The sequence below is a fragment of the Serinus canaria genome, chromosome Z (genome assembly GCF_022539315.1).
Source record: "Serinus canaria isolate serCan28SL12 chromosome Z, serCan2020, whole genome shotgun sequence".
In the NCBI taxonomy this organism is placed as follows: Eukaryota; Metazoa; Chordata; class Aves; order Passeriformes; family Fringillidae; genus Serinus; species Serinus canaria.
This window is the reverse complement of record NC_066343.1, coordinates 38489049-38777406: the sequence shown is the minus strand read 5'-3', so window position 1 is coordinate 38777406 and position 288358 is coordinate 38489049. Positions and strand designations below refer to the sequence as shown.

The 288358-nt window shown below is 38.9% G+C and overlaps 5 protein-coding genes and 1 long non-coding RNA gene across 19 annotated transcripts; 2 read left to right on the top strand and 4 right to left on the bottom strand.

Annotated features, from left to right (window-relative positions):
* Nucleotides 1-56537: 56537 nt before the first annotated feature.
* AGTPBP1 (ATP/GTP binding carboxypeptidase 1) lies at nucleotides 56538-120088 on the bottom strand. 10 transcript variants are annotated; one of them, XM_050986697.1, is made up of 28 exons: nucleotides 119680-119845; nucleotides 111047-111177; nucleotides 109934-110004; nucleotides 103353-103470; nucleotides 102605-102735; nucleotides 102014-102081; nucleotides 101528-101591; nucleotides 101025-101169; nucleotides 100615-100748; nucleotides 98701-98794; nucleotides 97033-97070; nucleotides 95270-95478; nucleotides 94688-94865; nucleotides 93139-93236; nucleotides 92029-92145; nucleotides 90731-91443; nucleotides 87546-87629; nucleotides 87204-87290; nucleotides 86969-87117; nucleotides 84019-84106; nucleotides 83153-83297; nucleotides 80302-80455; nucleotides 79348-79528; nucleotides 77862-77991; nucleotides 77371-77502; nucleotides 75543-75719; nucleotides 70142-70302; nucleotides 56538-57252 (listed from the first exon to the last, which is right to left on the bottom strand). In XM_050986697.1, the coding sequence occupies exons 6-28, from the start codon at nucleotides 102062-102064 to the stop codon at nucleotides 57078-57080; spliced, it is 3504 nt and encodes a 1167-aa protein (XP_050842654.1). In that variant the 5' UTR covers nucleotides 102065-102081; nucleotides 102605-102735; nucleotides 103353-103470; nucleotides 109934-110004; nucleotides 111047-111177; nucleotides 119680-119845; the 3' UTR covers nucleotides 56538-57077. The 10 variants fall into 10 exon arrangements, 9 of the variants coding, with proteins under 9 accessions (XP_050842654.1, XP_050842652.1, XP_050842651.1 ...); XM_050986696.1 differs by lacking the exon at nucleotides 103353-103470 and adding an exon at nucleotides 68025-68148 and having other exon boundaries at nucleotides 57089-57252; XM_050986695.1 differs by lacking the exons at nucleotides 103353-103470; nucleotides 119680-119845 and adding an exon at nucleotides 119980-120088.
* An 8593-nt stretch (nucleotides 120089-128681) lies between these two features.
* NAA35 (N-alpha-acetyltransferase 35, NatC auxiliary subunit) lies at nucleotides 128682-154282 on the top strand. Of its 2 annotated transcripts, none has more exons than XM_030236694.2 (23): nucleotides 128682-128849; nucleotides 130105-130248; nucleotides 133018-133051; nucleotides 134465-134579; nucleotides 135682-135756; nucleotides 136894-137061; nucleotides 137917-137983; nucleotides 138685-138728; nucleotides 139299-139349; nucleotides 140064-140147; nucleotides 140947-141061; nucleotides 141550-141728; nucleotides 142803-142862; nucleotides 144061-144167; nucleotides 144394-144460; nucleotides 145702-145800; nucleotides 147050-147228; nucleotides 148893-149029; nucleotides 150023-150090; nucleotides 150329-150469; nucleotides 152052-152174; nucleotides 153285-153365; nucleotides 153859-154282. In XM_030236694.2, the coding sequence occupies exons 2-23, from the start codon at nucleotides 130125-130127 to the stop codon at nucleotides 153916-153918; spliced, it is 2178 nt and encodes a 725-aa protein (XP_030092554.1). In that variant the 5' UTR covers nucleotides 128682-128849; nucleotides 130105-130124; the 3' UTR covers nucleotides 153919-154282. The 2 variants fall into 2 exon arrangements, with proteins under 2 accessions (XP_030092554.1, XP_009096234.1); XM_009097986.4 differs by lacking the exon at nucleotides 128682-128849 and adding an exon at nucleotides 129228-129578.
* A 1325-nt stretch (nucleotides 154283-155607) lies between these two features.
* On the bottom strand, nucleotides 155608-192412 carry GOLM1 (golgi membrane protein 1). 4 transcript variants are annotated; one of them, XM_030236697.2, is made up of 10 exons: nucleotides 192206-192412; nucleotides 185751-185866; nucleotides 183073-183252; nucleotides 174013-174067; nucleotides 172931-173033; nucleotides 166516-166642; nucleotides 162693-162822; nucleotides 160505-160792; nucleotides 158415-158528; nucleotides 155608-158082 (listed from the first exon to the last, which is right to left on the bottom strand). In XM_030236697.2, exons 2-10 carry the CDS (start codon nucleotides 185847-185849, stop codon nucleotides 158018-158020), a joined length of 1161 nt encoding a protein of 386 aa, XP_030092557.1. In that variant the 5' UTR covers nucleotides 185850-185866; nucleotides 192206-192412; the 3' UTR covers nucleotides 155608-158017. The 4 variants fall into 4 exon arrangements, with proteins under 4 accessions (XP_030092557.1, XP_030092556.1, XP_050842607.1 ...); XM_030236696.2 differs by having other exon boundaries at nucleotides 185751-185924; nucleotides 192206-192411; XM_050986650.1 differs by lacking the exon at nucleotides 192206-192412 and adding an exon at nucleotides 191858-192028 and having other exon boundaries at nucleotides 185751-185924.
* A 19407-nt stretch (nucleotides 192413-211819) lies between these two features.
* On the bottom strand, nucleotides 211820-218845 carry ISCA1 (iron-sulfur cluster assembly 1). Its single transcript, XM_050986524.1, has 4 exons — nucleotides 218668-218845; nucleotides 216538-216591; nucleotides 214720-214825; nucleotides 211820-214256 (listed from the first exon to the last, which is right to left on the bottom strand). The coding sequence occupies exons 1-4, from the start codon at nucleotides 218746-218748 to the stop codon at nucleotides 214108-214110; spliced, it is 390 nt and encodes a 129-aa protein (XP_050842481.1). The 5' UTR covers nucleotides 218749-218845; the 3' UTR covers nucleotides 211820-214107.
* A 3493-nt stretch (nucleotides 218846-222338) lies between these two features.
* TUT7 (terminal uridylyl transferase 7) lies at nucleotides 222339-257363 on the bottom strand. The gene is given in 30 exon segments (XM_030236660.2): nucleotides 222339-223380; nucleotides 225045-225108; nucleotides 225278-225354; nucleotides 227122-227441; nucleotides 230166-230281; nucleotides 230755-230846; nucleotides 230964-231011; nucleotides 231545-231722; nucleotides 232930-233007; nucleotides 233116-233229; nucleotides 233319-233408; nucleotides 234491-234594; nucleotides 235305-235362; nucleotides 235879-235979; nucleotides 238347-238433; nucleotides 239130-239280; nucleotides 239406-240547; nucleotides 240897-241077; nucleotides 241820-241951; nucleotides 243847-243966; nucleotides 244690-244816; nucleotides 245660-245729; nucleotides 247438-247489; nucleotides 248391-248479; nucleotides 248967-249144; nucleotides 249979-250095; nucleotides 250629-250699; nucleotides 250702-250803; nucleotides 254838-255364; nucleotides 257248-257363. Coding segments are annotated over 29 exon segments (4623 nt in total). The 5' UTR covers nucleotides 255334-255364; nucleotides 257248-257363; the 3' UTR covers nucleotides 222339-223312.
* A 29092-nt stretch (nucleotides 257364-286455) lies between these two features.
* LOC108963257 (uncharacterized) lies at nucleotides 286456-288086 on the top strand. Its single transcript, XR_001991953.2, has 2 exons — nucleotides 286456-286617; nucleotides 287865-288086. It is a non-coding gene; the product is annotated as an uncharacterized LOC108963257 (long non-coding RNA).
* Nucleotides 288087-288358: the final 272 nt, after the last annotated feature.

The following is a 288358-nucleotide window of genomic DNA, read 5'->3' as shown; positions in this document are numbered from 1 at the left end:
AAAGGGCACTTCTGTACAGCCCTCCTTTACCTACCCAGTGAATCTTAGGCTTGCTAAGGCTTTTCTGCTACCACTCTTGTCATTCAGTACTTGCTGAATGCCATGGATTGGTTTTGTGGGCTGTTTTGGAGAAAGAAATAGGTGAGAATGAGAAATACCTGGCTGGCAGTCCTTGCAAAGGAATGATGAACTCTTCCTTTGTCCTTGCTGAAATGCATATGCAGTTCACACCAGCTAAGGCCTATATAAACCAATTAAATCATGGACACAGACTGACTTCCACCTGCTGAAGATCCCAGCCTGTATTCTGTTGGTACATTTTGGCATGGCCTTAGCCTTACTACTTTTTTTTTTTTTTGAGCAGATGGAGGTACTTCACAGAAAATCCTGAAGGAACAATTGAGAGAGAAAGACTGAGTTACATAAAGGTGTATTCCAATTTGTATTATGCAGTGATCTGACCCAAAGACATTAACAGTAAATTTTTGTGTCATCTATGAGAAGTTCTTGTGGAAAAAGTATTCTGTCATTAGAGTCATTCTGTCATTAGAGTAATTCTGTCATTAGAGTCATGGGCTTTCTTCCTTTTTTTTTTTATTTTCAACAAGCTATCTCAAAAATTCATGTTTTGAGTGGCCAGACTTCTCAGCAGATTCAGATGGGACATGCAGAGGACTTTCAGCTGAAAAAAAATGACACAATAGTTTGTGAATACTTTAGGTTACTTCTATCAGGGAAATAAAAAGGATAGTTGCACTCTCAAATGCATTTTTAGGCACATAAAACATAAAGGAACTGTTCCACTTTCACCTGCCAAGATAAAGTTCCCAGTGAATCTCAGTGAAACCCTTCTCTCACCTGTGCTCTTTTGCTTCCAGCACAGCTCTGCTCACCCTTGACTGATTATTTTCCCTTTGTCAAGGACAAAATCTTTCAACCACAGGGGAAGAAAACATACCAAGGATTTGTACAAAGACCCCTATACATCCTGGAAGCTGGACATTGCACATTACAGTACCCTTCTAACTGAGATGTATTATTAATTCTGATGAGTATTGCTAGAGCAATACCGCAACTTAAATACTTCCAAAAACTCTCAAAAAATAACATCATTTCATTACCTTACTGAACCAGTGAAACTGAAAGAGACAACGTGCAGCTTCCTTATTCATCTTCTGCCCACATGCCTGTTAATGCCATGATTCTGAAGAATTGTCTGTGCCAAACTCATGCTGGACAGAAAATGCACTCTGACATTTTTCTAGCATCTCAGAGATGGATACTCAACAATCAGAACATCTATACCTTTGCTGTCCTAACCCTTAGAAAATTTTGTCTCTGACTTTGTACTTGTTATGAAGTGGGGTTTTTTTCCCTTCCCTGTAAACTTTCATCTTTGTAGAGACTATTATCTTTCACTTTGTATGGGACTAACAATTTTCAGTACAGCCTCTGCAGGATTCATAACTATAGCATGGTAGTAAGTTGACACTGGCCAGATGCCAGACACCCAGCAAAGCCACTCTCTTACTCCCCTGCAGAACTGGAATGGGGATAAATAAAAAAAATAACTAAGGGTTCATGGGTTGAGGTAAGGACTGGGAGAGGTCATGCATCAAATGCCATCGGGGCAAACCAGGCTCAACTTAGAGATACAAAGTGAATTTATTACTGACAAAATCAGAGCAGGACAATGAGAAGTAAAATAAGCTCTTAAAAATACCTTCCTCCTTCCCTGCCCCTGCCTCTTTCCCAGCTGTATATTCTACCCCAGCAGTACAGGGAGACAAGGAATGTGATTTATGGCCCGTTCATCTCCCAAGGCTTCTCCTCCTGCTCCAGGAGGGGAGGTATTTCCCTGGGGTCCCTCCCACAGGAGACAGTTCTCCACGAACTTCTCCAACATGGGTCCACCTCATGAGCAGCAGCTCTCAGTGAACTGCTGCAATGTGAGTCCATCCCACAGAAAATAGTCCTCTCAAAACTGCTGCAGTTTGGGTCACTCTTTTACAGGATGCAGTCCTCCAAAGACAGCCTACTCCAGCATGGAAGGTGAGCCCCTCTCTCCACAGGTCTTTCACAGGCTCACAACCTTCTCTAGGCATCCACCTGCTTCAGCATCCAGGTGGATCCATGGACCTCCATGGGCTGCAGGGTTCAGGGCTGCTTCACCATGGGCTGCACCACAGACTGCAGAGGAACCTCAGCTCTGGCACCTGGCACCCCCTGCCCCTCCTTCTCCACTGACCCTGGTGCTGCAAGGTTGTTTCTCTCACATGTTCTCACCATGCTCTTCTTGGCCACAATTACATCTGGACAATAACTTTATTTTTCTTCTTCTTAAATCTGTTGTCACAGAGGCATTACCACCGTTTCTAATTGGCCTAGCCTTGGCCAGCAGAACATGTCTTTGAAATAACAGGATTGGCTCTGCTCCATTGGACATGGAGGAAGCTTCTAGCAACTTCTCACAGAAGCCCTGTAGACCCTCTGCTACCAAAACCAGGCCATGCATACTCAGTTAAAACATTTTGGTGGAAAAGACACTGTCTTTGGAAATGTGATTTTGATATGTAGGTTACACATGTACAGGAGAGTTCTAGCCACATGGCTTCAGGCAATTGTGTAGAGAAAGTCTTGGTACAATATGCAGAAGTCCTGTTATGAAATATATTATACCATTTCACTTTTGTGGAAGAAATAATTTAGAAAAATCCGAATTTAAAATTCAAGTATATAACACCTGTATCCCATTCCATTCTAAGCACTGCTGAAAGAGCTGGCCAGTTGTTTCCAGAGATGAAAATCATATGTGCTACTTTATGAAACCAGATTCTATGGTCAAGCTCAAACCAAATGTTTTCACTCTTGTTTTAGGACAAAACCAGTATCCTGTAATCTCTCTGATCACTGGAGGTTTGGGACATTATTGTTCAACACCACAATCAAAAAAACATAGGGCCCTTCTCATCATATTCAGACATATAAACATCTCTGAAAACTCTTTATGTTTTAAAAACTCCAGGAAAAAGTAATTTCAATTATGAAAGCTAAAATCCTTTTAGTCCTTATTTACAAATTTCTAAAATGTTCTTCAAAGAAAAAACTTCACTGAACCTGTTTTTCCAGAAGAAGATTCACAATGATGGGTTACATTCTTATTTTTTTTTCTATCATGGCATACTATTCTTAAATTTAGATGAAAACCATTCTGAATTACTCTTGAAAGAGAGATTCATATATTTTAAACAGACTTTCTATACACAAGCAACACTGAAACTATCTTTCCCTCCATAAAGATTTGACTTCATTATACCAAATGCTAAAGACTGTCTCACTAGGCAATCTTACACTTTGAGCTCATTTCCTAAAAAATGTTTTGATTTCTTTGTAGTGTAGCAGGCATCAGAAAAAGATACGCACTGTATCTTTCCTGTGTTTATTATTTTCTCTTCCTACTGGAGCTTTCTTTTTGCCTCATTACATTTTTCCCATTGCAAGTTTTGGTCAGAGTCCAGGAGATTGCGGTCAGGTTCTGCAGGGATTTTTTTCCTGGTTCTTTCTTTCCATGCATATTTTATGTGCCCATTACTTTAGGTGCCATAAACACAAATTAAAACCAGCATCATTTCTGTCAGAAAGGGCCATATTTCTCTACTCATTCATTATTTATATTGGTTCCTTAAGTGGTGTTCTTGCTTGTTTGTCTCTAATAGAGGATACAAATTATTTCACAGCCTTTGTTCATTACCGAGATTGGGCCGATCAGGCGCTCTACTGAACTTTAAAAGCAAAGAGGCTCATCTCTGCTGTTTATAGATAAATCCATGAACAATGTTTGCTGCTGAACAACCTGCCCCAGGCAGCCACAGAAACCACATTAGCCTCACCTTTCACTGTGTGTCATGGTGGAGATGATTCCTGTGCTTTGGGCCCATTTGAGCATCAAGTATTTAACCTCTGCACCTAGAATGGTCTATGAACTTACATGGTGCATAACCAACCTCTGAACTGGAGTAAATACAGAGGTCTGCTGTGTCACTGTGTCTGGTCTGGCGAACTTCACCTACTTCTCAGGGACAAGTTCATTTAAAAATCCATATGATTTTCCTCTCCTGCTGCTTCAATAAGGACGTCTCCAGATTCTCTGCAATTTTTACAAAGCTTCCTATTTCATCCTGCATGGTCATATTTGGCTCACCTTTTTTTGATGCCAACAACATTACTTTCTGATTATGCAGTTCTTTCCACCACAGTGCACTACCAACCAATGAACTTTGAGGGAACAGCTTCAGAGTCTCAGATATTTCATTTTGTTGTGCAAAAATGAGTCTGTAAAGCTGAAGCAGAGACCACTCCACTAATCTTGACTACTGGTCATCTAAGGCTTGCAAAAATCATAGTGCACTTGCATTTTCCTGGGCAAATGGAGGGAGTTTGCTTCCTATAATCAAACCTCTGCTCTTCACATTTTCAATCCGTTCCACACAAAGAGGAAAACCACACATTGCCTTAAAAAGAAGAGAAATTAGCTTCTCTGTATGTTAGGTGAATGAAGACTGAAGCACTGAGAAGAACGTCTAATCCTATGAAATTCATAATAAAATTGTAAAACTTTGACCAAACCACATTAATTCTACTTTGTTTGATCAGAGTGGTGAGTAGGTCTGTGTCATCATGTGCTGCAAGATCTTCAGTGAGCCCACTCTAAAGAGGTTCTATAGGACTCACATTAGTTACGGGCAGAGTCAGTCAGGACACTTCATAAATTCCCATTACACAGGCACAGGGCATTTGAAAGACATTTTATTTCCCCCTTAACACCTGTGGGGCTATGCATACCTTGTTGAAGGAGAGGCAACAGCTCAGGTCTAGTACAATCCTCATGATTTTGTGAATCCCAGAAGAACCAGAGCTTTGTTGGAGAGCAATCTGTGGTTTCTGGTGCTGTCACTGACAGCTAACCTTGCAATTAACCTGACTTTGAGCACCAACTCTGCTGTCCTCTTGGACAGCTGAAGGACAGTGGGTATCAAATGCCTTGGACAGTGGGTGTTTGGTGTAGGCTAGTCTGTTTCCTTACTTTCAACATGTCCCAGCTAGGAGTGGGGAAAGTACAGCATTTCCCTTACAGTCTGTTTGGGAAGGAAGAAGAAGAAAGGAAGGGAAAGAAGGTAAAACAAAGGAGAAAGAAAGGGGAGGAAGAGAGCAAAAAATAGGGCCAGTGTATGAAGGAAAAGTCCAGGAAGGAAAGCTTGTACTTTGCTTCCCCAGGCAAAAATTAAATACCAAGTATGCCCCTAAGACCTACCAACTGTTTTCCTTCTGCCCTATCCTTACTCTTAAGGGACTCTTGATAATAGAGATAACGGTTCCTACAATATTTACAAACATTTTCATACATTTCCAGAAATTTCTTTCCTTCCTTTCTCTTTAGGGAGTCCTTTAGACAGCAACAAAAGCCCTAAAGCAGGAGAGCTCAATCAGAGTAGAAGAATAGTATTTAAAATTAATTAAGAAAACAATATTAGTTAGGTTATGAGTCCCGGGTTGTGGCAAGACATCACTTTCTCTCTGTGTCTTCTGCGGGAAGGAGAACAGCACAGGCAGCAGGGCTGCTGACAGGGCAGGAGAGCACTGCCACCAAGTGCAAACCCAGGTCCTCCGCATCCTTGTGCCAGGAAAATGGTTTTTAAAAGTCCCTGTTCACACCCTCTCTTCAGCCTCTCACCTTAATAAAACTGTCACAAGTCGCACAGCTGGTCATATTGGGATTTTTATTTTGCAGGCTGTAATTAGTCCATCATTTCATCATTTTTACTCTGTGAACTATTATCTCAGCCTGTTCTTTCACACCTTCTTTTTAATCATCAGTTTTTTAAAGTAACTCTGTATAGACAAAAACTGTTAATGCCATTGACCTTTTAAAGAGCTGGTTATATTAACTGTGTGATGGCAGGGCAGGGAGCAATCTGCGAAGTGCAGAAAAAAGAAATCTCCCAGCTGCACTGAGAAGAGATGGTAGAACTTGGCTTCAAGACTTAGAAGACAAGATTAGGTCCTTCCTACAAGAGGAATATGGCTTCAAAATTTAGAAAACAAAATTAGGTCCTGGCTATGTGGGGATGCTGAGGAAAGGTAAGCTGAGCTAATTTAAGCTGTAGATTTAAATTGGATCAGGCAAACCACATTATATTGCAAAGAGAATTAAAAGAAACAGAATTAAAGCCTATTTTATTTTTTTTTTTAAGTCACCTGAGTGAGGTAATGCAATTTTACCAATATATTTAAAATAAAATTTTATTAACTTTCCTGCAAGTCCTGTCCAGGCACAGACTAGCCCCAGATCACAATGCAGGTGTAAACAGAAGTGGCTGGAAAATTGTTATACTGCCTTCTGTCGTGCTCTCTGGCACTGGTTTTCTGAAATAATTTTTGTTCTGCTCCACATTGGTGTCACAGAAAGCAGCCTGGCTCCTGTTCCACTGTCTGAATGCTAGGCAAATATGCAATGACTCTGTCTCTGGTTCAGCCACCTGCTGAATGGGGGGGCTGCTTTTCTTTAGAAAGGGTAAATGATGAAGAAAATGTTTATGAAATACTCATGTCTGTTCGGCACTAAAAAACATAAGAATAAACAGAAAAAAACCCCATGGTCAATTGTCTAAGTAAGGACAGGCAGGCCAGTTCTTTTACTTTCTTTTCCTCATTATACAATTAATAACAATATAAATGTTTATGCTTAACATTTAAATATTTATACTATCAATGAAATTGAGCAAAATTCCCTGTAAATATAAACAATGGAAAATGTGAGCTTAAGAAACTTGTTTTCAAAATCATGCAATATTTAGGAACTTGAGCTTGACTCTGCTCCATCACAGTCTTCAAAACCAGCCTGTGTTTTGTTCTGTCCTCTTGATGCCTGCTCTTGATGAGCAGGCTTGTTCACAATTGCCATGAACAACACACTTAACAAGGCTAATAAGCAGTTCCTTCCTGGCTCAGTTTCATATCACAGTTAAAGGTTAAGGAAATGTCCTGGTTTAGGGCAAATTTGGGAGAAAACCTCCAAAAGGGGGCCCCTCCAGAAAGCAAACCCACGCGGTCCCTCCCCCCAAATGGTTTGGGAAGGATTCCTCAGAGAGAAGTGGAAAGAGCCTGTTTATTTACAGGCAAAGCACTCCCCAGCATGCAAAATGAACAATACCAGATGACAAAACTCATTCGCTGCTCTGAAGAGATGACAAATACAGAAAGTCTCTCTGGTGGGTGGTCACTCTGTTATCAGTCCCTTGGGCACTGGGAAAAGCTGCAGAGTGGGCCTCAGCAGGCTGCAAAGGGCAAGCTCTCCAGGTGTTTCCCTGGGTCCCAGTCCGGAGCAGGTTTGAATGGTTCCAAAGAAGAGGGAAAGAAAAACAGTCCAGGGAAAGCTCAGACTGCTTCAGTTAGCTAAACTAACTAACTAAAAAGCAAAATGAGTGTGCTCTGCCCCATCCATGCCCAGAAAAAACAGTGTGCCAGCAGACTGTGGAGGAGTGAGGCCAGCTCCTGATAACAAACTCTGTTCTTCTTCTTCTCCACGCCTTCACCCTCAGCCAGTCTTGAAGGCACAGAATATAATATCCAGCTTAAACAGAACATGTAACTGGGGATGTAACTTCACCCTAGGACAGGAAATAAAATACAGGGAATGCTAAAGGCTGTCACTAAATATTGCATTTTATTCCCAGCTTCATAACAGTAGAGCGGACTCTACTATTGATGTCCTACCATCTCTTTCTTGATGATTGGCTCTATTAAGTCATACTACTGCTTACTTTTAATAACTAGATTCCCACTAGCATTCTTCATCATTTACTTATCATACATTAATAAATATAAAAGTTCTGAAAAAACTTTCTCTGCTTCTTCCATCTATTTTCCTGCCCACCCTTAGGGAAAATTAAATGTCGACTGGAAAAACCACTGAGAACACCGAGAGCCAGCTGACAAATCCCCTGCGTATTGAGAAGCAAGAGGCCTGGACAAGAAGTAAAACACACCCAAATGGGCAAGGCAGGAAGTTTCTCATAGTCTTGCTCTGACATGGCCACGTGTGACTGCCATGCTTGATCTTTGCTGAGCACCTGTGCCTTACTCAGAGCCTGTAAACCCTGGCACCAGCCTGTTGTGGAGACCCTGCTAGCATAAATCATAACTAAGTTCTGTCTTGTGTGCTTCATGAGAAGAACAAAAGCCAGGCAGGGACAATGCTGCTGGGGCTGAGGAGAAACAGTGGAGAAAGCTGTTTTGGGTCTTTTGATGCCCTTTCCTGGTGAGAGATTGGAAAGCTAAAATAGCCTGCATGTTATTTTCAGAGCAAAATACATGCACCAAGGCACATGCTTTCAGGTCAAGTCATCCAAAGGGCTTTCAAGTCCAGCCAGGATCTTCAAGTTGCAAATAAGATCAGGAAGAAATGGAGAGTGACTAACCTTAAATCACTTTCAGAATAAACCTTGGCTGGATTTTGACACTAAGCCTTTCAGCGCTGTGAAGTGAAGGAGACCAGCCAGGCAGACAAACTGAAGACATGGTATTCTCAAGCAGGTGTCAAAACACAACAATGCAATGGGAAAATGGGGGTAAAGGACCACTCCCAAATGTGAGGTCAAAGGCTGGGCAGACCTTCCAGGACAATACTTCCAGACATCAGTTTTTGGGAAGGAAAATACAGTGAAGAACATTGTGCAGTTGCAGAGAGCACTTGTTTATGTACAAAATTAATGAAGTCAGAGTAAAGATCCTGATTAAATCTATATTTTAACATATTCTGAGGATGAAAAATAATGCAATAGTAAAGCAAAGATAAAGAGAAAGCCAGGTCATACAGGACATTTACATTAGGCGGTATAAGACCTTGCAAATGTGCACTAAGGATTAATTGCACTATGGCAGAGATGGACTAGATGACTTACTGTAACAGTTCTGGAGGTAGCTAACAGCCAGAATAAGTCATCTTGAAAATGCAGGAAGGAAGCTTAGTGTTGCAAAGATTCACAGCAAAAATGGCACAGTTCTTCTGCATGATAATAAGAAAAAGCATATAAAGGGGTGAATTAAGGACAGAGGGTTGGTTTTGCATTTTAATTTCATTATTTTTGTCAGGTTATAATATAACTTAAACATTCCTAAGAGGTACAGCAATTTTGTTGACTGTAAAATTTGTATCTGTTTTATTTTTGCTTTTCCTTTTCTCCCAAGTAGGAGGGGGAAATATCTTATGACAGATTATTAAGTCCTAAGTGGCTGATGCAGCTTGGCAATAAGCCCTTTTATGGGGATGAATGCTGGAAATAAGTCTGTTTAGCGTGTGCACTACATGGTTATATCATAATTTTTTTTCAGGTAATCACCTTCTAAACAATACCTCTGCCTTTATATAAGAATGACTTCTTTACCCTAGAGACTCAAAAAGCTCTCAGAGAAATGTATATTTAGACATTTCCAAAAACTGACTTATTTACCCAGTTCAATACACTAAATCTGGAGATTAGATGATTCACCTGACAGCCATCAGGGCCTCCCCAGGAACTGTTTCGTTCTGATAAGCAAATGTGCATTTCATGCCTGCTTACAAGAGAAAAATAACTGTATTTGCACAATATCTTGTAATGATTCTAAAGAGGTGTTTAAACATCACTAGCATTTTCAAACCCTTACACAAAAAGCAAACAAACACAAAGACAGTTTATACTGTCCCTATACAGTAGGATATTCAGCTATGCTAGGGCTTTGAATCAGGGTTGGTGAGCATTTACATCTCTGAGACATCTGCTGTCTTCAGACAGGCAGTCATTTTGTCTTCAGACTAGAGCAGGCAGTGGAGAGTCTACAAAGAAAATGTGCTTCTTAAAAATGTAATTGAGTCCTCTCTCAGGGTATTCTGACTGAGAGCACACGGCTGCTACTCATGTAAAGGAAAGCAACATTTCTACAAAAAAGAGTTGTTTATATAGGAAGAATGCTATTCCAGACTGTCTTTTCAAGGTGGCTTGAAAAAATAATGTGAAGTGCAATTACTAAAAAGAAGGGGGAAATCAATGTCTTTGTTTAGCATGGGAAGCTAGATCAGTCCTGCAGCAAGAGCTTATATTTTTCCAGATGGTTATGTTTCCCCACAGGCAAACTCAGAATTGATTTTTTTTTCCAGCACTCTAGAATTTAGGGAAAGGGAAAGGGACAGGGACAATATAAGAATTCAGACAAGCCACCTAGATTCTCTTTGTTTCTCTTCATGTGCAAAGGGACAGTATCAAGAACAGTTTCCTACCTGATGACTTCATACCATTTAAATGATGAAGATCTGCTCTAGCCAGCGGCAAAGTGACAGCCAGTGGTTTGGGCATTTCCAGAAGAAAGGTCAGGAGTTCCAGAGAATCTGAATGGATTAATGTAGAGCCTAGTTTCAGAGATATATGAGATACTTTGGTGAGTAGCAACAGGGTGGCAATTTGCATAAGAGACTGACGATAATATTGATACTGTCACTTTCTGGAAATGGCAAACCATTTTTAGAATTCTAAGTGAAAACTATTCAATTTTTATTGAGCACATTATGAGATATTCAGTGTAAAGGCTGGAAACTCTAAAAGTTGCAGGAGAATCAGAGGAGTACAAAGAGACAGGATCAAACCCAAAAAGCTAAGTAAAGACGCAAAGGATTTGTTGCTATCAAATTTTCAACTCAACAAGGCTTCTCCTTTGGGACTGCAGAAGGGAGAATTTCACACATTGGGTAAAGAGAGGCACTGGTATGGGAAAAGCCAGATTTTCAAACTATGTTGAAATACAATTAAAAGGGGATAAAATAAAATGCTATGGTTTCCTTGGCTTTATGACTACAATAGGTGCAAGCTTTTCTCTGCAAGAGGTACTCTGAATTACTCTACTCACACAGGCTTAAATGTCCTTCCGCTCCAGTGTACCTTCTCTCTTTCTTTTCTTTCTCTGCCTCAATCTCAATAAAGACCACCAACTTGTGACAATCTGGATGTCCTCAGACTTCTCAATGCTGAGGGTTCCAGTTTTGCCACAGTAGTTATAAGAGATGTCCTAACACCAAATGTGGAGAACTCCCTACATTGAATTATGTTTTTTAGTCATCGAATCATAGAATTTAGCTCTTATAAAACATAATACTTTTCATTCAAAGACCTCTGAGCTTCTAATTGATTATTTAATTCAGTCACAAAATGTTCCTGTGATCTAGGAAAGTATTGAAATGAGTGAGTAAACTAGTATAGATGAGTAAAGTCATTAATCAAGATGACTAACAGATGAGAAATGTACTAATAAAGAGTAATTGCAGTAAAAGAAAATGAGCTAGAAACAGGTTAGAAGAGTGATTTTTAGAGAATAGTTCTGAACACCTACACACTTTCATATCCAGCAGAAGCTGTGATAGTTCAGAAGTATCTAAAAATCAGACTAGGTCTGATTTACCTAGGTACACTGACATGGACAGAAGAGACACTTTTGAAATAAAAGTGTGTATGTCGCATAGGAACACATTGCTGAACATACCTCTTGAACAACAGGATGATTTGAGTCCTCCCTCAGCTACATGGACAACCACAGAAAATGGGTTTAGCCTAGGAGCCCCTACAGACCATACACTACTCACCACCCATCTCCAATGTCAGTTGTCATTTTAGATGATACTGGCCCAGAAGTCTGTCCTGAGTGGATCTCACTGTTGCTTCCCTCCAATGGTTGATATGTGATCCCCTTCCTGCACAGATATCTTTACCACAACTGCATGACCAAGACAACCAGGGTTCTATTCAGTCATCCCATGTTCAGTTTCCCTGTACTCTATGGCTCACCAGCATCTTCTCCAGAAGTAACAGGAGAGAGGAGCAGAGAGAGACAGTATCATTTATTTCCCTTATTGAGTAGTGAGCCCAGTACCAAAGGGCTGATGGATGTGGAGTAATGCTTAGGTAAGATTGACAACTATTTCCTCCTGCTTCATACACATAACCAGCACCCACCTGTTTTCCTCCCACCCAGAGATATTTTTGAAAGCTTCTTCTAGCAAATTTCTGCACCAAAATTAAACCCATATAGCAGTCAGCCTTATTGCCGTGTTCCCACGTCAGCTGTGTGTCATGACAACAGATGATAGAAATGCTGCTATTCAGGCTTCAGGGTATGTGTTTCTTTTTTTCCCTTTTTCTTTCTCTTATTTTTCTTTTTTGGGTTTTTTTTTTTTTTAATAGCTTTAAAAAGAGCTCTGAACAAAAGTGCTTGCTCCGTGATGCAGCGTTGAGCTAAAGCACACAGGGCAGGTATACCTGCCCACATGCCAACAGGCAAAAATAAGTAGAGTGGGTGAGGTTTCCTGTGGCGCTGTGGGGGCTGAGGGAGAAACACTTTGAGGAGAAAAGAAGATGACAAGATAAGGGAAAATGGAGAGGCAGAAGCAGAAATCTTCCCTCCCATGCACCCCTCCCCTGTGGGCCTTCAGCAGTGGGGCAGATCCGTGCACCACACATGGATGTCTCTGTACTGGCCCACGTCCTAAAACTAGTCAAACCTCTCTGCTTTGGGGTGCTCCTTGCCAGACTCCAGCCTAATCCACCAGAAAGGGCCCTGTTTGTCTCACCCTGGTCTGCAGTGAAGGAAGGGAATTTTGAATTTCCAGGCAGGAAAATCTTGCTCTGCTAACATCATCTGAGTTGTTTCATGGGAGTAAAGGCCTAACAAATAAAAGCTTCCTCACACAAAACATTCCCACAAGACATAATTTCTCCTAGGTCAAACATGCAGATACTCCTTTCTACTCAAGATCTCAAAATTTGCATATATGGCCTTGTTTTTGGTTGTGAGCTTTTTGTTTGGTTTTGGCTTAATTTCAATTCTTTTATATACAGCTAGATCCTGAAGGAAGGAAAAGAAATGAACCTAGTAAAATCATGGTCCCACCTACTTTAGGATCAGGCTATGCAAGGGCAGTCAGAAGCTTGGAGTCAGAGAGGAGGGCTCTCCAGCTGGAGCTGCTGCTGTTCACAGCTCATACTTCAGTAACATTTGTTACATACTTCGTCACATTTGTTTCTGTTTCACAGCATCATAAAAGACAGCAAGCAACTCCTGAGCCAAGCAAGAATTTAAATACGTCTTTGAGGCCTTTCCCATTTAGAAAATCACTTGTGTCTGTGTTTGATACTAAGGGCTGCTCCTGAATATAAATGCTTCCCTGAATCAGGGCTACACAAGTATCAGAAGCTTAGATCAAGGAGCTGATCTGTCCAAATCAGACATTAGAGGCATGATGAAATGCTGCATATCTTCCCTTTAATGAAACTTAGTTTATGAAAACCCTTTAATAAAGCTGCAGTGAGTTTATTTACATTCCCAAAAGAGAAGAGCTCTCTCTCAAAATGAAAAAAATTACCACAATTAATAATATACTGATATTCCTCATAATGCCAGTAGATTGCAAGTTTTTTTGAGCTGTTCATCATTTTGAATTTCCATGCATCTCTTTATTCCACAATCACATCTACACCCTCTGGGGCACTTTAGGGACTAAAATTGATTGCTGCATATTAAAAATAGCAAATGAATCTCATTATTTCTTTTGTACCTCCCCGGTTTATTCAGCATACAAAAGACAAAATCAATAGCATCCTGCCTGAGGAATAGGGTTATTTTTGTATTTTTTTTAATACTGCTGCAGATTTTTAGCTTTACTCTTGAAATTATGATGCGTTGCACGAATATATTTTCACTCTATGAGTTTTCAGATCATCTGCATTTTGCTGTGCTAATCCCGGATGTTTAATATCAAGGAAAATAGTATTTATATCCCATTCATCTCTTTCTCCAGCATCTCCTGTGTATCTGCATGTTTCATTTTCCATTCCAACAGTGTGAATATTCAGAAATACTCAGAAATTTGCTTCTCAGTGGTGCAGATCCAAGTAAGCATTTACACCTAAGCTTATGTATAATTTAAGATAAATTTGGGCTTGAGGAGCTGAGGTGCACCCTTAAGCTGAGAGACATAATAGGATAAAGGGGGGAGGGGGTGTTCCTATGGCCTCTACCTTTTGGGGACAGCTGGGACTTGTAGATCTGGGTAGAATTCTGGGAATTGGTCTGCTTCTTGTTTTAGAAAAAAAATGTGATATTTCCTTTCTGTCCATTTTTCAGCACTTCCACAGTTGCCCACTGTTTTCAAATAGATATAAGTGGAAGAAAATCATTCAGGAAACAATATTTTTAACAGCTAAGAATGTGTGTAATCCAGGTGATCTTTATATGTCTAGATATTTTTTTCCATCCACTTTATATTTTTTTTCAGATGAAAACAAAGGAAGTTCAGTGTTTCAACCATTTTTAATATAATTTCCCTCGTGATTTATTAACAGATGGACTTACTACCAATAGTTGTCTTCCCCCAGCACACTGATAAAACGCTTTTTATTTGTTCTCATGTATCTGAAAAAAGCCAATCCATTTTGTCTTAACTACCCTCTTCACTCTGAAATTATCAGCTGCAGAATTACCCTATACACATGGATTCCTGTACTGCCCCAAACTATTCACTGGTTCAGGGTATTTGATTTTATTTTTCTTGATCCTGAAACACAAGACTCAAGACTTTCCATCTTATGACAAAATTATTTTTAGGATAACTTTTTGGATATGTTTTACTATTCTCTTTAGTTTTAAGGCAGAATGGAAAACACACACAAAAAAAAAAAGCACTTTTTCCTTCTTTCACCGTTTCTTTTGGGACTTTTCCAATAAAGTCAAGCAGATGTTTTGCAGCAGTTTTCACAACTGTAAGCCCCTGGCAAGCTATATATAGTAGATATGACCTGTGCAGCAGCCATAGTATGAGTATCTTTACATATAACGAGTCGTAATAAAATTAATATGAATATGTAGCCCAGTAAAGTAATTTTTACTTAAAATCCTGTTAAGGAAAAAAATAACTTTTTCTTTGTATTTCCATATATATATATTTCTCCCTTCAGTAAACTGATTTCAAGAAAACTATATACATACTTACAGTGATGTGAATTTGTGATAGAATTTGCAAATATTTTAGTTTTATTTCTTTGACTTCTGCCTAATTTATGTCTGACTCAGGTGTGACATGATGTGTCTAAACTCTGAGTAAATGCTTACAAATTTGGGAAAAAATTGAGGATGTCTGATGTGAACTTATATTATATTTATCTTGAGAGTACTTCAGACGCACTAACTGATTGCATCTCAACCAATGTACCCAAAGAGGAGTCATCCTTGAAAGACATCTTGACTTTTTTTTCCTTTAGAAAGTACAATCATTATCAGCTTGCTTCTGTTTCCTTTTTCCTTTCACTGAGGCAATGTTTGTTCTCTACAAAATGGAACCAAACAATGCTATTATGTGAGTCATCAGAAAAGAGCAACAGCAGTCAGCAGTCGTAGATGGTTGTTGATGGTGATCAGTTTGAATTGCTTACTGCCCCCCTGCCAGTCTCTTGGAAACTTTGGCATTTGGAGGATAACTGGGATTTACTTGTTTGGGAAACTTGGTGCCTTGCTGCTCATAAGACCAGAAGCAAAACCAGTTTTATCTGAGAGCTAGGATTGCATTCCCAAAACATTGCAAGTCTAGTGCTGCAGTCTTTCTTTAGCTGACTGCAAAACATCAAACGCTAGCAACGAAAAGTGGAGATGGCTGCCTTTTAAGTAAAATACAGGATACATCCCAAGCTAGTCCAGAATATACCTAATTTTGCTAGATGTCAAGAGATGCCATGCTGGCACATAAAAATGTTTCCTATTGTCCTTAAATTGATCGTTCAATCCACTTGCCATCAAACAGTAAAAGTAGTCTTTCTGCTTTCATCTCACTATGAAAGGGAAAAAAGAACAGATATATGTGGCAGTAATTATTTCATCCCATGGCTTTTTCTTTTTTTTATTAAGAATAGCATACTATCATAGCAGCAGTAGGCAAAGAGAACAAGAAAAGAAAATTCAGTCTCTTTCAGATTTTACTATGCAGAAAATGTCTTCTTGTTTCTCTGCAACACTTTTAATACTGCCATCTGAGTTAGAACCTCACATCCTTGTGCAGTTGGTCATCTGACAATAGTTAGAGAAAAAAGACTTCACACACATCATCAACATGTACATAAAAAAATTACAAAGCCTAAACAATTCCAAACAATGCAAGAAAATTACTGAAATTAGAAAGGATTGAGAAATATGTTCTACTTCTTGAATCAAATGTTAGTGCCAAAGAAATTCAGCAGACCTCTACAGCTTACACTACAGAAAATCGCTCATCCACGGATGTGTTCTGCAGATTCCACTAGTCAGCAATAAAGATTTGTTTGTTCTGTATTAAAACGGAGAGAAGGGGGAATCACAATACTGAAGCACCACTTTCAGGTTCCCAAAACGGAAATTAAACACAGCAGTAGAGACAAATTAACAATATTTAAGGCACCTAACAAGTCGTAACAGCGCTATGGGCTGCGCCTGTTACCCGGCCGGGCGCAGCCGGCCCCGCCGCTGTGGCAGGGCGGGCCGGGAGCGGGAGCGCGGCAGCGAGCGGCGGGAGCCCGGGACGCCGCGCGGCCGCGCCCCGACACAGGCGGCGGCGGAGCGCCCTCTAACGGCCAGCGCCGGCGCGGCGGGGGCTGCGGCACGGGCTGCGGACGCTGCGGGCCCTGCTGCTGAGGGACACTCCCCTGTGCTGAGCGACACTCACTCCCCTGTGCTGAGCGACACTTCCCTGTGCTGAGCGACACACCCCTGTGCTGAGGGATACTCACTCCCCTGTGCTGAGGGACACTCCCCTGTGCTGAGTGACACTCACTCCCCTGTGCTGAGGGACACTCACTCCCCTGTGCTGAGGGACACTTCCCTGTGCTGAGGGACAGTCTCTCCCCTGTGCTGAGGGACACTCCCCTGTGCTGAGGGACACCCCCCTGTGCTGAGGGACACCCCCCCTGTGCTGAGCGACACACCCCTGCTCCTCTCTGCCCCCGCCCCGGCGGCATGAGACGCCTTGAGGCCTGTTCCTGCCCCAGCCTTCTCCAAGCCGTGCTTATTTATCCTCTCATACAGGGAGGGAGGGTGGGAAAGTGCCGCTGAACGGGAAGATTTTGCAGCATGCTGTGGTCTCCCAGGGATTTTTGGCAGGTTCTCATTTCCTCAGGGAGCCAAGAACATTTTGTCTCTGCATCTCTCATACTTCTCTCTTGCCTCCAATGCCGTGCAGTCTCGAGGGGCAGCGCTGCCTGGAGACATCTCAGAGAGGCTGGCAGCTTTTACAGAGCTCAGGTCACAACCCACAGCGAGAGTAAGGACATAAGTCCAGGGCATGAGGGTACAGGCAGCAGGCATGGATAAGGGTGACTCCAGATGTTCAAGACTTTGGCCCAGGTCAGCCTCTAGGCCTTATGAAAGCAACTTAAGAGACGTACTTGGCAATTCCTCCCCAATAAGAGAAAAAGTTTCAGTGCAGAACTATCAAGCATAGGGTAGAGGGCCCAGCCAGTACTTTTAGCAGAAATTTCTAACTCTGGCAGTAAAAACAATACATTCTGGGTCAATAAAGAGAAACTAAGTGACACTCACCCACTGGCACAGGCCAACACCCCTCATCAATGCAGGCACCTACAGAGGCCAGAGGTTGCCTCCATGCCCAGGGCTCAGGAATGCTTCACACTACTTGTCAGCTTCTTTCTGCCATCAGACATGAGCCTCTCATCCATCCTGGTGATGCACTATCATCATTGCTGGAAATACCAAGTGGCACTTCTGCCACAACAAGCTGTATTCTCAGTCCCTAACACACATCTGGAGACACAGCAGGCACCAAAAGCATCCTCAATGGGTTTACCCACACTGAATGGAGAGACCAAGGAGGTGGGGTGTGAGACCAGATCTATATCTCACTGTATGAGCTGGATTCAGTGTTGCTATCTGCAGGGGCCAGCAAGGGGGTAGGGGAAGAGTGGTTGGTGCTATGCACACCCTCCTGTGCTCATCCATATCCCACAGCTCCCACTCTAGGAGTGGTCACACTCCAGTGGCCACCAGCAGTCTAGGAAAAGCAACTTTCACCCCATTTTATCGGTAAAAATGGAAGAGGCTAGAGAACAAAGGCTATTATTAATTCCCATCTGTTGAAAGGAGGCTGCAGCTGTTTTGAGAGGTTTTCCTGCAAGCTATGCAGATCTGCTCAGAATTTTAATGGTTGTTTACCAACCAAAGCATGCCATTGAAAGAGCAAGATGTTTCCAAGTAAACATGGTGTGAACATCATTTCAGCCTAGAAATAAATCTCTTCTTTCTTGCAAATATTTTTCTAGGTGAGAAAAGATGGTTTTGTATTCGATTCTTTCACTTTTCAGCTGTTCTTTTTTTAACTCATCCTTTGCCATCTAAAAAGCATACAGGAGAAGAGATACCTTGAAATATGTTATGCAATTTTACACACACAGAAAACCTAGTTAACCCCAAACATTCAGTGCGGTCACTATAGGTAGCCCCACAAAACACTGGTGGGCAGTTAAAGCAGTATGTGCTAGTAATACTGGTATCTGTCCAAGGAACCTAGCAAGCCCTGAAGAAAAATACTGCATAAAAAATGAAAAAAATGAAAAGGCTTTGTTATATTCTAGTAAGTGAAAAGACAATGTGAGAGACTTTTTACCTTATGTTTTCTGCCATGATCATATTTTCAAGGGGATTGTTATTGCTGAGAAATTAACATGTCTTTAGTCAGGCTCTCTAATGTGTGTTATTTATATCAGAAATTAAATCCCTGTAACCATGCCTGTTTTTTTTATGGCTGTGTATAACTAAAAGACCTGCTTCTATGATATTAATACATGCAGTTTCTCTGTGGCATGTATCTTGTACATAGCAGAAAGAAGCACTACAGAAATGCCTCAGATAGATAAAAAAAAAAAACCAAAGGTTTTTTGCTATAATGCATCAGAAATCCAAGCTTTTTATTTACTCCAGTAGTCTTTGAACTGCCTGACTTGAAGAAGATATTTACAGCTGAAATTACAGTCCCTGAACCCAGCCCAGCATTCCCGATATCACTGCTGTAATTGGGAGGTTGGGAAAGTTCAACTATCTCCCACCGTTTAGCCAAAAAAGTTATGACCACCCTGCGTTTAAAAAAGACCATGCATGAGAAAATGGAAAGACAAGAGAGTTCAGTGACATAGTAAATGGTCACCAGGAAATGACCAGGAAATTAATATGACAAAGAGGCAGTGCTAAGGGGAGAGTTGGACAGCCTGCTGCTATTTCATCAGGTCATGCAACTGGAAATATTAGTGAGAAAATGAAACTATTTATCTTTCTCTAAGACAGAAGTGAAAATCAATCTGGGCAGTCTGACCTTCTAATCTGAGTTAAGTCAACACATAAACAATAAAAATGGACTAATATTTCAAGGAATTTTGTTTTAATGACTGTGGAGGTTCAAGTTACTGTGGGGTGTTTTCCTGTAATATGATAGAATCCCACTAAATGGTCATTATTTTTCTTCTGGTAATGGAGACATGAAAGCTCTCTGTGTGTCCTGTGTTTCTGTTTCAGGGGTCCAAAGGCTACTGAGATGGGTTTCACCCATATTGCTTTGAATTTATTTTCTCTTAATAAATGGTAACCTACAGTTTTGTATAATGGCAGTCCAAAATGGATTTCTGCTTTGTGATAGCTAATTCATGGCAACTAGCTTTTAAGTCAGTATGTGAAAGGGAACAGCTGTGAACTGATAAATATTAGGAATTATTAAATACACTTTTCTACAAATATAGCACTTGCCCATTCCTTACAAATATTTTTTCTGTTTTGAAGTTCAGTTTTCAGCACAGCACAAACAATTACTCCCAATAAGTGTTGTAAAAGAAACACAAACAGATGGGAAAAGGGGGAAGTGATAAACACAATAAAATAAATGGCATGACCTAAATTCACCAGAGATATTGACTGAGTAAGCCAAGGTTAAGAAATTACCTCTCACTGCCCAGTGTGTTTTCTTTATTAAGAGTGTTGATGTTCTCTGAAAGAAAGATGTCATTTAAGGAAAGAAGGAGCCTCCCTTGGAATGGAAAATTTGACACCCTTCCCCCCAAATTATTATAGCTTTGAAATTAAGGGCCTTTCAGGCAAAGATATGGGAAAAGGAATATCAGTTCTTTGCTAGTGTGTGTGTACTAGTGTGTGTACCAGTGTGTGTCTGTGTAAGCAGGCAAGCAAGCAACGCTGCTGCTGGCACACCGAAGGAGAGCAGAAATCCCAGGGAAGGCTCTTCCCGCTCCTTGAGCACTTTGGGTGCAGGTCCTGTGGCAGCTGGCAGGGGGCGCTGCTGGCTCCCGGCGGGCCGGGTGGGTGCGGTGATTCCCCCGCGCCTGCAGGGGGCGCTGTGCGCGGGCCCGCCAAGGCTCCCTCACGCTGTATTGGCGGACGGGCTGGCAAAAAAGGGCCCAGCAGGAACCTCTGAGCAGCGGCTGGAATGCCAGGATGGGCTCACCTGGGGCAGGGAGCAAGAGGCAGCAGAAACTCTGCAGCTGTGGCTGGAACCACGGGTTGTCCTAGCAGGCAGGAGATGTGGAGCTACGGTGTGGAAAAAAAACAGAGCTGTGGCAGAGGAACAGTGGGGTTGGGTACTGGCAGCCTGGCTCCCAAAGACAGCCAGGAGAGGCTTCCTTGGAGGGGGAAGGGGATCAGGATCCCAAGGCTTTCCCTGAGGCACCCAAGCAGGTGATGAAAGCTCTTTTTTTAATGAGGTAGTGTATTATAAGGTCTCAGTGTAATGGCAGGTCCTACGAACAGAGTTCCACTCACGGTAGAAGAAAACAGGAGATTGAACCCTGCAGTGGTGCTGAATTCTCCCCACAGCAAATGCAGCCTGTCTCCCTCCCCTCCAAAACCAACAGGGAAGAGAGCTAGGAGCTGCACCCAACCCCATCCCCCAGCCCAAACCTCCAGGTATCTCTGCTGCTCCAAGAGAAACCCCTCAGATGAGAGAAGTACAGACAGGTGCCCTCCTCCCCCGTGTTGGGCAGCTTTTTTTGTCTCTCCTAAGTACCAATTGTTATGGTTTCTTAGTGACAGATGGGACAAAATTCCATGACAGAAAGAAGCAAAAGGAAAAATCCTGAACTCCAACATCCTCCCATCTTTTAGAAATGTTAAATAGGATTTGGGGATTTAGTCCAGCCACGCCCAGTCTTTTTTAATGCATGCTGGCATCCATGGATATGATCTCAACAAATCTAGGCACTTTGATTTACCATGGCATAATATGAAGAAAGCATATTACCTGAAAATAACCCGATTTAATATGCCCTTGATTTTACCAATGCACTGTTTGCATGTATCTGTAGGTAAACAGATAAATCACAGAATCATATAATTGTTTATGTTGGAATGGACCTCCAGAGGTCACAAGTCCAACACTTCCGGAGTTGGCAGGGGCGTTTTCAACCAGATCAGTTTGGTCAGGGGTCTGACCTGGAATATTGCCAGGCATGGGGTATCTACTAGCTCTCTGGACAACCTGTGCCAGTGTTTTATCATTTTCATTGTAAAAACTTAGTATATCTAATTGCGAGAAATGACTGCTTGCTTTTTAAAATTTTAGAGGTTTATTACACCTTAACAAAAAATACAACAAAAGTACTAAATAAGGAACAATTACTGCACTGGGAGCTACCCCCTGCCCTGTGGCTGTCAGCTACGTGACTCCTCTTCAGGATGCATGTTTCGCCTTTTATATCTCTAGCCTCTCCTGGAGGTTTGTCAGTCCATTCCTTCCTTGCTGTCCAGTGATAGAGGTCACTTTCTTACATTCTGATTGGAGGTCAGGTGTTACCACAGTAACAAGCCAACCATCCCAAATGCCTGGATTACTAAGACCATCCCATATAACAGTACTGGGGGGGAACACATTGCCGTATCATAACCATACATTCATAAAACTTCTCTTAACATTCATGTAATGTTCAGCCCTTAATTGTAAGAGTTAACCATCTAATTACTCATCTATAACATAATGTAAATTGACCCCCTTTCATTTTAAAACTATCACCCCTTGTCCTATCACAACAGAGTCTAACAAAAGTTTAATCCCCATATTACTTGTAGGCCTCTTTCAGTTATTGACAGGCTGCAACGAAGTCTCCCTGGAGTTGTCTCTTCCCTTGGCTGAACAACCCAAGCTCTCTCAGGCTATCTTCACAGGAGAGGTGCTCCAGCCCTCAAACATCTTGGTAGCTCTGCTATGGACCTGTTCCAACTGTTCATCTCTTTCCTGTGCTGAGGACTCCAGAGCTGGAAAAGCACTCAGGATGGGTCTCATCACAGTGGATCAGAGAGGCAGAATAACTCAGTCTGCTGGCCACTCCACTTATGTTGCAGCCCAGGATATAGTTGGATTTCTGGTCTGAAGGTGCACATTATCATATCATGCTCAGCTTTTCACTCACCATCACACCCGTGTCATTTTGTAGAGCTGTTCTCAAAGAGTTCTTCTCCCAGTCTGGATTTATGTCTGGTGTCACCCCAACCCGGGTGCAACAACACCTTACACTTGGCCCTGATAAATCTCAAGAGAATCTTGTGGGCTCACTTCTTGAGGTTGACCAAGTCGATCTGGATAACAACCTGTCCCCAGGAATGTCAACTGTACCACTCTGCTTGATGTCATCTGCAAATTTGCTAAGAGGGTACTTGATCACTTTGTCTGTGTCATTGATGAAGACATTAAACAACACTATTCCCGATACAAACCCCTGAGGGACCTCACTTATCACTGATCTCCATCCATTGAGCCACTGACCTCTAGATGCAACCATCCAACCAATTCTTCATTCACTGAATAGACTACCCATCAAATCCATATCTGCTCAATTGCAGGAGAAGGGTATTATGAAAACTGTGTCAAAGGCCATACAGAAATCCAGATGGATGATATTAATGGCTTTTCCCTTGCCCACTGATGTAGTTACTCCATAATAGGTTTGTTCTCCACAAGGAAGTTTCTCTTTTAGTTGCCCACAGCCAGTGCCCTGCAACCCAGTGCAGAACTGTTAGATTTCTAGTGCTCTGGGAATGGGCAGCCAGCAAGTGAGCCACTTATCCATGTTATCCCACTGCACAAGGTTCTCTCTTTCTTACACAAAAGTTGCCCAGAAAAGGATAGTTTTCTAAAAAGTGTGAATCACAGGAGCAGTAGAATGTGTCCTTATTTCACAGTGTGAGAGCTCATTGTCAGACTCTTGCAATGTCCTGGGAAATACCTTCTCTCACACTGTTTCTGCATTTGCCTTCTCTACCTCAAGAAGCTTAGCACTCAGTGAATTCCTTCATTCTTATCTCAAAACCATGCCATCTAATCTGTGTGTGCCACATAAAACACAGCTTGCATACCTTGTCACTGCTGCCACTTGGATTCAAAACAATGCACAATGTTAGTCACAGCTGGAGGGCTTGGACACACAGCATGGGTCATGACATGGAGAACCAGAGAGTCCCAGCAAGACGTCTGTCAGTTTCACATGGGGAGCAAAAATATGAGCTGAGGTGTAAGAGACTAGCATCCTTTGGGTCTGAAGAGAAATTCTCATGTGAACTGAAAGGATATTGCACTGAAGAAGGATTATTGCTCTTCACCACTACAGCCAACACAAAAAAAAGGAAGAGCCTCTCTACAAAATGAGCTATGCTAAAATGCTGCCAGGGGTTTGCAGCAGGGAATTCAGGGGTGGTTTCCATGAGGAGAGCTCAGGGACTGTACCATGACCAACATGGATTGTCCCAGTCAATGCTAAAATGGCACCCCCACTGGCCAGAGGTGAGCAGTCCATCAGTCAGATAGCAGTGCCTTTGGAAAAATATATGTAAGAAAGGGTACAAAGCATCTCATACTAGTTTTGAGAGAAGAGAGTGAGAAAAATGTGACAGCAACAGCCCTGCAGACACCGAGGTCAGTGCAGAAGGAGAGGGAGGAAGTGGTCCAGATGGTGGAGCAGGGTGAAGACCATGGAGAAGCAGATGTCAACTCATCAGAGCATATATTTACTCCTTGCCTGAACCACCAGAAAAATACTGTTGGTGTTTAGATACAGGGCGAGTAAAACACCTGTTTTCTTTGTTCAGGGAAGTCCTTGGACATCTTCCAACTGTCTTTGAGAAATATCTTGCAAAAGCAGCAGCTCAGAAAGATTCTAACTTGGCTAAACCTAAAGTGTCTTGTATTAGCCTCTAGATTTGGTTTTACAAAGAACCATCTAAAGTAATTTCCTACTTTTTCCTATGTAGAGTAATTTCTCACCTAAATTAATTTTCCTACTTCTTTTGTCACAAGCAGGAATCCAGGACCGTATTACATTGAAAGAGTGTGGATTTTGTGTTATACAGTGATGAATGTCAAATACTTCTGTTTTTCTACTGCTCATCTGAATAACATTTAGATAGACCACTTAAGTGGTCAGCATAAATTTGATTTTAGAGAAAATAGGCCTTTTTTTTTTTTCTGAAAACACTAGAAAGTCTCCTTAGTGATAGCAGTTTATATCCAATTTTTTAAAAGAAAGCTGCACTGAAATTACTGCAGCAGTTGTCTCAGTAAGAGTACAGTACTACCTAAGCAGCATCAGGCAATGTGAGACAATTAGTTCCAACACTAGCCCTCTGTTTCCAGTATGTTACAAGCCCACAGTGTATTCAGTGTACATGTTGCTGTAGAAGTGCAGAGGTCCTGCTAATGCCAAGAATATTTACCTCATCCTGTTTTTATTTGTACACTTACTCACACTCTCAGACACTTGTGCAGATGCTCATGGGGTAGATGTGTTGCATCATTGACCACATGACTTGTGGCTTATTAGATTCTCCCAGAAGTCCTTATGGGCCAGATTGCATTTCCCATGAAGTCTGCAGTCAGACAGAAGTGGGCTGTTAGCTGAGGAAAGGACAACACTGCATCAGGAGAGCTGAACAGAGAAATATTCTCTGGCAGCAGCTTGCCACAGTAGGGAGATTCATCTTAATTTACTTTATAAGACCAGAAATATTTGGGGTTGTTTGAACAAAACAAAATACTTCAAAGCCAATTGGGCTGACTTTACATGAAATATTAACATGTCATATCTGAGGCAAATGGAAAACTTCAGGATGCAGTGTAATTTTTTAGAAACTACACTTCATATTGTAAAACCATTTAAAAATCCTGACTACCTTCATTGGCCGAGAAGAATCTGCCCTTTTCTTCCTCTTGAGTATATTTCAAATGCTATAAACATCAACTTTTACTGGAAAGATAACATCACGTTTAAAATTCTAATTAAAGCAAACAAGAGCTGAGAGTGCTTAGCATAAGCCTTTTTATTCTAGATTGGCCAAGTCATCAATTTAAAACAGGAACAAGCCAAATAAATATGACAAAGTAGAAATGAAAAATTGTCTTTCAGATACACTGTGCCATTTATTCAAAACAGACCAAGCAGAACACCTGGCTCCTTAATATAGAACAGTAGTTGGGACAGCTCCATTAAGGGAAATTGATTTCAGCAGAGATGATCTTGGGACAAAAAGTAATTTCTAAAAGAAAGTCATATGGAATCACTTGTCATTTTCTGCTCTTCCTTTTCAAATCTGCTTCAGGGAAAAAAATTCAGGAGCATTCAAACATAGTTTTAAACATAGCTTCCTTGTGTCTGCTTCCAACAGAATTCTTCATGCTCTACTTCTGATTAAAGGATCTGTTCCCATCTGATTTATACAAGCACCACATTTTATAGTTTCCAGATTCCAGTTCTAATTCCTTCAGCTACTGTTGGTCTGCTGGTTATTCTTCTCCTACTGTAAAAGAAATTATCACTTCACATGAATCACTTATTTAATGTCCAAATTCAGCTAAAAATTGCAGCAGAAGGAATGAAAAATGGAGATCTCAAAGTTGTTTGATTTTAATAATTATTAGTTATTTGGTTTTGGTCATTGAGTCTGATTCTGTGAGACAGTTAAGAGCCTTTCCCCATTCATTAATGTTCACACCACTGCTGAATTCAGTTTCAGTTTCAGTGGCTGGTAAAGAGTTCAGCATCTTGTGAGGTCAAATATTTTCTTGGTCACATAGGCAGAGATGAATTTGGGTAGGAAGCTAAAACTGCAAATTGGATGGTAGAATTTCTGCTTTGACAGAGGACAAAATCTCCAGCTCAGGAAATCAGTATCAGACTGATCTCTGTCATGATATTTCAAGAAATCTAAGTTCAACATCTTAGAATTTCTTGTGTGTTGTGTAGTCACCTTAAATGAATCATTATTCTGTAAACACAAGAGAAATTAAATTGCTTTCTTCATGTTTTTTCTACCTTGCCTTCTTCTCTGTCTTGCTTCTGTGTATCATATGCTTCTTAGGAAGGACAAATCTAATTTCTTTTCTCAAAAAGTTTCAGAGAATCACAAGATGGTTAAGTTGGGAGGAACCACTGGAGGTCCAACATTGATACTCAAACAGGGCTATCTACAGCAGGTTTCCAGATCCATATCCAGAGAACTTCTGAAGATCTCCAAGGATGAAGATTCTACCACCTTTCTGGGAAACCTATTCCAGTGAGAAGTCAGAGTATACCCAAATTTTAGAAATGTTTTTTAAGCTTCTTAAGTAAGCTTATAGAAGATTTATACATTGCCTAGCACAAAGGGCCATCTCCTTGTCTGGTGGACAAGCGATGCCTACCTAAAATAAAGAACAAGAGCACTAGAATTTGCAATGATGGCAGTGTTTGGGATCTAGAAACAAGTAACATCAGTATAAGATTATGCATGTAATTGTGTTGTCACACAGGAAGATTTATCCTGTTTATCTGCTTAACGGTATTTGAACCACTTCAACAGCTGGTCAGCAGTAGGATGGAGGGTTCAGTGCATACCTAATGAAGAAGGACTTGAGAATCGCTATTCTAACACTGTGCAAGGAAACATACATTACTGATGTGAGATGGCGCATACTAAGTTTTATTGCTGTAAAACATGCAGGTTATGTGTTACCTGAGACATATCCATTCTAACTTCAAATTTGACAGAAAATCAAGGTAGTTAAAGCCAGGCAGAAGTCAGCAGAAATATAACTATTTTGTTGGAATTTGGCAGCTAGGGCTTTTCTCCCAGCATCAGTGGAAAAGTCACTTTTTCTTTCTAAGCTTGTTTCCTTCACACAGTTGCCTATTTGGATTGCAGGTAACATGGAGCTAGGTTTATATCACAGTCCAGGTGGTAGCTTTCAGTAATAGTTTTGGATGCAGTCTTTTCTTTCTAATTTAAGTTGGGGTTTTGCATTGAACTATTCACAAAGAGCAAAGCTTTTCTTAAGACTGAGACCTTTGTTTTCGGAGAATTACAGAATGGGTAAGGGAAGGGACCGCAGTGGGTCATCTGGTCCAACCTCCCTACTCAAGCCAGGGTCATATGAGATGTGGCACAAAATTCTTTCCACACAATTCTTGAATTTCTCCCATGAAGGAGACTCCCCAAACTCTCTGGACAATTTATTCCAATGCTCCATCTCTCACATAGTAAAGTTCTTGTATTCAGGTGGAACTTCCTGTGCATCAGTTTCTGCCTATTGCCTCATGTCCTATTGCTCAGCACCACAAAGAAGAGCCTGGTTCCATCCTCTTGACACCCTCCCTTCAGATACTTTCAGATATTGATGAGGTCCTCTCTCAGCCATCTCTGCTCAAGGCTGAAAAGACCCAGCTCTCTCAGCCTTTCCTTACAAGAGAGTTGTTCCAGTCCCTCAAGCATCTTTGTCCACTGGACTCTTTCCAGGAGCTTTGTCTCTCTCTTGTGCTGAGGAGGCCAAAATTGGACACAGCACTCCAAATGTGCCTGGGCTGATTAGAGGGGCAAGATCACCTCCCCCAACCTGCTGGCACTGCTCTTCCCAACGCACCCCAAAACACCATTGGCATTCTTGGTCACCAGGACACACTTCTGGCTCATGGACAGCTTGTTGTCCACTAGGACCCCAAGGTCCTTCTCCACAGAGCTGCTTTCCAGCAGATCCACCCCAGCCTGTGCTGGTGCTGAGGGTTATTCCTCCTCAGTTCAGGACCCTGCATTTGCCTTTACTGAATTTCATAAGGTCTCTCACTGCCTATCTCTCCACCCTGTTTAGGCCCTTCTGAAGGGCTGCACAGCACTCTGGGGTATTAGCCACTGCTCCCAGCTTTGTGTATGAGTGACCTGGTGAGGAAGCATCTGTCTCTTTGTCCAAATCACTGATGAACAAGTTAAACAACATGGAGCCCAGTACTGACCCTTGGGGAAATCACTAGTGACAGGCCTCCAACCAGACTCTGTGTCACTCATTACAACCTTCTGGGATCTGCTGTACAGCCCATTCTCAATCCATCTCTTTGTCCAGCCATTTAACTCACACTTCCTGAAATTGTCTATGAGAATGTTATGTGAGACACCATCTAAAGCACTGCTGAACTCAAGATAAATAGTATCTACTGGTCTCTCTTTAGCTGCACTGGTTTCATTATACAAGACAATCAGGTTGTTCTAGCATATTTTATCTTTAATGAATCCATGCTGGCTACTCCTCATTACCTTCTTGTGATCTTTTTGTGTTCTATGTTTTGCCTTAACAAAAGCAATCAATAGACAAATAAATATCCTTGAATCTCTGTTTTTTGTGTAGTGGGAAGAAAACCTCATATAAATTTAAAGATTGCATTTATTTAGCTAGTGTGTCACTAACTTGCTGTGGACAGCCCCTCTCCAGCTGTCAATAAGATCTAAATATCTGTGTCTATGTCACTGAACAGCTGCAAAGAACACAAGTGTCATGTTAAATGCCAATAATTTAATCAGTTTATATGCCCATGATGCCTAGAAGTAGTATGATTAGAAACATTATTGCAGACAGTGGAAAACTTTTGCTGTGCAGTTGCTTTTTGCCACTAACAAAACTCCAGAAAACTAGTGTTAAAGAACTCCTGTGTGCTGAATTTTTGAGGCCTTGTTTTTTTGGAGATTTTGGGTTGGATTGTTGGGGTTTTTTTGGGGTTGGTTAGTTTTTGTTCTGTTTTTTTCTCTGTATTGTCTTGATCCTAAGCTGCTGAATAGGAAATAAATTCAAGAGATCACATAAAATTATGCCCCTCCCAAATACTTGGGAGGTAAAATATCTACTAAAGAAGCACATTGGCAAAAGTGAAGTTCTCCGTTCCAGATTTTTTCCCATGAATGATGCAATCTGAACCAAAATGTGGCCTTCTGATAGCTTTTACTAAGAAACCCTGTAATTCTGTCCAAATTGTTTCCAAGACAGCCATATTTAGCACACTGTATCAAATAAACATGCCTCAAATATACATTCAATACTTAAGAAACTTCCACCTTTTGTTAAACCAGTATAAATCCACTGAAAAATTCAATCAGTGAAGATACTTACTTACTCATATATCAGATTATCCATATGCTACCCATTGTTAGTATATGTATCCTATGAGTGTTTAACTGTATTGTTACAAAGCTAAAAGACAAATTTTGAAAAATAAACCTTTCTCCTACCACTATGTATTTTATATATTGCCTTTCAACTAAGTTGCCAGTGCACATGTGCAAAAAAAAAAAAAAATAAAAGCAGACTGAATATTTTATATCCTTGGAGCTCTATTTTGCAGTCATAGAAAAGCTGTAGAAGGCAGAAAATGTTTTAAGAAGGAAACAAGACTAGAGTTTACATTTTTATTTCAGAAAAATGTTGGCAACATACTCAGCAGAGTTCTCTGGAAATATTTAACTGTTGCCCAGCATAAGCACCAAAAAAAAAGTACCTTTAATATTTCATTTTGGCTTATTTGTTCTTTATTTGGAAAATGTCCTGGCACAAAATGGATAATCATCAAAGAACTGATGGCAGGTATCAATCCAGAGAGATAGGTTCAAATTAAGGAGGCATAAGTTATGTTAGTTATGTTGACATTTTGCAGGATGAGTGCATAGACAGGGAAAAACGACAAAGACACAGCTTTTAGAGTGTTAGGCAATCCGTTTGAATTAGTATTAATGTGATAACTTTCTCTGTACTTTTCTAACCAGAGAAGCATTTCCTATTAAGTATATTGTAACTAGCACAAGAAATGCCTTCTTTCAAGTTTGATTTACTAAGTCCAAATCTACTGTACTGCTCAGAATACATAGTTTTCCATATAGATTTAGAGTGCAGGGATGAGGGTGATTTCAGCCTTTTAGATCAATGTTGACAAAGAAGATCATCACTGGGTTTAACCTGTGAGAGCACCTTAATATGCAGCATAGCAATGCTGAATTTTAACCCAAACTGGAAGCTATATTCTATTTTAGATACCGACATACTTCTCCATATGACTTCAGAAGTTATGTTTGCATCCAAGGGCGGGTTTTGACCTTTAGACGATTTTTTTGTTTTCATTTTAAGTCCAAATCAGATAAACTGTTTTTCTGTGGTTTGAAGGGAGAGAAAGTATTACATCACCTTTATGCTAAAATGAGACATTTCCTTTGTAAATCATTGGTAGAGAGTGAACTCTCTGTCATTAAGTAATCAGTAATTAGCTAGTAATTGAATAACCAATTAAAGATTCAAGCCTTCCTGTAAACCTACAAACACCTTCTTACCCTTTTTCAGATAATTGTAATATAAGTGACCTCATCCTTATGTTTTGGTAAAGGTCAGAGACAAAGTTAAAATAGCAGCAAGAGGCTTTGTGGAACCATTGGCAGAAATTTTAGCTTTGTGTATTTTTAATAAGGAGACTAATCAGCCATCCAGACAAGACCAAAGAATATAAACTTCTGATGGAAAGTTGGCAGATCACGATTGAAAACATTGCTATGGTCAGAACTACTAAAATGATGGCTTTCAAATGTTCATTTTTGCTAAATCCCAGCAATCTTTCATTGAAACTATCAGTACTGCTTATTTTATTCATTAAGTCCTTTCTTAGAATCAGAAATTCAGCCATTGGCCTCCTGTGGCTTTGGTCCTACCAGATGTTCACATAAAAACCTCAGGACTCATTTGCTCATTTTTGTTTGTTTAGGGCTCTTCCTCCTTCCTCTCATCTCATATTTCAGCACAGGGTGGCTATACTTTTTTCTCCTCAACCTTTCACAAACAATTCAACCTCAGGCAAAACCCATGCACACCGCTTTACTTAAGGCTGGTAGAAGAAGGACAAAGTTAGGAGTGAGTCATGCCAGAAACATTTGGATGACTGGTGGTAGGGCTATGAATAGGGTTATAGATAAAGCTTCCCTAGTGCTTTTCCACTGTAGATCTCACAGAAGTTCACAGATGTTAAAAACAATTATTCATGCTGAAGAACTTGACACACATTAAATGTACATTCAATGTCTTTCCCAAGACCTCATAGTAAGCTTTACAAAGAGTTGAAGTCAGGCCATATGATTTCCAGAGCCAGGCATTTTTCTCCAGTATGTCATAGCCCTTCAAAACACTGTTGGTTATTGTTTTTGAGCAGGATAAATTTTGTGTATCAAGGAGACATCCAAGTTTCCTGAAATCAGGCTCTGAAATCCATGTAATGCTATGCTTAAATAAATAGCAACATTTGTGAATACTCTAGAGCAGGCAAATGGTGCCACGGACATCAGCGGAACAGTCTTCCCATCCTCTCTGCCTGGATCTGTTTTGTTGCCCTTAAGAATTACAGGCAGCCAAGGTCTGTGACAGCACTTGACAAAAAGTGCTCTTTGTGTATAGTAAGAGAGACACAGTGAGGATGAGATAGTACAGAGCCCTTTACAGGTGTTCTTCCAGTTGGCAGCTCCTTCCACACCAGCAGTTTATCCAGGCATAGCATCCTGCAGATTGTCATTTTCATTACCTTGTTACCCTGAAAAAGGAAAAAATATTTTCTTTCTTAGTACTGGGTCCAGGCTCTCCCCTGTATTAAGAAAAGGTTATAATAATAAGGTCTTGCAGGGCAGACATGGAAGATGCAAACACAACATGAGGCAGTTTTGTGTTTATAAAACAGGTTTTCCTGAAGGGCTTGAAAGTCCTTGTTATACACAAAGAAAGAAAATTTATTGGTTAAAACTTCTTAACATAAAAAAGATTCATTTCCTGTACAGCTTTTCACACTTATCTAAAGCAGATATTACTTTCTGTTGCGACATCTTCTGAAATAAAAATGAGAAGAACTCACTCCTTCCTGTTTTCAACAATATTTGTAAAATCTTGGCTGCTCTGTAAGCATCATTTATTCATGTCAGGAAAAGAAAAAGAGGAAAAGACATCTTTTTGTCAGCCACTAAGATATCAATCACTAGGATCTGTCCTCCAAAGTGAGAGCATCACATTTGTGTATATATCATTGATAAAAATCAGACTTATATCTAGCCACATTTTTTTATCTAAAGGTCTGGACACAGAGAGGAGATATGGTTAACACCATTCTACTACGCCAGTAACTTTTACAAGTGAAAAATCTGAAATGCAAAGATACCCATTTCACTGTTCCTTGCAGAGGTCAGAGGAAGTGCCTCAATATGCTAAAGTGTCATGTTTTTCCATCCTCATGAGACTTGACTACAAGCTCTATTTTGCATCTTTCTCAGATGTTTTTATCTACTTTTTTGCATTCCTCTTTGAGGAAAAAAACAAAGAAGGTGATGTAAGTGATAAGGCTTAGATTAGTTAGTTCTCCATGCAAATATATGTCTCAGTAGTATGAGAAACTTCAGACAGAGAAGGAACAGGGGGAAATGGAAGTATTAAGTCAGAAATTAAAGATCTAGTAGATCTTTATCCAATGCAAAAAAACCCACTTAAATACTGTAATATAAGAGTAACTGTTCTGTGCTACACAAGTGTTATTTTAGCTTCAGAAGTGCTGAGCAGAGAGCTCTTGTTCCCCTTGGTCAGCTGAAGACACTCATGTTATTAAGAAAGAGTGTCAGGAAATGGGTAAGTGTTATTGTGAGAGGAAACCTGTTTCAACTCCCATGATTGCAGTTTAGCACAGCTGCACCCCAAGAGAACAATAGCAAGATTTATTTCTTTTATATGTCTCAATTTTACAAAGAATAAAACAGTCCTGTTAAAGAAAGCTGTGAGCACAAGGACTGTCTGGGAGGATGTAAACACTAATGTGAAAGAGGAAGAGAGAGCACCAGAGAGGAGGGATGTGCATGTACTGACAAAAGGGAAAATAAATGTGTTTCTAATATTTAACTGATTTATTTTGAGTACTAAAGAAGAATACTAACGATAAACCCCCCAATATTCTAAGTAAAAAAAAAAAGTTAGTAAGAAGTAAAGCTTGTTTCATAAGCATCACTACCTGCCTGCAAAACACAAAAACTAGGCACCCAGGAAGACAGCCCTCCCATGATTGGGCATCTCACAGTCCATCTGCAAAACCAGGTCCCAGGGGATGATTTTCTGGTCTTCCAATGGCCTGGCTCTTCTGCCTTACATCTTATATGTTTGTTTTGCTCTTCCGTGGTACGAGCAAATCTGGATTTATAAGCAATGCCTATGTTGCACTGGCTGCACGCACATGAGGCAGGTGCATGTGCCTTAACGCCTCGTCTCACCCCAGAAGCACAGACATACTGCTCAGATCTGCAGTCAAGGCTGTGAAATGGGGGATAAAGAATGCTGGGACGTGTTTTGTGTCTTGCCATTCACTACCTGGGAAAGGATCAGTGATTCTCTTTGTCCCTTCTGCCTTTTGTGGAAAACCTTCTGTATAAAGGCTTTCCAAATAGACAGACTTTCTGTCACTGCAGGTGTCTTCCCAAAGTGGGCCCCCTTCCTGTTTGTGACTGCTGGTGCTGTGGGGCTGGTTGTGAAGGCCTGTTGTTCCTCATCTCTGACCCAGCACTCAGACCCCTGCCACTTATCAGCATTCTGTCTTTGCAGCCAGCCCGGAGAGATTCCCATGCCTGGGGAAGAGATCAGCCAACAGGAAATCACATTCAATGCAGTGACCATGATAAGTCTTCAAGAAACGTCCTACCCTCATTTTGCTGTTTTGCAGTTGAGACAAGCAAGTCTGCTTCTCAGCTGAGAAAACAGAACAGCTATTCTTGTGATTATGAAAAAAAAGTTGAGGAAATAGACACAATAAAAGAAAAAGCCCAACCATCAGAAAAAACACCAAGCAGACAGCACATCCTACTAAGAGAGATCATCTCTGCATTTATTTTACTAATAAATAACTAAATCTGATAGATGTATACTTAAATGTGGAATACTGCTCCCATTGGTCTTAGAAGTTATTGTTTGGGTGTGGAGGAGACCATAAGTAGGTTATTTTGTGAGAAATACATAAAAAAACCTGCTCAGGTGCATTCCCAAATACTGCATTAGAAGCCAAAATTCATTCTAGTTACTTTCATTTGGTGAAACTTTTTTTTGAAAGGGCACGGCCTTCACCACTGACCCTGATGTATGTATTGCAGTGTTCTCTGATGGTGATTTTGGCATGTCAGTTCAGAAACATTCAAAAATAGGAGGTTATACATTTTGGTTATAATAGAGTACTTAGTCAGGAAGTATTTTGTTTTCTGATCTGCTGTGGATAGAAATCTCTCTGACAAATCTTTCAGTCCTCCTGTGTTTCTGTTTCCCCGTCTCTGTATACAGAGAATCAGCTATTTTTAAATTGCTGTGAGAAGTAAGGTATACTTTTTTGTGTACAAAGCCAGAAATACTGGTTTTTGAAATGCCATCATCTCTCCCTTTCTGTTGTTAGAGAAGATCTACTGTGATCCGCTGGACATAAATATCTGTATGTTATTGTTTGAATGCAAAGTCAGAAGTATTATAACTCAATGTTATTTTTTCTTGAGGTATCTGAACAGAAATTCATATTTCAGAAGGAAGGTAGAGCATGGGAACATGTGGTAGCCATGCCACACCTCCTAAGACTTCCTCCTATTTCTCCTTCTATTCCTATGTGTATATTGAAAATAGAAGGAAGGAAAAGGAGAAAAAAAAAAAAAAGGAGGCTCACATTAAAAAAATTGGTACACAATGAAAATCAAGAAAGCTTCCCACTGATTTCACCATATTCAGCTTATAGCTTTTTAAGTTTAATCATTTTAAGAGAATTGTTTTGCTCTACAAGCCAAAAGACAAAATCATAGTTAAAAATTTCAGAACCAGTTTTATCTTCTTAAGCAAAGAAGTGAATGATCATGCATTTATTACAAAAGGTAATCTTACTGTTAAAGCAATTTTGAAAAGAGAATAATCTGATTTATTTTTACCTTATTTTCATTGTCAGCTTTTCCTTTTAGATTGGCAGGTTGTATTCCAATTTATGTCATTACTCACAGACATCCAGTAATATGTTGAAGTCCATGTTTCCAAATGTGGAAAAACATATCTCATAATTTAATTTTTTTATCTCTATTTGTCTGTCACTGATTTTCAGACAGTGAAAAGAAGAGATTATCACAGTGTTGGTTTTGGTTCTATTAAACATCTGTTCTCAGATGCTAGGACCTCTGATATTTTAATGTATGCAGTAATAAGGCACTTGTCCCAAGAAGCAGGAAATTGTTAAAAATCTTTGGGAAAATTATATGTCTCTGAACTTGCCACTAATACTATCATAAAATAATACAGAATAAGCTTGTATCTGTCATCATTCAAAGGGATAGCAATTTAAGTTAAATTATGAAGGTAAAGGGGTCTGGCTCCAGAATTTCAACCTTGTCGGTGCTCATGAATCCTGTAGCAAACACAGTATCCAGATTTTCTTGTTTGGAGCAGTTGTTTTCTATTCCTTTGCATATAGGGGCACGAATAAATTTGAAGAAATTTTTTAGACCATCTCTAATAGCAACAATTACATGAGGTAGGTATGCATTACTAACCCTTACTATTAAATGTTCACATCTGTTTTAAGATGTCATTGCGAGGATCACACACTTACCCAGTGAAAGGGGTAGGCTCTGCTATCCCCATAAGAACATGCTTCTCTTTTTCCTGGAACATGACTGTCCCTCAGACTTTAAATGAAAGAGAAGAGGGAGACTTTTCCCCCACTCTAGTTAAGCCACATGCAGCCAAGCAGAATTTCCCTTCCATGTAGCTCTTATGAAGCAGTTATCAAGGGGATGCACTCTCTCTTTCTCCCAAAGAACATGTCAGAGAGGATGTCAGGAAGGATACTTCCAGCTGCTTATCAGTCAGAAAGATGACAGCTCTAGGTGGAAAAATATGGGGTATTTTCTACAAGGGAATGGTCTCTCTCACTACTTCACAGCTACCAGGCATTCATAGCCTTTACTAAGTGAGAAACCTCCCACCACTTATTTTGTAGGATTTGCGAAACGATAATAAAATTCAGACTTTATTTAAAATAGCAAAAATTCAGGGCAGAAAGCCAGAAGTTGATACAGAACTCTCTTACCAGCAGATGTCAGACCTCTGCTATTTCCAGAGCACCCAGAGGAACACCTTTTTTCCCTCATCTCCAGCCTTTCCAATCTAGATGGCTTTGTCTGTGTGTGGCTGCACACACTGCAGCCAGAAACCTACTTTCCCTTTCCAGTAGTTCCCAATTTGCCTCACTCCCCTTTGTTTTTAACTATCACCATAACTTTAAATTTTTTGCTGATTTACAAATTTACAATCTGAAATTGCCCTATTTTCTCCTTCTGTGATTTCTGTTACCATGTCCAAGGGCAGGATTGCTGGTAGTAACAACTGTGACTTCACTGCCAGCAGCCAGCCTTTGGAGTGATCAATAAACATCAGGTAGGAAGGACTACTTCAGTTCTCTGCAGTCAGAGGGAAAAACTGATCTAGTACCATATGAGCCATCATTCTCCTACCTGCTGGAAGAAATAAGCTGAGGGGTTGCCAGCTATAATTTTTTTTTCCAACAGAAATGTTGCCTGATAGTATAATATTTCATGTCCTTTCTATATTAAGCATGAATAATCAGTTGTTTTATTAACTAGTTATTAAAAAGTTCCGTGATAGACATCTCTTACCCACAACACAGAGTAGAAAAGACATTAGGAAAAAGACATTCAGCTTGCCATGGTGCAATCTTCAAAGTGTGGCATGCAGAGGACAGGTATTCTACTTGCAGAGAAAAGCCAAGTACTATACCAGGAGAATCTGTAGTGGGAAAAGAAGAAAGGGACAGATGGATGATTATACAGAGGAAGGAGGGAAGAAGGGAAATCATGATCCTTGCTCGGCAGAAAATCCCACCGGGCCAAACCAATAGAAACTAGTATTTCCTGAGGAATAATGTGATCTGTCTGTTCAGCTGGCTCTATGTGGGAATCAACATGGTATAAAAAACATGTCCCCTAAAATGCAGGTTTTCTGCTGATCCCACACAAGGAATGCTATGGTCAGGCGAAACATATTTGGATTTCATCTAGGGGAAACCTCTTAGGATCTATTTCCAGTCAGCTCAGCTGTGTTGCTCCACACACTGCAAGTGACTCAGAGTCATAATAGCTTGAACAAATAAACAAGTAACAGTTGAGAAGAGAAATCAAAGGCACAAGGCAGTAATGAAAGTCATGTTTCCAATTGCTTTTCATATAAATCATCAGAAGCTAAATCAATCAGTCTGTAACAAAGGGATGAAACTTTGTTCTCTATGTCTTGGATTACCTTTTGTGTGATTTGCTAATTTAGCTTCTTTTGTTTTATTTTGTCCTTTAAGTAGTTTTCTATAAGCAGAAAGCAAAGAAAACATCTTGATTTTGCAAGATATTTTCATTAGAAGGCAAATGAACTGGCACTTTGCAGTAAGTTTTTTAATTATCTTTTCTTTTTAGGACCTTTCTCTTTAACTCAGCCCTGATGTACTGCTTTCTTTCATAAACATTCTATTTCTCTCTGTGGGTGGTTTTGATTTTACAATGGCCTAAGAAACCCTTTCTTCAAGGAATCATTTGACAAGAAACATGAAAGTATGTTTTTTCCATGTACTATTTTCCAGGTCTTTTTGAATTTGAGGTGCAAGTAAACAAAGAAAACATCAATTTCTCCTAAAGCAGATCCTACTTGTTCATGTGGCCTTCTAGAAACATCAAGTCATGGCAAATCAACAGGTTAAAAAGCAAGCATAGCTTCCTCGCATTCCTTCTTCCAACAGGTACACAAGGATTTTTACAGAGATTTTTACTCCAGTATCACTAGTGGGAATACAAAGACCAATCAGTTACTGTCGCCCTGATTTTCTAATATTTTCTAAGCCTTCTGATGTTTACCTCCTTGTGGAGAACTTTCTCACACACTTTCTGTAGATAACACATTGCTTTGCATTCCTTTATGGAGGAGGAGAGACTTGATGGACTGGTAGTTTGTCCAGTAGCATTGGAGAGGTGGCACTGTCAGCCTGCAATCCACTGTCACTTTTGGAAAACTATAAATGTTGGGGTCAGGAAATAAATGCTCTTTTTTTTGCTCTTCACCTTGGAGCAAGGTGTGCGTCTGGTTCTTTCATGTTCGGTAGCGACAAGTTACAGTCATATTTCTCCTAGAAAATAGGAGAAATATTAGCCACACAATTAACATAGAAAATTAAATAGAAAGTTCCTGTGCATAGCACTATAGAAATGTAGCTTGAAGTATTAGTTTGCAAATAACAACTTTTTCAAAAAACCTAAAAAATATGGGTTGCATTAGGGAATTTGGGTCCAATTTCACCCCATTAAACAATACAAACTACAGGATATATGGATAAGGATGTAGGATTCATTTTGATGGACAGTTTTCAGCGAAAAGTGTTTTATTGTCAATATTTCTATTCATGGCTGGAACAACATTTTTGTCAAAAAAAAAAAGAAGAAAAGAGTCAAACATTTGGAAAACTGTGATGCATCTCATCCAAGATGAAAACAAAAGTAATTTTATCTGCATTCTGAGGAAAAGCACCCACAGAACCCACTAAAAGCTTCTCACTCACCTCTAGGTTAATAAAGGGTGGAATAAGCATTGCAGTCATAGTTTCACAAGAGATATGTTACAGTTAAGCAATCCAAGAAGTTTATTGCCTGTTTTCTGAATGTTAGTTCATTGAGTATACTGTTGCAAACCTCATTAAACCTGCAACTTCTGAATCAAATAATTTTGCCTGGTAACAAGATCCTTAAAATGCCTTTTTTCTTGAATGTCTGCTTTAGATTCATATCCCAGGTTTTTCCCTTAAGGTATCTGAAACCAGGCTGCAATTTGTCTTCCATAAACCTAGCCCATAAACAAGAGGGACCATGCACAGGTTTCTGTGGCTGACACAAGGCTCCCATTCTCCTCCTGTCATGTGAAGATAGCACCCACACGGCACTCACAGTGCGGTGGATGATAAACAGGAGGATAAACTAAGTGCTTAAGAACATGCAACTTCCAGCAGAGATGAAGAGGAGAACTAATTACCTTGTTTAATTCCCAGTCATAATCCTAGGGATTCATTCATTTGTGATGAATCACATGTGTTTTATGCGAGATATGCAGACAGCTGTAACATTGTATCTATGATTTCTTCTCCAAGTGGCCCAGGAATCGCATGGAGTACTACATGAGGACTGCATTACCGGGGAACCTCCAAGGACCACAGCATAAAGAATTAAGTTTATTGAACTATTTTTGTAATAAACCTTTTCTTTCAGCTATACAGTGCATTCAACAGTTTTTACCTTTAAGCCAGAAATTTTCCTAGCCTTTTGGATTAGTACTACATACTTAGAAAGTTTGCTGGAAGACATGAATACAGAAAATCAATCTTCCTACATGCTTTAGAACAAAAGGGAAGTAGAAAACTGCATTTTTGTCAATGTTGTGCAATAGTCATAGATTCATTTTGCATTACTTCTGACTGAAAAGATTAAAAAAAAAAAGAAATAAAATCAAAATAGTTTAATTGGGCAAAAGTCAACATTTAGCAGGGAGGAAGTGAAATAAATTGTACCAAGTCTGGGTGAATATTAGTTTAGTTTTTATGGGAAAAACAAACCCTCAAACTTCGCCTGGAGCCCCATATTTCAGGCATGGGATGTTTCTCTGCTTCTGCTATCAATTTTTGTCAGAGCAAGGCAGAGCAGCTCCCAAACCTTTTCAGCTTCCTACACTATCCAAGCTGACCCCGGGGGCACTTCACCTGGCTCTCCCTCAATCTCCTGGGGGTCAGCTGCCGCAGCACCTTCTTGGAAGATGCTTGGACTTTGCTTTCCTTCCCTACAGACAGCCCTGTTATGGCAGTGCTGCTGTGCAGCAAGTGCATCTCCCTACACATCCTCATTAGCAGCAGCTCACCAGGAAATTGGGGCCCCCTCATTCAAGTGGTGGGTCCTCTGGCCTGCTTGCAACTCCTTTAGCTGCAGATGCCAGGGTATTGCTTGTTGTCTGGTGGATTTTGTTACTGCAGCCCTTCAAACTGGCCTTTGACTTGAGACCACCAATTTGCTTCCCAGAAGGGGAGTAAAAACAAGCCAATGTGTCATATCAATTTATCATATATAATTTCTGGAAGGAGCCAGCTGTCCAAACCAATGAACTACATAAAAAGGGGTTTATCCATTAACAAAATCCTTGAACTACCCATTCAGCTTCTTCTGGCATGCCAAAACTTGTGGAAAGGTGACACAGCTCGCACAACAATGTGACATTGTTGATTTGTAATGAAGGATGTTGTAATGCTTCCCTGCACAGCTCGCTTGCATAGGAAAAACTGTAGCTGTTCTATGACATTGGCAAACAAAACTTTCCTTGGCCTAAAAGCTACTCAGTATTACAATAGAGAAGATTGAGTAGAAAATCAACATGAATTAACTAGCAATTAAGTAAAATGATTAGTAAAATAAAAGCTGGACCAAATCTTCTCTTCAAACCACACCTGAATCAAAATTCTTCTTTTAGCTGATATAGATTTACATTGTACCCCACAAGCTCCTACTTCTCATGTGCAGATCCAGCTGTTCAGAGAAGATCAGAAATTTACCGACTGTGTTTCCCCACCCCGAAGTTATCAAACAACAACATTTTACAGAAATATTCAGTTTGGACACCACAGTACTGACACTTCAGTCAGTTCTCATGAAGAAAGGGAAAGAATTTCCATTAACCTGTTGAACAAATCAAGGATGGGGTCATTTAGTTTTAGCTTTACTTTAAAAATTTTTTCCAGATTTTTGGAATCTCATTTTGGTTACCACAAAATTGAGAGTTATTTTCAACATTTACTGTTAAATTTGTAACATTTGTTGCCAATTGGAAAGTCTGGTTCCTGTACACCAAGACCATTTTCTGCTGTTCAAGGTATCTGTCCTGTGAAGGAGTGAATTGCAATTTCACTGGATTTCAATCCATGGGTGGAAACACATAGATAAAGGAACATAAATATCCTACAAACACTGTGTTAATGTGATAATGTAACTACTTTTATGTTAGATGAAAACACCTGTGATTTAATTTTTTTTTTTTTTTGCTTTATTTATAAAATTCTGCAAATATGTTAATTGTGGCTGTATCTCATAGAATCAAATTAGTATGGTAGTCTGGGCCTGTGACCCATCCCAGTGAGTTAAAGGGCTGCTTCTGTGAATATGCTTGAAGAACAGAATAATAGGAACCTGGAGAGAAACTAGATATCGATAAAAATTGTGAGGTCAAAAAGATGCACTGCTTGGCATATCTAAGGTACTCCTCAGCAACACTTTAAAACAGAGTATTTGCACAGAAGGATGGTTTTTGTTCATTGTTTTGGTAAACAGGCAAAACAGTCTCTGAAGAACATGGTGAAGAAAGTCACACAGGTGCAGTTAAAGGGTTGTCAGATTCTCTTTGCAGTTATGACTTAGTTTTCTTTCTGCTTTCTCTTGTATGTACAGTTGTAAGTCTTAAAACTAGATTTATTTGCTTTCCTAAGTAAATATATGCCCCACTACTTGCTTCTATTTATTTAAAATAAGGAGTGATGAATGCATGATATTAACTAAAAAGAGAGAAAAATGGAGGGATGTTTGAGAGAAAAGGTTATATGACAAAAGCTTGTGGTTTTGTGCTGGTGAATGTGTCAGGTAGATTGATAGCCAGCTGCACCTGGGATCTCAAATTTCTGAATTTGTTTTATTGGCCAGATGTTCGTGTTATTGTCTCTCCTCACATCTGTGCATGTCCAAACTCACCTACACAAAAAAAGGGGCTGCAGACATTTTTCAAGTCTTCTTGGTTGACAAGATTGAGAGTCCTCAGGCAGAGCAAGCTTAATACTGGCATTTGAACCCAACAATACTCAACACTCATGATTCTTTGGTTTGGGGAACAGTGTCAGAATCATATCCACCACAAAAGATCAAGGCTCAGACTCTTGACTTACCATTGTGAACATAAGAAGAGAGAAAAAATGCAGTTGGTCTCTGAAGAGATGGTTAATCATCACAAATATGCAAGCATTTGAGAGAATGTTTGGCTTTCATTTGCTGTAAAATCAAATAGTTCAAGGGATAAATTTTGACTCACAGGCTATAGCTGTCATTACACAAATTTTAACTTGCCCCTCAGTCTTGCAGTTTTTTCAGTTGGATTTGCATAGCTAAGAAGAGTGAATCATTAGGTTCAGTTAAAGAGCTGACAGGGAAACATCAAAAAGGGATAGTGATTTGCCTGAATGTCAGATAGTAATCAACACTGTAATTGCAAGGCCAGTTTTAGTCAGAATGGATCCTTTATTGATATGTACTGCACCTATGTACTTATATCCTCTAAGTGGTTGGGTGCAAAAGCCAGTGTCTGCTTCAACTACTTTCTGAGAGTCTCTCCTTCCTGGCATCATATGTAGCTTGTTCTGGAATCCCCTATCCCAAGGCCATATTCAAGTAGTTGCTAAATGAGGGACAGAGCCTTTTCATACACTCACATTACACCACAGACAAGTACAAAGTTGTCTGCAGATTAATAAGATTTTTGTCTTTTTCATAGAAATGCATTACAGCTGCAGTGTCTCAACCTGCATCTCTGACTTTCCTATATTTAGGCACAGCCAGTCAGAAGGAGAAACATTATTAAAGGGACTGCTAAATATATGCTGCCAGAATTAAAAGAAAGCGAAGACAGAGAAGTTAATGAAAAGATACATAACCTCCGTATTTAAATCTATATATACTCCTTATGAACGTTTGTGAAATAGAGGAAACAAGATTCCATAGACCTACAAAAGCCGTGGGAACCTTGATAATCTTTTTCAAACTAAAAATACTTTCAGCAGGTTCAGAGAAAAATATTTTCTTAGTGACTGGAGCAAAATGAAGAAATTCTCTATTTGCAGTAGTACATTGCAAATAACTGATGCTGTTTTCCTTGCTGTATGGAGTTGTTTCATGAATTGTTACTGAGGTAGTACAATGCCTGGTAATTCACATTAAAATAAGTTTGCTTCCATGAGAAAGCCTAATGTAGCACAGTAGGGTTGCAGGATATTGCTTAGGCCCAGGGCATCTTCCTCTATGCAATATAATCATCTTCAAACCCCTAAATTTTCTTCATATGCCCTATTATCAAGTATTTGAAATAGGGCTTATTTCTCAGTTAGTAGACCTGGCAGTTTACTACATTAACCAAAATCTTTCAACAGTGTCCTTTCTGGTCAATTTGAGAAAAACTGAAATTTTTATCATCTGCCTTTGTTACTGGTCATGGTATTGTTCAGGCATTACCCGAGCACAGGTTTCACTGTGCTTTTCTCCCCATTACAGTGCTAAGTCCAGCAGATGCTGAGCACTGTTGTCTTGAATCAAGTACAGAAGGTACCTGTATATTAAAAAAAAAAGAAGTGCTAAAGTAATATTTAACACACAGGTTATTATTAAGTAATATATAACGCACAGTAATATTTAACAAGAGGTTAGCTGTAACATTTCCTTGTATTTCATATGGAGTGTAGTATGACAGAATACTGTCCTGCTTCTCTTCTCCTGCAATTGCAGTAAAATCTGCAGTTAAAAAATTGGAAGAGATTGTATAAACTGAGATTATAAAACTTCAAAACTAAAGACTGCAGCAATGATAAAAATAGAATCAATAATTAATAAAAATTGCTTCCTTATGTGTTTATGCCATAATTCATGGATTTCAAAGAAATAAATGTATCTCATGTCACAGGACAGAATGGATTATACAGCCAACTTTTTAGCAAAGTGTAGGCTGAATTGTTAACTCTCACAACATGCAATCACATTGTGATACTGTTTCTTCGAAAGCTGTTATAATAGGAATAATGTGTAAGAACAGTTCAAAGCAAAGAAAAATATTTTATATATATTTAATCTAATTAGATAAAACTGCTCCAACTCTGTAAAATATATTCTCCCCAACAGATTAAAATTCAGGTCTTATCAAAGAGTTTGAAATTACATCTATTTTCCTGCCAGCTCCTTAGCACCACTGTTGTGTAATCTCTTAGTTCAGCTCATGGTTTTGAACCATAAGTACAAAACTGAAATAGAAGATTGTTCTTTTTTGAGAACAGCAATGTCTGCTAGACTACTACAGAAAAAAAATTTAAAGTTCAGACCTTGCCCCTTTGAGGGGAGGTTTCTTGTGGCAAATCAGAATCATCAGTGGGGTTATGCTCCCAAACCACAGCATCATTCTTGTCTTTTCTCAGATGAAAATTGGTTAATTTGTTTAATGAGAATCCTCCAATCTCAAAGAAATGGAAAAAAAAACCCATAGAGCTAAACATCATGTGAATATTAAATGTTATCCCTCTTCCCCCATGGTAGAAAGCCAAATGAGAACAGAGAAAACAGAGAACAAAGCTTAAAAATAGTTGTTCCAGGCCTAGAATATGCCTCAATCTGCTTCTCTCTTCTCCCCATACTTCTCTACAATAAGGTCTTAAGAGTTCAGTACTTTTGTAACGGTGTGCATGTGTCAGGGAATATTGTCTTCTCATATTACACAAGCATAAAGGAAAGAGAAGACACACCAATCCCCTCAGTCAGGTAATTTTTGTGTCAGAATGCTGAAGCAGATTGCATGAGAGTGAATATGAATTCTTCCTGAGCCTGAGGAGCGTGGTATGAACTTATGAGATCCCCAGAGTGAGGCTGTTCTCATGCATTGTGGGGTCTCCAGAAAGATCCTGTGCCTTGTGAACTCTCCTCCAGTTCCTCTGTGCAGCCCCAGAGTGGTTCTCCCTGGCCTGCCCTTGCAGCTTTCTGCCTGCCCACAGAGACTCATCATATTCTGCTCTCCCATCCATTCCAGCTGCACCCCTGAGGCCATTTGGTATCATCTCTGGCCTTGGCATGGGAATCTTGCCATCTCCAATGTTCCTATACTGTCCCAGCCCCCAGAATATGCTTTCCCAATACTTCTCTCTCTCTCCACACATGCAGTTTTCTGTGCATTGGACCTGTCTGTGGGCAGACAGCATTTGCCTGTTGGGCTGTGCCCCTGCACATCACAGCCCACAGCTGTTGTGTCCGCTCCCAGGAGGGATGGCAGGGTACAGAGTGCATCTTCAGGGTCTGCAGAGGAGAGAAAGGCTGTGAAAACTAGCTCAGTGTGTGACTGCCATCTTTCAACCAAGCCAATCTCCATTCTTTTTTTTTCCTTTTTTCTTTTTCTTTTTTTTTTTTAATAAAAGGAAAAGTTAATGAAATATCTTAAAAGAGGGAACTTGATCAAGTGAACATCTACACTCTGAAACACAGGCTGATATTTCACAAATTCCATTATTTCAATTCTCACCTTGTATATTAGGTTGTGTATATTATCCTTGTATATTATCATTGCATGTTCTGAGTCAGAAAAGGCCTTAAAGAGATGTAGTTCCAAACCCCCTACCATGGGGAGGTTCACCTCCCACTAAACCAGGGTGCTCAAGCCCCATCCAGCCTAGCCTCAAACAATTCAAAGGATGGGGATGCTCTCTGAGCATCTTGTTCCAGTGCCTCACCACCATCACAGTAAAGACTTTCTTCCTATCATCTATTCCAAATCTTCCTCTATCTTAGTTTAATCCCCGTATTAAAATCCATTAGGTCTTGGAAGACAGCATAAGTAAAGCCAGAGAAACTTTTAAAACAGAATTTTTATTGTCTGGCCAGGACCTAAACTTATGGGCAATTGGTTTGTTCTGTTTCCACTCAGAACACAGGTAACAGGATGTTGAACCCCCTGCAAAACTGAGGAACGTTGAAGACAGCAATTACTGTGGCTTTTTCTTATAAAACTACTAATGAAGCCAGTCTTTTTTTTAAGCTTTTTTTCTTTTTGCTGAATCACCAAAATGCTGTGTTTCATATTTGTATATATTCTGTAATTCTCTGGCAATTTTTAGCAATTGCTGCAGGGAAAAACTAAATGGCAGACAGGAATTTTCTTTTGCATGTTTACATTACAAACATCTCAAAATTAATTCTTTCTTTGGTCCATTTCTAGGCTAATGAGTACATGAATGATATATTTTTTTAATCTCTTTGTGACATTAAAGAGAGTTACTTTCATAATTTCGATTATGATCCCAAACATCACAGACTTCAAATTTGCAATCCTCCTTCTGCTTTTTGGAACTTTGTGTCTCCCAAGGTCTATAGAATGGAAGAGCAATTATCCCTTTTTGCCATAATACAAAGAGCGAACAAAAGCATGAATAACAGCCCTTTTAAAAAACTTAAAATAAAAGCAATTTATATTCTGAAGAAGTGGAGGATCTAACAATGGAGATAAGTTTGTTTTTTTCAAGTTACTATTTCTTGTTCTGCTATAAACCTGATATTTTTGCATTCTTTCCTATCAAAATAAGAACAAGATAAAAAAAGAGGTTTGAATTCTTGATGAGGATATCTTACGGAACGTTGAGCTTTCTTATTATGTAAATAAATTAAGAGTATTTTACAGTTACCCTGTCAAAATGTCTGTGTGCTCTACATGTCTTAGTACAGAGATGAAAAAGCCCTTGTCAGATTTTTTCTTCTTTTTTCAACACATATAACTTGATGAAATACTTGGAAGATAGTGAGACTGAAATAGCATTTACTGGTTCCTGGATTGCAGTGAAAGACCTAACTATGTGCTCCATAAAAAATTGCATTAGTGTAAACCTGCATTTAACAACTTGAAATTGCCTGTACAGACTCTCTTCAGGCCTCAAATTCTTATAAAGTATGATGCAATCTTTAGGTATAAGCTTTTTTCCCCTCACATCTGTGCCTTGTTCACTGCATGAAAGAGACTCTGTTCACTCAAAGAGTGTATTTGGTGCGCTGTTTTGTATCTATTGTTCACTGCAGGATCTCCTGCCTTCTTAACTTTACACTGTTCAAATTATTCTGAAACCAAAATCCTCCAGTTCCTTGCAGGACTCTTAGAAACTTTTTTTAAAATACAGTGACTTTCACTACTGTATTTTTATTTAACAAGGTCAAAGTAATGGAGAGCTCCGGTCCTGCCTTTCCTTTGTTTAGATTTCGACCTGTTAATGTTGACCTCACAATAAAAGTGCAACACATCATTAGCACACCGATTAAGTCTTAACAGGCATCGTGAGTTTTCACGGCTTGTGTCTGTAGCCCTTTCCAACTAAAAATACAAGAGGATTGTGGCCACCTATAATCTCAGACACAACAAACAGAGAATATTTAATAGGACAGAAAACTGTAGCACAGGACTTTCCCTGGGATAAAACTTCCACAGCACTTCATTTAACTGAAGATATTAAACAATACTGCAAACAGCAACATCTGCACACACAGAGTAAATATGGTCCATTAATTAAGGGAAATAATACAAGCTTATTTTGCTGCAGGGTTTTAAACAATCTGTTTCTGCTAGAGGAGAGTATGTTGTGGCTAAGTTAAATAGCTCCTCATATCTTTCCTAGATCTGTCGACACTTGCTAAGTGAGGTTACAAACTCTCCCTGGTTCAGTAGCACAAGCCCTAGGCCTTTTCCAGGCTGTGAGAAAAGAAATATATTAACATGGAAATTGTGTCAGTATAAAGCAACACACTGGATACTTTTGCTATCATATAGATACCTCTGGTATCACCTCATTTGTGGGTTAATTGCTGACAACAGAGTAAATTAAACAAAGCAGAGAAAGAAGGTTAAGTATTATTTAATGATTCCGGCTGGCATTTCATGGTCAATACTCATTGAAAGACACCTCCTTGACCACTCCGTTAGGCCAAGGCTTGCCTCATCATCAAAGACACCCTTTCAAAAGGAGAGCCGCCAGGGAAACACAATGTAAATATGACATTTGGTTGCCACTCAGTGCTGCCTGGAAAATGTCCTGTCCACAAAAATGGCTTTCTCCTCCAGCACTTCCACAGCACTGGTGTGCAACCTCCTGCTGTTTATTTTGTTCTAATATATTTACTGGCAGCCAGGCGTTTGGTGAAAATAATGAAATTTCAGACGCATAAAAATACCACACAGATTCTCCTCAGATCAGTCTTGCAGCTTTGAAACATGCTACGCTCCTCAGAATGCCACGTGGGCTGCTTTTTCACAGTTTCATAATTCCTAAGGGGATTATTTTAATAACTGGCATGATGTGGGCATGTGACTATTTTACATATATAATACTATCAGGCAATGCATTCTAAGTGTACTACCAGTCATCATAGCTTTCATTATAGCAATCAATATTTTGTGTCCCATCCCATCTTACAAACCTCAGCCTGGAAAGTGCATTGACCTACATTATGAAAGAAGCTTTCAAGGATATCACTAAAAAGAAGAAGACAGAACAAGCTAGGATTCATGCTGTACATGGCCATAGCCTTGAAGTGCTAAGTGGTCTTTTGCAGGAAACAGCATTGTACTGCTTCTTCTCCCTGCATACCAGGAAAATTCTTTATTCCAATCAAGTCAATACCAAAATTTAATTAGCTCAAAAATTCTCTGAGTAACTGAATTTTAGAAACAGAGTTTTTAGTGATCACAGAAAGTAAACTGTATCTGTTTTACCTGAACTGTGTCATGTCTCCATCTCCCTCTGGTTTTCATGCATTAAAAATAAGCACATATAAGCTTCTGAAATCCCTTTTCCATATCCTTACTTTGCCATATCATAATCTCTTCTCTTCTTCCTTTGGAATATTTTAAATCCTTAGCACTTAGAGACATATCAAACTTTTCAGCTGGGAATGAGAAAATGTCTTTTCAAATTTCCTGAGAGTTAATCAGTCTCCAGCAGACACATTCGGCTTAAATGTCTCTTCCTGCAAACCCCAGAGCTCCATCAACACATAAGGCTTCCCACACATAAAGCTGGGATCTCAGACACATTCTTTCCACTCTCAAATTGGAAAATACTCCTAAAATTTTGTTGTTGTTCTCCAATTATGTTATTTCATTTGTATGAGCACCTACTAAGAGTGAGCATAAATCCTTGGGATGTGAGTCACTAAATTTCGCAAGGATAATGTTGTAGTTATATCCAGGTTTCAAATACTTGAAAGGAGGCTGTAGCCAGGTGGGGGTCAATGTCTTTTTGTAAGTAACAAGTGACAGGACAAGAGGAAATTACCTCAAGTTGCATTGGGGGAGTTTTTAGACAGGATACCAGGAAAGATTTTTTCACTGAGAGGATTATCAAGCATCGGAATGGTCTGTCCAGGAAGGTACTTGAGTCACTATCCTTGGAGCAATTTAAAAAGTGTTCAGATGTGGTGCAGGATGTAGTCTAGTGGTGGACTTGGCATTGTTAGGTTAATGGCTAAAGATCTTAGATATCTTTTACCAGTGAAACAATTCTATGATTTTGTGTTTTTACTCACTGCCTGTCATAAACAAAAGGCAGCTGGGATGTTGTGATCTGCTAATTGAAGTCCAAGTCTGCTGGTCACTCCACGAAGGCTCTGTTGGGCATTGGTCCTACATGCAGGGTGGGCTTCCATGCAATGTTCAGCCCGACAGAGGAACACCTCCCACCCACTGGCACACATTGACTGTGGGAACCCAGCACATCACTCCTGATGTCCAGAGCTACCGAGAGAACCCTTGGGGGGGCTTGGGAGTCTTGGAATGTTGCCAAAAGCACTTGGTGGCTTGATTTTGATCCATCTAGGGATGTGCCACCGATGTATGAGGAAATGGAACCTGTGGGAATCACTTGGTGTGAATGGTGAAGGGAAGACATAATTATAGGGTAAATCACAGATTTTGGGGTTTTGGTACAGGGGGGTTATGGAGACAAGATGGAGGAATCAGGGTGTGTCACAAGACTCTTCTTTCTTCTTCTTGTCATCCATCTTCTGTGGTGGTGTTGGCACTTGTGGATTGGTCTGGGGTGAGGGTGTACTTGGTGACGAGGGTGATAGGTATTGGGGATAAAAAGTAAATATGATACACGTAGTTTTTGTTATAAAAGACGTGACCGCCTTGGGGGTGGTCAGAGTGCCTTTGGCTGACGTGCTGGTCAGATCCAGATCGGGCAGAGAAGGGACTTTGTAGATAAGAAACAATAAACAATTCTGAAGACCGAAAAAACCTAGAGTCCAGACTCATCTTTTGAGGCCCAGCATGCAAGAACCATCCTAAGCATGTGTGGGAGCAGAGACGAACAGCCGAACCCCATAACTGGCACCAGTGGCTCAGCCAATGACTCCTATCCAGCTGCTTCCTGGTCTTCCCTAAGATTTCTGTGCTGCTGTTTTCTTTCTTGAATCCTTGCTTGGTGAATGATCCCATCTTGACAACCCTACTCACACCTCCAGCATTACCTTTCATACCACTTTGGGGATGTTCCCACAGCTGTGCCAACAGCCAGGGCTCAGGTTAGCAAGCAGTATCCCATCAGGGCTTCCCCCTACGGTATGGTGGGAAGCTCATCCAAAGATTGTGGAAAGAGAGTTTCACAGGTTGCCAAGTCATTACTCAGGACCCATATGCCTTTGCTGTTCACATCTACAACCCAAAAGGTACTGTGGCTATCTGATTACATTTTCTTTCATTGACAGGGGGACTTCACCCCATAGCCACCTTGCTCTGATGGACAAGTCATGGAGGAGCATGGATCTTCTTAAGCACTAGTTGATGTGACCCTTAACAATCACTAGTTGTAATTTACCTTTCTGTCCCTCTCACTCTACCATAGAGCACAGCTGAGAGGCAAAAGAAAATGTGTCCACCAATCTCTAGAGTTTGTGAAGCAGACACAGTGAGGTGAACAATGAAGACCTCTTCCTCTGCTGTGACTGGCAGCATTTTCTCCTCAGTACAGGAAGTCGCATGAGAAGGAACACCAAGTGACTTGGCTTCCTGATAGAATTGGCTGACTAGAAGACCCCCTGCATGAGTACATCAGATTTGATCCATCTCCCTATTAGATTTTGGGGTCAGGTGCTTAACATGAAGGCATTTTTAGAGTTAATATGTCTCTGAATTTACTCATAGGCCTGAAAAATTATTCTTCCAAAATACTGTCTACTTATGTTCTAAGGAACATAAGTACCTGACATACTGACAAATAAGCTACTGCACTTAAATAGATGATTTAGGGAGTCTCATTCTGGAACACAATTGGGTGTGCATTTGATAACAGCAGCATTCTCAAGCAATACTGACTGATGGGATTCATAACAGAAAGCTTTTGTCAACAGTGAGATCAGACCCAAAAGAAGAGGACGATGTCACTGGCTCATCACTTCAGCTAAAGGACTGACTTGACTAGACTGGATGCTTCAGAAGAGGAAAGTAACCTAGAGCAGACACGGACAGGTGTAAAAGTATACACAAGCACAATGTACTTTTAAATTGGACTTGTGTCTTTTGTGATAACACAAAAGCCAGAACAGGAGGATGATTGTTGCAGAGAATCTGAAAATTTTGCAACAACCTTCACAGGCAAAAAACCCAAAGCATTTATTAATTTGGAATACTGTCTGACCCATTTGGGAGTATAAAGTAGTAAATTGCATGGGATGATGATCAAGGCCAAGTATTGAGGCAGCCTGTGGGCTGAAGGTTTGAGCAGCACTTCTCAGTTTGTTTTCATAAAATGTACAACTGAAAAATTTAAATCTGAGGGGTCAGCTGGACTATTGTTAAGGTTTTTGTAAATACAGTACCATTAAGCAAATACTATACAAAGATCATTTGTCTTCCTTACTCTGTGCTTCATGTAACGTTTGTACTGAAATATTTTCATGTCTATTTTCTTTTGGGAACAAAACAAGCATGAATGCAATGCTATCAGCTAAGAGCATTTTATGCTATCCCAGTAATTTATTATCTTTATATGTCTGGAGGGACAGTGTAAAGAAAAGTCCAATTTCAGGTCATTTAAAGTGAATATCCTCTATGTTAACAGCAGCATTTCATGTATGGAAGTACTATTGTTAGTACAATTTTGTTAGTCAGATTCTTTTATTTGTTAGCATTCAGCCCAGTGAAAATTGAGAGTCCTTATGCAATAATGAGGTGCTGCTAGTATGTATTCTTCCAATCTACCATGGAAAAAGCTGCATGAGAAATAATCCCATGCCAGAAAGAAGAGCATGCTCTAAGCACCAACATCTTGTGGTAAGAATGTTGCAAGGACAACAAGAGGCAGAATCTGGCTGACATTTCATAACCACATAATCTGGATCAGCAAATCCTAAGTGTGTCGTTTCCTTTGATGATAAACCCATATTTTGTACCAACAACTCTTTCTACAAGAGCTCAAATAAGAGCTGTACTGAGTGTACTAACACTACTGTATTTTGGTGGGGGGGTTTTGTTTCTTTCTTTGGTTTTTGGGGGTATTTTGTTTGTTTGTTTTAAAAAAGGCAAAAAGAAATACAGCACCTAGCTTTTTCTAATAACAAGAAATAAGGGAGTGTCTGTCATAGTTATGAAGTATTGTTTAGGGACTAGATGAGTTCTTTATATGATATTGTTAAAAACAGCCAAGACAATGTATTCTTTACTAGGTGTCACAGTTTTTTGGCATTTTGTATTTAAAGCCCTACTTTAAAAGCAACCTAGAGTTAGTTTACTTAAACAAGATGTGAGCTCACATCTCAAAGGACTTGCATCCTGATGCCCTTAGAAACACTGATAAAAGAAAAATATCCTAAGACTAATTTGACACTGTGACTATTGTAGATCCTTAAAATTATTTAGACAACAGAGTTTGTGAAGCTGTTCAACTTAAAGTAACATGACAGATCTAGTTAAATAAACTGCAAATGTATTTACAAAAGTTACATTGATGACTCCTAGTAATCACTTGCTCTTTCCAGACAGCTGCATGAAACTAATTATCTCATTTTATCTTGAGCTTTCCCTCAAAAAAATAGCTGAAATCTTAAAATTGGTGCTGCAAAAACATATATAGTAAAAATAACTCAACTGTAGTCTGAGTTGAATTGTAAAAGGATGACTTATTGAGGAATAATCTTGTGCCTTTCCTAGATCAGATTAATATCCTATTAACTGTGTGGGAGGGAAAGAGTCTCACCAGAAGGCTCTTCTGTGTGCTCTGCAAAGACCTTCATTGTGATTTATCCAGTCTTCATAAGTTACACAAACATTGCCGAATCTCAAAAATTTTTAGGTAGTTATAATTCAGTCAATTAATATGCAAATACTACTCTAAGCCTGTAGCACGCTGAGTTTAATTTCACAGAAAACAAAATATGTTTTTTAAAATGCAACGCACGCTGCTGTTCTTACAGGTAAGAACATTTGTGCAAATGCTAGGATGAGGAATCCTTAATTATCACTAACCAATAATAGGGAAGCAAAAGGTTGTAAGTAATCCTTTATTACGCATTTTTATTAGTAAGTATTGGTATTTGGGGCATGCACACTAACACTGTAACAATTATATCTATCACAGCATTACAACAGAAATTATCCGAAACCTTGTATTTTTGCATTTTGTGAACAGTGTTTACTGCTTCTGCAGTCTTATTTGAGATTCAAACCAAACTCCCTGGTAGTCAGGCTGATAAAGATATCCACCTCAAAAAATGACCAGCCAAGATTTTGGCACAAATTGCTCTAAGTTATATTACACCAGGGGATGCCACCAGTGAAGACACAGTACCAAAATTTGTGATGGAACTTGAATTATTTCTGAAAAGGGAATAGAGCGATTCATCGTCCAGCAATTACTTAGAAGCAAGACAGTAAATAATCCAGATGTACTTATTTTTTATAGTCTTATTTGTTGTTATTACTGGAGGAAGATCTAGGGATATCTTCTTTGCCTATACAGAACCAGTCATGCTTACAGCAAACACCATCATTTAAAACCAAAGCCACATTGAAATGCCAATGCATAAAGACAGTCAATTGTCTGGGACAGACCATCTCAATTTGCAAGGCTTGTGACAGTCCAAGATGCTGCCATTCTTTGCTATCATTCTGCCCATTTCTTCAGGGCAAATGCCACAGTAACAGAATGGAATGTGTGCTGAGTGTTAGCTTTTACTTTTTCAGCCAAACACCAGACTTCCCACCAAAACACATAAATGGGGGCACCAGCATGTCTGTCAACACCGCTGCAACAATGGCGACGGGTACTGGAGAAGGGATAAACAGTTCTCACTGCAGCAGTTCTGCCCATGAACTGGCATCCCCATGAGCACGAATGGAGACTTCACCTTTCAAAAGCCAAGTACTGGAAAATGTTTGAGGTACCTTTGCATTTTCAACAATGTGTAAGTTAGGGACAAAGTTTCACCTCTTGCATTAGAATTACACTGGCAGAAGTTCACATCAACAGCTGCCAGAGTGACATCTAACACCTAACACATAACTGCAATACAATCTAATGTACAAACATGTTATCCTGAGACATTATATAGCTGATAACTCTTTTTTTGCACAGATTAAAAGTTGTAGGAGTCATGAGAAGAACAAATATAGATACGTGCTCAGGAGAAAAGGACAATTTTGTACTACTAAGCCACAATTCTTTCTAAATGGATGAAGTCTTGCCAGTAGTATAAAAATAGCTTTCCAAGATTAATACAAATTCAAATGAAACCTAAGAAGACATGCACAATGTAGTTAACAAACATGTTGCATCCTGCATTCTCTGAAATTTAAGTGAAATTGTTTATGAATAATTGTATTTATTAATACTACTCCCACTGAAGTAGGAGTTCTTAAGGATGAAAATCTATTTATGCAGATAACTAGTATAAGATGGACAGGGCAATATGAGCATTTTAAACTGCTGTCATTGGACAGAAAAATAATTCAAATTCTGTGGCAAAGTTACTTTTTCCATTTGACAGGTTCCCAAATTCCTCTACTTTCAATGCATAGAACTCTTCTTCAACAGGGTAATAAATAAATGTTCTTATTTACAGTAGGTAGTTCACAGAACAGAAGGAAAGATAACTTTCACTACAGAGAAAAACTTATAAAGGAACAAGACTCTAAATGTTTCCAACTTTTTCATCCCTACCTCTCTCCATATGTTTATTAATATAAATTTAAGTCTTCCAACAAAAATATAGTCGCATATAACAAGGGATCAAAACCCTTCCCCAGTTTCAGAATCAGGATAGTATGGACAGGCATTACCAAACAATGCTGAATTTGAAAGAACAGATCCTGGTGCAAATTCAACTTCTGGCTGAAAAACACTGATACAGTTAATTCTCATAGATTTTATTCTTTTTTAATCCCTCTACTGAAGATGCCCTTCCACTCCAAAATACAGTTTTATTTGGAACAACAGTGAAAATCCTCATCAGTTAAAAACCTGGTATAAGTTAGAAATGCTATTCTTCATGTTCTTAAAGCCCTTGCACACACAGAAGAAAATGAATGCCACAACTGGGTCACATCAAGTAAAAATATAATTTTTGAAAAGTATTTTTCATTGCAAAACCTGTCAATTCTGTAAACCACGGACTACAATTCTCTTAATTTCTCTTTTAGATCTTATTTTAAGCAGAGGCAAAAGGCAATAAGAATTAGAAGACAATAGGAGAAGATGAAGAAGTTTAAATCCCATACCTGCCAGCTTGACTTTAAACATGAAGAATACAGAACCACAGAATAATTATTCAGCCTGGAACAGACCTCAGGAAGTTGCAGTCCAATCTCCTTATCAGAGCAGAGTTAGCACAAGGCTGCAATCAGGCAAAAAGGTTTAAACCGAAATGCACTATCCCCCTTAAAGCAGTTGAATTGAGTATATAGTAAATGTGCCTCCGGTAAAGTGAACAGTTTTTAACTACGTGCATATTCAAGAAGAAAAATGGAGCAGCTGGGTAGTTGAATATACACAGAGTGTACATACCTAACCTCTTCCTGAAGACAAGTACACTTAACAAGAGAACTTCAAATTAAATCATGCCTATCTTAAGGGTGAGTTTTATACAGGAGTCTAGTTCTTCTAAGCACAGGCTGCATTGGTCACTGTGCAAAATTCCTAAACTCTGAACAGACGTTAGTAAGAATTTTCACTTAATACTGTGGCAAAACCACATAACCATAAAAAGCAAGAAACAAGTGCAAAAATTCATACATCATGTTCTCATTTTTAATTTAGTAATTATTGAATTGTTTCAGAGCAGGCACTGCATTGCTTCAAACACAATCAAGTATCATTGAAATAATGTCGAAAAATAACCTCTTCACCTCGGTATACACACGCGCATATACACAAACATACACAAATTAATTTAGAAAATATGTACATATGTGTTTTTCAGGAAGCAACTCAAAGAACTGTACCACAAAAAATTATTTTCTGTACTCTGACACACTAAAAATTATAATCCATTTCTCTGAAGACAGGGTTTAAGGACACAAAATGCCATGCAGCACTATTTAGTAGAAAATAAACTGGTAAATAAATTTATCGATTTACAGCTTAAAGAATACACAGAACTCCTTAAATAAAACAAATGCAAATTTACCAGAAATATTTACTGTCCTTGAGCTATGCAGGCCCCAGTTAATTGTGTTAACTGAAGCTTATCCCCTTTGTAGAAAACAGCAAGGAAGTATATGACTGGAAATTCAGGATACTTTATTTTCTGTTACTGGCAGCAAAGTTGGTTCAAGAAAGGAGTATCCTTGTTGAATCTGGGTCTGAAAGTCCATCATCTTGATTAGTTGTCTCATAATCACCCACATTATCAGCTAATTCAACGTCTTCATCATTACTCTCTGCGCTGTAATCAACTTCTTCAAGGAAGCGAGGCTCATCTTCATCCAAGACATATGTAGTGGGGCTATAACAAACAAGAAGCTCCATGAAGCATGTGAAAAGTATTGTTTGGATTAACACATTCAGACCATGTGCCCTGTCCCTCTCCTGACACACAGTAATCCAAAAATTACCTTAGGAAAGGGGCAGATTACCTGAAAGGGGACTGGCTTTTTAGTTGCTTGTAAAACAACTGAGAGACAAACCCATGCTTGTAATGCCATTCTACTAATTAATTAGTCACATACAACTCATTATCCAAATGTACCATGACAAATCCGCTACACTAATGGCCCGTAAGAACTTAATGCAAATACAGCAGTACCAGAAATTGCTGAAGAACCCAACTACCTAAGGACACAGCCATTGCGGCTGAGTTTTACTGAAACACACACTTTACTGAAAAGCACTGTAACCAATTACTTTACACATATCAGAGATGACAGAACAAGGGATCATGGTTACACCTACAATTAAGTTCCTACACGAATCACTAAACTCCCATCAGATTCTCACACATTTGTATCCTGGCAAAACTTAAAATTTGTCAATCCTTGCAACTCTGAGGCAATGTACTTGGTGAACTGATGCTCTGCCTACAGAATGGTCTATGCCCCTAACTAATAGTGTCAAAGAACAAGAGGATTAACACCTTTAGTGTTAACTGGAAAAAGGTTAAAATACAACTTTCTAATCCTCTCACCTCCCTAGAACAGAGACAGGGATGACGGAGGAGGCAGAAAAGTGTTTTCCAGATCCACTTTTACTTGGGACATAAAAAGTTATCTGCTTATATGCACTAAGTACTCCTAAATATTTCATAAGTATTTTTACATTCATTTTAAGCCCGAAAAAGATTTTGTAATGCATTTTACCTAATAATCAAATCGCACATAACTCATACAAAACAGTGAGAAAGTTTTTATAGAGAAACATCATAAAGAACTTGCAGAAATATTTGCATATTAATTTTGATTAATTTTCTCTGAAGATACACAAAACCTAGCTTGGCTGTGGCTTTATAATTGAAAGGACAAATCAATGCTTCTTTCTAAAGACCTTTTAGGAGCTCAGCTGTACCACTTCAAATCTGAAATGCTATCTCTATTCAAGATAAATTTCACAGTATTCCTCCTCTACCTGTAACCTCAATGACATGTCACACTGTAGCATTTTGTACTGCTGACAGTTAATTCAAATACTAGGAGAAAAACTGTTCCCTAGCTTAGCGGGGAAAAAAAATATTTACATTCAAAACTATCAGTATCATGGTTCACTAAACAAGCCTGCACTCTATTAGCTATAGAAAACAGAAAGCTCCACAAATCAATATACTTTATAAGTTATTTAGGTTGTAATTAGAGCAATAACCTACTGTTGGCTAAAGAACTGGGCATTTGAAACAAAATTGTTTCCATTTAGGAGAGAAAAAGAATGAAGAAAATAACCAGGATCTTTGCTAAGAAGTCTCTTTCATTTCACATATGGGGAACCTGACATACAGCAAGGATACACGTTTTGCATGAAGCACCTGTGGGAAAACCAGCAAAGGAATACAAATTTTTTGTTCTTTCATCCTGTGGTGCTTTCTGCCCTAGGAAGTCACCACCTACCTACCTTTAAGGAAAGAAGAAGCTGGGGAAAGAAAAAAAATTAAATGTTTCATTTATTTTAAGAAACAAATGAAAGGGACTTCACCAGGTGTATCACATTCTGACAAGTCCACAGATTTTTTTCAATTTGTGCTTCTCATCACTTTACACAGGTACCGATCAATTAATTTTTGTACGCAAGGAATCCACATTTCAGTTGAAATCACACAGAACAGAGTGTGTAATTCACAGGAAATGGAGCCATTAAATCTGAATGTTGACCCAATATAATGTCATAATTCTGAACACTGACAGAAAACTACAATGAGCTATGTCAAGGAGAAATATTCAACCAGTAACAATGGGATGTTTAAGGCATTAGAGCAATCACTTATAAAAATTCATCTTAGTGAGGTATATAGAACAGTAAAGCTCTTAAAAATTCTATCTACTTTTTTTAGTTAATGTCATTATTTGAATACTAAACTAAGATAGTTCATCCTGTTAAGAGAAAGCAAGCAACAAAGCCTACCTTATGGAAAAAACCCACAGAACTGGACATACAAGGAAACCACATAGTTCAGCTATTCAAAGTGTCTTGTCATTTCACATAATATGTCCTGTGTTATATCATCTTGAAAAAAAGTATACACAAGTATACTTATTCAATATACTTTTTTTAATAGTTGTATCCATTTATTTTTCCTGCTCATGTATGTGTAAACATGTAGGCAGGCCACTAACTTCTGAACATTCAGGCACTGTGAGCAGTCATAAAAAGCCAATCTGTTTGCACTTACACATTTTAGACATTTGCTCTGGCACATGTACATCTAGAACTGAGGGATACGTTTCACATTTAATACAGCAAAAATCAACATTATCTGTTATTTTCTCTATTCAAGAGAAGTACCATTAGAATAGATCAAAGATTAGAACAGATGTTACTTAAAAAGCTACATAAACCTTTAAAATAAAAACTGTCTCTGAAATCTGCTGCATAACAGTCTTTGATTCCTACCACCATCCAGAGCAACACACCACAACTTCTCAACTGTGTATTACTCAAATAATACTATAATATTTACTAAGGTTATTTTTTCCTCTTTCCTTTCTAAGTTTTCATTCCTCATAAAACTGTATCCAAACTGTGTCACATACTACTTGTATGTTTCCTTTCCCATGAGATGTTGTCTTTTGAGGTAGCAAATGTTAGCCCTGAATATTTAACTTTTCAGTAATCTCTGTTCCAAAGCTTAGCATGAATCTGAGAAGTGTAATTAGTATTCCACTGTTTTACTGAGGTTGGATCACAAGAAATATAGAAATCAAATACCTGAAAAAATGTCTTACTGTTTAATCAAATTCTTTATTTGCCTCCCTGCTGCTCCCCACCCTCAGCGTATCTTGTAGCGATATGTTTTTAGCTGCTGTCATGCTGATTCTATGGGTTTTAATTTCCTAACTTTTCCCTTGGGCTCCTTCTAATTAACTTTGCTCAATAATCCTTCTTCCTCTACTCCTACACCTCCTGCTTTTTCTTTTAAAAGGAAACTATTATTTTGCTCAGGCTAGCAGAGGTTGTTTATCCCACACCTACAACACTGTAATGCAAAGGATACCATGATCTGTGTATTTTCTTTGAAGTCATGGCTGTTGAAAGAGAATACTACATGAAATTCTGAAGTTCTGCATATCTTACCGTAAACAACATTTTATGGGTAAAAAGATGAATTCCTAAATGCCTGATTAATACACCTGATATAATACTATGGTCTTCAAGTTTATTAAGAACTTTAGGAATATCTCTTTCATTTAATAGAATATTTTCTTTATCACCTGCCATTAAATACACTGTATTTAGGAATTAACACAATATTTTTCTAAAATGTATTTTAATTATTAATTAAAGCATACTTTAATAATTAAGGACAGGCAGGCACACAGAGCAGTGATAGCAGCAACAGCAGTGGTAGCCATGGCAAGTTCTGGGGGCTGAACAAGCTGGGCAGGGCCTCCACAGTCAGAGAAACATGAGGAAGAGCTGAGAGACCCACCAGGAACCATCAGCTCTCATGAGTGAGGCTGACATGGCATGAGTGTTGCCAGCAGATTTAAATGGCCCCAGAGAGTGCGAGTTACCAGGGTGTGGTGCCGTGGTCAGGACAGGGCGCAGCAGATCTCCAGGAAGGGCACACAGAAAAGGCCACTTAATTCTGCTTGGGGAAGAAGACAAAGCAGTCTTCTTCACTAACAAAAATGGCATCTACACATCACAGCTGCCAGACTAAAGCCAAGAGAGACCACAGCTACCTTGGGTATATGTCTAGACCCAAACAAACTTGCTGAAGACTAAAAGAAACCACCTGGACCTTCAGCTGCAGGAAACTCCATCATCAAAGTACCCCCAGGCCCTGAAGGCAGGGATAGAGGTCATGGGTGCAAGTGTGCCCAGACAGATAACCAGCCTTTTGTCCAGGTTGCCACGTTGTGTGAGAAGCTCATCATGCAGAATGTGATCTGGGAATCCAAGCAGGAAACTGAGGTATGGGATTATGCACTGACAAGCAGAGAAGCAGCTTCTGCTTTAAGACCTTGGAAACAGAAGGTACATTACCATCCAACCCTGAGATAGGCTTTGTTGATTTGTAAGGCAAGGGAGACTGGACTTTCATCTCTGCTTGGAGCAAAAGAAAAAGTCTCCCCCTTGCTACCAAATTGCCCCCACCTAATAAATATGACAGTATGAGGCCCAGAGGAGAAAACTCCACAATAAGTAGTTGAGAACAAGAAAATGAGAATGATGCAAAACTGGTACAATCAACCATATGAATATATGAGAATGAGCGCCACCAAAAGTGTATGAAGCATGGTAATTACTGGTGAATTCTCAGTGACACACATGGAAGCAGCCATTTACCCTCCAGCCTCTCTAGCAAGATTTGCTGCCTATTAGGGCCACATTCATCATGTCACAAAAAGGTTACTAAAAGCAGTAAAACCAGAGGGTTATCAACCACTCCTACTCTTTCATCTAGGGTTGAATAAGGCTGCAACTATGAGACTGTGAGATATCAAAGGGATTTCATGTCTCTTGGAAAGACGTTGAAGGCATCAGGAACACAGTGCTCTCTCCACACCTGGGGACTAAGAGCAAGTCATGCCTTACCCATCTGATGGCCTTCTAGGATGATGACTACAACAGTCAACATGGGAAGATCAGCATACATCACCAACCTAGACTTCTGTTAAGGTCTTCAATGTCCCACATGACATGCTTCTCTCCAAACAGCAGAGACATGGACTTGATGAATGGACTGTTTGATAGGCAAGGAATTGCCTGGATGGATGCAGCCAGAGAGTTTCGGTCAAAGGCTCCATGTCCACATGGGGGGCTGGTGACAAGTGGGGCTCCTCAGGGCTCTGTCATGGGACCAGTGCCCTTTAAGACCTTCCTCAAGGACACCGGCAGTGAAGTCAAGAGCTCCTACAGCAAGTTTGCAGATGACACAAAGATGAGCAGAGCAGTTGACACAACAGAAGGACAGGATGCCATCCAAATGGGCAAGCTTAAGAAGTGGGTCCAAGAGAACCTCATGAAGTCCAACAAGTTCAAGTGCAAGAGTCTGTAGCTGGATCAGGGCAATCCCAGACATAAGCACAGACTGGGAAAAGAAGTCATTAAGAGCAGCCATGCAAAGCCATGTGGATGAAAAGCTGGACATGAGCCACTAGTGTGAGCCTGCAGCCCAGAAAGCCAACTATGTCCTGAGCTGCATCCAAAGAAGCGTGGTCAGCAAAGTGAGGGAGGGTATTCTGCCCCTCTGCTCTACTCTGGTGAGATCCCAACTGGAGTGCTGCATCTAGCTCTGAGGTCTCTAGCACAAGAACCTGTTGGAGTGAGTTTTGAGGAAGCCACTAAGCTGCTCAGAGGGATGGAGCATCTCTCCTACGATGACAGGCTAAGAGAGCTAGAGTTCTTCAGCCTTAAGAACAGAAGGCTCCAGTGATACCTCCCTGTGGTTTTCCAGTACCTAAAAAGGACTTAGAAGAGAGAGGAAGGATGACTTTTCACACAGTCAGAAAGGGATATGACAAGAAGTTATGTTATTAAACTAAAAGAGAAGATATTTAGATTAGACACTAGGAAGAAATTATTTACTGTGGGGGTGGTGAGGCACTAGAACAGATGACCAAAGAACTTGTGGATGCCTCATCCCTGAAAGTGTTCAAGGCCACATTGGATAGGGCTGCAAGAAACCTAATCCAGCGGGTGTCCATGCCAGGGGGAGTTGAAACTAGATCTTTAATGTCCCTACCCATCCAAGCCATGCTATGACTCTATTATTTTTTAAAATGATAGTACCTTACTCTGTGTTTTTAATTTACATTAATGTTCAAAACATATTAAAATTTAATAAACCTTGCCACAAACATGGTATATTTTTTTCAAAATAATATTTTTATTGTCCCATAAAAGATATACTTGGGATTTTTTATTATCCACAAGACTCAATTACAGAAAAATTAAGCCACAAGGTAGACGTAAGCATTACCAATTTGAACCCCATGGAGATCAGCAGTTTTTTGACACTCCAGGGGATGTGTATACATTTTACAACTTCAGAACAAAAAATTAAGAAACATTCCCTATCAAAGTATGGAGAGTTGCAGCTACCTGGGGAGTAGGAATGAGAGAGAATTCTGAAGTTTTAAAACTGCTTTGTCATGGGAGGAAAAAAAAAAAATCTTAGATGAGAAAGACAGTTACAAAGTATCACAAAGGAATTGCTTCTCCATGCTTCCCCGTCTAATTTCCCTTTAGTGTCTATATTCTCTTCTGGAGATTAGCAACCCTGCTGCAGGAGGCAACATACACATACAACTTCAAGTGCTGTCCAGTTCAGCTGCTCTTAACCTGTGTAGTTTTTGTAAGCGATAAGGAAATTTTCTCAAGGGAATTTCCAAGGCTCAATGGGATGTATCCAACTCTTTTCCAAGCCATAAGAAGCTGAACATCCAAATCCTCTTTAACTATTTTTTTTAGGTATCTTCACATTTAGAATTACAAAATTTTACTCCACAGCTTAATCACAAGTAACATCAACACATTCTATGTGTTCTCACCCTGAAATATGTTTTACAAAATTCAAAATTGAATCAAAACAGCTGGGATTCATCAATCATTTACTGCGGGCCATAGTATTATTTGGATCATACCATCAAGAATAGAAGAAAACTTAAAGAAAGGTATGAAGAACATATAAGCAGTTCATCACACTTGCTGGTTTTTTGTTTGCTCAGGTTTTTTCCCTTGATTACTAGTTTCCTCATTTTGCCCTAGAGAAGACAAACAGTACTCTGAATACTACAGTCTACAGAGAATTAAAAGCAATCACTTTCACTGAGGCCAGAGCCGGGGCCTGGTGCATGGGCACTGCTACCAGGCCCACCAAGTGGAATTCTGAATCTGATTTTTATTAGCTTTTTCTTCCAACATTCAGAATGGGACAGACTGGACAAAAGCTGCAGTATAAGATGCCTTCTTTTCCACAAAAAGGTACTCCTAAGGTACTGGAAGAAGGGCCAAGCAAAGCTTCAATGCTGCAGGAGAGTAAGCACCTTTCATTCCAGGTGAAGACGATTAGGAAAATACAAATGTCTGGGCAAAGAGTTATTAAGGGAAGGGGGGGGGGGGGGAATGAAATTGGGCAAAACCAGCTTCTATCTGACAGCCAAGACAGAAATCCCTTGTAAGACTTTGCACACACTCCCACTGCATATACACCTCACTCCTTGCCTAACTAGTCTGTTTTTTCTCAAGTGTAGGACTAAATGCAGGAAATAGATTTTTCATCAAGTTTTTCCCTTCCCACAGCTCCTTTTGGCTGTCTGCTTTTTCTACCATTTTCTAGACATGCTGGGTCCCAAAGCTCAGTCTGCTTCTCTGCTATAATTAAATCAAATTAACAAACACAACTACACCATGTTCTAGAACACACCAATGAGCCCCAAAAGAATCATTAAAATGAACTAGAATTTCCAAAAAGTGGTCAAGTTTTTGAGCAGTGGATTAGTCTAGTAAATTGTAACAGTTATGAATGCAGTCATATGTTTTTTTTTTCATTGCATATAGACCCTATCAAACCTGTCAGCACAACAACTACAATTCTCAATACAAGACCAGTATTGCATTTAGTCTAATCTTTTCCATTGGGAACTGGGATGAAAACACTGTCAAATGGGTTGGAAATAACTGAAGAAAAACTAAGTGTTTTATTCATCACATAAAAGGTTAAAGTTCACTGCCAGAGGGAAATAAATCTACTTATTGCTTTATTTTTCTTGTTTCAGACATGGCTCAAAATGAACTCATGCAAATTCAGCCTATGTGTAATGAAATACTAGCAATATATTCTAAAATATTAAGATGCGCTTGGTCATTATAATTACAACCTGGAAAATAAAAAAGAATTTGAGAAACCCTCAAAAGCATTTGCAAAACATAAAATCAGTGCTTCTGTGTTTAAACTTGCCTGCTTGGTCTTGAAAGCATTAAAACTGTGCTTTGGTAAAAAGTAATACCAGCAATATACAAAAATAAAGGAAATAACCAAAATCTTAGTAATTGTTCTACTGTAACCCTACAGGAATGCTACAGCTGTGTAAAAATATTCTGCTTTATACTTCCTATTGATGAACTTTTTACCTGCTTTTCCTGCAGGTAGCTTCCCACTTGTCTGTAATAGCAAGTAAAAAGCAGCAAATCATAAAGCAAGTATAAGCAGTTCTTTTGTTGTAATAGAAAAGTGAGAATTGAAGTTTGGGCATATAAAACAAGAAACTGTGTGACTATATTCTGACCCATGACTGTCTCTGAAGAGGAATAGAAAAAAGCTTTACAAACTTTTCTTGACAGAAGTTCTTTGTATATTTCTACCACTCAAGTGAATAATAAATGCACACCTTGGCTGAAAAGATTTTTTAAATATGGTCTAAGGTATACAGCAGAATTCTGCTTCTGAACCTCTGGCAACAAAAGAATGAGACCATCTCCTAACTTCACCTATGCCAGTATTAATCCCTTTGCCAAAGAACAAAAGAAGATAATGTGCACCTTGAAAAATATATGGCACTTTTATTTCTAATATTGGAGGTTCTGTGAGCAAAATTGTAGTTTCTTATTTATCATAGAATCATAGAATGGCTTGAGTTGGAATGGACCTTAACAATCATCTAGTTCCATCCCCCCTGCTGTGGGCAGGGACATCAGATTGCTCAGAAACCCAGGTACAAATACACAACACATTTCAGTCTTAATGCCACATTTTAAAATAAGTAGTTTGACACATTCAGTAGTTTCACACATTCAGTTTTTTCATCACAGATTCTCACATAGTTATACAGTATTGCTAGGTGAACACTGAGAGCAATGTACCTATTTTCTCACTTCATGCTGAGTATTTTTCTGTTTCAGTGTTTTTGTTTTAGTGTTCTTAGATTTACATTTAATGACTTTAAGAAATAAAGTCATCAGGACTTAAAAATTAAACAGATGTTAACTGATTCCTCCAATAAACTTCAACATTTCTTATGTCAGTGTTCCATATAGATTAAAAATATTAACTCTTACATGCACAGAATCTGATTTTTTTCCCCACTCTCCTAATTTCTTTAGTGCAGAAGCACTTGGTTATCACCCTTCACCATCTGTAGCTGTGTAACACCCAAAGGTCATGTTAGGGGAAACCATTTAAAAAAAAAAATTCTAGGTATAAATTCACTTTTAATACACTGAATGAAATAATTTAATAATCTCTCTCCAATTTAAAATTTCATCTTCCAGTAAAATTATTTTTGTGATTTTCATGATCTAGTCTTTTGGATGGAACTGAACCTGCTGGGGTTTTTTTAAGTTCCAGAGTACTGGTTACTTTCTTCACAGATCAGGATTATAAATATTTCTACATAGAGTCTCAGTAATAGTAAGCTTATTATGAGCCTAATGTTACATTTTACCTGTGTTCTTATGAAGCCAACAACATTATGTTTATGTAGACTAAGTCTTTTATCACTGATATCTGAAAATCCAGGCTAGAACAGTCCCTGAGCCACTCATTTCCCAGCAATAAAATGTAAACCAGGTCAGAGGCAGTTTTCCCCTGTCCCCAGCATGGTCGTACTTCACATGCAATAAGTTTTCATGTATAAAAATTTTTTAGAGATAGCTGGATCAATGAGGTATTTTAGCTGGTAAAGTTCAAACTACGTACATCCATTAATATACCAGGACTTGCTGTTTTTCATAACATTAAAACAAGCTATGTGTTTCCATTTGTTCATCTTCTCATCTAGCATTACTGAAGTTTGCTATCAAAGAGAAAGCAAACATGCCATATCACCCTTTTTTATACCATTCTGATACTAAAGTAGTTTTGATGTGTCTTTAGCGTACTAGCAGATACTATGGGGGCTGACTTGGGCATGATATGACTTTCTTCAATTGAATAAATGCTCTCATATGTAATACTAACAAAAAGAATAATAGTGGCCAAAGAATAGCCACTATCTGTGAACTAGGATGCTAACTTAAACACGAGACACAATAGAAAATTGAGATCCCATGCCTGAGGCAGCCAGTAATAAAAAAGTTACATGGGAATCTGGGGCTGTTTTTCAATGTCACTCTCATGGATTAATTGCTCATAACCATATCTTGATTCAAAATGCTGTAAATGAAGTTTAATATTTCAAAGAAACATATTTATGCTGAAGCTCTAGTTACAATAAAATTGACAGTGATATAACAAAAATAACAAAAATATTATAGTCTTATTAACACATAATTGTAGCTGCAAATGAAAAAAAAAGTATAATAAATAGGTGTAACATGTAGGCACAATTTCCAAGTTAAACATGCTGCACATGAGGAACTCAAGAAACACATGTGCTGGCTGAAAGGCAATCATTTAGAGGCCATCCACAATAGCTATCAAGTGAAACTGCTGTTAAGCAGTATTTATGGAAGAACTACTATTTTAAAAATCATTAAAGCATATGTCATGGTCTAAGAACAGTATTCTCCAATTCAGTACTCCCGCAAAACCATGTGCCACTTCCCCTCCCTGCCAGCTGGAAGGATAAAAGGCAGAGATCACAAAAGGTCGAGATCAGAACAATTTACTGGAAGCAGCAATGGCATTACCTCCTGTGAGAGGAACATCGGTCCCTTCAACATCCTAGGAGTCCTCACTGAACTATCTCCAGTAGGTCCATGACACTCATTTACTGAGCAACACAGTTCTCCCGGTGCGCAGGCCTTGCCAGTGCTGAAGAGAGGGGAAGAATCCCATGTTGACTACTTATGAACACCCCCTCTTCAAACAGCCGCAAATACTTTCCAGGATTAGTTGTTTGATCACCTTATCAGGGATCACAGTGAGACTGACCAGCCTGTAATTCCCTTGATCCTCCTCCTTGTTCTTCCCGAAGACAGGCAGGACATCTGATTTCCTTTGAAAGCACCTGTCCCAATCACTATGATCCTTCAAAAATTATTGAGTGGCTTCACAGTGACATCAGTGAGCTCCCTTAGTACTCGTGGGTGCATCTTATCAGAACTTCTGGGCCTAGGTAAGACTAGCTTGCTTAAGTATTCTCTAACCTGTTCCTCTCCCACCACGGGTAGGCCTTCCTTATTCCAATCCTTCCCCAGAGTCTGGGTCCTTAGCACACCAAGAGTTGATCTTTCTAGTAAACACTAAGATGAAGAAGGCAGTCAGTACACCTCAGCTTTTTACATGTCCTGTGACACCAGGGCTCCTGTCCCATTCACCTGTGGGTCCATATTTCCCCTAAAATTTCTTTTACTACTTACACTTAGAGAAGTTCTTTGATTACCCCAAACCCACTTTCTGACACTATCTTTTCCAGGAATCACTAACTTAGCTTTAACCAAGCATGAAACTTGTTCTGGCAGTAAAATTTTAGTCATTATAAACATCTGACATTCAGCTAGTGGGCAAATGATACTGGGAGATCCAACCATCACTGGAGCCAGCATATCACCACTACTATTCACACACTTTTAACCACTTTCCAAAGACATCCTCCTATTGTTATTCCTATTGTTTTTATCACCTTTTAACTTATGCTTTGCTTTTCATTATTATCTGTAAATGGTAAGGATGAACAAGCTCCAGTTTCTCTCAATACTCAACATTCCAAGAACACTGATGGGTCTGAATGGGGAAAATAAACATTATTTCCCTATCACAGGGTGTCATAGATGCCCTACCATAGCTCTGGTAGGTTTCCATGTTCTACAAACAAATTGCTTATTAATCTTACAACCAGTTTAAGTCTTAGTGTCAAATACTTCCTTGTTTCAGCTGTCCAAAAGCAGAAACTAATTTCATTTTTTCCCCAAATTTCTACTCCACTGCCTTAGGTAAACTTGAGCTACAAACAACACTAGCAGAAATATTATACCAGGTAAATCTTACTCCTTTCCAATGTTTGGTTTTTTTTTTTCCCAAGTGTGGAACTCAGCTTTATTAGTCTGTCAACCACATTTTCAGAAAAATATGTTTATACATTCAAAATCATTAATTTGCTGTGCATACTTATTTACCACATACATGTGGATACTTCAGTGATGCATGAATGGAAAAATGCAACATATGCCTACATTTGCAAGCCTATCTGCAGCTTTAAGAACCGGCAACTTAGTAACCTGGCTACTGAGCATACAAATTTCTTTTGTGACCCAAACTATTTCATGTATTTTAAATTCTTCAAGTCTTATTATATATCTCTACCAGAGGAGAAATAAGAAAAAGAAAGTTAGGAAGAAATACTTACAGTTCTTACTGCTTTACCTCACATACTTTAAGTCTGTTTAAATACATTTTTAATACCACAGAAAAAAAACCAAAACAAAACAAAACAAACCAACCAAAAAAAACAACAAAAAATAAAAACACCCAAACCCACTTTGAAAGAGACAATTGAGACCTAAGACCTACTACTGAATTTTATGGCCTGCAATAACTACCAGATGACATTAAAATTGCTAGTGTTTATCCCAGCAGCAAATGTGAAATAGAGTCTAATTCTGTCTGTATTGTTTTCTTTCAGACACTGAAGCAACTGAATTAACCCAATAGGTCTCCAACACATTCAGATTATTGTTACTGTAATGTCACAACACATCAGCATTGTTTTGATAAGTGGAAGAACATTTTTGAAAGAATCTTTACACCACTGGAGAAACAGCAATTTTTTTCCCAAAAAAAAAGAGAATATAATAAAGTGTACTACCTTGTCACTTTACAGCTTGACTCAATCAGTTCATTTTCAATATCCAACAGACTACAAGGCAGACTGTATTCCAAAGGTGAGGACATTCTTTTTAAACGTAGCAAGCCAACACAGAACTTTGCTCCCATCTCCTCCAGTTCTCTTGTACCTATCTGCAAGCCCTAATTTGAAAATAAGATTTAAAAATACAAAATAGGTACAGGCAGATGGATGGACACATACTGCAGAATAGCTCTTTAGGTTAATGTTTTCTTACTTTATTTAATACATTCTCTTGCTTTTAAAGACAGAAGAAATCAGATTCATAGAATAAATTATAGTAGTAATTATAGTATAGTATCAGAGAAGACTCAGGAATACCTACATGATTCCTTCAATGCTGAACAGACACATTCACATTTTTTGGAGCTTCCTAGTCTACACTTCTAGCATCTCAAAATTAACAAATCTATTCCCAGTAATATTGGAAAAGAGACAGAGATAATATCTAGGTTCATATGTATAAATTATTTTAAAATAAGAATTTAAAGAACAAGATTCCTCAATATGAATTTCATCAAACAGAATTTAAAAAGGAGAGAATTAATATCACAGCTGTGATCAAATTCGTTGCTATGTTTTGACACACAGGAAAGACTACCTAAGGCAGCAGTTACTCCATGAGACAGATGTCTCTTCCCCGCCTATAAGTTAGAGGCTACATGTGTTAATTCTGAAAGCATTTATTCACGTGTTTAGTAATTAAAACCAACAAATTCTCAAAAGCTATAGCTCTTTTCTAACTTGAATTACATAGCCAGCCATTTTCCTCAGCAAAGATTATTTAGAAGGTAGAACTTATGTAATGCTCTCCAAGTTTATGTATATAATAAATCCTCCCAACAGATAGTTCTACATTTTTAATTTAGCCAGAAGTGCAGTATATAGGGACAACCTCTGACCTCAACTACTTTATAAAAAGAGTGTAACCTAGACTGAGCCTCAACAGTTATGTAATTGGCTAGTACTACCTGTATATACACTAGCAAATTCAGTGGCACAACTCCACTCAATTTCTTCCTTCCTTTGCAATTTCTGTACCTCTGGAGAATCTAAAAGGACTTAAGCTTGGATATTATCGACCCCTTAACATACAGATTAAAAAGAAGCTTTGACAATACAAATAGGGAAACAGAAGAGCCAGGAATTGGTGGTAAGCTAAGTCATCAAGTATGAAAGAAGCAAAAAAGAATGAAGCAGGAATTCTTTTACCAAAAGCCAGGGAAAAAACACATAAACTTTGTATGTGTTGCCACACTGACACTGCAATTTAAAATGTAAGGTTTAAAAGAAAGTATGTTGCTCCAGAAATGGTACAGCCCATACATTCTCCATGTGCTGTTTTGAACATACTTAATAGAAGAAAAGTTTGATTTTCTTCAGAATTCTTTTTTTGCCTTGGTAGTACTCATAAACAAGGTGCTATTAGTAACAAGAAAGATAAATCTATATCCATTATTCTGAACAGTGCCATCCTCCGGCCAAATGGTACTTAAACCTGTTAGCAGTGAACAAGAGTTGAATAGTTGAGTATTATTCTTAATAATAATACTACTTACCTCTTTTATAATGCTTTTGTGCTGTAGGTTTCAAAGCACTTATTAATAAAGGAAGAATTATCCTCACTTTACTGATGGAGAAATGGAGGCAGAGAGGGTTGAAGCGATTTGCACAGTGTCTCACAGCATGTCACTGACCCCGCTGGGAACAGAAATCAGTTCTCCTCACTCAGTGCAGTACCTTATCCACAGAGACCAATTTTTTGGCTTTGTTTTGTATTTGTTTGCACATCATTAACTTTCGAAGACCCCAGTCATAGCTGGGGCTCCACTACGCTAATCACAGGAAGACACAGTCCCTGCCCCAAAGAGATTAAAATAACATTAAGGTCAAGAGGCAACAAAGTATGTAGAAGAGGAAGAAGAAAGGTAACAGTAATCTCACTGTTACACAGGTTACTAATGTGCACAACTTGATGGTTCAGAAACTTTTCCAGTTATCGTCTGCATTTGTTGCTGAAGAATTTATCGTTAGTTGACAGGTTCCTTATAGACAAGGTATGTCTAACAGAGTGTCTCTAAGTTGAAGAAGGACAAGAGTACAGCATGAAGAAAAGTGCAAAGATAATTGTTATAAAGATAAATAGCGCGTGCATGTTCTGTGGCTGCTATTTTTAGCACAGCAGAAAGAGGATGTATCTAAAAAGAAACCTAAAGGAGCAGATTGGAGGTAGATAACTGGGAAGCACCTGAAGGATAAATTTTGAACTTACTGCACTGAAGGTTCTACACAATTGTAGTAAAAGCTTCATGCCAAACCTTGATTTGCCTCTTTCATTTCTTTTAATCATAAGGGAGAATGTAATATCGCACAAATGCAAAATACCAAATATCTTAATTGATTCTTCCGTCAGCCAAACCGCTTCATTTCCATGAAACAAGATTCAAAGTCTGGTTCAGGAAGTCATCACCACCATCATCAGATGCCCTTACTAAGGGACCTGAGGTCAAGTTCATTTTCACTGAAGCCTTGATTACATTCCTTTTCTTTATCTTCTAATGATCTTCAACTGTTGTTCTAGTACCTTTAACTGAGGCTGTTACTTACGTGCTATAGGCATTGCGTTTTAGTTCAAGCCAACTCGACGTATCTTCTTTTTTTTAAACTAAATTTTATTTCTTTTTTCTCTACATCTTATATAACCATCTTTCTTCTAGACAGTAAAATTTTAGATGGAGGGTTGAAGTCTTCCTTACTAAGCACATCACGAAAGTACCTTCATATCAATAGAGTATCGCAGTGATTAAATTTGTCACTTGAAAGCAAAGATAAAAAACAAAGGTACAGCAGACTACGACCTCAAGCAGAGAAGAATATTCCTATAATACATACTTAATAAAAGGAAAACAGCCATATAAAGATTATAAGTCAATTGGTCAGTAAAATATCATGTAGATCTTCTGATTTCTTATTCAGCAGAGGTTCCAAAGACATAATAATTTCTGAGAAATCGAATTCTAAAGACTGAAAAATCATAGTTACTGAGAAATTTGTTAATCAAATCTTTATTTCCTGAAGTCTTCTCTTTATGTGCATCGAAAGATTGCCAGAAAACAAAATCTTTTCTGCTAACTTAAAAGTTAAGCAATACTTCCAAATGTATTAATCTTCAATCAGCAAAAACACTGATTTCTATTTTGGCATGAATCATTGAAGACATTGTTCTTTTGTCTGGCATCTTAATTATGCTCCACAGTAGATCCTGGAGAATTCTTTCACCTGAAAGTTTGTTTTTCCATATCCTGAATCACAGTTTACTGATCTATATTTGCAGCACTTACTGTCAAAAGACTACAAAGATTCCATATGATCAGCTCAAAAAAATTTGCTTCCAGAGACAACTCTGTCACCAGAGATCCTAAATAGAGGTAAGATTAGCTAACTTCAGCTCAACAGCTTCCTGCTTGGAAATAGTCTAGATTCATCATTGTCCAAATAAAATAAACTAGAATAAAAAGAAAAAGTATGTTCAGCTTGGCAAAGACTCAGTATTTCTTCCACAAAGAACCAAATTGTTAGGTAATCCTCTTACTGCTTTGAACAAAATTCAGCAAGGATGCTAAACCAGAATAAGACTAGCAAAGTGTTTCAGACCTTTATGTGTCCATCCCTCAGATTTGAACTCTCATGTTTTTGGGATGGGAAGTAGGAGGGAAGGGAATTTCTGTAGTTCAACTTCTCTCTGTTTTGAAATAAAATATTATGACATATGTAATCTAATTTATACTGTAAGTTTATTGACAGACTTACTGGCCCTACTCCTTCCACAAAATAAATCTCAAATAAACCAAATAAATCTAAAATAAACGAAACAACACAAAAAAGCCCCCACAAAACCCCTGGGCTCAAGACTCTTCATCTTTTTAATCTTCTCACTGGAGAAATGCAGCTCTTTGATAAGTCCAGTCACCTTGCCTTTTTAGATATATTTTCTTAATAAGTCTGAGCATTATCATAATGAAGAAAAAAATAAGAATCTTCCCATTTATTCAGAGAATGACTAAGAGCTCACAAATTGCTTTACTTCATAAAATGAACAGCAGAACAGTAATTCAGTCTTATCAGTTATTTTTTATGACATAAAAGAATGCTTTTCCCTTGAGTGAATGATTCTTCCACAAAATTCAGCCATATTTTCTTTCCTTACTGAAGAATAGATTTGGAGTTTTAAATATCTTGAAAGTTTGTCCACAAAGCATCTTCAATTCACTTTTCTTAAGTAATTCCTGTAGCAATACTGCTAAAGCCATGCAGGTCCATGTCTAAGAATATTTGCAAAATTTAAAAATAAGCAAGTTGGATGAGTTATTTTTTTTAAAGCTCTATAATGAGATTTATCATCTGAGGAAAACTCTGACAACAGCAGGAATGCATCTGTTGTTAATTGACAAAATGTAGTACTTACAGGCCTATTGAAATGCTCAACAAAGTATCTGTCTTCCTACTCTATAGGGATATAAGCACAGATGTTGGAGCATACATTAATATACTAAATATATCTTGTTCAACTCTTTTTTTTGTTTCTGTCCCACCCAGCCTTCTGATCCTCTTTCCATCAAGCACCTGATTTGAGGCTTGTGATTATTTTCTTGATTAGCATGCCTAAACTCAACTTTCAAGCAGAGGAAATCCACTCCTTCTATGCACACTGTCTAGTAGTGACACACTACCAACAGAGTCACCTTTTGTTTTAGATATGCAGCCCTGTTAACACTTTTCAAGGAGAGGAAATTAAAACAAATTGTAAGTCAAGAAGCTACACAACTATATGAGATCAGAGATGATGTGCAATTTGTAGTGCTGGTAAGCTGGTATGAGAGTGTTTTGATTTGTAAGCCTGCTTCCCCAGCTATATTGGAAAATTCTGTAAGGGACATTGCTAAATATCTGTTGAAGAACCATGATCTGCCATGGTGAAGTCTGAAATTGCCATATGTAAAGGAAATTGTTATTATTATACTATTGGCATATACTACTACACAATCCTAATAATCTGTTGGGCAGAACAGTTCTGGGTTTTTTTAACTGCATGCATACACATGTGTTACAAGCAACGATTAATATTAATATTGTTAAAACAGCCCATAAGCATAACTTGACAGTTATCCATAAGCATAACTACTATGCAACCTACAAAGCTGAAAATTGTATCATTTCATCCTAACGTTAGCCTACACAGACATTAAAAGGTTTCAAAAGCTTAAAGCAAGCAAGAATTGAGCAAGCAGGATTACAGAAGAAGATACCAATGCAAAGGGAAGAAATTAAAAAGGAAGAAATATTCACTGATGTGTCCTCTTACTTTATACTTGCCCTGGTCACATCCACATAACGTGCTTTCCATTGTGTAGCTCCTTTGTACTCCTATCTCCCTCCAGACAACAACTCGTGCTGTAGATTCCTTGGACTTTTCCACTACAAAACTGCAGCTGCCCATGCAGAATGCAGGGGCAGTCTGACTCAGGATCTTGGGGAGTGCCTGCAGGACAGCAATTTGAAAAAAACCAAAAGTGAATCTTTTATTTCCCATATGGATGGAGGTGAAAAGGGACCGTATAATAACAAACCACTACCAGAAAATTTGGTGCAGTTTGCATTAAAAAAATAAGAAAGAAACAATTCTCCATCTTGAGTTTTCAAAACTCAGTGTGTTCAAGTAACAGTGTCTTTGGGCCTTTTCCTAGTTTTTAAAATTCCTTTTTTCAGGTTCAGTCACTGAAATTGTTAGTCATGCAAATAAGGATCAGGATACAGGAGACTTCTTCAGCTGATCACCATCCCTCCTAACTCACCAAGCTAAGTTTGCTCAAATTAAGTGTACCACATACTCCACATAAGTATTTAATTCAACTGCAGACTGTTTCAGAAAACTCATTTACAGACCTAACAAAAGCAGAATTTTATTAACACGTAAAATTCATTTGTATTCAGCAAAGCACTAGGTGCATATTTCACTTCAAGCCTGTGAATCAAAGTTCAGTTCTGTTTACATGACAGTTCAGTGAAAAGTCATGCAAACATACGTATTTGACTACCACTAAATGACTATTCTTTCCAGGCTTTTTTTTGTGTCAGTTAAGACGAAACACATGACTGCTTCAAATTTATTATTTCAGTAGTAATACATAACCCATTAGTGCAAGCTTGCCCAAACATTTCAGTCCACCTTTTTGAAAATGAAAGGCTTTTCCCAACACCCTTTATTGACTATCGTCTTTCGCACAGTAGAGTAGTGCATGCTGAAGTGCCAAAACCCCACATAAATGTGTTAGAGCAGCAGACATGACTGGCATCTGCCTCAACATCCAGGAAATCACACAAGAAAATCAAGAAGCCACAGATTTTTTTTTTTTTTTTTTTTTTTTTTTTTTGTGAGGGAGATTTAAAGAAGGAAAAAAAACCCAGAAAGCACCTGTACTCAAGGATGCATAACAAGTGTTTTAACATGCATTCACATGCTTTGGAAGTTTAATTCTGAATCTTTTCAAAAAACACAGAGCCTGCACACCTATAGATCACACAGGCTTGCAGTTCCCATGAGGCAGCAATGTGAGGGGGACACACAGAAGAAACAGGTAACACTCCTAGAAACACATAATTCTCTAAATTTTTTGCATTTTTGAAAGCTTATACAATGCAGAGGATGTGTTTGTGCAAGTTTATTATATATACCTAATTAGGGGCACATGTCTTAACTACACATCTTTATATAAAGGAATAAATAAAAAGGAATCTCGTATATTTCCACACACAAAAATAAGTATTTCTCAGAACAATTCAGTTTCTTTTTTGCCTTGTTGCTAGAAGACTGCTCACCATGCCTCCATGACTTGCTTTTTTAATCTGGTAATTATAAGCATATTTTCCATCAATTTCCATAAAAGTAACATTAAACAAAAAAAAAGTAAATAGGTGTAAAGAAGCAGAAAAAAATAAAGCACTCTATGTATAATGTTTAAAGCTTCATGAAGTGTACTTTGAAGTACACTCACAAAATAAAAATAGTAGGTGATTTTAAATAAGTCTGCCTCTGCTAAAGAGTCAATATTTGCATAGGATAGGATCAGGATACTATTTGAAAAGGATGTTCCACACCCATGCCAAATAAAATGTACAAATGTCAAACTCACCCTGTAAGCAGGGTCCTCTATCAGGTCGCAAGAGGCAGCACTAAGACTTGTATGCCACATTGTCTCTTTGACGCTGCAGCCATACATAAATACATTCTTTTTGCGAGAATGACCATGATAATCACAGAAGACCTATAACAAATCATTTGGCAAAATAAACTCAAGGCATATGGAATCAAAATTCTAAGAAAGTAATAGACAATTTTTTTTATTTGCACTGTTGAACGTTCCAAAGAATTAGGCAACAATTGTTGCCCTTATATAATTAACTCTCATTAAAACAAGAATCGTGTGATTCATCTAAGGAAGATTTAACCTTCTAGCCTAGCCAATGTAACAGATTTACATCTTCAGGTTTGCAGAAGACCAGTTCTCCAAGTAAAATTTTAGTGTGACATGGTTTACAAGACCATATCAAAATGTTTAATTTATAGACTAGCTACATAGACAAAGTTAAAAAGATTCAGAATTGCTTACACACACATACTTACCAAAGGCAAACGTTTTATAGCAGCCATATATTGCAGTAACCCTTTAGCATGGTAAATAGTGGGATGCAGATCTGGATTTGGATTTTGCCACTGTCTGTTTAAATCTTCTCCACTTAGAGAGCAACGGTGGCTATTGTGGGGGGGTGGAGAAACACATGAGGTAGTCTGTATTATCATACTTTTAAATAAGCCTCCCCCCCACCTCAAGTTTTCCTCATCAACACTGCTTCTTTGGAAGGAGTCTGGCAAGAAAAAAACTTCAATTTTCTTACATGCCAAATAATAGAAATGTTTGGGGTGTTTTAAGCTATATCACAGAAAATAGAAAAATAAAAATAGAAGTAGCCTCTTAGGTGAAGCCAACTGTAATATTACTTATTTGCTGTTGAAACTGAAGACTTACAATTCTATTCAAATTCTAGTTCAAAGTCAGTAATTTCATACATATGGTATTTTTACAATTTTGGTGTCTTCGGTAATTTAGAGACTAATGTCAACTAGAAATCTAATACTTGAAATGATGAATTTGTTAGAAGGCAAGGAGCTGTGAGAAAAACAAGAACAAAAAAAACCTGAAACAACCCAGGAAACAAAAAGATCACCTCAGTATTCAGTCAGCTATCAGCAAGAACTTTAAAACTTGCAGGATTTCATGATCATACAGTCATTTTCACTGCATTTGCCTTTAGACTGTGTCTGCTGGGATAGACTTCTTAGTTGTCCCTGTATTCTTAATTATTTAATTATAGGTATTCTAGTATACGCATTCTTTTACATATATAAAGACAAAGTTCTACTGAAATCTGTAATTAGTTTTATTTTCATTAATTTGTTCACAAAACCTTTTAAAATAGTACCTATAGTAGATGAATAGAAACTGTAGCTTCACCCTAGCAAAATTTCCATTTCATATTAATTCCCTGCAACCAAGTAAATGTAAACTGCTCAATGTTTACTCATAGCAGTTTCAACAAGTTCTGAAATATCCCTTAAATTTATGGAGAAGAATGTTGAAATAATTACAGTTAATAACTTCAATCAAACCAGGATACTCTATTACCCTTTCTTTTGCACACCTATTAACTTCCCAGCTTTTAAAAAAAAATATGTAAAAGGCCTTCTCAAATATAAAGCCCTTTCTTTTTTCATGTAGACCATGAACTTGTTTAGCTTTTTCTAAATGCAGGTGTGGTGTCATATAACCCCCTTGTAAAAATCCGCAAATTAAAATTTCATGTTAAATCACACAGGAATGATTATCATCCATGAACTGGAAATATTTTTGTAAAACTGAAATTTGTGAAGGAATGTAACTGCTTTTTAAGAAGCCAGAAATCCTAGCAATATTGCAAGAGTCAGTTGCTTTTTTATCACATTATGTATTGCATTTGCACCTTTGCAGGAGTAGTTTACATTGTTTATTGTTAAATATTGATGCAAAGAATTAGAGTACAGGTTAAATATTTCTGATTAAATATATGCTTACTTCCCATTGATGACACCATCTGGATTGAGCATGGGAATAATCTTGAAAATATAAGATTCCCGTAAAGACTGTGCATTTGGACTATTGCTCATAAGGTATTCCAGTGTTCCTTTCATAACCCAGCTTGCATTAGTCTCTCCAGGATGCACACGAGCAGACAGGAATATATAAGGACGATTCCCTAAAAGAGATATCCACAGAAATTGCAAAGTATGTTTTAAGCTGAGTAAACAGTTTGTTGATTAGAAAAAGAGCCAATGGCCCACTGTATTTTTAACAATACAAAAACCATTTGTAAGTTGAGTATTACTGAGTATGGGTATTTTTGATAGAGCTTGCCACAACATTTTTGAAAGGACTGCTAATTACAGAACTATCACAATGCAGTTTTAAATTTGATCAGACAATTTGACTGTGACTAATTTGAGCCGGCAGTTATGATTCAACTTTCATTACTTTTTTCCCAATAGCCAAGAAAAATACTGAGGTGGACAAACAAATCAGAAAATGGCAAAAGCTCACTTCAAATCACAGTAGCTAGATGTCAGCTTTATGAAAGATTTTTTTGAAAAGCTAATAACCTCAGCATTTTAAGAAAAAAGCTACTTGTCCAGTATTCTTTTCCAAGAAGTGCTGTCTGCAAAATGTAACATACAAGCCCAGCAGCAAAAATTTAAAAATACAGCAAAAATTTAAAATACCTTAATAGAACTCTTACATATATATATACTATATATACTCTTACGACATAAATACCTTTGTTTCACTACCACAAATAAGTATTATTAAATACAAAACAAATCCTGAATACTGATGCCTCTTGGTTTCACAAAATTCATTAACCTTATTTTACATTGGTATTTTTACACTGCATTGTGGTTAAGACTACATTTTTTCTATAAATACCTAGTTTCACATTATTTTCAGTTGATAAGAAAGAAGAATTATACTTACTGAACTGACAGATATGTTCATAGTAACTGGACTCTGGCATGGCTGTAATAGTGACTAATGGACAGCTGTTGCCTGCCAGGGTCTTACAGAGAATGTCATGCCGAAAATATATCTGTTGAGGGTTGTGCATAGATTCCAGCTTCCTAAGATGCATCTTCATACCAAAAATAATGAAAAAATACTTCAAATTCTTTGCAGTCACATATGACAACGTATTTCAAAAGCGTATTTAACAGATCTTTCTTTTAGATATTCTAAACAATGTTCAAGTTTCCAGGATAATTTTGACTATGAAATACCATTTTCTACATCTCTGACTGATTGAATACTTCTCTTTACAGAATCTGGTTTTCCAACTGCTTTGAGAAAGAGGAAGGAAAAGAGGGTATACACAGATGGTACTATAAGGGTATATTGAAGGTAAGAACCTCTGATTCATTAAGGTAATCTGATCAGGGACCTTTTTGCTGCAAAAAGAGGTAATAAGTAATTGAAGACTGGGAACAGAGAGCTGAGATGTAATGGAAACCATAGCAAAGACCAAAGTCACCAGTCTTTCTTTGAACAGACCACTAAGAACCTACAGACAAAGACCTGGAGAGAGTCACCTGATAAACAAGTAGGAACCTGAGAGTCACCTGATTAACAAGCAAAATGGTATAATTTGGGACATTCAAGAGGGGGGTGTGGTACCATACAAAACTCAAGCACCTGATTCCTACAGTATGCCCTTAGCCGTCTCTGCGCAGCCTTACTCTCTACCCTGTGCATCCAAATGCTGTATGATTTAGTGCAACTAAAAGGACAGGTGTAAGTCAATTTGGGGTCAACAGCTGGAATGCACAAGGGTCTCAGCATCAGTAGCTGGAGAAGCCAAACTTTGGGAGCATCCTTGTGGGTACCACAGGCTAAGTGTCCCAAGTCCCAGCGACTGTTGGAGTCAAAGCAGATTCCAACAGCTGGAGCTGTAAGCACTCTTCACTCAGTGGAGAAGCAGAGAAGCAAGGGGATGTCCCACTGCCAACCTCTGAGGCAAGGACAGTGTGTCCATCAAAACACATCCGGTGGGACCATAAGGGTTGAGTTTCCCAGTGACAACACCTGAAGCAGGAACATGGGTTCCAAGACCATGTGCCTGCTAACAGCTGCTAGGGATTGGGTGGAGGGTAAGCATATACATCTTCCCGATTTAGATTTTCCCTGTAGCCGATGTGTGTGGGGGTACACATGAAACTTGCTAGTAAACTACAAGGTAAACTACCCAGATAGTATGGGCCCCAGGTCAAGCCAGGGGTATCTAGCAGGCAAACAGTCCATGCTGGCATCTAGGCAGAGCCACAAGTGCAGAGTGCCTCTGAGATGAGTGCAAAAGTGCACACATCTGTTTGCTAGTGAGCATCAGGCTGGACTAGACTGCAAACTGGAGGCCTGCACAGCAGTAAGAGAGACCTGGGATTGAGGCAGAGCTGTGGCATGGATGGGCCATGCCAGTGCTTCACCACCTGCTTCTGATTCTACAGAGTAGGCCGGCTTGTACTTTTACTAGTGAACAGCAATCCACATCAATTGCAGAGGAGGATGGGGTGTCTGCACCTGGTATGCAAGTCACAGTAGTGTTACACAGGGTGTGCCTTGTCTGTGCCAGTCTGTGTAGTCAGAACTGCCCAGCAGGAGTGAGCATGCACAATTATGTGCATAAGTCTCTTTGTCTCCCTGGGATACATACTCACACTTGCTAGTGAATATATAAGCAAACAGGAAAGCAGGAGCCATGTCCATCAGCCTGGGACAGAGAACCCCAGGTACCTTGGTTGGCCTGCACCAGGTGGGCAGGAGGAACCTCCAGGACCAGGAGCTGCTGGAAGCAGCAGTTGCTTATAACAGCTCTTAACAGGTACTTCTGCCAAAAGCCGGCATAGTTTAGTGAAAAGCTGCATTTAAAGCTGCTATACAGTGCCCACTGAATCCTCTGCTTTGCTTTTATTGCTGTGACAGAGGCAAACAAGAGACACTCTAGCCAAATGACTATTGCTTAGTCTTAAAAGCCTCAGAAGACTTCTTTAGACAATTCATAAATATAAAAAGATCTCTAATTATCTTAGGTACAGCAGCTTTAGTTATCAAAAAGTATATGTAGAACAGCAGGATACAAGTCATTACACTCAAACACAAACACTCCATCAAATTAGCACAGCTTCCAGTCAATTATTACAGAATCAAAGAATGCACAAGTTTGAAAGGGACGAGAGTGGGTCATCTGGTCCAACTTCCCTGTTTCAAGCAGGGCCATCTTATAGGATATTGGACAGGATTGTGTCCAGACAATGCTTGAACTCCCCAGGGATGGGTATTCCCCAAACTCTCCTTGCAATCTGTTTCCAGGCTTGGTCACTGGCACAGTAATGAAGTTCCTTCTCATGTTCAGGTGGAAATCCCTGTGCATCAGTGTGTGCCAGTTACCTCTGGTCTCAGCTCTTAGCACCACCAAAGAAAGCTTGGCTCCATCCTCTCAACACCCCCTGCTTCAGATACTTCCAGACATTATGAGGCCTCCTCTCAGTCATCTCTGCTCAAGGTCCTTCCTCATAAGAGAGATGCTCCAGTCACATAATCATCTTTGTGATACCCAGGAAATTCATTAAGCCTGTAAGCATCAATTTTCTTTTTCCTGGGACCGTTCATTAGAACAACCTATACATTTTGTCAATCTAAATACTAATATTATGAAAATTCTCCCTTGAAAGGCACATTCTGAACTTCTTAAAAAGAAACAAAATTAATTCAGTCACTAATGCGATATATTATACTAATAATATAAATATTCATTTATGTAACAGATACAGCTTCTCACCTTTAAAGTTGAATATGTATATGGATAATGGTAAGCAAAGTAGCACACATCATCTTTGTGCTGGAAAGTCACTGTGAATGTAATTGTGTAATAGGATTTTCCTTTCTGGCCCCCAGCAGCAATTGAACTTCTTGAAAAATGATTCCTAAATCAAAAAAATGAAGGCAATACACATATTAGAGCAATTTCTTTTCATACTATTGATTATTTCTGAACACTCATTCTAAGAGTCAGAAGGACTTTTAGTGACTGCATTTCTCTTCTGTGTACATACAACTTAAATACAGGTTCCCACCAGCTTTAAAGATACTTTATTATAACAGTGATACACATGTTCATTTACATTGATAAAAGGTGAGCAAACAAAAACAAGTAAAAAAATAATTTAAAAAAAAAACAAAACCAGAAAAAGTAAGCAAAGAGCTACCAACCAAGAAGGATTACATATTGACATGCTGCACCATCCGATCCTGTGTTCTAGAACTCCTCTACAATAATTCCACCACAGATTACAGAAGGCTCCTCACAAGGACCATGAGACCAGTATTACTGGAAGTTACTAATAGGATTTCAAGTAAGCATGCATATATACATTCCCTTAAAAGCTTCCCAGAATCAGTGTCCAATTTCCAAGAAAACTATAAAATATTAACAGCTTAAATATTAGTAGCAGGCTTACAAAATGAGACCCTGTATATTTCTATCACATATATTACTCTCCATAGTGACTCAGAAAAAAACCCTTTTCACAAAAGAATAACACAGAACTATCAAATGCAAATAAAAGAACTTCTGCTCAAAAACTGCACCTCATGTTAATCTTCAGTGTAAGATTTGCTGTATGTTTTGTCTGTGTGTGTACTTACTTGTAGTAACAAATATCTGTCCCAACACGAGTCCAACATGGTCGACAAAGGAGTGCTTCCTGAACAGAATACATGAGGGGCTGCATACCTGAAAAAAGAAATGCATCTCGTTTTAACACTTACCATTAAACAGAAACATATTATCAGTAATGGACCACATCAATACTTACACAAAAGTCTACAAATTATGTCTACTTATTCACTCACTATCAGAGTGCATTTTCATTAATGTCTGGGTAGCGTTCTGTGTGCTTTTTAAACCAGACAACAAAGATTGCTGATGTTCAGAAAATAACAACTAAAGAAAAGAGTAGGATTTGTGAAAGACCAAAATCCAAAATGGAATGTTTAAATGAAAGCTGAGGTTTTGTCATGGTTTGAGGCTGTTGCAATGCCAGTGCCCCCATGAAAATACATTCTCCCTGGTGTCTTCTGCAAAATGCCATCAGAAATAGAGCAAAGCAGGCTCCAGCTTAAGAATAAAAGGGAAAAAAAATTTATTAACCTACAACTATATTTAAAAAAAGAAACACACACAGAACTCAGAATGAAAACCTTCCAAACATTCCTCCTCCTCCTCCCACCAAATTCCCAACACATCACAGTAAGACAAAACCTTGGATTCAAAATTCAGTTACCACCCCTCAGATCACTCAATATCAGTCCATCTCTACCCTTCAGATAATCAATTCTCAGTTCATCAAGACAGGAGTCCTTCTTGCACCACAGACTTCCCCAGGAAACACAGTTGAAACCTCTCATGTTTCTATGTCACACGTGGCACGGCCCAGAGAACATTTGCCATCGTGACATTTTCCTTCCATGTCCAGTGCTCTCACCACTGCACATGGACCAGAGCTGCTTCTAGGGTTTTCCTTTTAAGGGTGCTTTGCCCAATTCCAAAAAGAGCACAGTCTCTCACTTTTGGGACATCTGTCCCACTCAAATTCACCCCCTGGGGCCGAGGGGTCTCAAGAACAGAGATCATCTTCTTCTCCTTCACCGAAGATTGAGGGCACCACCACCCTCCTCACCCATCATCTCTGTTCACACACTCCTTCACATCACATCACTGCACTCTCTTGGCTCCGAGCCATGGCCTCCCCCTAAATGCAGTCTCTGTGTCACAGGAAAAATGGTTCTGTCCATGGCCATACAAGAAAAGTCCAGCCAAAGGCCACTCCTTCATCTCCTCCCACCTAGGATTCTTCTCAGCTTCTCTTGGACATCTTTCACTTGCACAAACTTGCATCACACTTGCCCAGTTCCTGCTATTCCATCTCTATCTCTCTCCTCATTCAGCTCCAGGAGGATCAGCATTTGTAAGGTTTCCATCATCCAAGAAAGGGTTAAAATATCAGGCTCTGCCTGTCCAGAACTCCCAGGCCAGGCCGTGCTATCAAATTTCAAGGTGGCACCAGCACAGGCACAGGCTCCCTCCCACCCTCCCTCTCTCCCTCTCTCCCTCGGGGCTGGGGCGCTGCCCGATGTCTCCCAGTGCTCCTCCAGCCTTCCATCCTGCAGGAGCCTTCACCTCCCTTCTCTGTCCCAGGCCCGGCCTACCTCACCCAGCCCTTGTGGCCTCCCCTCCCCGGCCCAGCCCGCAGCCAGGCAGGGCAGCTCTGTTCTCTTTCACGATGGAACCCAAGAGAGCTTCCCCCTGGGAGTGCTCAGCTTTTAACCCCCCTGTGTCCTCAGTGGCCACACCAGGTGCCAATATTCAAATCTGAGCGCCTATTGGTTTGACCACAGCATCCCAAAAACTCACTTCCTCTCAAACCAGGACAGTTTGCATGAATGGTAGACTACAAGCAGTGTTCAGTTCCACTCCATCCAGCTCCTACTATGAAAAGGTTTCACAGAATACACAAAAAACTGATGCTATCATCTATCCGTGTAAATAACTGAAAAATAAATGAAATTTCAGGACAATTTTTTAACAAGTAACTCTTTAAAGTCTATATTTTGACAGTACACTTACATTGAATACTTAATATGAAGTTAAAGGAGAAAAAAATGCATACGAATTGAGTATAATTATTTGTTAGATTATCAGCCAACCACACTGATTCAATCAGTGTGTTAAAAAAAATCTAAAAATTAGAAAAAAAATAGAAATTATTAAGTATGCACAACATTAAAAAAATCTAAACTGACTGATGAAGATTAGTAAGTAACTTAAAAGCATCTTACTACTGGTCAAACTATCTGGTGTTCTTGGACTTTATCAGTGTGGATGAAAGTGTATGACAAAGGAGAATACAATACTACTCAATAACAAAAGTCTGAAGCTTTTTTGAGGTGGGAGGAAGAATTTCTTCCTACTTAAAGGACAAATTTCATAATATAAATCAGGAAAAAAAAACAGTTTTAAGCTGAATGACATACAGTACACACACAGCCCCAGACAAGAGGAAGAAAGGTATTTTCAGCCATTTCTAAACATTTGAATGAGGCACACACTGCAAACACTACTTACTAGAGACAGCAATCTTCACTTAAGAACACCAGTATTTCAAAGTAGACTTATTTTTCCTTACCATCATTTAGACAAAATTGTTTTGGAAAGTCTTCACTAACATTCACATCTACCCCGATGCAGAAATGAATTAATTCTTGATCTGAGTGAATCAACAGGTTTTGTTGCTGTCCTCCCCTACCCAATGGTCCTAAGACAATTGCAGTTGCACTTACCAGTAGATTTCTTCTGCTTTGGTCTCACTTACAACAAAACTTCATTTAAAAAACTGACAGCCTTTGGTTTAAGTTGCATTTCTTCTTTTTAACCACAGCTATCAAAACATTTTCTAGCAATACTATTAAAATAAAGAATTTCAACTGACAACATGAATACTGATAATCCTGTGGAGGAGGGAAGGAAACAGCTGAGATGACTACCACAGGTATTTTTTTACATATTTCTTCTCAAAGAATGGGAAACTTATCTTACCATAGTTGAACTGACTGTTTGACTTTTCACAGTTGATGATGTTAAACCGGTAAGCAATGCCAGTTTTCATTCCACTGACTTCAAAGTAGAACCACTGATGATAATGATTACTATTTATATCTGAGTTCAGAATTAGATCATACTCATTTCTGAAAATTAACAAAAACAGATCAATGATCGTAAGAAGCAGAAATAAAAGGCCTAACCCACGAAAAGTAGAGTTGAAATATCTTACTTTCTGATCTGAATAACTTTGCGCAGGTTTCCAGATTCAAATTTGGAATTAAACTTCAAAAGATCTGCCTCCTCTGGTATAGCGCAACTGTGAGTGGAAAAAGGGACCAAAATGAATAAAACAAATGTAGCTAAACCAAATAGCTTTATTTTAGTCCTCACTTGTCAATTCAGAAACTATTTTGATCCTTCCTCCAAATACAGCCTAGAGAGCAAAACCACTGTTACGTCAGATCAAACTTTGTATGAAATCTGCTGCAAATATTATGAGTCACATTAGAGAGAAAGTAGAACTGGCTTAGATTATTACTTGAATATTGCTTACAGAAAGGTAAAAACTTACCTCGAATTATCAAGGTCATACACAACTCTATCTATAATGTCATTTTGATAAATCAGCCTTTCAATGTCTTGACAGATTTTTGTCCTAAAAAAGAAAAGCAGAGTTCTTACTTAAATTGTCACTTACTGTTTCCAATCACAAAAGAGGAATTGCCTCATCCAGGAAAACTAATGAAGTTGACATGAATACAGTGGCACCGTTCAGACAGACCTCAGTTTCACCCCCACTTATGTGTACAAAGTCAAGGTTAAGTTTAAACATTTGCATTCAGAGGTGCCTGAATCCAGTATCTGTATGAGGGAACTCACTTTTCATTCACACACCTTACTGGATTTTATCTGAAGGAAAAATCACAGTTTCATACTTTATAAAAGAAGTAGAAATTACTCAAACATTATTCATGTTAATGTTTTAACACTTGATAACATTAGTAATTTAAATGAATCCTACCATAACCAAAATTAAAGAGTTTTAGGGAGTAGCTTGAACAGTGAGTGTGTTTAGAGAAATAGCTTTTCACCCCTGGACATCAGGTTCATTTATAGACTACGTAACAAATAAGAAGGAATTTGGTGATGTCAGCCAAATGTCAGGTGTGTGCCTATCCAGATCATAAAACCATTGCACAATTAGCAGTATCTAGGTCTTGGATTGGAAAAGTAAGAATGTGTTGCAGTTCAAGAATGAAAAATAGTGGCAGAGCTGTGTGGAAAAGCTTGCACAGCACCTGCAATAAGAAGAAAAGGAGGCAGATAACAATGAAGAATACAGAAACAGAATGGTAAAGTACATTCAGGCTGGAAATTCTCAATTTAATTAAAATAAATACTCTTATCAAATGAGAAACAGAAGGTAAGTGCACAACTCTAGCACATTGTATTAAATTGAACTGAAAAAGAAAAGAAGTCACAAGTTCAAGTCCAACTGACAATATTGTGACAAGGCTGACTCACCAGAATCCATCTAAATAGATTCAGCTCAGGACAGAATTACAGATTTTTGACCTTACACTTGATCTTAGAAAACTCATTCGAATTTGGCATGCCTCAGCTCTAAAATGCCATAACACTTCCTAATATCACAGGAGTTTTTCCAAGACAAAATGCATCAATGAAAATCCATTGTAAGTATTTTATAAATGATACCATCATTTAAACACTGTTATCATAACCAGTGTAGATGAAAGCAAAGAAGAAATAGTATTCAAGATGCTCATGAGAAGGAGAAGTAGCAGCAGACATTTTCACATTCCAAACCCCAAAGATAAACTATTTAAAGAAAATTAAAAGGAAAAAGAAATATAGAACCAACACTGTTGATGTGAGCCCTGTGCTAACAGATTACTCCTTTGGATCCTCATGATTAGAAAACACTAAAGTACACAGAAAAAAAACCCAACTAAATTTTTAAGGAATAGAAATACCCAAATTTATAGGTTATTTTAGTATATTGTAAATATAGTAAAATAAAATATATAGTAATATAATAGTAAATATAGTAAAATATAATATATTGTAATTTTCTTCTTCAAAAGATAGAGTAGTATAAAACACTTTTAACTATAATAAATTTCAATTATCCTAACATTAATCCATTGGTGAGATATTTGGTGATAATTACATGCTACTAAATTTAAAAGAGAAAGAAAAAGCACTCCAAAGTACAAATTCAAAAATATTTAATCTCCTGGCACATTGCAAGGCTAAAAAAAAAATTCCAAATCCTACATTGCTCTAAAATAAAAAAATGAGAAGAAAATCCATTAGGTCACACCTTAGACCCCACAAATATTTTCTCAGATTACATGATGGATTAAAACAACTATTTATTTCTAAGTACGACCTACCCAATAAGCAGTAACTAAGCCCTTACAGGACAGACAACATAAATCACACTGTTTGTTTTTCCAGTGCTTTATATCTAACAATGAGAAAAACTGTATCTGACTTCACTCAATTTTTTTTTTATTCAAGGAAATTCAGAATTATTAATTATACAAAAACATACATAAGGGTTTGCAAGATTTGCTTATATGCAGTTCTTAGGTGATTCCTGACTCAAGACCATCTCCCTTCTAAATCAGCTGAATCTAGCTAATAAATAACCTGCTAGGGAAGATTCTCCGCCTTCAAAACTGAATAATATGTTCATTTTGTCATTAGTGTTCCAGTACTTGTCTTTCACTACAAAGATCACTTTTTCATTACTTGTGTGAAACAGCTGAAGGATTTTCATTCAACCAGCTAAAGACACTTAATCTCTTATTCATTTTAATATCTAAATATAAATTCAAAGAAACTCATTAAGTTGGTTATAATTATGAGTATAAAGGTGAAGGCATTCAGTCTCATAATTAGGCAAGTGGCAAGGTCTCATAGCTCTACATGTTCTGCTAGTGTACTCACATGTCTTTACAGTAACTCACTATGTAATATTAGCCAGCTCTTCATACCACTTCTGCAAATTATTCTGAAGAATATCATCACTCTTCATCATCTTCTATTTTATCTCAGTGAAGAAATAAAAGGGTGTGTTGATATGTTTTTGTTGTATGTCATTCTGCAGGACCTAACACAAAGTGTATCTTCTGCATTTGTTAACTCTAAATTCTTTTATACTGTGAACACTAAAGCCAAACACTTTAGTGCATTAATTTCTTAACTTTTTCCACTACATTTCCCTGAAAGACAAATTTTTAGTTCAGCATAGAAAAGAGGTGAAGAATCTTTTAATTACTAACTGTCTTATCTTTGCTAAGACCTGAAAGGAGCATTCTGGTGAGGATTTTAGTTTGGTTTGGTTTCTGGTTTAGTTTGGTTTCTGGTGGGTTTTGTAGGTTGGTTTGTTATTTGGCAAACTACAAGATTTACATGGGAAATGATGGGAAGACAGAAAGGGAAAATATAAACTGAAATTCATATTTAGAAGTTGAATTCCAGAATTAGCAACTACAGAATCAGACTGTGTTCCTCTGTATGGCTCTGCACTGATCAATGCATATTCACCTACCTCCAAACTGCTTTTCACTGGAAACAGTTTTAGATGCCCAAGTACACAGTGTAACATTGATTGTTAATCACAGCCATAGTTAGGGCTGGGAGGGACCTCTGGAGATCATCAGGTTAATCTCATCCTAAACACTGTTTCTCAAAGGAAGCAACAAAAAATGGAGTATGGTAACTCACCTCTGCACTCCATATCGCCTTTCCAGAATAGGTTCCCTAAATGGGGGTGGAATATGGCCAAAATAATCTGGATAGGCCACTTCTGAGTATTCTGGAATAGACTTTGTGTCCTTCACCATTTCAAGATAAAGATCACAGTCGTGAACTGGTGATATATCAGAAACTTGAAGTGTGGCATGTTCTCCTGATGAACTAGATCTGGAATCCTCCTCCTCCTCTGAATCCACTCCAGTGCAGCAGAGTTTTCCCAGCTGGACAGATGATCCTTCAAAGAGACTACCTCCACAGGGTGAAACATGCTCACAGGGTTTACTACAAGCAAGTGTGGTAATGCTAGCTTTGCTTTCCTTCTCTGCTCCACACCCTGTACTGATCATTTGATCATTTTTTGCACTGTTCTGGAGACTGATTCTGTCCAAGCCTTTCACAATTTCTTGGCTTAGACACTGGCATGATGGAAGCATATTTCTTTGATCATTTTGCTGATGTAAACTACTGCCTTTCACATTATCTTTCTTTGGTAGTTCTAGAAACACTGGCCTTCTATTGTATTCCTCTGTCAATAAAAGACTGCACTCCTTTAAAGCAGCTCCTTTGGTTGACGGGTTTGCTTCAGCAGAGTGCTCCTCACTGGCTGTAGGAACAACAATAGGTCCACTCAAATTTGCATCAGGTACAAAAGGCTTTGGTTCCTGGGAAACTAAGTCCCATTCCTTTAAAAACAAGGGTGAAAAAATAATTTTAAAACTTATTAAAATTAAACAGTTCCCAAGTTTCATGTATATTCGAAACATTTGTCTTTCCTTGTTTTAAATGTAATTTAAAAGATGACAGCTGTTATAAGGCATCAGAGCAATGAAGTCTGTCTTTTACAAGAAGGCCTTAAAGCAATAACCAGCAGTTCATGAAAACAAAGAATAAAGTCAATGCAATTGCCCAGATATTTTAACTACCTATTTTACGTAGGGGAACAGCATTTGAGGAAATGCCTAATACGATTAAGCACTCTCAGAAATCTCACATCCTTCTTCATATTTTACTTTCTGCTGTATACAATAATCAGACATCAGAAAACAATTTTCCTTTATACCTACCCACAGTACCCCCTCCTCAGTAAGACTGAAGCAACCATAACACCTAACTAAATAACCTACAATAAACTACTCCCATGTGTAGGCCCTGAACTGCAGACCCATGATTTTTGGCTAGAGGAACTATCCACCCAAAAAAGAACATCAAAGTATATTCCAGAATCAACCTGACATGGCTAGAAATGTCCTGGGAACAATATACTTTACCTGAAAGTTTTCTGAAAGTTCTGGGAAAAAATGCTCATACATTTTCAGATCTTCTATGGATCTTCCCAGCTCCTGCTTAGGTTTCAGTTTATTAATATCAGTCTCAATATCATCATTCTGAAAGATCACGAGAACAAATTAATCTTACATCCAAAATTAATGATGCTCTACAACATCAATCTGAAACATTCACCTTTACTCCTGATACAGCCACGCTTTAAAAGATGAAATACCACTATTTCAAAAGTAGCTGAACTGCAGCCTTCACCATGAAGATTTAGACTACTCAGTGTTATTAGTATGCCTAAGCCTCCATTTCAACAGCAATATTACAAACATCTCAATTTACTTGCTTTCATCCAAACTTATTATACACACATATCAGATTTTACATGAAATCCATGCATATTCCCAGCACAGAACTTGGAATGTGAAGATTTCATCTGATTACAGTGACAAAGCAGTACTTCTTCTATGGAAGATACTCCCTCCATCAGGGCTCATGAGATCCTTGAACATAATATTTTTCCAGTTCATGGACAGACAATTCTATTAACTCCTAAATACACATAACATAAAAATATAAAATAAGGCAGTTCTGACTAAATACTAATCCATGTCCCAGCTGGCAGCTAGAGAACAGGAGAATATCTTCCCTAAGTGGTACAAAAGTTAGAGGTATGATGTCTACCTCTACTGCTGGCTGAACTTCAGCTACCTTGCTGAAACACTGACCTAGTCAACCCCAGTCCAGAGTGCTGGAAGTGGTTTGAGCAGCTCCTACATATGGACCAGCTTATGTGAGAAAAACAGGCTGAGAGAAGTATAAGCTGGGAAGAGAACACTGCTAAAGGAGTCTGTGGTTCTGTTCCACTGCAATCCAGACACATCAAGTGAGAAGCAAACAAATTTTGACAAAAATCCTGAAGCAATCTGAACAAGAATGGTAGATATTTTCAAGCAGCACCCACCTTCTTTAAGTTTCTGAAGGTTTTTAATTTCAGAAAAACTGCTTCTAACACTTAAAATGCAATTATTCATCAGATTCAAGCAACTTAAATAAAAAATTGCTATACCTGACTTTTGCCTAGAAATTGTGTCTCTACCAACCTCAAAATGTTGGTCCTTGTCATCATCAATTTCAGTTTCAATTTCTGATTCTGTTTCAGCATCATCATTATCATCACTTTCATCTACTACATCATCCACTACAACACAAAAAGTTTTTGTAAGGCAGATTATACATTTAATCCAATTATACATGCTCAAAGAAGATTTTTGATGTTCTAGGTTTATTTTCTTTTTCATGTACTCCTTGAAAAAAATGTGAAAACCAACTAGTAAACTAGTGCTGGGGACTAGTTTACTAGTTGGTTTTAAAAACTAGTTAAGTTTTCACATAGTGTTTTCCACACAGAAAATTTGCTGATTGTCCTTAAAAGGCTCATTCAGAGGTTTACAAATTAAGCTGATTTTTTAGTGTACTCAAAATGACTACGTGTACTGCTTTTACAATACTGGCTATATAAAATTATACTTTTAATAAACCCAGACCTCTACCCACCCCACAACATTCCACATGCCTTTTAATATAGAACTTCTTCCTTTTAAAGCATTATGTATGCTATTTCCTTTAGGTTTTTCACTTCTTTTTATAATAGGTAACAAACCTATTAAAAAATCATATCATCACTTTAGTAAGCTAGGACATTTCTAAATAGGTATTATACAGTACCAATTTACTGTATTAAGCAGAGATTCAATTTCTGTGGGTTTTGAAACACACTTCTAAATCTATTTTCTACTTTGAAGACAAAACATAAAGAATCTTTGAACTACTGGAGTCTGACCCACATGAGCCCCAACAGGATAACTTACTTTCAGACTCCGATCACATTTTGTTTCAGGAGATATCATGAATAAAAGATATTAATAAGTTTACTTTGACCCTTCATTTCAGATTAACTTTCTCACAGCAACTTTATTAGTTGCTTACCAAGTCAGATACTACACTGTATTGGAATATGTATTAATTACCTGAAAATAATGAAAGGTGTTCACAATGGGATGAATCTATTTTCTACAAAGAACCATATAAATGCTTTGCAGTACAGTGTTTTCTAAGAGGCTGCAACAGTCCAAGAAAGCAGCTCTACTTTCTCATCATGCAAATGAAGGAATAACCACAATAACCATAATAATATAAAAGCCAGTGCTTCAAATGGCAAACATTAATCTAAAATCATCACATCCTAACTTATCAAAGTGACAAAAAGAAAGGAAGGGATACAAGCTCCTGTAAGACAGGATGTACACTACAACACATTCTACATAGGAGAATGTATACACTGCATGAGTTGAAAGGAGAAACCATTTAAGTTTGAATACAGCCTGTTCTTTGCTCTTCAGAGTTTGGTGAACATCACCTTTCAGTCCTTGTTTATTTATTTCATAACCACATGTGACTGGACAAAATTTCTATCACTTTTAACTTAACATTAGAAACTGGTGCTCCACACCAACAGTCACAGACCCTTTTCTTGTTGGGAAGTGTCTCAGAGTCCTTTTAGCAGAGAACACAAATAAGTGCAATTGATTTCACTTTCCATAAAGCAAAATTAGACACACTCAAAGACAAAGTACTACAAAGTCACCATACCATCAGGAGGCAAATTGTACAGCTGAGCCACAGGACCACTGGCTGGGATAACTGGGAGTTGAAAATGGAAAGCACTTTTAATAGTTGGTAAAGGAAGACGATTTTTGGGAAAACATTTTCTCATTATTAGGCTGGATGTATTGACAAGAGGATCAAGAGTTCTTACTGCAAGGCACTCCTGTTAACAGCAAAATAAAGAAAAGTATTTCTCAAATTGAGAGTCAAACTGCATTTATATACTATTTATAAAAAAAATTGGTTCATGTCTTTTTCACAGAAAAACTTCTACTAACTCAAATTCGCCTTTTTTAAAAATCCAAACTTCACCACAGAAAGGCATTTTCACTCCCGCTTTTTTAAAACTATGTTCAACCACCCCTCCCAGAGATAGCCACAGCAAAATAACAGCAAATACAAATTTTATTCTATACTCTTTCAATGTCCCAGTGGGGTACAGAATATAAACCTTATTCCCATAATCAGGAATGACCATCAATCTCGTAAGAGATATGACAAACTTGAGGTCATAGCCAAAAAGGCAAAAAACAACAACATAAAAAAACCCTATCAGAATAAACTTACCTGTGAAGTGTTGTAAAGAATTTTCATCCCATTGGCATCAATAAATGCTTTTCTTCCCAGTTTGATGTTCGTAACACTTTTAATGCACTGTAACACTCCTTTACGTATCAGCATGTATCTGTGTCGGCTATCGTGACGGTGCCAATCAACATAAATCGTTATAAGCACCTGCACATATCCTCTGTCTACTGCTCTCCTGGCATTAGTTTCTTTGCAAAAAAAAGTTAGGAAAGAAAATTAAAATTGCCCAGTGACTTCAATATTACTTTCAAATTTTACTTTCAATGTTTAAATTATTATTTTTATCCAAGTAACTGAGTTGTTTCAGTTTGAATAGTATTTTAGCCACACTTAGAAGAGTTTTACATCCACCTAAATAGAAATGACTGGAAAACTAAGACCAGTAGCCTAAACATCATTCTTGGAACATTTCACATAATTTTCATAGTTCACTAGAACAGCATGCATTACACTTAAAAGGCAATTGTAAGATGCTGTCACCCAGTAAATTAAAAACTGAACATATTTCTACAAAGCATGTCTATCACTATCTACACACACTGTCCAGATACAAGATTTGAAACAAACTTTTTTTCACTTGCAATCCATATAGTTTCACAACTATCACTCAACTTCCATAAGCTAAAAATACTTCTACCCCAAATACTGGGTAATCAGTATGACAGCTGGAAGAGTATTCCAATATAGAGTAGACTAATGTTGTTATGAAAATATTTAATTATATAAAGTATATGAAGTTACAAGTTAAAACCACTAAGGAGCAGATATCCCTAAATAAATGAACAAGACCTCCTGTTTTAAAAACACACCTTTTGAACACCTCATTTTCCTCCCCAATATTAAAGTTTAACTACCAATTTACAGAATGGAAAACTGACAACAATTTGGAAATATTTCTTTCCCTAAACTTCCCAAGGAGAAATTGCAAGATTCATAAATACACAAACCTGTAAGACCAAGGTCTCACACTGAATAAACACGAATAAACTCAGCACCCTGTGATAGTCGGTACAGAAATTTCTCACCATTTGTGTGAAATGGTTTTCTGCAAATCTCATCACATCTCAATTCTTATTCAACTCCACTAAAACTACTCGGAATGCTGTCACTTCAACACAACTATTTGGAGAGAATGAGTTTTTAATTCCTTGCTAGTTATAATGCTGGTCCGAAATCTGCAAAGATGACATTGTGGGGATCAATTGCTGCTGGCTGAGACAGTCCATGTCTGGAAACACGCCATGGGTTTTGTTACCTTTAATTCCACTTCATGAGCATCACTGACAGATTTGTCATTGGGACCCAAATCCTAATTATTCAGGAAGGTAGTGAAGAATACCTGTATTTTCCCTAGGCATCCAAAGATATTTTCAGATGTATGTGTAAAAAAGAGGCACGGGAGTTAAGCTATAGACATCTATTACTGAATGGCTGAGGTGAGTGAATGTAAAAATATATTTGTCCACCTTGGACCTAGATCAGCTCTGCAGAAGCAGTGCAGCCTTTCTGCTGCAAAACTGACAAAACACTAACCAAGTATTAAACATTCATGTATATACAAAAGCATCATGTATTCATGTATATAAATAAAGCATCAGAAACCACAGATGAAACTTATTAATAGGTTTCCTAGCCTTATTTTTGTTTTGGCTATGAACTTAATGCTTAGTTTTACTGTGTCCATATATACACACACACCCATTATAGCTCAAGGAGACATTTTCTTGTAGTCAAACACTTACTTGATTTTAGCAATGCAGCAAGTGTGTCTAAAGCAACCCTGTCAACATAACAAGAAAAGTCAAAACAGCAACCAACTGGTAAGCTTAATCTACAACACTGTAAAACTATACAAAATATTTACTGCTTACAGACTTATAAAGAGTCTAACTTCAGGTTTTTCTGGTTGCACTGTAACATAGACTTCACTTCTATATTACTACAAGATCATGTATTTGAAGTCTGATGACAAAACTTAAAAATATCAATGTAACAACTATACAAACTTTCAGCTTTTGCAAAAATGCTGTGACAATGTAATGTTTATGACCAACACTCACTGGTTGTGATATTCTGAAATTCATGTCTTTGTTAGCAGCAGAACAAGTAGAACTTCCACAAAGCATTGGACATTATTTTAGAAAACTGAAGGTCAATACCAGCAGTCAGCAAATGAATATACTGAGAAGCAATGCCCATCAATCTGTACTACAACACAAGATGGTCAGCATGAGATTTTTCTTGTATCCCAAAGATCTTCTCTCAATTCAGCTACTGAACTACAAAACATATATACTTATTTTTCACTTCTTTGTGAAGATAGACTTGATGTATCTGATCTTATACCATAAAGAGGGATATCATGATTAGTCACATCAAAAAATTGGAATTAATATTTGGAATTTTAGCTGAGCCTTAAAGGAACAGGACATGTTTTTTGAACCCTACTCCCGTGATCACAAACACCAGATTTTGATCACATAACGCTATTTCTTTTTGTAACAAAGCTAGAATATGCACAATATGAGATTAATACCTTGCTAATCAGATGAAAAATATAGTTTTCCACTAGTACATACTTCAAAAAGGTGAATTATATAAAGAAAGGATTATCTTCAGCTACATCCACCTGGATACTTTTTAACCCTACATTCACCCAAAAAACCCAATCCAAATCAAAAAAACCCAACCAAACAAAAAAAGCCCAAACTCTACAACCACCACCAGAGTGGGAATCTAAAGCCACTGCTTTCAGCGACACAGTGAATTTTAATTTTTTTAACATAATAGCCCACAAGACAGTAATTGCTGGGGCTTCCTATTCTATGTTTTATGTTCTTGCTCCGGATGTCTATTTGCTTTGCAGAAAAATGGAAAAAAATTCTATTATCAAACAAAAGAGATAGTGTCACACTAAAAGCACAAAGCAGATGATTGAATAAGCTGAATTGGAAGAGGCACACAAGGATCATCAAGTCCAACTCCTGGCCCTGCACAGCACCACTCCCAAGCGTCACATCCTGTGCCTGAAAGCATTGTCTAAATGCTCTCGAACTCTGTCAGGCTTGGTGCTGTAGAAACAAACTAAAAGATGATGGGATTGTCTTGATCTATTTGTTATGATTTGAGGTTAACTACTGTACAGTTTCCATGCAGGAATATTAGAGATAAATAATAAGGTGTATTATTTTACCAGTACTGCAACTAGACATTCAAGTATTTTGTGTTACTCTACTGGGAAAAATTTAAATTTATCATATATGTGACACTCCTTCCCATCACCCTTCACTTTTATCTTCAAATATTAATTGCATTTGATTTCTCCAACATTGTTTTTTTCCTTTTACAATTAAGTTTTGTAAAAACATACAGGGTTTTACCACATAGTATATTAAAGAAATCTTACTTACTTCATAAGGCTAGTGTTCCTTTTACTAAAAGGGCCAATAATCTTAAACATCAGTTCTATTACTCCATTCTTTCCCAGCGATACTGCATTTACAGCTGGAAGTTAAAAGCAATCCATTTTTACATAATGTAGTAATAAAGGCAAAAAAAAATTCCATATACTCAAAATTAAAATTCAAACAAGTTAATTTTGAAGTACAAAAAACACTAGACATTTTAATCCTTTAAGACATACAGTGACAAGCAGACACTACTCTACACATAATTAGCATGACGACCCAATCCTAATAAAACTTGGAAAAGAAGAAAACTTAATCATTACTTTACAAATAAAACCACATACTACTTCCAATACAAGCTTCTGCTTTTTTTGTTAGTAAGAAACAACACAAAAACAATTTTCTTTATAGAAATTCACAGTCTACTGAAACAGCAGGTATTCTAAAATTTCAGGTTCTATGACTTGCTGTCATAGAAGATGACTATGACCCTTCAGTTTTTGCACAAACAGGTATATTCACCAGGATTTGAAATCCAAGAGTCTGCTAAAAAATTTTAAAATGCCAATTGGTATAGCTTTCCTGAACTATGTGTTCTGAATACATGTTCTCAGAAAAAGAATAAATATAAGTAATCTATTTGAACGGGAGCAAATGAAAAGAAATTATGCTAAGAACTGTGTTAGAGAAATCTGTGCCTAAAGTATGTTTGAAGTACAACAAGCAACTGAAAATACAAGCTGCTCCATTCCTGACTGAGTTTAACAATATGCTCTCCTAACAAACTAGGAAGAGAGCAGCTAAGAATTTACTTCAGTAAAATAAACACTGTTATTACTGTAGAATTTAGTACATGAACCTAAGTGGCAATTTCATCATCATTAGCAGCAGCAGCAGCATACCAGACCCTAAGTCAAGTTAGGACTTACTCTGATAGTAACTGTACACAAACTTGAAGAACTACTACTCATCACAAAATTACAAACTACTACCTTTTCTTATCATAAAGAGTGAGAAATACAGAAAAACAGAACTGATTCAAGAAGTCAAATTAGAGACTCAGTCCCATTTTCAGGATGAAGCAAGTTTTCAGATAAGCAATGTAAATATCTGTATTAGTCTTTTCATTTCAGGAGTGCTTCACCTCACTGTCTCAGCAGAAAAAAAGCTTCCTTGTCTTGAAAATATTAAGGCTTTACGAACTATTGCTGCTCATGTGAATGACCTGAAAACATAATCTTACAGATTATCAAATCAGTTCTCTGGGTGGGGGGGAGCATGGCCATGTTTTAAATTTCTTGCACATAAATAACAACAATTTCAAGCTCAAATGAAAAAAATTAAGAGCATCTAACTGACAGTAGGGGTACAGAAAGAACCTCACTATTTTCATCAATTTCCTACTGCCTGCCCAAACAACTAGGCTCTTGTGGAAGAATATTAGTCTAATAGTGGAGAGTGGAGCTCTTGAACAAAAAGGAGTAAATTAAGGAAAATGTTAAATTAAGAAATAATTAGGTTAAATTGAAATATTTCTGTGTTAACCAAGTTTTAAATTGGTAATAAAGAAATAAATATAACATCAGAAATAAAAAACATGGGAATGAATAATAAAGAGAGTAATTATTTGTCTCTAAGTGCTTCTGCAAGCAAACTGTTAGCATTTCTGGTTTAGAGCTTTAAACATCAGCATTTATGCAAATTAGATAGCTCAAAATTCCACACACCCAATAGCACTGATCAAAAAAATATTTCTTTCTAGAATTTAAGCATTTTGAGGATATAAGGAGAAAATTCTCAGAAAAAAATACTTTAAATAATACACATTAAACAAGCACTCAGAGTTGATATTTTAACCTTATCTAAATAAAAAGCTTTATTCACATAGGAAAGCAAATAATTTTCTGCAATACTTACAGTTGGTTGAATAAACTCGTAATAGCTGAAGACATGGCAATACTAGCCTGTGGTTCTGCAAATTATGCTTCACTAAATTCAATGATATGTTTAGGACACCATTTATTCTTGCTTTCATGCCAATCTTCTTGTCTGGCATCAAAGAAATACAAGACCAATCACACTGATTTTGAAATTGTTAAAAAAAATCAAAGTTAAATTACTGAAATCTTTCTACCAATGTTTATCTACTCTCTTATCTACTTAACTCTGCTTATCTACTTTCCACCATTCTTTCCTCCCCTTTAATTTACTTCACTTTAATTTTTTTCTTCTCTACCAGTTCTGGGTATGTAGATGTTTACACAATAACAGAAAAAAATTATTTGGTTTCAATTATAAAACTGTAGTTATTAAGCCATAATATCACCTTTGGACCAATTTTTGCAAGAAGAGTATGAAGAAGCACCATTAGTTCTTCATTTGGTGGAGAGTCTTTGCTGGCAGTCAAAAGCAGCTGAAACAAGATCTGTGTTCCTCCTTTGGTGACTAAGACACTTGCTTTTCGACCACCACCTAGAAATTAAAACTGAACTGATACATCTAAAGCCAAAGAACAATTAAATACCCAAGATACAGATAAAATGAGGTTAGTCTTTAGGACATCAGTATTTTCTTTATATATGACTGCACTATGAAACAGCATGCTAGACTTACAGCAACAAACTATTGTGTAGGATTATTAGAAAGGTAATTTCAGTCTTTACATTCTTTTAATTCTGCATATGCTTCAGCAGTCAACAACAAAAACCAAAATAATGACACATTATGAAAAAACCCAACAACAATAAAAAGTAACTAGAGAAAACAAACAAAAGATATCTGAAAAAGCAAGCATAAATATAATCATATATTACTCCTTAATGAAACTTACCCACTGAGACTATCTCAATGAGAATATTCAATATATTTAGAATAGTTTGAGGATCCCTTGTATTCTGCAATAAAAAAAAATCTGTGTTTAACATGCAGTCTAATAATGGTTTGGATACTTAAATATAGGAGGAATTGCCACCACAAAATTAAATAGAACTTTGGATGTACCCAAATAGCAACCATCCCACTATGCAGCCCAAATTTACCACAAAACCAATTAAAACACACTTTGTAGTATGGTACATCAATTAGAACTGATAGGTGACAAGTAATTTCTTAAAATATCTAAATATAAGGGAGAGAAAGTCACAAGTAGGTTACTTAAAGACAGTAGCTATTCATAACACACCCACACAAATTTTGAAGACTGCATAGGATAACAACATATTTCATAATACAAATATAGTAATAAATATATACATTTCATGATGATAAAATGCAAAACTGCTACGAACCCATAACCAAAAAAATGAAAAGATTTTACCTCTAGGGTTGACAGAATAACATCAATTCCAGTGGAGCCCTTAGAAGTCATCTCCTTCCTGGTTTTTTCTGTCAGAGAAAAAGACCAACACTGGCTTGTAGTAAAAAATACAAGTTACCATCTACAAATTGACAAGAAAATTTACAGTGCAATAATAAAACTTATTAAAAATGCATATATGTACATACTAAGAACTAGGTAAAAGACTTAAGAAATTTTAAAACTAATTTTTGTTTTCAATTGTTCAACAATCTTGTGATGGCCTAGAAAAAAAAGTGAAGAAAAATATCAGTAAGAAAGCTGCCTTCCAGATACTTCTACTCTTTACATATATATAACACACAGACGTACACACATATGAAGCAAATTATTACTTAAATTACAGCTAAGTGACAACACGAAATGGACTCAGCACTACCAATACTATACCAGATACATTAAACATGGTCTCAAACAGATGTTTTCAACAATCAGTGACAAAAACAGATGCATAATCAAACTCACTAAATCAAAACTTAATTCCAGCAAGGGAGATACAAGAAGCAAGGGTGAAAAGGGAAACTACTAAAATCACACAGCTTAGATAATTACCTTGACTCTGGACCAGATGAAGGATCTTTGAGGTAACATATCTGGCACTGTCTGATTCTCCTAACGCAGAGCCTGAATTTATCTTCTCCAGCTGTGACAGCAGGGATATAGTCCGAGAACTGGCAGAAACACTAAAAAAAAAGATGTGATTTTTCCACCTACATCAGAGAAGAAAACTCCTAACAACAGAAACTTGATGCTAGAGTAAAGAGTGTGGCTAAGTCACTTCCATATTTTATCTGGATTGGGAAACAATCTTAATTCTCAATTTTGGCAAATTTACAGTTTTTGCAAAGCCTGCATTGTAACAGACTAATTGTATGTAACAGCATCTCCAAGAGCAACTGTGAACAGGGAAATCAGTTGCAGCAAGTTAAATGCAGCTATAGGCACAAATCTTCTTCATCTATGCTATGAAGAGTGACTTATATTTAATAATTTATGTTAAGTGACAGGATACCCTATCAGACCTGCCATTCAAGAAAAACCTGGCTACAAACAGACTGAAACACAGCTTGTCTCACAGGATGGCATTTCAGAAAAGGAAGAAAATAATGTCATTCGTGAAGTGAGCGAACTAGCACACACCAGCTAAAGAAAAATAACACAATTTTGAAGAAAAAAACTTAGGAAGGTTTCTAAAGTTATCATTGACGTTTGGATCCATTTTAACTACAAGGGCATTTTGGCCTGCTGTTGGCCTGGGTTTATGCTGGCCACAGGCCAGGCACCCAGAAAAGACACTCACTCACACACTCCCCTCTGCAGCTGGACAAAGGAGAGAAAATTTAATGAAGGTTCATTGGTTGCGATGAGGGCTGGGAGGGATCACTCACTGAATACCATCGGGGCAAAACAGGCTCAACCTAGAGATATGAAGGGAATTTATTACTGACAAAATCAGAGCAGGACAATGAGAAGTAAAATAACCCCTTAAAAACAGCTTCCTGCCAGCCCTCCTTCCTTCCAGCTCTGCCTCCTACCCCAGCAGTGCAGAGAGACAGGGAATGGGGGTTATGGCCAGTTCATCACCCCAGGCTTCTCCTGCTGCTCCGGGAGGGGAGGTGTTTCCCTGGGGTCCCTCCCATAGGAGACAGTTCTCCATGAACTTCTCCAACATGGGTCCATTTCATGAGCAGCAGCTCTCAGTGAACTGCTGCAATGTGAGTCCATCCCATGGGCAACAGTCCTCCCAAAACTGCTGCAGTGTGGGTCACTCTTTTACAGGATGCAGTCCTCCAAGTACAGGCTGCTCCAGCATGGGGCCTCCCTTGGGTTCACAGACTCCTTTGTGCATCCACCTGCTCTGGTGTGGGTCTCCTCCACCAGCTGCAGGTGCTTCTCTGCGTCCCCATGGACCTCCATGAGCTGCAGGGGCACAGCTGCCTCAGCCATGGTTTGCACCAGGGGCTGCAGCAGAACCTCAGCTCTGGTGCCTGGAGCACCTCCTCCTCTTCCTCCTTCTCCACTGACCTTGGTGTCTGCAGAGTTGTTCCTCTCATGGATTCTCACCCTACTCTTCTCTGGCTGCAACTACATCTGCATAATAACTTTTTTCCCTTCCATCTTAAATCTGCTATCACAGCAGTGTTATCACCATTTCTGACTGGCCCAGCCTTGGCCAGTGGCAAAACTGTATTGCAGCCACCAGGGAATTAGCTCTTCTGGACATGGAGGAAGCTTCCAGCAGCCTTCCACAGAAACCACCCCTGCAGCTTCCCCCCCGCTATCAAAACCAGCAAACCCAATAGTCCTGCCAACAAAAAATTGCCTTAAAAATGTATTGTAGTGTAAGACACCACTTCAGTCCAGGCATTTATATAGATAAACAGAAAGAAAGAATTGCTCTAAGTGTTGATTCTAGGCAGAGTCAGTATAGAAACTGTTTCATTTGTTCTATACTTTTAGATCATAAAAATTATTCAGAATAGTTTTGAGATTCACATTCCTACATGACAGTAATTTTTAAACAGGTGTTTAACATTTTAATTGTAGTCATGCAATTAACTACAGGAATTATGACTTCCATGCATTAACTACCTTGGCTTTTCCTTCACAACATTAGAGTCCTCCAATAATCAACAATAATTCATTTTACACACACGTTCTATCTACAATAAAATTAAAGTCTACGATACTAGCTTCATGAATAGTCAGTCAGTTTTGTATATAACAGTGAGGAATTATTACTCCTTGATTTATATTTTACATCCGCGTAAAGGTTTCACACTTACAGCTAACTCTACTAAAATGTTAAAATTATGGGAAAAAGTTAGTTGAGGGCAAAAGTTACACTGCCATGAAGGCAAACTGATATGAGAGCTGCACAGGAAGCGCTTCCACTACTCTCACTTTTCCACACAGACATCTAAATGACAAGCATAGCCAAAAATCAATTTCAGATTACAGATGATTCTTACAAGGTGGTAAGAACAAGAAATGGTTATATTAATTATAGCTCTTAAATAGGAGTCATTTTATATCGTGAAGTAAGCCTATCACCTTCTCAGGTATTTGACACACTTTGATTTTTTTAAAAAATTTAATTATTAAAAATTTTAATTATTAAAGTGTAATTATTTTTTAATCTAAATTAAATCTGTCTTGGGTGCTGAAACATTAATTTCCTTGTGTAAGTGAAGCATAATCATGCCAATCCTTTCTCATCATCTAACACCATGCTGAATAGTATAAAGCCGTTATTATTTGCATAAGCTTTGTTTTGCTTATCTCTGCTTCTCCGTTTATCCACCAAACATGAAATGCTCCAAAACTGACACAAAATTGTAACGAAATCCACAAGCTCTGTTGATCCAATATACAAACCAACCAAATTATATAGGATGTTATCTCCACCAGCTCCACAAGCAAAAGAAGTAAGAGTCCAGCCAATCCACATGCAAGCCAATCACATGTAAGAGAACTGCCGCTTCAACTTGTGTGTGTGTGCGCATATCACTTCCATTGTGGTACACCATTGGTCCCACAATGAAATTAATGTAGTTTGAAAGACGAAAAAAATCCAAGAAAGCAAAGCTGATCCTCAGGAATAATAATTAATAATAACAACAATAACAACAACAATTTAAAGAAAATTTTTTTGCCAAGATAGAATTCACTTATAGGCATTAAAATGTCAGAGCAAACGAGATTTTTGACTGCTGCAGCCTGGAAAACTCAAGCAACACTGACACATGGAAGCAATTTGCCAGGTACAAGAAGCTTGCACCTAACACAATTCCTCCATAGTTAATAAAGGCTTTAAAAGGTTTAGGTAGGGTAAATAATTCTCAGTACTGGGCAGTATAACAACTTAAGTTCTAAGATTTAGAGTTATAATCTCCTCCTGGGAACAGAGTTTCTACCAACAGCAATAACAGCTTATTACAGCAGAGATATCTTTAAAATGGCTTTAGGCTATTCATCTTGTATAAAGTCTTCCAACATAAATACAGCTATCTGCATTTCATGTCTTCAGCATACACAATAAAGCATCCCTAAAAATTAACACCAGCCAACACTGAATTGCAAATAAAGTCTTGATTTCCTCTTAGTTATGGCTGAGTTTTCTTCTTAAAACAAGAATTATACTCTTATTTACGAATATTCTACACTAATCTACACAGTGTTTATAAAACTATTTGACAATTTTCAAAGCCTGCACAGTACATCAAAAAGACCATAGGACAGGAATTACAGCAGCCAGACAGACATATAGCAGCAGAGTTGGTAATATTGCTGCGACCACCCACTTGACCTCAGAACAAAATGAAAGCACAGGTTGTAATGAGACTCTCTCCTATTTGTAATGTAAACATGTACATGCTGACCAATGAGCCCTTCAGCATCCAAATCTAGAAGACAGCTCTCCAAAATGTTGAGGCACCATGGAATTCTGAATTTTCAATACACAACAAGAAACAGTCAGCATGAACCCTGTCCTGTCCAAGGTATGCTTCCTCTCAAGCTACCAACATTGCAGAGCCTCAAATGAATACCCTGAGGACTGTGGCCAGACTTTTGTGGTGACCAGAGAGAGACACAGCAGAAGCCAAAGACTCAGGGGGAAGAGCTGAGGTTTTCCTGTTCTTAGACTGCGAAGGCATAAAAGCCCAGGGGTTCCTTTGTTGGTGGTTGCTCCTAGGAGGCACCAGTTATCTTACTGCACCATGAGTAAACTGGTTTGTAGAATGAGACATTGGAGACTTTGCTAAGAGAAACCTGGGGTCAAACTGGTACAAATGCAATGCAGACCAGTCTCAAGAATTCTGACTGGAGTATTCAACATGAATTTGAATCATCACCCATCAAACTAGAAGAAGACTAACTATGGCTTCTACTCAGTCAAAAGCCAATGTCAGAAGAATAAGATGACTCGGACTGACCTGACACATCAACATGCAGCTCTCCAGAGCTCAGTACCTGAGCTTGTCACTGTTGCTGGAGGGGCACAGAAACAATATGAGACTGGTTTTCCCACAAGGGGAAGAACCCTTCTTTTTATTAGGAGTAACATTTTTCACCCCATCCATTCTAAAGCCTTCTCATAAGAGCACTCTGTCACTGAGGGTTACACAGAGTCTCTATTATCTTTAATTCCTAAAAAGCATGACTAAAGAGCACCAGAAGAAACTTCATGGCACCATAAAAACTATTCTCTTCAGATCTGCGTAAACACCAGTGCTGCTCTTCATGACACATATATGCCAAACCAATCCCTGATGACCTGCAAAAATTTCAATAACCAAATGCAACCTCTTTCTTTGTATCTCTTCATTTGAAAGGCTTTCTCCCTGAAGTTTAATATTGTCATTTCAGGCACTTCTTACTATAAACGCAACTGTCCTTTATCTGTTCCATTGACATACCTCTCTAAGCACAGTGTCTTGTACATATTTCCATTTCCAAATATTCTTAACCATTTTCTGCACTTTACAAGAGTACTTTGAAATAATTTGGTCCTCCAGTAGTTTTGCAGATCTTTCAAGCTTCAAGTAGTCCATAATTTCAACAATTTCCCTCTCTTACAGATCATTAGTAAAAAACCAGAATATTTGCCACCATTAGCTGTAATCAGAAAGAAAGAGAGAACATGCAGAAGTAAATTGTGCACCATTTCCTTCCGATAGTCATCAACTACCACTGATCTTGTATCCAGTCAGTGCTCTACTCTGTACAAAGACAACCAATAATTATTATTCTCTGACAGATTTACGCTTTCTTTAAGCATCTTGAGGTGAAGTTTACCAAGTTTAGTTGATCTGGTACAGTTCATGTCTCCACAGGCAGAAAACTCCTTCTTCATCCCACATTCAAATTCTACAGTTAAAAATGCTCCTCACACCACCGCTTTGCCTGTACAAAGGAAGCACCCCTGTCCTTACGTCAAATGTTACCAAAACTTAAAACATGACTCTAGCTAACCAGGAAGCTTTGTGGATTTCCTCTTTCACTGGTCAGGAAAGCCACAAGTAGACAATAAGGAAGAAGGCTCAGAAAGTGAAGAACTGAGGTCTTCAGGGCTCCACACTTGAAAGAGAACTACCTCTACAAGGGGTTCACATTTGAAAGAGAACTTCCTCAAGAAGAAAACACCTTCTCAAAGAGAGATTCCTCATTACAGGGACACTTCTTTCACTCCCAGAAGATTTAAGCATTTGAACTCTGATAACAAAAGTGATAGATTCACAATCCTCCATTACTCACTGTATGCCACTTTCACTATGCAAATGCTAAAAAACATCATTGTAGCTTTCTACATGTCTACCCACAATCAGAAAGATAATTCTAAGCCACGGCTGCTCATAAAAATTCAATTATCTTAGAATAGTTTTTAGCTATTGACCTTGCAAGAAGCCTTACAAAATATAATAGTCAAATGAGGGATGTCATAGGTTTCTCAATTATACCCACTTCCCCTGAAACTGCTGTTTGCAGTCAGCCAGCACACAGATGTATAAGGCAGTTCCTTCTTCCCCCACAGTAAACAGATCTGCATCCTGGCACGTTACCATGAGCCTTTTAAACAGGCAGGCTTCTCATGAGTTGTCTAGATTTTATTGCAATGCAAATAATTTCAAACTATGGTTTTGGTTTTTTTCCTCAGCCACTTCCACAGTTGTCAAGTAATGGTTAGAGAGCTGATACTTCTGATCATTCATAGCTATATCTGTACACAGAGTCACCATAACTTATTCACGACTTAGGGAACAACTGTTTAGAATTGCAGGGACGGAAACTTTCATTTTGTCTCTAAGTAAAGAGGAATAAATGGCACTTAAGTAGCAACCCTGCAAACGTCTAATACTCTTTGTGATAGTATATTTTATGCATTATAATTTTCAAGAATACTCATTGCTGACAGAGAGCTTATTTTGCTTATCATAATGCCTAAGGGGCTAGTCTACCGCAAGAACAAAACATAAGAGTTTTTTTACCATTTCTTTTGATCTACCCCTCACAAAACCAGGAAAAACCAGCCTGATATAAACCCTAGCCCTGCTTCATCCAAAGTCAGCAAAAGTAAGGATGATTTTACATACAAGAATTTAAAGTCAAATTTTGAATAGATCCCAACATACAAACATAATTCACAGTAGAGCATGTTCTTCATTAAAATTCACCTCCTCACACAGAAAATAACTAGTACTTCAGAAAACTAAGACTGAAGCCAGAATTCCCAATTTTGCTGACTTTACTTTTTTTTTTAATCTGATTAGATGGTTTGATTTAACAAGGTGGTTTAATCTGTGCTACCTTAAGAAAATAGTAAGATTGAAAGCCTTTAAATAGTTTCCTGATGCTTAACAGCCTTCCAGAGAATCTCACACATTTCTCAAATGCTAGCTAAGAGAAGTTCACATGAAAATAACAAACACAGCTTTTCAACCTGACATCTTCTGCATCCCACTTTGGTTCGTCCTAGCTATGTGTTGAATTGCAAGATTGTTGCATGATGACATACATCTTGTGACAAATTCATGGCTTCTTATACAGTATTATAAACTTCTTTAATTCCTTCAGCAGAAAAAACTTTTTGTTTTACCAATATGTGCATAAAATTATTAAATTAATTACATTTTCAATTAAATTTAGCACATATTATCTATTTGAACATCTAACATTAACTGAAAATTTAGATTTAAAGAGTTATTTATTAAATGTGAAGATATTTTTTGTTAATCAATATTGACTCCCTCAGTGTTTCAGGACACCAACCTGCACATCTTCTTACTAAGAAGATAAAGATATTCTTACCAAGATAGAGATTGTTTTTTCACAAATCTCAAATAGCTTAATGTTAAGAGGTGACCGTAGTTTTAAATTTACCTTTTTTCAGATGATGCTTTTGCTTTGTTCATATCGGCAGTATGATTCTTCAAATCACCATCTCTGACAACCTGTAAGATATTGAAAAACTACATATTATTCGCATCTTTTGCTCTTTAAAGAAGAAATGCTCACACCATACTGAATATCCCTTCACTAGAAATGCTAAATTAATTCACAGTGATTGCGTTTCTCCACACTGTCACAAGCTCTTTTCCCTTCACACTATTTGATCCAGCTTTTAAAATAAACTATTGCTTTTTAAGTAGGGAGTATGATTCTGCATTATAATTCTGGCCTACCAAGGTTCAGAAAGTCTGATTACAATAAAACAGAGACTTTTCAGTATCAGTCATTTACTAGACATTATTTTCCTGCCAATGGCAGAATTTTATCAAGTAAAGTTTTTGCTGAAGCCAGTAAATACATTTCTTAAACTGACTTGACAATATTATGAGATGCCACAACATACTGATTTCTGACTCTGATTTTATGTATCTATAGAATAACTAAGGCTAGAGGCACAGTAAGAAACATGGAGTATTTGGTGTTCTTATTTAAGCAAGACCTCAATACATTCCTTGGACAGAAACCATATCGTGCCAAGGACTCAATTTTCCTATCCATCTAAGGACATAGTGTCCTCAGGGCACACCGCTTCCTCAAATGGTGCCTCCAAGCAATTAAGGTTGCAGCCTACAGGACCATTAACTGAGCACCAGTACTTCCATCTGAGATGTACTATGACAGACAAATACTCCCACTATCAAAAAAGAGCTCCAAGAGCTCAGTGGTTAATTTAAAGGTAGAAGACATAAAAGGGGAAAATGGATGTTCAAAGATATGGGTCGCGTGAATGAGTAAGATAAAGCACTCTTTTTTGGAAAATGCAGGTAAGAAATTCAGACAACTACAGAAAAACAGCTGCCCACCAGCTGTCCTCCTCCCCCTGCCCCCCCATCCCCTTCTCCCCAAAGAAATTTGTAAAACCTCTAAAAAATCCTAGTTACTCAGCACATAAAAATAATCAGGTTTTTATGACAGGTAAATTCCACACCACTGCTAAAAGCCTAAAGCAGATGAAGTATGAAACAGGCTTATTTCCAGACTTACTGAAAGCAGAATCTTTTCCCAGCATCCAGCAGGAAAATGCTTTACTTTTCACAAGAATTCCAGCTTGAGTCGAGTTAACAGGTGTCTTAGCTTTGTCCAAGCAGCCTTCAGGTGTACGCTATCTTGAAATCCTTTAAACAAAATAAGAAGTTACAAGAGAAGAGCTGTGTCCACCCCATTACTGACAATTTCATGAATTACAAGGTCTGGATTATTCCAACCAGGTTGCAGGTCTTACTGCGTGGAAATCAGACCCTTGGAAATCAGAGCTGTGTTGCTTCCAGCAAAAGTAGGACCCGCTGTCGTGCAGATGATGAACAGTCTGCCAGCGCCAATAGTGTCTATATATTATTGTGTACTGAACTGCAGTACAAGTGGAGCCAGCTACTGAGCTGAACCATCTTGAACTGCAAGGTCTTAGTTTGTTTATCTAAATTCACCACAAAGTATGCCAGTAAGCATTAAAGTGCTTACTGGTGCTCCAGGTCAAGGGGAGAAGTCAAGCAAAAAAGAAAGAGCACAAAACCAACCAAACAAACAAAAAAACCAACCAAAAAAAAACCCGCAACAAACCTAACAACAACTGAGAAGAACCAAGGAAAAAATAAGAAAGAAATGCACACAGCAGCAATCCAGAGAGATGTGGTGGGACAACCATGCATACTAAAGAAAAAAAATATTTATCTTTAATATTTGACTAGGTAATGCAAAAAAAACCCCTTCCAAATTAATTTAAAACTTTTAATATTATCCTTATTTTGAATAAACACTTGATAGAAAGCTAAAGGCAGAAGGTGAATGAATTTACACATATCTTAAACAACTTGCCACTTGCATTACAGTGGTAGCAGAGCAGATAAAAAATTAGCATTAGTTCTGCTTGCAAAGGACCAACAGCAACTGAATGAAAGCACTTCAATTTGGAGGGAAGCAGAGGAGAGTAAGAAATGATGACTAAGTAGAACTCCAACCCAATAAATGCTGGATTCTCTGCAATCTCCCTTTGCCTTTCCACCTTGCCTGTGAAATGTTATCTCTTTCACCGTCCTATCTAGACAGGGGAAAAAGGCAGTCTTCACAAGATCAGAAAGTTGCACTGTAATAATTGCTTTAATAATGCTATCAACAGTGCAATAAATTAAATGGCCTGCATGAAGTTACATGTAATTTTCACATTTTCCTTTCTCCTCCAAAAAGCACATATTTGCCTCACTCCTAGATGAATTCTGGATTTTCAATACCCTGAAAATTTGACACTCACTGACAAAGTTCATGCAAAAAGTAAAGAGGATACCCCCTCCAGTATTTACCTTTCATATGAAACGCTGGCATTTGCCAAAATCTAAATTTAAGAATAACATGGAATCCACTGAACTCCTAGCTCCTGGATAAATACTCTAACCACAAAATGACCAAAGGGCAAGGACCATCACAAGGAAATTTTCTTTAGCTCAAAACAATGGCGAAAGAAATGAACTTGCACTGTTTCATTCAGACCTCATGCTCAGTTGTGTCTATTAGGCATTACTGGGAGTGCCTACAGAGGACTTGTACAAACTCCATCCTCCTGAATATATATATATATATATATATATATATATATATATATATAATATATATATATATATATATATATATATATCTATATATATATATATCTATATATATATATATGTATATGTACTAGAAGAACAGTAAGATGCTCAGCCACTCTAAGGCAGCAATAACTGGTCGGATGTCATAACAGGATTCAGAGGAGATTTTACTGACATAAGTCCTGGGGCTACCAATATAGCAAAAGGATATGGACTTGCTGAAGCAAGTCCAGAAGGCAGCAATAAAAATGACTGGAGTGATGGAAAAATTCTCCTATACAAAGTAAGGCTGAAAGGGATGGGACTCTTCACCCTCGAGACAAGAAGGCTCTGGGGAGACCTTAGAGCAGCCTTCCAGAAGCAAGAGAGAGCCTACCAGGAAGCTGGATAGGGACTTTTTTCAAAGGTTTGCAGAGATATGTCAAGAGCAATACAATGGCTTTAAACTGAAAGGAGGAAGGTTTAGGTTAGACACTAGGAAGAAAAAACACATAGTCACTATTACAACAGTTTGGTGCTGAGCATTTCTGCCGTCATTTTAATAACATATTTGAAAGACATTGTCATAAAATAAACACACAATAATATCACATCTGAAGCTCAAAATTTTTATTTTAACCAATAGCACCTCTACTTTCATGATAGGTTCTTCTTTCTCATTGAAACTGGCAGAAATACTACCTCTCAAAACCATGGAGAGTTTTCATGCTATTAAAACTTCTCTTACAGGAAACAAGGATAATCTCTCTGATGCTGAAGCTGAAGGACATTCTCAGTTTACATAAACAGAATTTACATATTCAATTGACCAAAATAATGCAGATCATGCCTGCCCTGGAAAGATAAATGTGATTTTAATAAAATTTAAAGAACCCTTGCATTTTATTTACTTAATAACCTCTCGCCCCTCAAGAAACCAGCAAGACCAAACTATCACACTCAAGAAAACCACTCAAATAATAATTAAAAAAAAAAACCACCACAAAATCCCAACAAAAACAATAAAAACCCCCACAACCAGAAAACAGACTACTTCAAAGAGCCAGAGATGTCTGAAATTTTCCATGGCTAATACTAGGATCTTCCTGCAAAGTGCTTTGTAATTACATTCCAAAAAACAGTTCTCTCCAAGGGAAACCCAAAAAACCAACACCAAGTATGGATATACAAAGTTTATCAATACTACTGAATCTGTTCAACTTGCACTATATTCTATTAAGTTTTTATTTTTCAAAAAATCTGTTCTTTAAAAATATTATATAGAATTGTATATTTTTTGAGTCTGTTAAGCATGTATTAAAACATGGTATCTCATTATTATAAACCCAGGAGTTGCAAAAACCATATATCAAATTATACTTTTCAAGAGAAAAACTAAAATTTAAGTTTTTTATGTCTGTCTACCACAATAGCTCTGCAAAACCTGTAAGACTGTTCATCTATACATATATATATTTCCATGCTTTTCTTTGTATCTAAGGCTTGGTGCAACCCAAAATATTTTCAAAGCCAAAGCTCAGACTTCACTTTTTTAATTATCACGGAGCTATTGATTTGAAAGGGAAAAAAAAGTAACAAGTCTACAGCAACTAAGTCATTACTTTGATGTGTACTTACTCATCAGATACTTCAAGTAAGTAGCTGAACAAAATCTTTGGTAAATGCTACAGTAGGAAAAAAAAAGGCAAACAAGTACACAAAAAAAAAAAAAGGAGTACAAAATCTCAGGTGACACAATAGTGTCAAAATGCAACACATTAAAAATTAAACAGAAGAACTATAAGTATGAACTGAGAAAACACATAATTATTTAAAAAGTCACAAATGCTAGGCAGAAGAGTACCTATATTGAAACCCTGAAGCTGGTTACATTCTGGGCTTCCGAAAGCACTTCTACCTCTCATAGAAGTACATATGAGTTCCTCCAGTTCGGTGCAGATTAAATCACAAGCAAATGCACTTTTCATGTACCCCAAAGTCTCAGAGGCTGTTTATGGGTCAGAATATTCTTTTTCAAAGTACTTATAAGTCTGTTTAAACAGAACCATATAAAATGACTTCTGCATTCTTTGTGCTCTAGGCAATCTTAATTCCAAAACACCACTTGTGGTTTACATTTTTAAACATTGAAGTAAATTGTTTGCAAGAAGAGACTATTTACCTAAGTGAATTCACTTGTAGGAATACATTCTGTTAAAAATTTAGGATAACCAGCAACACATGGCAGCAAGAGTCATGGTCTTTGCAGCAACAGCAACCTACCCAAAAAGCCTGTAGAGAGCAGGTAAACACCATGATAACCAGCATTCTAAATATGGCAAAACTACACAAATAACACACCATACAGAAATGAGCAGTATGTTACCTAGCATTACACAAAATAATTATTCACCAGGACAGCAGAATACTCTTCCTTTGACAGCAGTAAGAAATGGCCACTGCTATTAACACAGTGGTGCTGTCCCCCCCATCTCATCCTTTTGCATCATAAGGAGGACTGTGCATTTGCAAAAGTCCCAGCAATTGTACCTTAAGTAGCTCCTTCCTCTATTTAACCCTTTACTCTTTCATACCTAACATATTGTTTTCAAGTTCAGTGTCTCAAATGACAGCTTACACAACTATCTTTTTGAAAAAAATGGTTAGTTGTGGGTTGTTTTTTGTTTTTTTTTTCCAAGAATGCAGATCTACTTTAATGTCATACAAACCAGCAAAGTTACTGCATGTGAACCATTTCCTCAATAAAAATGTAATACTTAATGTTAGGTAAAAAATCTCACAAGCTCTTTGGAGATGGCAGAGTTATTTGTACAAGCTGTTTTATATTCTAAAAGGTCAATCCACAGAACAACCCATACAAGCTTTGGTTACCTATAAACCTATACTAAAAATCTGGGGAAATTCTTCAAGCTTTACAATTAAGTTTCAATTTGGCAAACACTACATTGTACTCAATCCAATAAAAATAATCATATACATAAAGAATGATAACTAATGTGGTACTGAGACTCTGTTTCCTGAAGTTGACTATTCCTAGCTCAGTTCCTGAACCTTTAGAAGCACTGGAAAACAAAAGCAGAGACTCCCCCTGCATGCTGATTCTTATGCTGTGTTTCATAGGAATTAAAGTCCTAGTCAATGCCCCAGAGAGAGCCAATTATCAGGACCAGCTGTTTTTTTAAATTGAATTATAAAATAGGATGGAATGGCACTGAGTACACACTGAACAGCTATCTCTTCCTAAGCCTTAATATACAGCAGTACAGAAAGCTTTAGTGCCATCAAAGTATTATAATATACCTAAAAGTACCTTAGAAGTGTTTCCTCCATGAGAAAAGGTTTGTTCAAGATAGTAGAAAAACTATTTCTTCCAGATATAATTTTAAGACTTTATGTGGAAATGGCAGAAAATAATGACTACCCAAGTCCTCTAAGCAGGAAGAAAAAAAAAAAAAAGTTTTTGGTGGAAGAGAGCCTAATTTGTAAATCTAAAACAAAATGAAAAGGCTAACAACCTTTACCTGGTTGTTAAGAAAAAATACTTCTGAAAACCAGTTACTGCCTTTCCCTCATGCCGTTTACTATGAATATTTATAGGAGGGAACAAAAAAAGTCAGGTGATTAGCTAACCCATTGCTGCATTATAGCAAAGTGCAGACTTTTTGATGTGACTACATAAACTGCAGCATATAATCAGACATTCAAAATGACATACATAAAACTTCACAGACGACTGAAGCACCGAAGTCCTGTACAGCAAGCTGCCAACTATGTCATGCAGCCATTAGCACCAGTCCACATGACTGCAAAAACAAAGTCTGACAAAAGTAGCCAAAAAAGCTAAGCAAGCAAGCAGGAAAAGCATTTGCTGGGAAAGGAGCAGAATAAAACACCAGTACTTTATTTCTTGCCTGGAAAGAAGCTCCTAGAAAGTTACTAGCATTGCAGGCATAGGGTTACTTCAAGATATGACAAACTTGCTGTCATCAGGGTCACATAGTATCACGTTCAAAGCTTACGTGATTTAAGCTGACAGAAATACTGCAAAAGTCAGCTACTTCTTGCCCAGCCGGCATAACCCTTTTATCAGGTAGAAGGTGAATGGCACAGGGAGGGAGAAGGGAGCAATAAAAATAGCCAGAAGGAAAAGGACAACCACAGCAGAAACTAGGTATTTCCCTACACCAAGAACTGAACATGAACTGGAAACCTAGGAACTTTTGCCATCTCTTGGAAAAGCTTAATACAGTGGTAAATGTCAGAAGTGTTTTCTAGCACCTAACCCAGTGATTGCTCCTTTGGGTCACTGCCTTGATGGTTAAGGTCAGTCTGTAAAAAAATCAACTCAAATATCTAAACTTCCTAGTTCACTGACTTAATAAAGCAAACCCGCAGTCCTGGTTTTAATCCATATTAAAAAAAAAAAAAAAAAAGGAAAGTAAAAAAATCCATGGTTCCATGTTGCAGATTTATCTACTCAAACCCTTTTGATTTATCTACTCAAACCTACCTCAAACCCTTAAAACCTCACTGGTGTCCAGAAACACAATCATAACAATACATAATACTCCCAGCAACTATTATCCCTTTCAAAATCTTGATTTGTACCATTTACATGTGGAACAATTAAAACAGTATTACCTACTTCCAGTATGCAACCCCTGGACACCCTGTTTCTCAGTAATTTTAAGTTTTATAAAGGATGCAGTGGAAGTTTTTATGTGCCTCGTAATATACTAAATGTTTTAGGGTGACATTTTCAGGACTGCTGCCTCTGCAGCTGTTGCAAAAGAAAGGAAGGATGTTTGGGTGATCCCTCCTCTCTGCTACTTCCAGTCTTTCTATGGTTACTGCATTTCCAAATGGAAACCACGCTGAATCATCCATGTATCCAGGACACACACTGGATAGTTCATAATCTTCTTGATGCTTAGCACAGGATACTGGACAGTTAAGCTGTAGATAGTGGCAGGGCCTGAAAACATACCCAGAGATACACTGCTGTTATAAATCTCTCCTAAGCACTCACACAAGCAGCTGCCTTGTTCAGCACTCTCACACTCACTCCAAGAAACCTGACTTCCCCTCTAAGTTCTTTAAGGAGTTTCAACGCTTCAATTATGACAGTCATACTCCAGAGCCAGGGCGACTTGATTAGCACTCAGTGCTTTTGAACATTAGCAATTCATACCATGGGAGCAATCTCCTAAGAGCAAGCAGCTCACAGATACTGGAATTCAAGGAGACGTTTCAAATAACATACTGAGAGCCAAAAAACAGGTGATCCCCAACTGTGTCTCGCAGAGTATCACCATGAATTTTAAAGACTGCAAAGTTTCTAATCATGTGACTCACTGCTGACAAGCTGTTGAGTGAAAAGCTGAATGTCTTTCCTAAAGTAAAACCTAAATGCAACGTGAAATAGCAAACTCCTTTTGTAAGCTAAAAAGGACTTCAGAGACCTCTTCACCTTTTTCTCTTTACATGTAGCTTCCTACATGTAATTCCAGGGAAGTTGCTCCTAGCAGCAGTAAGATAACTAATACAAATCTTCTGCCAAGACAACAGAATACTTAGTATTTTTCAAGCTCAAAACCTTAAATTTGGAAAATAATCCGTGAAGTTCTTCAACATGAAAACTAAAATATGAGCACTGCCACCTCCAACACCTGAACTGAAAGTTAACCCTGAGATCAGGTATTGCTTCACACAAACATATACCAGGTGTCACTTCACACACCACAACTACTCCTCGGTTTCAGATTATTCTTTTTCAAAAAGGGTGGAAATTAAGACAGAATCCTTTTTTTAAATGAAGCTTTTCTTAATATAAAGGTATTTTGCTTAATTTATACTAGCATAAAAAAAATACAGTAGTGAACTGAAACATCAGAAACTACGTGATAAAATGATCTTGACATTAAATAGGAAAGTCTTCAGGAAGGGAGATTATTTTGTCACTCCCCAGCCCAGGACATTAAAAGATATTCCAACACAGACTTGCACTCTCAACACACAGCATGAGGTAAAATTTCCAGAAAAGCTCTTAGGTCATAAGCATAATTTCAATGAAGGATTAACCAAAAGGTGGGGCTGTCCCATCAACAACATCCAGTCACTCAGGGTTGCACAAAATACACACTGAAAGCTACCTGCAAAACAGAGAAGCCTTTTCATGAAATATAACCTCTAAAGGCAATGCAGACATGTATTTCAATAAAGAAACATCATTCATGGGAATACACTAATTGGAGAGCCAATTTCCTAATGCTGGGAAAACTAATACGCAAAAATCAACATTCACACCACACGGCTACAGAAGTTTCACGGTGGTTTTATACCAGACAGGTACAAAGGAATTCACTTTCTGTCTATACATACTATTGAAAGAATATTGCTCTAAGTAACCATAACAGTTCGTCCAGCTGAGGATTTCTAAACATCTCGCACAAAGCTCGGTGCCTGAAAGCAGTTTACACTGAAGAAAAACCACCCCACCCTGATGTGCTACCTATCTCGAACCTCTTCAGAGCATTTGAACCGGTACCTACAAAGAAACACTTGCTGTGCTAGATTTCCACCACTGAAAAAAAAAAAAAAAAAAAAAAAAAAAAAGGAAAAGGAAAAAAAAGAAGACGAAAGAAAAAGAAAAACCAAACCCATGTTAACAAACTCCTACCCACGGATCGTTAAGTCAAACAGACGTTGAGCAGGCCAAGTCGCACGGCACATAGGGCAAATGTTATCCCAACCGCCGTATCTCCCACCCAATGCCCATGCTGCGTTACTCCTCCGGCGGGGCAGCGGTGGCACAGCCGCAGCGTTCGGCGGCCGGCAGGGCCCGGGCTCACCGCAGCCTCGCCGGTGCAGGGCCGCCCGGCAGAGCGGGAGGCGCGCACGGGCCGGCTGTGCACCGCACGGAGCGCGGGGACAAGATCGTCCCGCGCCCGGCGCGGGGCTCCGTGCCACCGGCGGCTCCACCCCGTGCCACGGGCAGACCCGACCGCGGCCAGGCCCGGAAACCAGGACCGCTCCTACCGTAGGGCCTGAGACCATCTCCGCGGGCGAGAGCGCGCAGGGCGCGGCTCCCGCAGAGACCAGCCGTGCCCGAGCGCTCCCACACGCATCCACCGGTGCCCGCAGGGACGCGCCCGGCAGCCCCGGAGTGCCGGTCACAGAGGAGAGGAGCCTCGCCGAGCCTCGCCCCGCCCCTCCCCGCCCCAGTCCCGATCCCGACACCGGTCCCGGCCGCGGCCCTGCCCCCGCTACGGCCCGCTCCGCCCTGCCCAAGGCGATGCCCGCTCGCCGGGCTTCCCCTTCGCGCAGGCGGTCACTCACCCCGCGGCGCTCAGGCGGGGGCGGCGGCTCCGCGCTGCGCCCCCGCCGTGCTCATGCGGCGGCGGCAGGAGCTGCCCGCACCGCAGCGCGTCACCGGCCCCGCCGCGCCCCGTCCGCGCGCAAGCGCCGCCGCCTCCGCGGGGAACGCGGTGCCCGGCCCGTCCGGAGCGAACGGGCGGAGCAGTACCGCAGGAGTGGTGTGACTACCTGGCTGGCCGCCCCCCTCACCCTGGGGGGACCACTCTCGCCGGAACAGTCCGTACTTCTGTGAGATACACAAGTAACTAATGGCAGGTGGGGGTAGCAAGAGCACGAAAGCAGGCTTTTCTCAGTGGCTCGGAGACAGTACGACAAGAGGCAATGGGAACAAATTGATGCACAGGAAGTTCCACCTGAACACGAGGAAGAACAACTTTGCTGTGCGGGTGACCAAGCACTGGCACAGATTGTCCAGAGAGGTTGTGGAGTCTCCCTCACTGGAGGTACTTAAGAACCCTCTGGCCATCATCCTGTAGCGTGCTCTAGGATGACCCTGCTCGGGCAGGGAGGATGGACCAGATTGGTTGGACCACTGTCGTCCCTTCCAACCTGACTGATTCTGCAATACCTTCGTGGGACACTTCCCCCCTTCCCCCCAGCCCAACCTTTATACACAGTTTGTTGTGGCAGGTAAGTACCTGAACCCAAAGAATGTTACTGCCCAGGGCACTGAGGTACCACAGCAGCAAGTAAGAAAATTCATAGTGATTCAATAATCAAAGACTTTGTATGCCTCCTCACATGCCCCCCAGCCCTTTCCCCTGAGAATCTTTGCAAGAGAAAAGTAATACCTCATAGGCTTCACAAAACATTTTATGGCAAATTAACCTCCCTGTGCCTAGCACCTGGTTTTGAACCATGCATTAGTATTGCTGATGACCTCTAGAAGTGGGTAATTTAATCTTCCTGAGACTTGTTAAACTGGAACAACTAGGTATTTCCTTTCTCATTAAGTTCCTCAAATGAAGAAACTACTAAGGATCTGTGGCCAAATCTTTATACTGGGTTTACAAATCTGACATGAGAAAAGCAATGCTTTAATAAAAGGCTGGTAAACTGAAATCAAGTTCAAATCTTACTTACACCTAAAGGCACAATCCTTACTAGAATGATCTAAAGTTAATTTCCCAATAACATTGTGTATCCATGGAGTTACCCATTCTAATTCTTGTTCAGTAAAAAGCAGATTCCGGATCCTTTAAATTTACACTTTTATTCATCTTCCCTTTCAAAGTACAGCTACCTGGCTACATCTTGTCCTACACACAACTCCTGTCTTACACACATCATTCAATTCACTCACAAAGGCAAAAGTAAAGATAGCCATGACTTTTCTGCTGTCTAGGAGGCAGCTGTGCATTTTATGTGACAGTATGCAAGACTTCCATAGGGCTGATTCACCTGAAGGGTGGTTTACAGCTACTGTTTGTTAGTCCTTTAACTTGGATTACAATGTTAGGAAGGTAAATTCTGCTTATCACCCATGGTACACAGATGATCTGCACAGCATGCATACACATCCATACCTTATGACAGAACAAAGCTGCTTCACTGGCAAGTCAGCAGAAACCAACGCAAGTGAGGAGCAGTGAACTAATTTTGTGGAGGTATGACAGATGGGAGATCCTGGTCCTCCTACCTCCTATTTGTGCATAACTGCCTATATACATTTTAAGTCCTCATCCCACCTTATTAACAAAAATGGATATTAAATGTCTGTGGTATTGTCCACAAGGGTCCCAGGATGAGGGAAGAGACGAGAAAGTTGACTCCATGTATCAAAAGGCTTGATTTATTATTTTATGATAGATAATATATTAAAACTATACTAAAAGAATAGAGGAAAGGATTTCATCAGAAGGCTAAGCTAAGAATAGAAAAGTAATGAATAACAAAGGCTTGTCTCTGCCCGAGACCATCTGGACAGGTGATCTGTGATTGGCCCTTAATTGGAAACAACCAGATGAGACCAATCCCAGATTCCCCCTGTTGCATTCCACAGCAGCAGATAAGAATTATTTACAGTTTGTTCCTGAGGCCTCTCAGATTCTCAGGAGGGGAAAAATCCTAAGGAAAGGATTTTTCATAGAACATGTCGGTGACAAATGTCCATTTATTCAGTTATTCACATGTTTTTTCTCCAGAAAATAATTCAACATTAATTATGCTTCCTAGAACTTCTAAACCCATGGGCTATAATCACAAAACATAGGTGTATTGGGAAGGACCTTTCTCCCTCTCTTACAAGTTCTTCAAGGAATCTAGCATGAACGAAAAGAGCATGTTACCAGAACGCAGAACTTTGCCAGTGCATTGGCAACAGGTAGGAACAGTGTCACTTGTTCCCTGATACTGGTCACACTGGGAAGTGGGTAAGAGAATACATAAAGCAGAATTCAGTACAGCTACAAGTTGTCTGTGAATTCTATTAATGGAATAATTTTAAATGCATAGTTCTGTCTAAAGCAAAGCAGAAGACATGGAAGTACTAAAGTATGACTCAGGCAAAGACAAAAATAGTATCAGGCAGGCTCTGGCAAGTAAAGGACAAATAAAGGGGGTGTAGATAAAAATCTCTCAAATGTTTTGAAGTTGAAGTCAGAGTCGGTTTATTTAAGTTAGTTATGAAAATAACGTTTTAAAACAGCTCTGTATGTGTCCTGGCACATGACAAAAATAAATCAATTAAAAAGATGAGAATTTTCTACTGAAAAAAGAGGGCCCAGCAGTAGCTCCATTAATTTAAGGTTGGCAAAAAGTGTGATCTCATTTAAGAAAAAATGAATTATAGTAATGGGCCTAATTAAAATACTCATATCAGTTACTGAAATCTATTAACTTTTTTCACTCAATGTAAACAAAAAATGCAGAACATAATTGAATATAAGTGCTGCATTCATCTTGATTATTTCCCCCAAAAGACTCTTCTATGCAGGACTCCTATTTTTACAAGCTAAACACTCATTTATGGAAGTTATAGGTCACTGATGACTGAACCTAGAATTGTTTTTTTTTGGCAGGTAAACTGGTTCCAAGTTTAGGATTTATTTCTAAGGAGAACAACTTTACCTTTAGAAAAGGCTCTGGTGTACAAATGCAGTAGCAGGCCATTGCTGGTCTTATTTACATAACAATTCTTACCAATTCGGATGCATTTTACTTATATGAGACAGCAGGAATATGCCCTAGCTTTATTTGTTTTCAAACAATACTGTGTGCAAAAGTTAATTGTTTATCCATTGAATTTTTTAAAAAAAGTTAATATAATGATGTGGACGTTGTCTACCTGAACTTCAGTAAAGCCTTTGATACTCTCTCTCCCACAGCTTATTCATGTTGAAATTGGCTGCTCATGACTTAGACAGGTGCAGTTTGCTGGGTTAAAAACTGGATGGACTGCTGGGCTGAGGGTGTTGGTGAATGGAGTTATCTGGCTGACAGTCACCACTGCAGTTTGCTAGGGCTCACTGCTGGGGCTGGCCCTGTTTAATGTCTTTATCAATTATTTGGAGTACCACCTCAATTTGCAGACCACACTAAGTCGGGTGAGAGTGTTAATCTGCTGGAGAGCAGGAAGGCACTGCAGAGGGATCTGGACAGGCTGGATCGATGGGCTGAGGCTGGTGGTTCATTAAGGTCAGGTGCTGGGTCCTGCCCTTGAGTCTCAACAACCCTATTCACTGTTACAGGCTTGGGGCAGAAAGACTGGAAAGCTGCTCAGCTGAAAAAGACCTAGGGGTCAACACCTGGGACATTGAGGAATGTGGAGTATGTCCAGAGAAGGGCAATGGAGCTGATGAAGGGTCTGGAGCACAAGTCTTATGAGGAGCAGCTGAGGGAGCTGGAGGTGTTTAGCCTGGAGAAAAGGATGTTCAGGAGTGACCTTATCCCTCTCTTAAAACTACCTGAGAGTGTAGCAGGCAATTGCCTCTTCTCCTAGGCAATTAGCAACTGGAGAACAACTCATAGCCTCAAGATGGGCTAGGGCAGGTTCAGGCTGGACATGAGAAAAAATTTTGTCACTGAAAGAGTGGTTAAGCATTGAAACAAGCTAAGGTGTGGTGGTGTCACCATCCCCGGAAGTGTTCAATAAACAACTAGACGTGCAATCTGGGGCCATGGTTTAATTGACATGGTGGTGATTACCCAAAGGTCTTTTCCAACTTTATTAACTTTATGATTTGTAGGAAATTCAGTCTTAGGCATATACCTTTTAATAAGGCAATCCAGGGACTTACAGAAGGTAACAAATATACACCAATCTACACACTGTGTGGAAAGGCAAACACATCAGAAGCGTCATAAGCTAAATAAAAAAGTTTATAAGTTTACATAAATCATGTTGTGTTCATTTAGTACTGTTGGCAAGGCAATACAAGCAACAAACTGAGTCACATATTACTGATGTTTATGCAGAGACAAAAGTTTTCAGACAAAGATCAGCTCCTCAGTCCTGCATTTTTACAGGCTACTTAAAAAGTATCTACTACTAAGTACGCTGTACAGCATGACTTCCAGGATCAGATCATACAATTAAAATAATCACAAAAAATTTTAAAATATAACGGTTAGCCCCTCTGGAAGCAGGAAAGGGTTGTAAAGCATTAAAACAGACTGCCCAAGAAAGTGGTGGAGTCACTCCCTCTGGAAGTGTTCAAAAAAGTGTGTGGATATGGCACTTGAGGAGGTGATGTAATGGTGAACATGGTGGTGGTGTTGAGTTGATGGCTGGACTTGAGGTACTTTTCCAACCTTAAAAATTCTCTGATTCTATGATAAGAGCAAGGAGAATAAGAAAAAGCTCTTCAGAATAACGTAGTGGGTAGCAACATATAAGCATCTCTAGATCGTACCCTGTTCCCTGTAATTATCAACTAGATAATCATTGTTTCCTATTAAAATGTAATCTCTACCAGTTAAATCTGCCTTGCTATATGTGTATTACTGAACAGATCCAGTCAGTTCCAGATAATGAAGCTAACAACTCTCCATCACTCTTAAAAGCAATCACTCCTTCATTTGAAAACCAACGCTTGCCTACATGCACGTTGGAGAATTTGTTTTTGACTCTTCATCTCTAATGTATCTTATCCGAATACTTTTTTTGAGATTATCTTTTGTGCTCTGTTATGCATGTATTTCAGAGCATAAAAAAGCATTTTAGTTCAACTTCACATCTGTGCTTCATTCAGCTACTTTAGCCTTTGTAATACTACAAAAAGCAGTAACACATCAATATTCTTCACAGAGAATTCAGAATGTATAGATTTGGTGGATATTTTCATCTAAGTTTCTGGGGACTGGGGGTGGGAAGGAGTAGTAGGAGTTTTCAGGGCATGAAGAGGACAAGTTTCTAAAGTGATGCACTGTTTCACAGGTTCATACCAAGTCAGCCACTTTTTTCCATATGCTTACTGACAATCACATTTAATTTACACATGCAGAATATTAACATAATCCCCCCTCCATGACCCAACCAAGACCAAAAGTGAATCTCATCTGTTTCAGTCTATCAAGAACCTCCATATTCACAGTGTAAAAAAAAAAAAAAAAAAGTGTATAATTTTCAGCCTACCTCAAGGTCATCTTCTTTCTGTTTATGAAGGTATTTGCATACTTTGAGATCTCTCACTTTCCCTTTTCTCCATGCACCAATTACTTCCATTCAGAAGGACATCTAAAGCAATGGTAAGTTCCTGAAAAATCAGCAGTACTTTAGGCAAGGCAAAAGGTAAGAGTAAAGAATAATCTTCAGAAACAAGCATGAGATAAATAAATAAAGAATAATCTTCAGAAACAAGTATGAGATGCCTCCTTCTTGGGGCAAGTCTATGAAGATATCCTGCAGGAGAGGACCATTTCCACAATGGACTAACGACACCTGTTGAGGGAGAGGACGGATCTCTGCTATTCAGAAAATGATAAACAATTGCAATTTTGGACAAACAGGTCAATAAGTAATTCTATACACTTCAAATTCTTTAGTGCAAACAAAACAGACTTATCTCTTAAATCTGATATTCACTTCACACAGTACTTGAAAGACTGGAAATGCCTTTTTGCTTATGCCAGTCAAAATTTCTTTTACAGAATTTTTTTTAAAGCCAAATAGTAGAGGACAAGTTTGCTCACTTCTTCTCTTAAGTATCCCTAAAAAATTCATAATGCTTTACTATGTGTTTCTGCAGTGTAAAAATAGACACCCTGTGTTACAAACTCATAAAAAATACATCAGTACTTTCAAAATTAATGTAACATCATTTCAGAAAGACAAAAATAGCAGTCCGTCAAATGACTGCACCCTAAACTGTCACATGGTTAGCTGAAGTTTTCTTAAACAAAGCAGCCTATTTAAGTCAAGTATATGATGACATGTTCTAACTGTATTACAGGAACAAAGGTACTCCATAATTAATACTGAAGCAAGTTCCTCATAATCCTTGATTTACTCCCACTTCACCAAGACAGAAGCACAAAACACATGTTGGACATAACCAGCAAATAATATACGAAGGTTGCTTTTTTCTTCTGTTTTGCTTAAAGTTGTGGACTACTTTGTGGTGTAGCACAGTAAGGAAGCAAGGGATATTTTGTAATAAACTCCAAGGTATTTTAAATACTAGTAATATTGGTAAACTATCCCCACAAATAATAATTGTGTGTGTAATCTAAAAATAAATAAAACCTGGTTTTATTTCTCTGGATTTTCCCATGTGCGTATTACATCTACCAGAAATTAGATTAGCCCTTCACAGCGTTTTGTCAAGGCACTTCATTGTATCATTTCAGGTGGAAGTGCTTTGATGTTCTCAAAGCAAAGCATAAGTTACTGCAGTGAACATGTATTACCTTTTTTAACTGCTATGGTGATTTCACACACACACATAAGCAACCTGCTGTTCATTTTTGACACTTGTATTTTTGTCAAGGGAAGTGATAATTGCTCACATTCATTTAGAATGAATCCATAGCCATGATTACTTCACAAAAGTCAGCTTATAATTTTAGCCATAAGATCTGCACAGAACCACAAACAGGTATTTGCAAATGGAATACTCTCTGACAAACTTCAAACCTTTTCAGAAAGTATTTTTGTTAAATATTGTGGTTTTATAAAAAGATACTTTCATAATGAAATTATTATTATAGGGACAACAGCCCTTCTGTCCGGAAACTAAAAACAGAATTCCCCTGAAAATCAACTGCAGAAGAGAGTGGTGGTCAAGCTATCACTATCTTGTGTATTAAAGACAGTTAGGTTTCACATACAGATGTTTTAACCAACATCAGGTTGAATAATAACGATCTGTTCTTTCTACCATAACACTGGGATCATTACAAGATGTCTGCTATATTGTTGTATATCACCCCTGGAATTCCATATAAGTACCGTGCAGCTGTGAGCAATCAGACATTTCAACAGCCATTAAATTAAGATAACTTATTCTTTCAGATAAAGTAGGTTGCTGTCATTGGTTTAACAGGAGCTTTCACTGAAATTTCTCTTCTTGCTTCCCACCAGGCACAAATGCTCTGTACTTTGCATGTTGAATAAAAAGGACGATATATAGTTAGTGCTTTTATTTTAATCTCTTTTTTCCCCAAACTTTGGACGTAAAATCTGCTTATTATAGCCTCTACCAGGTCAGCAAAGCACATCAGCCGCTGCCTTTTACGTTGGTGATCTTGGCCTGAAACGGCAAGCATTCAGTCATACTAAAACCGTAACTCCCTAAGACATCATTTCACGTCACATGGCTTCCCTCTCAGCAGAGATAATCAGCACATCTCCGTAGACCCTGTACAGAACACGGAGTTACGTACTCTCGAGCACATGACGTTCATTAAAACGGAGTGCGAAAGGAAGGGGAGAGAACGTCTGACAGGGACAAAAAAAACCTGTTTCGAGTCTGCTTTTAGTTCAGCCGCCGCCCGCTCAGCCCACGGCGCCAGCGCCGCACCTGCACGGAGCCCCGGGCGAGCAGCGGCCGCCCCGGCCTGCGGGCTCGGCTGGGAACACAGGGGCCGCGCTGGGACGCCGCTGGCAGCGACTCAGAGTCACAGAAATGGGTGAGGCTACAAGACACGAGGTCATTTGGTCCAGCCTGTCTGCTCAAGCAGAATCATCCAGGAGGAGGGGGCACAGGCTTGTGTCTATACAGTTCTTGAGTGTCTCCCGTGAGGGAGACTCCACAACCTCTCTGGACAATCTGTTTCAGTGCTCGGTCACCTGCACAGTAAAGTTCTTCCTCTAGGAAGTTCTTCAGGTGGAACTTCCTGTGCATCAGTTTGTGCCCATTGCCTTTCGTCCTAGTGCAGGGCGCCACTGAGAAAAACCTGGCTCTGTCCTGTCGACACACGCCTTTTCGATACTTATACAGCGTTCACAACAGACAAGGAGACAGGCTCTGTTCTTGCTATGCGGCAGCGCCCCGCCACCCGAGGCACCGGCACCGTCCGCCAGGCCCAGCTCAGCGTTAAATCCACGCACACTCGGGAGCCTCATGGCGCCCAAGCCTGCGCCGCCCTGGGCGGAGCCGCCGCAGCTCCGCCCGCCCCGCTCCGCGTTCCTCGCGGGCGCCGCGGGTGCCGAGCGCCGCCGCCCCGGCCGCTCTCGCCCCGCCTCGCCACTCACGGTGAGCGGCGCCCGCGTAGGGGCGGCTGCGGCCGCGTACGGGGTGGGGCGGCGGAGCTTCCTGTGTGCGGCTGCGCCGGGGCGCTTAGGCCGGGGCCGCGGGCTGGTGGCCGCAGCAGCAGTAGCCGTGGGTCTGCGCGTGTGCGGCGGCGGCCCAGCCAGGAGCGGCGGGCGGGCGGCAGCGTGGGACATAGCGGTGAGGCCCGGGGAGGGTGCGGGGCGAGGGGCGCAGGCAGAGCCCGCAGGGTCACCGAGGGAGGGGCGGAGGAAGGGGGAGCCCGCGGCGGTACTGCTGCCCCGCTGCGGGACGGGCGGCGCGCTGGCCCCTCCTCCGCGGCGGGGCGGAGGGGCCGTGCGGGCAGGCCGTGCGGGCAGGCGGCGGTGCCCGGCGTCCCCGGGAGGCTGCGCGAGGCCCTCTGAGTAGCGCCGGAGCCGGGGTGACCTGTGGGAAGAGGAGAGCCCGAAGGGCCTGATTGTCCCGGAATGCAAGGGGAAATTTAATTTATTTCAACTGATTTCCCTCGTACTTCCTCACCACAGCCCACTGAACCTGGCAGTCCCTGCGGTCGCTTGAGGAGTGGTGACAACCTGACGGCCCCCGATGGGAAATGAGCCTGGCTCGGCCGAGGGGACCCCCGGGCTGCTGTTCAAAAGCCTTTTGATCCTCCCCTTTGTTTTTGTTAATTCCCGATGCCTTGGAGGTCTTGTACCCTGGGGCCTTTGTTTGAAGCTTCCGTGGCGGCGGTGGTTAAGGTGCTCAGAGCTTGCCGAGCTCGCAGCTGTGTCTTGCGGGAGCTCCGTCAGCAGAGGGGAGTTCAGCACTGCTCTTACCTCACGGGCAGGCTGACCCTGAAAGCGTGCAAGTCCTCAGGGGTGCCCTCGTGTCGGGAGGTTGCGAAAGAACAGAACCAGTTCGAAGTAGCTGGTCGGTGGAGTTTAAAATTTATAATCCAGTCTGGACTTGCTTAATTTAAGTGCTGCAATCTTGATACTGCTTTCTGCTGAAGAAATCGTAGTAAATAAGTATTTTTTCAGTTTTACAGTACCACCTTTTTAATTCCTCTTGCAGAGCAGTAGGAAGATGTATAGTCTAACAGTATAAAAGAACTTATAGAAAATTGTGATGTCTGCATCTGTTGTTATGCTTCTGATTTTATTTTTAATTTGACAATAGGCACTTTAGTATGGGTCTGTACAGTTGATGTTCTGGTGTCCCTAGTTTTTGAGGTTTCACAGCATACAAGCTACTTGTAAAGAAATGATGCATAAGAAAAGCTTTTTTGTAAAGAGTTTTTATTGATAACGGTATTTCTGTTGGTCTTGTGTAACAGTAGATATGTAAATAAAATGTTAGCTCATTTCCCATTCTCACCTGATTATTGAAAAGAAAAAAAATTATTCCCACAAAGCACCTTCTCTTAATTTGTGCAAATATATGGTGTCTCTGACAGGAATTTAAAGGTGCAGCATCATGGTTATGAAAGCTACACTAGAAGATGATGATTCAGGATGGGAACTCGGTATGCCTGACAAAATGGAAAAGAGTAATACCAGCTGGATAGATATAACCCAGGATTTTGAAGAAGCTTGTAGAGGTGAGTTGTAGTCCTTTCATTCTGAGAAATCTTGGAATCCTTTGGAGGCCTGAGCATAGTTCTTTTGAACTCTTTTGATCTATAGTTTGACTCAGGTTCAGGCTTCAGATGAACGAGCTACATTGATTCTGTGTTAACTCTTGAGGTTGGAATTATCATGAACCACCTCACTTTGTTTCCTCTTCCAGATTACATAAATACATCTTTAATGAAAGTTTTTTCATCTTATGCATTTTCACATTTGCTTTTTTTCTGTTCCAAAGATTTCTTAGTGTCTCTTCTACCTAGTGGAAATGTCATTCCTGCATGCAGAATAAGGACTCTGTTTCTTGCATATTTTTGGATCTCCAGGGTCCAGTAATTTATTTAATTCATCAGTGCATCATTTTTCATCTTTGAAACAAGTCTGAGTTTTTGAAGTGATGCAGTGCATCTCAGTAATGGGAAAGCAGTTGCTTCCATTTAAACAGTACCTTTATTACTGTTGGGTGCTACTGCTAGTTTACAGTTTTTTCAACTGATTTTGTGATGACACTAGGGAAAAATAAGTATAAAACCTGCATCTTGCTACTCAGAATATTACATAATGATAAACACAATTTCTCTGTATTATTTCTCTATATTACTCTAAAGTACTTATAAATAAATATTCCTCTATATTACTTATATCTGTAATAGATTACTTATATCTGCACCCATCAAATATACCTAAAAACTCCTTTAAAAGTTATGAGGGAAAGCAAATCTTTCAGTAGTCTCTCCTGGAAAAGACTTAAGACATGTGAATAAATGAGCAGAGGGGTAGCTGTATTCCAGGCTATTCAGATGCTACTGTTTCACAGAATAATCATCACAGAATGATTTGTACTGAAAGGGAGATTAAAGAGCCTCTCATTCCAACTCCCCATGCCATGGACAGGGACACCTTTCACCAGACTGTGTTGCTCAAAGCCCATCCAGCCTGGCCTTGAACAGTGACAGGGATGGGGGATCCACAGCTTCTCTGGGCAGCCTGTTCCAGTGACTCAGCATCCTCACAGTAAAGAATTTCTCATTTTTCACAGTAAAGAATTTATCTAATCTAAATGTCTCTTTAAGTTTAACAGCATTTCCCCTTGTCCTATCAGTACATGCCCTTGTAAAAGGTCAATCTCCAGCTGTTTTCTAGCCTTCCTTTATGAACTGGAAGGATGCTAGATGGTCTCCATAGACCTTTTTCTTCTCCAGGCTGAAGAGCCCCAACTCTTTCAGCCTGTCTTCACAGGAAAGGTGCTTTAGCCTTCCATTCATTTTTGTTAGACTCTTACAGATCCATGTCCTTCCTGTGCTGGAACGCCAGACCTGGATGCAGTGTTCCAGGTGGGGTCTCATTAGACCAGAGGGGCAGAATCCCCTCCCTTGACCTGCAGCCCAGTATATTGTTTCTTTGTGCTATGAGTGCGCTGTGTGCTTAGTAATTCTAAGACTTCTTTAATTCCTAGAATAACAGAGGGGTGAGGGCACACTATTAACCACTGGGGTTTTCTTAAGTCTTTCAGTCTTGGAAGTGCTTCGTAAGTAAAAACAGTAGTGTCATGGGTTGACCTGGGCCAGATGCCAGGCACACACCAAAGCCACTCACTCCCCTCTGCAGCTGGACAAAGGAGAGAAAATTTAATGAAGGTTCATTGGTTGCGATGAGGGCTGGGAGGGATCACTCACTGAATACCATCGGGGCAAAACAGGCTCAACCTAGAGATATGAAGGGAATTTATTACTGACAAAATCAGAGCAGGACAATGAGAAGTAAAATAACCCCTTAAAAACAGCTTCCTGCCAGCCCTCCTTCCTTCCAGCTCTGCCTCCTACCCCAGCAGTGCAGAGAGACAGGGAATGGGGGTTATGGCCAGTTCATCACCCCAGGCTTCTCCTGCTGCTCCGGGAGGGGAGGTGTTTCCCTGGGGTCCCTCCCACAGGAGACAGTTCTCCATGAACTTCTCCAACATGGGTCCATCTCATGAGCAGCAGCTCTCAGTGAACTGCTGCAATGTGAGTCCATCCTGTGGGCAACAGTCCTCCCAAACCTGCTGCAGTGTGGGTCACTCTTTTACAGGATGCAGTCCTCCAGTACAGGCTGCTCCAACATGTGAGCAGGGCCCCTCTTTCTGCAGGTTTCCCATAGGTTCACAACCCTTCCTCAGGTATCCACCTGCTCCAGTGTGGGTCTCCTCCATGTGCTGCAGGTGGTTCTCTCCATTCCCATGGGTCTCAATGTGCTGCAGGGGCACAGCTGTTTCACCGTGGTCTGTGCCATGGTCTGCAGAGGAATCTCAGGTCTGGCACCTGGAGCACCTCCTCCCCCTCCTTCTTCACTGACCTTGGTGTCTGCAGTGCTCTTCTCCCGTGTTCTCACTCGGCTCTTCTCCATCTGCAGTTGAAACTGTGCGATTTGTTTTTTTTTTTGTTTTTCTTCTTAAATCTGTTACCGCAAGGTATTATTGTTTCTAATTGGCCCAGCGGCACATCCGTCTCTGGAGCCACCAGGGATTGGCTCTTCTGGACATGGAAGAAGCTTCTAGCAGCTTCTCACAAAAGCCATCCCTGTAGTCATGCTCCCACAAGCTACGAAACCCAGACCATGCAAATCCAATGCAAGTAGAAATGCCTGATCTGCTTCCTGCAGCTTATTATGTCTTGGCATAAGGCAGTTTGGTGCATGACAAGACTACCCTGGAAAAGTTGTGCTAATAGGATGATTGTAATTGTTTGTTTTGTCCTGTTCCTTTATAGAACTGAAGTTAGGAGAACTGCTTCATGACAAGCTGTAAGTATGTGTGTGGGATAGTTCTGGCTTTTAGATAAGATTACTGCAAACATGTTGATGTTACCTAATAGCTAAGCTTTTTTAGACTTTTACATTAAATAAAGTATTTGAAGTACGTAGAGTATCATACATTTCTTAGCAGTGTGTATATGCAGCACCTGTGTGAATGCTGAACATATATGATGCTCTAAGTATAACATTACATTTTTCAATGTGATTGAAATTGTATTTCAGAAGTTCATAGCACATCTTATGATCTGTGGTGATTACATTACTGCACTGTCTTATGGGACTTGCTTTTGTGAAAAAAGGCCAGAAAGATTTTAAATTGGTTGCCCCAAACGTCACTATCAAGTATTTGATGACCAATCTGTATGCCTTAATGCAATGTAAATAACATGCTAAAGCAGAAATTGAGAACTCTACATTGAAAGTATATTTCAAAGAAAAGCATGTGGTAAAGACTTGCTGAATTTATTAAAGAATGTTAAATTTAAATAATTTAAGTATTTTAAAGATTAAATTATTCTTCTTAGTGAAGGTGTTTACTTGGGTAAAGAAAAAAGTTGTATTTGAAACTAATAGCTCTGAAAACAGAAACATGCTATTAAATTAAAACCTGCTTAAAAGTATGTGCAATTATGTCACTAGCTAGTTACTAAATGGAATCAAAGCAAATTGTCATGTGTAGCAAATACAGAATTTAAATTCTCAGAATTTAATTGTGCCACATGCAAAAAACTTTTTATAAAGCCTGTCGCAGAAGTTCTGAGAAGTGTTGTGATAAAGTGAAGCACTGTATCTCTTCATATGTTGGCAAGTCTTTTGGTGTGGCTCTTCTGCAAGCTTTTTTTCTTCTGCCCTGACTACAAGTGATATATTGTCACATGCTAAGGGTTTTTTTAAACACCAGTTTTGTTAACATGCTCATTTTAAACAAAGCTGGTATATTCAATACATATTAGTCTATGTTATTTATATTGTCATTAGTGTGTGGGGGACATATCTTACTTGGTTTTATGGGTGTGGTATACTGAGGAACAGCTTGTTCTGTTCATATCAGTTTATGATTTTACATGATGTTTAAGAAGATGCTATGAAGTTTATAGAAATAAGTGTGCAAAGATATAGTAGTAGGATATTTCAATCGGGAGTATTCTTCATCCTTAGAGAAAGGTTAATAATTTTCTTTTACTTTTAGCCATCTCTTTTCCTATGAATTTGTTGAGAGATTCTCAACTTCCTGAAAACCATGACCTCTGAAGATCAATACTAATTCTTACATACCTTATTGAGTGTGGTCAGAATATAGTATACTTGGTTTGTCATCCTATGTTCTTTTTCATTAGTTTGCAAAGACTATTTTATGTAAAATAATTGCATTCAGCACATTTATTTTATTTGTGTTCCTAGTTTTGGTCTTTTTGAAGCCATGTCTGCCATTGAAATGATGGATCCCAAGATGGATGCTGGTATGATTGGAAACCAAGTTAACAGAAAGGTTCTTAACTTTGAGCAAGCTATTAAGGTTTGTGTGAATTTCCTGGATTCGCCTACACTGTCTGTAGAAATACATATTTTTGTCAAATTACACCTAAACACAATACAGCATAAATAATGTTTTCAGTCTTCTGTTGAAATATATGTTTTTCTTTTTCTTTTGGAAAATTAAGTAAAAAGTAGCTTGTAATGTTTACCTTTATTGTTACCTGCATTATCACAATGATGCTAACTCTTCCAGTGAAAAGTAATATGAAATTATTGGTTATTGATACCTCAAGTAAATATATCTCCAGCAGGGTTTTGCAATAACTCTGTGCTTCCCCAAAATGTGTCTTTTATATGAAGATGTACTGGTTAGTTTCTGTTTAACCTGAATGGAAACCAGCTTCTTTAAAAAAGCTGGAAATTAATGCTTTATCATTCTTTGAATTTATCAGCATTGAATGGAAGCCAGATTAATTTACCAGCATTGACAGTAATGATTAACTTTTGATTGAAGGTAAATTGGAGGACTGAGATTGAAAGACTTACTGTTATTTCAGAAAAAGTAATGCACCTCAGAGGGAAAAGTATATTTATGGTGAACATTTGGAATAGAGTCAGAGAACTCCATTAAACGCTAGCTAAGTCATGTAGAATGTATCCAGGATTGCATACATTGGGCAAATTAAATGGTCAAATTTGCAGCCTTTTTGGTGTTGACCTTTAAGGCAGTAAAATACTACAAGTATTTCCAGTTTAAAAAGCAGTCTTCAAAGAGTTGGTCCTGCATATTACTCCTTGTTCAATCTTTATGATGATGATAATACAGTTTTGTGATTTTAGTGTTAGCAGTTAACTGGTTTTAAACTTTTCTAGGCTAGTAATAAATAAGAATTCTTACTTTAGGTCTTCTCTTTGGGTAGTTTTATATTTGGTCATTGTTAACTGGTGGGAATGGAAAGTTTTTAAGAATTTGAGACAAGTTGTAAAGCTGGTTGTTAAAGCCAGTGTTATACAATTACTCTGAAATCTTAAACAAATTTTAATTTCTTTTTTGGCTTTGGTACAAATGAGTTGAATTTTGCCTGTCTGCTTTCATAGTATTTAGCATTTTGGTTGTTTGTTTTTTTTGTTTGTTTTCAAAGGATGGCACCATTAAAATAAAGGATCTCACTTCACCTGAGCTGGTAGGAATAATGGACACATGTTTTTGTTGTTTGGTAAGCATTTTTCTGTTCTTTAGGTTAGATGGTTTTCTTTCAAAATGTAGTCCTTTAATCCATCTTAAAGAAAACGAAAAGAAAAAAACCAGCAGAACTAAAAAAAAAATATTTACCAAGCAGAAATTACATACTTATATTTTAATTTCCTTTTGGTTATTTGCATTATCTATAATGAAAGGCTTACTTTTGATTTTTAATTTTTTCACTATAAGAAATATGGGAGATAGCTGGTAGCACCTTAAAAACTTTAAAAGGTTTTATAGTTTCTGGTTTTATAAATGCATGTTATCTGTAGCCTGCTGTGTATTGATGTTTGACTCTGTTGGAAGCCGAGTGTGCAGTAACTGGTAGCACTCTGTTGCTCCTTTCTGTACAGCCAAAATTGACTGAGGTTACAGAAACATTTTGAACAAAGAAAATAAATCTATTCAGTTAAAATAAGTTGAATATCAGTTACTTATTAATTGCAATTTTTCTGTGTATGTGCTTTAATTTCCTCAGTGAATGGTACTCATTCAGTTATTCTTTCAAATTACATCAAAAATACTGTTTTTTAAAAAAATTCCAATCAGTTTAGTCAGAATGATACGTAAAGATCATAGTATCTGATTCACTGTAACATCATTTGTTTTTCTACTCCCAGTCCCCAAAAGGGGACCATATTAAAAATATGGTTCTACTTAATTATTTGCTATTTCAAATAGAAATTTAAGTTACTGAATCTTTTCCTGTTACTTAAAGAAACATGGAATTGGTAGAGAGGAGGGGATTGTGACAAGAAGTTTTTGTTGTAAAAAAGAGAGAATGTGAAGAACATTAGTGGCTTGTCTCGTAGTCATTTCCATTTTCCATTCACTATTTATGCAGAGAAGGTTTATAAATGTGAAGTTCTCTTAACATAATGCCATGTCTAAATCACAGTCTAAATCTCTTCATAGAAGAGGTTATCCAGTGCCAGAATTCTAGGCTTGAAACACCTTCACTTGCTCTTACTTGGTACTTGGAAGGCAACTTTAATTTTAAGGTTTAGTTTCTTAATGAGTCTTTGAAGCACAGTAAAATGGAGTAAGAATGGATCTATAAAAATGAGGACTTGGCTTTCATGAGTTAAATATTTCATTTCCTTTTCCCTAGATAACATGGTTAGAAGGACATTCCTTGGCACAGACAGTATTCACTTGCCTTTATATTCATAATCCAGACTTTATAGAAGATCCTGCTATGAAGGCTTTTGCTCTTGGAATCCTAAAAATCTGTGATATTGCCAGAGAAAAGGTTAACAAAGCAGCTGTTTTTGAGGAGGTATGTGTTTCCCATCTCCTGTGGGGTAAAATATGCAACATTATACCATAATGCAGGTAAAACAATGTATTAGTGACATTTGTTAGTGTTTATTTCGAGGATACTGTAGGAATAGCAGTTCATCATCTTAGAAGTATTAGACTGGATACCTTTAAAGTGCACTTTTCCCCAATGAAGGTGTTTCATGCTCTCTTCTGTATTTTCCTTGAATACTGGAGCCACATAAATACTTTAATCAAGAAGCAGTGCAAGTCTTGTGGTTAACTATTTGAAATGTGTTTCAGTTGTGAAACTGTTTAATTTTTTAAAATTTTTCTATGTTAGATAGTAATGATTCTGTTTTGTCTAAAATGTACATCTGGCAATGGAATCAGAGTCCTGTTTTCTGTGCTCAGAGCAATCTGTTTCCTCTGAGCTTGGACAAGTCACTCTTGCTGACTATATCTAAACCAGATCAAATACTACTTTGCAGCTATAGTTCTTGTAACATATTGATAGGATGTCAGTTTATGAAAATGGGAAGGGCATGTTGGTATTAAGGATTTATGCAGAAAATAATTACCAGAAGCTAGATTTGGGTGGGAAAGTCATTCAGTGTATTCATTCTGAGTGCATTCAGCTGTGTAGACTAAGTCTGGACTTCTCTACTTGATGGAATTAAACCAAAGCAAACCCCATGCCCACCCCCAATCACTCTTCCAAAAGAGAAAAAAGAGCAAAAAGACCCAAAACCTAATAAGGAAACAACTCCCAGAAAAACCTAAACCAAAAGGAAAACCTCAAACCCCAACCTGAAAATGTAACTACAACTTTTATATTTCACTACATATTGCTTCTTTGATTTTTCTTTTTTAGGAAGATTTTCAGTCAATGACTTACGGATTTAAAATGGCCAACAGTGTAACAGATCTTAGAGTTACAGGTACAGTTTGTACTTTCTTTGTATCTGTCCAGCAGCCTCTTACTCTTTTGAGCATGTGATTGCTTTCAGACTCCAATTGCTTGGAGTCTCAACTGTTAAGTTTTTTATTTGTATTGTGGAAATTGCTGATTTGGTGTAAAAGAGATCACATTATTTTTCCTTGAAAAAATGGTTCAGTTATCTTGTGAAGTCTCTGAGAAATAGAAGTACTTTTAGATGTGCCAGTGAAGTGGCTAGGCATGAGCTCAACGTGGTAAAGATACAGACCAATGGAAAGTGCATTGCTTGAATTCTGCTTTTTTCCTCATAATTTGTTGTCCTTTAAATAGGTTGCTTTAGAAAAAAAAGCAATCTAGTATTTTTACAGCTATATATACTTATGTTATTAAGTACATACGTAAGTATTTACATTAATCTTTTGATGCACTATTTTTTCATGTATATTTGAGCTTTCCATTGATTTATTTTTTAAAAGCTTGTGCACACTTTAGCTTTGCATCAGTTGGTCTATACTCTGATTTTTGATTGTTCCAAAACATCCCCACCATTCCTTACAAGATTATTTTTTGTCTGGTCTTTAGCTAATGGATATGTAAAGCGCTTTTAAGTTTGATCTTCCCTGTAAAACTTCTTTTCCCCTGAGCGGTGTAGTGTGCCTAGAAATGCTTCTCAGCTTTTAATTGTGCTGTGATTTTTTCCAGGTATGCTGAAAGATGTAGAAGATGACATGCAAAGACGAGTGAAGGTATTGTTTTCATGTTTGTCTTGTCAATTATAATTATTTCAGGTGTTCTTAACATAGGTTTGGAGTAGGGAGTTGGATTATGTGGAATGAAGGAGGTTTGTGTCATTGTGGTGGGTTTTTTGAAGGACTGCTATAATGGTTTCTGTAATGTGATTTTAATTTGCCCTCTAGCTAAATCTTCAGACTTTATTTGTAAACTCCTTGGTAGTTGCTTCAGTAGTAGTTGAAGCTGGAATCATGGTGCAGAAGATAACACTGGACTGGGACATAGAAATAGGTATTTAGCTTTCAGGTTTTAGGCAGATATACTATGTAATGTTAAAGAAGTTACTTAATTTTCCTTTACCACAGCTTACAACGTTGCTTATTTGCAGAATTTACTGAGATAGTTCATATTACTGTAGGACAGTCGTTCGTGTTATCTGGATTATATTTTAAGAATTTTTTAATTTGAAAACTGATTTTTTGGGTTATTTAACTGGTGGATGTTTTAGAGAAGGCAAAGGGATTTTATTAGTAGCTTCCCTTTGCAATTTTTAGTAAATTATTTTACACTTCTTTACCTTGCAGAGCACCCGAAGTCGACAAGGAGAAGAGAGAGATCCGGAAGTTGAACTTGAAGTAATGTATTGTTTGCTTTTTTCCTGGATTTCATGGATGTAAATGGGAGATTTAAATATGGCGTAACCACACCCATGCATATAAGAAGCAGGAAGTGTGACCACCCAGGAGCATGGGAAAGAGCTGACAAACAGCTGGCTATGCCACGGCTTTTTGTGTGGCAGTTTGTGCAGGGAAGGCAGGAGTCCTCTGGGGGTTCTGCACACCACAGTACAAGAAAGCCATTAAGGTATTAGAGAGTGTCCAAAGAAGGGCCATGAAGATGATGAATGGCCTTGAGGGGAAGCTGTATGAGGAGCAGGTGAGATCACTTGCTCTGTTCAGCCTGGAGATGAGGAGACTGAGGGGAGACCTTTTGCAGTTAACAGCTTCTTGTGAGGAGAGGAAAAGGGGCAGGCACTGATCTATTCTTTGGTGGTGACCAGTGACAGGACTTGAGAGAAAGGCCTGAAGTTGTGTCAGGTGAGGTTTAGGTTGGGTATTAGAAACAGTTTTCACCCAGGGAGTGGTTGGGCACTGGAGCAGGCTCCCCAGGCAGGTGGTGACAGCACCAAAAGTCTTGAATCCAAGAAAATTTGGACCACATTTAAGTACTCGGGGTGGGCCAGGAGTTGGGCTGGATGATCCTTCTGGGTCCCTTCCAACACAGGATATTCTATGACTCTATAATCTAATATCTACTGCTTAGTAATTAGCAGTATTACTTTATTACAGCATCAACAATGTTTAGCTGTCTTCAGCAGAGTCAAGTTTACCCGTGTCTTACTCACCGTCCTAATAGCTTTTACGAAAAAAGAGGTATGTTCATTTAATGTTTCTGTGTTTGCATTGGGATCCTGTGAAATACTCATTTTTCATTCTTTAAAATCAGGTAATTACTGTGTAGATTCAGGAGATTTGAATTGATGTGGATGGAGGTAAAGCTTTGACTAAAGCCTTGCAGTGGCAAATACTCGGTTGTTGTTCAAAGTCGGAAAGATAGGGAAGGCTGGTAGCTGGCATTATCATGGCCTTGCAGAAAGAGAGAATATTTATTAGAAATCGTTTAAAAATATTTATGGAATTCTAATTACTCTTTTCACAAATAAGCAAAACTTCTTGTTTGGGTTCAGTTCCCTCCTGTGGAGTTACCTGATACTGGGTAGTATTTTGTCCATATCAGCAGAACTCTATGCTTTTCTTTCCGTGTGATATGGAATGTATATCTAGATATCTTTGGTCTGAGAAGAGGAATTTAATAGCATTCCCTAAAATTTCCCTGTTTTTTGAATAAAAGATTTCCTAATTGCTGAGAGGGGAAGGAACTTCATGTTTTAAGGCAAAGGGCTAGAACTACATGCCCCCCCAAGCAGACTCTCATGCATTGTGTACAAGACTTTCAGTTGTAACTATTGTAAAGTCTTACACAGCAAAATATACAGCATTGAATTTATGTACAGATACATAAAATACACTACCACACAAAAATGTTGGGTTGTTTGGGTTTTTTTTCCATAACTGATTATGTAAGAATATCAGAATTTTAATGCCCTTCCTTCTTTTTTATACTAACATTAATTAGATAGAATAATGGTAATAATTGTTTCCTGCCTTTCAGACGAGTGCAGTTGCAGAAGCTCAGAAACTAATGACTCAGGCAGCTGACTTGCTCTCTGCCATACACAATTCACTGCATCATGGTATGCAGGCACAAAATGATACCACTAAAGGAGGTATGTATCAAATTACACCATTTTTTTCCTTTCTAGGATATGATCCCTTCATAAACATAAATACTTTTGTATATTAAAAAAAAAAGTTGAAATCACTATTTATTTTCAACTAAAACACTTGTTATGCAAGTTGTTACAGATTTGCATTGCTTGATATTAATTTTATTTTACCAGGTGGTTGTTCTCCTGAGAGCAACACTGTCATTTCAAAGCCAGAGATAATGTGAACTTTTGATTAGGTGCGTTGCACTTGGAATCAGTGTGTATGCATTTTAAAATAGGGAACAGTACTTCATTGTTTTACATGCAGACTCAGGTTTTTTAAAGAGTAATCATTGTCGTAGTTGGGTTGTTGGAGTCTCAGGAAGTCAACTGTCACTTAAAGAATTCATTTTGGCTAACTGAATAATTTGTATTATTGAAGGGGGTTCTGAAAACACAACTTATATGCAGCTTTTTTCTGTCTCTCTCCCCTCCTCCTTCTTTAGATCATCCTATTATGATGGGGTTTGAGCCACTTGTTAATCAGAGATTGCTGCCACCAACTTTTCCTCGATATGCAAAAATTATCAAAAGGGAAGAAATGGTCAATTATTTTTCCAAACTAATAGACCGAGTAAAAACTGTATGTGAAGTAGTCAACTTAAGTAACTTGCACTGTATACTGGTAAGCATGAGTATTTTTTATTTATTGCCAGAAATAAGATCTGAAAATGTGACTTGCAAAAAAATCATTCCATATATGCATGCTCGTGATCACTGGAGAGAAAACTGAGCACTTTGTATGTATTTGGTGTTTTTAACTGTTAGGCCCAATTTCAAAATTTATTATCCTTCCGGACAGTTACTACTTTTCTCCTTTTGATAAAGATCTTTTCTTTCAAACATCTCACTTTTCCCATAATTCATTAAATACTTGTGTCTTACTGGCCAAGGCCAAGCAAGTTTCTTTGATTGAACAGCTGTTTCTATAGCAACAGAACATAATTCTTTGCTATATGTCTGATTTTTTTTCAAGTTCATTAAGCAGTATTCTGCACATGTGCCTATAACACAAGAGGGCACTAAATAAGTGTTCCCTAAATAGGATAAAGTTGAGCACCTGCTTATATTCTTTCCTGAGTAACTGATGTTACTCTTAGTTACTGCCTACATTTATTAGAAGACACTTAAATGCTTGAAATATTTTTTGGTATCCATGCATTCATTGACTGATAAAAGAGATATAGTTAAAACAAACCTCACATCTTCCTATTTCCCATTTAATTAATGAAAGGAGTGTTTGCATGAAGCACCTGGTACCAGTTAAACCTTGCCTGGGTTTCAATCAGGCAATTCTCAGTTTTGTTCAATACCTAGTATAGTTACATCATGATCTTAACAATCTCACAGTGCTTTTTTTTTTCCTGTACTATCATCTCTCTAGTTGTAGCATTTGAAAATTCGGAAACCTTTTAGGTTAGGTAATGAGTAATTGCAGAAAAACTTCTTCAATTACAAATCTGTTACAAATAATGTATTTTGTTTTGTTCAAGCTATTCATGGTCTGTTCTTAAGTTGTGTAAGCTATGCTGTTTGTGTATATTTTTAAACAAAATACAGGTGTATCTGCACAGCTGTATATGTTTGGTTAGGAAAGGTGCATGTGTGTGTGTAAAAATGATTATGTGTATATTTATATATATAGGAATTGGTATATTAACCTGATTTTTCTTTTTGTCTTTTCCTACATATATGTTAGGACTTTTTCTGTGAGTTTAGTGAGCAGTCACCATGTGTTCTTTCAAGATCCCTGTTACAGGCAAGTACCAATTATGTCTATTAATAAAATACTTCTGTATTCATTATAAATTCCTGTTCTTTAAGTATTTCAATAATTTGTAGGTAAGTTAATAATAGTTAAGTGGTAAATATGTTCTGGTGATATTAAGTATTAAGTATTATGGAAGAAACGCTTTGCTATGAGGATGGTTAAGCATTGGAAGAGGCTGCCCAGGGAAGTTGTGGGTGTTCCACCAAGCATTCAAGGCCAGGAAGGTGTTCCTGCCTATGGCTGGGAGTTTGGAACTAGATGATTTTTAGTGACCATTCCACTACAAACCATTCTGTGATTCTATATATGGAGGCTTATGTTTTGATCTATTTTTTAAAATGATTTTTAAATGCTGTTGCTTTGATCATTTTAGTACATGCTAATTGAAATGGAAGGCGTTTAATTTTTTTTTTCTCCACCATAAAGCTGTGCCTGTACACACATTTTTATGCTGCTCTCCATGTGCTTTGCCATTTTGGGACTGGTATTTGTATTCCTCTCCCTGTTTGGACAGAACTTAATGTACAGACTGCATCTGTTGCTGCAATAGTAAAACTGATGATTGGTGCAGAATAATAGGGTGCCCCTGGATGCCAGAACTTCTTTACATTTGATCTCTGTTAATGTGTAGAGCCAATGGACTATAACTGTAGGCAAGTAAAATGTGTCCCTAGTGTGTGTGTTCTCACCTTCCACTACATGTGTAATCCCTGTCAGTGCCTTACAGCACAGTTTTTTCTTCAGCTGCTGAAGAACCATGTAAGAAAGGGATATAGCAGTCATGGAGGGAAGTTAAATCACTTTCAGACATGACTGATGTACGTAGCATCCAGAGGGATTGAAAAACATCAACAGTAGTCTGGAGATACATCCTTATCTGTGTCCAGAGAAGGCACATATTTTTTGCTAATCTTCAGAAATGTCCGATTTAATATCCAAGAAATTAAACAATTTTGCATGCACTCTATTATGCAAGTAATAGGGCTGTATTTGGTGTCATGGGAATACCAAAGAAGTGTCAGGTCTCAGTATTTCTGAGTCTTTACCTTGTTGAACCATTTTAATTCTTAAAGTAATCTTACAATTTTATTATATCAAAAAGGTACTGCCAGAGCTTTCTATTAGTAATTCTAGAGCATTACTTTTGAGTTAAAACATGTTTCTAAAAACACATATTTACTTTTAGACAACTTTCCTAGTAGATAACAAGAAGGTGTTTGGCACTCATCTCATGCAAGACATGGTAAAAGATGCCTTAAGATCTTTCGTCAGTCCTCCAGTACTTTCTCCAAAGTAAGTGGATCTTGAGTGTACTTGTATGTGTTTACGTCTGATGAAATGATATTTCTGCTTACAAGAGCAGTGACAATTGTACAAAAAACATACATTTTGTACATAGTGTTTACATATGAAGGACTCAGTTGCTGTTGCTGCACTTGTGTTTCTTTTTTGTTTTGTGCTACATAGACTGGTGGCATTTATAAAAAAATCTGTATATAAATGGATATTTCCTTTTTAGGTGTTGTCTTTATAATAACCACCAGGCAAAAGACTATATTGATTCCTTTGTCACACATTGTGTTCGGGTAAGTGTTCTTTCCAATTATAACACTTATGTGTGTGTGAGAACTTGGCAGATTTGTATACATTTGAAAATAAGACAAGTTATTTTATACACCTGACATGAAGGCAAAACTGAAGAAATTGGCCATCTTAAATTGGTAATGCCTTTTAAAAATCTGGTGTAATTATTGCTGGTTTTCTTCTGCTTCCAGATTTTTATTTAGCATTTCATTTTATAAGAAATCTGCACCTATTTAGAGTAGTTTCATGTCACAAATGCTTATCACTAATAAACACAAAATTATTTTAATATTCTGTTCAGTTTCCGTTTAAGATTTTGTTGTGGAATGTGGCATGATGAAAATCTTAAAATCAGAATTATTTAGGTTGGAAAATACCTCCAAGCTCATTGAGTCCAAACCAGCACTGCCAAGTCCATCACTAAACCACACCCCTAAGTGCCACGACTACACATCCTTTAAATACCTCCAGAGATGGTGACTCAACCACTTTCCTGAGAAGCTGGTTCCAGTGCTTGACAAACTTCATTGTGAAGAAATTTTTCTTAATATTCAGTACAAACCTCCCCTGGCACAACTTGAGGCCATTCCCTCTTGCCCTTCACTTGACAGAAGAAATGACCCCACCTGGCTGCACCCTCCTTCCAAGTGATTGTAGAGAGTGATAAGGCCTCCCCTGAGCCTCCTTTTCTGCAGGGTAAAATAAAAACACCCCCTAGCTTCCTCAACCACTCCTCACAGGGGTTGTGACACAGACCCTTCCCCAGCTCCATTGCTCTGGTGTGGACATGCTCTTCAGTGTCTCTTGTTGTGTGGGGCCCAGAAGTAAATGAGGTTTGAGGCAAGGCCTCACCCACCAGTACTGAGTACAGAGGGACAACCACTGCCTTGGTCCTGCTGGACTCCGTGTTTCTGATACAGGCCAGGATACCATTGGCCACCTTAACCACCTGGGCACATGGATTTAGGTATAAGAAATACCTCTTTAGCCCCAGGCATTTTGTTCTGGTGACCTTCCTAATGGATGCTGACTTAATCTCATACCAACTTGTGTGCAGAGAATTTGGCTTTTGCATCACTCCATAGAGTTTGCTTTCTTGCTAACTTGCACTTTGTAGGGAGTAGTAAGGAACCTGCCTCCTAATATAGATATATAAACCAGATTCCTAAATAGTCATCATAGTATTTCTCCTGTAGTTTCAAAGTTGTATTGGTAATTTAAAATTACACTTTGCTTCTTTCAGCCATTCTGTAGTCTGATTCAAATCCATGGACACAACAGAGCTCGTCAGAGAGATAAACTAGGTCACATCCTCGAGGAATTTGCCACACTACAAGATGAGGTAATGTCCTAGGCAGCAGGCCGGCAAAGTTTCTTTCCAGGTATATTTAATGCCAGAGTGAAGCATGGTACTAAATTCTAAATGAATGATGAAAAATCCTTAAAACAAGGACTCCTAAAATTTAGCACTTTAACAAGAAATTGTTAGTATTCATCCAGAAACTTTATGCCAGATGTGTTGAACAAAAACATACTACATTTTTTAAGATGAACTTAGTCCAAAAACTAGACTTCAGAATGACCTGTTGCAATGTAATTTATTGGTAACTGCACAGCTTTTAGGGTCTGTCCTGCTTGTGATTATCAGTCTGCAAGATGCAACCAGGGGGAGATAAACAAGGTGTGCTTACAAGACACCTTTGAAAATTCATCCTTATACCTATGTAAGATGTAAACTGCAAAATTTTATAATTGTTAAAAAGAAAGTAAAAAATGACTCTTAAAAATATGTGCTCTGACTGATTTTGGACATCTCTCAAGGATGGGGAGAGATGAGAAGAAAAAATATATTCTCTTGCTGGAAGTAAGTTTTCTCAGCAGTGAGAGTCATATAATAACAAAATATTTCCCAAGATGTATATGGCAAGGAGAACAATTGAGGAACTTGGAGTTGGAGAGAGATTTTGTGCGCTCCAGCTTTCTTCAAGATGGTTTGAATTTGTTGCAGTATTGTAGCTGAGGTACTGTTTTTTTCCATTTTGTAGCAGGTTATATGGATTGTTTAGGCTTACTCATGATATTTCAACTGTGAGAGACTGTCTTCCATAAAACTTACTACTTAAGACAAAATTTGTCTTGGCAATATTTTAGTTACTCTGGTGGAACATAGTGTGATTCTTGCATATAAAGCTTAAAATTTTTTTTTTTCAATGCAGCTAGATTTTTTTTGAAAAGGAGTAATTATTGCCAATATAGAACAAGTAACACCAGCATGTAATGGGTTCTGAGTTTGTGCTTATGTGACGGCTAGTGATCTATATACAAATATATTTAAAAATTACAAATTTTACCTATCTAATGTTCTTGCTATATTACTGTGTCGAATATTTTTGTTCTGTGCAGCAGAATTTACTTAGGCGAGTATCTTTCCAGTTTTCTGACAGTTCTAGACTTATTTCTGTCTTTTAATCTGGAGCATAAATTTACCAACCCAGTTTGTTAAGATTTTATTTCTGGCTCCGGATGCTGTTTCAGTCAAATATTTTTCCTCCTCTGTCTATTACTTTGAGGTCCTTTGTTTTTTTCAACAGGCAGAGAAAGTAGATGCAGCACTTCATAGCATGTTACTGAAGCAGGAACCACAAAGGCAACATTTGGCTTGCTTGGGCACCTGGGTCCTATATCACAACCTTCGTATTATGATACAGTATCTTCTCAGTGGCTTTGAGTTAGAACTTTACAGTATGCATGAATATTACTACATCTATTGGTAAGAAGATGCTTTATTGACAACTCTTTGAGGAGGGATGCTCCCAGACAGCTATAATTACACATATTTGAAGGAGGGACTTCAAATACGATTTTATGGTCTCAAGCTTATCAACACTGTGTTTGGTTTGCCTATTTATAATACTACAAGTGGAGAAAAAAATCGTTGGTCTCTAGCTTTTTAAACTTACTAAATAGTGTACCTTTTTTTCCTGAAATAGTAATTCTCACTCTGTTTAGCTTTTTGGCAGAGGGTCTTTTATTGACAATGAATGAAATGTGTGGTGATTTTAGAAGACAAGAAGCATGCAGGAGAAAAGCAATTTCCTTTATTCTTTTCTACCTTTGTAGTATCAGGATCACTAGTCTTATTGATCTTTAGTATTCTGGAAATTTCTGCAAAGTTTAAAGTCATAACTGTAATCTGAAAGTTGACTAACTAAAATTAAGTTCTTATCTGGGGTATATTTGAAGAAACATTCTCCACCTTTAGTGAACATGATCACACTATCTGGAAACAGAATACTTTCATTTTTACACTTCCATTCACATTAATTATTTTTCATAGTTAATGGCTTGTGCCAAAAGAGAATTTTATTTTTTTTAACTACCTAGAGACTCTTATGTAAGCTATAAGCCTTCTTACTGAAAGATAAAAACAAATGACACAAACTTCAATGTCAAGTGCAAATGACACAAGTGCACTCAAGTGCAAATGACACAAACTTCAATGTATTGCATTTCTATGTTGTTTCAACAGTGGATTAAGTATTAAGTGAAAAAAGTAATATTTCAGAATTTACCAGAAGATGGCAATCTTTTTCAATTAGTAACTCAATAAGTAGTAGCAACTTCTGTATGAGACAGTATTTTTTCTACCTGCCCATATTTCCCTCTACCAATTTAATAAAACCACTCTTTGTTGGAATTGTCAACTGCTTTCTTACTTGAGGACAAAAAAGAGAAGCAGTTTCTGAGAGGTAATGAGCAAATGAAACTCAAATTTCTCCATAATTTTTCCTCTGATTACAACATTTTTATAACTATTACTACATTTTTATTGTGCTACAAATCTGTAAATTTTTTTTTCTATTCTTTTTCCCCTATTCCTTTTGATTTGAAGTCAAGTAAGATACTTCTTGGAGTTGCTTCCACTTTCTAAAAAATGTTTCTAAAGTCGTCTCTTTAACTCTGAAAGAACTGCATATGGATGTTGTGTGTCTGTGGGCTTGGGCCCTTTATGTAACAATTCACAGCTTTTTAATGCTTGAAAAAGTCAGTAGTTATATTGTTTCTCAGAATAACAAGCCATAACAAAAGCAGAAAAGGTATTAACGTAGTATCTTTAAAAAAAACCCACTTGATTTGGTGGGGAAAGAGTTCTAGAAAAATTTGGCCTTACAGGAGTTTTGAAATAAGAAGCTTAGACTTCACTTAGTAAATGTAAAGAAGCTTGCATACCTTGAGTGAGCTGTTTGTGGTTGAATCTGAACCAGAACACGAATGTAGACAAACATGTTGATTCCAGCCATGCAAAACAAAGAGTTTTCATGGCCCGTAGGAATTGTCCTTTGTTCGGACATGTCCTTTACCTCTTGGAGCAAGTGCCTTGGTACTCGGTGGGACGCATGCAGCCTGTAATAGCTCCGTATGGCTTCTGTGCAGGTACCTCTCCGAGTTCCTGTATGCCTGGCTGATGTCAACACTGAGCCGCGCCGACAGCTCTCAAATGGCAGAGGAGAGGATAATGGAGGAACAACAGAAAGGCCGTAGTAGTAAGAAAACGAAGAAAAAGAAGAAAGGTACCTAGGTGTAGAGTGTTAACATGTCTTTTTTTCCCCTTTCATGCAGCCATGTAGAATTAAAATTCAAAATTTAAACAGCCAAAACTGATATGGGTAGGAAAAATATCCTAATGCTTATGAAAACTGAATGTAAAACTTCTAAGAATTTCCTATTTATTTAGTTAGTTTCTTACTTTCAAATAGATCTTTAAAAAAACCACAAATTCACTTATATTCACCATATATAGTTTCATCTGTTGTGTTCTGTATTGGATCTTCTCAGAGTTTATAATTCCTGCAGAATTATGCTTTTAGTGACTGTAACTAGATTCAAACACTAGACTTTCAGCCTATTTCTGTAATTTCTACTTGGTTTTAGAGGTTCTTAAAGCATGTTTCTTAATTATACAGTGCTGAGTTTCCCTTTCTTTTCCTTGCCACCTTTTCAAGGGGAACAAACAATTGGATATGAACAGCTCAGGATCATATCAAATATATTCCCTTGTCTCTAAAAGTTCAGAAAATTACTAATGTACTTGAGATGCCAAGTGTTGGGCAGTTTGGCACTAATTAAACACTGAAAACTAAAGGGAAACTTACAAGAATGCTGTCAGGATTATTAGGATAAAAAGTGCTTTAACTTCTTAGCCCTAGAAGTCAAAAAGATCCCTGAACTAGGCCTCTTGCATGCAGACTAAGTTTGAGGCTGTTGTTCAGTGTTTTATAATGCCATGGGAATACCACTGACCAGTTTATTCCACTGAGAGTACAATTATGCTCATCTCACTAGTAGGCGTGTCCTGAAGTTTTTTATGTAACCAGGAGTCAGGTGAGCAGAAATACATGTCTAGGCTTTGTATACTTTGTATACTTTGTATACTTTGTTTATTTTAAAATAAAATTAACGCTTATATGACTCTGTGGAAATTTGGAAGATCTCCTCTGATCTGAAATTAGTAAATGTACTTAACACTGAAGTAAGAAAATGTATTTTTTATGTAAAATTCACAGTTCGCCCTCTGAGCAGAGAGATCACTATGAGTCAAGCATACCAAAATATGTGTGCTGGAATGTACAAGGTAACTCATTTGTGTTCTATTTGTTTCAAATTTTTTTGTAATAGGGGTCCTACATCCATTGCATGCCTTCTTTTTTTGTGGTGGTGCTGGAAATTAAGTTCAGATTTATAATTTTCTATGGTAAATTCTCTACAGTTTTTCTATCCTTGTAGTTATACCTACATCATCATTTTGATCTTCCTCAGCAAAATATGACATAAAGCTAATACTTTTCACTATATTTATCCTTTTTTTTTAGACAATGATCGCCTTTGACATGGATGGCAAAGTAAGAAAACCTAAGTTTGAACTGGATAGTGAACAAGTTCGATATGAGCACAGATTTGCTCCATTCAACAGTGTTATAACCCCACCTCCAGTGCACTACCTACAGTTTAAAGTGAGTAATCTTCAAACATGATGCTGCCCATGCTTTTATAGAAGTCATTTACTCACCTGCTTAAATATCACTGTCATGGTAAAAAGAACCTCAAAGTTCACATTGAAGCTGTGTCACAATGGGAAAAACTTCTAGCTTTAGTTTTGTGCAAGATATGTTGCAATGAAGTCTTTATAAACCTAGATCATTAGCAATTGGTCTGATACGGCAATTTAAGATGGTTCTGTTGAGTTGCATGAAAATAACAGACTTCTCTTGGAAGTCTATTAACAGACTTCTTGGCTGTGGTCAATTATAGCAGCATGTTTTTATTAGTGCAGCATGCAAATAGAAAAATAAAAAAGTTAATTTTGAGTAGTATTTAGAAGGGACCAGTGGAGGCTTGTGTAGTCCAGCCTCCTTGAAGTAGCATTATAAATCTCATTACCTGTGTCACTGTCTAGCCAAATCTTAAAAAAGTCAAGGTTGGAGATTTTCCAGCCTATTTGGTTAAACATGATCCAGTTACTTTTTTCTGGTCCTTAAAGTCACAGGATAACTGATTGAGAGCTGCACTATTTTTTTTTTTTTCTTAATGCCCAGTCTGTATATCCAAGCCACAATTATCATGGCCTCTCTTGTTGCATTGTTTGCCATTATAAACAAGGAATCTTTATCTTTTTGTAACTGCCTCTCAAGTAGTTGTAGGCTGCTATTAAAATTACCCATTAGCATCCTTCCTATAAAACTGAAAAAGTCCAGGTCCACTGATCTCTTCTTGTGGCTTATATGCATCTAGGCCCCAACATCTCAACATCTTTATTGAACTGAGTGGATCCAGCCCTGGATGCAGTATTTCAGATAACAGAACACAAATACTGAGTTCAGGATGATAACCTTCCTTGATATGCTGACCATACTCCTGCTTGTATAATCCCATATGAGGCTTGTCTGATTTGTAGTAAGACCACCTTGTTGGCTCATATTGAACTATGTGTTTGCAGTACCCCTGGCTGCTCACCCAGCTGGTTATTAGTCTCACTTGTGGGTTAGTCTGTACTGAAAAAGTGTTATTTTCTATTCCAGTTACTCTCCCCATTTTAATGTTATGAACTGTTGTAGTGGAAATTAAGAAATTATCATGGTATTGTCATTAAAGGTTTTTTTTACATCTGTAATCAAGAACAAAACCAAAATTGAACAATCAAAATTAATCAAAATGAAGTTTTGTACAGTTTCAGCATCTGACATGCTGTAGCTTTGCATAAACAATATACTTTTTTATCTGCTTTTTTCCTGTAATATCATACCCTGTTGTGTGCTACTGTTAAAGCAAATGAACGGCAACTTGTTCAAGAGAGAGGCTGTTTTACATAGATTGTGAGAATTTCATTATGTTTTGTAGCAGTGTAATAGTTGAACACTGTGTTGTTGCTCAGGTTTTGCCATTTTAAGTATTACCAACTTCAGTTTTGATTTTTTAAGTAGTATTTAGTTGACATAACTCTTCTATTGAGTACAGTAATGTGATAGAAACAATCTCCTGGCAATTTTAAATTTTATGTATTTTAACGTGCATTTATGTATTTCTGTAACACACTAGGAAATGTCTGATTTAAATAAGTATAGCCCACCTCCTCAGTCATCAGATCTCTACATGGCAGCTAGCAAGCACTACCAGCAAGCTAAAATGATTCTTGAGAATATTCCGAATCCAGACAATGAGGTAAGACTGAAATACTAGGAAAATGAGTATTTGCTCAAAATAGAGTAAGCAAGTGGGTTTTTTGTCTGGATCTCCTTGAGACCCAAAATGTACTTCATCAAAATGGTGAGAAAATTTGAGTGCTTTGATTAAGGGCTAGACAATGGTCTGTTTCAGTACATCAGCTAGCATAAAGTTGTGCTCACTGTTAAAAAAAACTCTCTCTGCTGAGTACCTGAGATGCTGGATAGCAGCTTATTTCCTTGCATGTTGCCTTCTAGCCCCTTTCTAAAAGCACAGCACTTTTAGCCAGAGAGTGCTAACATGCCTGTCGCGCTTAGTTGGCATCTAGTAATTCAGGTGCTGAGAGGTGGGCAAAATAGGTTTGAATATCATTAGGAGGAAAAGAGTATTGAGTTTGGCACTTGTTGCCTGGAGCAGTTTTCTCAGCACTGAGCTGAGAAAACTGCTCCAGGCAACAAGTGCCAAACTCAACATGGGTAGGCATTTCTCCCTCTTTGTCCATGGCTTAAAACCTTAAATGTCTGTGACTGTATTTTAGAGCAAGGAGGATGCTTTTTCTGTCACATCTAAGTAGATTAAGAATAGTTGCAGGATTAGGTCTTCCTTAGAATTTAGGACTCACTTTCTCCTTTGTGGATCATGGTGGTACTCATACATGAGCTATTTATTTGAGGCCAGGATGGTTAAGAGGTAGTTTTGAGCACAGCCAGAGCATTTCCCTGCAAAAAGCCACCAGTTTCATACATGAGTTCCTCTTACCATTGTGTTGCAATGTTGAAGATTAGATGCCTAGAGTCTATCTATACCTTTATGTGTGAGTGGCACAGACCTTGCTGTAGTTTCCATGTTTTTGTTCTAAAATTGTTAAAGCTGTGGTTTCTGTGGCCTGTTGAATTTTTTAAAAAGTGACTATTAAAATAAATGCACCCTTAATTAAATTTAATTTATTCCGCTATTGTATTTAAAAACAAATCCAAAACACTCTGTTAAACTGATCCTGTAAGAGAAACTCCTGTATTGATAATAGAATATCAACATTACAGTATTATCTTTGAAATAATTGTGAGGTCAAATGCTTTGACTTGAAGACTTCTGTTTAATGTTTAGGTCAATCGAATTCTAAAAGTTGCAAAACCCAATATTGTGGTCATGAAGCTGCTGGCAGGAGGCCACAAGAAAGACTCTAAGGTAAGGAAATGCCAGCTCAATTGAACATAAAATGTAGTAATACATTAAGTTTGGATTCAATGATCTGGGGATTTCCCAACATGAATGGTTCACCTATTTCCATGTAAAACCACCACAGATCTCTTAAGAGCCAAATGAGAACATTCAAGCTGTAGTTCCTCTAAGAACAGGGAAAGTAACTTATTCTTCCCCTGGAAATAAGTTTGTTGTAATTAACTAAATATGGAAAATTCTAACCTATAAATGTTTCCAGAAAAAAAAATGGGAAAAGTATGTTGGACAACATAGACTATAAAGGTATTCTTCAATAGCAGGAACAAGCAAGTTTAACAGCAGCTTGTGTGAACAAAGTAATGAGAATGCTGGCTGCCACAAGGATTGTTTTTTCAATCTGTTGCTGTTTAATTTTTTTTCTGTCTGCAGGTTGTTCTCATAAGTATTAAATGCAGTAGTACTGCTGTCTATTATCTAATCTTAAATCTTTTCTTTATAGGTTCCTCCAGAATTCGACTTCTCTCCTCACAAATACTTCCCAGTTGTGAAGCTTGTTTGAAGTACAAGACATTTTTTTGGAATGCCTGAAGAATATCTGTGTAGCAGATACCAGCTCTAGGAAAGGGAATAACTAGTGCTGCACTCGGACTACGAGGGACGTCCAGGATAAAAATACTGTCACGTGGAATAATCTGTAGTCTGCTGCCTTTATGTGATTTGAATGACAACTGCTGTTTCAAAGTGGTTTGTATAAAGTCTTATTGGATTTTATGCGTGAAGCTGATTTTAATCAACTGTATTATTAAAGAACATTGTATCTTAGTTGATATTATTACAGATTTTGATCATAAATAATTTTTATTACTGCGTTCTGACAAAGTGGTGCATTAGGAACTGAATAAAAATCATGCAGTAGAGCCTCATGCCTGATGTGCACAGCTAAGCTACTGCAATTCTGCATTTGCAAAGTCACTTGGAGAAATTTTGAGTTTCTGTATTTTTGTTTAATTGTATCAGAATTGCTCACTTAGCAAGTAGAGAAATGTTGGGGTTTTTTTTCTCACCACATCCTCCAATGTAAAAAGATCTCTATAGAGATCAAGAGCGGATGAAAATTAGTCATTGAGCAACTGAGTGAGTGATTTCTAGTTGGAATCTGTTCCTTTGTCTTTGTTCTCCAAGTGCTGGAGAATCTGTACAGCAGATACTGCAGTAGTCACTAGCACCAGACACTGAAGACTCTATTTTACTAACTCTGCAAGTTTGTTACAATCCCAGTATTCGCTAGTGAAAACAAGGGATTGCTACATTTGCATGATCTTACTCTCCATTTTTGACTACAATTGCACTGCTGCATCCTATTGTCTTCTGTAGTAATTTTTAGGTAGATTTCCAAAACAGGAGAAGCCCGAAACCTACCCCTGCCTTTCTGGAATAATTATGCCTTTCCGGCTTTCAGATGTGAAGTAATAGAGGTAAGCTGTTGTGTTGTAGTAAAAGACCAACCAAGGAAAAAATGTTTTTCCTTTGCTACAAGCAAGGAAAAAATGTTCAAAAAGCAAGCCTTGCCCTGGCCAAATCATATCTATGCCGTACAAACAAATTCCTTGTTGGACATGACAGTTCTTCATTTTGGTGTACAGTGACTTCCACTGTATGGATGAGCTTGTAACTCCATACTGGCCATATAAGACATTTTTTGGTGTTAATCCTGGATTATCACCTGATTTTACTGTGGATTGATATCACTTCAGTTTCATCCCCTGAGCAGCAGCACTGCCAAGTTAGAGCTTGAAAACAATGAGTAACCTCTGAAGTGGAACACCCACTTGTCTTCCAGCAGCTTCCTGAAATAAGCAGAAGTACTGTCCTGAAGACATGTTTTTTCCAAATTCTCTCCTAAAGAGATGGCATATCATATTACATGTTTGCTTATCATAGTGATTAATATACTTGAATGCTTCCATATAGCTGCCAGAGGAATAAAAAACCTGGATTATGCAGAGGTAAAATGGCACAGAACATTCATCAGGCTTCTTGTAAATAGTCACAAAATCTTTCCTATCTTCAACTACATGACAGTAGCTCAAGGACAGCCTTTGTTATTTCTCTAATACAAGCAGCAAGGAAAAGAGAAAGCAAAATACATGTGATTTGTGGAACCAAGAAAATAGCAATAATAGTATTTCCCCTTTTCATTACAATTAGAACTGGATCAATTGTACAAAATAACATCAGTATAACAGAGAAGTTAACTTTCAAATGCTTACCTAAAATGGATCAAGTTTAGTTGTAAAGAAAACCAAACCAAAGTGCTAATATAACACCAAGAATATTAGAGAAAAGTAGTAAGGCCTCACACAACTAAAAACTTTAGTGGAGACAACACTGTACACCCCAGTTCCAAAATAATCTCTTGATCAACTAAAGGTCTTTTAATTCTACAGGCCTCTTACTGACTAGAAATCTACTACCAGAGTTAGACTGAAGCACTTGAAGTCATTGTGAATAAAACTGTAGTCCTTCAGTTTGAACACTGCTTTTATGCATGTTTTCGGACCCTTTGCCCTCAGAGGTTTACAAGTGTGCTTTGTACAGAGGTGGTCGTATTTATGGAGGACAACATCCAGTTGGTTAGGAGAAGGCCAAAAGTGTACAGAAGCACAGCCAAAACAATTAGTTTTAAAATAATCCTCTGGCAATATACTAATTACCCTTAAGTGTTTGATTCTTTGGAATTTTTAACTTGATATTGGTAAAGCTATTCATTCAACTTGATTATAGTGTTTCACAGTCTATTTTTTACTGTTAGAATATATGCTTTTTAACAATCAATATTAAATTCCTGATTAACTTAAATGTCAGCTGCATAATTGTTTATAGATTAAGTCCTAGGAAAATGCTCAGAAGATGACTAAATATTTTTTATCCAAATTATGGGTAAACACTTCAATGTTCAAACATGTCATTATTTGCAAAAATCCCAGTACCTTGAGTTTCCCAATACTTGTCAGAACAGATGTTCATTCCTCTTCTCTCCTGTTTACAAGCATGTTTTCCCTGCTGTGTTGACTACAGTAGCCCAGACCAGTTAGGTCTTACTTAAATGGTGGAAAACTGTTAGTGAACTGTTTCTGTGTTTAGGCTTAACAGGCATCTTTTGACGTCAACTCTGACCTTCACTTGATGACAACTAATACTCTTTTCATACACAAAAGAACCAGCCTCATTTTAAGGTACAGGAGCTATAAGCTAGTGCACTGAAGAATGACACACCACAAAAGAAGTTACAAAGTGAAGTGCTTTAACGGAAAGCAAAGACAAATTTGTGTTTTCTTAAATGGAATGCTGGTTGGCAACTTAGTCACAGCTGTCTGGCAGCTGTGCTGTCTCACAGAGGCTGGTTCATACTAACAATGCTCCAAACACAGGAGTCAGTCTTGGGAGCAGACACAAATATAAAAATTTCCTCAAACCAGCTATACATGGTGGTTGGACTGCAGTTAAGGGTGTAAAATAGTTTTTAGCTTACATTTTAGTTTACATTTAACAAGTTACAGAGAAGACTGCAGAACATTAACAAGATGATACATTGTGATTAACATACAACTTCAAAACAACTAAGGCTTCACCTGTGGAAGACACTGTCTTGATGGAGGTAACCAGACTATGCATTCAGAAGACATTGTCTTCTGAATGCATAGTCTGGTTACCTCCATTGGAAGTCCAGCAGAGAAGACTAGTCACATTGAACAACTGAGACTGCATTGCACAAGGCAAGCATTTGCACTCCTCTGTTTTTGCAGAAGATCACGGCTGGGTGTAGTAAAGGGCAGTTGTAGTACGCATTTCAGGGGCTTCTGTCATGAAAAGTTTATGAGTTTGAATTTTTACTAAACTTGTGCCCAGTAGTGGTAACCAAACCAAACTGTAGTAATGGCCTTGTGAAATCCAACAAAGCTTTCAAAAAAATCTTCCTGGCTTATCTCTAAGCAATTGTCAAAATCCTTTGAGGGTTTTTTTTTAGTTTTAAAGCTAAGAATGCATCTTGACAGTGTACTCTAAGAATTTAATTCAGAGGCCCAGGTACATATACCATTCTGCATAGTATCTGAGGACTACAGTTGTGCTTTCTTAGTCTGTGTAACAGCAAAAAAGTGCCAGAACAGACACGGGCAGATTGCAGCACGGACTGGTTTTCATCCTTCCTATGTTTTGTTATAGTAACACAGCCCCTTCTTAAATTCTTAAAACTAAGCTGGCGATTTCTCTACTGTGCGTTGCTCAACAGAGAGATCCATCCTTGGCAGGGGACTGCTCATCATCTGCGACCAATCCACACATATGCTTACAGCAGGATGACTATACAAGGTAGCCAACTTCAAAGTTACTAACTTCATTGCTACCTGATTGCAATTTTATAATTTATAGGAAGGAAAAAGTCATTGGCGAGGCCAAACTGCTTTGAAACAAGTGTCCAGAGATTTACCTCTTTTCCTCACTGCAACAGTACTAAAAGTTCACAAGAAAATACTACTTCATTTTGGCCCCTAGTCAAGCCTTAAGAAGATAATCAAAACCTTCTAAGATCACTTTGCTTGGATCATTGCTGCATTTGGAGGAAGAGGTGACTCAGTTGTATCATGAACTTCCTTTGTTCACAACTTCTGTCGTCCTTCACCATTGTCAGGTAAGTGGTTCTTCATATCTTCATGGTTTTGAACTAATGGGAAGGAAAAAAAGAAAAGGTACAGAAATCTCTTAGGAGGCAGAAGTTCTTCCTATAGAAAGTCCTGTCTAGAAAACAAGAAGAAATTTTGTAAGGACTGTTAAATACTATGCAGTACAGTAAAGCTGTAGATACCACACTACCCATTAACATGTGGGTTAAGTGGTGCTAAAGAGAAAATAGGTGACACTGTAAACATGAGAGAGTTCAAAAAACAAACAGAAATTATCTAGGTACAGCTTGCTGCAGGATACCATGCAAAATATGATCTTAACACTTTAAGCATGTGATATTTATGTTGAAACTGGGTTTTTTTTTTTTTTTACCATTTTCAATCCCAGCAAGTGCTGCTTGCTTGTCAGTTTCTGATTCACCTTCATTCACATCTAAATTGTAATCGACATCCTTGTCCTGGTTCACTTCCACATGTTCCTGTTTGTCTGGAAGATTAAAATTAAGTCATTTTATGCTATACCATCTGCACACAAGAAGAGTGACTGTAAACATCTTCCACTCAATTACATGCTGCTGAATCAATGGCTGTTCTGAGTAGGTTTTTATATTATTTTTTCTTTGAGGTGTTAATTTTCAGAGCAACTTCGGCTGTAAATCCGGTCAAAAAAAGTAGATAAAAGACAATCTTTTGGGATTTGGAAAGCATAGCAAAATCAGGTAGCACTCTGATGAACATAAAAATTATTTAATATAATTTTATATAAAGAAAAATTACACAATTTCAGAATACATTAAATGACATCTAAGGAAGGGCAAAATCTGAAGTAATTGCTGAAAACGCCTTCTTGTTTTAGCTTGTCCAGCAAGCGGAATGCTATAACTAGGGCATAAAGTGTTATATGATGTGCCATGCTGTCACAAAAGTACTTTTCTCCCAGAAGATTTTCTTCACTGACTATCAGATTTCTTTAGATAGAGGACTCAGACATAAATGGAAACATTTCTAATTGCCAAACTACTATCCTTATTTTTCAAATAATCAACTAGAAAAAAAGGTAACAGCAGAGAGGTGTAAGCAAACCTCACTTAAGATGGATCACAGCCTGTCTTCTAAATATTCTTAAGACAAACCTTCAAGTTAGTAAGTGGCTAAGAAAGAGGCTTGAAAATTTTAAGCCTTATGTCATTCATGTTCCAACCACCACATCCAAAATCTATCTATAGTTATGGACCTAAAGGTCTAAAAATTTCAGAAGCAGCTCTTCTTGAAAGAGAATGCCCATAGACTACTGAAGAAGTCTTTCTACCTTAAGCCCTTTTGGCTACAAGGAACCTGTGCAGTAAGGTTGAACAATAAAGCCTGAAGAACATCCTCCTAGCCCTTTTTAGGTCACAGAAATGCAGACCTTTGAAACTGAGTTTTCATGGGCTGTGTGGCAGAGATTTTTCCTTGCACTAATTGTTGGATTATTTTTTTTTTTAAATCTAATCTTTTTGCTGTTTACTTCCATGAAAATGAAAACAGTTTAGGTTACTTGGAATTACATGTCTTTGGGGTATAGCTTGCTCTGGCCAGCATTTTTTGGACCAGTTGGAAAAACACTGCTTTAGCAATGCAGATGAGATTATTTATCTCTGCCAAGTTAGCAACAATATTAACCCTGAAACTTAAAATTCTAATGATGTGTTTACTCAAAAAGCATAAACAGCATTTTTTGTGGGCATTAATTCCTGCTCTGACTGCCGTAACACTGCCTTTTGATTACTTTGGGCTACTGAGACCAAATCCCTCAAGACAGTAATGTCTAGACAGCGGCCAGGTTTAGTCACAGCATCAATACTCTGCTGCTTGGTGCTGTTGAGATGTGTAACTCAGGGTCACTTGACAGATGCCAGGAACCAGCACCTTTACAAAATCTGATCCATGTTTTTGAAGACTCAGAATGGTCAACTGCAGATACCTGAAGTCTGAATTACCAGTTTTACTCATGGTAGCTTATTTTGAAATAGGAAGAGCTAGTATTTACACACTGACATTGTAAAAAGACTAACTGCAAAACATTCATGCCTAAGTGCTCTGCTCATGGATGATTCACATTTTATTCTTTTCAGATGCATCATACTCTTTTAAAGCCTCAATACCAAAAGTTTTGGGGTGAATTTCCCTAAATTTTTTTCCCTTTGTAGAGCCATTGTAGAGACAATAGGGCTGTTATGGTGATGCAGAGAACTCAGCCTGGCAGCTTTGTTTTGCACAATCAGAAGCCTCCATCTTTAATTCATGGATTGTAGGTGACTGCTCAGGACTGACACCTTCCACATCACATGGACCTTTGTGAAAACTTGTACTAAGTCTGGCCAGCTTCCACCAGTGTCAAAGAAATCATGCCCTACTCCACACTTTCATTACTTTATTTTTCATTTTGTTACTGTTTTTAACAATACATGACATGCTACAAACCAGCCTTTCCAGGGAGCAAGTCATCCTGCTTATCATCGTAATTTAGGAATTGTTCCCTCTCAACTTCCTCACTGGCAGCCTGCTCTACTGCTGGCTCTGACATATCTTGCCCAGCTACATGGTTCTCATCCTTAGGTGGATTTGGCTCCTTCTCTGACACAGGCAGCATCTCCTTGTGATCTGCAGCAGCCTTGAGTGACTCTTGAGGTTTTTCCAACTGACTGGAATGCTGCTCCTCTTCTGCCTTAGGCTCCTGTTCTCTCATGCCAGTTAGACTGTCTGTTCTTTCTGAAAACAACAAAAATTATTCTGAGTTTAAAAAATAATGCCTTCCAGTGTGGCACAAGTTAAAAACCTTTAATAAAGGATGCTTTATATTTCTCACTGAATTACTGGTTTTCCTCTGAAAGAATATCATCCAATCACACCAGTACCAGAGATAAGAGGAAGACAACTTGTGTTTTTCCTACTGGGAACAGCTAAATAAGGGAATTTTATTTACTGTCAACAGATTCATGCTTCTTTATTCTTAAGATTTTGGTATGTGTGCCTAATAAATTGGGCAAGTGAAACAGAGCAGTTTAAATAGAAATTGTGATGTCCTCTATAAGCATTAGGTTTCTCTGTGTTACATCTTATTATCAACAATAAAACTGATTTGGTGTTCAAAAGTAGCTCAGGACAAAGCATCTCATAGGCAGATTTGCAAGTATCCAAGCCTGTTCTTGTTCAAGTGCAGGAGTGCTATAATTTTTAGTTGACATTAACATATATGTTTTCTCACGTATCTCATTTTTAATTTAAAAACCCCATGAAATTTCTCAATTAAGCTATATGTAGACACTGTCTTCAGCTGCTAGCTCTCTAAAACGAGAGCTGCATGCTCACAAGACTGTAATTTAAGATAGCATGTAAGAGTAATTAAATTTAAGAACTGAATTTCTATCACACACACTACTATGCAAAACAGACACACAAGGATACATCCATTCAAATTAATAGTTTCTGAAGTCTAGTGCCAAAGGGAACCATTAGGCTAACTAACCTAAACCCACGTGTATAATTTCTCTTACTTGCACTTTGCTCAATGACAACACATGGGAAATATGGATGTGTGTTTCTTGTAAGCCTAGCTTTCAGGTATTCCACAGGGAAAAAGGGTACCATGCTGAATACATCTGAATAGGAAACTTACTGTCCTAGGTTGACTATATGATGCTTTTATCCCCAATCGTCTTGTTCCATTTATGCTGAATAGTAAGTTTTGCACCTTTAAGACTTGCTCCAAGGATTGAGGGGGGGAGAGGAGGCGCGCAGTTTGTTCTCAGACACTGAACTCACTCCTACACATTCCTGCTCCTGGACTGTGTTGTCTGCGGATGGACAGACAGCTGGACAGAGCTCTCTTTTTTTTTGCTTTTAGTTAGTTTAGCTAGCTGAGGCAAAGAAGTTCCCTGGACTGTGGTTTTTTCCTTCTTTCCCCTTTCTTTGGACCTGTTCACACCTGCTCTGGACTGAACAACCATAAGAGCACCAGCAGCTCGCATCGGTGGTCACCGGTCCGGGCTTGGGCCACGGCATTTCCAGCGTCGGAGGGACTGATAAGGGACTGAGTGAGCTGAACTGGAATCTGGGGTGGGGACCTTCTGGGTTTGTCGTCTCTTTTGGAGCAGCAAGGGGTTTTATTGTTTAATATTGTTTAGGTTTTCTTGTTTAATAAACAGTTTTTTTCCACTTTTCTCCACGGAGGTATTTTCTCTTGGACTGGTTGGGGGGAGGGGTGGTAGAATCCGATTTCCTAGAGGAGCCCTTTGGGGGTTCTCTCCCAAATTTGCCCTGAACCAGGACACTTACTAAGAAAGCAAAGTTTAAGTATGTTTGAAAAATTATTTATAATTTGAAAATTATTCCTTCCAAAGTTGGGTATTTTCTCCATATTAAATCTGGAAGATGATTCAAGAATTGTAAATATTTCTATTTTCTGTTATGTACAACATACCATACTACAACAAAACTGGACCAACAAATCCGAGCAAGTTTTCCTTCAGCTGGAAACCTGATTGATGTTCAGACTGTTGGTGTCACTTTTTTCATCCTTATCTGGTGTACAAAAACTTTCCTAAACGTTCAGTTGAAAAACAACTGTTCTCAACAACAGTTGTTAGCAAGACAAGGATTTCCATCTCACCTTTAACCTGCATCAGGTCTGTCTTTCTTACTGTAGGTACTGCTTTAGGAACATCTTCATTGGTTTTCTGGTGTTCCAAGTCAGCCTGCTTGAACCCTGCTTGCTTCAAGGCTGGCAGTTGAGTATCAACCTGTAAAGTGAATGCAGCAGATAAGCACTGGTCTATATAACTGCACCTAGATTTGGAAAGGGAAGTAGAATTTTGGTAAGAATTTTGCATGGGAAAAAAAATCCCAACACACATGGAAATATTTGGACTGAAATTTTTATTGGTAATAGATGTGCTGTACAATTCTGAATATGCAGTAGTGTTTCTATGTAACAGCACAGCACATCAGGAAAATTTTAACATACCTTATTTAACTGCAGCTAATGATGAGATTACTGTCCTTGGTTATTCTCAGAGCATTACAGAACAGTAACACCACACATTTAGTCACTGTTGTTCTGCTACTGTGTCAGGGTCAATGAAGCACATAAACAGATGCCATTTACTATTAACAGTCTACAGGGCTAGAAAACTGAATTTGGTCATCATTAGACTTCAGCTGAGTAAGGTTTGTATATAACTGGTCTGAAACTTTATGAAATGCAGGATTAAGAAAAGTGTAAATTAACCAACTAGAAAATAATACCTGTTTAACATGATGGAGCTTGCTTAAGAATGTACTACATTCTGATGCTGGACTGCTCTTAGCGTCTGACTCACTTAGACATCAAGCCTAAGATGTACACTGTCTTGAAGATCTTCCATCTGGGCAATTAAAATTTTATGTATGATTTTTATTTCCATTGGCCTTGGCTCCCTCACATGGCCCTGTACGACAGAGTTGGCATGTTTGCCTACCTGAGGCCCCCTTCCATCCCCTCCCCATCTCTGGATCTAGTGGCTGGCAGTCCTGCACTTGGTGCTGTCCCTGTCATTGAATCCCCTCATCTATAGCATGGGGAACAGGGTGCCATGTCACCACCTCCCCATAAATTACTCCCAGATTACAGGAATAAGGTATTTGGGGTGTAGGTTTATACCATCCCTCTTGAGAGACACAGAACTCAGCTTATGATTCACCATTAATTCCAGGTGAAAATGAAAGATGGTCAGTGAACTGAGGGATGTACCCAGGGGCTTTCACACAGGTGAAATTAAGACACCCATACTCCAGGAGAGGAATCTGGAGCTGCCTGTAGAGAATCGTGATTCTCCAGCTACAGCATGTTTCTGGAGTTGAGTGGAGGTAGAAGAGGTTTGAAAAGATGGGATGGCCATGCTTCCCTTAATGTAGCCCTATGGTTCATATGGTACCCCTTGTAGCACTCAGGTTGTTCTCTTCATGGTCATTGCTCAAGCAGTCAAGACCCTGCTTGCCCTGATATATGGAATTATTCTTTCCCCACTGTCATCTTAGAAACACTAAATAAGGGTGTAAAGCCCATAGGGGAAACAGCAGAGCTGAGCTGTTTGTGGATTAATTTATGAGAACAAGCAAACAGAAAGACTTGAGAGGAAAAAGACAGAAAAAGAAAACAGAAAGATAAGGTCAGACATGGGATTACCTGCCTGGCAGCCCTGCATCAGGGACTTCAATGGGACAAAGAAGCTACAGTTGATGGCTCCATGGTCATTGGAAACCAGAATGCATTCCCAGTCATCATCAACTCACCGCATTACCATCACTGCTCTCCACAACCACCCCAAAGGAGGTAGTTGTATTGAGGTGGGGGTCAGATTCTTCCAGGTAAGAAGAGACAGGACAATGGGAAATGGCCCCAAGTTGCACCAGAAAAGGTTTAGATTGGATATCAGGAAAATTTTCTTCACTAAAAGTATGGTCAGGCATTGGAACAGGTTGTCCAAGCAGAGGAATCACCATTCCTGCAAGTTTTCCAAAGGTGTGCCACAAAAATTTGGCACTTGGAGACACAGCTGTGTGGTGAACACAGCGTTGCTGGGTTAATGGTTGGACTTAGAAGAGGATCTTACAGGTCTGTTCTGACCTTAATGATGTTATGATTCTATAATTGGCAGAGAACTATGTCAATTCAATTCACAAAACCACTGAACATGAAGTACACACGAAGTCCATTCTGCTCTATACCTCATACCAGCTTGGTGGACAGAACCCATTTGTTCCACGGAGGTTTTTTGCTGCATTTTTGTTTTTGTTCCATTAAGAAAAAATTTTAAAAGCCAAAAGCAGAGAAAGAACAAGCATATGCACATTCAGAGATACAAACCTCTTTGTGTCTGGTACCATACAAATGAATGGGCAATCTCATGGTATAGGAAGTCTCACAGTTGACAGAATTGTTTTCTGTTACCAATTGTCATTGGTACTGTCAAGATTGTAGTTTCCCATTTATCTAAGGAGGGCAGTAAAACACTATGTTGTCAAATGTTCATTCAGTCACTTGGAAAAATGCTCTCAGAAAGAAGTAGCTAAGTCACCAAGAAGCCAGAGTTGCAGCATTACTACTTGGCTGTTTTGAAAAGCATTTAATTTCCATCAAAGCCAGGCAGAACAAGATCTTTTTGTGTCAATACCATGAAGCCCAGTATCAGCAACTAATCTAGCATTAACTCCTACCAATGCTTGATAAGCAAATGTTACTGAAGAAGATTGGTTATTGCAGTAAAGAAGAACTCCATCTTCCTTCAATCAGTAAAACAAAAATGCTGTATTTACACATGGTTCTGTTCTATAAATAATTCAGCTCCTTAAGATCACTCTCTATAGCAGAAGCCATCAGAAACTGAACATAAGACCATTTTTCACTTTTTGTTGGGCATGAATTCTTCTGCAAAATACTGAGCCTGGACTTAACAGCAAGTAGTCATCTCAATTACACATACAAAATCCCTTTACTTACAATAAATTTTTAGCTAAGTAATTCTTAATGCCAAATAGATTCAAAAAGTAAATGCTGATTTTGAAAAACTTAAGTAGTTGGATAAAAAGATAGTAATTGAACATGTTGTATTTTCTTCAGCCAAGAAGTATATATCATTCTTCAAATTACAGAGCTCTAAGTAAAGCTGTTTAGTTATTAACCAACCAACACTCAATTTTATTTCTGTTTTAAGATAGACTTTCTATTACATAAGCAAATACATCTTAAAAATAGGAATTACTCCAGCTTAAAACACTGGACAAAAGCATACATAGATTTGTCAGGGTCATCTTGCAGTAACTATAACTAAGTATACTTTTATAAAAGCAAAAGGTTGAAATTCTTGCACAAGCAAACAACTGAGAAAGTTACAGCTTGGCCAAAGAAACACTACCATAGATACTAGGGAACACAAACAGACAGAAATTATTTAGGCAGTAGCTATATTATCTGTTAGCTCATTTGAGACCATCCTAGTAATATAGAAAAAGGATAAGAGATAACCTGCCCTGCCTCACAGATAATCTGCTTTGAGTAAAAATTGCCTCCAACTGTGCACTTTTGTGCAGGAGACAGAAATTGTCCTGCAGAGGGGCTTCAATAAAACTTCTCAAGTTCCTTCTCAGATAAATTATCTTCCAAATTGGAAAGTTGAGTAGTGTAAATATTCCTTAATGGAACACACACCACTTCTGGCACCACCTCTCAAATTCTGCCCATCTCAGAGACACAGTGATATGGAATCTCCTGCAGGACATCTCCTTGTTCTGTCCTTGAAATCATCCCATTTTCCACAGATCAGAAATATTCAACAAATGCTGAAGTGGTGAAAAATTTAATGAGATGGGATAATTGTAATAGGAGATAGCAGAAAAGTGAAGCAACAATTAACAATTACAAAAAAAATATTTTCAAGAAATTATCCAAACCATACCTGACTATCTTCTCTGAAGTCTTTGTTTTCTTTGATTTGTGGTACATCACTACTCTTTTTTCTAAGTTCATCTATCCTTTCTTCACATTGTTCTTTTAATTCTTTCATCTGGTTGATGCACTGTGAGCTGAAAAAAACCACGAACAAGACCATTAAGTCTCATCTAGATTCTTCTATAGTGTAATTTTGTAAAACTATCTAATTTTTTTCTTCATATATCTATTTTTTTCTTTATGTTCTATTATTGCCTTAATTCTACTACCTAGTTTTACATTCAAGAAGTCACTAGGAAAAAATGAAGCATTGCTCTAAGTCCTAAGGACAAATTTATAGTGCAGGCAAGTTCAGTGGAAGAAATTAATTTAAACTACTTTTGTCTGACCAACTCAACAAGATACATGATTTTTCCATTGTGTCTTTGCTAACCAGTCAAGTCCAGGTAAGTTAAAATCAATTTTTGATCCTTGAAGCATTTCTAGTATGATAACAGAAATTTGTATTTTGATTTTAGCCAGAAAGACAAAACAGAAAAGTACCAGTTAAAATAGAAAACAGATGTAATCTACTGTTAGCAAACTGAACACACTTCCTCAATATTTCAGCAAAATGCAGTGCTGCAAGATGTAACAAAACATGTATTATAGAAATGGAGCTTGCTAGTAGCTACTGTACTCCAGAAGGAATATATTCTAAAGACGCAAGCACTGTGTATCTTTTACAAACTTCTAATAGTCACACAGCACCATTAGGATCTCAGCCTTTGTGACAGCAGTGTTCTATCTGCACCCATGCAGCCTACCTTTCCCTCACAGCTCCCTAACTCCTAGGTAAGGTCTGCTGTTTGCAGCAGTGTTTTTCCTAAAGCTGTGTTCTCCCCTTCTGTGCATGTGCTGAGGATTCTGTGCAAAGCCCAGGATTTTGTTAACACGTTTCTCAAGACAAGTGGCTGCAGTTAGGGCAAGATCATCCTTTCTCTCCCACTCTCTTCATTAGCTGTTTTACAGCTTTCAGTTTATATCAGTTTATATCAGAGGAAGAACAAGACCTAGTGAATAACAAACCAAGACAAGCATTACCCCATAACACACACACACACAGAAGTCTTAGAAACTAGTCATCATATCTCCCCAAGTATGAACAGGGACAGCAGTTTGAGTGGATCCCAATAACAAATATCTCGCACTAGGGGAAAATATGGTGAAAAATCACAGTCAGTGTCAGTATCCACTGCCCTGGAGAGCCTGCCCAAGAAGGAGCAGGCTCTTGGCCGGGGACCACATTTTCTTTTCCATGAGGGTCTAGCAACAAAGAAGTGTGATGGGATTTTTAAACTTTTTCTCCTTTCTTTCTCTACTTTGTTTTTCCACTCAAAGGTTACTTCCAGTTTTTACATAGAGAATTAGCTACAGATGTTGCAAATGTCTTTCTACATTCAAAATCTTTTCCAGCAACCTTTGTACAACAGCATGGTCAACATACTGCAAGTTTCTCATCTCCATTGCCAAGACTAAGAAGAGGGGTGAATTTCTCCGTATTCTGGCTCTGACCAGTGGTTATTCTGCAACAGCAGCTGTTTCAGACAGGCATGCTGCAGTTTTTCAAGCTGAAAATAAACTAATATGTAATCCAAAGGAGTTTCCAGGCTACGTGCATTCTACCACAGCAAGTGACTCATTTTTATTGCACTTTCACCTTTCTCCAGCCCTGCCTTTCAAAAGCAAAAAATCCCTTCTGTAGTTCACACCTAGAAAGGAAGAACAATAGCAGACAGATATGCTGACTGACTTATTACCTTTATTGTGTTTTCTTGTAGACCAGACATTTTTCTGAAGTCTGATTTGACAGTGCTAATATATGGAAGAGTCACCAAATAAGTCATGCTTTAAACTGGTGAACATCAAAGACAGTAAAACAACATAGGCTTGAGTTATACTCACATTCACTATTTTCCAAGAAATAAAAGGACATATTAATTGTGTAACCATTTGCAAGTTTGAAAAAGATGCAGTACACCGACAACCTGAAGTCAGAGACAGAGCATTTGAGAAAGCTTGCACTTTGATCCCACAATGCACATGAAAATAAAGTTCATTTAACATCTGTGACAAACCCTCACCATTTTAAGCTTATTATCTGTAACAGAGTTCTCTTTTTTTAAAGGAGATTTGAATACTCTACTCATGAGTAGAGTATTCAAACAACTTCTAGAGTACAGGGACAGCCTCAGTTTCTCCACCTCATCCCATCACTATGCCATTTCAAATGTGCAAAACTAATGTTCTTAAATTGAGTCTCTTTGGCATGATTTCTCCTGCACTACATAGTTAATTCTATGACACAGAGCTCACTTGTGCACTCACAAAGGAGCCCAAATAATACCTTTCCCAGCTCCTCCCAGGCCTATCAAGGGAGCCACCAGCCCATCCAAGGATCATCTCCAAGAGCCTAAAGGAGCACAAAGGCACAAAGGTGGAGAAGAGTCCAAACTACAAATTCATAAGGAGGGACAGCCCATCTAGACCAACCCCACAGCACGTTTTGCACTAGCACTAGCAGACAATCACTCTCAGGAAAGTGTTGTGTGCACTCATGCTTTATGCGTTCTGCATACCTGGCCATCTTCAGATGTGGTTTGCAAGCACAGGAACAGAGGTGTAGCCTCTCCCCTGCGAGGCTGCTGGATTTGCCTAGGCCCAGCATGAGAAACAGAGTATCTTTGCTCTCCAGAGCATCTACCATCTCCTCCTTTCAACCCTACCAAATGAGATTCCTCCTCCACTCACACTCTTGCACTTGTCAGATTTGCAAATATTATACACTAATTATCACACTTTTCACATACAGTGAGATTTCTAAAGATGCAGTTATATAACAAACAAAGCTCTTAGGAACAAAACTGCATTTGAATATTGGAATGTATTCAATAACAACTTCAAAAGATGAGTCTAGAGGCTTCTGTTTCACTCTGGCTGCTGCAGGAGAGAAGGCTTGGTGTGAGCCTTTGCTGAAGAAGCTCTAACCATGACCAGACAGCAGTGGGCCCAGCACGTACACCAAGGGTACATTGTGAAGTTGACTGCTGAGGAAAGCACGCTCCTTTTGCACACAACACCAGTAAGACCAGATAGCTCCTGCTGACTTGCATGGAAAACACTAAGCCTGAAGATAAGCTTCAAGACTCTGGTACAAGAAGAAAAAATAATTTTTTTCTTCTAAGTTCACAGATTTTGTTCCTATGTATTCCATATGCACAACTGCTTTTACCACTGTCTTCTACGGAATAGTAACTGAATGTTTAAAAAGAGTGATTTACAACGTGCCATTTGAAAAAGACATTTGACTTCTGTCATATTTTTATAACATTTTCACTATTTTTATACAAATAATATGGTCTCTCTATTTTTGCACTGGACATAGTGTACTTGATACCTAAGGTGCAAAACCTTCATCCGTGCAAACCCAGGTAAAATGAAGAAGCACATAATCAGGTCTAATGCCACTTCCTGGCAAGGCAGATAACAGAGAGGCAACACAGCAGTTTATTCCTAATTAGGAGGGGAGGAAGGAAGACAGATTAAAAATAACATCTGGAGTCTTTCCAATAACTCTTATTTTTCTAAGCCCACAATTACATTGGGAAAAGGCTGTTTGTAAGCATTTAAAGTGACAGTATTAAGTGAGCACATAGCAAAGAGGAACATAAGTAGCCAAGCACCACCAAATATCCATTTCTGCAATTACCTAAACACAATGTAAAGTTAGTCGTGTAAATTAGTTTAGCAGAGAACTATTAACATTCCAACATCCTCCCTAAAGGTACACAAGCAATGTTTTAAAAATACATGTTCCTCCTAGAACTGTGTGAATACTGCACAGTACTGAAGCTACAAATTATTTTATGAAAATTTGAGTCCAAAGTTTGTTTTCCTCACTGGTACTCTTAAGAAAAAAGTACAGAAATAGAAAATGAACATTTAAGCATTTTGCAGTAAAGCTAGTGAAGACAGCATTGCTCCTTGGCTGAGATAACTGCCTTTACAGACTCCCATGGAGGCTCTGCAGGGAATGGTGCACCTCAAGACCAAGCAGAAGCAGATCAGCTAGCTGAGTCTCTGTTCATCTACCACATGGTTGATTTATCACACCTGTCTCTACACTCAGCCTCATAAAAGCAAACCCATCTTTACCACTGTATCATGCTTGGCTCTCCACCTTGAGCCAACCCACACCTTGGAGCTATGCTGTCTAAACACAACCTTCCTCTGTTAAACAAAGAGGGATTCTTTATGGTACACAACCACAAGCAGGGGTACTCTGTCAGTGATTTCCTCAACACAGCCATGCTTGTAAACATTTCACCAGACATGGGTGATAAACCTCCAAGTTTTCCTAAGCCAGACTAACTACATTTGCCATGTATCACTTCCCTGCACATGTATATCAATCCAGTGCTTAACAGGTGTATCTCTCATGTGAAGCATGATTGTCCAGCAAATTGATATATCTGTGCTATATACAGATCTATTAGTTCCTGCTGATCTCAGAAGAAGACACTGGAAAACAGCTTCAGTGACTGTTCAGTGCAGAACAATCAACAGAGGTCCATGGTCTCAGGCCTGTCATTTAACTAAACAGCCAACACACATTGCTTAACAACCAGGGTACACATCAAACACAGAGGGAGAAGAGGCTCCTTAACACAGTGTCACAGTTTGAGCCTAGTACAATGCCAGTGCCTCCATGAAAATGCCTCCTCTCTGGTGTCTGCTGTGAGACGTGATGAGAAAAAGAGCAAAGCAGGAATATTTATTATTTAGGAATAAAAGGGAAAAAAACCTTTATTAACCTACAACTATAAAAGTAACACACAAAACTCGGGATGAAAACCTTCCAAAAACATTTCTCCTCCCCCCACAAATTTCCAATACATTCACCCCTCAGATCACCAACTCTCATTCCATCACCACCCTTCAGATTATCAATTCTCAGTTCATCAAGGAGAGAGAAGTCCCTCTTGTACCACAGGCTTCCCCAGGAAACACAGTTGAAACCTCTTGTGTTTCCATGTCACACATGGAATGTGGAGAGAACATCTGCCACCCGGAGAACATTTGCCATTGTGACATCTTCCTTTCATGTCCAGTGCTCTCACCACTGCACATGGACCTGAGCTGCTTCTAGGGTTTTCCTTTTAAGGGTGCTTTGCCCAATTCCAAAAAGAGCACAGTCTCTCACTCTTGGGACTGTGTTCTCAGAGGCGTATCCATGTCCTCAGGACCACACCAGGTGCCAATATTCAAATCTGAGCACCTATTAGTTTGAACACAGCATCCCAAAAAATTCACTTCCTCTCAATCCACAACACACACACATAAGCAACACAGCTTATTGAAAGGCAGGTACAAACTAAAGTTTCCAACTTCCTTCTACTTTTTTGTTAGAAGTCTTAAATTCTCCACTAATACAATTCATCTAGGTAATCTTTATTACATGAGTAATAATCCAAAAAAAGGTGACAACCAACTGGTAATCAATAAGTATCACAGAAGCACTAGCATTAATCTTTAATTCTAAGATGGAGGGAAAAATAAAAATAAGAAAATGTTTACTTCAAGTGTAGCCTGCAGAATTCAAGTTCCTTGAGTGTCATGTTCCACTTTCAGTTATAATTCCTACAAAACCTGGCTAAACAATGGCTGCTGCAAAAAACCCTATCACTACAACAATTACATTCTTGATGGAAGATCATTATGAGAACATGCAAACAGCAAATCCCATTTTTTTTTTATCTATGCACTAGGGGAAAGATACTACAGATTGTGAAGGCAGGTAGAAGAAACAAGAATATTACTGAGCAGAAAGAACAGAGGAGAAATTCCTAAAAAATACCAGAAATGTGTGTTTAGTGTAAGGATACTGATAAGTACTTTCGTTCAGTTATTCGAGCTTTAAAAGTCAGTGGGAAATCTCAAGAAAAAGCCATGACTAGGTATGTCATGTAAAGCAGAACACATGAGTCTGATGGTACCAAGAAATTCCTAAGAATACCTCTGTCAGCTCAATAAGATACAGCTTCTCATCAGGTATTCCCCTATCTTAATTCAAACTTCTTCACACTTCTTAACCTCTTCATGTTTCAATTTTCCCACACAATTCTTAAGTGATAATATTGCTACCTTTATCCTCTTGCAATAGAAGGAACATCAAGAAGTGTCTGGACACAGAGATGAAAAACAATGGCAAGTTAATGCTCTTCTCCAAGATCAACTGGAAGCAATTTTAGATGAGTCAGATGTTACCATCTCTTTAAAAACGTGACTTTACTAACAGAGCTATAGCTAACACAAGAGTACTCTGGGTTATAACCAAGTCATCTATAACTTGGGAAGTCATCTTTCCTAAAGAACATACTTACAGGTCATATGAGAACTTCCTCTGAAGGTTAGTCTGGTTCTTCTGAAACCAGTAAATATCCAGCTGTAGCTTTCCATATTCCGTCTGTAATTCTTTCAAGTGTTCTGATCAAAGCAGGATTAAAATACACATTAAAATAGACCTATACATACAGATTCTAAACCAGAAACATCAAGGAATAGCAATGCTAAATTAATTCATCTGTCATGCAAACTGCATTTCATACACAAATGCAGAGATAATTGTTGAATTTATTCAACAAGGGTGCGTGGGATCTGGTAAGAATAATCTTTCAGCATAATATATTGGCAAAAACAATATAATACATATTTTTACCTACTTTTCCTCTTAAGGAATACACAGAACTGATTTGCAAACCCTGCTAAGTTGCAGTCTAGAAAATCTTTACGTCTGTGAAATCATAATCAGAGCACAATATGAAACAGCATTCACATTTATCAGTCATATACAGACAAGCCTGCAATGCTTCCCTGAATAATATGTAATTTATACCCATGTTCCTTAGTAACAGAAGTATCTATGATTTAGAGTTTTCTTCCTGATAGAAACCTCTGTGAAATGGCATCAGAAGACAATACCACGACATACATACTTCTTTATAGGATTCATTCCCACGTACCTCCAGAATACATTGCCAGCAACAATTCTGAAGCACTACCATGAATAGAAATTAATTAGACTGACTTTTTTATTTAATATAGGATTTGTGAATTCCTCTGGTGCTAAAATGCATGACCCCACACCTCAGGGAAGAATGTAAGAATACATTGCCCGGTAAAAAGAAGAAAAAATGTAATAACTTGGTTTTATTCATATTATATCATAAGAGTCAGGAGTACTATATCAAGCACTACATGGACAAATCCCCCTATTACTGAGGAAGATTAGACTGACACTTAACTGGAGCTATGCAGATGAAGTATCTAAGGCATGGCAGCTCTTGTACCACCCCCATGACTTGAAGAAAGGCAGCATTCTCAAAAGACCACAAAAATGCAAGTCTTAAAAACAGGGGGCCTAAAAATCAATACGACAGAGAGCCACAGTGGTACCACAACATACCTCGTAGACTCTGAATCAATCGATCATTTACTGTGATGTTACTCATCAGCACCGCCTGAAAGAAGCAGAAAAAACCCCAGTGTTTTAATTGCAAAGGACCTGTATTACCATTATAGACAACACCTACCAAAGCACTTGTAACAAGATCTACTTTTTGTGTGTCGCAGTTGTGACAGTGTCAGTTGAATAAAAACTTTCAGCTGCTTTAGAGATCTCCTACTGCAAAAACCACTCATTTTGCAGTATAGGGAATTTTCCAGTACAGGGGAGTGGGGGAAGATACCACTACAAAAATCAAAAAGAATTTAAAGGAATTTATAGATACTAAAATCGATTGTCACTTAATTCTAATTTCATCTCATGACTGGAGTTACAGTCAAACTTACTGTATTTATCTCTTGAAGGAAGAATACAACATCACCGCTCACTTTCAATTACCCTCTCACTCAGGAGTCAATACACCTGCATTCAGGCATGCAAAGATGAGCTATGAAAGCAGTAATCATTCAGCATAAAGAAACTCCATGAAAGCAATGTGAAACCCTTGCATCGTATCCCTTTTCTATTTATCTTCTCAATAGCTTTCTTGTTGGAGTGGCCTTCTTCCATTCCTTCACTTTGTTCTCCCTCTCATTCTGAAGAGGTAGTCAACATAGGAACACGTTTCATCTATTCTTTCATCAATCTCCATCTACCACTTCATATACACACATTCCCCAAAACACATGAATCAAGTCATGGTTAAGTGAAATTATTCCTGAGCCAGATGTCAGGATAACTCAGAGTAATGTTCAACATTTAGCAAGCCTGATTTTAGCAGAAGAGTTCTTAAGAACACAAAAAAGAGATCCACTGACTCTTAAGAAACCACCCAGTCCAGTCTTAGGAAAGTATTTCTCAGGCTTCATTTTCAGTTCCCCTATCATACTTGTCCTGGGAAACTTCAGGGTTCTTCAATGGTCCCAGAAAATCAACTCCCCTGTTTCCCAAAGTTTCTGCTCTAGTATTGATGTGTGTGTGTGTATGTCTACACCCGAAAAGAAGTTACAGCATGCACTCTCTGCCCAAGTCACCCTGAAACACTGACAGCATTGTTGGTGCCTTTCTTCCCAAGGCTACAGTAATAAGAGCCAGTTGATTGCATGAGTGCAGCATTCAATAAATCTGAGTGGAATAGCACCCAGCAGAGTAGCAGATTTGTCTTTGAATAATCCTTTAAAGAGTCACACTTCAAAGAGGTGGCCATTCAGCTGTTGCTAAGTATTTCTACACCATTCTACATGTACAGCTGTTTTGTGAACACCACTGTGAAACCTCAAGAAGAAAACATCATGCTCAAGCAAAAAGAAACTCAAAAAACAGTAATGACTTATATGTAGAATCGTTGAATATCTCTCCCTCTCCTTTCTCATAGGATGGGTAAATAAGAAATTCATTTGTTTTCACTGGTTTATTGGGAAAAGGAAATTAATGTTTCACTGGAAATTCCAAGTTTTGCTATTGTATGGACAATGTAGTCAGGCTGTTCCAGGATTACCACTTTCAGGATAATCCAGCATTGGCCATTACCAGAAACTGTCAGTGGAGTAGAAAAATCAGTACGATAGAGCAATTTATAATTTTATGTTCTTACAGTTTTTTGTGGGGTTTTGTTAGTTTTGCTTCTATTTATGGGAGGGAAGAGTGGGAGCAAATGGGGGGTGGGGGTGTCCTTAAAATCAAACTCCTAAATGGCAGGATCACTTATGTGACAGTAAAACATACAAGTGTTACATGTTTTGAACACTAGGACAATAATAACTGTGATTAGCTGATGTAAGAAAAATTACTTTCCACATTAAAAAAAGTCTCTTTGAATCACAACAGGGAAAAAAAATAAGTCTGCCTTGGTCTTTATGGATTGCATATAAAACTTCCTTTTGGCAATGCCACACCTATGTCCTTGAATGCTGGCAACAGTCCAGGCAAAAACCTGTTAAATCCTAGTTAGCTGTTTAACTTGAGCAGGAAATACTGTCTAATAATTTACAGCACAGTTCTGCAACTGACACCTTCCAATCAGACTAAGTCAATAACATCAGGCCTTCCATTCTTCCTCATATCATTCAAGTGTTAACTAATTTTCACCTTGTGGCTGTAAATTAAGCAAACATTACTTACTTTTGGGGTTTTACGCTGATCAAGAATAAAACCTGCTGGGAAGTACTCAGCAGACACATGCCAGTACTCAGTTCTAGAAAGAAACTCACATTTTAAACTTCATTTAGCCCACAAAACAATAGCTATATTCCCCAGGAGCAAAAAAATCCAGCTTTTGGAAAATCCCCCTATCACCATATCACAATCTAATATTCTGTGATACAGTAAATCTGTAATATAGAACCGGCTTGTTCTATTTGTAAACATGTTTGCACAGAAGTCCTTATGACTACCAAAGACGAGAGAAACAAGTCTTTTGATTGGAGACAATGCTGTAGACAGCAGCGCTTCAGACATCAAAACTCAAAAGTCACACTTCCACCAGTAGTGTGGGGAAAAAATTGCTCCAGCTGTACAGCAAATTTTTTAATTATAGCAGCTGAAGACTTGTTTATTATTCACCACAGAACATGTCTGCATAAGTATTATTCCACTTAAGAGACACAAAGCTAAAGTTACTGTTTAAAAATAATAAAGCATAATGCAGAAATATGGATGAGGAAACTTTAAGATAAATTATTTGAAGTATTTGTTTTGAGCACATACTTTGGACTATGTAAATGCATTTGATCTGAATAATGCCAAACAGTATTCTCCATACACACATTCCTTGGAGAAATTACTACAGTAACTCGTCTAGTATTTGCTACTACCAAGAACCAAGCTAACCCAAGTACACTGAACTAACAACTAACCAAGCTAACCCACTGTACACTGACATATTCTAACACTGACATATTCTAACACTGTGATGGATGTAAAAGCATAATGAGCATGTATATAAAAGCATAACTGCAACAGAAAAAAGCAAATAGTTTGATAAGCATAAACACTAAAACTTAAGAAAAAAGGGGCTTTACATACACAAATATAGCACAAAGGAGACAAAGATAAGCCACAAGATCAGTAACTCAACTGGTAAGAACAAAACCAACTGCGAATAAAGCAAGATGGGAAGTTAAGACTTACAAATGCAGAAACAGACATTTATAATTAATCAAGGAAAAGCAGGGCACTTATTCCATGATTAACTCAAACTGATTTAAGTCCTTCCAGCAAAGAGAAAGTGTGGTTCTGTCTTGCATGCTCCCACAACTCCCCACACTACTCTGGGATTAGCATGAGAATAATGCTGGCAACACACTGATGTTTTAGGTACTGCTCAGCAGTGCTTACACTAAGGCAAGGATTTGCCCATTTCCCATGACCTGCCAGCCAGCAGGTGCACAAGAAACCAGGAGGAAGCTTTGTCAGGCATCTCAAACTGGCAAAAGGGGCATTCCTTAACATGGAACATTGGGACATAAAGTGGGGGAGCTGGCCAGGAGGCATCAATAGCTGCTGGGGGACAAGTTATAAGCACCATACAGCAGGCGCTGAGCAACTGGATTGTGTATGTCTTGTTCCTGTTGGGTTTTATTCTCCTCAGCTATCAAACTGTTCTTATCTCAACACAGAGTTTTCTTCAAAAATCCAGAGGGAGATGTGGAGAGTGAGGAAGTGTCTGCATGATATTTAGTTGCCAGCTGGTGTTAAAACATGAGAACTTGCCACAAAAAGGCTTTTTGGTTCCAGGCCAAGAGACTAACAGCTAAACTAAGTATTAGTGTGTGGGGAAAAAGTTCACCAATAAGGTTTTTAAGGAAATATTTCTCTTTAAGGTTGATCATTGTGATGAACATTCATTTATATTTCAGTGGGAGCACATCAATTAAGTAAGCCTTACAACAAATTTTAAGCTCAAAATGGAGGAGATATTGTTCATTGAAACCTATTTCCCAACAAACGGAATTACATTCAGAAATTGCACTTTTCCTCAATAAACTTAAAAAACCCCACCCAATCAACAAAAGAACCCCAAACAAAAACCACACAACCAAACAAATGAACTACCCAAACACCCACAAAACCCAAACCCCAAAAAAACCTCCTCTGTTTCTACAGAGTGGTTCTGCCAAAAATACGAGACTCAATCTTGCATCACAGCCTGTACTAAAAGCAATCTAGGTTCTGTTTTGTCACAGAGTTAACTCCAAATTACACATGCACTAAATTCCTCCTCTCTAGTTCAGCTAGCCTCAGACCACCCTTTTTTTTTTTTTTCTTACCACCATGTGAAGATATATTTTGAACAGAGGTGATCTTCTAGACTTCTGCAGTACCAGTTATGAGGAAGCATACTGTTTTAACTTGATAATGTGGTAATTTTGTGCTACGGCAAATATGGGACATGAGGCAGTGCTTCCCTACCTCAAAGCTTTTCCAAAGCTAGAAGACGCAAACACTGTTTGGGTTGGGGAAAAAAAAAAATCAAAAACTAAAACATAAAGAGCCTTTAGTGAAAAGGAAAAGGTACCTTTCTACTCTCTCCTACAGACCACTAATTCCTTCTGAGTGGAGTCAACTCCCTGCATACCAATAGGTGCTTTGTGTCAGAAGACTGTGCTGGGAATTGAAATTTTCCCAGAGGGAAGGAACCTGAGAGTAGCTGTGGCGAGTGTTAAAAGATACTGAGCAACAGGACAGTGACATGTGTCACATAGAACATACAAATCTTGGCCCTTCTCAGTAAAGCAAGATTTGAATTGGAGAAGATTTATGTAAATCCAAAGAAACCTACCAACTGCAAAATCATACTCATGCATTTCAGAGATATTAAACATATTGTTGTCCTGTTAAGCTCTTCAAAGAGACTTCTGTGGCTCTGTACATCCCAGAAGCTACAAGTCCTGAATAACAACCACATAGAATCTACAGATTAGAAATGGGAATTTTGCACTCCTGAACTGTTGTTATCAAGTGTTCATGTAAGACTTCTTGATCTCCTCATTCTACTTGTGTATGGACTTCCACAAGCCATTTCCTAAATCTACACTAATCCTTAAAAATTCAAGCAGGTTTTTAAAAAATAGACTGGTGACAGTAGTGTTTCATACACTCAGACCTAAGAAAATAATTACAACAGTAATTTTCCAGAACTACACTGCCCCAGTGAATGGTGAGCCCATACAGTATAAACAGGCTCAGAGTACTGACCTTCTATGCCCTCATCCTGCAAGCAGCACAGAGACAGTTCTACTACAAAAGAAGGCAGATTTAACTCAAAGTGATTACTGCACTGCTAGTGACAATGACTTTGACTGGGCAAAACACCTTAGTGGTGTTTTGGCTTGATATGAAAGTAAATCAGTACTGTAATTATTCTGTATTTTATCAGCAGAGGAATAAGACACAGTGATCAGAGATGAACTGCAATTATGATGGGTCTCAAATATTACTTGTGACTTGCTCTTGGTTAGAAGTCCAGATTGTGTAAGTATTCTTCATATGTGAGTTTCTTCTACAGCCAAAAGAACCGTAATTTCTTCCTCAAAAAGTGGGAGGTTTGAGAGGGACCAATCATTACTACAGAACTACTGAAAGCATTTTAATTTTAAGAACAGCAAGAACTAAGCAAAATCTTATTTATGACATGAAGATCTCTAGTTAGTTACAGAGTTTGTAAAATGCTTGTAAAATGGGTTGAGTCTCAGGATTTGGATTTGCATTCATTCTTCCTGAATAAGTAGGCACTAATCCTCACAGAGTAAAAGTTCAGTTCAAGGAGCAAGCTTCCCACAATCCGAAAGGGTGAATTCATTACTTGCCTCCCAGGAATCCCAGATTCTACTGCAATCCATGGAGCCAAAAAACAAGGCTATCTGTTTATATCCTGTATATACACCTTCATGTCTTATATACACAAGATATGAACATATAAAACACATTCATACATGGACAGATACACACAAACAAACAAGCACTCAGAAGCTGTCTTTTCTTATATTCCATATCCCTCTGTAGAATAAGCTCTGATCCTAGGCAACTTCTTCCAATAAAGGTTATTAGTAAGGAGAATTAACCTTTCCCTCTCTTCCCTGCCACTACATCAGAGGCATTCCTGAATTACAGTGGATGAATCCATAACAACTTGGCTGATGTCTTCTTTTGACAAATGCACAGATTTCCAGCAAATCAGCTCTCCCTACTCTTAAACTAGAAGTGGAAAACAAACAGCATCTCTGCAAGATATTTGTGCGCCACAAGAAAAGCAAATTTTGAATTTAATGCAAAAAAGTGCACAGGCGCATACCTGCTCACCCTACCACTTCAGGTTCCTGAGTGAAACACATGCTCTCCTCCAGTCACAGAATGCAGAAGTCAGGAAATTAGTCCAATGCACCACCTTCCTAGGGTATCACTTCCTGGGGTTTCAAAGCAAGCTTTATAGACTATTCCATTAGTGAACAACTGTATTTTAGGGTGATAGAGGGAAAAGCACTTAGGAGGCAGGAATTTCTACTACATTGGCCCCAAAATTCACCTTTCCCAGCATCCCACCTCTAACACTGAAATGCCAAATGAATTCCAAGGCAGCCATAAAGCACAGTATTTTCGAAGTAGCTTCATGTCTGAGGAACACTTGGAGACAGAAAAACATCTTGGAAGAGGGTTAGGTGTTAGTCCAAGGTCACCCAGCTGCTCATTACCTACACAGACCCATTGTGTAGGTAACGGATGCCACATGCTTGCAGCTGGATGGTATTATGGATGCCACACACTTGCAGCTTCACCGCCTATTGCATGAAGAGCACTACCATCTGCTCAGTCTGAAATACAACTTGATTATGGCCTTTGAAGCACATCGGTGAATGCAGAACAACCTTGACTTCCCGCTCCCAGCCACAAACATTTTCTGTACTACTTGGAATCCTGAAGATGACTGTGATGGTTCTCTGCTGACCCTTGTCCAGCCTGTAAATCACTCTCTAGATTACTGTAGAGAAACTACTGCACAGCTTTGGTGACCTTTGCTCTCCTCTCTATGCCTTTCACTGCACTTCAAAACTCCACTGGTGACCCTTCCCCCCGCCCCCCCCCCAGTACAACAATTAACCCAGTGTATTTCTAAGCTACTTTGTAACTTTTGCCTTGTCATTCACCCTTGCAATACCGCTGTCTGACCACACGGCTGCATAATAGCTCTACAAGCCGCTTCAACTCCAGGTGTGAATGTGTTCACTTGTCTCCCTCGCCTATATCACCAACTCTAAGATACTTCAGAAGAAAGACTTTCTGTTCCAGAAGCCACACTGACACTCTTCCCCAGGCACCACATTCCACCCCATGTCCAACAGGAGTTCTAGTTCTGTAAAATACCTATCACTACTTCTTCTGGCATGGATGCCACATTTTATGAACAGTTCCTGTATGTCTGCTGGGCTCAAAAATACCACAAGGAAAGTGGATTGTGTGCTGCCACCTACCACTCTCACCTAATGCCAGAAATCTGAAGCAAAAAGATGGCACATCATGCTTGGCAGAAGCAACATTTCATTCACTTAACTTCCTGGATGAGGTCCTGTCACCATCTCTCAACAACCGCCCCTCTTGCTAGCCTGTGCTGAAAACTCTCTGGCCAGCCCTTTCAGTATCTTTTAGTAGCTCTGGCAATATCTGCTTATGGAAACGAAGCATAATACTCCATTACATTTGTCCTTTTCTTACCTTTGAATTTTATTTTTTCCACTCATGCATGTGTTTTCACGCCCTGTACGACTGAAGCAGAAAGCAAAAAAATACCACAGCATTCAGTAGCAACACCCAATAACAGGAGGCAGAAGTGACAAGCTTTGATTACTCACTTGAATCCTGTTTGAATATTCTGATATATTTTTAAAAAATGCACACATTGAAAAAATAAAGACAAACTATACTTTACCTTTTTTAAAGTATATGCCAAGACTGAACACATAGAGAAGAGAGAAATTATCAAGCATACGTGTTTGTATCAAAAGAGATAAAAAGAATTGGTTTATTATTTTCTTGAAGACTTGGGGTAAAGATTATTTCAAAATAAACTAATGATATATGACATTGATGTGCACATTCTACCTTCCATTTTTAATCAATTTTTGTTCCTCCAAGTTCTTCAACGATTAATCTGGTGATATTTTTCTCAGACAATATATTTTCAGGAGCAAACCATTCCCTTACAGTGAACCTGCTACCTGAAGAGTACCTATTACCATCACAAGATGTGACTGTTCAGCCTGCTGAATGTAATAGTTCTGGAAAGCTGACCTATAAACCTCAGTGAAGAGACTTTATGGGAAAAGCAATTGAATACTAAATCTCAACTAAATACTTCTGCTAATAGGGAGAAAAACGATATTACTGACTAACAACTGCAATCAAAGTGGTATCAGCAACACAAGGGAAATACACAGCAAACCAGTTTGCAAAATACTACACAGCAGGAATCATACACACTGTTATTTAAGTAGCTTTGTTCACATTCTTCACAAAGGAACACCATCCACCCTACTGAAGTTGAACTGTCAGGAGCACTGCTCTGAAAGTCTCACCTTCTCATATCTTCCCAGTACCATTGAGTTTTGGAGGCAGAAAGCCAAGATGCTACAAAATTTAGAATGCATTTAGAAATAAATGTCAACCACTTATTCTTACAATACATTTGGGAATATATTTCTTGGGGCATCTTCCTCTTTTTCTTAATTTTTAAAACACTAGTACACAGGAAAGAAAGTCAAGGGACAATCCAAGTATGGTAACAATTTATAGAGAGGATAAGAGTTTTACTCAGAACTGCTGTTACTTGCAGCTTCTAGTATTTCAAAATTACACAGCAAATGCTAAAATGTCTATTCAAGGTCCATTTTCTCAATATCATACAATATAAAATATTTTGCCACACCAACATCGACTGTAAGCAGCAACACATGAGCACCACTTCCCATTTCAGAGTGTGTCTTGGTAAACCACAGTCTCACAGAAAACTGTGGCTAGGAAAAGCCCTACCTTCTCTTCCTGATGTACTCTGTTGGCATTTTCCATCTGAAAGCTGTGCAAGGACTGAATTTTGTCAATCTGCTGTCGCTGCTTCTCTAGCTCCCCTTGGAATTCATTCTTTTTTTGTTCCACAGCACCCCTCTCCGCTGCGGCCCTGCGGACTTTGCCTTCCAGATCCATGACTCGACCCTGAGGAAGAGCAGATTAGTCAAAGCAAGCAGAAATGCTTCCTCCTTGCCAGAATCTTGTCCAGTATATTCAAGGAATAGCAAATTTTACAGCACTAACAATACAGATATGAAAGTCCTGTGTCAGCCAGGGATACTAGTCATACACACAGACACACACCTCCCTAGTTCCATGTAAATTAACAGGAGTGCATATTTTGTAAAAACTGTAAAGTTTCTGTTAAAAATGAGAAAAATTAAAAGCTCAGTACTTGAGCTTAAAAATACCCCATAAACATAAAAAAGATTAGAGACTACAATCTTTCTGAAGTACAAGGTCAAACAATTTTTTGATTTAGCCCATACAATTCTGACAGCTCTACACGTCTCAGTGTTGACCCCAAACTAACTCAGTGTGAAAACTCAGCTCTCAAACTAATCTGATTTCTTGGAAGAGCTAGAAAAAAAAAAGAGTAGAGGGAGGACAACACTGCCCACCTTTTACATGAACAATTCACATATAGGTATTACACAAAGACATATATGAGAAAAATTCATTCATTCATAAACAGAAAATCAAAAATTCTTCTAGACTGCTCAAAGAATAGCTACAGTCAGAGGAAAATTTAAAACCATCACATCTTGATTGTCGGCACATATGAAGACAGAGACATAAGCTAAGGAATCAAGCCTGATGTTTTCACGTTCTTTCTTCCTCCCCCCCAAACTTCTTTTTTGTAAGTACCAATTTAGTTTTGCAGAACGTTGTTTCTAAACATTTTGGATTAAAACTGCAACTAGGAATACAAAAACATGTAGGGGGCTGGGGATATTAACAAAATGAAAAAAATATCTGATAATTCCAGGTGCACTAAAAATTAGATATAATAAAAACTGTGCATGTTCCAAGACTCCAAGAAAATGTACCAAATCTTCTTACACCAGAGTATGTAGCATGTCATGTCCCACCTACCCTGCTTCTCTGCCACAGAAAGAAAGAAAAGGAAGAAGAGCCAGAACGAAAAAAAAAGGAAAATTACTTGCTGTTTAGCTGGAACAGCAAGGAAAAACACTCCTTCCATTTTAGTCATAACAGCTGCAAAGTCTTGCCAAAAAACAAATGGGTCTACAGAGTGCTTTAGAAGCTTCATCCACGTTCAGCTATGCTCTTATTCCATTCAGAGTGTGTGACCATGCCAAAGTGAAGTAATTTTCAGGCTAACTTTAGGAGAAATGTGTAAAATGGTACGGTACATCAGTAATACCAGAGGACCTTGTGTTCTAGGTTATTGAGACCAAGATAAATCTGGATAATGGCATATTTTTCTCACTATCAGCTGCTTCATGGCTGTGCAGCACCAGTTCAGTAGTACTGACAGTTACTACCCACTAGTAGCCACTGACTGAAGGGAAAGCAAGGGATAACTAGGAAGTCATAAGACACCCTGAACCACATGGCCAGACACAAGTGCCCTGTTTGAAAGGTGCCTGCTCTGAGGTGAAACAGGAGTTAAACTCCTTCAACTCCTTTAGTCCACTCAGTACTAAGATTTGGGTAAGTTACAAAGAGCATGCAAACTCACTGAATAAACTGGGAAGGAGCTCTCATGAGCCATGTTTAATCAACATGTTCTTAGTTTTTAGGTCAGCTTGTTAAAAACAATAACAAAAGAAAAGAAAAAAAAGAAAAAAAGAGGGGGAAAAAAGGGAACTGTTCTGCAGAGAATTGTCACAAATCAGAAACTTGACTCACATATCCTATATCAGAACAAATGGTCCAGAAAGGATTAAAACCTATGTTCAACAGAAACAAAAAATATAGTTTTCATCAGAAAAATATAGTTTTCATCAGACAAGGTAATTACTACAAGTGACTTGTATGTCTTTCTTCAGAAAGATCACTAAGAAACAGAAATACAGATTTTTTTTTCTGAACAACCCAGATTTCCTTGTACAGTATGCATAAAATGTAATAGGTCATGTACAAAGACAAATCTAGAAATATCAGTGTGCTAGTTTCAACTGGGATAGAGTCTAATTTTCTTCACAGTGACTGGTATGGGGCTCTGTTTTGGATTTGTGATGAACACAGGGTTGATAATATAAAGATGTTTTTGCTATTGCTGAGCAGGGCTCGCAAAAGCCAAAGTCTTTTCTGCTTTGCATACTGCCACAATGGCAAGGAAGTTGGGAGTGCTTGGGAGGTTGGGAGGGGACAAAAGAGGATGGCATTTGTCACATCTTTAATGTGAAACAGCACAAGGCAGCTGAATGCTTTGTGAGAGCAGAAGCAATAAGTATCACACATGCAGGTGTGTTCAAGTTTTGGGCTCCACTCGTACAAATAGGCCTTCATCCCATTCCCCCACTACTGATAAGCAGCAACTGTAAATTTTGTGGAAGTTCCTACAACAAGCTGAGGTTCCTGACTTGCCACATGAAGGAGAATCATCCTTCCTGTGAACAATGTTTACTACTTGCAGAAGTACAAAGTGACATGTAGAGCAAAGGGAACATTACCTGTAGATCCATGCTGCGAGAACTTGCAACCCAGTAATTGAAACCCAAAACAATTATGCACGCCATGAGCGCAGCCACGAGGAGTGGTGGAGACTTCATCCCGCGACAGCTGTTTCCTAGTCCAACCATTTCAAGAAAAGAACAAATCTGAAGAATCACAGCAAGTATGGAAACCTACAAATTAGAAAGGGCACATTATACTGCATCCCCAACTACAGCTATTTTATACATATAATAAAACTTTCTTTGAGTAACACAGTAGCTATCAGCTGACAGGCTTACACCCAACAAGGAAGGTAAATGTATTAGTGTTGACCTGTCTGGATATTTCCATCTGAAAGACAAAGAAAGGTCATTACACACTATTAGCTTGTACATAAAGCTTCATACGCTCTTGAGGAGGGCTTCTTGAATACTACTAACAATATAGTGAAAATCTGCAATAAACAGAATCAGCCCTTCTTTTATCATACACCTACCCAAAATCTATGCAGACAACACTAGGCTAGAGAATAGACTGCTTTTTACCTGATTTACACAGAAAATTAATTTAGTCTTGCTATTTGAGGAGTAATTCACACTTTGCTTTCTCAAATTTGACAGTTTCAACTTATTCCATCTGACACTACTATTCTAACTTCTTGTTCCCAAGCTTGTAAATAAATACATAAATAAGACAGAACCAAATTGTTTAAAGGAGAACCTAAAAATAACAATTAATATAAATATGAGCAGACACTCCACTGATTTCAATGCTACATCGCATTAAGTGTTCTCCATTTTGATCCTCAGCTGCTTTCTCTGCTCCCACAGAAAAAAAATAACAAATCAGCAGTACCAGGGATACCAGTGGTTGTTACTGAGATTTGTGTTACTTCTGTGAAACAGACCATCTTAAAAGACAGGCAGAGGCAAAGGGTAGCTGCACTTCTCTTTGAAATAAGCTACATTGATTTTATGCTGTGGTGAAATCCAGTCTTAATAAGCCTAATGGCACCTAGCTTCATGCATCCTCAAACTCCAGGGAATCTTGGCTGCCATTTGTAGAAGATTGCTCCCTTGTAAACTGAGATTAACTTTTTTTCTTTCTGCACTCCTGCAGACTAAAGACAGCAAAAAGAAGCACAGAAGACCAGGCAGACAGCAAATATATATGCTTCTCAAAACACTAGTTAAATCTAAAATGGGTACATTTACTAGTAATACACTGTACATGCTCTCAAGGTACATGTTTTTAAGCAAAGCAACCTCTTCCCTACTGTTGCAATACACAGGTGGCAATGTCTTAAAAATTATAAATGGTAGCAACTCTCAAAGGATTTACTTGTGCATATACACAGTAAACACAGGGGAAGAATGTGATGCCAACACTTCACAGGCACCAGAAATGCAAATTCTACTGTACATCCAGCACTTAAGTCCTTCAACAGCTCACCTATAACTCAGTGTCCACATGCATTCTCTGCAAAATTCCCTCTCTGCAGTCAAGATAGATTATAACTTCTCATTTCTCAGCAGACAGTGCACAATACTGCCAGATGCACAACAGTTTCAAATCCAAGTGTTCATTTGAAAAGTTTCCCAATTTTTATTTGAACATACAGAGGATATAAGAGTAAAATGCAGCTTCCTGAAAATGTTGCCTCTTCATAAACACACACACACACACCAAAAAACAATCCAAAGAAATCTAACACCTGATACTTGAGTTTCTTGCCTAAAGGAAACCTCAGCTAAGGTGCAAAGAGACATATGCAGCACAGCTCCAGCAGACACCCACAGAACCATATACAGATGAAGTAAGGTCAACACTAAGAAGCAAAGGCAAGGAAAGTAACCATGTTGGGTTTTTTTTTTCCTTGTCGTGCAAAAAATTAACACGCAGTAACACACAGAGACGTGCACAAATTTCCAGTAGAAAGCCATGAACTGCAGAAAGACATACATCTTGCACAGACTATTATCCTACTGCGTTGTCCTAAAAGGAGCACCGGAGAAATAGAGCGACCATGTCTTACACATGATCCCTGAAAACCAAGAACCCCTGATCCCAAGAGTAGCCAAAATGAGAGCACAAAGGGCATGATGGAGTTAGCACTGACATCTCAGAAAAGCACAAGAGAATCTATTTACTTTTGCATACCAGAATACAATATTGTATTTCAAACAAGGTCTGCTGGAACGCAGTATGAGGTCATTGTATCTTCTTCTTTGCTGTAATAGTATGTACACTTGACACATGGAAAAACTATGAAGAGCACTGCAAGATGTAGCAATTCATTCTAAGTGTGACTTGAATAAAATAACTGCTATTTTTCTCATAGCTGTCAGAAATAGAGAAAACAGTTCACATTATCAGCAGTAACAGCTTGCACTGTAATTTATCTACTAGATAAATACATGGAACTAGCTGTTTAGCTCAAAAATTTTCAGAGGTAAAGCCACTACATTGTTCAAAGAAAGAATGATTAGTTCACCATGCAGGTTAAAGCACAGGCACAAAACCATGCTAAAAATGTCAATACACCTAGATAGCAGACAAATCTGGCAGCATCAGAAGCTTTTCTGCTGTTTTCACCTGTTAAAAACAAACAGGCAAATAAGTGCTGATTTCACTAAAGCATGTTCAACTTCATTACATTGCTCTTTCTAGAAAAGAGCAGTATTGTTTACCCGTAAATCATTTATATTAATTAGGAATATATTTCTATACTGAACAGAAAGAAAAGCAAAAGGAAGAGGAAAGGTATGAAAGACACAGAAGTCTCTTCTGTTTGACCACTTCAGACCCAAAACTTTACCTCAGCAGCAATATTGATGTTCGCTCTCTTGTTAGCTTAAAAAATAAAAATTTTAGTGTTTTTAACTTTCTTCCATGGATATACATACTCACATATTTTGGAGCAGAGATAAGCAAATCAGCTCAATAAGCACATTTACATGAAAATCTGTTTGCACATGCTGTTTTCCAGGAAACATCTGGTCTGGCATAGTTATTTGAATTGTATTTAAAATAAGTTTCTGATTTTATGAGTAAGAAAGTAATTTTACTGAAGATGAAATTCAGCAATGTCCATGGCAGATTCAAGAATAAGCATATTCATAAAATTCCTGACTTCTGAACAGAAGATTTCATCCTTCTGTTTTTCCAACCTAGTGGTGCTTCATTGAGAAGGAGATGTTTTAGACTGAGATATTCAAGCAAATTAACACACAGCATACTTTTACTTCCCACAGTAAGTAATTCTTTCTTTTTACTGTACTCAGCTGAAGTAGGATATCTGGTATCCAGCAATTTTTCACTACAGATAAGCAACAACGTTGCCAACCAAGCCTCAAGACCAACACACTAGCTGTAAAGACAAAAAAAAATGGTGCATTTCAGACTCCCAGAAGGAAAACTAAGTCTCTCTGCTCATAGGGTTCAGCTCTGTGCACTTCCTTAAGATCTGCTGAGCAGAAAAAAACAGAAAAGGTGAAAAATTCAATAGACACATACCAGACAGTGTAGGAAAAATGTTTCCTTATCCCTCGCCAGCATACCTGCCTACCAACCACCTCCTCCACCACTCAGCCACTGCGTGCTACAAAGCCAGCATAAGCCAGAGCAGCATCTAAAGATAGACTACAGCTGAAGCAGCCACTGAAAATTTAAGGCACAGCTTCTTGGAGGTCTGAGTACTTGCAACTTGAGTAAGGACAAAGCCTTACTAAAACCCCTACAAAAACCAGAGACAAGAGACAAAAAAAAGAAAAATCAAAAAGTCTCAACAAGGACCTAAGGGCTAATACGCAGCACAGAGGTCACATAACCCCATCCCAACCAAACTGGGCCAGAATGGGGAAACCTCCTGCATCAAAGGAGCCCCTCAGACACTGGTGCTTTCCCCACCTATTGCAGATTCTTTTCCAACCTCACAGTCAGCTTCTGGAAGAAATCACTGGGGTTTTTTTCAGATATTATAATGAAATTCCTATGTCTGACTGCTTGAATTAAAGCACAGTATATTAACCAAACAATTTAATCAAAACTTCTTCCATTGACAAGCTAGTTAGGTATACCAAGATACAATTAAATCAGACTAAAATGTACTAGAACTTGAGTTTTATTTTAAAAAATAATTAAATGAAATTCGAAAAAGAAGTAATTCTCAAAATAGCAAATCAGAGAGCAAACATTTGTGTACCTAGTCTTCCAAAAATAAAGGTGACCATTTTTTGTGTGGGCAGAAATGTAGTGCAGAAAAAAATTAGTCAAAACTTTTCAGTTTTCGTTTTATAAATGGTAAATACACAGTAGTGATTATCTTTGAAAGATAAATCCAGTTGGTTCTTACTCACAGCAGGATCTTACTTACAAGTACCACTATTCACAGCCCCATGGTGAGAACCAGCTATAGCCAGCAGCAACCTTTATGCTCTCAAAGTTGCACAGACTGTACAGAGGGCTCAAGGTACAATGTCACAAAACAGAGCATACAGATTTCTTATCATTCTCTGCAGCAACATTGTCTGAGGATGGTTTTCCCTTTCAAATTTACAAGTCAAAAAAGGTCAAACAAACATTTTTCCATTGGAGATTTAAAGTTTGTGCACTGAACTCAAGCCTGCTGACCACAAACTTCCTATATGCCTTTCACAAGGATTTACAAACTGCAGGGATAAAAGAAAAGAAAAAACACTCTGAAACATTCAGCAATAGCCGCTACCCAAACTTTTGTACTTTGGATGAATGTCACAGAGTCACTATTTACCAAAATTATCAAGCTACATTCTGTTCAGGAAGGGAACGGCATTTTCACCACAACACATTCTGCAACTCCATTCTCATCCTGCTCAGGAATAACCATTTATTTGACAGTCAATTCAGGCGTCAGGTCTTCCTTTTCTAACACATTTTAAAATAGAAGTAACAGATCAGAAAACTATGAGAACCCTAAAAATGCACTACATGTTCAAGGACAGGGTGGGTCACTGTTAGCACTTGTTCACTAATTGTATTTGGGTTCAAGAAGTCTCTTGACTTTCAAATGACTACTTTACAACCAAAGAAAGCTAACAACCAAACACCCTCAATGCCCTTTATCTGATTAAGGACAATTCCCAAACAGGTATGTAGCAAAACAGAAGCTAGAGATTTAAAGTAGGTATCTATCCCAACGACAGAAGTCGGTTAACTTAAAATAACTTGATAAAATGTTCTAGAATACCTGGACATGTTGCCCAGGCGTACTTTTAGATTACAGTATTACCAGTGAAAATAATGTGTATGAAAATAAAATTAAACAAGCAAACTTATACACCTGAACTATCTCGAGAGTAAGTCAGACCACTCACTTACTCTTATGCACATATTTTGTGGCTGGTATTTTTCCCATACAACATGAACCAGCCTCTTAAGATCACAATTAATAGGACACCCACTTATCTTAAATTAAGATTATGAAACAGAGTTACAGTAAGTTTAGATATATGATGAAAAACTCAGTAACCTGCTACCATTTCCCCACTACTACAAAACTACACACATAGTTTGACTGCAAAACATGCAGACCCCCCCACTAGGAGTGAAAAAAACTTCAACGATATAAATGGTTCTTTAAAAGCAAAGCTGTTAAGATGTAAGATGAAAGGCCATTCAAAAAAAGTCAATTCAAGAGCAAGATTTTCTAAAAACCTGATCAACTCCTTCTATCTTCATGCTGACGAGGGAATCCAATGAAGTAAAACAAATCAAACTTCCTGCGTGTAGGCGATAAACACAGCTCCCACTGTGTACCAAACACTCGAACCAAAATTTCTGAAGAGGTAGGGGTAACACTTTCCCAAGCAGAGCCGGAAAGTGTTACTCTGGAGTAACGAATTTTGGAAAAGCCATCAGTCCCCGGAGCAGCGGTAAGGCCTCCGCAGCTCAGCCCGCGGGGAAGCAAAGCGGGGATCAGACTGCCGCACGGCTAGCTCGGAAGGAAGAGGATGGTCAACAATCTCAGGTCACCAGCCCTGCTGCAACAAACCAGGGGAGGCCACCTAGTCCGACCCTTCCCGGGAAAGGTAGCCGGGAGGAGGTATCCCACACCTTCATTGATTTCTAACATTATTATTTCTACCTCCGCTGCGAATATTCAAAGATGTTTCCGGCTCAAGACCCTTAAGAGGGAAGGCTGGCTGAAGAAACAAGGAAACGCTATCAGTGTCCGGCAAGCACGCCAGTGAAGCCCTGGCACGCCGGCCCGGTACCTCCGCGAGCACTGCGGACGGCGAGCGGCAAGCGCCCGCGGGACGGAGCCCGCGCGGGGCCGCCCCTCACGCCCTCACGGCCGGCTACCGCCCTCCGCGCACGCCCCGCGCCGGGGCCGCCGCTCGTCCCCCGCCGCTGCTGGCCGAGCCGAGCCCGGAGCAGCACAGGCGACAGAGCCGCGGCCCGGCCACCCTCGCGCCCCGCCCGGCGGCCTCACCTCACCGTGCCGCCGGCTGCGGCCCCGCCGAGAAGAGGACTGGCGAGCCGCCTCTCGTTGCCCCCGTAGCCCGCGGCAAAGCAGAACGGCGGCAGGAGGCGGGGAGGGCGGGGGCGCAGGGAAGATCCCGCCCCGCACCTCCCAGCCCCTCGCCACCCAGCCCCTCGTCGGCCCGCTGGCGCGTCTGGCCGAGAAACGCCCTGGGCTGAGCGAAGCAGTGTGTGCGCCGCCGTGTGCCACCTTGACCCTCCCCCCGAGCCGCGCCGGCAGAGTCATTCCTACACCAGAACTTCTGCTGAGTTGCAGATTTCCTGTCTTGACCACAGGCGCTTCGGTTTCTGGAAAGCGGCAAGTAGGCGAAGCTGAGTGTCCGAAATCAGAGACGGAGCGACAGAAAACTCAGGAAGGCTGTTTCAATACTTGTTTTTGACAGCAAATGGGTGATGCCGGCATTTTCTTCATTTAAAAAAAAAGAAAAGTTATTCAACCTGTTTATTCCATGGTTGTCATTAGCTCAGCTGGAGTTTCCACCATCTAGATGGAATCACAGAATTGTTTAGGAGTCTTAAAGACGATCTAGTTCTAGACCGTGGGCCTAGAACATCTTCCGCTAGGCGAGGTTGCGCAAAGCCATGTTCCAAAGCAGCCTTGAGCAGTGGCAGGGGTGGGGCATCCACAACTTCGTTGGGCAACCTGTTCCAGTGCCTCACCACTCTCCACAGTAAATAATTTATTTCAGAATTTTATGATTTGTAAAGATTTCCTTTCTGATTTTCCCCTCTTTCAGTTTGAAACCATTCCTCTTTGTCACATCAATGCAGTTTCTAATGAGGAGACCCTCTCCAGCTTCCCTGCAGGCCTCCTTCAGATACTGGAAAGCTGCTATAACATCCATCTTTTTTTTTTTTTTTTTGCAGGCTGAACAGCCCCAACTTTTCCAACCCAATCTGTATGTTGTTTCTGCATTTTAGCTTTTGCACGTGGAAATTTAAAAAACAGAATCAAAGCAGTATAGAAAATCTAGCGAAGCAGCAATTGTAGGTGCTAAAAAAAGCAAAATAATTTCTTTACACACACACACACACACACACATAGATATATATATATATTATATATATATATATATATATATATAATATATATATATATGTGAATTTCTACCTGAACAAAGACCACACACTTAACAAAAGCAACCTTCCACATGTGAAAACATAATGCCAAATATGAGGTTTTCCTCCCATTTTTGGAGACTATTTAAAAGTTGATCAGTGTAACACCAACACTTTAACCTTTCCATGGGACAGAAGATATATTTGTTATTATATATTTATTTTTTAAAACAACTCATACAATAGCTTTGTCTAGACCAGAACCGGAAAATTTTCTTTCAAGTACACAATGGATCACATGCCACTAGTTAGGGAATTAATTGATTTCCAAGTGGGATCAGCAATATTAATAAAAAAGGTATCATTATCTTAAAAAATAAATAGCTGTGCATTTTAACAAAGAACTAACAAAAATACAAGGGCACATCTACATATGTTACCCTGCAGAAAAATTGAGGATCTTAGCACGATCTCTTGGAACTGGAACCAGTACTAGAAGCAATGTACTACTGCCTGAAAACTCTAAAACTAAAACAATTTGCAGAAGTCTTATGGAGGTGTATCTCCTGAGTAACTTCTACCTGAAAGAGAAGGGGCAACTCTCAAAAGTTTGTGGAAAAAATAGATTACCTTGAACTATATTTTATTTAATAACATGCTGCCTTTTTTTTTTTTTTTTTTAGTGGTAAGGTAAACAAATTAAATTCTTGTTACTCTTTCACTGAATAGCATATCTAACTAGAAAATCCAGTACTTCTTATTTTCCCTCAAAACTACTGACATCTTTCTGGTAGAATATAATTGTCAGAACAGTTCACAGAACCGTGGAATCATGAGAGCTCTGGATATCATCCAGTTCAACCCAAACTCTGCACAAGACAGGATCATCTAGAGCAGGTTACAAAAGAACTCATTCAAGTGGGTTTTGTGTGTCTCCAGAGAGGGAGAATCCATGAGATCCGTGGCAGCCTGTTCCAATGCTCTGCCACACTCATTGTAAAAGAAGTTTTTCCTCATGTTAAGGTGGAACTTCTTGTGTTTTAGTTTATGGCCATTACTTCTCCTCCTGTCTCTGGGCACCACTGAAAAGAGTCTGGCACTATCCTTTTGGCATCCGCCTTTGAGATATGGTGACTACTCCCAGTGAGCTTACTGTCCTCTACATGCCTGGGCATGACCTTCAGAATGGGCTGTACCGTTCCCTTTTCAGGCATGGAGGTGGGGCTGGCAGGACGCACGTTCCCAGGTTCTCCTTCTTGTCCCTTTTGGAGATGGCAGAGGTGTCCCAAAAGGAGAAGGACTGTGCTCTTTTTTAGAACGGGACAAAGCATCCTTAAAGGGAAAAAACCCTAGAAGCAGCTCTGGTCCATGTGCAGTGGTGAGAGCACTGGACATAGAAGGAAGAGGTCACAATGGCAAAATATTCTCCGAGCGGTGCCACACGTGACACAGAAACACGAGAAGTTTCTACTGTTTCTGGAAAAGTCTGTAGTGCAAGAGGGACTCCTCTCTCCTCAAAGAATTGAGAATTGATTATCTAAAGGGTGGTGATAGACTGAGAGTGATGATTTAAAGGGTGGTAACAGAATTAGGACATTTAGTAGGGGGGGAGGAAGAAGAAATTTGGAAGGTTTTCATCCTGTGTTTGATGTGTTTTTCCTTGTAGTTTTAGGTTAATAAATTTTTTTTTTCTTTCAATCTTAAGTTAGAGCCTGCTTTGCTCTGTCTCTGATCACATCTCACAGTAGATACCAGGGAAGGAGGTATTCTCGTGGACGCACTGGCATTGCGCCAAGCTTAAATGATGACAGTGTACAGGCACGTCAGGGAGGTAATCTAGCACCCAGCTTCCCTAGAAGAGGTGTAACAGGATTCCCCATAACAATGCACATCCTTGATGTGGATAGCCCTGTAATTCTCATTTGAGAGGAGGCCAAGTTAGCACTGGTTGGCATGGCCTGCTCTCCAGGAAGAAGCAAAGGCATAATCATTGCCAATTTGAACCCCACAAGTCATTCAGGGCAAAGCTCACCTCACCCAACTGACCAGTCTGCTGCCAAAGATTTTCTCTCCCTTTTTAGTCAAGTGGATCTCATCTTTCCCTAGCAGGCTACAGTCATTGAAGTTCAATCCATTGCTAAAATAGCCAAAGCCTTCTTGATGGCACCAGCCATGAAGCCAGACATTGATCTGCACTATGCCTCTGCTGCTGCTTTCTTCAGTTGTGAGATTACCCTCTGGACACCCATGTAAAAATTAATTTCAGAAAATAATTTTCAGATACCAGAGGAACAAAAATTCAAATTATTCAGGAAAGACATTCGTCATGGGCTGGTGAGAGTAATGTCAAGTGCTTTACTATACTGTTACTTCTAAAGATCCCAAGAAACAGGAGTCTAACTTCCCACAGTGCAAAATGAAGTTTAATGTTTAACATGTTTGCTTTTTTCTACATACCATTAACTTAAATTGCCATACATCTTTGTCTACTGTTGACCTGCTTTATCCATGCAATGTCATGCATTGTAGAGTTTGAGGATCCTGCCTTTGAATTATCATGAAAGAATGACAGTGGAGATTTTTCAGTGTTTTGGTTTTTTTCAAATTTCACTAAGTCAGAGCTAAATGCCAAAACCAAAGAGGGCCGAGATGCTGAAGACAACAGCTGAAAGATGGATGATGTCTTCTGCCTCATGTCTTCTACTTTCAAAGGTGGAAGTCCATGAAATCCATGTTACATTCTTCAGAGGTACTGAGCATATTACAGGATCTGAAAGATCATGTCTGCAACAACTTCCTCAATAGCAGACAAAAAGTAATATATGGGATTTTTCTTCTTCTGTACAACGTGTGTGCATACCTATTTTTAGTAAGTGTGTGGTGATTTCTGTGCACGTTCAGAGTCTGACCTATCATTTAAAAAAAACACCTTTAAGGCCACCCATCTACTGGATGTCAAATTATGGCCTACATTTTTCAGGATGTGCACCTAAGTGATGTCATTTGGCCTTGAAAATATATATCCAAAAAAATCTTGAAGTAAAATGAGTGCAGGCTGAAACACTGAATAAAAAGCTGTCAAGTGGAATCTTACTCTAGTCGTGCATTACTGAAGCCCAGACAATGGTAAGGGATTTTCTTTTCCTGTCACAGATTCTGTGTGCTTTTTCTGAGCAATTCTCAATGGTGCCCCTGGGCTTAATTTGTGCAAATGGCAACATTTTTCTGGCTTCTTTAGGTCTTCAGGTCTGCCTCAAAGTGTCAGTTCTCTTGCTTAATTGCACTGCCTCATTCAGAGAAAATGCCCAATGTGCTCTGATATGCAAACAAAGAGCTTCATGAAAAATCCAGACCAGCTGTAGGAATTACAGTTAGGCAGGCTGGTCTTTCTAGGACAAAATCAACATCTACTGTAAGAGCAATAAAACACCACCTTAGGAAAGAGCACGTTGACTTGGAGAGCTGGTTCTTTACCAGATCACCTGTCAGCTTTGCTGATTGGCTTCTTTTTCTTCTTTTTCTTCTCTGTATCTTTGGTATTCTTACTTGTCCTATTCTGGGAAATAGGCTTTTCATTCATGAGATGCCTCTAAATGTTGCTTTAGGAGGTTTGTTGATTGATGTTAATCTTCCGTATTGGTTGATGCCATTTTCTTCGTAAAAGTATTACCTGCAGGCAATGGCTTTATTCACTCTTGGTGGTTCACCTTGAATGCCAATGGAGTTAAGTTATCCTTTTCTCTTCAAAAATGATAAATGAAAGAGTAAGACCCTTATCTTCAAGCTCTTTTGGCTTCCATATGTGTAAGCCAGTAAGAGGAATGGAGCACATTATTTTCTCTAGTTGTTATATGGGTGGACAGCCTTCTGTGATATCAGTTGTGTATGCAATGAAGAATGCCAGATTTGCAAGCATTTGCTACAACCTTGTGTATATGTGTACAGTCCTATACACAGGTTACAGGCTAAACCTGTTTTTCCTAGAAGATGGGCTGATATTCGTTTAACTTAGGACTATTTGACTGGAATTCATAAGGTGAAGGATATAGCCTGACCTCTGCTGTGCAATTACAGAGCAAATCAGTCTTCTCTTTTCTTCAGTGAGTCAGAACAATAATGCTGTTTTTACCTAATGAGGGCACTGAGAGGCTTAAATTATTAGGGATGGCACATGGCTAGTCCAATACATAAACTGGGGTTCAAAAGGCTGAAAAAATTCTCTCTGGGTCTTGAATGTCTACCCAGGAAACAGTGGTATTTTCTAGATAAACTGTCAGTGATACAAGACTGTAATTCTGCAGCAAAGGGTAATGTTAACTGACATGGTAACTGAATATAATTTTGCCTAACTCGCCTCACTTAGCTTATAGGAAGTTAAAACATATAAGGATCATTTTTTCACTTCTTAGTGCCAGAGTTCACATTATAATAGAGTATATGGTGATGTAATGATAGATTGTATGTGAAAGCCACAGTATTCTAGCGCCAGTGGTGCACCTTGGTACAGGGCTCTGGTGTTGTTACGAACAAATGTTTGGGATCACTTAAAAAATCATTGGCGAGAGTATCATCAAAAGCCAGATTTAATATTAAGTGACATCATCTTGTTCGTTGGCAAGATTCACTCTACTACTTACAGGACAGTTAAGGCACAGCAAGGAAAAACAAGCAACAACAAAACCATACAAAATCCAAAATCAAAAGAGAAATGAATGGAGAATGTCTAAGGGTGTGTATGTGGGCAGGGGGGGTGGGTGTGTGGGTGTGTGTGGGGGTAGGTGTGTTTAGATCTGTGTGATAAAGGACAGTGAGGGCAAGGATAAAAAGGTACACAGCCAAAAATCTTAACAGCATTCAAACTTAACAGTAATTTAACTTAACTCATACCTTAACTAATATTTAACAAAGGAACAGCACTTCAATTATACCTAACTTAAATAATACCTTAAACTTAATTTATAATGTAACCTAAGAATTTAACAAAGGAATAGATCTTAGCAGCATTTAACATAATTTATAGCTTCAAAGTTATACTTCGCAACTTAGCAAAAAATCAACACTTAGCAGCATTTAAGTAAGGTTAAGTCTTAAGTCACAGGCTTACTTACAGGCCTAACTTACTAGGTACTTAAACATCTATGAAACCAGCATTTCTCTCAGATGTGCTATATGATGCATATATTTGATATATATTATATATATAAAATACATATCATATAGATAATATATATATTATATAGCATATATTATATATATTATATATATTATATATATTATGCATATATGAGATGCTAGATGATGCACATGTATGCAACACAGGCAGAAAGAGTCAGTGCAAGCAAGGTACCTGTGAAAAATTCCCCTTGGAAATCAGTGAAAAACTCACTTGACATGCTTTTGCATTTCCTGACAGGTGAAGGAGCAGGCCTCGAAGAGTGGGGGCATCAGACCCCACTGTTACTGGTCGGCGATCCTCCAAGTATAGCAAACTTGAGATTTGCTGTCTCAGAAAGACGTCTCTCTCAGAGGGAGACTGCTGGTCACAGCCCAGTGACATCCAGGAGAGCTCAAAGGGTTTCATTTTGACTGCTGTTTATAGTCTCAAGACAGTAGGCTTTAGTCATAACGTTTCATCCTGGCCACAGTTTGGATTGGCTCTTTCTTTGAATGTGTGAGAACAGAAATGTTGTGCCATTGAGGCAAGAAAAATACTTTCCAAGGTTATTCATAAGGAAAAAAGGAGCTTCTTAGACACCAGTTCCTGGAGCCGACCATGTTTCTGATAAGCTCAGGAAGAGTTGAGCCCAGGTGCTCTTTCCAAGGCTGAAGCATAACAAACCTTACCTAGACTGCCCCACAGCCTGGAACGGGGAACATATTCTGTTGAATTTACAGAGGCTCAAAGCATAACTTCATACAGTAGTATTTGTTTATGTGAAGGTAATGCTGTGTTTTTTTGGGACTGGTGCCTGAGAGGCACAAGTCTCTGTGTGTGAAACAGATCTGTCACCTTACGGGTCACAACAGGAAGGTAGTACAGAGTGACAGCCTTACCAGTGATTTAGCTCCAAGACAAAGCAAAGTATTTCCACCAGGGCTGCTAGCTTATTGTTCACTCTTGGGCTGAGATTGCTGCCAACTTTAACTCCCTGGTTACCTGTGTCAAATCTCCTTTTGTCAGCAGTTCAAAGATGGTATGTACAGGATGCCACTGCAATTGAACAAATGGTGTTTCTATACTTCCAACAGGAATAAGAAGAAGGAATAAGAATATGTCACCTCTGAAATTCATCACATCAACAGCATTTGCACCTTTTGCTCCCAAAAATATGGGTACCACAGCAAATCCTGAAGTTTCAGATTAGTCACAGCCTCTGTGACAGTCTTTTCCTTCTGCAAACCCACAAGTATTACTGTACAACAGGCACATTAAAAAGAAATTTTGTGCTAATGTTACCTGTAGAGACAGAAACAATTAGCAAATAAAAATACAGTGTGTGGAGATAGCCACAAGATGGTAGCAAACACGTAGTGTAGATGTCTGTCAGATGTTTTTAATTATACTGGATTTCTTGAAAGAGAAAACATGTTTAAACATTTGAGTTCAACAAGCTGATCTATAAAAATACAAATGAAATTTTGAGCAATGATTCAAAATTTTCTACATCAAAACCCAGCATTTAGTTATATTCTTCATGGTTACTTTGCTACTGTTAACAGAACATATCCTTAGTGTCCCTTCTGACAAACCAGTGAGACAAAAGATGATTGCAAAATTCAGCAGAATGATTGACAGTAGTCTTCAGACAACTGGTTGTTGAATTGTCAAATTTTGTCCTCAGTCTAAAGTCAAGAAGACTCCAGTGCTTACTAAACTGCCTAACAGCTTCTGCATAAAGATCATAGAAATGAATAATGTACAGTGAAAAAAAACCTTTTCAGGATCTTCAAACACAACTCTATGCTAATACCATCTGTTCACCAAAGTAGCAGTGAGACCCTAGGCTCTAGACTGTTCTAGAAAAATATAAAAATTTACCCTTTCTCGCAGAAAAATAAACACTGACCTCCTAATCAAAAATGGTAGTTTATTACATTTCTGCTGACCCTGATTCACACAGCTATAGGAACAGCATGATACATCTGTGGTCACAATCTCCCTAGACATAAAGACAACATAACATTTAGGAAACTAGTCTTTCCAAAGCTGAGTGTAGGTATAAAGGAGATTGTATGAGGCGTTTTGGGAGCTTCCTTTGCCTTTTGTTTCTGGGTGAAGTGCCAAAGCTTACATCTGCCGGGGTTATCACCGCCAGATGTGAACAAACAAACACACAAGCAAACCAAAGCAAAAATACCAAACCAAAAAACAAAAGCCAAAACAAACAACAAAACCCCACTCCAGTCTATACCATCACCACCACAAAATTACTACTATTTTGTTTGTAGAACTCTCTGATTCAAGAATTGAGATATTTACAGGAAAGAGGATGATAGCTTTTGGAAAGCTTGCAATATCATTGTCATCTCTGCACAAAGGATGTTAATGCTACTTCTCTTTCCAGCTGTGTCAAGCCTCTAAAAAACTTTGTATCAGGACCATGGGATATGGTTTTGGATCCTTTGCTTTTAAAACATGTGAAAACAACAGTTTGGGGTTATATTTATATATGGATAAATTGTTGCAAAATTACTGTTGCCAAGTTCTTTTTTGGTCCTTATGCTCTTTTGGATGTCTTTTTTGTACCTCCTCCCTTGATGCTCCAGAGGCAGCCAGCAGAGCTGTTGGGCAAGTATGCATCCACCTTAACAAGATATCATCAAAGCTTCTACATTAAATAATGTTCTGTCTGGATTGCTTTGTTGTTTTCTGAGAGCTGGAAAGATGTAACTTCATTATAGATAATCCCTTGCTCCTGCTTCTACAACCTTCCTTGTGATGACAGAAATTAACAGGTATCTCCACCTTCCTCTTCACCGGTGGCTGCCATTTTCCTTGAGAAGAGATACTATTTAGTATTATGTTCCATCATATTTCTAGAAGATTAAATGATTTCAAGTGGACTAATTATACAGACAGTAGAAGTAGTGGAAAGTGTAATGCTGGCAGTGGTAATCCCATGATTGAATTTGTATAGGAAACACACAGCAAAAGACTATTTGGAGCAGCAGTGACATAACTTTATCACCCATGGCACAGTGATGCAATCCTGCTGCTGTATATTGGAAGAGAAATCTGTGCAACTTTTGAAACATAACTATGTGTACATGATCTGTAACCTTTTGCCTGTTTATGGCATGCCAAGGATAATTCCTGAAGTAAATTCACAGTCCTCTGGACAGCCGTGGACTGCCTTAGGTGCAATAAACAAGCACCTTTCATGAGCTAGCTGCTCTGCAGCACAGAAAAGCACAGCTGGCCCAAAATAGACTAGAGCTGCATCAGATCTGCAAGTCACCCACTGTGCTACCCTGAATAGCTCTTTGTGGATACCACTTTTAGAAGTGCAGTCAGACTTGGCTCTGAGACAACATCCATAGGCCTTTATAGACTTGAAGGGTCTAAAAATAATATGTTTGGAATAATATACTTCAACTAAGACTGTGACAACCCGCTGGAGCATAGCTCAGTACAGACCGTTTCTTTTGCTGCCTGAGGAACAGTAAGCAGGAACTAATTGCATTGATTGTTTCTCTTCCCTAATTGTGTGAATTTGATTTTTAAGACCCTGGTATCAGCTGCATGTACAAGCAATTACAGACTTGAGAACCATTTCCCAAGCTGTTGCTGCCAACAGAATTTTGCCTGTTCCAGTATACTCTGGGACAAAGGGAGAGCACAAACAGGTTCTCACTTTTGCCCTATCTCCCCCCACAATGGCTGCTCAGCAGTACTCCAAGCCTTCAGCCTTACTGCTGAGCAGGATCTGTGTGCTATTCATGCTGCTAATATTACACTGCCATCACAGAAAGAAGGATATTTTCACAATCTTCTCTTATAACAAAACCACCTTGTCAGAAAAAAAAAAAAAATTCCCAAACTTTACAGAAAATAGGTATTTCCTAGACAGACTTGTAACATTTTTCTGTGTCTGCTTACTGAGAGATTGCCATTTGACATGGGAAGGAAAATCCTGACTGTCTTGAGGTGTCTTGATTCAAATTTAGTCAGTCCACTCTAGATAAACCTCATGAAGCAATTTGAAGTGCTTGCCTAGCAGTTGTGCTTTGTCACATCTCAGTGTATCTGCTGTAGTTTATGCCACATCTCCAAGTCCTGACTTTTTCTTCATGCTTCTTTAAACAGGCTGCACCCTCAATCTGTCCTCTGCAGTACCTTGGGAAACCACAGTCAAGGTCTGGCACCTGCATTACAACTGTGAATTCTGACAGTCATTTACATATAGTTCTGCTCCTGCTACTTTGGCAATGCACAGGGACTTCAGAATCAAAATACAGGAGAAGGAAAATTTGTGTTTCCTTTGGAACTATGCATGAATTATTTACAAGGCACAAATAAAGAGACTAAAGCTAATAGCTCTTGAATGTTATTTCCAGCTGTGTTACTTCATCTAAAAGACTTCAGGATGGCAGTATCTATATTTGAGCTTCCATGCATGTATTTGTTTCTTACAATGGCTCTGATCCTTTTAAACTGGTAGTTGTCCAGTGTGTCTATGTACACTAAATATATGACACAACAGAAACATCAAGCTACATCCTAGAAGAATCCCTAAATTCACAAGCTTAAAAGAATAAGACAGAAATGTTGAGTTGCACAGTGGGAAAATAAAAACAACAACAACAACAAAAACAATAACAACAACAACAAAGTGATATTACCTTGTAAAAATTTTTGAAACTTTCTCTTACTCTGCCCTTTTCATGATGACAGCTTGAGTCACCAAGTACCTGTTTTCAAGAGCTTGGGGACAGACAGTGAACCACCCACTCAGATTTCTAAATCCATGCATGAATGTATGGGAACACAGTCAGGCACTGCCATAGCCAAGCAACCATACCTTGGAACCAGGCACACAAACTGACAAGAAGTAGAAATTTGTTATGTCTTAGGACAAATTATTGAATACTGTAACTTGATAGACATTTTAGCAAATCTGTACTAGGCAAATAATTATTCCACCACATAAAAATCACAGAATTGCAGAATCTTTTAAGCTGGAAAAGGCCTCTGAGATCATCACAACTAACTTTGGACTGATCAGCACCTTATCAACTATACCACGGCACGAAGTCCAATCATTTCTTGTACATCTCCAGGGATGGTGACTCCACCACCTCCCTCAGCAGCCCATTTCAAAGCTTAACAATCTCATTTATGAAGGAATTCCTCCTAATGTCCAGCCTGAACCTCTCCTGGTGCAGCCTGAAGCTATTTCCTCAAGCCCTGCCACTTGCTGCTTGGAAGAAGAGGTCAATCCCCATTTGGCTACACCCTCCTTACAGATGGTTGTAAAAAGTCATAAAGTCATCCCTGAGCCTTCTTTTTTCCAGGCTAAACAACCACAGTTCCCTCACCTGCTCCTCATCAGACTTGTGCTCCAGACCTTCCATCGGCTCCATTGCTCTGCTCTGTGCAGAGTGAAACTCCAGCTGCATCACACCATTGCTACACCTTTCTCTTAAAACATAATGATAAAGAAAGACATCAGTGAGGATTATAAACTCCTGGTGGGGATGGACCACTTCTTTCTAATGTAAGAAATGCCCTTGGTTCTTTGTGTTTTATAAATAATTCACAAAAGAGCCTGGTCTGTTCACTCCATGGTAATTGCACAGTGAAGCTGCGCTTCAGATGAGAGAAAAAAACAACCCACTGAAACCCAGCCATTTCTAGCAACTCAAGTTGTTACAGTACTGATGACAAAGCAAATAAAACTGGTGTGACTGCATTGTTGGATTAGAGATAGTGGCAGCCATAAAAGGACAGAAACCACCTCCCCCCACACACCCCTTTTTTAACAGATTCTTTGTTTCATGAGACTCACACCCTTGTGAGTCTCTTGAAATTTTAGGAAGCGAAAGAAAACCTGACTGGAGCTAATTGCGGGAGGAGAGGGAACAGAGGGGAGAGGTTTAAGATATCATCTTTAATCATCTTGCTGCATAGCAGAATTCAGACTCACGTTAGACAGAAAGGTTTCTCTGCAGTGAACAGGCAGAGTGCATTCAGCCAGCTCCAGCACCCTGTGTGGTATAAAGCACTTCAGAATTAAACATTGAGCATCACAACCATCACTGAAAGTTGAAGTCTCACGTCTGTTAACAAAGGTAGCTAAGGTGAGGAGTAATAGTTCTTATTGTTCCTCAATAAGTAGTAGATACCGAAAATTTGAAAAAATAGACTTTATTTCTCCTACAAAATTTGAATTCTTCAGTTTCAGCAAAAATGTTATAATAATTTGTTTTAAATTCCTTACTATAAGGACTACTACATGAATGAAAATATTCATACAAAGCACAATTAGAGTGCATTCCTAATTCTCATTTGTTTTCCCTCCAGGAGCTTCTCCAAAGACTCTTATTTTGTTTAGCTTGTCTGTGAAGTTTAAACATAATTAATAAAGACATTTTAAGCTGATCTCCTGAAAGTTACACAATCTCCGTTTTATACTAGGAAATCTTTCCTACAAATTACAGACTGTAATCAAATATGAGAGTGCTACCACTGAAGCACAAGCACTGGTTTTCTTTTGTTTTATAAGTACTTGTCTGAAAGATCTACACAAACTTTGATTTGTGTTACATATTTCAGTCCAGCAGTATGAACCCATCTAAAGAGATGTAAGATTCATGTTTTGAGTGTGGCTTTATGTACAGAAGGAAGCAGAGGTTTTTTGCGTTATGATTCACTAGATTGCTTTACAAGGGAAGTACTCTCCAGTGCTACACCATTATCAGGGAGAGACATGAGTCTGCAGAAGCTAAGGAACAGCCTTTCCTTTGGGCAGCAATAAAACACCTCCCTCTTTAAAATAAGTATTTTGTACAGCAAATGTATATAACTGTCTTGCAGCTAGAACTCTTTTGTACTTTTATTTTTTTGCAGGAAGCTCCTTCTCATCTCTGGGGAGGACACATATCTGGCAAATAAAGCTAAATGTCCTTACAAACTATAATTGTAAAACAACTATTATCAGAAAATAGCCAGAATACTCACTGAATAGTTATCTTTTCTAGGTAAGAAGGAATTCCACACTTCATGGTCATAATCCAAAAGTTCACAGAAGCCTGGGGGCTTTCATTAACTTTTAGGGGTCTGAGATCTGATCATTAAAAAGAAAAAAAACCCTAAACGAAAAATATCAAAAGCAACACTTCACCACCTAGCTGCCAGCCTCTGTGTGGGGGTAGAATTGAAGATGAGCAAAGTAGAACCAGCTGAGGTTTTCACTCTGCTTTGTACCACACCACATGCATCTGAGAAGAATGCTTTACAGCTTTATAGTAATTCTCTGGAGAAGTTCCTTCACAGCTCTCACCAAGTGGGATTTCTGAGACAACAGCTAGTGATGGCAGCTAGGGCAGCTCAGCATTCTTTTCTCAGGTATCTCCATAAACACCAGCAGGACCATGCTTGCTGTAATAACTGCTTTCATCACTGTGCTGAACAGTCTGCTTATATGCCTCCAAGGAAAATTTTGTTCGCATGGTGTAGACAGATAAAGAGCACAGGAAGCTCTTAACCAGGAAGCTCCCAGCAATGGATCAACCTTCTGGTAGCCTGAAGTTGTTTCTAGGAAGAAGAGAGTCTCTGCTGAGGCAACACTACTGGACAAATTAATTAGCTGTGGCAACCAGGAAATCCAAAGGTGTTGCTAAACTTGGAGACATATTGTGGATCAGACAGAGAGACCCCCTTTGTAATTGGGACTGAGAAAATTCTGTCACAAAACAGGAGAATCTGATGAGTTAAAGGAAAATTGAAGAGAAAGGAGGAATACAACTGGAATATGTACTCCTGACAAAAGAAAAGGACTGTTCCCTGGGCATTGAACACAAGGACTTCTTCATGACCAGTAAGAGTAGACTGAGAAGAAGAGTGATCAAAAAAAGACTAAGACATTGTCTGTGAAGAGGGTAGAAGACAATGGATAAATACACAGAGAGAGCTGAATATAAAAATGTAAGAAGAGAGAGAAATGAAAAGATGAGAGAAGAGGAAGGACAGACTTGAGTTCCTTAGTCTGGGCAGGGCACAACCTATTTATTAAAGTGCAATGGTTGCTGTAGAACATGCCTACTCTCAGGACCGCATCTGAGAGAGCAGTGAACTGAGCTAGTCTCTCTAGACTAGGAATTACACTGAACAGAAAAAGACATATGACATTTTATTTATACTATGTTCCAGCAGAGACAAAGAAGTATAAGCATATTGTTTTTCTGAAGGCTTATGTTTCCCTCCAGCTGCTCCACATTGAGGAACACTAAAACACTTGGGAGAGTCATATTATTCTGCTGTGTTTGTATAGTATGAGAAGGTCATGCTTCCCACTCAATTTCCAGCTACTACTACAGTCTGAAGAATAGTTAAAAATAATGGTAACTTTATAAATTGCCTACACCACTTCAGCTTTATTTGATTTCTCTGCTGAACTGCAGTATTTTCCATTTAAATTCATGATGCAGAAAAGGATATGAAGGATAAACAGAAAAATTATTGAATCTCCTGCAATCTCCTCAGACTGTGGAAGGTCACATAGGTATTTCTGACATTGGCAAAAAAAATTATTTTAACACATACATATAGTACATTTTCCCTAGAATAAATAGGAATACATTGTAACAAGGCAGAACACTGACCTCTGTATATTAAAATTTAAACTAGTGCTCAAGACCCAACACTTTCAGTGCGATATCTACGCTTGATAAATGCTTACATTGTTTGTTATTGTTATTTCTTAGAAGGAAAAAAACAAAGAAAAAAACAAAGCAGGAAAAAAGAAAAAGCACTTCTACTTCTGCTCCCATTGGGGTGAATGGAGTGATTTTTACTGATTATAAAGTCATTATGTAAAATAATTAATACATGATCACTGCTTGGCACTCATCTTGCCAGTCTCAGTCACAAAGCCAATGGCTAGATGTCAGGACTTGACAAGTGCATGCTCTTACAAGAGTGTATTGCTGGTCCAAGAAGACAGATTTGAACTGATGCTGCCTATGTTGCATCGGCTATTTGAAGCAAAATCCAGATCTTATTTCAACTTGTTTCAGCCTATCCCTATGTTAAAGCCCTCTTTGTCATCTAGGTCTTGATTTTGCTGCTGTTGGCCTCTAAGGAACATCTAGGCAGAGACAGTGTGAGAACCAACTGAAACCAGCTGCATGAACAGTTGTCAGCTCCTTGGGAGATGTAAGGAAGGGGATGTTATGGCAGTCTTCAGGTGGTGACTCACCTACCCAAATGTATTGCAACAGTGGAAAATATACAGCCTCCACCAAATCATTCCTTGAAGATTTGATGCTGTATCTGAGAAGCCAAGACCTAACACAGTTAGTTTAGTTTTTCCCAAGCTATGCAGGAAAGCCACTCAGGGCCATGGTGTTTTGCTTAGACATGCATGCACAGAGACTTACACACACAGAGAGGGTAATAGATGAAAAATTCATATGCAGCCCTGAAGTACTTTGAAGTAATGAAAGTGGAGAGGAGGGAAAATATATGGAAAGTATTGTTTTGGCTCTGGTTCTCCCTGGTTTTTCAAGTAGAACTTAAGATGCACTGGTATGGTAGCCTCTTTGCACAAAATGGTCACGGTATGTGCAAGCGATTAGATATAGCAGATTCATAAAAAACAGCCTGTTAATACATTTTAGACTAGGTGGACTGTGTCATGATTTTAAGAGGAGAAAATTGTGTAGGTTAGTCCAAATTGCACCAAAAGCCAAGACAGGTTTCCCACTGAATTCAACATCCCACTGAATTCAACTAACAAGCTTGTAACAAGCTTTTTCTGTAGAAATCAACAACATCTATGCACATGGATCTGAAAGTGCTCCCAAATGCCTGTAGGGCTTGTATATGTTTTTAATATTTGTCATGATTTTATGGAAAAGGTCTTGGTTTGTCTAAATAAAAGTGACAGATTGCCTACTTCTGCTTTGACAAATATCTTTGTTCATATCCCAGGTATTCATGCTTCTATTACTTACAAATTGTTTTGGAGACTAATGTCTGAATTCCTATATCCAGTAACTGGCTCTTGGATTTCAGACTTTTCCTTCTTTTAATTTTCATTCTGTGGTTCCTGAATAATTCAATTTGTAGTACTCTGAAACATGCATAAATAATTGTCAGGACAGACTGCTCACCATCAGAATTGTGCAATGTAGATATGGATGAAATCTTGAATGCTGACTGGAGCCTTTTCTCTTTCCTAAAGTGTTTTATTTTGCACAACATTTCTTTCCCTTCTCTTCCCCTGAAATACCTGTCTTGGGTCAAAGAAACTGGCAATAACACATAAGGAAGGATAAGTTTTTGCAATGGCTCACAGACCAACCTCTCTGTGTCCTCCAGCAACAGGTACTTTTCACTTTGATTTAGGGAACTGATTGACGTCTTCAGATATGGAACAGTGTGAGATTCTTATTCCTGCTCTTATTGATCTCATTGATTCAGCATTCTGCTCTTCAGCATCTATGTGTGATCAGTTGGTAATAATAGGCTCATTAGAAAGCAAACTGTATTTTTTACATGCTGTGGCATTCCAATTGTTAGATTATTGCTAACAGCATAGCATAGAAGAGAGATGTGTGCACGCCCCAGAAAACATGGGTACCTTGCTGCTGATTTTTAGTATTTGTGAGGGATGATGACAGTTCTTGAAAAGCTTATTGGAAAATCTTCACATTGGTGGTGCAGGACTGTTAAAATATATTACTTGGATGACTCTGAATTTTTCTATTGCCGCTTAAATTTTTTGAGGACTAAAAGTTTTATAAAAGTTGCAATTCAGTAGCAACTGATCATCATACAACACAAACAAATAATCTTTGGAAAAAACCCCTGTAAAATCTAAACGGAGTATAAAAAATAATCACAGGCTGAGTATGAAAATAAATCACAGAAGAGATATGTTCCCAAACCATTTTTCCAAACAGTGCACAATAATGATGAGTACATTTCCTTTGAACTTACATGTAATATGCATATCTTAAAATATTTGTAATAGACTGCAGATGTCACCTGCTCCATAAAAAAAAAAATAATCTGCATTATGCCTTGGTTAATAAAATTTCCCAAAAGTAGTTTAAAAATGTAATTTGCCTGGAACACTGTGTTACGGTACATGCATAAAACAGATCACTAAGAGGAAGAAAGTGAGCTTTAGGAAACTGTAACAGTGTGTATATCTCTGCTGAGTTTATGTCCAGAACCCAAAGTCGGCCAAATGTCAACCTATCTCTTAGTAGGAAGTTGTGAAAATGAGGACGAATGGTGAAAAAACCCAATGCTCCAAAAGCTAAAGCTAATCAGAAAGCTCCTCTGCTTTTCTTTCCATCTTGGAAATGGTTTGGCAATTTGGATTTCTGTGATCATTTGCCAGGTGTCAGGAACAGATATAAAGGACAGAAAGAAAGACAAACAGCAGAGCTGAGCAAGCTGATGCTTGCCACCTGTATAGGCAGAAGTACACTGGTATTTGGGAAATCAAGTAGGAAACTTGGAACACAGACATAAGGAAAGAGGCGATTTGCCTTTTGAAACGTGTGGCCTGGAAACTTGCTGCCACCCAGTGTCGGTAGGTGTCTGTGGCCATGAACTAGACCTTGGAATTCCACCCTGTCCCTAGACAGACAGGGACTGGGACCCCTGGGGACTCATGTGAGGATCTTGGGGTACACAGCTGCTGACTAAGGCGTGAACGGAAGGAGGCATAGCCCACTGAAAGGGAGCATAAAAGGCGAGATTAAAGACCCTGCTAAAATTGAGTGGTTAACCTTCCCTTGCTATACCTCTCCTTAAGAAAAATGCCAGACATTGCATACAAATTTTGCTATTCAAAAGTTGTTCAAGCCCAAATGCATGTGGAATTGCATTAAGTACATATATTTTCCTCACCATGTTGAAGCAGGATATCTCTTAGGTGTTAAAAGTGGCAGTGACGTGCATAGCAGCCCAAACTGCTCACTCTCTGGCAGATTACTTCACAGACAAAAAACTGTTTGGGTCATGAGAAAAAGTAATTTCAAAGTGTGCTTTTATTTTAAAATTTAAGCACTCTTTTGAGAGCTATTTTGGGTTGAAGATTGAGGTGCACACTCTGACACATCAGACAAGTATGGAATTCTTCCGTAAGAAGAAACTGCAAAATTTTAGCATCATAAAAAATTTGGGTCATGAACAGCCAGGCAGTCAGTGTTAAGCACTATAGTGGTATAGGTGGAGATTTTTTCCACCAGTAAAGGTACTGATTTAAAGAAACAGAGCTAATAATAATTACAATTATTAAAAAAACCCAAAACAACAACAAAAAAATCCCCAATAAAACCAATAGAAGCAACATAGAGCATATAGTAATTCAGTTTAAAAAAAGGAAGAAGTTTCTTTTGCATGAAAAAGTCAGTCCCTGAATCTTTTTTATTTTGTAGCTCCTATTAATTTTGTTCCATCACCTCATGTCCAGTTGACTTGCATATTGAGCTACTCAGTTTTTCCTAAACAAATTCTTCCTGAGCCATCCAAAAAGAGCTATAAAACTTGATTGAACACGGATACCAACCTGGTCGGATAAGCAAATGGTTTTTCACAAGTTCCGTAAGAAGTCCCAACAGAAAGACTTTCCAGGCTCCTGACTGTATGAAGGATTTCCTCTCTCTTTCTGGAATCATGAATATGCAATTGTATCAATGACCTCTCACATTTTTCCAGAATTCATTACTTCACCTTCTATTGTTCAGAATCTTCACGTAACAGCAAAAGGAACCTTTAGATGTGCAAAGACTGTATCTAAGAGAAAACCACAAGCGTGTTGCGGACATAGCACGCTATAGAATGATTGCCATGATACAGCACTGAAGTGGAACAGTGAAGAATACCCTTTGACCCTCATCTTGGAAACGCCTAGCCAGTTTTAAAAACATTTTATGCCAGCAGTTACTTTAATCAAAATCATTATCCTGCATTGAAACATACCATAATGATTTTTGGTATGTGAAAGCCTTCAAGATATATTCATCTTCTCTGCTAGAATTTTTACCCTGAGAATGGTGTGTAATGAATTTTAATAGAAGGCTATGCATTAACAACACACTCTCCCTGATGCATAAATATCTTATGTACATAGTTGAATAATTTTTTTGCCATATGTTTCTATGCTATTTCAAAGCTGTTAATCACTGGAAATGTTTAATATTTTGGGGAAATACTAAGTCGGGTAACAATAGCATTGTTTCTACTTTGTAACCCCAGCACACAAACCTGTTCTATCCTCCAGTGCTTTTTTATTACTTTAAAGAATCATTCAAGATAGGAATATTTCATGGTTAGCAAGAGGTTATATTTATTATAATTGAGGACTCTACATACATTGTTGCACAAAATTATAATGAACCAATCAACAAAACCATATAGTTTGTATGCAACTGTAAATAGCACTTTAGCAGAAGTTTAACACATTGTGCATTAGCTGTCTTAGTAAGGTGACAACTTCAGATGATTACTTCACAGCAGTACAAAAGTGCAAACTTTCATTCAAGATATACACAAACACAAAAAGGATTACTAGACATGCCACAGGTCTAAATAAACCTCAAACCAATGCTCTTCATCCCAAAACAAGTTAAATGAGTAAGTACCAGCACTTTTAGCAATCACCAGTCTTACCACATTCAAAGTCTTATCTCTAGCAAGAAGCAGAGAAATGCAATCTGAAGAAATGCCCTTAGCTTAGAGTTTTAGATGTAATGCAACTATGCCACATGAACTCCATTTTTTGTTTGGCAAGAATGAAAGAGTTACTACAGAAGCACTTCACCAGTGTATTACCACTAATTCCTGAATCACTGTATAAAGTAACTGTGTGCAACAGTTGACTGTTGAAGGAAATAGTGTCTTTACATCAAAAGCCAAAATTCAAGTATTTACTATTAGACTGTAAGTAATTCTGATCTTCTGTTCTGGTGCACTACATAAAGCAGATGAAGTGTAATTTTTTATTTTTTTCATTTTTATTCTTCCCTTTACCCTGGGAAAAGGTGCAGAGGGAAGAACCAAAAATGTAGGTGCAATCCTACATCTACAGCAGTTGGTGACAGGTATGTGGGATCCAACTGTCCACATCAAGATAACCTCTGGATTTTCAACATGTAGCCTTCATGCTCTCAGATCATTCCCATCTCAACCTACAAGACTCCTGCTGTCCCCCTACTTTTTATTTGAACTATTTCCACCAACTGTTCAAATCTGTTGCTCAAGCAGACATGTTACATTCTATTCTGCACAAGTGAGCACCTGAGCTGCACCGTCATCTCTGGACAATGAGGAGATAAAAGGGTGGAACAGTTCCTCTCTCATACCAGGTTTTGGGAAGGTCTGGAGAGACATTTACACTTCTGTAACAGCACCAGTGAAGGACGGCTACTGACTGTATAAGCTTGAAAGACACTTGTTTACAAAACCAAAATTCTGATTAAGTAAATTTCAAAGAAAAAATGGCCTCTTACAGTATTTTAATTATGGCCTAGATTAATTTAAAAGTAATATGAAATACTAAGGGTTTTTTCTAATTAAAAATTATATTTCTCCTGTTATCAAGTTAAATCCAAGACAGGAGTTAAACACAGGGGACCACAAACTTTGATGAAAAAATTCTACTAGTTAAGAGTTATGAAAAACAGTTTGAACTCTAACAAAATTAGTAGCATACATGATTACAGAAAAAACCCAGTAACGAGAAATCTGAGATTTGTCTCTCAATAAGTTTTCATAAATTTTGGTGCAAACACAGCACATTCTGTGAACATGGGGAATAAGAATGTGGAAGCAGTTTTACCATCTTTGCAAATTAACTGAGGCAAGATAAAAAACTGAAATGTGAAAAACAAGGCCTGTGTATCACTTTTTAGCCCTCCAGTACCCAGATACTTCATGCTTTGAAAATGACCAAGTACAGCAGGGACTATGCCTTCAACAGAAAAAGGAAAATAATTAAAATTAGGCTAGCCCTCTTCCAAGCATTTCTACAACAGGCGCTACAACAGCCTATCACTATACTAATACATGAACATTTTTATTTCCCTGAATTTAAGGGAAAACAAACCACCAGAAAATGCACTTGTAAAAAGATGAAAGCATTGGAAAGTACAAAGTAAGCAAGGACTGTGTGCTTGTGTTTATAAATCTTTATACTTACACAGAAATGGTTATGATTTTTTGTTAATTTTTTTTTTCCCCAAATCAAAGTAGAACACAATGTATTCTTTCAAATGAGTTTTGAATGGGGAAGTATGAGTAGGATTGACAAAGAAAATGACAGAGGAAAAGAACAGTGAAATTTTATTTCGTTGGCAAGTGGAAGTACAGAGATGTTACTGCAGCACTTACTGTTCTTACCTGTTAGATCCCAATTAATCAAAAATTACAGTGTAACTACATCAGGGTGGAATTTAACACACAGCTTATATTTTCAAATATGTAACTTTATTTTTCTTAATAGTATCCCCACTTTACGCAGCCTACAAACCTGAAGAAAATGCATTTGCTTCTGAAAGTCGTAATAGTAAGTGTTTTAGGCTGCTCAAAGTCAAAGAAGCAATCCTGAGATTTCAGATGTTAAAGCTTTCTCCACAGCCACATGTTCCTTTGATGTTTGGATTATTGAAGACAAATTCACTGGACAGTTTGTCTTCTACATAGTCCATTTCAGTTCCTAGAAGTGTCAGCTGCGCCTTCTTTTCAATAAACACTCTAACCCCTTGAAAAGAACAGAAACCCAGAAATTACATACGGCAAAACCATCATTCACTTTGAAATTCTCTTTTGACCAGTAATAAAAAAAGAGGAAACTAAGTGTAAAGACTACCAGTACGACTTGGTTTCCCTGGCCTAATGTGGGGCACTTCAATCACTGTTTTCCTTCTACCAATAGAAGTCTGGCAGAAGTCTGGAACTGTTACTTATGTGTGCACATAAATGTCTTTTTTTTGACAGGGAACAAAAAAATGATGCTGAGGGAATAAGCTGTAGAACTTGGCAACAAATCTCAGCCTGAGTACACAATTCCCTCAGATAGCAGACAGAAACCCATTTCATAACCTTCCTAAAGTCTGTAAATCCAACAAGATACAAAACTTTGACAACATAGATTTCTTCTCTCAAAATGACGAGGTTTTATACCCCTCCCAACAGGAGCTTGTGCTATTGCACCAGAAACTCACCATCTTGAACTACTTCTTCATCAGAGTCTCCTTTCGATTTTGTGTATTCTAATGTGTAAGAAAGTCCATTGCATCCCCTTGTACGAACACCTACTTTCACACCTACCTAAAGAAAAAGAAACAACAAAAAATATCATCACATGCACAACTTCCTTTTTAAAACCTATTCAGAACATCAAGTTAAAAAGTATGCAGAACAATGAAGCGCTGCCATTTATTTTTCTCCACTGCCTAAATGCAAAAGTGCATTACTGTAACAGATAAGAGGTAATGTTTTCTTTTTTCTTTTATAAATTTGACTGCCAAGGTAAAAAATCCATCTGACCCTTGCTGGAGTGGATCATTTCCTACGGTATGTTAAATTTTTGAAATAATAAACCATGGGCACTCCTATAGGAACCAGGTCTCAAAAAGACAGTCAAATTTCAAAGGCAGGTATTTTGTTACTTCAAATTACAGTTTACTCAGATGCTAATTCAGGTAGTATGACAGTAACATAATCGTGAAGCTGTGAGGCCAAAGTAAGGGCAGTTACTAGATTATCACAGAACTCTTGTAATGACACCATCAGAAAACTTACTTTAAACCAAAATTCTGGAAAACATGCTTTGATTTTTCATTACCTCTATTGCCAAGAAGCAAACCCCTCCCTAAATCAAGTGTAGTTATATGTGTACTGGTTTAACTGGCCTTAAAAGACAACAACATAGTCAATGTTTGTAACATTCACAGCATTCAACAAGTCTGACAAGAATAGCATCCATGTACAGAGAAAATCGAGAAGTTTTAACAAAGTAGAAAACTATTTGTGTGTAAGAATTTTTAATAAGATTATTAAAGATTTAATAAATATCTATATTACTTTCTATGCACTAGTGCTTCACAACTGAAGAGCCAAATTTTATTATCTATGTCCATATGTTGTGACAAAAATGTATCAAAATGTAACACTTCACATCAAACGGGCTCTCAAGACAAACTGCATCTGATCCTTTCCGATGAAACACCTTTCTCTACAGGAACTGCCACAAATAATGGGTTGGAAAATGCAAACACCATTTAAAGCCAGGAAACAAGTGACCATATAAAGTGCAGGCCCAGGGCTTCCTTAGGGTGGTTTAAAATATTCAAACAAATAAGTCTAGTTAGTTGCAGATACGCAGGAAGCAAAACAAACAATGGTCTTGGTTAATAAAAGAAATATTCTTCTTGGAACAATACTTACTGTAAAAAAAAAAAAAAAAGCTAATGCTTGTTTTTACAATGATTATAAAAGAAGCCTCTGTGTCTTTCCCTCAAGAACAAAAGAGGAAAAACTCATCATTTGGTGAAACACTGGTCACTTAAAAAAAACACATTGTCTGGCAAGTCTCCTAAGAATTAGATATTCTCCAATGCATATGAATATAACTTTATTACTGCACACTTTACAATGAGAGTTCCTACAAGAACTTAAATAATAACAGCCAAAGAGTTCTCTCCTCATCAGAAATCATTATTATGCCATACTAAAGGGTTTCATTAAAATGTAGCTCAAAATTATCTGAAGCTTAAAGTTTTTCCAACTTTATTAATCTTAACAGTAACTGTACAGTGAATTGTCATTACAGTCAGTTGTTTTCTGCATTTCATTTTATAACAAAACAAAGCTGGATATACAAATAAGCTTATGCATTTTCCACCAAAAAAGTATGTCAACATCTCTAAAAAACACCTTAGTGTTCAGTTCAAACTTCTAAGTTAGCCAGAAATGCTTCGCAATCATGAGCTGTGCTAATACGTTAGCATACCCTACAGATTGACCCTATCTACACTTACATGGTCAGGTTTATCTTTCAGAAGCTCTTTTATCTTCTGGACAGCAGAAGGGGTCTGAAAGACAAAAGAATACATATAAATTTGACTTTTCTTTTTAAATTTCTATATTTGGAATGAATGCTTGCATGTATTAAAGCCTGTAAGATACACACTGCTGTAAAACAGATGTCTTGTCAACTTAATTGACACAGAGCACACCACCTCTTCTCTCCTCACCCGCACTGCCAACAAACAGATACCTCAAAAATTCAATCCTTAATCCTTAACAGTGGGGGTTTTGGCTGTTAGAATATCAGAATGGCTTGGGTTGGAAGAGAACCTTAAAGATAATCTAGTTCCAACACCCCTGCCATAGCAGGGACAGTAGGCCAGGTTGGTCAAGGCCTTGGACATAGGCCAGGTAGGTTCAAGCCCAAATTGGGCTTGTACACATCCAGAACTTCCCTGGGCAACCCATTCCATTGTCACACCTCCCTCACAGTAACTAATTTCTTCCTAATACCTCATTTAAATCTCCCCCTTGTCTTATCACTACAGTTCCTGATGAAAAGTCCCTCTCCAGCTTCCCTGTAGGCCTCCTGCAGATACTGAAAGGTTGCCATGAGGTCTCCAGACAACCTTTACTTCAAGCTGGACAGACCCAACATTCTCGACCTGTCTTCATAAAGGAGAGCTCTTAGCTGGAGTCCTCTTAGCAACTTTCTGGCTTCCTGTGGACCTGCTCCATGCCCTCCCTGTGCTGGGACCCCAGAGCTGGATGCAGGGTTCCAGGTGGGCTCTCACCAGAGCAGAGCAGAGGGGCAGAATCTCCTCCCTGGCCCTGCTGCCCACGCTGCTCTGGATGCAGCCCAGGACACGTTTGGCTTTCTGGATTACAAGTGCTCATTGCTGGGTCACATCCAGCCTCACATCAACCATCATGCCCAAGTCCTTCTTGATACGGCTGCTCTCAATCCCTTTTCCACCTAATCTGTTGGTGTGCCTGGGATTGCTCCAACCCAGGTGTAGGACCTTGCTGAACTTTATGAAGTTTGTATCAGTCCACTTCTCAAGCCCGTTAAGATCCATATTGTTTCCTGGCAACTTTTTCCTCCAAAATCACTACCATAATTCAATGAAGTAGCTCTTTCCTGTAAAAATTTTGTCACATACCAATTACAGACAAAAATCAGTTAGATATAGAGGGCTTATACCTTACTTCTCTCTCCCCATTAACCTTAAGGGAACCTGTGACTTAGCAGATAAAATTCACCATTCATGAGGCTCTAGTTGATGCAGATATCCAAGAACAAAATGCAAACGTCAGAATTTCCATTACATTCCCACAAGTTTCTAAGACACTGAGAAAAGCATTAGTAATGTTAAGTTCTTACCATGAGCTGAATTAAACACAAAAAGCAAGCTTGAAGTAGAAAATCCTTTCTAATTGCCACTATCACTCTTGTTGTTAGAGACCCACTATTGAGCAGGAATTATCTGCTCTGACAAACGACTGAGCTCTGTACACTCGATCTGCCCCTGTTCCTGCGGGGAACTGACTGTACTTCTCTGCAGTGGTCTCAGAATCAGAGGTTGGAAAAAACCTCTGAGATCACCGAGTCCACCCTACGACCAAACACCATGTTTTCAAGTTTGGCCTCTCCAGCACGGCCGCTAGTACAGAATGCACGCATTCTATTACCAACAACAGGATGTAAATCCTTTTTGGAAAGAACCTACGCGTCAGCCTCGGTGGGTAAACGTATTACCCTTTTCAAAAAAAAATTAACCAAATACTTGTTTTTGGGGTACAGGGCCCCGCGCCCGCAGGGGCCGCCGCGGTGCTGCCCCGGAACTCTGCGGTTGCGCCGACGGAGCGGCGGAGCGCGGGGCCTCCCAACTCGGCAGGGGGAAGAAGAGCCCCCTGCAGCCCGCCCGCCGAAGCCGCCCCGCTGGGGCTACCGACGCCGGCCGATCCCGGCCCGGCGCTGCCCATGGCCGAGCGGGAACAGCTCGGCGGGGCGGCCCGTCCCCGTCCTTGTGCCCGCCCCGCTGTCGCCAGGGGCCACCTCACTGCCCGTGGCGCAGCTCCCGCACCCGCGAGGTGCCGCCGTCCCCGCGTCCCGCCCGCTGCTCGCCCGCGGCACTGACCAGCGTGAGGGCGGCGCGGGTCGCCTGGATCCTACGCTTGCTGACGGCGCGCACCGTGGCGCGCACCACAGACGAGGCCATGGCCCGGCGCCCTCGGCCACGGGCAGCACCGCCCGCACGCTGTGACGCCACCGCGCACGGGCCGCGGGCGGGGACGGGCGGCGGCGGCTCCACCCCCAGGAGCCCCGCCTGCTCCCGCTCCCGCTCCGGCTGCGGCTGCGGCTGCGGCTGCGGCTGCGGCTCCGGCTGCGGGAGGGCGGGGCACCGCAGGCAGCGGGGCTGCGCGCCGAGATAAGCGGCAACGAGGCCCAGGACGTTCTGCCCTTCAGTTTCCCTGGCGGAGGCCACGGAAAAACACCCGCCCAGGTGTCACGTGGAAAGGGAGGTTGCTCCTGAAACCCTTTAATGATTCATTAGTCTGTCAGCTCCGTGGAAGGTTCAAGTTAAAAGGTTACAGAATAACAATCTTTATTAATTTAGAGTGCTAGCGGGTTGGAATGGAGCTTAAAGATCATCTAGTCCGAACCCTTTAGCCGTGGGCAGGGACACCTCCCACTAGACTAGGTTGGTCAAGGCCTTATCCAGAACTTCCCTAGGCAACACATGACCAGTTCCTCACCTGCGTCACAGGTATTTCTTCTAATATATCATTTAATTCTCCCCCTTGTCTTATCACTACAATTCCTGACGAAGAGGCTCCAGCTTCCCTGTAGGCCCCCTGCAGATACAGGAAGGTTGCCATAAGGTCTCCAATTAACTTTCTCTTCAAGCTGAACAGCCCCAGCCTCCTGAGCCTGTCTTCATAAGGGAGGTAGCTGCAGTCCTTTTATCAGCTTACTGCAGAGGCCACACACTTGAACAGTTCTGAAGTTGGGGCCCCAGAGCTGGATGCAGCGTTGCAACTGGTGTCTCGCAAGAGGCAAGCAGGAGGAACAGAATGCCCTCCCTGGTCCTGCTTTGGACACAGCATAGAATTCTGACATGTTATGGTTCAAGGATTGCTGGTGACAGTACCTGACCGCAAAAACATAATCAGAGCAATATATTAATTCAAAGTACTAAAAAACTCTAATCCCTAACAAAAGTCTGCTCAAGACAATAATTTACCATTCACAGAGCACTGTTCTTACCTCATAGTTGTCCCTACAGGGACAAAGACAGGTTGAGCCTGTCAACTGATTCCAGAAGTTACAATGGAGTCTTTCCTAACTTCTCACCCTTCTGTATTCACTTTTTTACTATTTTCTTATGTTTAGATGGAATTTGAGTGGCTGTAGTCATAGATAGAGCTTACCCACTCCCAAAGTACAACCACTCCCCACAGGGTAGCTCAGAATATATAATGCATCAGCCTAAGGAGAGTGATTCCACCACAGTTGCTGATTCATCAACAGGACATCTTCCTTTATCTCCCTTGGTTTTCAGCTGTTGTGTAGCTTATCAGCCAGAAAGGACCACTAAGTTCAAGCCTCTGCAAGAGCCTGGCTAGAGTGTTCTCTACTCCACCCACCTTTAGCATGTAGAGAGAGTAAGAAGTCAGGTATCCTGGCCACATTCCATCCAGGGAGTAGCAATCCTATTTTCCTCTACAGTTTTCGTTCCGTTGTCTTTTTACCCCTAGACATTTTCCCACACCAGAAAGCAATGGAGGCCCATGAGTGCATAGTTTCCCACCTACAAAATACAGGCACAGAATGTGAATATTTATTGATTGTCATACCGACAAGCATTTTAAAATAATGCATATGGCTATTCAATAGGAAGCTTTGTCTCAGAAGGCAAAACCCATCTGTAGAGCAAGTCAGTTTGGACAAATATATGAGCAGAGTGCAGAAGACCTGGAACCAGTGACTGCTATGATCCATCACAGACAACACATTGTGTCTGCCCTCCTGCTGAGCAGGATCCTGCCCCTTTCCTCTGGGTTCATGCTGGCCTGGGGCCAAGTGAGAGAATGGCCTTGCAGGGGTCAGGGCCCAGCTGCCCTTCTTGATCCCTGCCTGGTGCAGAGGCATTGCAGGAGGAGACCGCGAAAGCTGCTGGATGAACTGAGCTGCCATTCCCCAACTCTTGGTGGCTGCAGCAATTTGACTTTGAAGAAACCCCAATAACCTTGGTAAAGGGAGACTCATGCCATTACTTTAAATTGAATGATGGCTATGCCAGAATGTAAACAAGTACTCATTTTTCATTTCCACATTCCAGCATCCTTAAATATGCTAGATATTTTAAATCCCCGTTAATGAAGTCCAAGGACAAGAAACACATTTGGGTGTCATCACCTCACTTCCCTTATTCTGGGCTTAGTAGTTTTAGTTCTGAAGAGCTTGGTAGTATGTAAGATGTGTTACGTGTTTTTTACATACATAATTATGCTCTTTACTGAGGCACAGTACTACTACTTCAAATATAAAGATACGAGGTGTAAAAGAAGTTGTATTTTCTTTAGCTACAAAGAGTGTGTCTTTTCACACGTAATTCATGCACCTTGAGCATGCATCTCAACTAAACTACTCCTACTTAGGAGTGTGTGTGTGGGGGGGGTGTTAATGCACTACTGGACTGAAAGCTGAAGTCAGTGTACTTGAAGGGGGGAAGCTTGTGTACAAATGCAGCTAATACCTGCTTCATCATTTGCACTTGACCATGCAGGCACAACTTTCCTCAGGATGCTTCCAATCATCAATCCTTAATCCCTTGCCTGCTGAATCAAATCTCCACATGGAAGACTGAGCCTGGGCTAGAAAAATAGCCTTCTCTCTCAGAAAAGATAAATGCAAAAATCAGTTATAAATTTTAACTATTTCAAGTGAGTAACAAGAAATATTGGTAAGTTATGAGTGTGGAAGAAAAAGTCAACAGCTTTCCATTCTAGAAAACTTCCATTCTAAGCAGCTATTTCAAGCCCTGGAAGCTTCAAGTAAAATTTTAACAGATGGGAAAACAGTTTTATATATAGCTGGGAAACAAACCTTACCAGAACAATTACATTAGGGAAAATGGATGTGTGTGACCTAGTAGTTAAACAGATAGATGACACTGACTTACCTGTTTAAGACAGTTAACTGTGTTGCAAACCTGAAAAACCTTCATATTTCTAAATTTCTCAGCACTGATAACCTACTATTCACAGCACAAAATATATTCCAGGTTTGGAAACATCAAAAGCATTTGAAATTCCTGTGAAATATGATGACAGCATTTTTTTCCAATAAAAAAAGGCAACATAAACAAACAACTGCCTGTTCCTCCATATCATTAAGAAGGACAGAGTATGCACCTGGTTCAGAAGAGGTTTATACACTTCATTCCCACCAGCAAAGTTGGAAGTAGCTCTGAACAGAAAACTAAATAAAGCAAAAAAGTAATATGCTTGAAAATGTGTTTAGGAAAGAACACAGAAGAAATTATTTGCGGAAGCAACACATCTGGGAGTTCATAGATAGCTGGCTTCAGAGAGGTGAAAACCAAAACAAGACTTAGGATGCTTATTCCCAAAGACCCCTTTGAAATTCTAGCTTTCAACTTCCATAAAAATAGGTAGGGAAAAAAAAAATTGAACATGATGGTTCTAAATCTAGATAATTGTAATAAATTAGCATTAATTCTACATTTATGTCAGATATATTGAAAACTACAACCTCAGAAAAAAAAAAAAAGAGAAACTTAAGTCTGATTTTCACTTTTTTTTTTTTTAATTTATTTCAGATTCATAAATTAACAGTGGTTTCAATTTTAACACATAACTAATTCTCTTCTGAACAAGGTAAGATGGTACATTACCACCTCTGGAAGGACTTCAAGTAAAACTCAAGTTCGTACTACTAATGAATGTAAATTCTCGACTGGTACAAGGATCCTCTTCATATTCTATGAAAACGGACATGTATTTTTCCCTAGTTGCCAAATATAATACCTCTATTTCTTAAAGCATTTTTGTCTATATCCCCAAGGCCTTTAAAAAATTCTTAGCAGCAACAAAACAGGACTGACCTGTTACCTAGTCTTTCTTTCCTTTTTTCTTGAACACAAGCACAGCAGCAAATACACTCCCATAAAATCACAGAACAGAAAACAGCCCCACAAAATCTCAGTGGCACTGTTTGTCCAGAGATTGTTTAACATATGATGACTAGTGTCTATGTTTTTAGTTCTCTGGAAAAAATAAAAAAAGAATATAGCAGTCTACAAACATCTCAAACACTTACACAAGGATTCAGTAAACAATCAACATTAATAAATATCTTTTGCTCCTTCAAAAGATTCATTTTTGAAGAAAATATAATTTATTTGGCTAGCACATAGTTTTAGTGCAGTTTAAAATGGTCAGGTGGAGAAACAAAATCCTGAAAACAGTTCATTTTTAGTACCTGCCCTTTTCTAAATGCATTACCTAGTAAACAAATACAAAACATCATGGCTTTCTATTAAAATGCTCAAACAATCTATTATAACGAGCAGGGGTCTGTATTAAATCCACAGTTGCTTGTACTAGCTATCTAAAAGAAAACACCCATATTTTTCATTGAACTTAAGCTGAAGGTTGTCTGTGCTGCTGTCCCGTGAATTCAGAGGCTTTAGCCAAAGACATTTCTTTTAAGTGAATGACGGGCCTGTGTTGCAATTTATCAGTGCTTAATATCCCTCATGATTCTTGCTGGGTCCTCTTCTGTGAGGCTTTTCCCTGAGTCATGTATTTATTGGAAAGGCTGCCTAAATTGGGAGGAAAAAAAGCATAATGCTTTATTGGTTTTATTTATTGGTTTTTAAAAAACAAAACCAAACAAAAACAAACATACAAAAACCCCAGAAAAACATAAATCAACTGAACAATAAGACAGAAGAAAATTACTGTCAAGTCAAACTACAATGAAAGGACATACAGATCAAATTAAGAGCACTACCTGCTAAAGGACAGTAGGAAAGAATTAGATAGAAAATTGAGAAGTAGCATTTTCTTGAACTAAACACCTAATGACAAACCACTTTGTGTTAAAAAATCCCCAAACTTAGATTTGAAAAAGCCTTCCAGTGAAGACAAAAAAATCCAATGTGTCTTCCCAACAAAACCGATAATTTAATTTGAGATACTTAATTGCAGTCAAGTCTTCACAAGCTTCAAAAAACTAATTAGGTCCCCCTCTAACTGCAGAGAGATTAGTGTATTATATATCCAGGGTGCAGAAAGGTTTGCAGAGTTGTACTAGAAATTGTATTTAAAACAAAAGCAGCCATTCTTAAAATTTTCATTGTACTTGCTAATAAGTGTGTGAAATTGCTGTAAGGAAGCTACACTGTTAATCATACATTTAAAGCAAATAATTTCTGATTCAGAAAGAATACATAAAGGCCTTTATAATACAATCTTACTGCTACTTCTATATGTAATTTTAACTTGTTTGCATTTTGGCAGCTCAGACCAAGGATGTGGTTTGACAATCTCTAAAGTAGTTTATCATGTATAATTCTAGACAGTTACTGCAAGAAACCTTCACAGGAAAGCATTCCATGTTTTGTCCCTGAAGAATCAGAGAACCTACCCCATTTAAGCTGAAATGGGAGAGACTGATACAACTCCACCATACCCTGCTGCAAAATAAATCCACCAGAGTCAGTGATATAAAGGCACATAATTGTTATGCCCAAGTTTTGCTTTCAATAAAAAACTCAAAATTTGTACACTTCTCCAGACTAAAAAAATAGATGGCTTCAGCCTGTTCAAGCTGCCACTGTGTTCAGCAAATTAGCTAGAGTTTCTATAAGGACTGATGAAGAATCATACAATTACAGAATGATTTGGGTTAAAGGTCATTTAGTCCAACCCTCCTGCTGTGGGCAGGGACATCTGCAACTGTATCAAGTTGCTCAGAGCCCCATCCAGTCTGACCTTGGATGTTTTCAGGGCTGAAGCATCCACCATCTCTCTGGGCAATCTGTGCCTGTGTTTCACCATCCTGGTTGTAAAAAACTTCTTTCTTTAGTCTAATGTAAATTAATCCTCTTTCTGGTTTTAACCATTACCCTTACTATCGCAACAATCCCTGCTAAAAAGTTTCTTCCCACCTTTCTTGAAGGTCCCTTTTTACAACTGAAAGGCCACAATAACCTTCCTTGAAGCCTTCTTTTCTCTAGCCTGAATAACCCCGACCCTCTCAGCCTCTCCCTAGGAGAAGTGCTCCATCCCTCTGATCATCTTGGTGAGTCTCTTCTGGACTCACTCCCACAGTCCATGTCCTTCCTGTGCTGGGAACCCCAGAGCTGGATGCAGGGCTCTGGGTGGGGTCTCACCAGAGCAGAGGGGAGACAGAATCCCTTCCCCTACCCTGCTGGCCAGGCTTTTACACATAGTTTCTGAATTGAACTGAAGATATACAAACCTGACTGGGGACTCAAAAATACTTTTCCTTTCTGTTTCTTTTTTTCTTCATGCATAAGCACTCCCTATAAAAAACAGATACATATCAATAAACCAACAAAACTGAAGTATTTAATTTCACAACATAAAAGTTTGTCTTTGAAAGCTTAGGTAAAGTTTTTCTTAATTACTTTATATGGACTTTAAAACATATAAAAAGTAAAAGATGAAACCAAACTGCAACTTGGTGTTTACCTGATTTAATCTACCAGCATGTTTGACAGTCATGGGTAAAGAAGGGGACCCACACAACACTTCTGGCTTTGAGCCATCTGGAAAAATCATAAAAAGGAGTTGCTTATTGGAAACAAGTTTCCATTTCAGTTATCATAAAACAGAAAACCACCAAAACATTTTCTATCTAGAATCAGAAAATGTAGAATGTAGGCATTGTTATTTTCCTCAATTTTATCACATGGAAAACTTGCATAATGTGGGGACATACACTGAAGCTAGGAACCTACAATAAATTAATCTTTTTATCCTCCTCCAAAATCAAAATGAGACAGGGAACTTAGAATGAATGAAGATAAGGAGGTAAGTGAAGTGTCTGTTGTCTCACAAAATGCAGCAATGCAAATAGTGAAGTCTGAACTCTTTGATCCATTTGTTTGTAGTACTTTATTCAACTAGAGAGAACACTTGAGGCACTAAGCAAGCAATAAAAGACAAAGCCCGACCTACAGCAATTCTTTCAAATTGAAACATATTCATTCCCGAAATACAGATAATAGATAAAAACACCTCTTGCAGAACATACTATTTTAGTATATATACGGTATAGCCTAAGTATAGTTCTCATGTGATGAATGCTAAATATGATTGACTATGAAATAGTCAGATATATTCCCCTCCACCGTAGCAGACTCAGTATCACAGCAAACAGAATGGCTGGAAGACAAGTTTAGTGAGACAAGGTCAAAGATAAACAAACTCAAAAGTTAAATTTAGACTTGACATACACCTTCAAAAGGTCAGAAGCTGAATGAAGCATGGTTTCAATTTTTAATCAACTTTTCTGTCCCTCTAGTACTTCTAGTAGTCTATCAAAGAAAGAATACTTCTAAATATATTCACAATTTTGAATATACTTGTGCCATTTTCCTTCCTCTTCCAGTATTTTAACACAGTCTTATGCTCTCTTCCACTAAATGCATCTGACTATGAAGAGTTTCCTGATCTAAGGCAGATGGATATTTTTGCAAGTAGAGAAAAGCTGGTTTGAAAAATATGTTTGTATAAAAGACTCCAATCTGTTCCTTTAAGAGGTCAAGTAATGACTAATTTGTAAAACAAATTTTTTCCAGCCTGAACTTAAGTGCACCCAGGTTAACCTACAAAGAAACAGTGATACTTTGTTCCTTTGGAAGCTAATTACAAATACCACCTACTGTCTTAAGTCTCAGTTTTATCTTAGAAAGATATTCCTTCACAACACAAATGATGTGTGTTGTGCTCCATCATGTTTGAAAGATGACTTAGATGATGTATATACTTTTGCATAGCAGTATTTCATCCAGGTCTGTCAGTCAGGATCTGTAAGATGAACTTCTGTATCCCTTCAACTGCTGAGTTGTCAAAAACATTATTTTATTTTCCTTACAAAACTCAATCTGAGCAAATCTCTACACTTTTCATATTGACTTCAGGGTCGTATAGAATCATTCTGGTTTAGGTAATGTGAAGAGCTGTAACGCTAGCTTTTGTTGCAATTATGATGAACTGGAAGAGAAGCTACAGTAATTTGAAATGTTGGCAGACTCATATATTGTGATGACAATGAAAGCAATTTCAACATATTTGATACTCATACCCTTTTCATTCCAAATATCTTATCTGCTAAGGGAAACCATGCCAAATCTCCCAGGATACAGCACACTTCTGAAAGGAAGATGAGGATGAAGGGAAAATGGTTAAATGTAACTATATTAAAAAAAAGCCCACACTTACCTGATGCAAAAAACTTATCTGTTAGTCAATCATGTTAAAAATACAAACATAAGTGCTATTTAAACTACTCAGCTTGATCAGTTTCATACCTGCAACTCCTTTATATTGTGGGCATTCCTTTTTAATATGACCTTCTCTTCCACAGATAAAACAACGTTTTTCTCTTACATCTCTGTCTTCCAGGCGCTTCCATTTCTCTGCCGATTGCCTGGGAGTTTTTTCTCTCCCAGTTTCCACTATTACCCTTGCTAGTTTCCTCTTCTGAGGTGTACACAGGTGCGACTTTCCCTCCTTGATTAAGTTCTCCTTTTCTGTTGGTTTATTCTGCATTTCTTTGTCCTCTTTGCTTTTTTTCTCCTTGATTTCTCCGTACCTTTGTGTACCTTCATAATCATAACGCCGTCTTAGTCTGCAGGAGCAGAAAAGTGCTGCAGAATTCAGAGGCCTTATATTCACACACAGAGTCAATAAAAAACCCAAACAGAAAATGCATGTGCTGTCCTTAGACAAATAATTCTTCAGTAGGATAAATAAAGTGAATTGCCATACTCTTCCTTTGACTCTTCCACCAAACAGTGCTCCACTTAATCACTCATGAAGTTACATGTATTTAATAATTTAAATGATTAAATTATTTACAATTAAAGTTATAAATTAAATTATTACATGTAAATTATTTACAATTAGATGATAATACAGTCCTAAATCCTAATAATAGAAACTAAAAAATTATAAGAACAACGGAAAATCTGGCTGCTCAAGTTGCATACAGTGGAAGAGAAGATACAGCAATCAAAATGCTAAAGAAGTAAAAAAAAAAAAAAATAGGGCTACAGTTCTGGGCTTTTTTCTGTTTGTACGACTAAACCAGAACTCATCTCTTTCCTTCTGAAACTACATATTCACTCTAAAAGTCTCTTCTGTTGAGAGAAGCTTCTAACATTCTATGTGACTTAAGGGTCTAGTAGTAAAGAAACACTACCACTATCAGACTTGTTTCATCTAACAACTTCATACATGACTAGAGAAGGAGACAGGAGTGAAATCTCCAAATCTGAAGATGGTACCAGGCTCCTTTGGCAAGCTGGATGTACTGCTAATGGCTAGAAAATACTTCACAAAACTGAATGAAAGGCAAAAGAATGGCATGAGCTTCAAGGTGAGCTTCTTTTCTTTTCAAAACAAAAAAGTCATAAAAGAAGGCCTGGGGAACTATGGGCTGCTCAGTCTCACCTCTGCCTGGTAAGATCATGGAGCAGATCCTCCTGAAAACTATGCTAAAGCATGTGGAAAACAGACAGGCAACTGGCGACAGCCAGCATGACTTTGCTAAGAGCAAATCATGCCTCACAAATCTGGCAGCTTTCTATAAATAAGGGTTACTGAAATGGTGGGTAAAGAAAGTGACTGACATCATGTACCTGGACTTCTGCAAAGCATCTGACACTGTCTTACACAAAATCCTTGTCTATAAAATGGAAATACATGGATTTGATAGGTGGACCACTCAGTGGATATGGAATTTACTGGATAGTTTCACTTCAAGCATTGTGGTCAATGTCTTGATGTCTGTGTCAACACCAATGATGAGTGGTGTTCTCCAGGGGTCTGTATTGGGACCAATATTATTTAACATCTTTGTTAGGGACATAGGCAAACAGATTTAAGTGCACACTCAACAAGTTATTGGAAGACTAAGATTAGCTTTAAACAGATACAGGAAAGCACAGTTTTACATATCAGTCAGAACACTTATGGAACTGGATGCCATAGAAGACTGCTAAGGACACTAAGAGAATCAGATTCAGGGAAAAAGACCCCAAAACTAAAAGGGCAAAATCATAAACAAGTCCAGTCTACAAATGAGCATTAGCAAAGCAAGGCAGGTATGTGCTCTAACCTCTCTTATACAGCAACTGCAGATGCTGAGGGAATGCATGAGAAGAAACTACAGAAAACAACTAGTTTTCCCTTCACAGACAGCACTCCCTTTAGCAATAAATGGCTGAACAGAGGATTCAAATGTATCCGTGGTTTTATCCCACAGGGCATTTCTGTTCTTAGATACACAATCCCATTTACTTTTCCTCTAATGTTGTATAGAACATAGCAATGAACTGGTGTTTCACTTCAGAATGCAAGATTAAAAATCCATAGATCTAAGACAGCAGTTTGGATGCTGAGGAGACTTTCATACCACCTTCAGCATTCTTTATTTCAAACTATCATCAGCTACTGTGCTTGCAATTGCTAAAGCAGAGTAAATTAACAACATCAACAATGTAAGTTCACAAATCTCAAACATGTATTGGAACAGCCACTTCATCCAACATGATGTTAGTAGCTTTTTTTTTTTAAACTTAGTGACAGGAATGTGCAAATGATTTCTAATGATGGCTTTTAACATAAATAGATTCTAAACAATAGTTAGATTTTTCCATCCACCTTAAAAGTAAGCATAAAGGTTTTTAAGATTTCACTGTTTTCTAGACATGAAGTCTTTAAAGAGTTTTGTCTTAACTAAAATCAGAATTAAAGGATGAGTTTTAAGTTTAGGCATTTCATAAGAGAAGAGTGGCAAAGCCGCGTAGCCATTAATCTGTTGCCAGAATATTGGACTTGGCTACTCAGGGACAGGAAGAATTCTCCTGCATGCAAAACAGGACATTGTTCTCATACATGTGTGTTTATGAAAAGTAATGCTGTGACACTCTTGCCTTGCTTTTGATAGGAATTGCATGATTCTGTGAACTTGACAAAATCATGCCTTGCTAGGAACAGCAAAATTCTGTTAGTAGAAGATACTAAATAAATAAAAATATAGAATGTATACATTCTATATTTTTATTTATATACTTTTCACAGCACACATTTATTCAGCTCTGCTGAATATTTAGATACTCTTTGACTACTTCTTTCCTATATAACAAAGTGGACAGCCAGTATTGATACTTTAACAGTTCTGCAGCAACAATATCCACCGTTGCAAAAGAGGTACTGATACATTTTAAATTTAATTCAGGTTATGAAATAATCTGCAGCAGGTACATGTTTTGTTTAGCATTACTATCCTAATCTTTTCTAAACAAACCTAAGGAAAGAAGTTACACACAGACGCCAATACTATACTCACTTTCGTCTCATGGGACAATCTTTCATGAAATGGCCAATTTTACCACAAGTTCTGCAGCATCTGTCATTTGGTGCCAATTCTCCTTCTGTTAGAACCTCAGGATCAAAAAAGTATTCCTGTAGAAGAAATCGTATATTTAAAATGAATATATTTAAAATCCAAACACCCAGAAACCAAGACAGATACAAAAATGTTTAAACAGCAGTAAGAGTTACAGAAAGGAATACTCTTGGGGTCTGTAGCTGAACTCTGAAAGACCTAATGAATTTGACAGGCAGCCTACTCACCACCAGGTCGGCACACTTTTATAAAACTGCAGTTTTAAGAAATATTAAGGTGGTTTTGATTTGGATTAAAATACATAAATCTGTACAATGAAACTCTGACTTGACTAGTATCCTGCACACCAAAATATTTTACATGCAAGTAACATCAAAACAGTACTCAGTGGTAACTGTCACGATTTTTAGAGTAGTGTGGAAATTTAAGAGAAAGAGTTTACAGTGAGTGAGTGAGTGTAGCCATAATCCTGCAAAGGCTAAGTTGCATGCCAAAGAGCTCACACATACTCCTCTTAGAAGTAACTCACCATCTTTGATGGGTATTCTTTAGGAAATATTTTTATAGGTGTACCAAATACCCTTCTGCCATTGATAAAAGCCTTCATTATAAAATTTGTCACTGTTGAAGAAAAAAAACCCAAACCAAAGTCATCATTTAAATATCAAATTAGAATGTCAAACAATATCCAAGGCAAGATCTTCACTTTGTAACTGAAATTGTTAAGAGAAGACTTACTTTTTCTTGACAATCCAGCTCCAAGATTGTGGTTTAAATCAAAGGGATCTGTAGAAAATCACATGATAGGCATTCCTCAATGTGCAAACAAAAGAGTAGAAATTCTTTCCACGAAAATGAAATGGGCCAGAAACCAGGTTACAGATTATTTCTAAAATATGCCACTGCATTTTCTCTGTCTGAGATCATAGTGATAATAAACAGTGATAATAAACGGTAATCATACAGAGTTCAATCATTCAAGTAAATACGGGCTCAGCTAAACCTAGTATTTTGAGAACACCTAAATAGCATTATACCTAATTTCTTTGCTAAAGGATTTGTTAAATCTATTTTTCTGCCGTTTACTTCATAATGAAATGTGTGAAGTTTGCTTTGCAACTTCTTTTCTACAGCCAAAAAAGCCCTTAAAAATAATGTTAACACCATTGAAACTCAATGGCAATTTTGAGACTCTTTCAAAACATGGGCATTTAACAATTTATAATCTAGTACTAGAAAAATAAATAAGCCTTGTGAAAAAAAGCAAAATTTTCATGTTAAAGAAGTTCTGTATATTCCTGTATTTTATATGGTTTTACCTTCAATTACTATATATTTGGAGGTCCACTGCTTCTTGAAAGTTGTAAGCAGATTTTTTCTCCTGATGCAGATGACATGCTCTTTAAAATCAAATTCTTCTGTGTAGAACCGGAGAAGTCCCAGCCACAGCTGCCCAGCAGATTCAGTGTTTTTCCCATAGTCTGGCCAAACAGCTGACTAAAATGACAAAAATATTGTTACATTCAGTACTTACATTAAGCATTTCATGATTTTCATGATGTATTTTCACCATTTATTTTATAAGAAAAACAACGGAGTTACACTAGAATACTTCCTTTCATAATTCATATTGATAATCCAATATTAATTTTAAACAGTATATTTTTTTGTCTATTGACAACCAAAGAGGACAATTAAGAGGACTTCTGGTACTAGGTTTTACCTCTTAAGAAAAGAATTTATCAATTCACTTTTTGAGTCTGTATAAAACAAAATTATTCAAGGGAACTAACCAAATATGACCAGATATATAAGTGGTAGTAGTTATCTTCATCCAAAGAGATAAAGAACAATTAATCATCATTAACAGCTTAAAATAATTTTGTGATCTATTTTGTCAGATTTTGGAGTTTATTTTTTCACAGATTAATTACAACCGACCATATTCTAAATGCTTTACAACACAGGAATGGGATTTTCTAAACAGGAGCTACTTCACTTCCATTCCTGCATTTGTTCTAGATGGAATTAATTTTGTTCTCAATAGCTGTTCTCAATTTAGTCTGTGTTGTGTATTTAGCATAAGAATAATGTTGATAACATTGATAACCCATTAATATTTTAGTTGCAGCTCAGTAGTACCTACCCTAAGTCAAGGACTTTCCATTTTCCCATGCTCTGCCAGCCAGCAGGTACACAAAAAACCAAGAGGGAGCACTACCAGGACAGCTGACCCAAACTGGTCTAAGGGATATTCCATACCATGTACATGAACTCAGGGGGAGTGCTGCTGAGGGATGGGCAGGACATCAGTCAGCAGCTGCTGAGCAGTTGTATTGGGCATCTCTTGTTTCTCCTGCGTTTTAGTCCACTCTCTCTCTTTTAATTACTACCACTGTTACTACTACTGCTACTATTATTATTATTAACATCATTGTAACAATTAAAAGTATGAGGATTATTTTTTTTCAATTAATAAAGTGTTCTTATTCCAACCCCAAATGTTACTTTTTTGTTTTTTAAACTAGCTTTCCCATCAGGGAGGGGGTTGGGGGAATGCAAGAATGGCGGTCTGGTGCTTAATTGCCAGCTGGGGTTAAACCACAATATCCAACCTCTATATTTGGGAACACTGTCTTTAAAAGGAATTTCTATTCATTCGCCAAGCCACAGATAACATTTCCAATTAGCGTGATTTACTCACCAACTCCTCTAGCTTATCAAAGAAATATACATTCCAGCCATCAACCAAAATTTCAGGCTTTTTTGATTCTTTGTAGATCTGAAAGAGTAGTATTAAAACTCATTAGAAGAACCTTTCACATTCAGCACTGACATTCTTCTGATCAACAGCGTGTACAGTTACTAATTTCTTTCCGATATACCATACCTCTTGAAGAACAGGGATGACTGGTGGATTTCTCTGTTGAAGGAAATAAAGCACCATAAGAGTATATGCATAAGATGACAGGCTACCTCGAGACGCATCTCCAATGTCACATATCTAGAAAAAGAAACATGATTTTTATCTTTCATGGTGATCATCCCTTGCTGAAGGAACTACTGCTTCTAGAATGCCTGAAACATACTTACCTTTGTAAAGACTTTCATTGTGTAACATAGATATTTTACTCTAGGATCGATAGCTGCGTATGATGACAGAAGTCTGGTGTTATGCAAGGCCTACAAAAATAAGAAATTCATGTAGAAAATAAAGAAGCTCTGAAGGAAATAAGCTGAAAACATGAAAAACTCTAAGTTGTGTCCTCAAGAAATACATATGTGAAGCCCTGTGTAGTAGGAATATATATTGAGAAAGGAAGCACTCAACAATGAGGTTATCACCTGCTCTTTTAAAAGCCAATCAACGTCCTTAATCTGCATGGAAGTAGTACAAAGCAACATTCACAGAACAATACTTCAAAGCAAGAAGCATTAACCTCGTACCATAGTTTCAAAATATTTGGTAGAAGGTAACTACTTGAACCCAGAGATTTCAGTCTGGATCTGTAAGAGCTACCAATGGATACATATGAAAGCATAACTTCAAGGAGAACACTTTCACACTTTGTGGTTGAGGTATATTCTTCAAGACACCCTGAACTCATAAAAAACCTTCAGAAAGCTTAAAAATTGTCTCTACAACTTAAGTTTCCTTTGCTGTTTCAAGGAAGAAGGTTTTGAAAATTAGAAACATTGAAAATAAACTAAAACTGTTTTTAAAAAGTTTGGCCAAGAACACATGGATTGGTTTTTTTGGGGGGTTCTGGGGTTTTTTTTGGGGGGGGTCGGGATGTTGGTTTCTTTGGGTTTTTTTTTGTTTGTTTGCTTGGTTTTTTTTTACTTTCTAATATGTTACAATTCAGGCAAGCTGGGTTCAAAATCTCTATTTCAGGTCTCAAGGCTAGACAAGAGACATGATGCTAAGAGTAGTCTAAAAAAATCTGAAGTTAATTTATTTTGACTCTCATTTGAGAAAGACTTACAATCCTTAAACCACTGTTTCTTACCATTATTGAAAAACTAATAGATTTTCTTACGAATGACAACTCTTAGGAAGGACAACTCTGAAGTCACAACTGTGCAGCTGAATCACTCATAGTCAAACAAACAAAACCAAAAGGTTTCAAAGAAACATAAAACTGAAACAGGTAATTGGAAACAGTTACTTTTTGAACCTCATCTAAACAATCACTTCAGTCTCAAGAAACAGATTCTCAGTTTTTCTGTTACACAACATGAAATAAAAAAGGAGATAACCTTACCAGAGTATTATATAAACTGATGTCTACTTCAAGACCACTTCTGACATGGAAAAATTTGACAATTGGGACTTTAGCAGTTGTTATAGGCAAGACATTTCTTAAACCTAGGATGAAATGTTTTATTACTGCATGGCTACAATACAGTCCTACAAAGTATCCCTTAACTTCCAACTGTAGCCAAAAGGCTACAAAATAAAATCTTAGTTGACAGCAAATTTGTATTTCAGTTACATTTTAACACTGATTTTAGGAATTTGTGAAACATGAACAAACTGATAAACGTAGTTTATATAATGCATGTTTAGCCCCCTCAAAAAATAAATAGCAGTCTAAATAAGAGCATAGAATTTCTTTATAGAGAAATAAGCTTAAGACATAAATGATAGTTCATTACAACTCACTGGAGATACACCAAAACGAGCACTATAAAATTCATGATTTCTTGTAGAAAAAAATAGGATTCACATTGCAGACTTGTATCAGAGTATTTTTTACTATCAACTTCATATACAAGTACATAAGTATTAAACTGAAGCCTCAAGTCTTAAATCATTGTTTTTATGCATGTAAGTTATAAATATACTATCTGTCCAGATCAGATGTGGTCCAATAACATTATAACCTTGAATACCTATACATACAAACAAAAATAAATCCTAACACTCACAATATTCAACCTCACTCTCACTAACATAAGCTCTTTTATGTTAGTTGTATCTTAATCATTTTCACCTACAGTGCCCCAGAACACTGTCACTACAGCAAACAAAGTAACAAAACCAGAACCACTTATTTTAATTTTCCAGAAAATTACCTGACTGTTTCTTGAGAACTTTTGCTAAATCTTCAATGATTCTGATGCAATCAAGTCCCTAAGACATTAAGAAAAAAAGCTGAAAGATGTATTTGGTGCAAGTATTTTACACTAACCTTTTATTACGTGCCCTTAAGCTTAAAGCCATATTATCAAATGTTTCATGTTATACAGAATTATGCAAACACAGGAAATTGTTTCAAAATGGCTTATGTAAAATCAAGAGCTGATAATGTAATAATGAAAACTTTTTAAAAGCTGATATTAGGCATGAAAGGTGACAGATGTTCTTTTCCATTGTTTCCCATTCCCAGCTGTTTATGCAATCAAGAATGTTACTTATCTGCACAAATAAAGCTAGAAATGCAGAATTTGTGAGAAGTGGATACCTCATTCTTATACTCATCCCTATGGCAACAGTAAACACCCCCAAAATAATCTGCCTCAGTGGTACCTTAGTATTTCCTTCTAATATTAAAAACTTTTATAAAATAATTAATTTGTTATGCTAGATACAGAATGTAAGAAAATTCTGCATTTATTTAACCATAAAACCAAAATCTTCTCAACCTACCTCAGCAGTTTCCAGACCATCTATTGTCATACAGATATCAAGATCACTTTGTTTGAAGCCAAAGCCATTTTTTGAGGAGCCAAACAAATCCAGTTTCGTTCCTGTAAGGCATTGGTTGTATTACAGCAATACATCAACAAAAATTACCAAATTATATATAACACAGAATCTCAAATCGTATGTAGCTGCAAACCACTGCATGTCTTCTAATGCAGGCAGGAAAACATGATTGTATTTCTGTGGTACATGAAATTTTCTGATCAACTTTGCTTATGAGAAAAGAATCTCTACTATTATAGATTCAAACAAGCAGTCTGACAAATCCAGAAAGAAGTTAGGTTTTCCAGCAATTACAAAGAATCACATAATGAGGTTGGAAGAGACCTCTAAGATCATCGAGTCCAACCTATGCCCTAACACCTCAACTAGACTACAGCACCAACTGCTATGTCCAGTCTTTTTTTAAACACATCCAGAGATGGTGATTCTACTACCTCCCTGGGAAGAGCATTCCAGTGCCTTTTTATTCTTTCAGTGAAAAATTTCTTCCTAATATCCAACCTATACCTTCCCTGATGTAGCTTGAGACTGTGTCCGCTTCTGTCAGTTGCTGCGTGATGGAAGAGACCGACCTCCACCTGTCTATAACCTCCCTTCAAGAAGTTGTAGAGAGCAATAAGGTCACCTCTAAGGCTCCTCTTCTCCAGGCTAAACAGCCCCAGCTCCTTCAAACATTCCTCACAGGGTTTGTGTTCCAAGCCCGCCACCAGCCTTGTTGCACTCCTCTGGATGCACTCAAGCATCTCAACATCCTTCCCAAACTGAGGGGCCAGAACAGGACACAGCACTCAAGGTGTGGCCTCACCAGTGCCGAGTACAGAGGAAGAACGACCTCCTTGCTCCTGGTGGCCACACAATTCCTAATGCAGACCAGGATACCCTTGCCACCAGGGCACAACCGGCTGTTGACCAGCACTCCAAGGTCCCTTTCTGCCTGGGCACTGTCCAGCCACACTGTCCCCAAATTGTAGGGGATTTTTGTGGCCAAAATGTAGAACTCGGCACTTGGAGTTATTAAACTTCACGCTGTTGGACTCTGTCCATCCATACAACCGATCTAAGTCTCTCTGCAGAGCCCTCCTTCCTTCCAATAGATCAACACAAGCTCCCAGCTTAGTGTTGTCTGCAAATTTACTAATGAAGGACTCGATGCCCTCATCCATGTCATCTATAAAAATATTAAATAGAACTGGTCCCAGCACAGATCCCTGAGGGACACCACTAGTGACTGGCCCCCATCTGGATGCAGCACTGGTCACCACCACTCTCTGGGCCCAGCCATCCAGCCAGTTCCTATCCCAGCGAGAAGTGCTCCTGTCCAAGCGTGGGCTGCAGCTCTTCCAGGAGTCTGCTGTGGAGACAGTGTCAAAGGCCTTGCTGAAATCTAAATAGACAACATCCACAGCCATTCCTGCATCCAACAGATGGGTCACCTGGTCATAAAAGGAGACTACACTGGTCAGATATGACCTACCCTTTGTAAACCCATGCTGACTGGGTCTGATACTCTGGCCATCCTGTAGATGCTGTGTGATAGCACTCAGTATGAACTGCTCCATTATCTTACCTGGTACTGAGGTCAGGCTGACAGGCCTGTAATTACCAGGATCCTCCTTCCTATCTTTTGTGTGAATGGGTGTCACACTGGCCATTTTCCAACCATGTGGAAGCTTACCAGTGAGCCACGACTCTTGATAAATGATGGAGAGCAGCTTCGCAAGCTCATCTACAAGTTCCCTCATCACCCTAGGATGGATCCCATCTGGTCCCATGATTTTATTGATTTGATTTAATTAAATCATCAGCATGTAGGTTCAAGCTGACCTCTGACTGAAAAAAGCTTTGTACAGAGATTCTTGGGGTAAGGGATATACATGGCTCCAGCCAAAAAAAAAATTTTCTAATTTTAAAAGACCATGAACTGAAGTCCATCTATTACAGGTAACAACTCCAGAGACAAAAAAGGAAAAAAAAATCAAATGCCTAGGTTCTGTGAATAGGCCATATCTTGTGCCTATATTTTAAGATATTTCAAGCCCAGTAAGTTTCAGTAGGAAGTACTAAAAAACCTTGTTATTTGTAAGAGCAGTTACAAAAATAAGTCTGATTAATAAAGTTAAAATAACAAATGTAAAACTATTCCAATTCTGCTTTGTTTCTTCCTTAACTTGCCATTGTTCCTTCCTACTAATGTGTGCTATATATGAGTAAATAAAAAATTCCAAATTTAAAAAAGCCTGAAAAGATTTAGAACAAAAATTATGTAATGAAGTATTCCAATGCTGAGCAACAATATGGGTCAAATATTCAAAACTAAAGTGTTTATATACTGGAATTATGTTTTCTTGGAAAACACTCAAGAATGAACAATCAAAAATATAAATATGAAATTAGAATCGCCTAATTACCTGGGAAATCCTGTCTAATGAAGATTTCCAAGCTTTGTCTTATATGTTCCCGAGCATGATCTTCTACTATATTTGGAGCAAAATCATCTTTAAAAAAAGAAGAAAAAAAGACAACAATTTAGGCAACTATTCTTTAGGAAGAGCAAAGAGAAAAGATTCAAGTAAAAATAGAGAGGGGTTTACAGTGGGGCAGGGGAAGGGAAAGAGAAAGAGAAAATTCACATGTGAAGGAAAGTAGGCAAGGATGAAGTAGAAGAGAAATACCTGCTCAAAGAAAAACATTAATTAGACAAATAATGCATTTTGTCTGGTCAGAAATGGCGAGAGAGAAAGGAGGAAAGTTGGGTCACTCTGAAAAGAACAAAAGTGGAGAAATGTTACAAAACAACATTTTTTCACTATTTTTTCTAGAATACTGAAGTCTTTTTTTAATGAAAACTACAAATTAAAGAACAGTTAACATAATTCAAATCAGACAAATGCAGAAGCATCAGTCAAAAACTCCACCCAAAATTAGATTCTCAGAAAATGTATTTTCCTGTATGAGTAATCAACCAGCCAGTTGGAAGAAAAATCTACACACTTTCTAACTTTCTAGATAAAAACTACCAAGCAGTTCTATAAGAGCCATTACCATTAAGCCAAATCATAGAATTGTATCTAAGAGTTGGAGGCAAAGTAGGAAATAAACTGTCACCTTATAACACCATTAGTCTGTGGGTGCTATGGGGTTTTTTTTCAGATTCTTTCTCTATGGCACAATATTCAAAGGAAAAAACTTACGGTAACACTGGACACAAACTTGATCTAGAATAACTGAAAACTTGGGTGGCAGTGGTGGCAGTGGGTCAAGCTCAATTTTCTTGAAGTCTTCTGGACAATCATTCTTTAAATGACCTTCCCGTTTGCACAAGCTACATACTACTGTAGGAGACTGCATGAACAAAAAGCAAGATTACTTTTAAAAACTATAGTACTTTAATAAACTGGAGCAACACTTTAATGTAACTTCTAAAAGAACACAAGCAATATGTTTATTTTCTGATACAGCTTGCTTACCTTGCCCTTTGTAAATGCTTGTTTACTGAATTCATAAAAAAGTTCAGATTCTAAGCATTGTTCTACTGCTGTGGTCTCTTCAGAATGGCTTCCCTTCTCAGTAAGATATTCTTGACTCAAACTGTTCCTCAGATGTCCACCTACACTTTCTTTGAATTGTTTCTTTTCATATTTACTGGGGACGGAAAAATCATCTTCTTCCTCTGACAGTGCATCATCATCTCCAGATCCAGTACATGTGTTATCAAGTTCACCTCCAGCTCTGATGGTTGCATTGCATTCTCTCTGATTTAGAAGAGCTGGTGCTTCCTCTTCTTCCTCTTCATCATCTGAGTGAATCATCTGGGATATCTGAGTCTGTGCTGAACATAGGAATTTTTGTGGGGATTCATCCAATTCATCAGTACCTTCAGTGCTACTATACTCATCAATGTCGACCTTATCATCTGTTATACCACTGCACTCCAAGCCAAATTCATCACTTTCTGCAAGTGCAATGTGTTGAAAACCTTCTAAGTCTGAAATCCTACATGTCTCTACTTCATGCTCATTCACCATAACAGGGAGTTCTCCACTGTCACTGTCTTCATCGATTGCCTGCTCAGCAGCCAAAATAGTATCCCATTGTCTTTGTTCATGTTCTTCCTCTTCCTCCTCTTCTTCATCTTCATTTTCACTCTCTGTCTCTTCACAACTAGGTTTAAAATCCTCATTATCTCCAGAAATAACTTCCTCAATTATGCAGTCTGAGTCTTCATGGGTAATTCCCAGATGACTTATTTCATCAGCCAATTCTTCTTCTGTGAAACTTTCTGAGCCATCATACAGTTTTGAAGGAACAAATTTATGTTCCTTGGCAATACATGCATCCTCTGTTATGCTATCATCCACTATGGCTGTGTTTGTTCTACCATCCAAGTTTTGCAAGTCAGAATCTTCATGCTTTATACCATCTCTTCCATGGTCCAGCATTTGGGATTTCTCCTCATTTGCATTTGAAGAAGGTATTTTGCTCCATTTTGCACTTTTTTTGTGAGGCAAGGCAAAATACTTATAAGTTGCTCTCAGACAGTGAAGAAAATACACATACACTAGCTGGCTGTTCAGAGTTCTTGCCACATTCCTTTTGATTGAATATGGGTCTAGTAGAAAGAAGAAGTGAGCCAGCAGTGAAAGAGTTAATTTCTTACAAAAAGAATACACTTACATCCTTACAGAGTCTGAATTGCTAGTAACTCTTAAACATTGTGTAGAGACAAGATCTATAAATTGTGCTGAAACCAATTTTTTAGTTCACCTAATTATTTCTGACAATGTTTACAATAATACCCAATAGAAATATCAAATTGATTTTTTAAAAAATATTCTACTATAACTAGTCCAATATTAAAAATTTCTAAGTTGTAACACCCAATATTAACAGCCAAGTCAGCACCTTATAAAAACTAAAAGTTGCAGTTCTTTGAAGTTTGTCGAGAGATATTTATATACCTTCCACAGCAATGCGCTTCTTAGGCCAGTCCTTTAATTCACGAGACACTGGTTCCTTGAGTCGTATGCTAATAACCAAATCAGCCATATTGAACTCCAAAGCATAGAAACGAAGCAGTTCAAGCCAGAGCTGGCCAACAGGTGCTGAACACTGCTGATCTTCATCAAATACTAAGGGAACCTGTCAGTTACAGAAGAAAACCTTAAATAATATTTAGTACACAGGTGTTTAATTGTTTTACTGCTACGCTTCCTTTATGTCATCTGTAATCTACTGTGGCAGAATTTATCATTGGTTCTCAACTCCTGCAATTACAATAAAAACTGTAATTAAAAAGTTGGAAGACATACTATAAAGCTTCAAAATGAAAGAATGCAGCAATGGTAAAGAGTAGCATTAGTGATTAATAACAATTACTTCTTTAAGGGTGTATGCTGTAATTTATAAATTTCAAAATAAAAACACGTATCTCATGTCACAGGACAGAATGGATTATCCAGCCAACTTTTTAGCAAAGTCTAGGCTGAACTGTTAACTCTCACAACGTGCAATCACATTGTGATACTGTTTCTTACAAAGTTGTTATAATAGGAATAATTTGTAAGAACAGTTCAAAGCAAAGAAAAAATATTTTTCATATGGCTTAATCTAATTCCAAGATAAAACTGCTCCAACTCTGTAAACTATACTATCCCAGACAGATTAAAATTCAGGGTCTTATCAAAGAGATGGAAATTATACCTCTTTTCCTGCCAGCTCCCTAGCACCAAGAGCTGAGTACAACAGACCTTAAAGCAAGCAGTTGTGCTATCTCTTAGCTCATGGTTTTGAAACATAAGCACAAAACTGAAATAGAAGATTGTTCTTTTTTGAGACAGCAATATCTGCTAGACTACTGTGAAAAAAATTTAAAAGTTCAGACCTTGTCCCTTCTAGGGGAAGTTTCTTGTGGAAAATCAGAATCATCAGTGGGGTTATGTTCCCAAACCACAGCATCATTCTTGACTTCTCTCAGATGAAAATTAGTTAATTTGTTTAATGAGAATCCTCCAATCTAGAGGAAACAAAAAAAGAAACATAGAGCTAAACATCATGTGAACTTTAAATTTTAGTCCCCACACTGCAGTAGACCGAAGTTTAAAAACAGCTGTTCCACATCTAGAATATGCCCCAACCTTTTTCTCTCATCTCTATAGGTCTCTACAAAAAACTCCATCTTGGAAGGGTGTCCTGGTGTCCACACTAAGGAAACAGAGACAGTGAGGTGGACTGAAAACTGGACGAATTGCAGATCCCAGAGGGTTGTAATCAGTGGCACGGGGTCTAAACATAGACTCATCATTAGGGGTGTCCCACAAGGGTCAATACTGGGCGGTCAATACTGGGCCCAGTGTTGCTTAATTTGTTCAGCAGTGATTTGAACAAAGAGACAGAGGCCTCCTCAGCAGGCCATGATGACACAAAGCTGGGAGCAGTAGCCAATACCCCAGACTGCAGCCTTGACAGGATGGAGAGATGGGAAGACAAGAATGGTCTGAAATTCAACAAAGGCAAAAGCAGGGTCCTGCACTGAGGAGGAATAAGCCCAGGTACCAGCACAGGCTGGGGGTGGATCTGCTGGAAAGCAGCTCTCTGGAGAAGGAGCTTGGGATCCTAGTGAACAACAAGCTGTCCAGGAGCCAGCAGTGTGCCATGGTAGCCAAGAAAGTTGTCCTGAGGTGCATTGGGAAGAGCACTGCTGGCAGGGTGTGGGGAGTGATCCTGTCTTTCTACTCAGCCCTGGTGAGGCACATCTGGAGTGCTGCCTCCACTTCTGGGCTCCTCAGGACAAGAGAGACATGGAGCTCCTTAAGTGTGTAAAGCAAAGGGCTACAAACATAGTTAAACAACTGGAGCACCTCACTTATGAGGAAAGGCTGAAGAAACTGGTCTTGTTCAGCCTTGAGAAGAGGCAACTAAGAGAGGATCTCATCAATGTTTGAGTATCTGAAGGAAGGGTATCAAGAGGATGGATCCAGGTGGTGCTGTGCAATAGGACAAGAGACAATGGGCAGAATTTTGCAATGTATTGTGTGGGTTACCAAACATTGAAACTGATTGCCCAGAAAATTCTGTAATGCAGTGTCTGTCATGCAATCCTTTCTTTGCACATTAGACAAGCATAAATATTTATCTTATAATTACATGGCCATATACAACAGGACATTTTTCTCATCCAGTTCAGAAAGTATATGTGCTTTCAAATGAGTCAGCAATGTAGTAGAAAAAATTGCTAACTGCAAGGTTCTTGTAATTAGTTACAGGAACTGGAATGCGTGCTAAACATAACAAGAGACTGTAAGTACAAAAATGGGTGCAATGAATATAACTGAATTGGAATGGAATTATTTGACTTCCATTATGGATGCCAATCCAGAATCGGATTCTTGACTGGCATCCATCATACAACTCCTGATATCAAGATGCATTTTGGTTTCTAAACCAAAGAAATACATGCTGTAAACTCCTAATGTGATCCCTCATGATGGTATCAGTGCACCAGTGTTCTCCCCAACCAAAGTCTATTTTTTCGAGAATTAGATGGCAAATTCCAAGATGTTGTTTTGGGATGTAGCCACGTGGATTGAGTTCTCAACAGTCTGGAGGAAAGGCTGAAAAATATGAGGAATTGTTGCAAAATGCATTATTCAATGCCCACCTCCCCTTATTCACAGAAGGTGCAACAGAGCACCTAATTTAGTGACTAGGATTTTGAAACACCACCTTTAATATGCAGCTAGGCATACTGAAGTTAAGTGTAGCCATTGAATGATAATGAATTCATATTCTTAATTCCTGCAGGAATGACTCGCTTATGGCTTGCTCAGAGTAGCATAATCTGACAGATTATACACCACCACAAGCAACTGGTCCTCTCATTTTAAGTACTTAGTGTATTAATACACATACCCATGATCCCAAATAGACTGGCAGAAAGGGCTCTTTCCTCTGTTGTAGAAAGAAAATAACCATTAAAGCGAATACATAAGGTGACAAGCCTCCCTCTTCAGGACGATCAACACAGCATAACTGTAAAAATAAATTGTGCAGCCATTAAAGCTTCAGGTGATACTATGAAATATATTGTTTTAAATTACTGTTCAGACATCACTTTGAATACTACAGAAACTCAGATATCTTTGAGCTCTTACCAGATGCAATATTTTCTCAAGGCCTGCATATTTAATGCAGTTACTACCATACTACTATAACATTTTCAGTGTAAAAGCCATAGGACACAGACTGGTAAAACAGACAGCATAGACCACATTTGCAAAAAATGATAGCTCCTTTTGCATAGATACAGTACAAGTCAGACGTTTTTCTATTTTTAATTAATATCTTAATTGCAGACACATAAATTTTACAAGGTTATTTCCAAGATTGTCCCTATTGCAGATGAAAACAAACAGTTTTTAACTTTTTTTCATGATGGATTAAGTTTATGAGAAATTAGCAATTCCATCTCATATACATTCCTCTGACTAGTTCGGTAACAGAGCAGGATACTTACAGCATGCATTCCACAGAATGAAGCTTAAAATTCCACTTTTGAAATTCAGAGGAACATTATCACACACAAATGATAATAAGAGAATTTATAAATGTACTATTTATAAAAACTTATGTCCTTATTTCAACTCTTTTTCCAAGGGCTGTTTCAACAACCATTTCCTAAACCATAACTAAAGGCATATTATCAAAATTAATTCAATATTTATTCACAGATAAGGGAATACAAATAACTCTCACCTTTGCCCAGTACCTGAAGGCAATCACTAAAGGTACGATAGTAGGTTCCAGCTTTCCAAGTGTAGCCAAATGGTTTGTTGTCAGACAAGCATTCTCATTCCCTGCACTCACTTTACAAATAAGGCCACTGAAATCCGAAAAGAAATGAAAGATCTTGAAGGTTTTTTAACATCCATAGGTCAGATAACACCTCACAGAACAGTGTAGCAAAAGGCTGTAAGGAAAGACTTGGCAGCCTCTCAAAGACAGGGTCTCTGCATGAAAAGCAGCATGCAATACTTATTGATTTATAGTTAGGTTGAGAATATATGCATTATAATTTTCTGTACAAGTTTTTTAAGATACATTTCAAATTTAAGTGTTTTTTCTAATATTAATTTACCGAATTGAAAAGGCTTCATTTCCTTCATGAAACAAAAATGTCTTCCTGCACCACACCCACCATCAAACAGTCTCTATGCTGTTTTCACACAACATAAAATATTTTTAAACACTGAAAAATCAAGGTAGCACCAAATAACTGGTAATATCTTTATCAGTAGCTGTTTATAGAATGTTTCATGAATCTTAATTGACATTCATCAATGGGCAAAATAAAATATTTTCCACTTTTCTCAAAATACAAGCGAAGCTAAGCACTGTTCTTATCCTTACAGAAATCTAGAATTTAATATGGTATGTACACTACCTATAAGAAAGGAAACTTCCTGCTTAAGCAATAATCCCAAATGGAAGGGTAAGGGTACATGCTGGAAGCCATAATGGTTGAAGGGGTTGGGAAATACACAGCTGAGGACAGAACAACCCTTACCCTCTTATTCTAGGCTAGGAATGACTTGCCCATGAGTGTTAGTTTGTGTTTCAAGATCCATGGAACTGTAATAATTTAGTACAGAAACGTCATTTATCAGGTGGTAATTTAGTTTACATTGCTATATACTATTAGAACACACAAAGTGACAACCGAGACCTTTGCTTTTCTCTGCACACCACCACTGGCACTCTAGCATGGAAATCTGCATCAACTTCCGTAAAAGATTCTAAGTGGGAAAAAGAAAAAGAAGAAGCCACATTAAGCATGATGTTGATAAAAAATATGTTGACCTGGATGCAACTAGAAGAGCGCAGGTAGAATTTCAGCTTCCAATATAATGACTAATATTGAGAAAAATAAAGTATATGTGATCTATGTGTTTCACATGTGATAGGAAGAATATGGTCTATACAATAAGGACTGTTAGGAAAATACTGAGAAAAACCAGAACTTTTCAAAATTTATATACATACAGTAGGTAAAATTAAGGAGGCATATTTTTTTAAGAGCTAGCTTCAGTATTTGAGGCATGCAGAGAGACCTACAACAACTATGGAACAATATTAGTGTGAAAAATAAAAATACCAGAGTGTTACATCACTACTATGCAGAAAGAAACTTTTTCCCCTGGTTATATGACAATCTTTTATGTAAATATAGAACAGGCTTGCCTACATGATGTCCTTTTGTTATGCTTTTTCTCTTCTTTTTCTTCTTATTATTTATATCATTCAGCTGTCAGCCACCCTAGTCCCTTCTCTTAGTGGTGCTGATTTGATCCAAACTAGACTTATTTTTTGATACCTTTTGAAAGCTACAATTTCACTGGGCCAGGAGGGGAGGAAACTGTCAAACAATTTAGATACTTTACTCAAAAATTCTGAAAAGACAAGATTTTTGTGATGTTACTTAGCCAACTGGATACCTAATTTCACCGAAAATTATCTTGCTTTTGCCACTCAAACACTTAATACTCTATCCCTGGATCTTCTCACTCACTTCTTATCACTCACTTCTCTGAGACTCTGAGACTTCTCAGAGTCTCAGAGAAGACTCTGCACAACATGTTAACGCAAATATTACTTGCTTTTGTGATACAATGGCAATCCTAACTTCTTACGAGATCTGGGTCTTCTTCCTCTAATCTAACTTAAAAATAACCCCATTCTCAAAGACCATAATGGTCCGGACCATAAAATGCACATACAATGATAGTGGGGGTGCCATCACAGAGAAAATCTACTACCACATGGTGTGGTTCCCAAACTGTGGGCATAAAGCAAGGCAAGAAAACAGTGAAGCTACATGTTGCAATTTGCATGAAAAAGCATTGAGTTCTCATGTTCCCTGCCCAATATTTTCATTTTTTTTTCTCGTCTGCATATGCTTGAATTGGTTTGAGTAAGTGCAGCTTTTTAAAGGATCTTAAACTTTACTTGTATTAATGCACAGAGCTGCCTTATCTGTAAAAAGCCTCACGTGCCGTTATCCAGCCATCATGGCCATCATCTGCACTGACAGACATGTGCAGGTAATTACAGGAAGAGACCAAAATGTGAAAGTACATAACTGGGTTTCTGCTACATGTTAAAGAACTTAGGCTGCTTCCTGTACTATGCACGGCTATCAGAACAGACTGGGGAGGGCAGCAGAGTCTACCTGATGTGTAATGACATATTCACTCATAAAGTAGAAGAAAGCCTCCTACTAGGAATTTCTCAAATCATCAAAAATAAGAGGACTTCAGCCTTTGTAACACTGAATGTCAAACCAAAAGTAGTTTTTCTAATGTATTCTTTTCTGCAGTATTATTTAGTCTCATATATTTCTAAAAAAAGAATAGCATGTGATGTACCTGTTCAGCAGAGGGGAAATTCAACAATACTAAGCAGTAATAGTTTAATTAAATTGAGAAGGCAGAAATTGTTTCTTACCACTGTTCTGGAGACTTTCTTGCACAAGTAAGAGAACATCTGGTTGAGTCATCTATCAATAAAAGGAACAAAGCTGGTTTTGTATCAACCACCTGTCAGGAAAGTGATTTTCTACAACTCAAAACCACCTCTACGTGTACTTCACTATTATTAAGTTGCATCAAAAGGAACAGGAGCTCTGCTTGCTTTGAAGGAAATTGTTCCAAAAGTTATTTTTACCTCTGTCAAAGACTTAGTTATGGTAAGAAAACCCCCACCAACAGAATTATTGTTTAAATGTGCTTAAATATGACTGCATTCTGACACAGTGGACTTACATCATGTTAAAGACTGTAATTATGGCATTTTAAAATTCTATGCACTTTATAAACTTAGATCATTCTTGGTTTTCTAAAAGAGACTGCCAAATCAACTACAGAAGAAGTAAGTTTAAGTATGGAATCATGTCCTTAATTCCTTTTCAATGTTCAAGCACAAAGAAGCATAAAAACAATTAACATGACAAATAAAGACCTTAAATTACTCCACATATAACCATGAGGTTCCATGGCTCAAATATAACCTAGTAGTCAAAATGTGCACAGGTGAATATATTAATACACTACCAAGATCAGTACTGAAACAAGATCACAGAAGTGTCATTTATTCCAGCTGACAGAGAATATAAATAATCATCTGTCTCAGAGGACTGCTAGAGTACAGATGTTTTAAGTGTTTTCAGAAGAAGTTTCAACAAAACAAAGATGTATTACACTGCCTGATGACTACAGTTCCATGAAAAATGTTATTTTAAGACCAGACTGCCTCTGTTTTACCCAATGGGCTTTTACAAAAAGTGTTACTACCACATTATAGAATATATTTACAATATAATCTACACATGAAGATGCAAAAAACCAAAAAAACCACATTCAAAACCACTAACACATACTTAAAAAAAAGGCCTTACTTACATTGGCAGGAAACTGGGTATCTAGGTTTAAGTCTGAAGTTTTGAAGCCAAATCTGCTATAGGAGGAGCCATACAATCTTAATGAACACTCTGCAACAAAAGAGTTATACTTCATTTACACTATGCCTAACTCTAAGTCTGTAGCTACTTATGGCATTGTTAATAGATCTTAAACCTACACCTGGTTTTGGTAAGCACAGGGAAAGAAAACAGGTCTTCAACAGCCCAGAATTGTTACTAAATCCTGCCTCACATGCCGTTGTTGGTAAATGCTTATCATGAAGGTCAAATTCATCCCACATCCTTTTTATCTTCACTTTTTACTACAGGCCTGTTTGGGTCATAACCACCATTGTAATCTAATTCTGGAACAGGTTTATATTGCTACATCAAGTTCAACAGGCTACTAACTACACATGCTGTTTAGAATTTAGAGAGCCAAGATTTTTAATTCAGTTTTCATTTCATAAGCTGTTGGGGATTTTTTTGATTGATTTCTTTTTTTGGTTGTTCAGTTTTTGTTGTTATTTTGTTTTTAATAAGTTGGCATAGCTAGCACTTAAATTGCAAATAATACCTGGCAATTTTTGACGCAGCAAGTTTTCCATCATTGCTTTAATGTTAAGCCTTTCTTCTAGATCTTCATTATTTAAGCCAAACTCCTGCACAACATTTTCAATAGCAACACTGATAGCTTGTATCTGGGAAGGCGTTGGAGGAGGAAGAGCAGTCAGCAGTTGCTCTTCTTGCTTTTCCTTTCAAGACAAGACCAATGTTTTAATATGTTTCTCGAGTTGCTTTATATGCTAAAATCAATGCAAACAACTCATCCCATGTAATACCACCACCACCACAAATTTTCCAGGTAATGTAGATAATTCGAAGCAATAAAGAATCTGATACTCCAGGGGGAGTTACTTCAGTTACTGAAGTAACATTCTGAGATATAAACACATGTATTTGGCATGTTAAAAAAATTTAAAAAAATCAACAACTCTTTCATCACCTATGAAATGTGAAAAGGCAGGAGTTAAAGAGGAAGAAACAGAAAATCTGCATAAGACATATTTTTGTCCACTTCAAGCAGAGAAAGTAGAAGATGTTTAAGTAAAACTGATTCTATGCTGGAAGTTATTTTGATGCTTATGCTCAAAACAAACCTATTTCCTTTACATATAAATAAATCTGTAATACTCCACAGATGTTTTATTTTTGCAGTATTTCTGACCTAAAATATTCATATTTTAGGTCAGAAATACTGGTTATAACAGGTTATAACTTCTAATACTGCCATACAGGCAGTAACTGTATGGCAGTATTAGAAGTTATAACCTGTTATAACTTCTAATACAGGTTATAGCTTCTAATACTGCCATACCAACTGTATTTTCTAATTCCTACTGCTCATTGCAAAGTCCAAGCTTACTGTTTTCATTAGTATCACTATGCAACAGTTCTTAAAAATATTGAAACATGGTAAAAACTAAATGTGGAATTGTTTTCAAAGCAGTGCAGTTTCATAATTTTTAGTGGGGTAAGGAAGATTTCATTAAACTACAGTTTATACTTTTTTCTTGTGCTAAACTTACCTTTAAGCTTTTCTTGTGTCTTTTTTCTTTAATATGCTTATGAGCAAAAGCCACTGACTCAATCAGAACATCACACAACTTGCAGGTATATTTTGCTGATGGGTAGCTTCGAGGTTGCTATAATAAAGATAGTAAAAAAAACCCTTAAAATGTATAAAAGTATTATTTTCAGTTTATTCAGTACTCTTGCTAAGTTCAATGGACTAACTCTGAAACCTACACCCACTCACTTTAGCTTCCTTCACCTCTTATTTGCCATCAAAAAGTTTGCACATCAAATATAATGTCAGAAGAATGATACCATGTCAGTCACACCTTATCTTTTAGAGTAGAAAATACCCAATGCCCATGGAAGAATATATTAATTGAAGAAATAACTACTCCAGCATTTTAATTAAGATCTGATGTCATTCCAAGAACTAAAGGAGAGCAATTTTTTTGAGCTTGATCTGTTATCAATGTTGCAGCAAAAAACCCCAAAGGTAAACCCTCTTCTTTTTACCATTCATTAACAGCAATAATGTTACTTAAATTCTGTAACTAAACTTTCTAGCTACAATCACAGATATTGCTCAAAGTGTACCATCTAGAATATATTTATATGCACAAAAATAGGAGAGGTCTATCTGTATGAGTAAAGACAGTGGCACCTTCTTCAGTCTATAAATGTAGTCTCGCTTCAATCGTTCTTCAGCTTGCTGCAGTCCCAGAAGTTCTTTGCTGACAGCACAGATTCATCTATGACTGGACCTTCCACTTCATCATGATCACACTCATCTTTTCTACTTCTTTTCAGTCTTCTGGGTTTTCTAAGCTTCTTCATTTCTTATAAAGAATTATGAGAGCAAACACGTCAAATAGCTGCAGAGTGCCACACAGCATTTAAATTTTTTTTTTTCCTTAATTAATATTCTACTTACATGAGAGTTAAAGAAAGCACAATTCACCTACCTGGTTTGGTTTAACAATTTGTCCTGTGCAACTTGGATAATAATTAGTGTATATTAGTATCACAACCTATAGTGCCTTTGCCCAAACTACAAATGAATCAATTAATTTGTTCCACTGAAGAAAATTACCTGATTTAGATACCTTTGTTAAAACTGGCCAAAAAAAAGTTAGAACTAAATGCAATAGATACACCTGTATTTCATTACACCAAAAATACAGAATATGTCCAAAGATTTTGGGATGCCTGGCTAGGCTTTGGTAGACAAATAAGCTAGACTACATGACAGAATTAAAAAGCGTCGTCCAATCTGAATGATTTATAAGACCTAGCAGCATTCTGATATGGCATTGTGTGGTTTAGCTCATATATGACAATTTATTAACCAAGGATTACTACCAGTGATAATGTAATTTGCCTTTCAGCTAAACCAGTATTTGGATCAGTACTACCTTCAAAATATTAAATAAACAAAAGTAAGCACCACTGCTGGCTACAGAGACTAAAGAATGGACTTGCTAAGTATGTGCACATTGCTTTAATAAAGCTGTAAAACTGTAAAAATAATAATAGTAACAGTAATAATAATGCTTAAAAAGCAAAAGCTCTGGAACAAATTAATCTAAATACCATATCTACTTTTAAGCAAATTTTATCATCATTTTGAAGGAGAAGCTGCTATTGACCCAAAGCCAATACATGTAAAAATCATGTCAGGAATAAACATACACATCAGTTTTTCACACCTTGCCTTTCACTTGTATAGCTATACAGGATGCCACAATGCCGGGAATTTCTGAAGTTCCCTTCTTCTAAGAAAGTTCATGCAACTTCCTCAGACTCCCAAACTTTTATCATAGCATGAAGCTTTAAATTGTAGTAATTAAAAAGGCAAAAAAACCCACAACCAGATAAACTCATCTTCCAAATAAATTTAAAATGACCACACTTTTGTCTCTAATAATTGGCAAAAGGGTAGCAACAGAGTTGTGTATTTGTGACCAGTTATTTCGTTCAGTCCACTGCACAGCACACATGTATTAGTGGTGCACACAGTATCAGGGCAAAGATGGTAATATCATTCCTTTCTTTCAGCAGCAGCACAAGTCTAAGCCACAATAAAAAGAATTTAGGCCTAATAGGCTGTAGAAGCAGTACTCCAAAGGAATCTCCAGGGAGCAGAAATAGAACTCTGAGCTTCTGAACCTTATCCACATCCTTCATTTCTGCACCAACACTTCTGCTCAAATTCCTAAGAAGTGCCACATCTGTTTCACTACATTTTTAAACTAATCAGTATGGATAGAACCTGGAGGAATATCAATGTTTTCACAGAAAAGCCTGTGACAACTACCTACGCAATTGTTTCAGTAGCCAACAAGAAACTTAAAAAAAAAATTCAAACTAAATAAATACTTCTAATATTTCATAGGTACAACAGTGACAATCTAATTATAGGTTAATAATTAAATAACGTACTAAAGAACAGTGTCTCAGAGATTGGGTAAACTTCCTTATGAGCTACAATAAAAAAGACATGAAGGCAATGAAAAGGACAACTGCACAAAATATTTCAAGTAAATGCTTGAAGAAACATTTTTAGTAATTTTGCTACTCAACACAAAACTTCTGAAGGGACCTCAAGAAGTGAGTTATGCTATGCCTGTGCTTCAAAGCAGGATGAAATGAACTCTGTCAAATCTGAGCAAAGCTCAGCTGGTCTTAAAGGCCTTCAAGTACCTTTTCCATGAGCTGCCCAGACAACTTCTCCAGAACCTCCCTAGCTTTACCTTTAGAAACTTGACCTTTCCTCGCCTGAATCTTTCTTGCTTAATTTTACACCCACTGCTTTGCGTCCCATCTATTGGAAAGAAACAATATAGTTTACTACATCAGCTTTTTACAGCTTCCTACACAGAAGATCCTATGCCTCCCTACCCTCTTCATTTTGCAGAAATTTTGGGCATTGTTTACAGTTTGAATAGCTTCTGTTTCCTATATATCTTGACAACCTTCTCGCTTTTCTTTGCACAGCCTCCATTTTATTCATACAAGTGGGGTGCCAAAACTGGACAGAGTACTACTCAGAAAAAGGGGGACTTCAGACTGAGAGTCTTTTTTCATGCCTCACAATCCTATGATAATGACTACTCATTATCATCTTTTGATACACTATAATTTCAGATCCTTCTCAAAAAAAAAAATTATAGTAACTTTATTTGCAGAGCTGATATTCCTCCTTAAACAATGGCATTTACATAGCCTTTGTATTTCACCCTATATGTAGGTCATTTCTCCAACTGTGCAAAGTTATTTTAATTGACCTTCCTGCTTTTCTGCATTCCATTCCTACCAGCTCCACAGCACATTCAATTTTCAGAGCACACAATTAATAGGTCTGCCGTCTTCATTCATCATTAGAGTAGTATAACAAACATTGAATGGAATAGAATCCTCACTCACTAGACCTTCACTCACTACTATCTTTAACTGACAAAATCTTTAGTAGTTTCTGAGTATAGTCACCTAATTAGCTCTGCAAGTCTCTTACATTAATTTAATCCAGACAATTTTCCACTAGTTTACTTACAGAACTGTCACATAAGAGTGTACAAAATAGTACAGTACTAGTACAAGCAATACCTACCAACTGCCTTTCCCATGTCCACAGGGGACCGATACCTATTTTAAATAAATAAATTAGGGCTTGGCATACCTTTTCCTTAACAAATGCATACTTACTACTACTTTGTTACCTTTCAAATACTTACAGTATATTATTTGTTCCAAAAGTGACAGCCAAGATTTAAGCTGCACACCAATAATTTTAATTCCTCTTTTAAGACACATTTGCCCATTCCTGTAATCAGTAACTCACTTCCCTTAAGTTCTCAAGTAGGATTGCCAGTGGTTCGAAAAATCTATTTCAGTGAGTTCCTGAAGTTTCACAGAAAAAAGTTCATCACATCCATAAAAAGAAGAAACTAAAGAAAACTATAACTGAAGAAAAAACTTGTGAAAACACTCAGCTCTCTCCTCATGTGAGTTTGAGCTGTTGGCAGCTTACTTCTAACAAAGAGAGACACCGGGCACCTGTTTGCAGTTTTTCTGTTTAGTGACAGCTAGTATCACGGGAAAGAACATTTAATTGCTGGACTTCTAGTATCAACCAACAACAGCTCCTCTTCTCAGCAGATCACTACTGTCTTTGGCTCCCACTCTTAAATAAAATAAGACATGTTTCTTTTCAACTGGCATTCCGTGTTAGCAGCATCACACACAAGTTATATTCTCTATATTCTTTTAAGCTTCCTTTTTCTACTTGCATTTAATGAAAATACTATTTTATCGATCACTTCACCCTCCCTTTGGCTGTTGTTCCCGACATTTCAATGCTTTGGGCTTGTACTCTGATTATCAGTACCAACTGCCCACAGGGAAGTAAAACATGTATGAAGAACTAGACTTGTGTTATTGCTGTACTGAGTTCTCACAATACTGACACGGCATTGCTTTCAACCTTCATTGTTAAAGACCTCATTGGTAACTCCAAAAATCTTACCGTTATCAGCTCAATTGAAAGATCTCTTACCATCCTTGACAGATTCCATCAAATTGTACAGCAAAAACAACAAACAGGACTACACAGATGCTGCAATCTGCTTACTCCTACCGCTCACAGGCTAAACTACAAAGACAACACAATCTATAAAGCAAGCTCTGTATTATTTCCTGTAACCATTTGTCTGAAGTGCTACAAGTACAGAGCAGTCAACAGTTTGCAATACATGAGAGAACAAAACCACTTTTTTTGCTTTAATAGAGAATCTTGAAATTTTACTTTTGAGTAACACATGTAGTAAGCTACTTTACTGGATAGCTATGCAAAAACAAAGAAACATGTGATTACCAGAACTTCCCTTCTGCATGTCTGGCACATCCTTGCTCATTAAATCTTCCTGAAGTTGTCGTCTTACATTTCTGTTTCCAGCACCTTCCAGCTCGTGAAAAGAATCCTTTCTTGTCCTGCCGTGCCCAGGAATCCAGGCAGCAGAACGGTACTCTCTCCAGGTGTCAGAAGTACCATGGTGATCATCAGATACCCACTTCTTCATTTGGTCTCTCTGAATATCATTTAACTTTGACCCTTGACTGTAAGCTGTGTTTTTAAGTGAATTTGGGCTACTCAAAACACTTCGTGGTCCTCGCCTGGGACTGCTTCCGTAATGACCTGGAGTTCCCTTTTTCTTTTGCAGGCTGGTATCTCTTTTATTGCTACAGCCACTTCCATATTCATCCATGACTTGGTAGTCTATCTGCAAGGGACTTTCTTTTAATTCTTCTGGATGCAAAATTTCCTGATCCTTATTTTGTTTGGCAAAGCAAGGTTTTGCAGCATCTCCCATGGTTATTGCTCCTCAATTTAGCGATTCCTACCTAGAAATCAAAAAGTTAAAAGTGGTATTTTAAAATCAATCAAGGAATGAACACTGGGTATTAACTGCTATGGAAATCTCAACAATCAAAGCCCTAGCTTAAACCAAGGCAAGAGAAGGCAGTCCGAAACTCAGCTAGGTCTCTTCTCTTAGTATGTCTTAATACCTATGGGTGGTTTATAAAATGCAGAGATGGCCTATGGCTTTTCCAGGCCCTAAGGTCTTTAGGACAGATAGAAAATTTTAAGAGTCTACATCAGTCTCAGCTCAGTAGGAAAGCTTTGGAAGAATGGCTGAAGGAGGCAAAAAAGGAGGCAAGGATGACCCCAAGGCCATTCTACACATCAGAATATTCCTCTTTGCCCACAGTAGACATTGTTCACCTTGTTAAGAATGAAAACCCTGATCATCAGAGGACAGAAAGATGAAGAAGCTAAGCTGCAATCTAGCTATCAGGCTATATGATATAGTCACTTAGAAACAATGTGCTCCCTGCACATTTCAGCCAGATCACCACTCAGTATTAAGCACTCCTATTTCATATTATTTTAGCATTGTCTAAAACATCTAGACCACTGAATTGCTTGCACATCCATTCCCTTTTCTTTGGTTACCTCCACTTTCATAATGTAAAACAGTTCCACAGAGCTCTAATTCCAATGTTGTCAACAAGCCATGTGGACTGTGAAAGAGTAACTACATGAAGAGACTGTGTAAAACCTGTTAAGTGCCAGTGGTGTCCTCAACACTGAATATTTTATGATTTAAATATAGACACATACAACCAAGCAAAAAAGATTTTCTCTTTCAAAATACATGTAAAAATTTTTGCTTAAGGACACAGATAAAACTGTAAAAAGATGCAAAGAGCATTTTCAAGCACCTAAACATCACAAAATGCCTGCCTGTTGCCATTAATATGGGAGCAGGGTGACTTTTCACTTTTTTATTTCTTTTTAAGTTCTGCAGGCCACAAACGCACTCTTAAGAATCTCAGTGTCTGCATTTTACAAGCCTGAGGTTTTAGTGTTTATGTTCCTCTTAAAATGAAGAGTTTTTTGGTCACACACAAGCAAAAAACCAAATAGGATTCCTGCGCTAAAGAACAGTATTTTACCCAGTTATGTACATTTCTGGAAATGCAGCTACTCCAGCTAAGAGCGGAAAGAAAAGTTTCAAATGCACGAAGTGCGCTTGCTTCCCATTTCAGGCAAGAAACGCTGTCAAACCCGAATTTCAGAGTGACCTAAACCCAGCCTGTTTTAGTCATCCCCACAAGCAACGTCCACACCCTGCCGCCAGGCTGGATGGCGACACCTCCCTGCACGGGAAGGAAAAAGAAAAGTCAAAGTTTACGTTCGCCTCCGGCTCCCGACCACGACTGGAGATGCGAGCTGGGTGAGGGCAGGGGGCTGCCCTGGGGCCCAGCGGCGCCGCAGATGGGCAGGACACGGCTGCCTGCGGGGCCTGCAGCGTCAGGCAGCGCCGCCCAGAGCTGCCAGCGGGACCCAGGCGCAGGTGTTAAGACACCGGCGCAGGCAACACACAAGGTGGGCCAAGGCTCCCTTGCCGCCGCGCTGCAGCTCCCGGCTCGCTCCTCCTCGGCCTCCCACAGGCCAACGAAGGTCCCCAGCCCCCTCCTGTCGACCCTCGACTCCGGTGGAGGGACTGTGGCGCAGCATAACCCAAACCTGCCGCCACACAGCCCGCGAGCAGAGGGGACGCGGCAGGGCCAGGCACGGGGGACCGAGAGATGTAGGGAGGGAGAGAGAGAGGCAAAGGGGCGGACGAGGGGCGGACGAGGGGCACAGGCCGCCGGTGGACACCGCCCGCTGCTGGGAAAGGCCTCGCCCTGCCGCCGGCCTCTAAGAGAAGGGCACTCACCGCCCGCTACCGCCGGCCCGCCCGCCGCCCGAAGCTCGCCATTGTGGCGCGACGGAAGCGGCGCTGCTCCCTCGGCGCGCCCGAACCGCGCGGTTCTTCCGGCATCGAGGGCCCGCCCTCCGCGCCCGGCGGGGCGGGGCAGGGCAGGGCCGGGCGCGGAGGGGGGGTCCGTCCGGTGGACTTGGAAAGCGTCCCTGGACGTGTTGCGTCCGGTCCTTCTTCGAACCTCTTGTCGTGGTGACTCCACCACCTCCCAGGCCGTTGCCACGTCTAATTACCCTTTCTGTGAAGAAATTACTGCTGATGTATAAGCTGAGCCTCCCCTACCTCAGCTTGAGGCTCTGCCCTCTTGTCCTGTCACCTGGTGCCTGTGGAAAGACGCCGACCCCCATCTGGTTACACCCTCCTTTCAGGCAGTTGTACACTCCAAAGAGGTCTCCCCTGAGCCTGCTCCAGACTAAACACCCACAGCTCCCTCAGCCGCTCCTCACAGGAGATGTGCTCCAGACCATGCTGCCTCCGGCCTGACCAGCTCCATTACCCTTCTCTGGACAGGGTCCTGTGCCTCTGCCCTTGCAGTGAGGAGCTCAGATATGAACGCAAGATTTGAGGGGTGGCCTCACCAGTGCAGAGTACAGGGGGACAATCACTGCCCTGGTCCTGCTGGCCACACTATTACTGATACAGGCTGGGAAACCATTGATCTTCTTGGTGGTTGAAGAGGTGAATACATTGCAGTTATCGCCCAGAAAACAACTACCTAATTTACTGGCTTGTTGAGAAGGGTCTCTTTCTACTATGCTTTTGCTTTCATATTTATGGAAAAGAGGGACTCTTAATAAGCCTCATGAGGTGGTCCTCATGAGAATTCACCTTCCCATTCCAGTTCAAATTTCCTTAGCAAAATGTGTACAAGCATATAGGTTTTGAAGATAGGTAAGCAGCAGAGACTTTCCAGAATAATTTATGGTACCTTTCCAAGAGAAGAACTTGCAACCTAGTGCTTTGCATTAACAGTCAAAATATACTTTTGACTTCCCTTCTATTACCCTTTCCTGATAAGATGCTTTTTGGAACAGGCCTGACATGGAAGGATAGCATATCTTACCAAAACAATTGCTGTAAGCAGGTATGGCTGGGATACCAAACATAAAAACATTTCTGAACCCTGTCTTGCCTCCTTTCATAAAATTGTTGAGTGGCTGCAGGCTCAGCATGTTTCATGTCATAGTGGTCTGATGAAAACTTCTCCCTAATGCAGCCATGCAAGACTGTCTAAAATTTCTGTCATTTTTATGAAACTAAAATTCCTATGGTTTTTATAAAAGTCAGTGATTAGCATTTAAATTTCAATTTGATGGATTATTGTATACTCAAATACTAGCATTTTCTATGGTCAAACAAAAATAAGAGGAAATGTGCTAAAAGTGTGATATGTCCTAAACACACATGCTGCTTGCTTGGCCAACCTAAATTTTGATCCACTGAGATTTTTTACTAAATAGGTAGCATGAAGATGCAATTAGTCAGGTTTTGTGAGAAAAAGTAAACTTAGCATGCGGAATACAAATATACTGAAATGAGCAAGATAACTAGCCGCTCTTTTGAAATTCATCAGTTATAAAATAAGAGAGAGAAATTGAGCAATAGTAAAAGAGTACAACTCACTAGATCAAGTAAGATCAGCCATACGCATATAAAGTATAAGACTGAGCTTAAAGAACAAACACAGAATTGGGCATCACAATTTTTTTTTTTTTTTTTTAAGAAATGTAGTCTCTGGATTTTTTTGAGTACTGATCTTGAATCTGCTGCAGACACTTTGTTCTACAGTTTGAGAAAGCAAGTATTTAATATATCCTTTAAATAGGTTTTGTTTTATTTTGCTGTTGTAGAGAAGATACTGTTTTCCTTTATGAAAGCTTGTTCACCAGGGAATAAAGGATTGCATTTTTATATGACTTTGTGAGGCAAAGTGGGCCAGTTTGGGATTATACTTTTGCCATACTTGTGCTAATGTGGATGGGATTGCCCAGGCACAGAGCTGGTAGGAAGCAGAGGTAGACTCCTCTTTTGACTGTAACTCAGACAGCTCTTGGAGCCTCACCCCATATCTGCTTTGTCACCTCAGCATTTTACTGTTGGAATGCTCTCCATCTTGAAAAGCTACTAAGCTACCAGAAGCACTGACAATGTTGCTCTTTGTCTTCATCAGTGATTGATTGTGTCACTTGCAGATAAATCAAAAAACTTGTCTAGATATTTTATGGTGAGATTTTTTGGAAGACAGTGGATATGGCCATTTACACCCAGAAAGAACTTGGCCAAATATGGTGTCCATTTCCTTGTCCTTCCTTCTCCAGACTACTTGCTGGTGGCATGGTATGAGGAGCAGAAAAGGCCTTGATGCTAAGTGTTATTCAGCAGTAACTAAAATATCTCTGTGCTACCAAAACTTTTTCCAGCATACATCCAAAACATTGTCCCCATACCATGAGGAAATCTAGCTCTACCCCAGCCCAAACTAGAACATTCTCCACTAGTTATTCCATATAATTTATGTCATGTTAAGATCCCATCTTATCGAATACCTGCTTCCGCATAAAATGTTTGTGAAATACATAAAATGTTTGTCCATAATTATCTGCAAAATGCTTGCTGTGTTTATTTGTTGTTTGACTTTGTGCTCCATCTGTTATGGTGGTCACTCAGGATGGGAGAAGTAGTGTGTGGCATGGAGTCATTTGGCACCAAAGGCAGCTCTGGTCAGGTCACTGCTGCACTCACACTGTGTGTGGAAAATCACACTACAGAAAGCCAGTGTCCACAAAGGAGAGAGAGGAGTCCTGCAACTTTATTTTATAAAGGGCAAGGGTCCACTGAGGCATACCCCCATCAGATTTCGCTCTAGAGGTTTTAGAGGAAGAAGCCTCCTTTTATCCTAAATTCCCAGCTGCATGTTGCCCTCTTCTTATCCCCATTTGCTGAGGAACAGGTTTCCTGAACTACTTACCACATATTCCCCCCCTTGAACCTGTGATTTTCCTCCAAAATTCAGAATTTCAAGTTTTCTGGGTTCTGCAGTACACTTGATCTGGACCCATTTGTCTGTTACCCTAAAATTCAAGAGTCAATCTGGGTTAGGTAACAAATCCACTTCTTGACAGAGAATGGTAGAGACATTGAGACCCATTTCAAAGACATTAACAACCATATCCTCAGCCATCAAATTGTTTGTAAAGACATTAGCACGCATTTTTTCCTGTCAACTACTTCTTATAATGTTCATCCTTCATTATATTCATTCCTTCATCATCCTTTGAGTAGTTTCTGCTGTAGGGCTTTCTGTAACACCCAGCTCAAATCATGTTTTACAACAATTTAAAATACATCCATTACATTCTCCAGCCCTGGTCCCTTTGGACTAGGCTGTAAAGACAATGAATTCCTGCTCTTGGGTCTAAGCCAGTTTTAATGTGTATTATTGCATTACTGTAATCTTTCTATTAAATTGTAACTCTGACCTGAAATCTCTCTTAAGGTAATTACGTGGTCTTGATTTCTCCCACTGGTTTCCTTTCAAAGCAGCCCAATGTCCCAACACCTATTACTCTCAGTGTAGTTTTTAACAGCCATTCAGCTTTCCTGGAGGCTGGTGCATAAATGGGAATGTGATCACCTGGTTGATGTCGTGCCCCTTGACTAGGCTACAAGTTTGCTTCTGGAATGAGTCCTGTTGTCTGATTGAATTATTTCAGTTACCACCAAAGTTGCTCTTTAAGGCCTGAAACAATAATCCCGGCAGTGGCATGGATTGTAGGGTATTTTTCTAACAATTCAATAGTCACTTTCGTCACTGTAAGCAGATGGTGCTTTCCATAGTAAGTTCATGGTAGTCTGATAGTCTTCCCTGTATTGATATTTCAGCCATCATCTTCAATATCAAAAAGGTTTTAGCTCTTGCCCTGTTTAATTATGGCACACTCTTTGCCTTCATTGGATAGCCTTTGCAATAGCGTCATTGATCAAATCCATTCCTTGATCATGGGCCCATTTGTATGTTCCTGCTCTTTGTACATCTTTGTGATAGTTCACCCTTATATTCCCAGTCCAGATACATCTGAGTTACTTCCATTTTAGCAGCTTGGTCCACCTGCTCATTTTTTTTATGTTCTTCAGCGGCAGACTCTTTGCTATGTAAATCCTTGTGTGATATACTTTTACAACCAGGTTCACCACATGAGCAACAATAACTCGCTGCAATTCAACAGCCCAGATGGGTTTAATTCTGCTCTGCCACCTGCTCTGCTTTCATTGCTATAGCTACCCATGGAGCATTTGCCACAATCCATGGGTCAGTGCAGAGATTAAGTACTGATCATTTTTCTTTCAGCAGTGTCTAAAGCCAGATTTCTCTTCTGCAGACTGACTCAGTTTACCTTGTCCATCAGCAGTTTCTGGAATTTAATATAAAGCACAGCAGCTTTCCACCTTTAATACTTTCCCATAACATGACAGGATCTGTCTGTAAACAAGGCATATTGGTTCATTTTCTGGCAACTTCTTATACAGTGGGGTCTCTTAAGCATGAGTCACCTCCTCTAGTGACACTGCAAAATTTTGTCCCTCTGTGCACTCCATGGACACTTCCAGGATTCCTGGCTGGCTAAGGCTTTCCATGCGAACTCATTGGATTATCAGTGTGACCCACTTAGTCATCACATCAGTTGCATGATGTGTAGAGCTTCTTTTGAACATTCAGAAGAGCATGGGCTGTCAAAATTGCACCAGAAGGTACTGTACTTCATTAGTAACTGGAGGCTCAAATTGCTTTACAGACTGCTGGTATTTCTTTTTCAGCTGGAGTGCAATGGCTTTCACATCCTCTATATCCCTGGCTTCAAAACCCTAGGGGTCAACTGTGAGTCTCTCTGAGAGCTTTCTGCCAGAGCCTCCACGTACGGCCATTAGTCATGGCTGAGATGTAAAGCCCCTTTTTAGCATCTTGTTCTCTTCAGACTGGCCCAAGTGCTAATGCATGAACTGTCTCCTACTGGATTTGTTCAAAGGCTTACTGCTGCTCAGGACACCGTTCAAAGTTGTTTTTCTTATGGGTCATGTGATAGAGAGGGTTTGTAATCAGATTGTAACCCAGAATATACATTCTCCAGAAACCTCCAACACCCAAGAGCTTGTGTTTCTTTTTTGTTAGTTGGTGAAAACGTAGCTGTTATGTTATTGATCACATCCATTGAGACATGACAATGCCTATCTTGCCATTTTATTCCTGCAAACTGGATTTTCTGTGCAAGTAGTTTGACTGTACTTTGTTTCATAGCAAAAAAAACCCAAAACCACCTGCTTTCAAGAGAATTGGCATTAATGTTCTCCCCTTCTCATACTTTTCCTTGTCTGTGTTGCCTCACACAATAATGTCACTAATATATTGCAAGTCTTCAGGAGCCTCACTTTGTTTGAGTCCAGGCTGGATCTGTCTGTATCAACTGGTAGGCCTGTGTTTCTACCCTTGGAGCAGTCGATTCCAAATGTATTAGATAGCCCTCCGTGTGGAAAAAAAACCTGTGGCCTGCACTCTGCTGTCAAAAGGATCAAGAAAAATGGATTAGTGATATCAGTGTTTGCAAACCATTTGGCTGCCTTTGGCCCCAGTTCCCACTGGAATTCTAGTCTGTCTGATAGGGCACCACACAGTGGCAGGGTGGCATCATTCAAGACATGGTAGTCCACTGTTAGCCTCTACTTCCTGTTACATTTTTGCTCTGACCTAGAGGTACTTATTAAAAGGTGAATGAGTCTTATTGATGATTCCTTGACTCTCCAGTCACTGGATTGGGTTATGCATGGGAACCACAGAATCTCTATTGGTTCTGTACTTTAGCAGATGCATTGTCCTAACACCTGCTGTTCTCTAACCTACAGCAACCCCACAATGGAAGGATCATCTGAATGACCAGGCAAACTAGACAGCTGTTTAATCCTCTCTGTACTCAAGGCAGCTCTACCAAAAGCTTGCTGGTACCTTTTGGGGTCCTTGAAATATTCTCTCCTGAGTTATTCTATGACAAGGACACATGGATCTCTGGGCTCATCACAGTTGCTTCTTGTAAGATAGGGTTACCTCAGCCTCCAACATGGACAGTTCTCATGCATCACTCCAGAAGCAGAAATGGATTTTGCCTCTTTGTAACTGGTGGTTTTGGTGTATACTGTGCACCAGCATCCACTAGAGCTTTAGACTCCTGTGGGGCTGATGTTACAGGCCATTGAACACATACAGTCCAGTAAAAACAGTTGTTCTCAGTCTGACTGAAGGCAAGGCCCCTCTATTCCTGGCTGGGGTTATTGCTTGATTTTTGGAACTGCATAATGGAAGTCCCTTAATTAGGCTCAAAAGTACAATCAACCCTTCTACTTGGCTCAACAGACACAGGTACAGTAATTGTTCTGGGCGAATGCTTTTTGGCTGTTGCTTTTCCTTCCAGTACCCCTAGTCTCCAAGTAGGTTTAGTATCTCACTTCCACATGTCCTCCCTCTTTATCATGCAGGAAGAACTACAGGGTTGCGTGCTTTGTGTGGTGGTGTGAGTACACCACCACACCTTCTCCCTTGCACAAGAAAAGAATCTCAGAATCCATAGAATCCTTGTATTTGGAAAATACCTTTCAGATCATCAAATCTAATTGTTAATCTAGTACCAATGTGCTCACCACTAAATCATGTCACATCTACATGTATTTTAGATACTTCTGGGGATGGTCACTCCACCACTTCCCTGGGCAGCCCATTCCAATGTTGACCACCCTTTCAGTGAAGCAATTTTTCCTGCTATCCAATCTAAACCTCTCCTGGTGTGACTTGAATCCATTTCCTCTTATCCTATCCCATTGTTACCTGGGAAACAAGACCAACTTTTATCTGCTACACCGTCTTCTCAGCCAGATGTAGAGAGTCATAAGGTCTACTCTGACCCTCCTTTTCTGCAAGCTAAAGAACCCCAGCTCCCTCAGCTGCTCAGGTCCTCATAGGACTTGTGCTATGGACCCTTCATCAGCTCCTTTGCCCTTCTCTGGACAAGTTGCAGCACCTCAATATCTTTCTTGCAGTGAGGGGCCTAAAAGTGAACACAGTACCCAAGGTGCAGCATCACCAGTGTCAGTACAGAGGGACAATCACTGCCTTGGTCTTGCTGGCCACCCTATTCCTGATGCAAGTCATGGTGCCATTGGCCTTCTTGGCCACCTGGGCATGGGCTGGCTCATGTTTAGCCAGCTGTTGACCAGGAGCCCCAGATTCTTTTCCACCAGGCGGCTTTCAAGCCTTTCTGCCCCAAGCCTCTAGCAGTAAATACAGTTGTTGTGACCCAAGGGCAGGACCTGGTACTTTGCATTATTGAACCTTATACAGTTTACCTCAGCCCATGATCCAGCCTTTCCAGATACTTCCAGCCTTTCAGCAGGTCAGCTGCCGCACCCACCTTGGTGTCATCTGGGAACTGACTGAGGGTGCACCTAATCTCCTCATCCAAATAATTGTCTAAGACGTTAAATAAATGCTGAGCCTTGAGGAGCCCAACAGTGACAGGATGCCAGCTGGATATGACTCTATTTACAAACACCCTGTGAGCCCAGACAGTTTTTAATGCAGCGGACAGCGCACCTAAGACATCAGCCAGAATGCTTTGGGAAATGGTGTTAAATTCTTTAGTAAAGTCCATAGATAGCCGCAGCTCTTCCCTCATCCTAAGTGCATCACCTCTTCATAGAAGATCAGGTTGGTCAAGCTACACCTTAATATGGAGGGAGAGCAGAACAAAATCCTGCATGTCCTAGAAGTTAAAACCACCTCTGTCTGCGAAGCCCACACATTTCAGATTGATATCTGCTCACTAGATGGCAGCAGATTCAAAAACATTGCTGAAAAATTACAGCTAAAACCACTCATGAATACGTAAAGACATGCTTTTGCAGTGAAATAAAAGTGCAATAATAAAACATGATAAAAAACGTAGCTGGTCTGGATAAGGACGATGCATGATCAGGGGGAAATGGAAGCACAGGTTTCAGACTGGTCCAGTAAGTAGAGTCTTTTGCCACAATTTCTGTGCAATCTCTGCTTTGCCTGTCCTTCTAGACTGAGATTTCTGCCATTCCTCTGGACCACTAGATTACAGCTAGCATGTGCCACATTCAAGAGCTCCATGTCAGTAGAATCTAAGAGAATATATTCCATTTGTGAAAGACTTTCTTATTCTAATGGTGTTTCACCTGAATAATTTCTTTACTCTGAATTATGGAGACTGTATGAGAGGCAGGTGAAACATATTTAGCTAACTGTCATGATCTTTAAAAGCTCTAGAAGACTAGATCTAGATATCTGATCTTTTCCTCAGAAGTGAGTTACTTCCCTCAGACAGAACACATGCCTATATCTGTTATAAAATTAAGAATTTGAGAAATAAAAGCCCTGATGAAAAATCTCATAAATTGAAAGGGTAATACCTTCTGTTCATGTAGGAAGAGTTAGAAGACATGTCTGTCCAGGAACATGGATCTGTAAACTTCAGTGTAGTTCCAAACGTTTGTCAATACTACTGTTGCAGAATTGCAGAAATGAGTTTGGAAGGGACATCTTGAGATTTCCTAGTCTATAAACCTCTGTCAAGCAGAGTAACCTGGAGCAAGTTACAGAGGAACATATCCAGTTGGATTTTGAATATCTCAAAGGATTGAGATGCTGTGGCCTCTCTGGGCAATCTGTCTTGTCAGACTTAAACTGTCTTCACAGTAAAAAATGCTTTCAGATGGAAATTAGTATTTTGATATTTGCTCGTGTCCTTGTCCTGTTAGTGGGCATCACTGAGTAGAGCCTGGCTGTGTCATCTCTGCACTCTCACATTGTGTACTTATGTACACGGATGAAATACCCTTCAGTCTTCCACAGATGAGGAGGCCAGCTCTCTCACCCTCTTCCTGTATGAAAGATGATGCAGTCCCTTCATCATCTTTATGTCCCTCTGTAGGACTGGCTTCAATCTGCTCATGCTTTTTTTTTTTTTTTGAGGAGCCCAGAACTGGGCCAAACCTTGATATATCTCACCAAGCCTCAGCAGAGGGAAAGGATCACATCCCTCAGCCTGCATGCAATGTCCTTTCCAGAAGCTGCTGACATGTTTTTCTTCAAATTGTTGGTTCGTAGTCAATTTGGTGTGCATAAGACCACCAGCCCCTTTTCTGCAGAGCTGGTTTTCAGCCAGTTCTGAACCTGGCATGTACCTGCCCCTGATGTTGTTTCTCCCCAAGGTAAAGATTTTGCACTTTGTTTGTTGAACTTCATGAGGTTCCTGTGACCCAGTTTCTCCAGGCTGTCCAAGACCTTCTGGCATATTAGCCTCTCCTCACAGTTTTATACTGTCTGCAGACTTGGTGAGGGCACACTGTATACCAGTGTCCCAGTCATTCGTGACAATATCAAACAGTAGTGGCTCCCATATGAAACCATAGGGCCTGCCGCCAGTAAATAACCTCCAACTGGACTGCACCACTGATCACAACCTTCAAGCTAGAACAGGAGACACAGCTACACAGACAGCTACACATTTCCTCCTGATGGAAGTTACATGTCAAACCTGTAGTGCGTGGAAAGGCAAAATGGTTCGTGTGCTGGTACAGCCTGCAATTTTTCACCATATAAGTTAAAGGATACTGGCAAGGGGACTTGGTAATCTGTAAGACTGTGTCTACAACAAAGCTTCTGCTGGCATAAGCAGACTATGTGATTTTTCCATGCCATTGTGAAGTGTAAACCAGGCTCAAGATGTGAAGGGATAATGAAGGCTGTTTGTGATGCTCTCTGATGGCAGACATTCCCGGATATGTGCTCACCCTGTAAAACAGATGTCTCCTACTCTCAGAGCAACCAGGGGATTTTGACAAGATTGCTGAGGTTACGGAAAATATTAGGCAATAATCCTTTCCATCAACCTAAATCCCAGTTCCTCAGTTAGTTAAAAACATTGTAAGTCTTTTATTAAGTAGTAGTTTTACAACCCCCATATGTTTCTTAGTTCCCAGGTTAATGGATTATTTTGAATATTATAATAAATTATAAGTACAGAACATGACAAACTGCTCATTGTGCAAATTTCTTGTCGTATAGATAGTATTGTCTTCTCTAATTTACTGTGTATAGGAAGCATTACTTTGTAAAAAGAATTAAATGCTTTCAGTAAATACAGCCTACGTACATGTACTTACATGTATGTGTATATATCTGAATATGTAAACGTGAGGAGTCAGATACTCAGTTCTTTAGAAGAGGTATGTTTCTAATGACTTTAAAAATAGTAAACAGCCATGATTCAGCAAACGGCATGGGTCAAAGTCCCTTTTACACCAAGATTTTCTCAAGTAGCTTGCCTGTAACAACTGGGCAGTAAAATTCAAAGTTGTGCACTCTGTGTAATCAGAAATATTGATCTTCCTTCAATTCAGTACTTCTGGGATTCAGTGATGGGATTCTGGGATTCAGCCTAAAATCAGGCTGTCTATGTGTTATCTTTAGACCCATGTGTTATCTTTTTGTATTTAAACTGAAAATGTTTGCTTAACTTTTAAGGTAAACTAAAAGTTGTGCTTTTGTAATATGAGTTGTTAAATGTGAAAAGCTACAGGCAGATGAGAGAGAATATGATTTTGTAATATTCTTTCTGGAGGAAAGTTTCCCATGTTTTACCTCCAAAGTCACTTTCAAAACACTGACAATGACAGTTACACAGTAGGACAAGACCCAGAAAATTACCCAGTTCTGGACAGTAACTTTCATATGTCATGTAGCTGCACAGTGCAGGTGTATATGAACAGAGCTGTGTTGGAAGTGGTGCCCATGGGATCACAGAAGGACCTGGGCTTTGTCCTGTTGCACTCAGCCTCTGTGGGACAGCACACTCCCTGTGCCCCTACAGGTATAGCCTCTGTCTCTGGCCACTCTGGATAAACAGGGAAAGATGGGATTTTTGCTGCAGACCTCTTGGAGGATGGATGCCCTCCTTGTGCCCTTGTGGGATGTGGAGGGTTTTCAGTAGTGTCCTGTGTGAACAAGCACTGCTTTATGCTGAGGCTGTTGGATGCCTGAAAATCTAATGTAAATATGCAAAATCCCCCAACTCTTCCCCAAAAAGATTTCAGATTGGGCAAGAGGACATAGCTAAGAAAATTGAAGAAAGCCTGTTTTGGAGGTCACAAGTCCACTGAATTAAAGAATAAGCTGAATTGGAAGGGTCCCACAAGAATCAGCAAGTCCAGTTCCTGGCCCTGCATGGCACCATCCCCAAGAATCACACCATGTGCCTGATAACATTTTCTGAACTCTTCTTGAACTCTGTCAGGCTGGTGCTGTGACCACTTCCCTGGGGAGCCTGTTCCAGTGCCCAGCCACCCTCTGGGTAAAGAACCTTTTTTCTAATATCCAACCTAAACCTCCCCAGGCACAGTTTTGGGCCACTCTCTTGGGTCCCCTCACTGATCAACACAGAGGAGAGATCAGTGCCTGCCCTTCCTCTTTCCTTCCTGAGGAAATTGTAACTGCAAAGAGTCTATCCTCAGTCTCCTCTTCTCCAGGCTGAACAGATCAAGTGGTCTTGGCTTCCTCTCAAGGCCTTTCACCATGTTTGTTGACCTCTTTTGGACACTCTCTAACAGTTTACTATCTTTCTTATATTGTGGTGCCCAGAACTGCCCCCAGCCCTGGAGGTGAGGCTGCCCCAGCTCAGAGCAGAGCAGGACAATCCCCTCCCTTGCCCAGCTGGTGATGCTGTGCCTGGTGCACCCCAGGGCAGGGTTGGCCCTCCTGGCTGCCAGGGCACTGCTGACCCATGTTCAACGTGCCAGGATCCCCAGGTCCCTTTCCATGGCACTGCTTACAGCATCTCATTCCCCAGTCTGTCCATACATCCAGGGTTGCCCCATCCCAGATGCAGAATCCAGCACTTTCCCCTGCTGAACTTCATTTGGCTGGTGATTGCCCAGACCTCTGATTTGTGGAGGTCTCTCTGCAGGGCCTCTCCCTGCCCTGGAGGGAGTCAACAGCTCCTCCCAGTTTTGTATCATTTGCAAACTTGCTCAGTATTGCTTCCAGTCCTGTGTCCAGGTCATTTATGAAGCTGTTGAAGAGCAGAGGACTGAGGATGGGGCCCTGTGGAACCCCTCCAGTGACAGGTTCCCAGTCTGATGTCACCCCACTCACTGTAACCTTTGTGCCTGGCCCATGAGCCAGCTGCTCACCCACCCCATGATGTGTTTATCCAGCTGTGGACTGCACATTAGGTCCAGAAGGATCCTGTGAGACAGGATCAAAAACTTTACTGGCTTTCCTTGGCCATCTGGGTGGGTTACCTAGTCATGAAAGGAAACCAGGTTATAAGAAGGATTTCCTTCTCATGAAGCTGTGCTGGCTGTGACTGATAACTGCATTGTCTTTCAGGTGTTCTTCAGTACTCCCAGAACAAACTTCTCCATAACTTTGTCAGGCACTGGAGTGAGACTGACAGGCCTGTCGTTTCCTTGCCCATAGATTTGTAGGGATACAACTGGAGTAGGACACCCTGCAGAATTTCAGGGTTGACTAGGAGATAATCATTCTTGCAGTTATGGTCCTCCATCTCAGGGCACTGCGACCTCTCTTGGTCTGTGTCTTGGTTTGAAAGACAGGTATCTGCCAAGGAAGGCAGGAACTTTCTTGAATGGAAAGATGATCCCCTCCCTCCAAGTTATTATTATAATTTCAAAATTATGGAGCTTCCAGGTAAAAATATGGGAAAAGGAATAGCAGTTCTTTGTTATAAAATATATATGTATGTAAGAAGACAGAGCAAGCAACAACAACAACAAAGCAATAACAGAAATTCCCATGTGTACAGTGTGGGTATTGTAGCAAAGGCAGCCACTGGCATTCCAGTCAGCCAGCAGCCGGCACTCTGTCTCTGGACAGAGAGAGGAAGGGTAGGGCCCAGTCTTCCACTGAAACACTCACGCAGATGGTGAGCGTCTCCTGGCAATGGCAGGCCCCAGTCAACTCGCAGCTCCTGCAAACAGTGGGCTCATGGACAGGCAGCAAGGAGAATTCCCCAGCAGCACAAAGCCCCTGAGCAGGAGCAGTCGAGCACCCAGAACCACAACCATCTCCCCTCCAAGCTGGGCAAATACTGCCTACCCCCAGCAGAGAACTGCCAAACCCCCATTCCCTCCCTCCCTAGAACCATTTCTGCAGTTTGTCAAGGCTACTTGTTTTGTTTCTTAAACACTATTCATTCACCATTTCTCTGACAACAAATAGGAAGAAATTCCCTGAGAAACCTAACCCAGAACAGTACATCTGTGTTGAAGATAGGAGGCAAAGAATGCATTACATACTCTTGAATTGTGCATGTCCCTGTTTGTGAGGTGACCATCCTCATCCTGTAATGGGCTGATGCTATTTTTTACTGCCTATTGCCACTAATATTTTTGAAAGAAACTCTTTTTACTGTTCCGCACAGTTTTGGCAGGTTCAACTCCAGCTGATTTTTGGCCGCATGAATTTTCTCCCTGCAGTGGCAAGCAACATCTCTCTGTTCTTCCTGACCTTTCTTCCATTGGGCATACTTCCTTTTTTGCTTTATTCCCAAGAGAACATTCTTGCTTAGCCAAGCTGGTTTTCTCCCTCTCCAGCTTGACTGGTGATAGTTGGGAATGGCTCTTAAAAGAGGTGATGTTTAAGAAGGGACCAGTACTGATGGATGGCAACACTTCAAAAACATTTTCCTCTGGGACCTGATTACTAATTGCCTGAGCAGCCTGAAGTCTGCTCTCCTCATGTCCAGAGTTGAGGGTTTCTGGCACTCTTTGTCCTGTCAACAGAGATTTTAAACTCAATCACTTTGTGGTGTTTGTGGCCAACCAAGGTGTCTGCCAACCTTCACTTCACTTATGAGATCCACTCTCTTGACAAGCACTAGGTCAAGGAATAAAGAGAACTACTGAATAAGGTAACATTTTTGAACTAGTTTCCCCTGCCAAGCATATATATTCTTAAGAGGGCAGTGGACATAAGGAAATGCAGGTTTAGTTCCAGTCAGCCTTAACTACATAATTCTGGCATTTAAGGAATTGTTAGCATTGTTATGGTGTGGTTTTCCAAGCAGTGGAGGCACATTATCTTTATGTGGGAAAGGTCTGCCTTTCCTCTAAAAGGAAGCAGGACAACAATAATGCATAAATGACTAATTTTGCTTTTTTATTTTTATTCCTTTCAAAATATGCATTGTCCAGTGTTATAGACTGTCCAGTGTTAGAAATATATTGTATTATCTTTTCACATGTATCAAGTTATTTGTATTTAGGCAAGTTTAAAAAGCCCCTTGGTTATATGAGGAATGTAGGATAATGTAAATATTTCTGAAATGGGGAAGCTAGGAAAGTGGACAGTCTTAAGCCAAAAGCTTTAAGATTGTCTTTCTAATGTTGGGTCACTAGATATGTGGATTAGAGGATTATTTGGAATGAAACAGTGAGGTTTTGTCTGAACATATTGATGTATATTGCTGTTTATAGTTCCCAAGAAAATGTGTAGGAATTTGGTTGCCAAAATTGGACATGCAAGTTGTTCCACATACACTGATGGGTGTTTGATATATGTACTAGTACATTTGCCTTTAGTCTGGAAAAAATCGGTTCTTCCTTTAGTTGTTCCTTTGTGGCAAGTAACAGTGAGCAAACATTACAAATAAACTTTGAGTAATTTAAGGCTTCTGTGTGGCACAGGCAAAATTGAATTTTACTTCCCTGTGGGTGAAAGCAAGATTACTCTTTGTGGACAGACGAGTGTGGTTTTGTAGTAGTGTTAGACTTGATGGTAGGGATGATGGTGCAGGTAGGTGAAGAAATTTGGGAGGGGTCAGTAGGAGTTAGGAGAAGGGGGCTCAGATGAGTCTCTGCCAGTTCTGGGGAGCTGTTCAGAGGCAAGGAGGGATGAGTGGCATATCATTTTTTTTTTAGGAATATGGGCAAAGCTGCCCACTTATCTGGGAGGGGTGGGAGACCTTTGAGGCCCTGAGGTGGCAAGTACTTGGGCAGTTAAAAGGCTGTGAAGTTGTCACATGCTAACAATTAATTAGCAAGGTTGAACATGGGTATAGCCAGTGCAGGCAGCTGGATGATGGAGAAAACAAGGGTACAACAAGCAGCCTTTTGTCTGGGATGAGCCTCCTTCATTAGCACACATTCCTTTGATCCCACATGCTGCTCTTCTTTATGACTTCAGATGTTGCACTGGTTTCTTTGCCCAGCTGCTGCTTTATATCTCTTTGACCCTTTTATGCCTTCTGAGGATCTGGAATAGTAGCAAGAGTAGGTGAAAGGAAGAGCCAGCACTACTGAGGCTCTTCTGAAGCACCTTGTCCCCAGGACCTGATGTTATATGCCTTTTTTGGTGCTTGGTTGCCTTTTGGTGCTTGGATGGACACAGGTACCAAAAAGAGGCTGCTGCTTTGGCCAGGGCCACCCATATTAAAGAAAATTTTCTCACTCCATCTTTCTCTTGTCTTTCCCAAGTTTGTGGTTTCAAGCTATAGCCTAGATGTTAAAGCTGATTTTGAGGTTGTTATTCTATTAACCGACTGGAGCTCAGAAAGGGTGAAAAAGGTTATTTTTCATATTTTAATAATTTAAAAGATGCCCCCAAAACTAAATTTATATTGCCACAAATAGACTTTTCTTTGTAGTAATCTCAAAGGCTATGTTTCAGGAGAAGAGTGCCTTCAGAATCTTGAATATAGAAATATACTATGTACAAATCTTGAATGCACAAAATCTTGAATATACATTTATTCGAAATCTCAAATATACTATCTTGGATGTATATCTGGAAGTTATCTGAAACACAGTAATATCTTGATACGCTTTATGCATGTTGTGCTGTAATCTACAATTGTTTCACAAATAATAATTATTATTTTTTAATCAAGAAGGCTGCAACGAGAAAATGGAGTAGCTCTGTAGTACATAGTATTTCCCTGGAATTTCAATAGTTTTGGTAATGATAACAAATAGACATGGACCACGGATTACTGGCACCTTTTCCCTTTCTTTGTCAGTGCTGGATCTGGCCATGTGTCTGGAAGCATGTGTGTCTCCTGTGTGTCTGTGTTTGGGATCATGCAAGGCTATGTTGATGACGGCAGCTAGTTGCTGCCAGACCACAAGAGGGACCCAAAGACATGCACTGCTGCCTGCTATCCCTTGAAAAATGGAAGGGTTGTCAACTTCCAGCTGGGATTTTCAGAAAAAGTAGCTTATTTTCTGTTAATTTTAGCTTTCAGGAATTTTACTATGACTCACCTATAAGCTTTCTGAAGGAAAGTCTGAGAAAGGCTCTAGAAAAAAGGCTGCTAGAGATAACAGATGATTTTAAACCACTTTGTCATGGCTGCCAAGTGCACTGGGGAAGGCAGAGTGGCATCTAGACTGATAGTGATAAATTGTCTGAAGACATTTGAAGGAAGGGATCTGCACTCATGTATTATACTGCAGGTATAATACTAAGAAAATTAGCATCTGGATTTTTCCCTTTATTAGTATTTTGAACATTATTAGTAGTTTGAACATTCAGCCAAGCAGACAACTGCAGATGATGAGACCTTTACATAAATTAGAGGAAAAACTTACCAAAAGTAAAGTAGTTCAAAATATACGGTAAATTGGAGACATTCTGTATGATGCAGCTTTGCAGCTGCAGTAACCCCCTGTTCCTCCAAAAGATAAATGTAAATTGTACAGTGCACATGCAAACAGGGCATATCTTTTGTAGCAGTGGAAAATGTCTTTGATATGGGCTGGTTTGGTCTGGAAAGAGCAGCGCTACCTGGATTTAGCTGCCTCAGTGGACTCATCAAGCAGTCTTGAGAAATGTCTTCCTCTGTGAAGATCTCTATGCCTTCTTCACTGAGACTTCTACCCTTCTCTTTCTCCCTGTGGGCAGGAGACATGAGGCAGGGCTGGCTCCCAGTACTCATATACCCTATTATTTTCAATGTAAATAGTAGCCATGTTTTTCTGTGTACAAGAATCTTTTCCAACAGAAGGGTAGGGGTAATGACTGGTGATTATTTTATTACAGTGACAGCTCTTTATTCTTCAACTAAAAATTGAGTGCTATTTGGTGGTGATGTGCTAATCTAGCATCATTGACAATGAAAGCATATTGTTATACCATGTTGCATCTGGGTAGCACCCTAAGTCTTAGATCAAGCTGAATCACTGTCATTAATAAGCTCTGCTGATGTGTTCTTGGAGGAGGTAATACAAAGTTATCCATGATTTACTGTTAGGGCAGTTGGGCCCAGGGAATGTTTTCCTTGGGGCCAGGGAGTGAGTCAAGAGCATGACTGATAGCAGTGTCCTTCTTGGCCAGGGAGGTGATGAAGTGGTCTTCTCCACAAACTCTCCCCTTCTGCTGTCAGCCTCCAGATCACCTTGTTACAGAACAACATACAGGCTTTAGATATGTACCCACCCGCTGTGGAAGTACTGCAGTGGTTTTTCTCTGTCTTCTATTCAGGACAGGCCATGCCAAACTATGACCAACAAGAAGGGCTGCAAGAAGTCAATTTGTATTTTCACCTCTGTGCTGTGTGAAGGGAACATACACTGTTAAGTGTAATGATAGACTGACATGAAAGGCTGTTCCATTCCCTCTCTGCTTTTTCTGGCAGCAGCTGAACATGCAGTGACAACACACCTTCCATTACTAATATTTTGAAACCTAGAGCAGGAGAGTGCCTCAAACCGCAGCCTTATAACGTAATGAAGAATACACACAGCTGCAGTAACAACCACATAATTATTTAATTAGTTTTTGACAGCTTCAAATTGCATAGGTGAAGGAATGCATGAACCACACATGGAAACCTGCCAGCAAAGGTTTTACACGTACGCAGATGGCTTTAGCTATTGTGTAAGCGCAAAGCCAGGTTGCTGCACTTTTATTGCAAAGCCTAATAGCACATCATGCTCTGCAGAAGTTATATCAGGGGAATAAAAATGGCATATGTAATTATTTCTTCTCTTTTATGTCATAGTATTTCTTTTCCTATATTTAACCTCCCATAAGTGAACCCTTTGAGACGAAAGATGGGAATTTTTTAACATTAATTTAAGTAATCTGTAAAGTAACAGCTTCTTTGGGCTTTTGGAATAAGTAATTATGATACCACTAATTAACATTACAAATACATTTTTATTTTAATATCTCATCATGGAGATGAATTAATTATTATCTCTGTTGGGGAGTTAAGTATTTGTGTTTTTATTGTGAAAAAAGAAAGACAAACCACAGAAGTGGAAAATTTTTTCAGAAGCCACGGTGTGATTCAGGATAAAAGAGATGACAAATTAGGAATTTCCTCAGTTTTCATTTGACTCTGCTGAGAACTAGGGCAAGAAATTTCAATATATAAATGTGGGGAAAATAATTCTCTACAGCAAAATGAATGAAGAGGGCACTAACATTAGTAAAAATCTGTCTTTGGCAAATTGATTATTCCAAAGGGGAAGATAATAATTTAGAAGTGAAGCAAAGCATAATGTACTGTAAATATTTGCTCTTCAGCTGCTGCAAAGCCAACACCCATCTCCCAAGTCACTCAAAGTGTTTATAATTTCCATGTGTCACAGGCTCCATGATTTTATATTAGAGGGGAAGTGATTTCTCCTGAATGCACCTAATTAAGGCTAACAGCTAAAATAAAACATGAATTAATCCAAAACTTCACTCTCCACTCTAGATGAACACAAACATTGTCTGAGGTTTAAAAAGTTAAGTCCCTCTTTTTTTCCACATAATTGAAGTTTTCATATTTTCCAGCCTTTGCTTTTTATGGTTCTGGCTGGGATAGGAAATGCTAAAAGCCCACAAGAAAAGGCTATTCCCATAGAGCTGTGTAAGATATTCACAACAAAAACCTAAACCATGCGGAACACATGTGGTTTCAAGTTTCACAAGAAAGTCAAAACCCAGACTCTGTTTGTTGAAGTCTGTAACACGTTTTAAATGAAACTGGGCCCGTTTTCAAGAAAATCTGGTCAGATTCCTGGGTTTGAGTTGAAACCATCTGAAATTTGGCATTTGGCAAGTTCTCGGAAGAAGTCTTGAGGCCTGATCTCACTGATGCTTCAAGGGGGCCTTGCTGTAGATGGGACATGAGCGGAGGGAATGTCAGGTCTCAGCTGGGGGAGTGGGGCAAGGGCACTGTCAGGGACCTTGGGGCTGAGGAAGCAAACACAGCATTGTGGGTCTCCTGAGGCAGTGAACCGTAGTCAAGAATGGTTGTGCAAAAGTCATGTGGCTCGCATCCAGGGCAGGGGATTCTGGAGGTACTGTGCACACCCCTCAAAGGGACACCTTGCTGTGCCTTCTCATGTACTCCCAGAATAAAGATTAGGGAACCCCAAATACTGTGTTCATCACTAGACTTCATTTTGTAGGATTCATGTGGATATCACTGCATCCACATCAAAAACATACCTTTATTTTACTTACAGAAATCTCTCTGACTAAGCAAATGAAAGACTGTGAAGAAATACTTGGCACCCATGTGAAACTGTGCACTTTTTAAAGAGCTCGGTGTAGGAATGAGTCATTAGTTGATGCTGCAGCCTCAGTCTCTAAGATGTTATCAAGGTAAAAGTTATAAGCTAAATTCTGGAATTGCAAGGATAGATATCGGGGCAGAATTTTTTCTTCTGCATTCCTAGAAACATCTTTATCTGATACTAATACTACTGTAATTTATTGAAACTGTAAGGCTTTTAAATCAGTCTTACCTTTAACTTTCTCTCCTGCTATCACTTTTAAATTTCTGTCCCTGCAAGAAGTTCAAATAGGCTAGGAAAGTTACAATCAATGTTTTAATAATATGATTAAAATGCAATATTATCTATATAGACAAGTTTATTTCTTGGTCTCATAAACAGATAACTGTACACAGCTACCAATACATTCTCCTGCATATATTGCTCAGTATGGGAATATTTAACTGTGAAAATAAAAGCTGTTTTGTGCTGAGGCCAAAATGTAAGCAAAGAACGGAGCAGATGGTTTATGAGTACATGGAAAAACAGCATATGCCTGTGAATTAGGAAAGACCTCTATATGAGGCTAATGAGTATAGAGTATAGTTTTCCTGTTTTCCCTAATGGTAATTTATATGTGCAGTTCTATGAATCCAGCACTGTGAGGACAATAGTTATGCTCACAAATGAAATATGGCTCATTAAAGCTCCAGTTCTTCCATCCACATTCACTTTGATTAAGCATAGGTCAATCCTGTGCAAGATAATTATTTATTACCCTGTCACTACTACTTTTTTTTTTTCCACAGATGTCTGTGTTTTGGCTTTATATAACATGATAAAGTCCCTTTTGCTAACAAGTCTTTTAATGCACTATAATTCTGCCCTGAATCTTAACAAATGTCCACAGTGTGCAATTTTTCATAATTCATGCCTGCAGTTGTTCCTCTTAGTAAGAATACCAAAGGAAGTAGGCATTGTCATCCACCAACCTGCTTCCCCAAGACCCAGTTGCCCTTACATTCATCTTGTCCAGAACTAGTTGAAAATCCCCTGGATGACTGGGTTTTCATCACTTCCCTAAGGGGCAAACAAGTGCCTTTGTGGTTTTTGTCATGATGCTCTTCTCTTGTTCAGAAAGAACTTGCGGGAAACACTCCCCAAACAGACTTGTTTTCTTTTAAACCATCTTTTTCTGTAGTTCCTCCAAGAAGCAGACAGTAGTTGAGCTTTGGGGTATTGAGACTACTAATGAGTTTTTGCTGCACTGCACTCGCAGACTGTCTTCATCTGCTTCTAACCTGTTTGCTTGGCTGCAAACTCAGAGTCTGCTTTTCCCACTGCAGAGGGAAGTGAAGGAGCATCTACTGGCTCATGGTTGTCTGCTCCCCTGTCTGGCTCATCTTCACGCTGCCTAGGCCCATATGTTTGATTCTATACTTGACATGCACCAGGTGCACATCTGGTTATGCCATCCTTTTTCAGGGACTCAGATATAATGTGGGCTAAGTGCTGCATGGGTGTCCTGGCGCTTTAACAGGGTGGAGGTGACTGGTGGGAATGAGAATTGCAAATTATTTTCTGCTACATGGGACAGTAGCCTGAGAAAATTGTGCAGTGTTGAATTCCTTCTGTTTATAGGACAATAATCATCTTATACTGTCTTGAGGAACAGAAGCAGAAAATATTAGAGTCCAATTTGTTCACCATGGCAGAATGGAAATGGAAAATTCCATCTGTTTTGTAATCAAAATATATTTCATGTTTATGCTGCAATAATTGTCAACATAACTACAACAAATAGAGGAGAGTAATTCAACCAATGATTGCAAAAACCAGAAGGTTTTAAAAATCATGTTAATTTGTAATGATTGCATGGCAGAATGACAGTTTTTATCTTTGGAAACTTTCTTACTCAATTCTAAGACTCATTTATGCCAATTTGCTAGTATTTAACAATAAGATCAGTAGACCTTAAAAACAGAGAGAAAAAGAAAGAAAGAAAGCAGAAGCTACTATGGATACTGCCAAACCACTTCTCAGCTTTGTAAAATGAAGCACATGGGCAAATTTCCCACCAAAAAGACAGCATAAATTGATTTCCAAATTAATTAATTTTTTTTTCAATTTCCACCCCAATATTCTGATGGCAGTTTGATAAGCTATCAGAAAAAAATTTAATAAATTCTCTTTCAAAAGGAGATTTACAAGTATTTTGCTGCTTATTTGTGCAACACATTTTTTGTATTTCTTAATGCTGTCTCAAAGGTCCTGGCACAGCACTGGCACTCTTTCTTTTAGGAATTCTGTTTCTGTCTCTTTTCCTCAGGTTGACTGGCTTCTTACTTGACAAACATCTTCACTCACTTCAGAACCTTTTTGAATTAAACATAGTACAGTCTAACCATTAACAATTAATGCTTAATAATACTATTTCATAGACATTTCCAGTGGTAGTTATTGTGTGGAGTTCTACATTTAATGCCACTCCCTTCTTGAAAGATATATGTAGTTCTTACTTTGGATTACAGCTAAACAGCAAGTTTTGATTGAAAGAATGGCTGTGACCCAGTCGTTAACTACCATACATGTCAATTTGAAATGATGGAAATAATTGCCACTGACAGTTTTACTTTGTAGAAACCTATTTTCCTCCCTTTAGAATCTTTTTTATCTTGGTTTACTGGAAAAAGTGAACAAACACAAGGAAATGCTTTCAAAATTATCAGCTTCTAAAGAACACCAGTAATCACTTTGCATAATCCACATCTGGGCTCAATCCAGTTTTCCCTAATTAGCTACAAATGCAATGTCTGCTTCTATGTCTGAATTTTTCACTGCATCTACCTATTTAAGTGTAAAATGAATTCGATTTTCAGGTTCAAGAATATTACTTAGGTAGTTGAGTGGATTTAGACACAATGGCATTTCTTGTACTAAAAATAGTATAAATGTGGCTACTTTTCAGATTTTTAGAACCAGTGCACTTCTGATTTTTGAGGATCACACTGGCTACTTACCCTAGCAAAAAGGTATTTACAGGTATTATTTAACCAGTAAATCGCACAAAGACACTCAGGCCTTTTGCTCATCCTGTAAATGGAAATAGTTTTGTAAACTGTGAATTACTGCAGCTTCTCTGAGTCTGGTGTCCATATGACTGCCTGTTGTGTTTCCTTTGTCAAGGCTGCATGTGGTATTCACAACCATCTAAAAGCCCAAGTTGCCTTTACACCACTGTCCGGAAAATGGGAAGCTCAAGGAGCTAACTTGCTCCCAGTAGAGTATCCCATTGCTCTGAGGTGTGGGATTAAGGGTACACAAAGTTATATGTTTTACCTGTACTGGGAAAAGAAAGCAGGTCCTCCTGAAACTTCTGTTGATTTGTTATCAATGGAGAATGTGCCCTACTAAGCATGAGTGGTGTAGGAATAGTGTAGGCAGGTAAACACTTCCAGCCCTTTATTATTACCAGTTTTCAGTTGTCACTGAGAATTGAAATGGTGAAAAAAAAAAAAAATATATATATGCACAGCTTCAAGTTGTGCCAGTGGAGGTTTATATCAGATATTAGGGAAAATTTCTTCACTGAAAGAGTGATTGAGCATTGGAACAGGGAAGTGGTTGATTCAGCATCCCTGCCGGCATTTAAAATGTGTAGATATGGCACTTGGGGATATGGTTTAATGTGCACTTGGGAGTGTTAGGATTACAGTTGGACTCAATGATCTTAAGGGTATTTCCAGTCTAGATGGTGCTGTGATTCCATAACTGTGAATTACTGTCCAGTCACAATATCCTGTTTTTACCAATAGCTGCCCAAACAAGGAATACAAGACTGTTCTTTGGTGTCCTGTCATCTGGAGAAGGATTTTGAAATGCAGCACCACCTATGTAGGGCCTTTGGCATCAGCATCGTGGTTGCCATCCCCCTGTGCTCCCTTCTCCAAGCTTGTGCAAGCCCTCTTTGAAAAGGGAATCTGCTGGAAAGCTATCTGCTCTTGAAGATTTTTTTTTCTTAAAATCAAAACTCAACAAAATGTAAAATTACGTCCTGTCTGTCTCTGCTTTCTTTTCCCCTGATTTTTTTCTCACTGATGCATTTTTAAAGGTATGATCTAACCCTTAGTCAAGCCAAGAGAAATCTTTCCAAGGTCTTGAGAATACAATAGATCAATATCTAAATGAAAATGTAAAAATTGCTTAAGAACTGATTTTGCTAAAGGAAGACAGTGAAAAAGCTTTTGGCACTTACCACAAGAAATAAAGGTGCTAGGTTTCACCTTTTTAAATGCTGGGAGCAAATCTGGAAGACCCTTCAGCTTCTGGCTGCAGCGTGCCGGAGAGAAGCACAGTCCTCAGGTTTAGATCTATGTGCACGTGTCTGAGGATATTTCCTTTTGGAGGCTGTTTCTTTTGTTTCCCCCCTGCTTCCAACCTGCCTGTCCTATGCACCTCTTTATGAAGAAAGACTTGATGATGTTTGAAGACACTTTATCCTGGAGCACTGTCTCATTACAGAAAAGGGTGAATTTAAACAAAAGAAACCACTTGTTGAATCTTTCCCTCCCTGCCACCATAGTGCTGTGTAAATTCGATGTGGTTCTTTGAAAGTCAGCGGATTTATGTTGCTGTTACAACAGGACAGTGCTGTAGGGAACAGCTAGCCTATTTCTGTAATTCATCTTGTGGAGGTAGTCAAGTGGCCTCAGAAGTTTTCTAAGGAAGGAGGACCAACAGTTAACCTTCACTGCAGTTGCATGGGACTGATTCAAGAGGTAGAAGTCTAACCTGTTGAATCTGAGAATTTGGAATATGTTGCTATTCCATTTTGCAATCACTTCTTCCTTCTGTCATTCCCCAAAATACTCAACCCTGTCCTTCAGATTTCAGAGTACACAATAATCTCACACATGAAATACATGTTTGTGAAATACTGAGTCTCCAGACCTCTTCTTGTGTGTCATGGGACAGTTCTGGTGATCTGGAACTAGGCTGATTTATAGGAATGGAGGCTCTGGTTGGCTGTGTCTGCTCAGAGCGTGGCCCATAGCTGCAAAAGTGTGCAGAAAATTCTGTCTCAAAATATGCTGTTCAGCTGTTTCTTACCCCTTTCGGTAGTAACAGCAGTTTGGGGCTTATGCTTTTTTGCTTTCCAAAATGTGCTATTAAGGAACTAAAGACTGGAATGATTTCTCCTTCTGTTCACATTTTTGGCTGGTTTTCTTAGGTAAGATGTTCTCTTGGAAATGTTTTTTAGTACTACCCACAACTATTTCCAAAATGACTAAGTTTGTTTTTAAAGAAGAATAAAAAAAATAATGACAAATTGGAACCTTATGGACTATTAAAACTCTCTGGCAGAAAGAACTGTCAGCATGATTGATATCTAGAAATTCTCTTTTCAAAGTCATTAAAAAGCTGTGTTCCAGTCTTTGAGCTCTTGGGAGAAATCTCACTAGATTGCTTCCTGTTGTCTAATTTCTGAAAATATCCTGCCCAGAAGAGGCACAACAATAGAATTATGTCAGAAATGCAAATACCAGGTGAGCCACATGTGTAAGCAATAGTGGTGAAATGGCTTAGTTTCTTTGTTATTCAAACATTTTTTAGGTAAAAAAAAAAAAAAAAAAAAGCTGGAATCTCTAGATGCTCCAAGTAAATTGCTCGTTTTGGAAATATGGCTTTCTCAAGGGCACTAAATCCCATGTGATCTTGACAGCCCAAAACACCTGGCTAGACTAAAATCAGAAAAGAAACATACACATAATTTTTATTTGGTAAAGAGGGAGGTCATCCCACTTAGTGACATTTCAGTTTTAATAAGAGTCTTTCATCCTGAAATATGTACACATTTCATCCTAAGTTGATGCTCTTTCTACAAGTATTTTTCTAGTTCTGCAAATAAAGAAAAGGCTGTATGGGAATTTTGCTGAAAGCCTCACAATTGCTGAGCTCAATTTGTTCTCGAGACATAAATGTGAATTATGTGCCTGTTGCTACCTGTGAGCTGGTTGGAGCTGGTGGCAGGCTGCAAGTGCTGTAGTGCCAACCTGGCAAACTTACAGCAGCAGCAGGCAGCTGCCTCATTTTCTGGCTTCCAGCAGTATGTGGGCGAAATAGAATAATGTTAGCGTTTGGCTAACATCACATAATGGCTTCCAAAATATCAGTTCAGAAGGCTTCTCTCATACAAAAAAAATGGGCTCTCACTGGGTATTTGCAGTAACACACACACACACACCCACACCCATAATATGTGGGTGTAAAATGTGAAAAGGATGCTTGCCAGGGAACTTTCTGATCCAAAGCTGTGAATGAGAACTGCATGCTTGGAATGGAGGCATGAGAATGCTCTTGCTGTTTGTGTCCTTTTGTTCCTCTGACATTTTGGGATTTTATGTGGGTGTGATGACATATTCCCCTAAAGCCTGCAGAACCAAGTTGCTGGTTTCAATGCCTGCTACCAGAGAAGGATAACTCCTCAGAAACACGACTGCAGGGAAACAGAGAGCAAGCCCTCGTATGTACTGGAAGGATGAAATTGTGCCTAGGGTCCTCTAGCTGGTTGCACTGAAAGTAAAGGCAGAGGGAGAAGCCCATCAGCCCCCTCCCCCAGCTGTGTCCCTGCCTGCATCCAGTTGCTGCTGCCATTTGCTGGCTGCTGCCCAGCCGAGTCTCCCATGGGATGCGCGAGGCCCACACAGATAAGCACATTAGCATGGCTTGTATCTGTGCAACTGCATTACTGTTTGCACAAAAGCACGCTGCTTCTGGCTTACACTGAGCTGTAGCATAAACAAAAATTGGCTCCAAACCACTTAGGAGTCCAGGGGGGTTTGTTTTGAATGTGCCCTACTGACAGCAGAATTAGGCTGTGGCTTCATGGAAGACTTGAGAGATGGAGTCAGCAGGGAGATTGCAATGCTAGATGGAGGTGTAATAGTTTAGCTGAGAAGAAAACAAGCCAGGAATATGGGTGAGATGTGGGGATTGCGAGTCTGAGAACTCAGCTTGGAATGTTGTCCTGGGAAGCATGGTGCAGCAGAGAGCAAGGAAGGGTGGAGTGTGATGCCCCGGATCACGACCCAAATGATGGTCATGCTGGAGCACTTCAAGAGTCCAGGGGCAGACAGTAAGAGTGGGATGTTTCATCAGTTATCTATTCAGTACTGTACTAGATTTTGCAAAGACATTTCTTAGTTATAGAAAGAGGCTTTCAGGGGAGAGAAAGAAAGGCAAAAGAGGGAAGTGGAGACAATGTGATCAAAAAATTGACAATAAACCACCAAGTAAGTAATAAACGACTAAGACTTAAAGAAAAAATGAATGGTGAGAAGGGAGAAAAAAACTTAATACAAAAGTAATGGAATCCTAATCTAGAGAAGACACTTTTTTACAAGTTTTTTCTCTCTGGCAATTTTAAGGTAGAATTAATTTTCTTTCCATAGGAAGAAAAGGGAACTCAAAATTTGGGTCTCCATCAGTGTCCCAAAGAGGATGATGGGCTCGAGGAACATTCAACCTGAGGAAGGTCCTTCTCACCTCTGTAAAGTCATCACATCATTCTCATAAATCAAGATCATTCTTACGTTGAAAAGGAATCTAGACTCAGACTTCTAAATGCATACAAAAAGAAGCAAACTATTTCTAGCTGTGCTAGCAGAGATAAAGGATTAAAGGTGGTTAAAGGATAAGCATATTTTATTATTTATGGCCGAAATACAGATACATTATATACTCTTCAACCTACTGGACTGTAACTGCTGTTTTTTGTTACCTGTCTCACCTTTTTTGTTACCTTGATTCCTGATTGCTGTCATAAACCCCTGATGTATGTCATGTAGAACAAATTTAATTCCATTTTTCATTCTGACACCTCCAGCTTAGGAGATATTTCATTGACATTATTGAAGCAATAAAGATTCTTGCAAGAAATTGCACATCTCCTCATCAATAGGCATCAAACGTCTCCCATTTCTTTCATGGGTTTGCTGAGTCAGGTACATCTAATTGATCTGCTAGTGTTTCTTTTAAGGCTTTATGCCATTTGCTATGGAAAATCCAGTTTAACCGTTTTCCTTCATAGTTCCTCCTCTAATTTATATACTTGTTTGCTGACTTCATCTGTGTCAAATTTCTAAATCATGAAGATTTTCTTTTCAAAAAACCCTACTGGTTTCATTTCACTGGAAGAATTTTTCCTGTCTGGTTTCCTTTCTTGGTTGTACATAAATTTTCTGAATCTCAGTAGTCATCTTTCACATTTAAACTACTTTTGGGGCTTTTAATCCCTGTAAGCTATCAGTCTTTTGTAACTACCCTCGAGTTTTAGTGAAGTCTCCCCTTTATAAAATAATGCTTCTTTCCAATTCCTTTCCTGGGTATCAAACCTAAATGTAACAGCTGCTTCTTCTTGAGGCCTGAGTCCTTGTCTAGGTGAAATAGCTCTTCTATGTTACTTAAGACTAGTTCAAATTTAGGTGCACCTTCTGCTTCAGAACTTAAATTGCACTTTGGGTGTTGAGACATCAGATGCTCACCTTTGCAGACATTTGGGGCTGTTTTAACATGGCACTCAGTAATGAAACTGAAAAGCTATTTCTAGTTAAAAAGCCTATGTCCCTAAGTGCTCGAAAACCATTGCCAGTTTTTCTAAGTAACTGATGGCAGTTGCAGATTTTTCTCCCTGTGCGGACACCATGCTGAAGTAAGATGAATCTAGCAGAGAGAAGAGAAATGATGGGACAAGAAGATTTGGGGAATTTGGTGTTTGTAGCAAACATGCCCTCCCTCTCACAGCTGTGAGCTTCCCCCTGGCTTCACGCTGCTCACCCTCTCTCCAGCAGGTTTGCCAGCAAAAGAAGTTCAGCAGCAGAAGCTGCAGTTCCCCAGTCTTCCGGAGTTGAAGTTGTCAGTCGGATGAGCTGTTGTGGGAAGGGAGGCTCCCTGAGAAGGGCTTTCCCCACATCCATGAGTTAATTTTTTGCTGTTTTCCTGAGTCTTCTTCCATTGCCCTGTTATATCTCTATTCTACCCCCGCATCCTGGCCCAGCCCCTACCCCACTAGATCACTGGCTTCCTTAAATCCTTGTGCCTGCATAGCTCTAGCTCCAGACCCACACTGCCTTACTGAATTCCCTCACTGTTTCAGGCCTGTGGTTGTGTCCTGTCCCAACCCACACAGCTGAACACCACTCATTTCCCACTCTGGCTTGCAGCACCATTTCCAGGTATCACCTGGTTGTCCCATTTGAAACACTCCTGAACTTGACATGCCAGGTCTCAGCTGACATTTTAACTACATGCAGCAATGAATTATAGCTGGCCATTGTAATTGCAGATGAGCACACCCTTTCTGTAGAAGTTCTGCTTTCTGGAAGCAGTGATAGATGGCTTTAAATCCTTTTGTCATCACCATCTAACTAGGAGGGAGGAGGCCCTGACATGTCTTCCACCACAGCAGATTTACATGCAGATCTGGGTGCATGTCAGAAAAATACTGCAGAGGCCCTCAAGCTAATAGCCCTATTAACTAATGGGAAATCTACACCCCCGCTCCTCTACCCAGCTTTTTGTATCACTCCTGCCAAACATGAACCATGAGCTCGGGTTCCTTCCCAGAAACCTGCCTAGGTTCCTTGCGAAAACAATTATGCTTTTCTTATATTTTGTGAACAGCCAATTTAGCCTTGTGCGGCACAGAAAAATGGCAGGTACATTCCACCTGGTGTCCCGACTTAGAAGGTATGTAGCCCTTTTTGCGTTGTAAATCTCTGAGGGACTGGGGCAGGGAGGAGAAATAACCAATCTCCACACAAAACTTGCTGGCTGCACTTAAACATCCCCCCATGGGCTGTGTATTTCTTGTAAACTTAATTGCCAGGGATTAGAGTCTATTTCCTGGCACTGCTGTTGAGGTCACAGAAATTCTTTTGTGCCTGGAAAGCTTCTGCTCAGCAGTCCGCAGTCCCCTGGGAGTCTGAGGCTGGCAGTGGCAGAAGCGGCCGCTCTTTTTACCAGCTGCTGAGGTGCCCTTTGGGGGGAAGAAATTCCAGCACCATTAATTTTCCAGCCATCAGGAACCTTCTGGGATTCCTCTAGGTGGCAGGAAGCACACACCCGCTACTGAGGCATTGCTCACTGCAGCTCTCTGGCTGCAGGAGTTTATGGACTTTTAAAGGGTATAGGTGAGGGTTGTTCTGAGGTCGGGATTACATCTTAAGGGTTGCTTGTCCACCAGCTATCTGACTGACAGGCCCTAACTTCAGAATTTGTTTGCTCTGTACCACAGGCTTTTGGTTTTGTGGTGAGGTTAGCCACTAAGTCATTCCTTTCCCATCACCCTGGGTAATGCCATCCTGGATTTGCTTATCCGTGTAGCAAGAAGATGTTTACATGCCTTTGAAGCAATAAAATGAGGCAGTAGCAGGCAGATATGATGAGTATATAATCATTGAAATCTCTGTGCCTGCTGACATGCTAAAAGGATGTTGGTATGAACTTGGGTGGATCTGATTTTTAAGTCATGATTTACTATTGTATCTTTCCCCTGGCTGTGAATTCTTTATTTTTTCTTATCTCAGTTCATATTACTGACAAACACCAGAATATGTCCTTCAAACAACCTGAGTATTAGTTTGGAGAGTGTTGAAGTACATAAGTAACTGTACTGAGTATATACCAGTGTGATCTGGTAGCGTGATCAGCCTTCAACTAAGGCCAGAAGGGAAGGCAAGGCTGCACTTATACCCCCCACTAACCTATCACCTGGACAGGAGTTTACACAAAATCCTTTGCTCTCTCAGGTCTTTTTCTGCCCTCTTTGTTCTGTGTCCACTAGAAGAGTGTCTTTCCCAGGATATGTCTCTTCCCTGGCTGCTCTGCGTCTGGTCTCAGCCTGAGGTCCCCCAATAACTCCTTTAAGACAGGCAGATGATGGACAAGTATGCACTGCTGAGGAACTCCGCTTTATCTGCTTTATTTTTCTGCAGGAAAGGAGTCCTTGAACATCAGCTTAAATCCCTCTGGAGCGTAGTGAAGGGGACCTCGGAAGGGCTGTGGCTCTGACTCTGGATATCTGGCGTGGAGCAAGTTATGCAATGTACTGCTGTGACATCTGGAGATTAATTTTTGGCTCATTTCTTGGGACCGTAGTTAACATCCACATGGGGAATTTTTGTTTTTAAGAACAAGAAGTACTATTCTAATTTCAAGTTTTTCTGTGATCTCATTCAATTTGAATCATGTCCAGCATACCTCTAACTGCATCATTTATAAGGAAGGAGGAATTGTTTTTTTTACTGGTGACACAGGTTGCTTTGGTGAGTTATGTATTGATAAGAAAATATCTTCCTGATGAGTTAGACATCACAGAAACTTAAGGTCAATAAATACTACTTGTTCTGCTTAGCTGGAAAATTACTGTTTTCCTAGCACTTCCAATTTAAATGCTATGATTATTCTTCAAAGTGATATCATAGACATT

What these genes read in the sequence shown, in the direction of transcription:
- GOLM1 (XM_030236696.2), bottom strand. Translation starts at nt 185,879, where the DNA reads ATGGTTGGACTAGGAAACAGCTGTCGCGGGATGAAGTCTCCACCACTC. An exon ending in GAGTACATCAGGAAGAGAAG is followed by an intron (nt 174,068 to 183,072) that starts GTAGGGCTTTTC and finishes TGCTTCTTTCAG; the next exon opens with GCGGTGCTGATGAGTAACAT. An exon ending in CTTGCTCCCTGGAAAGGCTG is followed by an intron (nt 158,529 to 160,504) that starts GTTTGTAGCATG and finishes TTAATCTTCCAG; the next exon opens with ACAAACAGGAACATGTGGAA.
- NAA35 (XM_030236694.2), top strand. Translation starts at nt 130,125, where the DNA reads ATGGTTATGAAAGCTACACTAGAAGATGATGATTCAGGATGGGAACTC. An exon ending in GTAACTTGCACTGTATACTG is followed by an intron (nt 141,729 to 142,802) that starts GTAAGCATGAGT and finishes CATATATGTTAG; the next exon opens with GACTTTTTCTGTGAGTTTAG. An exon ending in TTTCAAGATCCCTGTTACAG is followed by an intron (nt 142,863 to 144,060) that starts GCAAGTACCAAT and finishes ATTTACTTTTAG; the next exon opens with ACAACTTTCCTAGTAGATAA.
- ISCA1 (XM_050986524.1), bottom strand. Translation starts at nt 218,748, where the DNA reads ATGGCCTCGTCTGTGGTGCGCGCCACGGTGCGCGCCGTCAGCAAGCGT. An exon ending in CCCGCGCCGCCCTCACGCTG is followed by an intron (nt 216,592 to 218,667) that starts GTCAGTGCCGCG and finishes TTTGTCTTTCAG; the next exon opens with ACCCCTTCTGCTGTCCAGAA. An exon ending in TGAAGAAGTAGTTCAAGATG is followed by an intron (nt 214,257 to 214,719) that starts GTGAGTTTCTGG and finishes GTTCTTTTCAAG; the next exon opens with GGGTTAGAGTGTTTATTGAA.
- AGTPBP1 (XM_050986695.1), bottom strand. Translation starts at nt 109,965, where the DNA reads ATGAACAAAGCAAAAGCATCATCTGAAAAAAG. An exon ending in GTACAATTTGCCTCCTGATG is followed by an intron (nt 93,237 to 94,687) that starts GTATGGTGACTT and finishes TTTGTGTTGTAG; the next exon opens with TGGATGATGTAGTAGATGAA. An exon ending in TCAAGCTGTAAAGTGACAAG is followed by an intron (nt 57,253 to 70,141) that starts GTAGTACACTTT and finishes TGTTTGTTATAG; the next exon opens with CCCCACTACATATGTCTTGG.